The sequence below is a fragment of the Nelumbo nucifera genome, chromosome 6, assembly GCF_055504915.1.
Source record: "Nelumbo nucifera cultivar China Antique chromosome 6, China Antique-T2T, whole genome shotgun sequence".
Taxonomy (NCBI): Eukaryota; Viridiplantae; Streptophyta; class Magnoliopsida; order Proteales; family Nelumbonaceae; genus Nelumbo; species Nelumbo nucifera.
In genome coordinates this window covers 20159411-20447768 of record NC_142654.1, presented here as the reverse complement: position 1 = coordinate 20447768, position 288358 = coordinate 20159411, and the positions used below count along the sequence as shown (strand labels likewise).

The 288358-nt window shown below is 36.9% G+C and overlaps 8 protein-coding genes, 2 long non-coding RNA genes, 1 other non-coding gene and 2 pseudogenes across 24 annotated transcripts; 9 read left to right on the top strand and 4 right to left on the bottom strand.

Annotated features, from left to right (window-relative positions):
• The first annotated feature begins 4175 nt into the window (after positions 1-4175).
• On the top strand, positions 4176-6024 carry RLP29 (receptor like protein 29). The gene has a single exon (XM_010274418.3). The coding sequence runs from the start codon at positions 4370-4372 to the stop codon at positions 5759-5761; it is 1392 nt and encodes a 463-aa protein (XP_010272720.1). The 5' UTR covers positions 4176-4369; the 3' UTR covers positions 5762-6024.
• A 4905-nt stretch (positions 6025-10929) lies between these two features.
• LOC148790648 (uncharacterized) lies at positions 10930-22584 on the top strand. Its single transcript, XR_016077150.1, has 2 exons — positions 10930-11096; positions 17659-22584. It is a non-coding gene; the product is annotated as an uncharacterized LOC148790648 (long non-coding RNA).
• LOC104608422 (MACPF domain-containing protein CAD1-like) lies at positions 22357-55772 on the bottom strand. The gene is made up of 7 exons (XM_010274419.3): positions 55166-55772; positions 51573-51811; positions 49150-49333; positions 48947-49024; positions 40086-40269; positions 27150-27313; positions 22357-23181 (listed from the first exon to the last, which is right to left on the bottom strand). Exons 1-7 carry the CDS (start codon positions 55439-55441, stop codon positions 22537-22539), a joined length of 1770 nt encoding a protein of 589 aa, XP_010272721.1. The 5' UTR covers positions 55442-55772; the 3' UTR covers positions 22357-22536.
• An 18342-nt stretch (positions 55773-74114) lies between these two features.
• Positions 74115-89604, top strand: LOC104608423 (Amidase family protein). Of its 5 annotated transcripts, XM_010274421.3 has the most exons (11): positions 74147-74906; positions 75181-75492; positions 75876-76055; positions 76181-76275; positions 79991-80066; positions 80220-80297; positions 81320-81413; positions 81496-81545; positions 86132-86245; positions 87257-87413; positions 89300-89604. In XM_010274421.3, the coding sequence occupies exons 1-10, from the start codon at positions 74346-74348 to the stop codon at positions 87344-87346; spliced, it is 1650 nt and encodes a 549-aa protein (XP_010272723.1). In that variant the 5' UTR covers positions 74147-74345; the 3' UTR covers positions 87347-87413; positions 89300-89604. The 5 variants fall into 5 exon arrangements, with proteins under 5 accessions (XP_088746662.1, XP_088746663.1, XP_088746664.1 ...); XM_088890536.1 differs by lacking the exons at positions 86132-86245; positions 87257-87413; positions 89300-89604 and adding an exon at positions 85877-86060 and having other exon boundaries at positions 74115-74906; XM_088890537.1 differs by lacking the exons at positions 87257-87413; positions 89300-89604 and having other exon boundaries at positions 74115-74906; positions 81320-81545; positions 86132-86246.
• Positions 89605-95918: 6314 nt separating this feature from the next.
• On the top strand, positions 95919-106205 carry LOC104608424 (transcription elongation factor B polypeptide). The gene is made up of 8 exons (XM_010274423.3): positions 95919-96092; positions 96845-97087; positions 97211-97348; positions 97538-97616; positions 104993-105064; positions 105245-105320; positions 105652-105708; positions 105814-106205. Exons 2-8 carry the CDS (start codon positions 96920-96922, stop codon positions 105899-105901), a joined length of 678 nt encoding a protein of 225 aa, XP_010272725.1. The 5' UTR covers positions 95919-96092; positions 96845-96919; the 3' UTR covers positions 105902-106205.
• Positions 106206-110334: 4129 nt separating this feature from the next.
• LOC104608425 (V-type proton ATPase subunit D pseudogene) lies at positions 110335-114988 on the bottom strand (annotated as a pseudogene). Of its 2 annotated transcripts, none has more exons than XR_016077611.1 (3): positions 114834-114988; positions 113590-114398; positions 110335-110572 (listed from the first exon to the last, which is right to left on the bottom strand). The product of XR_016077611.1 is annotated as a V-type proton ATPase subunit D pseudogene, transcript variant X2 (transcript). The 2 variants fall into 2 exon arrangements; XR_016077610.1 differs by lacking the exon at positions 110335-110572 and adding an exon at positions 111758-112160.
• Positions 114989-122669: 7681 nt separating this feature from the next.
• LOC104608427 (actin-related protein 2/3 complex subunit 1B-like) lies at positions 122670-179353 on the bottom strand. Of its 4 annotated transcripts, XM_088890895.1 has the most exons (16): positions 179182-179315; positions 178506-178567; positions 177665-177750; positions 176853-176929; positions 176624-176718; positions 170076-170160; positions 169509-169578; positions 163328-163401; positions 163169-163211; positions 156353-156434; positions 155752-155840; positions 155533-155618; positions 152145-152205; positions 123318-123394; positions 123144-123205; positions 122670-123066 (listed from the first exon to the last, which is right to left on the bottom strand). In XM_088890895.1, coding segments are annotated over exons 2-16 (1053 nt in total). In that variant the 5' UTR covers positions 178507-178567; positions 179182-179315; the 3' UTR covers positions 122670-123001. The 4 variants fall into 4 exon arrangements, with proteins under 4 accessions (XP_088747021.1, XP_088747020.1, XP_019055146.1 ...); XM_088890894.1 differs by lacking the exon at positions 178506-178567 and having other exon boundaries at positions 179182-179353; XM_019199601.2 differs by lacking the exon at positions 178506-178567 and having other exon boundaries at positions 170076-170145; positions 179182-179353.
• A 6806-nt stretch (positions 179354-186159) lies between these two features.
• On the top strand, positions 186160-189463 carry LOC148790647 (uncharacterized). The gene is made up of 2 exons (XR_016077264.1): positions 186160-186295; positions 188956-189463. It is a non-coding gene; the product is annotated as an uncharacterized LOC148790647 (long non-coding RNA).
• A 15960-nt stretch (positions 189464-205423) lies between these two features.
• Positions 205424-206081, top strand: LOC104608428 (monothiol glutaredoxin-S2-like). The gene has a single exon (XM_010274429.2). It carries the CDS (start codon positions 205635-205637, stop codon positions 205947-205949), a length of 315 nt encoding a protein of 104 aa, XP_010272731.1. The 5' UTR covers positions 205424-205634; the 3' UTR covers positions 205950-206081.
• A 2291-nt stretch (positions 206082-208372) lies between these two features.
• On the bottom strand, positions 208373-233400 carry LOC104608430 (Leucine-rich repeat transmembrane protein kinase). Of its 5 annotated transcripts, none has more exons than XM_010274431.2 (24): positions 233119-233400; positions 232825-232999; positions 227045-227130; positions 226852-226920; positions 226677-226748; positions 226495-226566; positions 226310-226381; positions 226160-226231; positions 225996-226067; positions 225804-225875; positions 225627-225698; positions 225176-225247; positions 225024-225089; positions 221524-221589; positions 221391-221429; positions 221178-221236; positions 220142-220524; positions 219866-220061; positions 216963-217109; positions 215802-215920; positions 213784-213994; positions 213438-213678; positions 209188-209338; positions 208373-208871 (listed from the first exon to the last, which is right to left on the bottom strand). In XM_010274431.2, the coding sequence occupies exons 4-24, from the start codon at positions 226866-226868 to the stop codon at positions 208494-208496; spliced, it is 2649 nt and encodes an 882-aa protein (XP_010272733.1). In that variant the 5' UTR covers positions 226869-226920; positions 227045-227130; positions 232825-232999; positions 233119-233400; the 3' UTR covers positions 208373-208493. The 5 variants fall into 5 exon arrangements, with proteins under 5 accessions (XP_010272733.1, XP_010272732.1, XP_088745920.1 ...); XM_010274430.3 differs by having other exon boundaries at positions 227045-227116; positions 233119-233370; XM_088889794.1 differs by having other exon boundaries at positions 220142-220209; positions 227045-227116; positions 233119-233370.
• TRNAS-UGA (transfer RNA serine (anticodon UGA)) lies at positions 230631-230712 on the top strand. The gene has a single exon. It is a non-coding gene; the product is annotated as a tRNA-Ser (tRNA).
• A 25245-nt stretch (positions 233401-258645) lies between the features above and the next one.
• On the top strand, positions 258646-259936 carry LOC104608454 (flavonol sulfotransferase-like). The gene has a single exon (XM_010274452.2). It carries the CDS (start codon positions 258683-258685, stop codon positions 259706-259708), a length of 1026 nt encoding a protein of 341 aa, XP_010272754.1. The 5' UTR covers positions 258646-258682; the 3' UTR covers positions 259709-259936.
• A 14331-nt stretch (positions 259937-274267) lies between these two features.
• Positions 274268-275518, top strand: LOC104608455 (flavonol 4'-sulfotransferase pseudogene; annotated as a pseudogene).
• Positions 275519-288358: the final 12840 nt, after the last annotated feature.

The following is a 288358-nucleotide window of genomic DNA, read 5'->3' as shown; positions in this document are numbered from 1 at the left end:
TTCATGATCACCCCTATTTTGTATTTCTAAACCTGTATTTGCATCATACGTATTATCATACTCTTCCCAAATTAAGACTAAGGTTGTATTTGGTTGTGAATTTTATGCTTTTTGCAAGAATTTATCCTAGACTTTATGTTTTTCTCTTATTTTCAATCAACTAAGAAATTGGATTGAAAAATATGCTATACACCAAGGTTTTAAAAACTGACCCGGAAATGGAATTGTTCTGTGCACCGTTTTCTGATTTGGCGGTTCAACTGTCCGAGTTGAACGGTTCGACCCATGATGTCATAAATAAATAAAAAACAAAAAATATTTATATATAATAAAAAATACCATAGAAACTTAAATAAAATACAGAAAAATATAGGAAACACAACATATGAAAAAAATATCTAAATATAAAAATAATAAAATACAAAAAATACAGAAAAAAATCCAAAAAATACAGAAAATTTTCCATGACCATTACTAGATTTCAAATTTCAAGATTAAAGTTCAAACTATGGTATGCATATGATCCATAGTTAGAGATCTCCACCTGTTCTAAATTATCAAAACATTGATGTAACTCACATGTAAAGTAGGAAATTTCTCAACCCAAGAAACGAAAACTACAAAAAACACCAAACCCCTTGCATTCACCAAAATAAACAAAATATAGAGGTAAAACAAGAAAATGATCACATACCAAAGATGTTGATTCCAAGTTGGGCATAGATCGGAGAGAAAAATCCATCCACAAAATGTATAAACCACCATGTGATATAAATGCAATTGCTATTGGAAATAGAATGACATTGGTAATGGTGGTGTGACAGTGGGTTCGCCGCCGGTGGGCTTGGGCAGTCGAGCTTGGTCGTAGGCAAGTTGCCGCTGCAAGCCTGCAAGTGCTGCTCCGACTTGCAGACAGTGGGCTTGGTCACCAATGCCCAATGCCGAGTGCCGAGTGCCGCTGCAAACTTGCCAGACAGCCACTACAACCTTACCATCCTCCGCTGCAAGTGTTGGTGAGCCTTTTCGTCGTCGGACGCCACTGCAAGTGCTGGTGAGGGTGAGTCTTTTTGTTGTCAAATGCCACTGCAAGTGCTGATGAGTCTTTTCGTTGTTGCAAGCTCGCTGGTCACAGTCGATTGGTGTGTGTTGCCGTCGAACGCCGGAGGTGATGGCTGCCGCAAGTGGTAGGTCGGTAGGGTGTGATGGTTGAAAGGAGGGAACTCGGGAAGGGTTAGAAGTTAACCCTAAAGCTAAAGGGAGGGGATTCGAACTGGGTTGGGATATAAATTATAAAAGGTATTTTATTTTTTTATTTAAAACATTGAAAATAAAAATGCTAACCTGCGAACCGCTGCCCAGGTCGAATGATTTAGCGGTCCGACCGCCGGGGTCAGCGGTTTCCTAACCTTTTCAATGTTTTTTAACAATTTCCGGTTTTTAGTAAAATCGGACCAGGGGGCTGACCGGTTACTGGTTTTTCCAGTCTGGTCTGGTTTTAAAAACTATGCTATACACATCAAGTGATGTATCTGACATGCCTAAATTATCCTTATGTACAATTTTTCCCTTTTTATTTTCTCTTATTTGATGCGCCTAAAAATGTCTAATACATCATATATGCTTACAAGGGGTATTTTTAGTTCATTTTCGCAATGGAATGGTGATAGAGGTATTTATTTTTGAGACTGTGATAATTTAGGCAAGAATGGGCACAAAATGAAGTTTGGATGGCCAAGTGAAACTAACTCCATATTAGACAGTAAGGGTGAACTTGGGTTGATTTGGTTTGTTTCCAAGGCAAAACTTGGAGGTTAGCCTATTACTTCCATGATTTTGGAACCAAAACCTAATCTTTCGATATCAATTCCAAGTTCAGTTTTGGCCTTGGTAGTTTCACAAGAGTTTGGCTTTAGTCAAGGCAAAACTTATTCGAGCAGCCTTTACAGCCTTGCATTGAGAATATCACCTTACTTATGTGCTTTATTTCATAGGGAGATCTTCTCAATGCAAGGGTGCAAATCGGCTCCATGATTTTGGAATCAGAATTTAATTTGTCAATGTTACGAAAAACCCAAGAAAAGCATATCCAAATGACACTTAAAATGAAAGTAAAACAGAGATAAAATGAAGCAAATACAGAGAACACACAGATTTACGTGGTTCGCCTTATAGCCTACATCCATGGGCAAAGGAGGAGCAGAAATCCACTATATAGTCAACAATGGAGAAGAAATATAGAATTCTACTCTCACAACCTCACTCATAGAAAACCCTAAATCCCAAATACACCTCGATGTCTAACTCCTCTCTCCCAAAACAAACCACTATGAAATTTTGCCTTCAGATTTTTCTCAAATTATTTCAGAGTGGATTCATCAAACAGGTCGCCACCAAGAATTCAAGGCACAAATATAACAGTCAAGATCAATTCCAAGGTTAGTTTTGGTATTAATAGTTTCACGAATAATTCCAAGGTCTAAACAATAATTGTATACTGTTTTTTTCCTATTAAAGCATTGACCTTGATTAACAATTTATCATAAACATTCCACACTCAAATCCATATATCTATTCAATTTCAAAATAATAATAATAATCATCATCATCATCCATAAACAACCTAAACAATATCATATAATCAGTAGGGTCAGTTCCAAGAATTTAAAACTGGACCTTACCTAGGAACCCATTGAAATTGACCTTCAACATCAATTTCAATTAGTTACAAGTAGAATTGACCTATTTGCTCACCCCTATTACATGAAATTTAGCCTTTTTTATGTATTAGAAACTTAGGATCTGTTTGGTTCATAGTCGGAATCGGAATTAAAATCCTTCGAAATCAAAATCGAAATTGGAATGAATTATTCCCATAGCCTGTTTGGTTCAAAGAAGAATGGAAATGAGAATTAGAATCAGTAGAAATGAGATTTCATTCCCAAGGGAGGGGTAGAGAATGACCATTCCCTCAAATAAAAGAATGTCATTCCAGCAAAAATGGGAATGGGATTCCAATTCTACCCAATCCAAACAGTTGGAATCGGAATAACCCATTTCGATTCCGTTTCCAGACTCCTATTCCTGTAAACCAAATGGGGACTTATTCACCCCCCTATTCCTCCTACCCACATCACCTCCAAACACGCCTTTGAGCAATGAACCAACTTTTGAAAACTTGAGAGCATGGTTTTTGAACTGTTATTGACTTGATCAACGACCTATTAACCGGTGATCAAATGCATTTAACTCAAGCAACAATAGTTTTGACTGTTTTTTATTTTAATTATTTTTATTTTATTTTTTAAATTGTAATAGGCCATCTATTCAGACGGGACGATCGAACATGTGACTTGGAAACCGGTGATGTGGTTCTAGTTTGAGGCCGGTTTTTAAAGCATTGCTTGAGAGAGCGGATAAGTCACCTCCTTGATATGCATCAGCTTCTATCTCTAGTCCTTATTTGGTTTCCAAAGTTAATTAATGGGAAAATTCCTGATCAGTACCCTATACTTTGACTTGAGTGATAATTTGGTCCCTGAATTTTAAAATGCGACAATTCAGTACTTAAACTTTCAAAATGTGACAATCCAATACTTAAACTTTCAAAATGTGACAATCTAGTACCTGTCGTTAACCAGTCCATTAATCAGCCATTAAGTGACATTTGAAAAGTTAAAAATGTCCTAAGAATGCCATCTAATTCTCTTTATCAACCATCCAAACATTGACAATAAAATGATTAATTCCAAATTCTAGATTCTTCAAAACTGTCACCAACTTTTTTAAATAGATGAGGCTAGGATTTGGGACTGTTCAATTTTTCGTCTATGTTTGGATGGTTGATAAAGAGAATTAGATGGCATTCAAGGGCATTTTTAACTTTTCAAATGTCACTTAACAGCTGATTAACGGACTAGTTAACAACAAATACTGGATTGTCACGTTTTGAAAGTTCGGGTGCCTCACATTTTTAAAGTTCGGGTACTGAATTAGTACAGGATTCGAAAATTTTCCCTTGCGTTGTGTTTGGTTTGAAGGAAAAGGTAGAGAAAAGAATCCCCCTTCTCTCTCTGTTTTTTCAAATCTTCTTGACCCCTACCTGGACTTCGAAATCCCAATGTCATGACCCCACCAATCAGTTCAGTCACATCTGCAACTCTCTCTCTCTCCCCGGGCTTCGAATTCCCACTCAATGTATGTCATGACCCGGACCCCACCGATCAGTTCAATCACATCTGTAACTCTCTCTCTTTCTCTCTGAGACTCCTCCCAAGCTCAAAGCCGACTCATTCGTCAAGTCCATACTCCATACTACCCAACCAGCAAACAGCTACTGAAACAGAAGAACGGGCCTCCAAACTTCTGCACAATGTGTAGCTCATTCCCAATCTCCACCGCACTGTTTTTTCTGTTTATCGCTTTCTCATTACCTAGTGTTCTTTCTCTTACCACCCATGAACAATGGAAGAAACAGCAGTCCGCCAACGATGTCCACCCCAACGACATGGACCCAGCTGAAGCAGAAACGTTGTTCAAGATCATGGAGACCATGTCGTCTGATAGAAACTGGAAGGTCTCCAACCCAAACCCATGTGAACCAGGCTCTTCATGGCCTGGAATAGAGTGCAAATTAGGCCAGGACAACCGTCTCTATGTCTCCAGGCTTGATTTTGGCACGCCTCCTAATCCGACCTGCAAGGCTACAGCTACCTTTCCTTCTGAAATTTTTCATCTTCTCTACCTTCAATCTGTGTTCTTCTTCCGATGCTTCACTCACACCAAAACAAACATCTCCATACCCCCACGTAGAATCTCCACTTCTCTGCAGCAACTCAGTCTGAGATCGAACCCTGCACTGGTCGGGCCGATACCACCTCAAATATCTTCCTTGAACTCCCTGCAGATCCTCACATTGTCTCAAAACCACCTCACTGGGAAGATTCCAAAAGAGATCCTTTCTTTGACCTCACTGGTGCACCTTGATTTGAGCTACAATTTCCTTTCAGGAACTATTCCAGACCAGTTGGGAAGTCTCAAGAACCTTGAAGGTCTTGATTTAAGCTACAATTCATTTACGGGTCAGATTCCAGACACAATAGGGCAATTGGGTCTTCTTCAGAAGCTTGATTTGAGTTCGAATTTACTCACTGGTGGCATCCCTGACAGCATAGGAAACCTCAGTTTCTTGGCTTTTATGGCTCTGAGCAACAACAGATTGAAAGGGAAATTTCCTAAAGGTTTGGCAAAGTTGCAGAACCTACAGTACTTCATCATGGATGACAACCCAATGTTCGTTTCCCTGCCAGTTGAGCTTGGGAGTTTGGTAAAGCTGCAAGAGCTCAGGCTTTCAAATTCAGGTTATACGGGAGCCATTCCTCAGAGTTTCTCTCAGCTTCTGAACCTCAGCACTTTAGCTATGCAGAACAATAGATTAACAGGTGAAATTCCAGTTGGTTTAAGTGGTCTATCTCACATATATCATTTGAATCTGAGCAGAAACTTGTTGGCTGGCGTTGTTCCTTTCAACTCTCAATTCCTGAAGCGGTTGGGAAGAAATTTGGATCTCAGTGGGAATCCAGGGCTCTGCTTGGATAAGTCTGTAGTTTGCAATGGAGTAAAGATCGGAGTAAGTGTTTGTAGAAGCAACGGAAATGGTTCTCTTGTCCAACCATTGAGGGATGAAGCTCCATGCCAGCTCTCCAAATCAATCAGTCTGTTGGGTGTTTTATGTCTCTGGGCGTTGTATGGGATATTATTTTAGTGCGGATTTTATTCCTTTTTCTTCATCTTATCTTCTTTTCCCACTGATTCTTTTGATGGGTTTGATGGGTTTTCTGAAGGTTGAGGTCTGTCATTGAAGAGAGGACCAACTGAGTTTTCTGCTAATTTCTGTAACCAGGGCTGTTTCTTTTCTTGGCTGCATTTGGGTACTGTATTTCTACATTGGTTTCTGCTAAATCCAGTAACTGTTTCTATCTTTGTTAGGTTGAAGGATTTAGAAACACCGTCTAAATTGAGTTCAAAGTCACAGCACTACATATTTTTATCCGGTTTGTCTCAAATTCTAAATTCATAAGCTGTTGGAGAGTCTTCTTGGATTCTATATGGAAGTCAGATTTGGGTGTCACCCATCGATCAAAGTGCAAGTTATACTTTTAATGGAAAAACTAAAAAGCTTGGTTGGAGGATGAGGACCCATGATCAGTTTGGACCCCATAACTTGCCATCTGTCCTAGGTTAGGATGATCTGGCTCTTTGTTCAATGGGGTCCCACCTTTATCTGGACAGTGAATAGGAAGTTCAGTTTGAACTATTTGGATTATCGATCATCACATGCTGGTTAAAGAGAAACAGGTTTCCTACTTATTCAGTTTAGAGAAGAAAACTAGAAATGAGGTATTTTAGCTCCCAATATAGAATTTGGTGAAGAAAATTGAATACCCAATTGACAAGTGGAAAAGGGTAATGGCTTGGAAGAAAAGGGAAACAATCAATTAAATAAATAAGAGGAGTAGTTGTGACTCGGGACTGGTCACACTGCAATCCGTGAACCCAGCAAGATCTGACTACCAGGACACTTATAAATGGAGGAGCTACAATATTAATAGTGTGAGTCTGTGGTACTGGTACACTTTTTTATTCCTAACCTACCCTTCTCAAGTAGGAGTACAACTTGGTTCGGGTCGGGTTATCGTTTTACTTTTCAATGAGCCCGAACCCTAACCCGAGCCTAATTTAATTGAAATTTTTTAAATCAAGCAACTCAATTAGACCAACCTAGGGTGGCTCGTTGATATGTTAATTGATTCGCTCTAGCATTGACGTGCAACCACTGATTTAAGAAGGGGGAGAAGTTAAAAGCAACCCAATTTGCAGCTCTATTTCAATGGATTTTTAATTTGTTTTATTTATTTCAAAATTTGTGCTTTAGTTTTAGGGAAAATTGCAGGTAGTGACGCTGAACCCCATGAACTTTCATTTTGTGACAGACCTACCATGAATTTTCAAATTCAAGCACTTTTTCCCCTGCCATTAGTATTCTATAAGTTAACTTTAAAATGTATTCCCATGTGACTGTCATGTACATGTTTAAACATTTCTAAAATCACAAACTGCCATTAAATCATCTTACGAGACTCTTTTGTAGAAAATTGATGAAATACAAAAAAAAAACAAAAAATAATGAAAAGGGCAGGAAATTATAAAAAATGCAAGAATCACAAAAAAAAATAAGGAAAAAGAGGAAAATAAGACAAATACAGAAGAAGAAAAAAACAGAAAATATAACAAAGAAAAAGTGGAAAAAATGAAAATTGCAGAAAAAACAAAAATAAAATATAGCAGAATGAAATTGAGAAAATACAAAAAAATGCTGACAAAGAAGAAGAGTAAAGTATAGAAAGACAGGGGAATATAAAAGAATGTAGAACATTGAATGGCATTTTCAGAATTTTATCTGAATCTCAAACCCATTAAGAGGGTGGGGCAAAGTGCTGAAATCTGAAAATTCAAGGTGGTCTTTGTCCCAAATGAAAGCTCATAGGGGTTAAGTTTCACTATCCCCAAAATAAAGGGCAACAGTCTGCAATTTATTATTTTCTTTTTTTTTTTTATTTCAACTTTCAAGCTATTCAAAAGTCCAAACCAGAATTCAAAATTGGGCCCATTTGGCTGCCTTATCTGTGAGCCGGGATGATCAGCAAGGGCACTAAGCAATAGTCCACTTTTAAACGGTCCAAAGGTGTGGAGCGTCTGTTGGGTTTAAACCAGGGCTATTAAGTCATTTAAGTGTCGAGCAGGTATTTCTATTTTCTAACCGGAGTAGGAACAGAGCTTTTGTTAAAGAAACAGCACAGAAGAGCCAAGACCCAGAGAGAGAGAGAGAACTCCTTCATGGGTCTCACTCAGTTACCAAAGAACCAGAAACGTTTCAGATCCTCACGTGGGCGTACCAGTACTTTGTGCAAGGACAAAGGTTACTTTCTTTTGTAAGACACCCACCTCGGGGCCCATGTTCTCAGTTCTTACCAGAACTCTCCTTTCTCCCATGAATTTACTTATTTACCTAAACATAATGATCTCTCTATCAAGTTGCAGTTTCGAGTTTTCTGATTTTTACTTTGATAAGCATGGGTTGCTTAGCCTTGAGAGTACCTGTATCTGTCCTATGCGCGTGGTTTTTTTGACCACTTTGGAGATTCTCATGAACAGATCCTCTGAAAATTTTGCTAGGATTTTACTTTGAATAGCTTCTAATGCCTGATTTGGGGTGAGGTTTAGGTTGTGTTTGGTACCGTCCTGTTTTTACTTTGAATTGTTTGATACAACTTAGTGAGAGAGATTTTTCTACTTGAAGCTTTTTTGGGTTGATTAATACAAATTGTTGTTTCTTTCGTTAAATGTCAATCATCTGTCCTATGGGAGCGGATACGTTGAACGAATGATAATATTCCACAGCGGTAGTAAAATACATGGGACCCGCACCTTTTACTGTGAGACTCCATGAATTTATTACTTGTGTAGAACATTTTTCTAGTTGGAATGACTCTTGTATATGATGTTATAAAATATATTTTCACTGATTTTTATTCATCAATCCAAAAAGTTTTAGGTAGAAACAACAATTCTAAAGCTTTGTTCAATTTGATCATGGCTGATACTTATCATTTCAATAGAGTCCGATACGTGGAACATGAAGAAATCATCTATCTTGTTTCTTTTTGTATGTATCACACCGATACAGGTTTGAAATTTAATTTTTTTTCGGGTTTCCTTCATTCATTAATCTCTTTAATTACTTTTATATTTAATTATAACTTTTCTTTCATTAATTAGTCAATTATTCCTACTTTAAATTTAAATTTGAATTTTAAAGTTTAATTCGAATTCTCTTATTAATTCCACTAATTAATGATACTCTCTCATTAATTCTGCTAATTAATGATCATATCTCATTAATTTCGTTTTGTTAGTATAAAAAAGCTACAAACTTTAAACAATGGCAAAATTCAGACCTTAGTCACTAGGTTTTAACAATCATAAGTCACCACTAGGCCATGCCCATTTGTTTGTTATGGTCATATGCATTATTATTTTTAAGTAAAATTTCTATTTTTTAATGGATATTTATTAATAAATGCTAGAATTAATCATTAAAATTTATATACTATCAAATTAAATATCAATGCAATAAAATGTTTCAAGACCGACCCTAATTGCTATTGCTTTTATTGAATTTACCCCCACAGAACGAGATTCACTTGATTGATACATGTACCAATTCAACATAGATCCAAGAAATTTCATTGAATCATGTTCTTATAGACTTATAGAATAGAAAAAAAAAATATGCATTATTATTTTTAAGTAAATTTTCTATTTTTTAATGGATATTTATTAATAAATGCTAGAATTAATCATTAAAATTTATATATTAATAAATATTAATATAAATTGATGTACACACATAACATCTATATTGGTTATTTGAAAATTGATGTATACACATTCATATCAACAGTTATTAATAGTAATTATTTACAATTAAATGATTATAAATATGGATTTTTGCATTTAAATAACTTATTTACAATCATTTAAAACTTATAATTATTGTTAGTAATATATTTTCTAGAATATATTTGAATTTTCTAACATATTTATACCTATCTTAATTTTTCAAATATATCTAGACATATCTAAAACGTATTCCAATGTCTCTTAGAATTGTTTTTTCAATACACTTTACATTTTCGATACTTTGAACCTTGATCAATTTTGATGTAATGGTAAAATTTATAGCTGAGAAGTGTGGAAACATTAGCTTTTTTTCCTTTTTTTTTTGCATGTGAGATCATAAGTTTGAGTCTATTAACATGTCAAAGGTTAATTGTTTTCTATTTTGGCCAGATGAATGCCAGGTCAGATGAGATGGGATCTCCTGAAATCAAAATTGTGTATATACCCTAAAAGAACGGTATCTAACTGTACATAGAAAATATCTTTCCATGATATTCGGAATATACGATTGAATATCGTGTTCTCAGCGGTGTGTATAGAATTTTTTGTGAATAATCCGTGGTAAGGGCAGATTTGATGAGCCAGACATGTGATACAAATCTAACTCCATCATACCAACCGGATCAAGCCATTAATAGGATTGAAGGAAGTAGGAGTGAAAAGGGAAGTCGTTACTTTTGGGATTCCATCAGGTATTTTGTAGCGGGTAAATCCAGAAATTAGCAGAAGTGTGATTCATTGTAAAACACTTAAAACAAAGAGGCTATGTTTTACAATATCCATACTGATTGTACATTTTTAAGCTGGATAAAACAATGTAGAACATGATTCAATTAGTTCTTAAAAATAAAATTGAAACAAAAAATATAACTTATAAATTAAGCAAATACTTTTCACAACATTAAGTGTTTCTTCTTTATCTCCTTTTCTTCTTTTTCTTCTTAGGTTCCGTTTGTTTTTCGATAAGTTATTTAACCAGGTAAATGTAGTTACCTGGGTAAATTTTTCCTGGGAAACATTTACCTGGATAAGTGCATTTACCCATGTTCTTTTATTTCTCATGTAAATAAGGCAATGCCCATTTTAGCCATAAAAATCCAATATTAAAAGAAACATTTTTGTTCCATTCAAGGGGGTGGGAAAGTTATTTATCCATGTAGGAGATGGGTAATAAACTTTCCCTGATCCCCACATAAATCTAAAAAAAGAACATGGGATTCTTGGTCAATGAGATTTTTCCTCCTTCTCAAAATCCAAAAACAGAAAGCCCCCTTAAAAGCAGTTGAAGTTGAATAAAAAAATTTAGGGACAACTTAGATGGGTACGGGTTGGGATTTTGTTAAAATTTAAATGAATGCGGCCTATAAATTTGAGCCCAATGCAATGCAAAATCGCCAATCGGTTACCCAATTTGCACCCCTAAAAGTTAGGGTGCATGCGAGGCCCACTGACCATACCATGAAGAGCTTGCAGTTCTGTGGGTTTGATCCCACACCTTCACTTGGGAAGTAATGCTGAGTGATCATCTCAACTGTCGTGCCATCCATGAGATAATAGATATGAAGAAATGCCACCAGGTTTGGCCAGATCTCTTAAATGCAAAATCCCTGTGCATATTTCACAAGCATGAACATTCAACCATGCATTAGGAATATCTTTCCATGAATTTAAAATACATGTATGCGAGATAGTTTTTATATATGACTGAATTTTGTATTCTCAGAGTTTTGCTTTCAGAGATGATGATTCTCAAATTTAAACCTTGATTGAATCAGTTTTTTATAAAAGGGATTATAGACAACTTTTAAATTTCATTATCAATAAAAATAATATTTTTAACGTAATTTTTAGAATAAATTAACTTTTTAAAATAAAAATATTGTTCATCTCCTTCCTTCTCCAATGTCAATGGCAATGGCACCTGGCAGAGCCAAAGAACGGGAATTGCTTTCTATGACGGTGTCGCCCACAAATGACAAATCCACCCTATGCGGCCTGGCAGAGCCAGGTGCCAGGCCGTTCTTCTTCTTTGGCTCAGTTTAAAAATCCACGTATGGTCCATGACTCAGTTTAAAATTAAATCCCCATTAATTCAATTTTGGGTAATCCAAAACTCGACCAAACCAAATTCAAAAGCCAAGCTCCGAGTCCCAAACCAGCACATTCCTAGAACGGGAATTGTCATTTGGCTCTGCCAGGTGCCAGGCCGTTCTTCTTCTTTGACAAATCTACCATTCGCCCACAAATAATCTTTGGCTCTACCAGGTCCTTCTTCTTCTTCCTCTTCTTTCTTCTTATGCTTTTTCTTCTTCTCTGCATCTTAATTTGGAGCAGAGCTGCTATGAATTCATCTATAAACCATCTGGCCTCCATTCCTTGAAGAAAAGCCCATCCAATCGAAGGAATCTCGACAACCACGAGAACCAAATGCTCTTCACCACTCACCAGATATTGGAATCATGGATACAGATATCTCGGGAGCTTCTCCAATGAATTGGACAAAGAATCGATGGCTAGGAATTCGGAACAGCACCGAGCGACTGCTGGTTACTCGAGCGAATTTGGAAGCTTCTCACAGACTTATGGACCCGGACAATTTTCTCCGCCTGAAAAACCATCTTGAAATAACTAAATTGGAAAAGGTCGACCAATGAGTTGTTTCTTCTTCCGCAGTCTCCTTCATCACAACGATTCTTCCCCGTTCAAGAAGAACAATTTTCGTGATCGTATCACGAAATAGATATACGAACTGTATAGGATCATTTGCTGGAATGGGATAATCTTCCAAAGATCTAAAGGAAGAGTTCTGGCGATCTTGGGCGTGGAGGTGGATCCAAAAGGAGGGCTAAGGGTTCGGGAAGTGGCCATTAGGAGTGGATTCGAGTCGATCCGAGTCAAATAGTACCAGGTTCGAGACTATTCTACAAGGTTTGAGTTCGGTTCGAGCAAAAACCTTGAGCTCGAACTCGACTCGAGTCAAGAATTCATAAGCTAGAGCTCGGCTCATTTTATATTTTATAAAAATAAAAATTATATATAAATTTTTTATTTTATATTCTCGTAAGCTTAATTGGGCTTGAGCTCAGCTTGTTGCCACTCCTGGCAGCGATGAAGCTCTTTCATGGCCATGGAAAGGAGGAGGAGGAAAGAGAAAGATAGAGACAAGAAGTGGGGAGATTTATTCGGTGGTTTAAAGGAGAAAGGAGATGAATAATGTTTTTACTCTTTTTTTTATTTTTTTTTTAAGTTGCCCTATTCTAGAAATTATGTTAAAAAGATTATTTTTATTGATAATAAGACTCAAAAATTGTCTTTATCAACTATAATCCCTTTATAAAAAGGGCAAAAGAAAATATCACTAAAATTTTTCATATTAAAAATATGCTTTATCCATGATGCTAAAAAGATATGATACTGGATTCTGCCCATCTTTCAAAAGAAAGATGTCTTTTTCAAAGAAACAGATAAAACAGTTCGAAATCCTCTGTAAATGAAGTTGAGGCCACTATTAGGCACATGAAAGAATTTGACAATCTCTCTAATTCGTTAATTTTCTCTTTTTCAGAATTTTCCTAATTTCTATAAATAATTAATAACGATGTTACGCATGAATGTATGTATATATACGTATGTTTGTATATATTAGATAAACATTTTGTATGTTTCTCATATTAGATAAAAATTAGGGTTAAAAGACAAATCCCATTTAGAAGCCATTACTTGGCGTAATGGTAAAATCTCGGGCTATTAAATGAGAATACAGGTAATTTTGAGAGCAACTTTGTGCAAAAAAAAAAGAAAAAAGAAAAAAGGTAAATGAGATATTGAATTTGATTCGTTCTGTTCGATGACTATACCTTCAAAATGTTTCAATGGTAGTTACTATATATGTCAAGGGCCAAAGGGCCAGGTTTGGCATAGACTGGCCTCACCTCAAAGGCCGATTAAATTAAAGACTAACCCGACCTGACCCGATAAAGGTAGGTTTATCATTTAACCCGACCCACTAACATACCCAATGGATTGTGGATTGATTTCCAACTATATCAAATTCTATTTTCCTGTTCTCATATTGTCTCCGCTAGTGGAAAAGAGATTCAATAATGTTAATAATATAATACAAAGTAACAAACTAAAGTTGTATGTGGTATAATTGCTATTTTCTATTTGAAACGTTTTGTATTTGATCAATACAAGTCAGCATACAATGTTATTTAGGGCTATTTATAATTAAAACAAGAATACCTTAAAAAGGCAGATATGGGACTTGTCATTGATGCTTATAGTTGAAATGTCAGTTTGACTTTTCTTGCTTTATGAGGTGAACTGTAATCATTATAGCTGAAATGACTCTCGTATGTGATGTGAAAATACATGCCTTGCCAATTTCTATTGATCAAGCCGAAATGTTTCAAGTAGAAACAACAATGGTACCGATCACTATCTAAATCGTATGATCATACATAAATATGCGTTTGGAAACGATACAAATAAGTGTGAATGTAAATATATAGAGTGTAAAGCGGTTCGTATAAATTGTAGAGTTAGGTTAATTTAGCATTGTTAAATTTACCATATTATTACTAAATAGACTTTTAGCTGTAATGGATGCAAAAAATCCATTTGAATGCAAATTTACCTCTTTTTTATTGATGTACTTTTACATCTTATTATCAATGTAATATGCATTGAAAAATGTGTTTTATGTTATTTGTCAATGCATAAATGTAATGTTGTCAAACACAGGCAAAAGTGAACCAAGGTGCAAATTTACCCTGGGCCGGGATTTACACTCCATTTGCATTGTTTCCAAATGCAGCCTAAAGGAAATGCATTTTGTGTGTAAAAGATAATGTGCATGAAATGGTTTAGAATTGCAACCTCTCCTGTTGGAACTAGAAAGAATTTCAAACAACATGCTATATGGCCCAATGTATTTTGGTAAATTAAAAGAGGGCAACAAGGGAATGTCATTGGACTAGTTATCTCTAGGATCCATCAACCCTTTACAAAAATTGCTATAGAATAATAACATATTCAGGGACCTCACCAAACAGCATGAGATTTTAGGTTGAATTGTTGTTTGAGATGGTATTAGAGCTTGTTTCATCAAGTATTTTAGTTTCTAATCTTCATTGTCCCATTATAATTAAAAAGTTTAGCACAATGTATGGGTGGGCCTATGCTTGTCCACTCCTTAAGCCTGATGATCTTTTTGTATGAATGGGCATGTTAGAAAACAAAAACGTATTCAGGGACCTCACCTAATAGCTTAAACTTCTAAGTTGAACAGTTCTTTGAGAGATACTTTAAATCCATGATAAAGTCCTATACTATTAGTAAGATCAGTGTTAAGAAGTAAGCATAACAAGCTTTTTTTTTTTTTTGGGGGGGGGGGGGGGGGGTTAATTGGAAAATAAATAAGAAAGGAAAAGGTTGTGGAAAGTACATAGAGAATTTCATAAAATGCCTTAGGCTACATTTGGTTCTAGGGGAGATTTTGGTAGGATGGAAAAGGATGGTCAGAGAAAAGAAAAATGGGTAAAAAATTTTCACATTCTATTGTTTAGTTAGAAAGGGGAAAATGGTGGGAAAACTAATAATAATAATAATAATTAGTACAATTTTGTTATTGTTTTATATTTAATTATTAATTATGAATTATGAATTAGTATGTTTACTTTATTAGTTTAATAATAATTTATAAAATATTTATTTTTATTTTTTATTTTTTATTTTTTTATTAATAATTTTAATATTTTATTATTATTTGGAAAATTATATGTAATTGATTAATATTTTTTAGAAATTATTTATTTTAATTTATTTATTAATTAATTTAATTACATTGTTTTATTAAAATATTAAATAATTAACTATTTACTAATGGGTATGGATCTAATATTAACTCTTACAGATACTGCAAAAAAGGTGTTTTTTCTATTGAACAAATTCCCCCTCCCTTCTCACTTGTTTCCCACCAAAATGGTGGTTTGCCACATCTCAACAATTGAGATTTGAAAATCCCCACCTTCTTCCCATCCCATCTCATGAGTCATGACATCCCATAAACCAAACATGGGAAGGAAAGAAATTTTAAAAATATTCCATTTTTTTCCATTCCCATCCCATAAATCAAACGGACCTCTCCAATAATTTAGTTTTCCTTTCTCACCATTTTTTGATAAAATCGTATGCAATGCAATATAATGGTACAAGAAATAAAATTTCTCAGTTTGCAGGATTTCAGTGCATTCAAATAATTGTATGTCATTGAGGCACCATGTCCCCCATCCATGTGATGTTTGGTCAGTTTTCTCATGATTATTTGTTCAAATAAAACCAAGATTCAAACCCAACTTCCGTTCCAGATGGGTCGCTAGATATATTTCGGAAACCAACACCCAAGAGACGACACAGCTATGGACAACAAACCAAATTTGGGTCGCTAGATAACCAAACCAAAGTGAGGCCCATCCCAAACAAGGATTCCATACAGTCCACCTCTGTTTTGGATCTCCAGAGCCCAAATAATGCAGGTTTATTTTTAGGCCCACCTTCTACTTTAAGGTCCCCATAGGTCAAGCGAAGCGTAAGACCAACCTTCATCAACTTACCAGAACACCAAGAGGAGCTGGTAGAATAACTTGTTTTCAACTAAAAATGAATGAAACGAAAGTTGAGTTGTCAATGGATCGGGTCTGGTTCGGGACACGGTGTACCAGTCCCGAATGAATTATTAATAGGGATAATTGGGTCTGGCCCGATTTGTTTTTAAGCTGATTTAGCTCAATTAGACCATAAAATTTATTAACTATATAACAAAAGTTACAAGAAAACCAAGAAACCTTAACATATTATTAACTATATAATCAATTCAAAACAGTGACAACCAGTCCCAACTCAATAATTAATTTGGACAAAAACCACAGAACTAGAACCACATAAAAGGTTTGGTCGGTTCAATTCTCTTGGATAGATCCGACCCATTGACAGCTCTATACAAAAGCAACAAAATCTGTCATGGCAATAAATCAGGGTGCATAAACTTATCACTCACTAGCATTCCTCATTTTATCTTGGGCAATTACCCCTGAACTTTCATTTGCGACATATAGACCCCTCTGAACTTTCAGATTCTCACTAAGATTCCCTCTATTAACATTTTGTCAGTTAATTTTAAAAAAGATTTTCATGTGGTTACTTTTTAAATCCCCAAACAACCCTTTTCCAGCATTTTTTAGCATATTTTTGTTGATTTCCATTTATTACTGTATTAGTTGATATTAATTGCATATTGTGCTTATTGCAATATGATAGAGTGGGGCAAGTTTTGCTTCATTCTTCATTGTTTTTCATTTTTCTCTGCTTTCTCCAACTTAATAAGAGAAAATAAAAGAGGTCAAAGAAAATGTTTACCTTATTTATCTATTTGTTTTCTTTCCTATTTTGGTTTGTCTTGTTAATCAAACTAGGAAAAAGCACTTTTTTTTAATATCCTTTTTCCATTATTCCATTTTCTTTGTAACCAAATGCAATGTAAAAAGGCAGAAATATAATTATAAAGTTGAAAACTTTCCATTTATTTAAAGGTCAAAATAGAAGGAAAGTAGGAAACTGTTAAAAAGGAGTTAAAAAAAAAAACCAAAGGTTAGAAAGAGTCAATAGATCACCCCTAGAAGATGGGGGGTGGACCAAGAAACTGTTCGAGTACAAGAAAGGGCAAATCTAGCTAGACGGTGAGCAACCTTATTACAATTTCTTGGACTGTAACTAAAAACATAGTTATTTAGCTGATGGGAGAGCCTCTTGCATTCTGCAATCACAAATCGGAGTCGCCAAAGTGGGTCACTGTTCTCCACCAACAAGAGGTCGATGATAGGTTTAGCATCAGTTTCAATAACTGTGTTTGACAGGTTTAGAGAGAGAGGGCCATTCTTAAACCTTACAAGAGAGCATTGGCTTCCGCTACCTGTGCTGGGCAATGGTCTAAAGGAACTGCTCTGGCGAATGGGCCACTGCGCCATCAACGTTAATTTTGACTGACTCGACCGGACGGCGTTTTTTTGCCTTCTGCTCAAATCCCTTCCATGATTATGTGCGCCTTGGGGAGGTTGATGGGTTCTTTGGATTTTGCAGGCCATTTCCCAGTTTTGTGAGCATGATCAGCCATGGTGGATCGAGGGCCAAAGGACTTTGTGCTCAAAGATACCTTATTTCCTTGCTTTCCAACTTGTAAGAGCAAGGCTGTAGGATGGGTGGTGCCCAACTGCCCATTAACATCATCCAGCTTTCATCAGAATTCAATCCAATCCTTTAAGGAATTTGACAATATTTGGATGAGATAAAAATGTCCCTTTTAATAATAGAATTTTTATGACTAAAATAGTTATTGCCTTATTTACATGAAAAATTAAAGAATATGAATAAATGCACTTACCCGAAAAAGTGCATTTACTCAAATAAATGACTTACCGAAAAACAAACGGGGCATTAAAGTAAAATGTGGGTGGACTTCCACTCTAAGAGATAGTGCAGAACCGAACCAAACAACTTGAGTACTGGGGCGTTCAAAGAACAGGTGGTGAATGGTTTCTTTGCATCCTGACAAAGAGGGCACGTAATGTTTATGTTTGACAGGTTTGCATTGAATAGATTGGACTGCTTTCAAGAGTACTTTGTACAGTTCTACCTCCATGTGATAAGAGCTTCCTTTTCCAAGATGCAAGTTTATTCCTCACCTTCTCTAGGATGTGATTCCAGTCACCAATGAAGTTTTTCTTAGTAAATAGTGGGTTGCCTAGATACTTGTCATTCAGTTTCAGCTGGGTGACGCCAAAGATACTTGCAATTCGAAGCCTAGCCCTCCTGTGTACATTGAGGGTGAAAAAAAATAGCTGATTTTTTATTGTTTGGATGTTGACCAGACCAATTACAGAAAGATTCAAAGATTTCCTTGAGTTTAACAGCTTCATGGTGAGAGCTTCTTCCTAAGAGTAACAAGTCGTCTGCAAACAACCGAATCTGAATCCATTGAGCTGCCTTGCTTCCACGCTATGAATGAGATTGTGGGACAAGGCTTCTAGGCAGGTAATGAAGAGGTAAGGGCTTAGAGGGCAGCCCTGTTTAAGACCTCTTGTGGGAGAAAAGACTTGACCAGTATCCCAATTCTGAAATTAACCTTCATCTTTATCATGGATAAAATGTGTCTTCCTTCATCGATACCGACAAGAATTCCTATTAATCCCCATCCCCATTCCTGCTCTGTCAAAATAATTCCCATCCCCAATCTGATAAAATTGGAAAAGTTAAGTCCCTATCGAGGACGAAAAAATTTGCCATCCCTACCATTTAAGAATCCCAAAGCATCTAACATATTCATTAAGAAGTTCCATTCGATCCCATCATAGGCCTTAGAGGTCCTTCCTCATTGTGTGGATCACTTCGTGGACTATGATTGTATTATCGGTTATCTACCAGGTGTGAAGACACCTTGCATGGGGATGATTTTCTGTAGAAGTGGTCGAAGTCGGTTGGTGATGATTTTGGAGCTGTACAATCATCATGGTTTTACATATATCTCATCATGATTAACATTCGGGAGCTATAAAATCCCTAATTAAGGATTAGAGTCATCATAACTAGCTATTGTAATCATACATCCCATCTCTAATATGCAGAAAATTTATAAAAATTTAAAATGGGAAGAAGACATATTTTAAAAATGATTAAATTAACATAACATTCTCTCAATTGGTGAAAAATAATTAGGGGTGTTATATTTTTGGATTTTGAGAGGGAGAAAGTGTTCTTTTTTCAGATTTATGTGGGGACCAGGAAAAGTTTATTATTTTTTGTATCACTTACGGGTAAGTGATACCAATTTTCTAGGTAAGTAAATAACTTTTTCGTCTGGGGGAAAGTTGCCAACACTTGAATGGGATAAAAATGTCCCTTTTAACAATTGAATTTTATGGTTAAAATGGTCATTGCCTTATTTACATGAAAAATAAAAGAAAATGGATAAATACATTTACCTGTGTAAGTATTTCCTGGAAAACACTTACCTGAATAAGTGTATTTACCCGGATAAATAACTTACCAAAAAATGAATTGAGCCTTAAAGTTTTGTTTCAAAACATTTTGAAAAGAATTGAGTGTGCACTCTGACGTGAAAAAAAAAACCACCTATAAAGTGAGAACTGAGAAATACCAATAACCATCAATGATCTGTTGTGTACCAATGCTCCAAAAATCATCTATTGCGTACCAATGTTCTCTATATATAGACACTAGCTTGTTTTGTATCATTTCTATTACAATAAGGTACATTACCTTGTAATCACTCTTGTTGTCCTTTGAAAACATAATCGTCTAGCAAAGTTAGGATTCAAATATCTCGTCATTTCAAGTTTTTCTATCTTGTATGTAAGTATATAATTCTTGGTTGCTTATAGCTATCACCTAACCATTTTTGTTGTTTGCCAATAATCTATGCTTGAACCACTCTAGTATCTACCTAGGTATCTGTTTGTGTACAAACTTAGGTATCTTAGGCTGCATTTGGCATTCCTTATTTTAAGGATTTATCTCTTTTTTTTTTCTGTTAAAATGTCCCTATCAATACTGAGTTTTTAACTGTAAAAAGAAAATAAGTACTTAAAATAAATAATGCCAAATAGTCTTAATCAAGAAAATTTCCAAAAATTAACACCTTATTCATCCTTTTTATACTAATATAGATATAGATATAGATTAAGATTGCAAAAGTTATATTTAAAAATTCTCCCATTGCTCAATACAATCTGTTCCCCAGTCTGCCAATTCAACTGCTCATTGTTTAGCAAACTTTAGCATAGGATGCAGACTTGGTCGTTATGCCATTCTTTCTTACACCATTGTATCAATCAATGTTTTTAAAACTGACCCAGAGGCCAAAATGTTTTTGCCTCCGGGCCACGGATCATCGGTTCAATCATTTGGATCAAATAAGTCAAACCGTGCTATGTCAGAAAATACATACATACATATAGCTATAAACACATATTTTACCAATAAGTAATGTACAATTACATTCTACATGTAATATATGCATTACTTTATATTTTAAAATTCAGTTTTTAATTTTTTTTTTATTTGTAAAAATGTTAAAATTGCAATTTGAGCCCAAAAAAAGGTTTTTTTGACAAAAATAGTGAGGCAAAGTGCCTATGGCCCCTTGAGATGCATAGATTTCAAAAAATAACCCAAAATAAAAAATCCTCAAAAAATCTGTACATACATAGAATGTGTAACTCATGACCAAACTGGACCTGACCTGAAATCATGGTTACGGATGATGATTCAGACGGTTTGAAGGGCTGAAGAATTCAGCCCCGTTAGTGTGCATCACCGTTGGTTGAAGTTAAGCAAAACGAGCATTCACAACCATCCGCCCTCCTCTCTTCTCCTGTAGCAGATGAGACATCTCTCCTCCCTCTCTCTCCCCATTCGCTCGGTGGCGACTTCACAACCATCACCGGTGGCGGGATCAACCTCAGGTATTGTTTTCTTTGCACCTTTTCTTCTTTGTTGCATCCCTTCTTCATCCATGAAAACCAACTTTAATTCCGATTTCCTCAAGAGCAGGGCAACTGTCTAATCCAGCTAAAGTCAGAGGAGTCAGCAGCTGGCCAACGGGGATCCAAAGGGAGAGGTATTGCAGCCGAGACCAACATTTCTTCTTCTTGGGACTACATTCATGAACCCATCACCGGTGTACCTGCATTTCTTCTTCTTGGGACTATCATTCATGAACCCAGTAGCAGAGCAATTGGATGTGTTGGCTTCCTCCGCAGATTCATTTAGGTCGAAAGCATGTCGAGGGGCGGGCTTATTGCTAGGAATCTCGGACTGCTGTAGGCTGTCCCATATACAATCTATGTGCAACCGCTGGATCCTGTCCCAAATTGGCACCAGAGCTCGCAGTGAGGATGCAGCATCGAGGATTTTGCAGCAGGAGATGTTCACATCAACCAGCGTTTTCCGGAGCATGCCAGCCAAGTTCCTCATTCCCATCTCTGTGATGTTATTACAGCCTTGAACCTCGAACTTGGCCAGTTTTGGGCAGCCACGGGAGATGGCCAGAAAACCAGAGTCGATGAGATCGCCAGTGTTCTTGGTGGACGAAGACTCCAGCCCACAAAAACGATTAGGGTTAGTTTTCATAGAAGAAGAAGAGATGCAACAAAAAATAAGAGATGCAAAAAAAAACAATACCTGAGGTTGATCCCATGATGGTTGTTTGTCACCGGCGGTGAACAGTGATGGTTGTAAAGTCGCCGCCAGGCAGAAAGAGAGAAAGAGAGAGAAAGTCGCCGCCAGGAGAGATATCTCGTCTGCGACAGGAGAGGAGAGGAGCAAAACGCTCGTTTTGCTTAACTTCAACTAATGGCAATGCGGGGCTAAAGCATGCATTCACACAATTCGAAGGACGCGTAGCACGTCCTCCAAATGCGCAAACGGTGCGCTGACTAAGGGCGCCTCGCCCAGCTTATGCAAATGCTTGCTTACCCAGAATGAAGATCAAACGGTATCATATGTGGAATCATGGAACCAAGGAGTTTTTTATGCCTACAACAGCTGCTTCCGGACATGTTTTTGTTCTGGGTGCATAATCAAAATATTGTCTCTTTCTGGGGTGGCAACAGGAATTATAATTACAACAAATGAGCCCATTATCTCATCTCTATTCGTTGCTTGCAGTCAAATTTAACCACATTGAGAATTTACAAGAAATTATTCCGAAATAACAATATTTATCAGAACAAACTAACAGTTCATCCATAGAACAAAAAATTAGCACCAACTCGAAAGAACAGAGCCTCGGATAATTTATAATCAGACACTAAGAAAACTGGAAGTATTTACAGAAGAACGAAAGAACAAGTGTGTTGACTGTGCAAAAAAATTAAAAAAAAAAAATGCCTGATAGTGCTGTCAGGAACTCGGGGAATACAGTACTACAACAACGTATCTTCAGTAGTTCAGTAGGGAGTACTTTACACGTAGCACAATCTTTCCCTTCTCCACCCCAAGCTTGGCACCCGTCACTAACCAGTGACCAGGCACGTCTTGTGGCCCTTTCGACATCTCTGTTAAGTCCACTATCTTTGCCAGCTTCCCAGTCTGACCTGAACTATCAGCCTTTTTATCATCTGAACTACTCTCACTAGAGGACGATGAAGATGGACTGTCGACCTTCTGTGCAAGAGTATTTGAAGGGCTATGATCCCATACTGATCTTCTTATTGTACAGCCTGGTACTTTGGAGAAGAGAAGTTTCAGGTATAGGACACTTTTGGCACCAAAATCCCAGACACCCAGCTGAGCCCCTGTTACAATGTGAACGCCTGAGAGGTCCCCAATACAAGTCTCAGTGTGCTCTATGGGTGCTGTGCTTACATGGGAGAAATTTTTCCACTTGATTGGTTCAAACCACCGGCTATCTTGTTCCTCAGGACCTTGCCACTTTGGTGCCCCAATGGCCATATGTGAATCCCAATGCGGCTGTAGGATCTTTGGAAGAGATGCCAGGTGCTGCAAATGGATAGTGAGTCTATTTTGCTTGCTTCCTTCAAGGCAAAGTCTGAGTCCAGTGACAGGTTTACGACCAACTGTTATCTGCATAAGATGCCAGGATGATCAAAATTAGTGGTCCAATATAAATTACATAAGCCACAGTTTATGTTTCTTTTTGCGAGAAGATAACAGAAACTTCGTTAAACAGAAAAGAGGTATGTTTCTTGATTATGGGTATATCAAGTATCAAACTAGGCAAACAATAAGGCCCCGTTCATTTACAAATTTCTCACTTACCCAGGTAACTAATCTGGGTAAATGTTTCCTGGGTAACACTTACCCGGGTAAGTTCACTTACTCATGTTCTTTTAATTCCTATGTAAGTAATATAATGACCTTTTTACCCATAAAAAGCTAATGTTAAAAAGGGCAAATTTGTCTCATCATATTTTATAAACTTTTCCCCTAATTAGGAAAGTTACTTACCCACCTGAGAGATAGTTAAGTTTTACCCAGGTAAGTGAAGCTCTTTACCGTGGCGCCCAGTACTTAATGCAAAAAGAACACCGTAAAGCAAGGTTCAAAGTATCGATACATATCGGCCCGTATCGGGAGCTTCCTGATACACCCCTACAGAGGGTGTATCGATATTTTGAACCTTGCCGTATCGGGAGCTTCCTGGTTCAGGGGGTGGACTGACCTTAAACCGGCCCCTCTGAACCGGATTTGAAAAAAAAACTAAAAAAACTACCGATACGCCTCTACCGACGTATCGGGCATATCGATATTTTGAACCTTGCCGTAAAGTTGGTCAATGGGAAAGAGATACTCATTGACCAACTTCCCCCCTCTTATTTACTGGTAAACAAACAGGGCCTAAAAGTAAGGATTTGTCAGCTCAGCAGTATATTTAGATAATCTGAACTATGTAATTTATTTCAACAATAAGGATTAAATTATATTCAGAGATAAAAGGTATGCTGGAGTAATTATTTACATCCAACAATAAGAACTCATTATCATCTAAGCCTTGTCCCAACGGTGGGGTCAGCTAAATGATCCTGTTTCACCATTCCATTTTGCTCAGTGCCATATCCATTTTTAAACTCTATGGTGCTTAAATCATTTCTTACCACTTCTACCCAAGTCCTTTTCAGTGTTCCCCTAGCTCTTCTAGCCCCTTCAATTTGTAACAGATCACTTCTAGTAGGTGTTGTATATGGTCTTCTATAAACGTGACCAAACCATCTCAGTCTACTTTCTCTCATTTTATCACTTGTTGGAGCTACTCCTAGGTTTATTCATGACTTCATTTGCTCTTTTGAGTCACTCAGCACCCTTTCTCATTGTTTGACATGATTTGGTCACCATCAGATGGCACCAGATTGCATGCCTCTACTCTTTGAGACCTTCCCCTCCTACCAAAAAGGGAAGATTTATCTACTGCAGTCTGACAGTAGATTTCATGTTGGTCAATTTGGGTAGAGAGCAGTGCCAGGCTTTTCTTAGATAGAAGAAACGGAGCCAAGAATTCATCATTGACGTCATAATAATTAGGTGTCAAAGCCTCACCAGATAGTCGTATTGACTTTTTGTGGATGATGTGGTCAGAGGGTGGTCTCACATGGCGTCTTCTATTAGGACTAGATATCATTCCAGTAACTTGTCCCCACCCCACCCCAACTCCTGCTAAGAGGTACAAATCATAACTCTGATAGGTGCTCTTCAGGAAAACCAGGGAGATTGGGTGTTGGGGATGTTTATAGAGATCATTCGGATGAGATTGTGTTGTTTATTCAGGCAGAATTGGTCAGGGTAATTCCATCAGATCATAACTGTTCTCTCTATAAGGTTTCCTGTTGACTCTTTAGCTTTCCCCAAGGTGGAGTGGGATTTTCCTATGGTGATAGGATAGTTGAGAGGGGGCAATGACGGTGCCTGGTTGCTTCCTCATCACATTAAGGACATCAAGTCTATCATTTCCAGTGCACAAATCTCATTCCACAAGAGCACAAGGTCAAAACAAACCTCTAACCGACTCATTGGAGAGGAATAGAGTTGAAGGCAAGTTGCATTGAAGCTTGCCTTTCCAGAGTAGGCATCTTGGTTTGGGGCTTCTGTTGCATCTTTTCTTCTCCCCATCCCCCAATAAAAAAAGAAAAACAAAAAAAAATCCTGTTCTTATCCTTTCTTTCCAATGAAGTTTCATCTTACCAGTGAAAAAGAAAGATTAAACACGGGGTATTTCATAAAATTGTCATATGCCTATGGAAAATGTTCATATAAAGGTTTAGATATGATTTCTCTGCTAGATAGGAATTTTCTGTAGGAAGAGATAGAACTTGTATTATTTTGTAGAGGTCAATTTAGGTCAGTTATGTCAGTCATGCAACATAACAAGGAAAATTTCCAGAAACAGAGGGGATGATGAAGGAAAGTGAAGGGGATGACACAAATGTGAGTAAAAATGCTGAAAGGAAACCTGCAGTTGAACACCAGGAGTGTGTTGAGGAAGGGGTAGGAGTTTCCGAGACAGAAAAAGATGATAAGGGTGAGGAAGAATCAGAATCAGGAAACAAAGAAGAAAAGGGGGGAAGGACAAGTGAAGGGAGAAGTGTGTGAGATTCATCGTCCAAATGTGTACAAAAGGAAAAGGAATTACAGAACATTGCCATTAGAATAAGATGATAAGGCTGGAGATGAAGAAACTGAATCAGATGACAAGGAGGTTGTCATGGATAAAATTTATGTTATTGGAAGATCAATAGATTTGAAGAAAACGGTAAACACTGAGGTCTGTGAGCAAGACTTTTTTTATAGGAAACAGTAACTTTCATTAATATTGGATAAAAGTGGAATGATACAAAGGTCCAATCCCTTAAACTAGGGATTCCGACCCCCAGCAGGTTTACTATTACAACTCAGCCCAGAATAAATCTTCTCTGTTTGTCCATTTTGTTTGGAAGGTGAGCAATATTTTGGGTCCACATTGTATTAGGGGGAGGAATTTGCAAGGAAAACCTTCAAAAAATTGGAGGAAAAGTATACTCCGGAAAAAGAGCAGAAAAAAAAAAAAGTGCTTAGTGAGTGGAAGTTCCTAACCTCAGGGTTAAGGGTGTTCAAGATAGTTTGAAAGTTCTTAGTTTAGCAGGGAACAATGAGAATGAGGGAAAGGAGGAGGTTGGACTTTCAAAAGAAATATGGTTTTAGAAAGAACCAATGAGAATCCTTTGGATTCACAGGCTTTTTTGGATGGCCCTACTGCTGTGACTGAGGCGGTTCAGAACTAAGAAAAATCATCATACTGTTCAGGTCTCAAAAGTTTTTGCCAGGTTGAAAGGGAGATTATTTGGTATTGGGCCTTGTAGGAAAGTGAAAAGAGTTAGGAAGGGGAACAAGACAAGTAAAGGAGGTCTTGCACAACCCAATGAAATTTCTAGGCTTTGAGTGTTGGTAGAAGATGTCAAGTCAGAGGGTTTGTGCTTTTCGTTTCTTTTGGTATTAAGGGGGTGATGAAAATTGTAAACTTGGTATGGTGAGTTGGGGTCGGGAGGGCAACTTTTTGTTGTTTTTCTTGCTTGTTTGGGTCTGTTTTGTGGGGGGTTTCTGTATCAGTTGAGGTAGTGGTATTGATTGCTGGAGATTAGGCTGTGGCTGGTATAGGTTTTTTCTTATCTCAAGTGGCTTCTGATCACCTTTCTTGTACTTTCTTTTTATCTTACTACCAAAAAAAAAAAACATTTTCCAGAAGTGAATGTATCATGTAGTGCAGGAGTCCAACATGTGCCCAACATAAGTACTTCATCCATAAAGCAGTTTGTGTACAACATAGGCAGATCTTTGGCCTATTGCTTTCACTTGTGAGCTCTATTTTCTTTAATGTATTCTGAAACTCAAGGACTTTCCCTAAGTGTCAAACACAAATGTGTCATGAGATTCATCAAGGTCATCACAAAACAGAAATGGTGCTTTATGCACAGGCAGTTAACTTTATAACTGAGATTTTTCTCTAACTTTGCTTCTTTAAGCTTTATTTTTGTAACAGAATTTGATCAATACAATGGAGATACCTGATCTGTGCTGATATAAAGCTTGGGGCCCATCAGGCTGAACTGCAGGGATGGACACACAGGCTCCTTTCGCTGATATCCTGGAACATTACTTATTTCAGGTGCCCAGACTCGTGCAATTTGAAATTCCAAGAAATATTGTAACTCCTCTATAGGTGGTTTATCTGAGAAAAAGAATATTAAATTACAATTGTAAAATAGAAGCAAGAATCTTGCATGTAAACTTGCAATACAAATATATCTTGAATCAGAAATTCCTTGGTTCCTCATGGTCATTTTGTGCACAAAATGTAAAGAATACATATGTTTCTCAGTTAACCTAGAGTAGCTTACTCATTGCAGAGATTAAAAAGATTGTCTTATCTAACACATTTGTGGCCAACGAAGGCTCAACATTTTTAGTTGGGGTAATTTTTTTACTGTTTTGGAAAACAAAATGGAAAGTGCCCCAAAATAGAGTTTCAGAAAGAATGATGGAACTAAATAGTAAAAGATAAAAAATCATAGCAGAGCAAGTACAAAGCTGCAGTTTTTGTTCCACTGACTATACTTGTAGGTATTAAATTTTCTGTTCTGTCCACTTCACATGCAAAATCAATGATTGTTCTAGTTGATGACGGTTTCATGCCTGGTTCTGACCTATGTCTGCAATGTAGAGTGGAGCCAGAGCTTGGAGTATAGTTGAACCATTGGTCCTACATTAAAAAAGATCCAAAAGTTTCAAAGTGTTGTCACCTCGTTAGAATGTGAATGTGTATGTAGTTCGAGACTTTGAGCCTAACAGCATTCTAAGGGTTAACATTCAAAAATTACTTTTGTGGTATGTTGGGAATTTGGAGAGAAAGGAAGGCTATTTTTTTATAAGGAAAGGAACTTTAGAAGGATATGTGCAGTATATTAGCCTCGCTCGTTCTTGATTAGATTCTGGTTCTCTCATATTTCAAAGACATGGACAGTAACTTTATCCAGAGGAATCAACACTTGTCAGTTTTTCTTTTTTTTTTGATATTTTATTTTGGTAGAGTGCTCTCTCGACACTACTTTCTCTTTGTAAAGGAAGATGGAACAGATAGCAATGGTTCAAGTAATCCACTAGACCCAGATCCAGATCCAGATGCCAGTGAAGGTGCTAGGACTCTCAGTTTAGGCAACCCAAGGCGCCATGCTGATTTTCCTGAAGTAGAAGATTACTCTCCCATTCTAATCTATCAATCAAGCTCTCAATTAGGAATCTCAAAATAGCAAGTTCTAATTAGAGCAGATTGTTATAGAAAAAAAATTCAGAGCAGATAATTCTTTTATTCTTTTGTACTTTCCTATTATTGTACACAGCTATGTACCCAAACCCCTCAATGTGTGTGTTCATCTTTATGGTCTCTTTGTATGAACTCTCTTTTTTCTTTTCTCCCTGTTTATGATAGAGGGGAGGGGGTTGCATGTATAACAGTTTTAAATTGTTGGTTTATTAGTAATACTAGCGGAGTCCCGTGCAATGCACTGAAATACCTGATATCCAATATGATAACAGAAGGGATTAAAAATAAATGTAAACATTATATCATTGTCCTAGAAAAAAGTATTTTACCTAATAAAAAAAGTTAAATAGGTAATTGATTAATCTAAGATAATTAATTAATTTACTTTTAACACAAATAGAATCTATATATTTACCAACAAAATAGGGCAGTCTTTATTAATATCAAAGTTTATTTATTTATTTATTTATTTATTTTATTGGAAACGGTAACTTGATTACTGAAAATTAAGGTACAATTTTTTTTTGAATTACAGAACTGCCCAGAACAAACTTTCCCTCACTCTCCCTTGTTTGGCTAAGGTACCAGCCAGACCATTAGCTGATCTTCTTTTCCACATGAAGCCTGCATCAAGTTCCCTTGTTATATTGAGAATTTCCCATATGGGCTGTTGATACCTCCATGCTCCCAAATTGCCTGATTGCAGCCAGTCCATTAACAATTTAGAATCTCCTTCTATCTCCACTTGGTGTAATCCCAATTGCTTGGCATATTTTACACCTTGAAGCAGAGCTATCACTTCTGCTCGCAATAAGTCTCCCACCCCTATTGGACCAGAGAACATAGCAACAATTCTCCCATCTCCATCTCTGAATACTCCCCGTATATATCAAAGTTTTTTTATCTCCAATCACTACTTATCTAAATTAAACCAATATATAAATTAACTTAACTGCGTATAGGTACAATTAATCCAAGTGTTTTTTTTTTACTTCAAATATAAACTACATTAACATAGCAGGGGCCCTGTGCAATGCACAGACTTTGTTAAACAAAATCCAAGTGGAAGGACCATTGTGACATTTTTAATTGGGTAAAGCCAAACTAATTCGAACCCAAGAATTATTTTTGAGTTATGTATTGTTAGATAAATTTGTATTAATTTTTCCATTAATGTTTATAAATTTTATTATGGTTAGATAAACGGTTGTTATTTTTTATTATTATAAATTGAATTTAAATGAATGTTATTTTTTATAAATTTTTGTTTTGATTCTTACTATTTTTTATTAGATTTTATTCATTTTCATTTATTTTAAATGAAATTTAAATATAGGTGCAATATACAAAGAATAATTTTAGATTAAAAGACTAATTAAAAATATCTAATGAAATATTATGCATATATATTTACTAAAATTTAAACTTGTTTTAGTATTATTTATTAATACTTATTTTAATTTTCCTAATTTATCTTAGTATTATTTTATTGTGATTAACTTTATGTGTTGGTATTATATACTATTAATTATTAAGTCTTTACTACTATTACATGTATTATTTATTAATACTTATTTTAATTTTCCTAATTTATCTTAGTATTATTTTATTGTGATTAACTTTATGTGTTGGTATTATATACTATTAATTATTAAGTCTTTACTACTATTACATACTTAATTTTTTATTAATTTAATATATTGACATGGAGGAATTTAGGAATGTCAATGGGGCAGATTTAGGGCCAAGACCGTACTCCCCAACCCCACCACCACCTCTTACAAGAAATTAGAAGAAGACAAGAAGAGAAGGAAGAAAGGAAGTTCAAAAGAGGATATGAAAGATTCTTTTTCTCAAAACATAATTTCTTACGACCCTAACATGATGTGTATTTATAAGAAACCTAGAGCTGAAAATTACAATTAAGTCCCTACTAAATATGAAAATTACAAATAGCTCCCTTACTAAGAAGAAATTTTACAATTAAACCCAAATTGTGCATTAATCAAAGTAACTCTAAGCTAATGTCGTCTATGCCTAAAATAAGTATGAATATGTGGTACTTCAATCTCAAAGTGATCTTCATTAGTGGGGATAGCAATTTTCTCCATCCCTAGAGATGAATATAAGAAAACTCATCATTGAAGGAGACTCGGAGGTGGTGGTAGGGTGGCTGAATAAAGAAAATAGTAGGTTATGGATGTACAGTAATGAGAGGAGAAAATTTAGGTGGCTGGTTCAAGAGATGGAAATTAATATCAGCTGGGTGAAAAGATCAGCTAACTCTTTTGCTGATGGGTTAGCTAAGCAAGGAGTCGAGAGGGAGTTAATGCTTTGGGCACAAGTGTAATTTTTTCCTTTTTCTGTTCTTGGGAGCTCAAGCTCCAGTTGGAAGATAATAAAGTTTATCTTCCTCCTTGTAATTATTTTTGTGATTAATTAATGAAATGTGGTTATTGATCAAAAAAAAATTCTCCATCCCTACCCAGTACTCATTCTACCCAACCCAATGGGAATGGAGATGGTGATTGCCTTGGCAAGGGTGGGTAAGGGGACGATGAGTGAAGTTCTCAGTACTTCTCACTAGGCCCTGACCCCGATTATATACATTAAATATTATTTACATTAAATATATATTATATATTTGAAATGTTATTTATATTTTAGAAGTTCCCTTTATTTTAAGTAAATCCATTTTTCCAAAAAAAAACTTTCAATTAAAAAATTTCAGGGATTCGGATCCCCAATGGGGAACCTGTCTCCGTCAGGGATCAAGGATGGAGCTAGGCAGAAGAAGAGTCGAAACCAATCCGAGTTTGACTAACTTTGAGAACCACAAGGCAAAGAACTTGAGAAAAATGAGAGGTTCCAGTAACGGGCAACTGGTTCTCAAGGACTAGTCGGGGATGGTCCATGTTGCAGATTTAAGAGAGTTTACAAAAAGAAAGGACCTAAGGCTAATTCTAGACTTCAGAAATGTCTGATAAAGAGCAATGATGCAAACTGTTTAGAAGTAAATGCAGGTAGGAAGACTCAGGGCATCGGGTGAAGTAATCAAAATGAGAAAGCATTCACAAGGGAGAGGGAGGAAAGGAACAGGACGAAGTCTTCTAAAAGAAACATGGAGGAAGAGAGCGAGGAAGGGATGGAGGTAATGGGGGAGAAACCTATTGACAATGGGGGGAAGGATGAGAGAAAAGAAAGTGCCCAAGAAGTGATTGGAGAGGAAAGCAGAGAGGGGAAGAGGGAGATAGGTAGGAATAAATCTGATACCAAGGATGTTAGAGGTACAAAGCTCAATTGGTTGCAAAAGGCTACACACAGACTTATGGGATTGACTACCTAGAGACTTTTGCCCCTATTGCGAAGATGACCTCTATGAGGGTCCTGCTATCTTTGCCAGCTCATTCAGACTGGCCCCTCTTTCAGCTAGATGTGAAAAATGCCTTCTTGAATGGAGAATTACATGAGGAGGTTTATATGTCTCTCCCTCCAGGGATGTATGGAACAGACATGGAGGATAAGGTGTGCAAGCTGAAAAAGTCTCTCTATGGGCTCAAGCAGTCACCTAGAGCTTGGTTTGAAAGGTTTAGGGATGCTCTTGCTAAATTTGGTTACACACAGACTCAGTCTGACCATACCCTCTTTGTGAAGAGGAAAGGTTCATTGTTGGTATATCGTATAGTCTATGTGGATGACATTGTAGTGACTGGCACTAATGTAACAGGGATTGATAACCTTAATTCCTTCCTTCACGCAACGTTTGACATCAAAGACCACGGGGAATTGAAGTATTTCCTAGGTATTGAAGTGGCTCAGTCTAAAGATGGAACATTTATTTCTCAATGCAAGTATGTGCTAGACTTGCTCACTGAAACAGGTAAAATGGGTGCAAGACTAGTGGCTACACCTATTGATATGAGTCACAAGATTTCTGCCTCTAATGGAGAACTATTGGAGGATAAGGGAGTGCTTCAAAGGTTACTAGGGAAACTAGTATATCTTTGTATGACTCGTCCTGACATTGCATATGTTGTAGCTGCATTAGTCAATTCATGCATGCTCCCAGAGATACACATATGGCAGCAGCAGAGAGGATTTTATGTTACTTGAAGAGCACTCCGAGAAAGGGTATTCTTTTTGCTAAACATGGTCATATGAAACTGGAGGCCTATACAGATGCTGCTATCTTCTCTGATTTCTTCCTTCTTTTAATCAGTTTTCCTATTATTTTTGGGACTGTTTTTCTTCTGTTAGCATTGAGAAGGGAAGAGACAATATTGATAAACTAATAGATAGACAGGTGGCAGTTGGGAAATCTCTTGGTCTTTTCTTTTTGGGGGGAAAAGCAGTGGTGAGGAAGGCAATCGAACAATTTGAACAAAATAGAAGGCAAGAAAAGAACAAGAGAAGCACGATTGGAGAAGGGGGTGAGAATTGGGAGGAAGGTGAAGGAAAGGAATCAGATTTCATTGACGAAGAGTGAAGGAAGATGCGGGTTTCGATGCAGGTGAGAGGGTGAAGCTTGGAGGTCCGTAATTGCTCTATGTTGGTTCCTGGGCTCAGCTGGCTTGTTCCAAAGGTTGCTTTTATCGGTCGCTGGTTTCTGCTGTTTTCTTTTGGGCTGGTAGGGGTTTTAGTTGTTTGGGGGCTTTTTGTTTGGGATTTGGTTGACTGTTATTCTTTAGCTCTAATGGAGGTGTTTTCTCAACACCATCCTAGGTTGTAATTGTTTTTTCTTTTTAGTAAATTTTTCTTTTTACTTATCAAAAAAAAATGCTCAATTGGGGAAGAAGAGAAAGGAGAGGCCTGCTGATGTGGCCCAAATTGTTCTAGTGTCTATGCATACATGCATGCAAGCATACATACAGTTGCAGAACACACCTATAATAATTCAGGAAAATAAAATAAAATAGAAAAGAAAGGAAGAAAGAAAAGTTTCAGCAGAAGCTTTGGAAGAAGATAAGAGAATGAAGAGAAGAGAAGAGGAAGAATTTGATCGCTCTCTCCAGCCCTGTCTTTTATTCTTTTTAATTGTAATCTGAGTACAATTCTATGATACCCTTAATAGGGCAGCCAGTACTAAAGTAATAACAAAAAAATAACAGAAAAAGGCCCATAACTAAGGCCCACTACTTAAAGCATAAACATAAACATGACTTAAAATAAAAAGAAATAGACTAAGGCCCATTCAGACCAATCTCTCTCAGAGAGAGATTTTTAAGATACTAGGGCTGTTCATGAGTCCGACCAAATCAGCCCAATCCAACCCAATCGGGTCAGTTTCCCAAGGCTATCGGTCAGTTTGGTTGTGGTTTTCAAATTTGAAAACCGAAACTGACCCAACTATGGTTACTTTAGTATAGGTTTAGGGGTGTACGCATGTGCTTCGTGGTTAGTGGATGGGTCAACTCTATACTCTACACCTATCAAAAACTATATGTTTATTACTCAACTCTTACAATTTCCACAATACCTTTTTGCATTACTTTTGAATTTGGAAAGTCATACACTAAAAGGAAAAGAGGGAAACTTAGTTCTTTGATGTATAAGATAGAACCAGCCTATACTCTATAGACAGTTTGACATTAGACTTGAACTCTTACACTGTATTTGACTAAAACACGCAAATACCAAATAGGAAAAAAAGGCAAATTGCCCTTGACCTCCTCTTCTCACTCCTTAGTCCTCTGTAACTGGCAATGACAAGGCAACTCTATTCACTATCCCCTGTCTTGCAACACTGCAATATAAAAGCATAAAAATTAAGAAGTTGGGTTTAAAAAGGAGAGTGGGCATGGCCTAAAAAGTTCCAATCATCAGGCCCAAAAGGTTGAGCTTAAGGAGAGTGGGCATGACAAACAGACTAACCCGATCAAACTAAGAAGCCAACCCAAACCAACCTTTCATGGTTGGGTTGATTTTCCCTTATGGCCAATCAGTTTCAGTTTGCTTGTTCACCAACCCAAGAGGCTGGTTCGGTCGGCCAAAATGCTTGCAACCAAACTAACCCAACCCATTTACATCCCTATAAGATACTAATACTTTTGCATGCCTTCCTTATATATCAATAAAAGAGAGCTATTGACAAAGAGAGAAAGGACAAAATAAAAATCACTGGTACAGGAGCCAAGTTTTCATATTTAGGGTATTGTGGTAATTTTATCATTTATGGGGTATGGTGTAAGAGCTTGCTCTGTCTAGTGAGATATGGTAGTTTGTATGAGTTGAAGCATGAGTGGAAAAGTACATCAATAAAGTTTACAAGGTAATCAATCAAGAAAAGAGAAGGTCTAGAGACTAGAGCCCAAGGTTTTAAAATGCTGAAGACAGAGGTGAGACTTAGGCCTCAAGAAATTCTGAAAAAGTACACCTTAAAATTTAAGAATAATGAAAATAAACTATAATGAGTAAGGAATAAAAAACATTTTGATAAATTTTTAATGTAATTTTCTAGACTGTTTGGTAGACAGTTATCTGACTACGACTGGTTGAAGGTTTTGAGTCCTACCAAAATACTAAACATACAACCTGATAGACGCAAGATGGATTCTACTGATATGCTCACCTGATTATTAGACCAAAGAACAGAAAACTTAAGGAACAAACTGACAGATGGTCCAAGGGTTTGAGCAATATCAGCAGCCCACAAATCCAATGGTTCAAAAGTGAAGAGAAATCTTCAATTTACTTCGATGCAAAAGGACTCGTCCTTTCAACAAAAGAGAAAAGGGGTGGTAAACATTCGAGTAAAACAATGCAAAGACGGTTAGGAAATAACAAAAGAGAAGACACCAATATTTTGCCAAAGGAACTAGAGGTATTTCATGACTATAAAGTTGTAACAGAAAGGTGGAGAAAGATAAGACTATCACTTGAATGATGACAGGTCAGCATTCATTTTTTTTCTTTTGATAATAAAGAACCATTCATTAAAAAGAGAGAGAATACAAGAAAGGAAGGTGAACCAAGCAGAGAAACGCTAATGAGAGACATCTCTAACCCTCCCCCTCGAACATCTCCTCCTGCCCAACATCTGCCTCATTCCAGACCTCTCCCCCTTCCCCAACTGACATGTTTTTCAGACTCTCAGACTCTCTTTCCTCCTCTCAACTCTTTGATTGCTCTTCTAGCAAAAGCCTCGTCACCCAAAAAGAACAAACCAAGAGTTTTGCCAACTTCAACAATTTTCTCAAGAGTCAGACAACCTACCTTTCCACTTTTTTTCTTCCAAAGATCTTTCCCACTATTCTTCTCTTGAGATGGATTCACCATTTAATCATCCGAACTAATGGCGTCCAGTGCCTCTACCCAACCTGGGTTCTCTGACATCAACACTCTTATCCTCTTCCCTTTTCTCTTATACGCTCTCTTATAGTTTTTTGTAGGACCTGTCCCAACCAATCCAAGATTCAGACGTAAAAATATTTAGTAACGTGAACAATATGTGTGTTGTTTGATGCTTCTTAGGAACTGCCAAATCGACAACAATCTCAGATTTTTTTCCTCTATCTTCCTTCTGTGACTCAGATCAACATCTAATGTGCCAATCACAACTTCCTCAATCAAGGAATTAACAACAAGAGAAGTCTTGTCCAAAGAGCAGCACCTAGCATCTCCCTCTCCGGCTAATATCTAGACCTAGAAATTAGGTTGGATGGGTTGGGTTCGGGTTGGGTCAAGACACTTCGGGTTGAATTGAATTTTAGGTTGGGTTAGCAAATGCTAGACCCTAACCCTAAATGTTCATGTTAGGGTTGACCCAAGGGTCAATACGGGTCAACCCTAAAAATAATTGGAATTTCAAAAAATAAAGGAAAAATACATAAAATTTCAAAATTAAAGGAATTAACTTATTAACCTTAAAATTGCAAAGATAAAAAACTTTAAATTTCAAAGAGTAAAGATTAATGAGTGAAACCTTCTAACAATACATAAATAGTCCCAATTAGACCTTACAATCAAGTTAGTGGGTTGACCCATGACCCAACCCAGTTTTTTCCCAGGTTGGGTTAGATCAAGGCCATTCTCAAATTTGGATAGTTAGATATGAGACCCTAACCCTGTTTATTTGTGTTGGGTTGGGTCAGGTTCGCAGGTTGGGTCAACTTTTTGTTAGGTCTAGTTGTATCCATTTCAAAAACATTAGGTAAATGTCTTGTACTTTCTCAAGATCGTCATCCCCATCCCCAAGACCAAGCTCCACCCCAACAACCTCCTCCTCTAGGCCACATTGAGCCAAAAAAGCAATCTCAAGACAATGAAATATCATTCTAGAAAAATAGCACTCTAAACACTTTCCTGATCCTAATCCCCAAAAGAGCAATCATCTGAAGAATCTTTCTGACCACTTTTGTTATCCACATGTTCCTCTTCAATGGTTGCACTATTCCTCTTTCCATCTCTATTGTAGTTGGTAATCGCCCAAACTCACTTTTCTTCCTTTCCCTTTTGCACCTTAGAAGATTTAGCTCAAACCGACTCCCCAAGCTTGTTAATCTTGAATCGCTTGGAAATACCAAATCTCCTCTTATCCACCAGTAGCTTAGTCAGACAATTAACACATCTATTCTTATTGGTTCAGGTTTTTAAGTCTTCGAGGGTTCAATACAGCATTTAGCAATGTTTGTGTTGATTAAACCCTAATAAATAAGAAAATAATAAAAAGAAATTAGTATATAAACACACAAAATGATTATTTTAGTTTAATAATATCTATTTTATAATTATAATCTCAAAAAAGAATGAATAAAAAAGTTTTTATAGTAGGAAGTAGAAAACTGTTAGGCGATTAGGCGAGGCGAGCCTCAAAGGGCGCCTCGTTGCCTAGGCGTCGCCTTGACAACTATGCATTCTAATGGGCCTCCCTCTCTCCACACCTCTTCGATTCCCAACTTGCCATCCTCTTTAGAGAAAACTTTGTTCAAAATACTCAAACTACCCTCGTCTTCAACCTAGGAACCATCCTGTTCAAATTGACCCCTCAATTTCTCAACAGATTCAGCAGCCTCCTAAGGACTTTTCCTATTCTCTTCCTTCCACAACTCCAAATTATCAACTCACCTCATTGAATAAGATCCTTCAACAACAAGTCTTAGATCATAGTTCTCTCCAGCAAAGTGAAGTGATAAGGACGAAGGCACCGAATGTATTTCAAAAATTTCCACCAAAATGCGCATAGCAACAACGTCTTCCATGAACTCATTCTTGAATTAACATATCTAAACCTGCCACAAGCTTCTCCCAAAGCTTTAAACGTCTGAAAACACCAGGTGTACAAAAGGAATCCCAAAAATATTAGTCCAAAGCAAACTTGATGGACCCAAACCTCTAACCACACCAACCAAAGGATTCCATCACCCAAGCCTTAATTCAAGAGAATGAGAGACTCACATTGTTGTCAAATCAAAGTTTCAATTCAATGCTTCACCCTCATTGTCAAAGATAAACAAGAAGAGACCAGCATTCAACTTATTGACCTGAAACGAACTACTTGGATGCCAAACATCAACTGCCCAATCATCAACTATCCTATCCCTAGCGGCCTCCTTGTCTGAATCAGAATTAACAAACAAACAACCAAGCTCCTCCCCAGTAACCTCAAACACCCAAAGACGCCATCAATCAAATTCACAAACACCTCCCTCATCGTAGATCCTAACACCTAATGAGTAGAGATCCTAACACTCCAAAAAACTCTCATGGGCCTTCAAAACCTCTTCCCTCGAAGGTGGTACAAAAATAAAAACCACATCTGCTGTTAGATGTTTGTCAGATAGTAAACTTCAAGTTCAAACATCTTCTGGTAGGTGTTGGAAAAACTTCACTTGTTCATCTGATTTTTAAAGGTTCTTCTATTGCTTGCCCTCAAACAATTGGATGTTCAGTTAGTGTAAAGGTGAAGACTGACTTTTCTTCACGTTGCTAAGGCAATTTGGAGCTGTACCTGTAACCTAGAAATTGTGATTATTTTTTTCCTGCTTCTCTGTCCAGCACTTCACTTATGGAAGTTCAGGTAATTCATCTAATAGCATTAAAGGTAATACAAAGGGGTTCTTTGTTGAACTTTGGATGTATCAGCATCCATGCTCTTTTTTTATAGGGAAAATCTATGATGCGGGAAAGATATGGTATGGGAAGAGTTTTGACCAATCAAAACCCACCCATGAATTTTGATAAATAACACCTTATCCGCTACCATGTTTATGATTCCAGTTTATTGGTCAGTTGTTTTTCAGATATCATATCATTTCGATATCATGGTCGAACCCTTTTTTATAAGAAAAGAGATCATCTCTCATGAACTACCTTGTCCATTCCATGTTTCCCAAAGATTTAAGGTGCTGAGATGCCGAAGCAATGCATAAAAGGAATACTGTGCAGGTAGGAATGTGACAAAGCACCCCTAATTTGCACTAGTTACTGCTCCCACCCTTTACTTTACCATCCTTTCTTTGTTAGAAGTTCCCCCTTGGGGATTCAAACACTAAAAGAGCTGATCTCGCCCTACTCCCTGCCTTGCTAGTGCACCAGCCACACTATTAGCTAATCTTGGCCTCCATCTGTGTTTGACTCCCAACTGCCTTCTTTTTATTAGAAATTGACTCCCAACTGCCTTGCCATCTTTTTAATGACCTGAACTTCATATCTTTAATGCCATGACCCTGTACTGTCATTTAAGAGCCATCCTACAGGAACATGGGAGTCACCTTCAACCATCAGATTTCTAAAATTAATGAGATAAGCATTTCGGGATGGCAGATACTCTAGCTAAATAAGGAGCTATTAGGCATCAAATGTTTTGGGCAAAGATGTAAAGTTTTGTTGTTTGGGGTGGAGAATAATCCCACCCATTGTAATCTTAAATTTGGTTTTAATAAAATCTTTTCTTATTGATCGGAAAAAAATCAAAGAGATCATCCAGCATGTGGAAGAAATGAAATATAACAATGAAATGTTTTTACTTTTCTTTCTACCAGTAAAGTACCTCGTTTTCCTTATCACAAACCATGTTTCCAAACCTAGAAATTGTTAATTTCTTGATAGATGACAGAAATATGACAGTTAAAGAAGTCAAAAGCACCAGTGTTTTATCAACCCTGATCACTAATTGCTTATGTCTAATATACAGAATTGCATGTTCGGGGTCATCTCGACATTGTTAGCCATGCTCCCAACAGTGTGACTCTAGGTGCAGTATATTGTATGAAACATTGGTACTACATGAAACTCTAGGACTTGATGAATTAGCATCCAATGGAAGTCTCTTTTTCCTCTCAAACTATATGGCCTATAGAATGGACAACCAGCATATCTTTCCTTCCTTAGACATTCCCAGAATCTGCCATTCTCCCGAAGGTGCTTTCAAGGTACTTGGAAAGCACCAGTATAAGTTTAATGTCCTGATAAAATGGTCCCAAAGAGCTGCACTAAAGCATCACTGTAAGAACAAATGACTTGAAGTCGTTATGTATGTGTGTGTGTGATAGCATGTGGTTGGCTGAGTTGACACAGAGTTGACCAGACAAGAACATCAAATAATTGTTTGCTCACTAGTAGCATGTCAAAGCTCTGCAACATATTCATATTTCATAATATTTCCATTTATGGACACTTATTCTCAGGCAAACAAATTTAAGTACAGAGACAAGAATCCAAAGAATGTTAAACCAGATCTTACACTCCAAGTACAAGTCAATAGCACGGGCCAGATGTTTTATCCCAGGCATTTCTCCCAGCAGTGAAACAAGGGGAGAAAACGTCATGCTGATGACATCCGGTGCCAAATTAACAGTTTCTAACCATTTGGCATGGCTCTGTACAAGATCGTCCCCTCCTCTTCTCCTAAAAATGACAGTAACATCCTGAAACAAAAAGATATGTTCTGAGCATAAGAAATATCTTCAGATTTCATCCCAACATAATAATCGTATCCAGGAAAACAATGCACCAGAGTTAGTTATCAGAAGGGGATTACCAAAAAAAATATACGCCCAATACTACTTAGAGCTCAAAGTACATGCTCATGGCTAGCAATGAAGGCACAGTCAAAGCATGGGGAACAATGTATTTTGTCTAAGCCCAAAAACATGATCATTTTGGAATACTCAATGAGTATAGTACATCCGGAGTAATATTGACCACAACTGCAATGCTACCCATACAAGTTAGTCAAGCCTATCTTTTAATGTGTTGCCTTGAACATCATGGATCTGTGGTGAAGGACCCAGTTGTTAGTGTTTACTAAAAACAGGCAATACATTGGGCCCCATATGATGCACCAGATCCACGGTGTTCAAGCACCATTTTTATCTGTAGCAGTGAAAGTTTTATTTAATTTGATATAAAAGAATGTAGCAAGTACAATATGCCAAGGATCCCTTATGCATAGGCTGCCCATACCCCTATCCCATTCATTCTGTTTTAAAGTTACTCAAATTATATTCTTTTGCCCAAAAGCAATGCTCTGATTACAAATTTATAATTGAGGCCAATACTTTTCTGCCCTATTAACCCATTTGCCAATGTATGGACCCATTGGAAATTTGCCAACTCATTAGCTAGCTGCCCAATTTCTCTCATGACAAGTCTATACTCCTAACGTCATTTTTTTTTTTTTTGAGAAAGGGTAACAATTTCATTCAGCAAAAAGAGATGTACATGAGAGGATGCACACAGAAGTACAAGGCTTTACAACAAAAAACAAACCTTTCACACATCTGGAAATCTATCAGCATTATACCAAAAAAAAAACAAAGTCCTCTCTAGGGATCCATCTGAAACTGCAGCTTCGAAAGGAGGTGAGTTCGTTTATTTCAATAAGAAAATGGCCAAGTCACCAAAGGCTATTGTCTGAATTGGTGGCTTAGCCAATCATGTTCCTGGAATCTCCCTCAACAAATTCATTATTTTTCACCCCTCTCCACCCCTACTTCCCCTAGTAAATTTTCCAAATTGAGTGCTTTGACCACCCATAATGTTTGTAGCACTGCTTTCGATTCGGCTCTCAAAGAATCACAGTAGCATATTTGCCCTGAATATGATGCTATTATGGAAACTTATTCAGTTATTCCTTAACACCCCACCAATACCTGATGGCCTCTGGTTCTCCATGGAATAACCATTAACTCTTCTTTTGTGACTAGTCTTGGAAAATTCTTGAGTTTCTTTCCTCCCATATTGTCCATATTAGAGGCTTAGAGCTTCCCTTGTACTATACAAAATCTTCCCTCTGCTAGTTGGCAAAGAGATGAAAGAGGAGATGTATAGATCACCTCAATGGGCTCCAACCTGCAACCAAAGAGGGAGACAAACCATACCCATAAGGATGGAGTGAGTAGTTTCCTAATTTGCATTACACAAAACATTTGTAACAATTGAGGCACCAATTTGTTCTTCTTTTTTGCAGATAACCACAGGTGTTTATCTTCTCATGGTACACCTTCCAACAGAAAGCCCAAACTTTATGAGGCACCAATCCACTCCACATTTCTTTTACCGAAAAAAAGTTGTACCAACAAAGGCCGAAGAAATGGCAAGAAAGAAGGGAGCACAGTGCACAGATGAATATACCGAAAGGGTTGAATATCCATATTCTGCAATCCACTTTTGACATGTCAAAGAAAACTCCTATTAAGTTATCCAACAAATTTAAGGGCATTAACACTTCAAAATCCCTTAGTCCTCTCCAAAAAACAAAAATAGTGTCCTGGTTGGATAGAACAGCAAACTAGTTTTCAGTCAAGCCATATAGGATGACAGCGAAAAGAGGGTTGTGAAACACTCTTTCAATGGTCAAGCCATATAGGATCACCCACCCAAAGATCTTCCCAAAACTTTATTCTATTCCTTAAGCCTACATCAAGACAGATAAAGGTGATAAAAAGTGAGAGGAAACTGTGAATAGCTTTCCAGGGAAACATCAAGTTTTCTCTAATAGACACCCCATAATCCCATCTATTTAATAGATGCTGCCACCATCAAGGTTCGAAATTTTGATATGTATCAGACCGTATCGGTCGATACGTATCGTATCGGGGGCTTCCCAATACAACCCTACAGGGGGTGTTTCGGAGTTTAATCCGGTTCAGAGGGTAGACAGGCCTTAAACTGACCCCTCTGAACCAGGTTTACAAAAACTAAAAAAATAAGGGAAATGAGCTTCGATATAGTCCGATACACCCCTACCGGCGTATCGTCCGTATCGATATTTTGAACCTTGGCCACCATCTTTTTTATTGATAATTAACAGGAATTTCATTAATATGAAAAACTATATGTACAAATTTACATTCTGTTTTTACAGAGACCTAGACCTCTCCCCAATCATGTATATTACAACTTAGACCAGAACAAATGATCCCTCATAACCCCTTCTTTGGCTAAATTATCAGTCAGTCTCATAGAGTTAGCTGATCTTTAAACCCACTGCACTATAACTGCCATGCTTCTTCACAGTTCATCAACCATCCTGTTACCACCTTTGAATCCCCTTCCATTATTAATTCCTGTATATTCAGTTCTTTAGTTCTTGTGAGTAAATCCTAGTAGATTCTAGGTCAAAGTAAAGAAGAAGAAAGAAGAGAGAAAAGAGAAAGGAGAAGAAGAATGTTCGGCCAGACTAGAAGAGAGAATGTTCAAAATCACTTCCCTCCTAACCAACCCACTTGAATTTATTCAAAAACTTAGAGTTACAAGAAAGACTATTTTGTCCCTCATAGAAGATGGGACACATAACTTAAACTCAGATACAATAGACCTTTCACTTACAAGAAGATAAACCAGAATGACCAAAATACCCCTGACTTGAGCATTCTAACACTCCCCCTCAAGCTGGAGAGTATATATCATATAGTCCCAGCTTGTTACAAATGTAATCTATTCTTCCCCGAGACAATCCCTTTGTAAAGAGATCTGCCCACTAATTTCCTGAGCTCACATGAGATGTAGTTATTACCCCACTTATCACTTTCTCTCTCACAAAGTGACAATCCACCTCAATATGTTTAGTTCTTTCATGGAAGACGGGATTGGATGATATGTGAACAGCAACTTGGTTAATCTGCTAACAAACATAAGGTTAAAAGGGAACTTAGGAACATATAAAACAGATGCTAAAGACAAGGAGGAGAGATCAACATCACCAACACCACAAATAGGAGATGTAGAACCATTAGCAAGTGTAACTGTCTAAGATGTGGAGGAGAGAGAAAGGGAAGAAAATACATCAAGAGTCCCAGACATATGGTCCGAGGCTCCGGAATCAATGATCCAGGGTGAGGCTTTGGAAACTAAGCAAGTTATACCTGAATGGGCAAGTGTAGCTATGTTCTGCTGAGATGTTTGAAGGAACTGCTCATATATTGCCCGTGGTACACTCACCATTTCCTGTTCGGAAGCACAAGCGGGTGTGGAGGGGGTTGGGTCAGTTTGCTAGCTTTCAGTAATTGTGCTACTACTCTTAGATGTAGCATGGTTAGCCCAAGTGTTGGGTGGACCACGCAAATCATAGCAAAAATTAACTGTGTGCCCCTCTATGCCACAATGTGTACATTTTCTCTGAGCATTACTCCTTCCTTTTCCACGGCCTCCCCCTGACTCTCGGCCTCCAGTCCGGCCACTAGCCCAGTTAAACATGTATCCACCACGGTTGCTTGGAGGGCCATTGCTGCCACCACCACTTCTACTTCCACGGCCACTCCCTTTAGTCACTACCAAACCAGATCTATCAGAGGAGGAAGAATGTTCTACCGGCTCAATGGATGTCCTCTTAAGACGGGCAAAAACTTCTTCAAGTGAGGGGAGAGCTGATCCCCCGATATTTGTGCTCTGACAAGCTCATACTCAGCCTTCAAGCCCACAAGAAACCTAGTCACATCAAGTTGTTCACGTTGTTGTTGTTGGATCTGGACATCTGATGTTAGAGGGTGATACACATTTAGCTCATTGCGGATGTTCCTCAAACTTGCATATACTCTTCTAAGCTTTGACTTCCTTGCTTCAAATTGAAGTACTCTTGGTATAACTGATATATCCTAGTTGTGTTGTCTTGTCTAGAGTACAACTTTTTAGCATGATCCCAGATTTCTTTGGTTGTATCTAGGAACATGAAGTTCACACTAATCTTTGGTTCCATGTTGTTCCAAAGCCATGTCATTATCTGTGCATCATCTTGTTCCCAATCACTGAACCCAGGAGAATCAGAGGGAGGTTTCTCCTCTCTCACATGTTTTACTTTCCTCTTGGCCTTCAAGAACACCTCCACAAATTTTGCCCATGGTACATAGTTCTCACCATTCAACTTGATGGATGTCATTTGAATACTTAGATAATCTGGAGAAAGCATGATGCCAGTTTTGTTGTCATTCCCATCTGCAAATGAAGCCATCTCAATTATTTCACCTTTGAATATACACCACAATCTCACACTCTTCACAAGACTTATCTCACTTATGATACCACCAACTCCACCTTCTTCAACTGCACATTACACACTACACTCTAAAGCTGAAATCATTCAGTCAACACATCAAACACTTGGACTGCACACCGCAGAACCATTTACCATCAACACACCACGGCTGAAATTACTCAGTCATTTCATCAAACACTTGTTCTTCATACTGCAGAACTGATTACACACAAGGTCTAGGAGTTCACTTTTAAGCATTTAGAATCATAGATATGTCAGCCACCACACCACTGCTGTCATGGACTTCAACAGTCTACTACTCATCTTTCAGCACACATGCGAGCAAGAAAACAAAGGAACATGACTGATATGTGTATCAGTCTCACCCAGCACCACAACAACTAACTTTTGAAGCACAAAAAATTAGCATTCACAGTCCATTTCTGAGCACACGACAGCAGTGTCCATACCTGTATACGTCCAGCCCTCTTCGTACACTGAATAGAGGGTCTAGTATACCACTTCAACGACCACCACAGCACCGGCCAGAGGCATTCTCACCTCCAGGCCCTCAAAATGGCAACTCCTTTTCAGCCCTTTATCGAGTCTCCAATCAGGTCAGCTGTAGGATGATGAAACCTACTGTGAAACTGGCGGCGAACCCAGGAAGAAGACAGCAGCAAGGAAACACGAGACCTTATTGCTCTGATACCATGTGAGTAAATCCTAGTAGATTCTAGGTCAAAGTAAAGAAGAAGAAAGAAGAGAGAAAAGAGAAAGGAGAAGAAGAATGTTCGGCCAGACTAGAAGAGAGAATGTTCAAAATCACTTCCCTCATAGCCGACCCACTTGAATTTATTCAAAAACTTAGAATTACAAGAAAGACTACTTTGTCCCTCATAGAAGATGGTACACATAACTTAAACTCAGATACAATAGACCTTTCACTTACAAGAAGATAAACCAGAATGACCAAAATACCCCTGACTTGAGCATTCTAACAGTTCTCCTGACACCTTCCACTACAGCCATCACTGCTGGATGAAGGCCACCACCTTATGCCATAATTTATCAGAATCCAATGGAAGGTGTCTCAACCATTTACTTAGCATAGCACAATTTCTAAGCCTCAAACTCTGAACCCACAAATACCCTTGATCTTTTCTTCTAGCACAAGATCTAAGAACTGTAAACCATTCCCTGATAATGGAGTTAGTAGTAGCATCATTGAGAATTTTTAAACTCAGTAAATATATCTTATTAAGGTCAATTTATACACCATCTTGCAAGGTGTTTTTCTTGTCTTTTGAAAACTCTAGCATTTCTTTCTTCCAGGATACACTAAAAATTTGGCATGTACTAAGAATCTCCACATAATCCTACATCTAGTACATAGGGGCATTGTATATCACGATTCCCCATAAGTAGAATATTGAATACAAACAGCTCAACAAAAGTGGTTCCATATTGAAAATGCATAACTACAATAGATGAAGAAATTATTCACAGTCCCCCCCCCCTCCGCCATAAGATTGAAAGCAGCCTACAGAAATGAGGACATCAGACTTCACTTTCATAAACCTCTATTTCCTTTAGTATTTTCAATTATTAAAATGACTCAAATTATTGATCTTATGCCTCATAAGTTACCAGGCTACACAAAATCATGTCCAAGGTCATCATCATCATCATCCAAGCCTTATCTCAGCTATATGGGATCAGCCAGCCACATGAATCCTGTTTTGCCATTCCATTCTGTTTAATACCATACCCATTGTAAAATTATGGGCACATAAATCATCTCTTACTATTTCAACCCATGTCCTTCTTGGTATACCCCTAGCCCTTCTATCCACTTCAACTTGCAACAAGACCTATTCATGGGCCGGGCTTTGGACTCGGGCCACGAACATTTTACACTGCTTCTTTTCTTTCATTATCTTATTAAACAGCTTTGTTATTCATAATAAGCTTATCTTTCCCATACCTTTCCACACTTCTATTGGAATCTAATCGAGCCTTAACATGTTTCCCTTCTTCATCTTACTTGGCATCTCTTTCACTTCAATAGTTCTAATTTTACAAAAGTACATGTTATTTTTAACACTATTAGCATTACTAATCTCTCCTCCATTAGCATCCTCTACATGTTGTTCATTTAATAATTTCTCAAAATAGTTTTTCCACCTTTGCTTGATTTCCCCATCCTTTACGAAGACTCTTGATCTCCCCCTTTAATGCACCTAACATGCTTTAAATCTCTACCTCTCCTTTCTCTCATTTTTTTAGTTTATCAATTTCTTTTTCTCCCTATTTATTGCCTAACTTATGATAAAACTCATCATATGATTTATCAAAAAAAGTAAAACTCATCATATGTCCTAAATTCAATTTCACTTCCTTTCTTATGATTTTATATTTTTCCTGGTTTCTTGAATTTTAAGCATCTTTATTCTACACCTAAGTTTCTTTTAACATGCTCTTTATATAGTTGGCCATTTCAAGACATGTCATTAGTCTCTCCATCTAAATTCCATTTTCCTTCTACTATCAACCTATCTCTAAATTAAGCTAGTTTTTCTCCTTTTAGATTTTCTCACCTAATTCTTGGACACCTATTTCTCTTCCATTTCCAAATGCACACATCCACCACAACTAATTTATGTTGTGTGGTTAAGCTTTCCCTTGGAATAACTTTGCAATCCTTGCACATCATTTGTCCTACTCTCATAGCAAGGAAAAAATCTCAAGCTTTTCAACCTTGCCCCATTGGGAAGTTGGCTGTGGAGAATTTCATCAGAATCAAACAAACTCTGGAGGAAGGTGATTGAGGAGAAATATGGCTTAAGGAATAATGGATGGGATGCTGGTATTCCCTCTGGCACCTATGGTTGTGGGGTGTGGAAAGGAATTTGTAATGCTTACAGGCAGTTCAGCAGTGGTGTTAAATTTAAAGTGGGAGATGGAAGAAAAACTAGGTTCTGGTTAGACCAGTGGACTGGTGACAACACCCTAAGAGAGCTGTTCCCAGCCCTGTACAATGTGGCTGTAGATAAGGAAGCCTTAGTGGCCGATTCTCTGTGTCTCCAGGAAGGGAGGCTATGCTGGGTTCCTCCCTTCAGGAGAAGTTTCAATGACTGGGAAATTCAGCAGATGGCAGCTTTTCTTAACCTGTTACAAGATCAACAGCTAAGTTTTCAAGAGCAAGATTCAACAGTTTGGAAATGGTCAAAATCCGGAGAATTCACAGTCAAATCCTTCTACAATTTTCTGGTGGGAAGGTCTGAAGCCCCTTATCCCAGCAAGGCCATTTGGGGGAACTTGGCTCCTCCAAAAATCAAGTTTTTTTTGTTTGAGTGGCAGCTCTGGAGAGGTGTTTGTCCAAAGAAATGCTGCGGAATAAAGGTCTTAATCTGCCAGATTGGAGGTGATGTTTTTGCAATATGCAAATGGAAGCTTCTGGGCATCTCTTCCTTCATTGCAAGTTTAGTTCTGCAGTATGGGCACACTTCTTCAAATCCCTGAATCTAAGCTGGTGCATGCCAGCCTCAGTTAGAGCTCTGCTAGAGGAGTGGCATATTCAGGGGCTGTCGACGAAAGGAAAGTTATGCTGGGCTTCCATCCCTCCAGCAGTTATGTGGGCTGCGTGGTCAGAAAGGAACAACAGGATTTTTGAGAAAAAATCTACTACTGAAGCTGAGGTCATTAACTTGGAAATAGAGGTTTTGAGAAGTTGGATGTCTATACATAATGATTTTAGAGATAGTATATCCGATTATAACTTTTTGAGGATGGCCTTGTTTTGAGGTCCTTCATTTTGTACAGCTTCTCTTTGTACACAGGACCTTATATTAATACAATCATACTTTACCTTCTTTCAAAAAAAAAAGGAGAAAATCTATTTGACTTATGTTTGATCCACTTTTAAAATCATGTCCTAGGTATGAATACATAATTTGTTGAACCTATCAAAAAAATACATAATTTATTGAAGTTCTTATCTAATATCAATACCATGTCATGCTAATTATTTTGATGATTCTTAATAAAAGTTCAATTACTTATCAAAAAAATCAAATACCATGCCAAGACAATCCTCTCAAATACAGAAGGGAATAATGATTATTTACCTCTTTACCACTTATAGATGGAACAGTAGAAAGGTGAGGATGTATTTCTCGGCTGTTAAAATAAGATGGATCTTCCACCTGAACATTTGGAGATATTCAAAAGCTAGTATCATCAGTTGTAACTATTTATTGTTGCATATGATACAAATAGTATCTGAATGGAACAGAAGTAACAAAAAGTGAATTACAACATAAAAACTAGCCTTGTATTTTGCCAGAGCACTATGCTGGTTTTCCAAGTCAAATCTCTGATTACTGATTTCTTTGAGGTATTGGTTAAATTCCATTGCTGACAAAGGAGATGATTGGTGCTGCTTGACATAAACTACATCTCTACCACCAATTGTTGCAGAAGTAATGACATGGGTACCAAAATTTTCAATAAAGCTGAAACAGAATACCATTGGAAATGCTAATTAGAAAATGGAGTGAAGCTTTTGCAATAATTTTTTTTTTTGATAAATAACATCAATTCCATTAAAATAATGAATAGATACAAGAAGATCCCCTTAGAGGCGCGAGGAGCAGCCTCTCCAAACAGCAAATACACAAACTACAACAGAGAAAACATGAATGTTGAAATTAAAACAATAGTTACAATTATGCCCAGAACAATGTTTCCCTATTTATCCCTTGTTTTGCCAAGACATCAGCAAAAGCATTAGCTGATCTCCCAACCCATTGTACTGTTATAGACATATTTCTTGTCAGCCATTAGAATTTCTTTAACTCATTTTTGTAGCCCCAAGTGACATCCTCCGGATTATTTAACCAGTCCACCACTGTCTTAGAGTCTCCTTCAATCAGAAGCTGCTCCACGCCCACTTCTTTTGCAAGAAGTATTCCTTGTATTGCAGCTAGCAGTTCTGCCCGGATAGAGTTCCCAACTCCTAAAGGGCCAGAGTAGATTAAGACAACCTCTCCAGCCTCATTCCTCAGTACACCTCCCATCCCAGAGGGACCCAGGTTACCCTGGCTACTCCCATCAATCAGCAAAAGTAAAATGGTTAAATAATTCTAGAGTCTTTAACCAATGTAAAGACCTGGACAAAATGCAGTCCTTTAAGGTTTGACTGCTTCTTCCTTTTTGTTGGAAGATTCTGGCATTCCTTTCTTCCCATACTGTCCATAACAATGCTGCTCATGAGCATCTCCACATTTTCCTTCCTCTTTTATGGGGCCAAGAGAAGAAAGAAGGGTTAAAGATTGTGCTTACTTCTGCTGGCATATCCCAACTAGACCCAAACAAAGGTAGAAGCCAAGCCCAGAGCTCTGCAGTGACACTACAAGATAAAAATAGATGATTACAATCCTCACCATGAGATCTGCAAAGAATGCACCAGTTTGGTGAAATACAAAGGACGGGTCTTCTCTTTTGTAAGTTGTCCATCGTGTTTACTTTACCATGCCACACTTCCCAACACAAAGCCATAACCTTGAAGGGGACTGGCCTACACCAGACTTCTTTGAAAGGGAAACTCTGATGAGAGGGAGATTGGCAGAGGAACTTGAAAAAGGAACCACAAGAAAAAGGCCCTTTGGGGTGAATGGCCCAAATCCTTTTATCAGGTTTCGAGGGACCCAACCAAACCTTATCAAGGAGACATAGAAGAGTAGACAAACACTCAATTTCCTCATCCCTTAATCCTCTACGGAAACCAAAATCCCAAGACAAAGTTGGTAAGGATAAATTCGACGGAAGGAATTTTGAGATCACCTCATTTTTATACAAGGAAACAGAGTACAATTGACTGAATATCCTTCTTATTGTGACCTATCAGGCTCCAACCAAACATATCATAACTACCATGTCCTAGGGCAAAGGTGCTAAGTGCATAAATCCATTAGGGTATGGCATCAATAACCAATAAGATGCAACATAAAATATCCTGTAGTAACAAATTGACCCAAAAGGAAGATAATTGCTAGTCTTTTACTTCCTTTTGATCTTCAAGTAACTAAAGATAGCTTCATTCCAGCTATCTGTAGTCAGTTACACAAATCCTGTTTTACCATTCCACTCTATCAAGGACCATATTTTCATCAAATACCTTAAAGAATGCCCTGGCAAAGAATGAGATCTAAACACAGTTCACGATTCATATCCATAATGGTTTGACAGAAGTTTTATTTCAGCTGTCAACTTGAAATAACCCTCCTTATTTGGACTTGGGACCAGAAACGCAAGACAAGATCAACACTATGGGTATTGGGTCCATGCCACCCAATCAGGGTTAATGAGCTCTACTGTTGTATATTCACCATAGATATGTCTTTGTTGTTTCCCATGATAGCTAAATTAATCAAGAATTCAAGATAAAGAGCCATTACCCAATAATGGTTCCGGCCATCTGGGGTCTTTAGGTGGACTGGGTGCAGACCTAACCTTTGGCATTTTTTACACAGGGTGACTGCTCTCAAACCCAAATATATGTTCTCATGCTTGTCAGCCCAAAATTTTACCACTGGACCAGAAATGGCCCCTTATATCCTTCAAGATCCAAAACATAGATAATCCACCTTTTTGTATGGCATTAGGAGACTAGTAATGCTCAATTGAAAACACACTACCATGACATTAAGGTTGATCATGCAAGTATAACAATACATAGGTTGAATTATTCACCTCGCCAACGATGCAGGATCCCATGTCTGTGGAACAGAACGCTTGATATCGTCATGTAAAATTAAATCTGTCTTTGCCAATTTAACTGTAAACAGAGGAATAAAATGTCCAACCATGGCAAGAGATTTTGTATTTGTTGCATCGATTTGCCAAGAACCAGTGAAATTGAACATGGAGTTAAAGCATCCAAGAGGAATACGGCCAGATATACCCGACTTCTTATTGAAATGCTCAGCCATCTGGAATATCATACACCAAAGGTATTGCATTTTACATTGTTTCACCACAAAGAATATAATACCATTTACTACTTCTATCACTAATTAATGCAAATAAATCTAAAGCCAGTTTGTACATGCATGGATTAACACATTCTGTTCGTAGATTTGGAAATACAGTTATTCTAAAGCATATAACATGAAAAGAATTAAACCTCACTCAAAAATATAGAAATGTAGGCCTTTGGGCTTTCGGGAAAAAAATGTAGAAACATAGTAGGCTTTCTTTCTTTTGAAGAAGAATAAGAAGAAACATAACAGGTAAATCAAAATTTTAAATTTTAAATCTTTCATCTAACACATTTGAGATATAAGCAAACTACCTTACCTGTGAACCACAGATGTGACATGTGAAGGTCAGTTCTACAAACTACCAAGCAAGTTTTTGTTAATGCAAATGGGACAGATAAATAAAATTAAAGTTTTGGAATAAGTCAGTGTGTAATTTGAATGAAAGTACAAGCAAAAGGGATACTCACAACTCTCTTAATAAACAGAGCATCTGAACGAACAATAGTTTTGGAACCTAATTTGGCTTGTCGAGGCATTTTTCCCTTTATCAGTTATAGTTTATATGCTACTACTGAGATATGTAAAGAAATCTTTCTTTAAAAATGTTATGATAAATTGCATTTAGGTTTTCTTCTGTGCAGTTATACTTTGTTAGATGTAAGTTCTTCTTGGCATATTCATCTTCATTAACTTGATGGCATTATCTTAGCTGACAGTCTGCTTGAATGAAGAAATGTAGGTTCTGGCAAGAAGGGCACACCATTAGAGACTGGAGTTTAGAGATACTAATCATCAGCAAGTATCTGATAGGGATTTGTTCATAAAAGTATCAACAAATAGTAACAACATTGATTTTGATTAACCTTCTCCCTTCAGGATTTACAACATTGATGTCAGATGTCCACATGAAATGGCCAACCTTACCCATTTATTGTTATATATTGAACATCAATCAATCTTAATGGTGCTCACTGACTAACATGAAACTGGACTGACTGTTGAGTGCTTCACATACTGTTGCATACAGTTCTTTAATCAACACGCACATCTCATTTTTATATCCGTTTTCTAAGAAAGTAAAACAGAAAAGACTATTATTTAGATAGGAGTGTAGATGTAAATTGATATATAAAAAAGAGAGAAACTTTCTTTTTCTTTTTCTTTTAAAGGAACATAATAGTGATAAACTAAGAAAACCACTTCATGTCTTCAAATGAAAAGTGTTGGTGCGGTGGCAAGGCGACCGAAGGCGACAGGAAAGTCAAAGAACGTGGGGAAGAGGGGGGGATAAGAGGAGAGAAGGGAGGGTCTTCTTCTAAGAAGCCCTAGGTCAAGGGTATATGATATTGTCTGATGTGGGGGAGAGTTATTCTCCTTTTTATAGAGAGGACCCCAAATCCATAAGGAGAAAGGTCTAAAAGAAGGCCTTTCCTATTAGGAAAGGGGATCTTTTTGTCATCTATTGAGGGAGTACCATTGGGATTTCGTAACGTGCCTAGCGAAATCCTTCAAAGACAGTTTCCGTTCTCTTAAAGATTCTCACGTGGCATGTGTAGGCTACGTCCTCTTACGGGTTTCCTAGTGACCACATGTTAAAGGGCAAGATCTAGTTGGCAATGTTATTGTAAGTCTCAGGCAACACCCATTGTTCGTCGTGGGTCCCAAGAGATGTTTTATGCTCATTGCAAGTCTTGGATGGTCTTTCGTGCTTATCGCAGATCCCAAGTAGCTTTTAAGCTCATTGTAATTTCTGTAATGGATATTAAGCTCATCGCAAGTTTGCGATGGTTGTTAAGCCCATCGCAAGTCTACGATGGTTATTAAGCTCATCACAAGTTTGCGATGGTTGTTAAGCTCATCGCAAGTCTGCAATGGTTATTAAGCTTATCGTAAGTCTGCGATGGTTGTTAAGCTCATTGCAAGTCTGCGATGATTATTAAGCTTATCGTAAGTCTGCAATGGTTATAAAGCTCATTGCAAGTCTGCGATGGTTATTAAGCATTTAAGCCCATCACAGGTTCTGGGAGATTCCGCATGTTGTTAGATTTGTGCTCATAACTTTATTTTATATCTGCAATGTAATTGGGGTGATAAAAAACTACATGTACTTACAAAAGGCATTCAATTCAGCAATGTCTTTTACTATATAATCCAGTTAGATAAGGATAAGCCTAGTCTGCAGCATAAGTTCATCAAAAGATGGGGGGGAGGGGGGGAACCCCCTTAAAAAGTTCAATAGATCACCCATTATGATCTAGATCCCATTACTTGTATCAATCAATCCATGTGGCAACTAAATGTTGAATCATGTCATACAAAGAAATGGGTCTGACCCACTCAGGACACCGACACACCACACTTGACCAACAACTGCATTCAATAACTGAGAAGGTCTCAAGGATAATATAAAGTAGACAACTGAAAAAAGAAAAGAAAGGAAAAGAAAAGCATTAGTGAATTGATAAAAAAAAAATGTCATTACAATGTCTCCAAGGAACCATGCCTTTACAAGCCAAAGAATACCAACACATTTCTAACAACCTATGCATCTTTATTTTTATTATAAAAATACAAAGTTTTGTAGCTTGCAGCTAATTGTTTTATTGGCCCCACACCCAACTAATGAAAATTCCTATATTAATAAATAAATTAAATGATAAAACTAATTTGTATCCGATGTCTCAATGTGTCATTAACCTAAACAATCCCAGCCCAGACATCCCAAAAAATATCGAACTTAATCACCAACTCATATCATATCAAATTAACATTCTGATTCTTCAGGTTGGAGATTTAAAAATTAAAAAAAAAAAAGCAACAAATTGCAACCTATTATCCAATAAGTTACCAAAAAGGGCAGGTAGCACAAAAGCTAAAGAATGAGGACACTCAAACACCTCCACATTGTGAAACAAACCAACATAAATCAGGGAAATGTGTAAGATGTCATATTTCATTTGAATCGAAACAATATTAGGACCAACTAAACGGAGAAAACTCAAAGAAATGAACAAAAAGATGAGAAAATGAAAATCCAATTAACTCTTTTAGAACATCGGAACCCAATAAAAAAATCCATACGCAATTTGTAATTTAGGAAGTAAAACACACTCAAATCAGAGAGAATGGAAAGAAAATAGAACCAGAAAACCAGAAAACCAAAAATAGAATATGGGAATTCACAAAGCTCCTATAGCCACCAAAATCACAGAGAAGAAACAAACCCAATTGATAATTTAATTACCATGCAGACCCAAGTCAGAAAAAACGAGAACCCAACAACGAAATCCATCGGAAGATTACCTCGTGAAAGCTACAGGCCGCTCTAGTCTCCATCTTTCCCTTCCCACTGAAAAGCTCGATATCAAAGGAAACATTGGGAAGAACCAAATCGTCAGTGATTAGGAGATCCCTGGTGTTGTTCTCATCGAGATGAACTAGGCGAGAGCCAGGAGCTCCCTTGCAGTAGAGAAGTCGAACATCCGAGGTAACATCGAAGCCTCGACCAAGAGCCTGAATTGCGTTGCAGAGGGTCGTCGCAAGAGCAGCTGAGCTCGACGTCGTCGCTGGGTTTTCCATACGATGTTGAAGGTGAGGAATGTATTTTTCATCGCCGAGGAAGAAAACCAAGAAAAGAAAAAAACTAATAACAAGAAGAAGAGGTGTTGTTCCTGTACTTCATCTCTCTTGTTTTTTGTTCGTTAGATGTTCTTCGAAAGGAGGCTCTTTGACTGTAATAAAAACTCTGAAAACGCGTTTTTTTCTACTAAGGATTCTGAGTTGACTGGTCTTTCACAAGTGTTCGCCACTTGCTCCTCTCTTCCCGACTCCACCTCACCACGCTCGCAAACATGCTGTCTCGGTTTCTTTCTGGGTTGTTCATTGGTTCCCTCCCCCTCTCTCTCTCTCTCTTTCTCAACTTCCGACAGATGAGCGTGAGCTTCTAGAGCTTCTAGAGCTTCTAGAGTGTCAACGGGTAACCTTGACCCGACATGTCCAAATTAGACATTTCGGATATGGATGTCATAATACCTTTGACCCGAACCATGCTGGGCCCCCATAACTTGTCTCTTATCTAAAACCCACCAAAACAGGGTCAAGAGTCAAGAAGGTTCTGGCACTCTGCATTACTGCGTTACGCCAAATCTGATGGTTTTAGTTGGGTCCATTCGTGGGCCGTCCTGATTGCTTAAAAGAAATGTGCAGATGGCAAGCAATGGAGCAATAGACCAGACTCGTATCTGGATGACGCCAAGACATAATGGGCTTTGAAGTTAATTTGACAGAGTAGGGCGCAAAACGAAAAATCAGTATCAATCTGCTCTTATGCCCCATTTGGGAGGCCTCATACATTAATACATAGATGCTTTGATGAAGCTATTGGAGACTTGTACCAGCATCACAGCAGGGAACCCATAAATGGCTGTACACTGATCAAATTTGACTCTCTAATGTGTCTCTCTCTCTCATTTGGGGCCAAATCCATGTGGACGATTTGTGATATAAAATTCATTGTTGTGCAATGACCAACTAGCTCATCAAGTTGGACAATTTGTTCTGTGAGTCAATTTTCATATATTTTTATATTACTTACAAGGTACGAGTAGTCAAATATCTTACATTCGCATAAGTCAATAAAGAAATTAAATGACTAACAATATTATATAGAAAACTGAAAATGGGATTATTACAGAGGAAAACAGTAATTGAGATGGTCACTCAGCATCCCTCTGAATAAGGTACGGAGTCTAATCCATATAACTGCAGGCTCTCCATAATAAGGCCATAAGGTCAATGAAGTTCCCACCCCTTAATCTCATATAATGTGTAACATGTAATTGCAAAGAGAGGTGAAAACAATGGGTGTTATTGATTTAATCAACTCTTTATACAATTCAATCCTGATGTGGGCATACTGTATCATTAATGTTGTTATCAGAGTTTTTATTAGGATCCATTTGGTTTGCAGTTGGAATTGGAATCGAAATTCTTTATAACCAGAATTGAAATGGTCTATTCTCGTATTCTTTTTGATTCAGACAACAGAAATGGAAATAAAAATTAAAATTAGCAATAATAAGATTTGATTCCCAAGAGAGAGGCAGGGAATGGCCATTCTCTCAAGTGGGGGAATGCCATTCCAGCAGGAATGGGAATTAAATTCTAATTTTATCCAATCAAACAGTTGGAATTTCAATTCCAATTCCGGACCCTTATTCTTACAAATCAAACGGGGCCTTTTTTTTCTTCTTTTCTTTTTGTTCAAGACAAATCAAGATTCAAGAGTGTAAGTATTATCACATTTATATCTATCGAAAAAAAAAATTCGTGTGACAAGGTCAATTGCTAGAGCAGTTGTCATTTTAAAACTATGAACTCATATTTCTCTCATGTTGGGTTTGTCATACTCGATAACCATACTCTACTTTGACATCGCTTTAATTTTCTTGGGACCTTAAATTATGTACAGTCAATGGGTTGGACTTATTGAAACAGGTAGACAAGCACACAAGGATATTGCAAGAAGATTCTCATTGAAGTGGTAATATGAAAACCTGACATTTTGAAGGGAGCACAATACTCAAAATCTGCAAAACTCTAAGCTAATAATTCATATAGTATGTATAAATAAATGTTTGTGCTTTATTTAGCATTAAAATCGAGAAAAATTGTTGATAAACTATTTATTGACAACTAGACGTGACATCAGTGAAACAGTGAATAACGTTTAACCCTTGGGGAAAGCATTAAAATGAACCTTTCCCCAACAGTTGACACACACATAAATCAAGACTAGCCTTTATCAATACCGATGTGTACAAATTGGTATGATGGGATAAATGATGGCATGATGATGATATGACACTATTTATCAAAATGCCTCTCACAAAACTTCCACAAAACCAAACATACGCATAGTCTTTAGAACCTTGGTGTTTTAAGTTTCAATGTTTGTACTTGATTTTTGCATTGGATTTATAAAGATTAAAAAAGCATAATATTTTATTGCAGTTTCAAATAGATAGGGAAGTTCAGATTGGCTCCCCACATTACGCATGGTTTGGAATGTGACGTGGGGTGCATGAACCATGGTGTTTTAAGTGTCAATGTTTGTACTTGATTTTTACATTGGATTTATGGAGATTATAAAAGCATAATATTTCATTGCAGTTTCAAATAGATAGGGAAGTTCAGATTGGCTCTCCACCATTGTTTTCAAAGCCAGACCGGACCGGATGGTTGGACCAGAAAATCAGGAATAGGTTATCTGACCGGTTCCGTTTTCCTCTAAAACCACTTTTTCCTGCAAAACCATTGATTTTGGTCAGCAAACCGCTGAACTGGCCGGTTAATCGTTCGAACCATTCAAATGGTTTTAACCGTTCTTCAATTTTTTATTTTTTTATTTTTTTGTCAGAACGGGTTAATCGTTCAGATCGAATGATCAGACCGTTCAAACCGATAATCAAACCCCTTACCGATTCGGTCACCGGTTTGTTTTTACAAACCATGCTCCCCACATTACGCATGGTTTGAAATGTGACATGGGGTGCATGAACCGTGGTGTTTTAAGTTTTAATGTTTGTACTTGATTTTTGCATTGGATTTATGGAGATTATAAAAGCATAATATTTTATTGCAGTTTCAAATAGATAAGGAAGTTCAGATTGGCTCCCCACATAACGCATGGTTTGAAATGTGATGTGGGGTGCATGTAGGATACATGTGGACTACACTCTATGGGGAGCCAATGTGAGTTCATACATAGGCACTACTAGATGTCACTAAGCATTGCATAGGACATCCAAAGTGGAAATGCCACACAAGGGAAATTTGAAGTCCCCCCCAACACAAATATTTGTACTTAATTTTATCCAATCAAATAATATTTTTGACGCAAAGACAAAACACATGCATGACATCTAGCTGTAATTCAAAAGGAAATACAACAAAAAAACATAACATCATGGTCCAAACACCACCTCAGAAATTTCTTATTGTGTCATCATTATCATCTAACCCTTTTTCCTAACTATATGGGATCAGTTTCAAGAATCTTGTTATGTCATTCCGTTCTATTCAGCTCTACATCTATTGTTAAATTTACATCCTCATATAACACTTACGCTCATTAGGCTGTGTTTGTTTAAAGTGTAAATGAGAATTGGGGTAAATTTTATACCCCGTTTCGATTTTGCAAGCATTTGGTAGAGGTGTTAATATACCTCATCAATCGGTGTAAAAGTCCATTATTGTCAGTATATTCATCGAAAATCAATGGAAAGTTTACATCGATAAAATCGATGTAAAATGTTACCTTCCTCTGCCCAATGGTTACCTCACTTCTCCTTTGTCCAACGGTTGCGTGTCTTCATTTGAACCAAGAAGAGAGTGAACCAGTGTGACAGCGACATCCCCCACCTCCGGCCAGATCCTTTTTCCGCTCCATCTCCGGCCCCTCTCTCTCTCTCCCTTTCTCTTTTCTTCTCCTTCTTCTTCTATTCCTTCTTCTCCTACCTACGACCAGCCATGTTCACTATCTTCTCCGAAGAACACAGAACTCCTAGCGGTGATACTCTCCCTGTCCCAGCATTTTCACGTAACTCCGAAACAATAGCAATAGCGCAAATCCTGCAATCTTCTCCAGCTCCGGTGTATCAGTGAGTGGTGAGACTAGGATTCAACACTATCAATGAGCAGTGAGCAGTAAGCGGTGAGCAATGAGCAGTGAGTGCGCGAATGGTGTATCAGTGCAAATCCTACAATCCCCCTCACCGATAAACAGACTAGAATTCGACTTTATCAGTGAGCAGTGAGCGGTGAGCGGCAAGCGGCGTATCAACGCAAATCCCACAATCCCCCTCACTGATAAACAGACTAGGATTCGACATTATCAGTGAGCGTTGAGACCCAACTCTATAAGATTCATTGCGTAAGATTACCGCCAACGTGGAGGATTACTGCCAATATGTACACATTAAAGCAGCGGCATTGTGGGGGATTAATGCCGATGTACACATTGAAGCACTACGTAAGCATTGCTTCCATAGTGGTAAGATTCACTACGTAAGCATTGCTTACATAGCGGTAAGATTCACTGCATAAGCATTGCTTGTTCACCTTTTTCCATCCAGACCCAGTTTGTTCACCTTTAATCAAATAGCTTTTCAATTTACACCTTAGACAACCAAATATGGTCAGTGTAAATTTTCAAAATCAACTGGCCCAATTTCCATCGATCACTAAACCGGTTCACCTTTTTCCATCATGTAAAATTTGAATTCACACCTCAAACAAATGCAGCCTTAATAATAATTATCATGATTAGAGTAATGCCTAGTGTAATTCATATTAATCGAATGTTATCACTTGAAACTATTCATGATTCACCGGATCTACAAAATCCATTGCCATTGGACTTCTTAATTGGAGTTTCTTTTACCGAAAAATAAAATAAAATTACTTCATAAGTTCTCTTAAAAGACTTTACACAAATCTATGTTAAATACAATGTCAATGATGATAATCTAAAATTGAGCTTACAATAAGATTCTTCTCATATTTTGCTAAGGCTCAGTTTGGAAGGAGTACGAGTACAATTATATACAGTGCAAATACATACAAAATATAAGGTTTTGCACTCTATATATTTGTATTTGCACTCCTTCAAAACTGAGCCTAATGCTCAATTTTATAAGAGTGCAATAACAAGGTTTAGAAATACTATCTACAAGGTTTTGCATTGAATGTTATTTGCACTCTTCCTAGCCACATATATGTTAAATATTGGGATAAATTTCATTCTTCTACCCATGTTAGAATTAAAAAGCATTAGAGGGCAATTGAAAAAGATAAAAAATAAGTATAAAAGACTCATTTGTTAAACAATCACGTACAAAAAAAGAATTATCTTAATATAGTTTATTTGACATTAGACATCTCGGCTGAATATTCTTATGATGGAATCAATTTGTAAATGTATGAATGGCAATGATGATGATCCATAATTGAGCTTATTGCAGAATTATTTTCTCTTTTGATTATGTATGTCAAAGTGTGGGAAATTTGAATTCTTCCTACCTATACTACATTTAAAAATCATAGAAGGGAAATTAAAAAAAAATGTTTATTAATCATCTTAAAGGGTTTTATACTTTTATCAATGTTTGGATTTTGTTTTACAAAGCAAAAAAACAATTGCTACATCAATAAAAACAATAAAATCTTACATATAGTTGAAAAACCCCTTAAGCATGATACAATAAAATCTTACCTATAGTTCTACTTTAGGGGTTTTCACCACTAGAACTATTTATGTGCAATATGGTAATATTGCGCATCTCCATATCCTCTATTCAATGAAGGGCTCACTATTTATGAAATTCCTTTTACAAAGTTATTTTTGTTAATTTTCCATCTAAATACTTTAAACGGAATGCAGAATGAAGTAATTAGGTATATTGATTTTTCTACAGGATAGTTTGTCTTTGCCAAACCTAATCTAAAGTATTTAATTAATCCCCCCCCCCCCTTACATTAATGATTGTATTACAATATTGCCTTCTAACCACACAAAATAATATTGTCAAGTTACCATCCCTTTTCCCTTAATGCCATCATTTTACTTAGGTGTTGCCAATTTAATATAATTAGTTTCCTCCTAAATTTTGCATTAAAATATATTTAGAACCACAAATTCATTTTATTCTTATCAATATTTTTCTTTAGGCAATGATTTGATTTTAGGCATGTTACCATTTTTACAGAGGCACACCTAGTCAAGAGACAAAGGTGCGTTCTAAGAGAATAATAAGGGTGAATTACTTAAACCTCCCCTAAGTTTTGATCAATGCAAGTAATCCCTTTTAACTTAATGCACTTTAACAATTACTTGATGTTCTTAATTACCTTAATTTACATGCTTTGTTAAATTAACTTCTTTAGCTTAATTTATTTAATGTACTTAATCAATTACTTGATATACTTAATTAACTTAACAAATCTCATGTACAAGGCCATACTAGTAATCATTGCAGCAATGTTCTTCCAAAAAAAAAAAGGTTTTCTAAACACAATGGCATTTTTTTATTTTTATTTTTTATCTGGCAAGGTGGTGAAATGAAACACATGGATGTCAAACATTCACTATATCACTAGTTAAAACATCAATGCCAAACACAATATAATGGCATTTCTTTATTTTGGTTTTTTATCTTTTTGTGGATAAAATAGTCATATAATGAAATATTTAAGGCTAAAATAGGAATCTTAGTGGGTTAAAATCAGATTTTGGGTCTAGGCCATCCTAAAGAATTTGAACCAGAGTTTGAGTTGGGTTCTGTTGACGCTAACCTTCCCAAACATTTAGGCTGTGTTCGGTTTGAGGGAGGGTTTTGGTGGGATAGGAGAGGAGGGATGGGATGAAAAAGGGAAATTTGTGGAAGTTTTTATGTTCCATTATTTGGTTGCAAAAGGGAAAATAGTGGAAACATCAACCCCAATAACAATCATTAAGTAATTAATTGTTACTTAATATTTTAATTAATTATGATAGTTTTATTTTATTATTCAAAATGTGTTTATTTAAATTATATTATTAAAATAATTTAATAATTTATTAATGGGTCATGTGTCTAATATTAGTTCTTTTTTGCATTTTAACATTTTTTCATCATTAATAAAATATAATTCTTATTCATCACACATTCACACTTATGTTTGTCTAATATAGTGAAAATATAATATAAGAGATATACCAATCTGACAATCTCTTCACAAAATTTCTCTATTTTTTCATAACTTTTTTGTATTTTATGTATTTATTTATTACATTTTTATTACTTATTTATGGCATCATAGTTTAATTCATTTAACCCAAATGGTTGAACCAGTAATCTATCACTTAAACAAAAAAGTGATTGTATATTTGTATTTCGAGTTGATTTTAAAAATATCACAAGGTGCTTTTTTATGTTAAACAAATCCCTTCCCACGTTTTCACACCAAAATGCCGTGATTCCGCATTTTCCCTTATCAAAAATTGAGAACCCTAATCTCACTTTTTTTTTCATCCTATCTCATGACATTCAAGTATTCAACAAACCAACCATACAAAGAGAAAAATTAATAAATCCCACAAACCAATTAACCAAGGGCAGCCTTGACAATGGTACAACTCATGGGGAGGCACGGGTCAAGTTTGGGTGGTTTTGAATCAAGTCTGGGTTAAAACAAGCTCGCATTGAACCCGATCCGTTTAGTCCTATGAGGATGAACTGATGAAGTAATCAATCTCGCAAGTCACAAGTCATTCAACAATTAAGGAGCTGACAACCTACTTACCTACTCAATTTACTTAATTGTTTATTCAGACAAGATGAAAAAGAAATTCAGTTGAGCCAATTCAGCTGTTTGGACGTACTCACGTAAGTAGTTGAACATTAATGGCCCATGGGCCATTGAACAAGGTCCAGCTCCCTTGTCTATAGAGCGTAGACCCTTATGGGACCCATTTCATCGACCCTCTAAGAGTTTAGTACATATGCTTGTCAAAGTCTGGCATCATCATTGTGTCATCATATTTCTCCAAAGTCCAAAGTGGGACCCATAAACTGTGGCATCACCTAACGGCTTTGTTTTGTTTAAGGTGTAATTTTATTTGCACTGATACAAATACATGAAAGTGCAAATGAAATTATCCCTTGAACGGATCTGAATTTTTGCAAGGTGCCAACCAGCTGGTTGTAATAGAGACTTGGGATCGAATCCTGTTTGCACCTGGGTTGGGGGATGGGTTCCGCTTCCCACGATTGTATAGCCCTTTAAAAATTATAAAAGAAATGCAAATGAAAAAAATGTAAATTCTGGGTTAATTATATTTTACCTTATTATCCTGCTGATCTTATTTTACTCCATTCATACTGCAATCAAACAAAAAAAAAGGTAAAGGCAATCTGAACTTTTGTAGTTAAGACTCTGTTTGTTTACAAATTGCAATGCAATCTCCTTGTACTAAAACAATTGTACAAGAGTATAAATAAGAAAAGTGTAAAGGCAAAATTTGTAGTGCATAGGCTATATTGTTCAATAAAAGACTTGATTGGTTGAATGTAATGATAACTATGCCTTACATAAAAATATAGCTTGTGGAACATGAACTAATAGAAAGTAAGGAGATTTTAACATGATTTTATCGTGCGGCTAATATTAATGAATACATGGCAGTTGAAGTCAAATGCAAATTCTAAATCACTTTTTCTTTGTCTTTTGCTTTATTTTTCTTTAAGTTTTATTTTACTTCATTTGCAATTCAATCAAACAAAACAAAAGAAAATTTTATAACAAAAATAAGTTAGAATTTACATTCCCATGGTTTTGCATCAATGCAAATAAAATTGCACTACAAACAAACTAAGCCTAAGTGATTCTTACATGTGATGCAACAACACATATTTGTCACCCATTTGTATTGATGAATCCATAATGTTTCAGGTAAAAACTATAATGGTGCCAAACACAACCATCCTTATTGGCTTTTCTTTTCTTTTGGAAATTTTTAATTTTATTTTGTTTTCATTCTTGGGGCAAATTGTTGAAACCCCCCTGAAGTTTTCTAACACTGTTGCATGATTGCATCTACACCCCTTAATGGAAGGGGTAAATGACCCAAATACTCATTCCTTGATGCTTGGGGACTAAACCAAAATAACAGGATTGTGCTTCCCAATTTGGTGAACCAAAGACTCTCTCTCTTCTCCTTCTTTCCAACACTATTACAACCCAATCCAAGGATTCTCTTGAACCATAGTTTTTTTTTTTTTTTTTTGATAAAACCGAAAGGTGCTACACACACGTGGGGGTAGCATGTCCCCAAAAATTACACATACAAGGAAAACTATTTAAATGCACTGACCAACCAACCATAGCATGATGTACTAACCAATCAGCCACTTGGTTGGCTTCACGGAATGAATGATGGAAGGAAAGACCATAGTTGAATTGGGAGCTTAAACGCACACACACTCAGTAAGTAATGATGTTTCTTAATCTCCATGGTGGATCCACGGTCTTCTTAAGGTAGTCAATGACGAGCTTCGAATCTCCTTCAATGATAATGGGGGAATCCTTGAAATTAATGGTGATGTTCAGCGCTTCCCAGGCTTCCCAAGCTTCTGCAACATTGATGGAGGCAAGATCGATGCGATATGCCTTCAGGTCAGGAACGATCCCACAGTGATCTCTAGCAATGCAAGCGGTGGAGCACCAACCCTCGGAGATACAAGAGACATCAAAGTTGATTTTAATGCTCCCTTTTTTTGGAGCTTTCCACACTATAGGTTTCCACCCTTTAGGGAATTTAACCGATTCACCATTCATCTGACTGTACTTAACCTCTTCATAACATTGGAGAACTTTGTCCAGCAATATTGGGGGAGGGGCTACTTTATCGTTGAATTGAAGATTATTTCTATTCTTCCAAATAGATCAATTTTTTCCTTACCCAAAGGGTCAAGAGCTTGAAATCTCTCTCCCGAGATCCTGTTCCACCAACCAAAAACTGAAAAATCTTCACTACTTGGGATGGGAAGGTCCTGGTTAACACTCGTCCAAATTTGTTTCGCATAGCCACAATTTAAAAATAGATGATTTAAGTCTTCCAATTCCCTACAATGCTTACAAGCACCATTGATATTAAACCCCCTACGGCTGAGATTATCTTTCGTGGGCAATTTGTTCTTAAGGGTCATATAAAGAAAAACCTTAATTTTTTGGGGATGCACAACCTCCAAATTTTATTCAACAGTTTATTCCCAGTGCCAGTGCCTCCATTGGCACGACATTCCTATTTATACGCAAATTTGATCAAAAAATACCCATCAAGAGCAAATTTCCACACAATCTTATCCTCTTCCTCGTTGGAAGGAATTAAAATAGTTCTAATTCGTTGCCACACCGACTCAGGAACTAAAGATCTAATAATATTCTCATTCCAAATATTTCAATCTTTATCAATGACATTGGCAACTTTCATTTAGTTATTCTCTATACTATCACGATTATCCTCATAAACTTCATTGATGAGAGGGGAATTCATAGTCCAAGAATCATACCAGAAGTTAATCTTTTCACCATTGCCAATATTCCACCCCAATCATCTCTTCCAATTTAAGAGGTGAACAGACTTCCTCCCACTGGAACTGGACCAAATAAAAATTCTCTGACTTCTCTCAATACTTTCAATATCATTGCTTGGTATCTTGAAAGATCTCATAACAAACTGGGGGATCATGCTTGAAATCGAATTCACCAAAGTGAGCTTCTCCACTAGAGAAAGGGACTTTCTCTTCCATCTTGCAAGCCTATTAGACACTCTTCGATAAGGGTTTTAAAAAGATCTTTAGAAACCCTACCATCGATGATTAGAGCTCCCAAATAAATCTTACTGTTGCATTCTAAGAGAATCTTCAAGATTTTGGCCATAATTTTTTGAAATTCGAGGAGGTGTTTTTTGAAAATCAAATGGTTGATTTATTAAAATTTGGAGCTTGACTCGAAGCCAGAGCAAAATTATCCATTATTTCATTAATTTTAATTTTATAATAAGAATTAATTGAAGTTCGAGCAAAAATAGTGTAATCATCCGCAAACTGGAGGATGGGGATCGAAGGACTATCCTTTGAAATTCCACACCCAATAAGATTATCTCCATTGTTGGCTTCATTTTCCAACTTTCGCGCCAGGGCTTCAGCACAAAGTACAAATATGTACAGAGATAAGGAATCCCCCTGCCTAGTACCTTTGGCAGCAATAGTGACTCTAGAGGGAGATCCATTGATGAGCAATTGGAAAGATACAGATCTAATGCACTCCATAACCCAACTCACCCATAATCTGTGAAAGCCAAACTTAAGTAAAACCATTTCAATGAAATTTCATTCTAGACGATCATAGGCTTTCTCCATATCAATTTTATAATACATAATCTCCACTTTACCCTTTTTCTTTTTCATAGAATGTATCATCTTATGAGCAATCAAAATGTTATCAGTTATTTGTCTATTCGGGACAAAAGCACTCTGGTACGGGGAAATGATTTCATCCAGAAATGGCTTGATTCTATTGACTAAAATTTTGGAAATAATCTTGTATGATTACATTACACAACCCGATTGGACGAAAGCTATTCACACTTTTAGGATTCCCATGTTTGGGAATTAAGGTGATGAAAGTTCTATTAAGGGCTCTATTCATCTTTCCTGAATGGAAGAAAGCCTTAATAGCATCACAAACTGAGTCCCCTATCACATTCCAAAATTTTTTGAAAAATAGAGCATTAAGGCCATCTGGCTCGAGGGCTTTCATGTCATTAATTGAAAAAGGGTTTTATAAATTTCTTCATTAGTGACATCTCTAGTAATTTCGAGATTTATCTCCTCTGTCACACAATGTTGAATATCACTAATGAAACTCTCAACCTCTTAAGTTCCTTCAGATTTGAACCTTTCTTCGAATTTTAAATTTAGATACTCTTGCATCTCCTTCATCTCCAAGATCCATTCCCCTTCGTCGTTTCTTAATCTCAAATTTTGTTTTTATTTTTCTAAATTGTAGCCATGGTATCAAAAAAATGGTTGTTCTTATCTCCAAGTTTAAGCCAATTTAGTCTCGATTTTTGCACCTAATGGACTTCTTCTTTAGTGTGAATATTATCCAACAGTCATTGCAAAGCAGCCTTATGGTTCATAAGGATCTCAATTTTTTAGACAACTTGGATCGAATGTCCTCCAACTTCTTCAGGATCTCAAATTTTCTAATCTTAATGTTGTCAAACTGTTTGGAGTTCCATTCCTTTAGTTTTCTAACCAATCCATTAAAATGTAAATGGATTGGATTAGATCCAATCCAAACCAAATGAAATATCAAAAAATTATATAAAAAATAGAACATATAAAAATTACAAAAAAAATCCTTTTGGCATTGAAAAAGCACTTTAGTAAAAGTGCTTTCATAAAAGTACTTCCATAAAAGTGCTTTCATAAAAGTGCTTTTGTAAAAGTACTTTCATAAATGTAATTTTGTAAAAATGTTTTCATAAAAGTGCTTTTGTGTAAAAGTATTTTTATAGAAGTGCTTTCATAAAAGTACTTTTATTAAAGTGCTTTCATAAATGTAATTTTGTAAAAATGCTTTCATAAAAGTATTTTTGAAAAAGTCCTTTCGTAAAAGTATTGTTCATAAAAGTGATTTTATGTTGGCTTCAGTTTTGATCGGTTTCAAATTGGACAAGGATTTGGCCTCATGATCGGATTATTGAAAATTTAGTTTAAGTCCAATTCAAACCAATAAGAATATGAACCAATTTATTTTGGATTGGATCAATCCAATAATTGTAATGGACCACCCAAATCCAATTTGATAAGGTTTGGATCTGATTGGATCCAATCCAAGACCGGGCGATTAACACCCCTACATGCAAAGTCCATGGCTTCCTTTAGATGTTTAAGAACCTTCAAATCTTCTTAGGAACCTCATTTTCTTATCTTCTTTGCTACACCACCAAAATGAACTAGAGAACTTCTCTCCCTTTGTTTAGGGGTGTCAATCGACCGGTTTTGGATTGGATCCAATCCGATCCAAACCTTATCAAATCAGATTTGGACTATCTGTTATAATTATTGGATTGAGTCAATCCAAAATAAATTGGTTCATATTCTTATTGGTCTGAATTGGATATAAGTCAAATTTCCAATAATCCGGTCATGTGGCCAAATCCAATTTGAAACTAATCAAAACTGAAGTTGTCATAAAATCACTTTTATGAAAACACTTTTACGATAGCAATTTTATAAAAGTACTTTTATGAAAGCACTTTTACAAAAGCATTTTTATACAAGCACTTTTACGAAAGCACTTTAATAAAAAACTTTTATATAAGTACTTTTACACGAAAGCACTTTTACGGAAGTACTTTCATAAAAGCACTTTTCCAAAATAGCTTTCGTAAAAGTATTTTTATGAAAGAACTTTTACAAAAGCAATTTTATGAAAGTACTTTTATAAAAGTACTTTTATGAAAGCATTTTTACAAAAACACTTTTACGAAAGCACTTTTATAAAAACACTTTTACGAAAGTACTTTTATAAAAGTACTTTATAAAATCACTTTTACAAAAGTGCTTTTTCAATGTCAAAAGGTATACTTTTGTAATATTCAGATTTTCTTCATTCTAATATATTTTTGTAATTTTTTATGTTTTATGTTTTTTGTATATAATTTTTGATATTCCATTCAGTTTGGATTGGATCCAATCCAATCTATTTACATTTTAATGGATTGGGTTTGTATTGAATTTAGACTGGATTGAGTCCAATCCATTTGTAAGTGGACTCACATTAGACTAGACCAGGTTGGACCAAATCCAGTCCAATTGACACCTCTACCTTTGTTAAAATGCAATACCAAATAGAGGAAGCCCTTCTCTTAGGACTAAGTTGCTACTCAATTTATGGATGAATTGGGGGTTCATGTGGCTCTATTTATAAAGCTAAAAAATCGCCAAGAGAGTCTTTTTCATGGTTAAGTATCTAGAAACCAAAGGCTTCATCAACCTCTATTTTCCAATACCGATAGCAAAATCACAATAAAACAATGGTCCTTAACCATCTTAGTGCACTCCTCTCAAGGGAGTCTCAAGTTTTAAAACCCTTCTTCCAGCCAAAATGCTAACTTGAATCCTAGTAAACATTTGGGTCCCGACGATTCATCTCAAACCACTCTTGAGCTTGAAAATGATATCAACTAACAAATCTACCATTTTTTCACACCAAAAATGAAGAAGGAAGTTGGTGCTTCCTCTCTACTATCAAAAAGTTCTAATCAGGTTGCTCCTTTGGTGTTTTTTTCACTCTTATAACAGCCACAACATTTGAAGCTAGAACCTAACACTACAAATGGGAGGTTAAATATGAATTTAAATCTCCTAATTGCAACAAGAGTTGTCGATTACCTTCAAAATTATTACACTAAAAGTAAGAAAATGAAAAAGTAGGAAGCCAACATCACATTCTACCCTTCATAATCAAAATTATGATACGCTAGAAGTTTAAACTTGCAATGATGCCCCAATTTTGGAGGAAAAAAGAAAAAAAAAAAACTAGCAATCTACCACCCATGACCAACCAATACCATGAAAGCTGAAACACAATAAGCAAACAGAGAAAATTTCCTCATAGACAACTCTTTTATAAATAAATGATATTGGGTGATTACTTATGTGACAATTTTGTCAATCATGGAATAATGGCTATCTCTATTCTTTGAAGAGTTGGGTGTGAAGAAAGATGAATATTTTGTTCTTTATGATAGAGTATTATCCACTTAGCTAAGAATCCAAGCTTTCATTTGAAGTCAAAACATATTGATGTTAGGTATCATTTGATTAGAAATGTTCTTAAAGATAAATAATTATAGTTAGAAAGATCTATACTAAAAAATAATGGTTTAGACATGATGACTAAATGTCTACCCAATAACACCAAAATGACATAAATCTATCATTGAATACATTTAATTGTTATGTGACATTTATATATGTTACTGCAGGGCACACATATATCATTAATACATTCAAATGCCATGTGACATTCATATATGTTATCATATGATGCACATGTTATATGGCAGACATGTGTATTATTGACACCTATGATCCTTCCAATAGGAAACTACAGGTCAACCTTCAAAGATCGAGAGACTGATTTCTTCTTTGGTCTACTTACTTTCCGTCCTCTAGCACCTTTCTTCACCTTTTATAGTGGACTCCATCTCTCGACCTTCTCAAAGGAAGAAAAAAAGAATACGAGATCACATCAGAGTAACTGGAAATACAACAGTCCAAACTTATTCGAAGTGAATGCTTGATGACAATGTTTGGTTCAGAGGAGATGAAATAAGAGGGAGTTCGAATGAAATCCGGGTTTAAGGGTATTTTTGCTTTTGTGTCTGGTTCAACTAGGTTGCTTTTGAACGTCCGTTAATGTTACTATAGAGTCAAAATGCAGACGTGATTAATTTTTATTGGCGAATTCACACGTCTTGTGAATCCACGGGTTCACAGGATGTAAACTCCAACTATTCCACTATATGAATTCAGCATTGGTGTTTTTATTTTTCTGAAGCAAGTTTCATGGATTACAAACCAATGGAAGAAATAACAAACTCCCTCCACTCTTCAATGCTTTCTTCAGTTCAAAACCCCTGCCTCTTCTTCGTACAATGCCATGCTTCTTCAACCACCCCTCCCTCCTCTGAAATCCTCACAATCCAAAAATCTCTTATTTCTTGCCAAAGAAAAGTAGTTGAAATTGCCGAGGAGTACTTGAATTGGTTGTAGCAGACTGAGATGTAGATTCAAAGCTTTCTCCACATTTTAGAAAATGCATTGAGAGACGCACATGCAATAGACTAGAAGATTGAGAGGAATGAGGAATTAGGTCTGTTGGCCGGGTTCTGGTAGGCATAAGGATAATATTTGCACCGTCGACATGCCTTAGATCGGTGGTTTGAGGATATTAGAGGATTATTGACCGACTTTTGTTGCCATGACGATGAATTACTTATCCCTGCACGCTAAAAATCACTAATATGTGATGAACAATATTATCCCCCCAATAATGTCACTTTTTTGGATAAATCAATCATTCTATACTTTTACTTGGAGAATAAAAAAACATTAGTAAGTGATCTTATCCGGAGAGGTGTTTCTCAAGAAACACTTGCTCAAATAAGTGCATTTACCCATGTAAGTCATTTACCAAGATACAAATGAGGCCTTTATTTCACTTCAGCCAAGCAAGATAACTGTGGTGGGTTAACCCACCCATTGAATTTTTTTGACCGGAGAAGGTAGCCAAAGGCCCAAAGTTCGACCACCAAAGAAGGCAACCAAATCTTGGTTTCCACTACTCTTCCGGTGCATTGACAAGGAATATGGATTTTAGCTAGTTGGTAAGGATGCTTAACTCTCATGCGAGAGACTTGGGGTTGTGTCCAACAATGGTTCTTCTGTAGCTTTATATGTCATGTTTTATTTTCTGCTCTTTTGAAGCCATACCCACTATTGGTCTTGCTAAAAGGTTCCAGTAGCAAAAATGGAAATTATTCCATTCCTTTGATTAATCATCCATATATTCAATTAGAAAACACATTATTCTTCATTAATGAATTGGCCAATAACAATCACACTAGGAAATTGATCTCTTGCTTCCGATTCTGTTATGAAGGCATAAGTTTCATAAACTTAATGGTTATTTCCTTGAAGAGATCCACCCACAACAAATTTTTCTTCCTTGGCTAAGTTATTATTATGCTAAAGATCCATGAAAGGAGCTAAAATTTCATTTTTTGTCAGTGATGGACCATAAATAATGTAAACACTACACCTATAATTCTTTTTTTTTCTTTACTCTAGAAATTATGTCCTTCATAACCATTAGACCATACTTCATCCTTCCACAAATAGAATTGTCAACACAAGTAACATGTAATGTTCAATCCTTTTGTCCTTTGAATGTTTAATGTCTCTTGTATCCCAACAAGAGCAAACCACCATTAGACCATACTTCAACTTTCTTCTTTTGTTATAGATGATCCAATGCACTGTCAATATCTCCCTAAAGCCCAATATTTATTTGGAGAGATGAATGGGTCCTTCAAAGCAATAAGCTATTTGTTACAGAATTTCTTGTGGTTGTACAGATCTGTGCTTTTCCCTTCTTTGTTTTGCATTATGCTTGTTATTAATGTTCAACACATAAAAGACCGAAAGAACAATAGCGAAAGAGGCATGCAAATGTTGAGAATCAAGAAGTCATATCATATTGTCCTGGTAAAATAATGTTTCAATCAAGTCCATTGTCTCAAAAGATCCTAACACAGTTGATTAATACCATCCAATCTAATAGTACTATTATCAACAATTCAACAATAACTTATTTCAAGCACCTCATCATCTCAAGTTGATTTGCTTTAATCTCCTTATTTTCCTCCCCAATTAGAAAGCCAAAACAGTTTGGCTCCCTACAGAGTGCACCCACATACGCCTCACATGTGCATCTCAATGTGCATTGGGAACATCTCCCAACTTATTATGGGGAGATATTTCCAATACATGATTGGGATGTTTTGTGGGGCACGCTTTGTGGGGTGCTGATGCAAATTCTTTTAGAACACTATGGACACCTAAACCAAGAAGCTGCCCAATAAGTAGTGAAGGATGAAACTCCTTGCAATGTTTAATAATCTTCAATATGATCAGCTCCTCAATCTAAACTACTCTAACAAGCAAATTGACCTCATTTTGAAGTCATAACTTTGAGGAGCGACCAAGCAATAGGGTTTGCTATGTTGAGCATCTTCTGTGCAGAGAAAAGTTCTCAAGTTATAGAGGAATGTAATGAATCTATTGTCTGAAGGCTCCATTTTTCAAAAACTCTCTCCGCTAAGGATCGCAATGACAATAGCTAAAATTCCTAATTCACTAGAGAGACCATCTTCTTTCTTGGTGAAAGATGTAGAACAAAGCAAAGGTTGAAATTTTAAACTACGAATGGTTGTGCCTTAATGGTAACAAGGGCATTTTGCTAACCTCAATCTCCTTGTTATACAAAATCTAACCAAAGGTTAAATGTTTCCGAAAATTACAAGCAATGCTTTTTGTTAGAATGAGAACAACGTAGGATTGTCAAAAAAACACCCAAGGCACGTTAAGATGAGACACATACCCAAGAGATGGATCATCAAGTCCTGCTCCTCCAGCCCACCTAATTTGCCACCTGTCCCACTTTCAACCTAAAATTCTAAAAGCCAATCAGCAGATATCTATCTAACATAGAAGGTCAGCTGGACCCAACATCAGCTATGATAGAAAAGGTGCCAACTGTTCCAACTTCCAACCCTCCAATATTACTGTATTAAAATGAACGGCAAGAAGTAGCTTCTCGTAGTCACACTCACACATCCAATCGACGGTCCTGATTCTTGGAACATCAAACAGGTGGCAAGTTATGGGCCCCAGAGTCCAGATCCGTAACCCGTTTACCGGGTCCGCGTTCTTTTTCAGCCCGGCAGCCGCAGGGTTGTAGCAACTAGCAACATTCCGGCTTTCGAGTTTGCATCCTGTGAATCTGCCTACGTCTATGCGCAACACACTTTAGCATGTAGAGGATGAGATGTTCTCCATGTGTGACTGCGATGATATGTGGGTAGATGTGGGGAGGACATCCGGACTCGACACAAAATGACATTTCACCCACTTCTTTCAACGGATTTTATTCGAACTCCCTCTCATTTCCTTCTCTACACCGAGCCCTCATCCCACCGGTCATCCCAGTATACGTCGGCGTCCGTGAACGTGGGAACCACCGGCGACGGCAAGATTTCCGGCATAGAAAAATACTTTCTAGTCTCCCCGACGACTCTTCAATGCTTTCTTCAGTTCAAAACCCCCGCCTCTTCTTCGTAAGATGCCGATTTCAGTTCCATCTCCCGTCAAAATCCCGCCACTTTCACGGCTCCGTAGCTGTTCGCACGTCGGAGACGGTCATGGAGCCACAGACGCATGCTTCTTCAACCACTCCTCCCTCTTCTGAAATCCTCACAATCCGAAAATCTCTTCTTTCTCACCAGAAAAAGGCGGTTGACATCGCCGAGGAGTACTTGAATCGGTTGCGGCAGACTGAGCCACAGATTCAAAGCTTTCTCCATGTTTCAGAGAATGCATTGAGAGACGCACAAGCAATCGACCAGAAGATCGAGAGGAACGAGGAATTAGGTCCGTTGGCCGGGGTGCTGGTAGGCGTTAAGGATAATATTTGCACCGTCGACATGCCTTCGACGGGTGGTTCGAGGATATTAGAGGATTATCGGCCGGCTTTTGATGCCACGGCGGTGAAAAAATTGCGGGAGTGCGGAGCCATTATTGTGGGAAAGACAAATTTGGATGAATTTGGCATGGGGAGCACCACTGAAAGTTCTGGTTTTCAGGTTGGCTTCGAGCTTCTTCTAATTTATTATTATTTTCGACTTTTACTGATGCAATTGGGGTTTGTAGTATTCATTACAATTGGGAAAAGAAATCAATTGAGCTGTTAAAGAGCAATTTTTCAATTTGTTTAATTACTAAAAGCCGAATTCATTTGGTTGTTTAAGTATTACTATTTTCTTTTAATTTAAGCTCAAAACTTAGGTGTTTATTGTTGGGTTCAAATTTCAATGTATTTTCCAAATCTTGAGGTGTATATATTTGTTCACTTGTTAGGTGACTGCAAATCCTTGGGATGTATCCCGGGTACCTGGGGGTTCGTCTGGCGGCTCGGCTGCAGCTGTTTCTGCGAGACAGTGTGTAGTATCCTTGGGAAGTGATACTGGGGGAAGTGTTAGGCAGCCAGCATCTTTTTGTGGAGTTGTGGGAATGAAACCAACATATGGACGTGTTTCGAGATTTGGGCTAATGGCATATGCATCATCGTTGGACGTTATTGGATGCTTTGGCTCATCTGTGGTTGATACTGCGATTCTTCTTCATGCTATTTCCGGTCATGATATACTGGATGCTACAAGTAGTAAGCGAGTGAGGTTCTTTTGTCCCACATTATGAGTATGTCTAATAATTTCTTTAGGAAGATTACTGTCAATTCCCCCATGGTTTAATTTTCTTTTAACCAGTAGTAAGCTCAATATCTTCTCTCTCTCTCTCTCGTTTGTTTGTGCGCATGCCAAAATCTTGTTTCCTTTGTAGCACAAAAGAGAACAAAAGAAGCTGATATATGATACTAAGGAGTTGGAGTTTTGTAGATTCTTTTGTCTGAAAAAGAAGAAAACCTGTTTACAAATTTCTAGATCCTTTTGTCTGAAAGTTCAATATTTTGAATGTAATGAGTTGGATTATAATATTTATGCATTGTAATTTCAAGTTCTCTTGGTCACAACTTTCATGGATTTTCACTTTTTCAGGTGGTGCCTGATTTTTCATCTCAGTTAACATCCATGGAACTTTTTGAATCCAAGCCTTTAAGGGGACTGAGGGTAGGGGTGATCCGTGAGACTCTCGGTGATGGTGTTGATATGGGAGTTATATCATCAATCAAGGCTGCAGCTTCTCATTTGGAAGAATTAGGATCAACTGTGATAGAGGTTTTGTTTTCTCTAGCCATTCCATTCTGCTTTTGCTTGCTTAATCTGATCATTCTCCAAAGGTGAATTTTATGTCCTTCCTTTTCCTTTGATTTATACAACTTTTACTTTGTGATAATTTGCAGGTATCATTGCCTTCTTTTTCTCTTGGGTTGCCGGCATATTATATACTAGCTTCATCTGAATCATCGTCCAATTTATCGCGTTATGATGGTGTAAGGTGAGTTGCTGGTTGACTATTATTATTGTTAGTGTCTTTTTCTTGTGATCATGCATAATGCTTTCGATAGCTTTTATTTTTTTTATAGTAAAATAAAAAGGAATTTCTTAAAGAAAAAAGGAAGTACAAGAGGAAGGTGATAAGATATCACCTAAGGGAAGAACTAAAAGACCTATGGCAGACCTTACATTTCAACAAAACCCTATGACAGCCCCAAAACTAAAAGAAATTAACCTAACACAAAGAACATTCAAGACCTCCCAAAGATCAAAGCTCCAACCCCTTGATTCGTCAAACCAGAGAGCTCCCAACAGAACTACAGCAAATCAAACTTCAAAGAACCCCCCAACAAATTTGGAAGACGAGAGGTTGCCTTGGCTTGGGGAGCACAGAGGTTGAAGACGAGGTCAATTTTTGGAATTGTAGGTGAAGTCTTTTATTGTGAGAATGGTGCTTCGGGCCCCGAGGGTAAGAGAGACTAGAGGGAGATGAAGAGTCATGGAGCGAGTGAGGGTCTTTCGGTTGTTGAGTCTGGTTTAAAGAAGTGCCCATATATATTGGCAGTGAACTTTGGGGACTTGGAAAAAGAAGTAGGACACATGTTTAATCAGTTGGATAAGAGGGAGGTTTTGAGCAAAGGAGTTGGAAAACACGCGGCTCCTAAAGCTAAAGGGTCATCTCGGGGTGCAAAGGCAAATGATGTTTCAAGCGAGGAGCTATTTAAAAGGGGAATTTGTAAAAAGGCGAGTGCTTTTAACCGGTTCATTTTAGGAGTCACATTATTTCCAAGGGCCCAAAGCACAGTTTGAGGGGAGTTTTGATCAGATTGACCTCTTTTGTGGGACAAAGGGAAAATGAAGACTTTTGGATTTGGATTATAACTAAATATAATGGAGATGCAAAGTGGAAGGTTGAGGATTGTGAATGTAGTAGTCCTGATCGATTTGGATCTCTATTGGATCATCCTCTTGGGGCTCTCTATGCTAAAATGGTGAGCATGTAGAGGTAAGTGGTGTTGATGTTTCTTAGAAGACCAATGTTGTGTCCTCTCTTGTTGCCATTTCAGATTTGGTGGTGACTATGGTGAATGGTTCTAAGGAGGAAGAAGAAGGGGTGAAGCTAGGGTGGAGGGGTGAGGAGGAGATGAGTGAGTGTACTAATGGTGGTTAGCTGAGAGTTCCAGAAAGCGGAGACAGATCTGGATAAGATATAGTTGTTGTTCCTGAAATTTGGACTCTGTCACAAGAAAAGTTGGCTTTGGATTTATCTTCTTTCAAGGAAGTGGTGGCTGGTAAGTTAGGTGTATATATGGGTCGTAGGAGGAAGGTATAAGAAAGAGAGTTGGCTGCTATCGAAGAGGTGGTTCCCAAAAAGACTTGCAGCCCAAGCAACTTGCACATTGTTCACATCACTAAAGTTTTCTCTCATCTAAAATGTGGCCTGATTGGGGCAAGATGTATTCCAGAAAAGAGGGGAAGACAAAATTGTTGGTATCAAAGGTTTCAGTTGGGGTTGATTCTCTTGATCACTTTAGTGAAGATTCAAGTTTGGTCAATTTGTGTCAAGAGAAGAAAAATGGGGATAAGAATGGAAATTGGTTGGAAGAACCTCTGTTGAAAAAGGGGAGAAGGAAGGAGGTTTGGCTATCAAGAAAATTGTTGAGAGAAATGTTGAGGTGGGAAAGAGGCTTGGTCTGTTCTTTTTAGGTGGGGAGGTGTTGGCTAGAAAAGCCTTTGAGGAGTTTGAAAGGAAAAGGAGGGAAGAGAGCTTAAAGAAGAATGCAGTTGGGGAAGGAGGAGAGGTCTGGGACGAGGCTAATAAGGGGCAGGAGGAGATGCTCGAGGGGGACAAATAGTGATGCTTTTGTTTTGTTTTACTAGAGTCAGGTGGATGTCCTTGGTTCAGGGGTGGTGTCGAAAGTTGGAGGCTTTTGGGAGATCAGTGTCTGAGCTGAATGTTTGGAGTTCCTTTGTTTGTTATGTCTGCTAGTTGTACTTTTTCCTTTTCTTAATGAAAATTTTCCTTTACTATAAAAAAAACCACCCTTAATCCTCCCCATTGAATAGTTCCTCCTAGTGTTTTAAAAGCGCAAGGTGTAGGGGTCAATTTGTGCCTGAGGCGCAAGGGGAGGTGTGTGCCTTTTTAAGCAAGGCGCAAAAATAAAAAGGCTAAAAAATAAAAAAAATCCAAAAAATGCAAAAAATGAAAAAATTATTAAACATAATATTAATAAAAATGTAAGCTTTATTTTTAAAATAAATGTTTTAAAAGACCTACTATCCAATATTAAAATACATAAATATAACATGTAAAGCATATTCAAATGAGAATTTAAAAATAAAATCAAATATATAGAACATTTTCAAGCATATAAAATCCACAATCTCTTTTTTTCTCAATTGCATTACTTCAAGTAGCTAATGTGATGTAAAACATATTACATTTCTGATTCTACGAGCCGCCTTTGTACTGCGCCCCTCGAGGCAAGCCCAAACAAGTCCACGTTAGGTCTTAAATTCTTAGTTCTCATGGGGGTCTGGGGGACATAAATATAACATGTAAAGCATATTCAAATGAGAATTTAAAAATAAAATCAAATATATAGAACATTTTCAAGCATATAAAACTCACAATCTCTTTTTTTCTCAATTGCATTACTTCAAGTAGCTAATGTGATGTAAAAATATTACATTCCTGATTCTACAAGCCGCCTTTGTACTGCGCCTCTCGAGGCAAGCCCAAACAAGTCCACGTTAGGTCTTAAATTCTTAGTTCTCATGGGGGTCCAGGCTCCAGGGGCGGAGCTCCTGGCCCAACCGCTAGACACAAAAAAAGCAAAAAAGCGTCAAAGTTTCAAAAGGCGCACGCTTGGGCTGAGGCGCAATGTGCACCAGGCATGCACCTTTTGAAAGGGCTGTGCCTAGGACCTAGGCGAGGCGCCTACCCTAAAATGCGCCTTGCCTGTGCGCCTAGGCGTGCCTTTTAAGTCACTGCTTCCTCCTGCCCTACACCAGCCTCATTCCAAATCTCTCCACCTTCACCTACTATGACTTTCTTCATCCTCTCCTTTCTCTTTTCAAACTCCTCAAAAGCTCTTCTAGAAAATTTCTCCTCCTCCCCACTTCCCCCCCAAAAAAATGCCCAAGGCCCCAAGCCTCTTTCTTCAAAGAATTAGTCCCATACTCTCTTTTCTTCTTTTTTGAAGAAAAAACTACTGGTTGAGTTTCCGACTTGATTGGGGTTTTGAGCCATCCCACCAGTCACCTCAAATGACACTTTTGACTTCCCTCCCCTTCTCTTGAAAATCCTTTTGTACTTATCTGTAGGGCCTGCCCCCACCAGAATTCAATAGTAAAGATAAGATTCAATAAAAGGATGGTTGATAATGAATCATAATCACCAAAAATAAATAAAAGAATATCAAACACCATAAACGCTTAACAATAACATCAGTAAACCCCAACCGAAATCAAATCCAAGAGTACAAAGTAAAAAAATTACATACTGTAGAGACACACTTTGCAATTCTAAACCAGCGAATAAAGGACACTATTACTGCAGGAATTGGGCAACTTGGACTCATTACTTTTCCAGTAACCTTCATTTCTCTGTTCTTACAAAATCAAATCCACTCCCTCCAATCTTCATTAAACACCATCTCCTCCTTGAGTTTCTCATCTCCATTAACTTCTAAAGTTATGGCATATATGTGCAGGTATGGAAACCAAGTTGCATCTGATGAACTTAATTCTCTTTATGGAGATTCTCGAGCTAATGGTTTTGGTCCTGAGGTATCCATAATTGGTTTTGTGATTCTCCGGTTTTGATGGATGTGAATTATCAAATTTTAGATTGTCATGTGAAAGTTTTTCTGGCTTGACTGGAATGCTCAACATGATTTCTATCAGTTTAAGCAAAATAACTGCTATGCATAATTGGCACAGGTTAAAATGAGAATCTTAATGGGGACGTATGCTCTTTCTGCTGGTTATTATGATGCATATTACAAGCGTGCCCAGCAGGTACCTCAAATATTATGATAAATATCTTTATTTACATGACAATTTATCCATTTTCTTTTCTTCTGATGAGTGTAGCTCAGCTTCTCATTGGCTTTTTTCGCATGGGTTTGAACACCATGGATCTCTTAATATCGTGGTGCAATGCTGCCATAAGCAATAAAATTTTCATTCTAATAATGTTGTTTTAGAAGCAATTTCATCTTCAATTTATGCACTGCATGGCATAGTTTTCAAGGCACCAAGGTGAAGCCAGGCGATGGGGTAGTGCCTTGTTGCCTAGGCAATGAGTTTTTTCAAATAAAAAAATATAAATCCTAGGATAGGTCCCTGGGTTTCATAGTAATAAGCAGTAATATTTAACTAATTATTGCCATAATCCTCCTCAAATAAGTATAAATCCCATATAAAAAAGATAGAAAATTAACATATTTATGAGAAGAAAAATAATATAGGAATAAAACATACAAAACATAAGGGATGAGCCCTGGTTTTGATTCTAGGAAGAAAAAGAAGTCCTATTGATTATTCATGTGTGTTATGGATAAATCTTGAAGTTATTTCTTACTTATCAATTCAGGTTTTAAAGTCTATAAGGGTTAGAGACTATGTCATCGACTTGTGTGTTGATTGAACCAAACAAATAAGAAAACAATACAAAGAAACTAGTATAAGAATAATAATATTAATACCATAAACCCACACTATGAATAATTTAGTCTGATAATATCTATTGTTCTACTATTTATCAAAAACATATCTATTGTCCTACTATTAATAACATAAAATAAAAATATACCATTATTATGGGTGTCTTACATATAAATATGTAGGTGTTTGGGTGAGGTGACCCTCCAAAAGTACCTTATCGCCTAGGTGTTGCCTTGACAATTTTGCTGCATGGCATGTAATGGGGAAAATGTGGAATCATTTCAATAAAACAGTTCAAGTTATATCAAACTTAACAGTTTTTTTGGTCTTCTTTTCCTATTTAAGAAGAACTTATGATTGTAATAGTGTTTTAGGTCAGGACATTAGTTCAGAAAAGTTTCAAGACAGCATTGGATGAAAATGACATCCTAATTTCGCCTGCAGCACCATCAGTTGCATATAAGATAGGTATATCATTTCCAATGCTTGCTTTTGCAGTATATTCTTATCTTTTATGATGCTGTGGCAATTTTTTTTTCCTGACTTGTAGGTGAAAAGAAAAATGATCCCTTGGCAATGTATGCGGGTGATATCATGACTGTAAGCCTCTTTGGGCCTCTTTACCTGCATTGTGTTTAATCATCTTTTGTTTATTTGAAATCCACTTATAATTGTAGAGTAAGGGATACATATTTAAGTCAGGGCATTCAGAAGTCGTCTATTCTTCCTAACTATGACATAAGTGGTTTGCTTGCAAAATGGTTGGATTAGGAATGACAATGAGTTGGGTTTAGATATTGTTATTGGGAGGTTTGAGTAAATGATTCACTGGAATGTTGTAACCTGAACTGAAGACACTTTATGTTCTAAAGTTTTGAACTTGATTGATTCCCAATTTAGACCCATCTAGCCCAGAAACTGGTAGAGCAGATAATCCATTTAACCTTGTCTGTTCCCAACCTAGGTTTGATCTGCCGTTTTATGAACCCATAATCCATATTGGGGACTTTTGAATTAATATTCCAAATAGCATGGTCTATGCCCAGAAAGTGAAGGTGAAAGACTGGTCATTTCTACATGAGTTGAGAAATATGTTAAATTTTTAAGTTTTATCAAGCATTCAGATTTCTTGATGCTTGATCCACAATTGTATGCTATTTATCATGCTAGAGAACCTTTCCCTAAATCTATAGCTTCATGCCAGTATAAAGATCCTATGTGTTTTCTGTTTCTTTCTTGATCTATGAAAAGAAATTATATTAAGAATAAGAGGAACAAAGTTGGTACTGATCCCAAAGAAAGGTAAGGCAACAAGGATACCAGAATCTGAAAACAACAGAATAAACAAACAAGCACAGGTAGCAAAGGAAGAAATGTCCCAAAGAACAAATTCAATTCCTGGCTTTTTAACCCCTACAAAGAAAGAAAAAAATCCAATATCCCATCATCATTTTTAGGCCAGTTATCAGCTGAATCTTTGGTCAATTTTGCCATCCATTAGAATGCAATATTCAATGTGACATTGGAATGTTTGGACTTAAGCATCCTTTGATCAAATTGTTACATCTTAAAAGACCTTATCCTGCAAATAAATCCAGGCAGTCATATCATGGGATTTTCTTTTGGCGACATTTGGACAACTTTTTGAAGCCCAAAGAGTGATCTTGAGGAGTAAAATGATCTTATGATTTTCTTTGGAGAGGAAACTAGCATCTTGGAAGGCAAGATACCTCTCTTTTGGGGGTAGGGTGATCTTGATAAAAAGTACCCTTTCCAATTTGCCGACTTACTTCCATTCCCTTTTCCCCATCCCAAACTAAGTAGCAAAAAGATTGGAGCAGCTTCAGAGGAATTTTCTTTGGAGATGTTGGGAAGAGGAGAAAAGAATTCACCTAGTCAATCGGGACCAAGTTTGTCTTCCTAAGGCTGAAGGTGGTTTAGGAATAAGGAAGTTGAAGAGCTTTAATTCTGCCCTCCTGTGTAAGTGGATTTGGAGGTTCTCGGCTGAGAGGAATGCTTGGTGGAGATCCCTTATGGCTGATAAATATGGGGTGGAGTGGGGCAACTGGAGAACTAGGGAGCTTTCTCCAAACTGGGGCAACTCCCTTTGGAAAGGTATCATGAAGAATTTCTCTATTTTCTTGAAAGGGATTTCAGTAAAGAATGGTAAAGGGGATAGAACAAAGTTTTGGAAGGACTCTTGGTGCTTGGATGGCCCTCTAGCTGATTCCTTCCCTTTCCTTTTTCAGTGTGCTTCTAATCAAGATGAATCTATGGCTGAGTGCTTCTGTTTGTCTGGAGATTCTGTTACTTGGACCCCCCTCTTTAGGAGAAATCTATTTGATTGGGAGTTGGAAGAGATTATGGAGCTGATGGCTCTTCTTCAGAAGCAGAAGATAAACCTGTTCTTGGAAGACAAATGGTGCTGGAAATGGAACCCAGATGGTGAATTTTCTGTCAAATCACTTGCTTCCAAATTATGCAGCACGGGCCCCACTGATTTCCCAGCTACACAGATCTGGAATCCTACAAGCCCATCAAAATCCAATTTTCTGGTATGGACGATGGCCCTTGACAAATGCCTTTCCAGATCTAATCTTGTGAGGTGGGGCATTCGAATTTTGGACTTATCATGTGGTCTTTGTGGGTCCCTTACAGAATCTACAGATCATTTGTGTCTTCACTGTCTGTTCTCCTCTCAGGTGTGTGTGCACTTTCTCAAATTCATGGATATCAGTTGGATTATGCCTAGGACAGTTAAGGAGCTTCTCTGCAGCTGGAAAATAAAAGGCCTAAGTAAGAAAGGGAAATTGGTGTGGAGGACCATTCCTGCTGCTGTCTTGTGGTCCATTTGGGCAGAAAGGAATAGTAGAATTTTTTGTAATAGAGCTAAAATCCCTGAAGAAGTAATACAGAGAGCAGTGGGCAAGTTGATTTCTTGGGTTTCTGTTACTGAGTTCAGAAGTCTGAATTTGTCTTTTTTATTTCAGTCTCACTCCTGGTGGAGCTTGTAATTTTGGCTGTTCTCAGACTGCCTTCCTGGGTCTGATTTCAGTCTGTATGTGAGTTTGGTTTGAATAAAATTACCTTACCTTTTTCCAAAAATGAAAAAAGATCTTATGATTTTGGTTTGTTTCTTCTGGGGGGAAATCTGGAAGTATTTCTATTGAGGCAGCGGATAAAAAGGATGTAGAAATGGGTAAAAGCTTGGGCTTGTTTTTCTGGGGAGGTGAGGCATTCACCAGGAAAGCCTTTGAAGAGTTTTGAGAGGAAGAAGGAAGAAAACTTGAGAAAAGGGAAGTTGGTAGCAAGCTGTTCCTCCTACAAGGGAAGGGCAGTGACTAGCTGGGTCCCCCCTCTTGGTTCTTTGAAGCTGAATTTTGATGGGAGTAGCCAGGGTAACCCGGGTCCCTCTGGGATGGGAGGTGTACTGAGGAATGAGGCTGGAGAGGTTGTCTTAATCTATTCTGGCCCTTTAGGAGTTGGGAACTCTATCCGGGCAGAACTGCTAGCTGCAATACAAGGAATACTTCTTGCAAAAGAAGTGGGCGTGGAGCAGCTTCTGATTGAAGGAGACTCTAAGACAGTGGTGGACTGGTTAAATAATCCGGAGGATGTCACTTGGGGCTACAAAAATGAGTTAAAGAAATTCAAATGGCTGACAAGAAATATGTCTATAACAGTACAATGGGTTGGGAGATCAGCTAATGCTTTTGCTGATGTCTTGGAAAAACAAGGGATAAATAGGGAAACATTGTTCTGGGCACAAATGTAACTATTGTTTTAATTTCAACATTCATGTTTTCTCTGTTGTAGTTTGTGTATTTGCTGTTTGGAGAGGCTGCTCCTCGCGCCTCTAAGGGATCTTCTTGTATCTATTCATTATTTTAATGGAATTGATGTTATTTATCAAAAAAAAAACTTGAGAAAAGGGGTACTTGGTGGAGGGAGATGGGATGAAGATGGTGATAACCAAGAGGAGGTGTTTGTAGGGAAAGAATAGGTTCTTTCCTCTGCTAGACTCATCTTGCTTGAGTTGCAGCTGACCTTTACGATTTTGGTTTAGGATCTGGTTCCAGAGGAGTTAATTTTTCTTTTTTTTTCAGAGTTTCTTTTTGCTGCCTGTTTTTAGAGTAAGAAGTGTGTAAGTAGTCTGTTCTTCTCTCAGGTGATTTCTTATCACCTTCCTTCTGTATTCTTTTTTTATTGTTAATGGAATTTTCTTATTTACTTTTCAAAACAAAAAACAGGAGTGAAATAATCTTAGATGTATTGTAATCCTTATCCCTTACAAAGCCAAAATAAGCAGATATAATCAGTTCTGAACTATCTTTGAGAAGACTTGTCTGGAAAATTCTGTGTTTCTAGTTTCCACTGGACAACTATCATTATCCTGTCCATGGCTATTAGGAAAGTGGTTATTGGAGATTTCCCCTGGAGCAAGACAGCTTGTGGCACAATGTGGTAGTAAGTATTCATGGAATGGCAACTAATGAATGAGATGCTGGTCTCAACCCTAGGGCTTCTCTTTTTTCCCCTTGGAAAGCCATTGTTGGAGTCCTACCTACTTTTTGTCCTTTTATCAGGCATGATGCTTGCTTGGGTAATAAAATTCTTTTTGGGAGGATGTCTGGATTGGGGACAGTCCTCTTAAGGATAGGTTCCCAATTACGTATCCCCTTTCGTTAAATAAATTCAAGGCCATATCCTCCCTTTGTGTGTCTAGGGGTTCTTGGGATCTGGGCTTAAGGGATTCAAACGTAGCAATTGAAACTCCTGCTTAATTCCAATGTATTTCCTTTTCTTTCTGTTGACAGCAGACCTGGATGCTACCTTGTATGGACTCTTGATCTTTTTTTTTTGGATTTACTGTGGGTCCTCATGGAATTAAATTTGTCTGTGACGCCTCATAATTCTTAATTGATGAACAGATGAAGGGAAAATTACTACATCTATATCCCAACTAGGGTGTTTCTTGACCAGGAAGTTCAACACTTCAACTGGAGATGATTGGTTCTTATATTCCCATATGAAGGAAATGATACGCGAAAAATCAATTTCCTTTCTCAGTGAAGACAATAAAGGAAAACACAATCTAGTTCTTGTGTTCTAACTTCCTATCTGAATGCTTTACTTTTATCCATAGCCAGTTTTTCTTTGGATTCTATAATTTATGCTTGATGCAGGTGAATGTTAACTTGGCTGGGTTGCCTGCATTGGTTCTGCCATGTGGATTTGTAGAGGGAGGAGTTGCTGGCCTTCCTGTAGGCCTTCAAATGATTGGTGCAGCATTTGATGAGGTATTGAATTAAGTTTTCTTATCATTGATATTTAGTAATGGAAAGAATTGTTTCTAAGGTAGTGGTGAGTTGGCTAAAGAATGATAGTCAAGGAACATGGCATCATCAGCATACATGAAGGGAATTAAACGTTTAGCAAGGAAACTGGTTGATACCTTTCATTGGAAAGTAGTATGGCTGATTCATTAACAAAGCAAGGGGTAAGCAACCAGAACTATTTCTGGGGGTAATCAATTAATGTTTTATATAAAAAACAAGTATGGGGTTAGGTTGTGGAAAATGGGCCAATTCTCTTTGCACACAAGCATTCTTTTATTATAACCACTAAAGCTTCTGATGTTAACAATCAAAAGATTAAAGAATTGTTTCTAAGTGGAACTTCTATGTCTATTAACTAATACAGTTGATGTCCTAATCAAATCTATGAAAGTTTTGTTACAAATGAGGTTAGTTAGGAAGAGAACATCATAAAACGGAAGGGTAGAAATGAGAATAAGAGTAGAGGACTGCAGCAATTGATCTATATATGGGTTTAAGCCTTATAATTTTCATTGTTAATTTGGTTGACGTGCATAGCATTTTCAAAGTTATAACAAAAGTGCAAATCCTTGATAAGATCGTCTTCCCTTCTGGTAAAACTGATAGACTTGGAGTACTGAATCCAAGCATTAGATTTTTGACACCAAGTCCATTGGGAGTACTCCAGTAAGCTTGATGTGAATTGTTCTTTTCCTTACTTTGTCTTGAGTTCTGGTAGCTCATATTTTCTTTACTCTGTATTTGGATTTGTGAGTCATTTGTGGAGTCACCATGTTATAAATCATTTTCCCATATTGTTCATAGCAGTTGTTGGGAGGGTGGTTATGGAACATTGAAGACATGGATGGTCTACTATGAAAGGAGGCTCAAATCCATCCAGCCTTGCTACTGCATGGACAAAACTTCTAAATGAAAACTAAATTGGAGAAAACTAGATGGCTTCTACCCTGACTTGTCTTTCATTTGTCGCAGGAGAAATTGCTCAAAGTTGGCCATATTTTTGAGCAAACTCTTCAAGGTTGCAGATTTCTTCCACCATTAGTAGCAGACAGCCTTTCATGATTGATCTTCATTGGGATTTAATTTATCTGGAGAAAGCTGAAGCCAATATTCTTTGTCATTGGAAGTGGTAAGTTTATAATTTCAATGTTTGGAAATTTCTGAAATGAGACAGAGTGTAACTTAAAATATCATTTTGGTGGACTCAACCAGCTATTTCAAGCTGATCTAAACCTACTTGATCTGAAGCAATTTTGCAAGGTTGAAATATGATTTTCTTTTGCTTGACTAATTGCATAGGCAAAGTTTGTTGCATAGTGCATAATCTTCAGGGAGCTCATCTTTATCTTGTATTGAATAGCCAACTTATCATTTAATAAAATATACTTGACTTCACTCAACTTAACTCGGCCTTCATCCCAACTATTTTGGATTGGTTACACGAATCCTGTCCTGCCACTGCATACATTGTTTAATAAATATACCTATATAAAAGGATAAAAAGGATGCATACATATAGTAATTGTGTTAAGTTTTACCCAATTCTATGAGTTATGTTCTTTTTGTTCAGTATTTGTGAGAATTTAATTGGTTTTAGCTTCAAATGTTTTAAAGCCTCAAGTACAGCAACTTGAATTTTAGTTAAGTAAAACCATATAATAAAATTTCAAATTATTTTAACTAAATGACATTTGGGCTCCTTCAATTAACTTGAATTTTGATATTTAAGGTTGCAGCTGGGGTATCTTAAAATAAGTGCTCATTGTCTTCCAACACTTATGCTTTAAATCTAGTACTTACAGGTCACCAAACAACTAAAGTTTTGTGGCTCATGCATATATTTAATCTACTTCTTAGTTACACTCACTGTGTAATTGTTTTTAGCTTGTCTCAGATGGTAGGTTAAAAACACCATGTATTTAGGCATAAACCTTAAGAAAACGTTCAAAGTTTACAATATTATCCCTTGGTTTAACAAAACTTGAAGACCAGCTGCCCTAACGAAATTTTAAAATGATAAGAGCACCCCTTTAGTTAGACATTTACTTTAAAATTGAAAAACAAGTTGGAAAGCCCATATCAAATGAAAACAACATATTGGTTGGCTGAGTGAATGGTTCTGTCACCAATTGCAGGACCGAGGTGGGAAGTAGATTGTGGAATTGGGGTGGATGGAATTGAATGGGAGACAGAAGATCAGGTAGTATGTTTAAATGAGGTTAAGGGAATGAATAAAAGTTAGAGTTGAGGAATGTTATTGTCTTATTGAGATAGAGATTGGAAAGCTGACGAGTATTTTCCATCAGGTAGGAGAAATTACAGTCAGAAAAGTTTCTAAGGGTAGGTTTGGTTCCCTGGAATAGGTGCCTGGAATCGGAATGATTCCAATTCCAACTGTTTGTTTGGTTGGAACGGGATTCCGATTCCCATTCTAGAGTCCAAGTAAAGAACTCTTGGACAAAAAAAAACCCCAAACCCTAATATTAATAAAATAATAAAATATTATTAAAATGCAATGTTTATACATAAAAGACAGGCCTGGAACCCAGGCTGGAGCCAGGCTATAGCCCTTATTGGAGTGTGGATCACTTGTTTTCCTCCATCTTTTCCTCTTCCTTTGGTGATTCCGTATCCTCTATTTCTTTCAATAATTTGGCTTTGCCACAAAAAAAAACTTTGATCATTTTGAATTTAATATAATCTAGAAGCAATTGGTTAATTAAAAAGCTTGGAAGCTTCAGACTAAAATTGCTTTTAATCTTGAATTGGTTAATTAAGGGGGTGTTAGATAACATGGCTGTTTTTTGTTTTTGAAAACAAAAACAACTGCCATAACAATAAATTTTGCTGATGTATCAGTTGTTTTTGTTTTCAAAAACAAAGCCAACCATGTTATGGAACACTCATAAATAATTACTTAGGGTTTTGATGTATAGTTACGTATGCAGATGCCTCCCCAATAATTCTCCTTCCCGGTTCTCACGTAGGGTTGTATTGTGACTTTCATTTTGACAGGTAAATCAACTCTGCACCGAGGCAGGATAAACTGGGTTGATCGATGGATAGCACCATTCTACTTCCTGTCCACTCATTTTAGGAGAAAAGCCGAAAACAGCCAAAGAATCTGGCAAGGACTGAAGCACAAAATAGATGTTATGATGTTAGACAATATTCCACAATTAATTCTTTGTTAGTGTTCCGTTATTCCATTTTGACTGTCAGACTGTCGGGATTCATTATTGAAAATTTCTGCAAATGTAATCTAATTGTAGAAGTGAAAATTGGGTAGATTCAATTACAAAGGATATGGCCTCATCAAATCACAATTCATTGCATTAGGGTAGGGTTATTCAGTGATTTAAAAGGTGCGCCATAGACATACATGCGAGGTGCATTTTAGGGTAGGAGTCTCGCCTAGGTCTTAGGCAAGTACTTTCAAAAGGTGCACATTTGGTGTGCTTAGGCATACACCTTGCGCCTTAGCCAAGGTGCACATTTGACATGCACATTTGGTGTGCAATGAAAATTTTATGTTTTTTTTTTTGTTTTTTAAATCTCCGAGAGCTCTCTATATGCTAATGTTGTTTATTCATTTATCGTAATAAAATATCTTATTAAAAGATAATTAAAATTATCAAATCATTATTTTTTGTGTGAAAACTAAGAATTTAAGACTTTAACATGGACTTGCTTGGGCTTGCCTCGAGGAGTTTAGCACAAAGGTAGTTCCTAGAATTAAGAATGTAATATGTTTTATATTACATTAGTTACTTGAAGTAATGCAATTGAGGAAAAAAAGAGATTGTGGGTTTTACATGCTTGAAAATGTTTTATATGTTTGATTTTATTTTTAAATTTTCATTTGAATACGCTTTACATGTTATGTTTATATATTTTAATTTTAGATATTAGGTTTTTTAAAGCATTAGTTTTAAAATTTAAGTTTATACTTTTTATTAATATTATGTTTAATATTTTTTGAAAATTTTGGCTTTTTTTGAATTTTTTTGTATTTTTCTGCATCTTGCTTCAAAATGGTGCACGTCTTGTCTTGCGCCTTACACCTCGAGCGCAAATTGGCCCTTGTGCCTTGCACTTTTAAAACAGGGTTATTAAAATTTACATTTATAATCCTAGCTGACCCATTCAGGCATAAAGAATATTTGTATGAACCAAGGTTGATCACTTCAAATTTTAAGTTCATTCTCTCAATCGTTTGTATAATGGATATGTTTTAGTTTTTAGATGATTTTTAATGTTGGGCTTTTAGCAAGAAAAATAAAAGGGTTGCCAAATTAATAAAATCAGTTATGCTTTCAAATTTATTGCAAAAAGAGTGAGCGAGAGAATTTTTTATTTTTTCTAACCAAAATGACCTTATTTTTTTGACCAAAATGGCCTTAACTAAAAGGAGTGGTCCAATGAAATCCGATTTCTTTATCTGTTTTTCAATCTTATTCTCTCCCTTCCTTTTCTCATTCTTCATTCATCATGTGAGAGTCATTATCTTATTCTCCCCTCTCCCTTTTCAATCTTAATTTTTCATCTCTCTCTCTTACACACACACAAACAAAGGTTGAGCTATTGTTCAAGTGCCTTTTTTATTTCTATGTATTGGTTTCTAAGGCTGCATTTAGATTAAGACTGATAACCAGGTTTATGAAAAACTAATGAGATTGAGATGTTGTGATTCAAAGTTTGTATCAACAAGGCTCGTGCTTGAGATGTCATGATTCAGACTAAGAACCAACTTTCTTTATGTTAAATATCAATAAGGCTCTATCCAATATTTGGTTGTATGTGCAATATTAACAAGATATCTTAACCACTACGGTTGGTAATTTATAGGTGCAGGGAACCATCCGGTCTATATGATGCTAGATAGGTAATGATTGCAACTTAAAAACCATCTAACACTAATTAGACTGAATGAATGCTTGCAATTTTGAAACATCACTTATAATTGCAAATATCTATCCCCTAGATCTACTTGTAGTTACACCATCAAATGCATCTAGAACCCAATAAACCACATGGTTCTATATGATTCTCATATGTGTGCAAATAATCCGGTATATGGCAATTTATTACAGTTTTGAATCATGTGTATAAACCATACGGATGATTTATTACAATTTTGAATCACCAATTGCAATTGCAAATATCTATCACAAAGGTGATAAAATAGTATTTACACCTTCAAATTCATCTAAAGCCCAACAAACCATAAGGTTGTATATGATTTTCACAAGTGTATAGACCATCCGGTATGGGAAAGACCGAATAGTGTTTTATAGACTTTGAAACCATTCAACATTACATAGGCTGAATGATTGCTTATAATTTTGATTCATCAATAACACAAGTGATAAAATAATAGATACACTCAAATTCATCTAAAACCTAATATACCACAATATTGTATATGATTCTCATAAGTATACATGCTATCCGATGTAGTAGAGACTAGATGGTATTTTATAGACTTAGAAACCTTTTGGCATTAAACAGACCAAATGGTTTATTGTAATTTTTTGCAACATCTATCACCCATGTGATCTAGTAGTATTTACACCATCAAATGCATCTAGAACCCAATAGACTGCATTGTTCTATATGATCCTCATAAGTGTGCAATCCATATGGTAATGAACAAGCCGAATGGTGTTTTATAGACTTAGACACTATTTAACATTAAACAAACCGGATTGTTTCTTGTAATTTTGACTTATCAATTATAGTTGTAAACATTTATCACCAGGTGATCTAATAGTATTTAAACCATTAAAAACATTTTAAACCCAATAAACCACATAGTTCTATATGATTCTCATAAATGTACAATCCATTTGGAACCCATTAAGGTTTGATACAAACCATTGTTAGTAGTTCTATTCCATTCCCACAATAAAATGATGGGTACAAAGTCTGCAAAAAAAGAAACACCAAGAAATTGGTCATCAGAAAAGTCGTCTTCTCCAATTCTTATGCTGAATTCAGTAACATCAAACTCATCTCCTGCCAGAACTATGAAACAATTAACCCTATCAGTAATTAGACCATATAATCTTCCAACTATACCAAAACGATTGCACATTGTATCCATCGTTAGGCTTAAAAAGAAAAGAAGGCATTGAAAACCATCATGAGCAAAGTGGTTTGAAATTCAGATAAAATATTAGCCAACACTAGTAGCAACTTCATGGACTTTGGGTACAACAACTAGAAAAGTGTCATCAAGAAAACAAATGGCACCAATGGCGCTACCCTCAATGACCCCATCTGCATACACCCATGCAATGAATGAAAAAGTTGCCCCATTAGAAAAAAAAAATGCACTTCCATCTCTCGTATAGTTCAAGCCAAAATAGCATCTCTAGTCATAAGGACTACTCAGATGAGCAAAGTCCTCAAACTTAAATTGTAATAGATCTTCCAATACTTCCTTTGCACCATTCGAGAACAAAAGACTCTATTCCAAATGATCCATGAAGACTTCACCATGAAATACTAGTAAGAAGAAAATAGAAAACCTCACAAATGTGAGAGAAAAACTCGCATCTAAAGATGGAGAGGAAAACCATAAGAATGAGAAGACGAAGAGAGTGAAAAGGGGGAGAAAACGAGAGATTGGGTGGAGAGAGGAATATGGTCTTATGGGTGGGTTTTAAATGAAGGGCAATTTGGTCCTAAAAAATTAAAAGCCTCTTCACTATTTTTGCAATTATTTTAAAAACATGACTGAATTTGTCAAATGACGAAACTTGGTTATGCAAAAAGCCATTTCACGTTTTTAGGTGGTAAGACAAACTCTGTTGAGATTATTTCATTCCAGGTGGTTCCATAAGCCTTAATTGAATGCAGAAAGTGGATGGCTTTTGTCAAAATTTGAATGGATCCGATCTACAGTCCGAGTCTTCGATGTAAAATGTTAGTTCGAATTGCAAACCTACCCTTAGGCTGTGTTTAGTTTCCTTAGACTTCGTTTGAAAACAATGTAAATAAGTGTGAATGCAAATATGTAGAGTGTAAAACGGTCCATATAAATTGTAAAGTTGGGTTAGTTTTGCAAACACAAATAGACTTTCTTTTAACTGCAATGGATGCAAACATGAATTCCAATAAAACATATGCCTTTTTTTTTATCAAAAACCCACTTGAACGCAAATTTACTTATTTTTTATTGATATACTTTTACATCTTATTATCAATGTAAATATGCATTGGAAAATGTGTTTCTATCATTTGTCAATGCACAAATGTAATGTTGTCAAATACAGAAAAAAATAAACCAGAATGCAAATTTACCCTAAACCGGGATTTATACTCCATTTGCATCGTTTTTCAAACGCAGCCTTACCTCAGCTGGTTTCAAAATCTTTAACCAGTCTTTAAACTGGTCACCAGGTTTATTTTATAAACTTATTGCAAATGTGAAAAGCTAAATGGAATATTTTATTTTATTTTCCTACTTTTTAGACTTTTTTTATGCAAAAGGCCCATTTAAAGCTTTCCATAACATGACTTTTTTTATTGGCTTTTGGGTTCTCTAGTGTGAAAACTGAAAAGCACAAAAATTCTGTTGGAGAAGCACTCCCAAACGCAACCAAAATTCAAACCAACCACATAGATATATGTTAATTTTATGAAACTGTATGCATACATATAAATGCTTAAATTTTAGCAGGTTGGAATAGATTAGATAAAGGGCTGCCAATGGATCAGTCTAGTCTGAGTCAGGGTAGATCTAGTCTCGACCTGTTGAAGGGATGAAAGGGCTAGGGGTTAGAGCTATAAAGTGGGTCTTTCCGGCCTATTGCCCGTGGGCCGATATGGCCTGACCACTGTAGAAACTGGACCGTCCCAGGCTTGGATTTTGAGGCCATCCGGTACGCTGGGAATGACACAACTTAAGTTTTCATAATTTAACAATAGATATGCCATTTTCTTAGAAGATATAAATATGATAGAATAGAATGACAAAACAGAATTGATGTTGACAATCCCATATAGTTGAGATATGAAATAATAAATGAAAAACTGACCAATTATTAATCAGGACTAGTAGGTCTAATATGATGTAAATGGAGATATCTATCAAAAATAAATATGATGTAAATGGAGATCTTACATGTAATAAAACTCTATAACTGGGTCAGTTTGGATCTGTGGGCCTATCTGACCCAATCACCTCAATGGGATTATATGCAAGCTCAAATTTGACAAATGAATATTAAATGCATCATTTAGGGATGAGAATAGAGTGGGTTTGGAGAGGGTTTTATAAATTTTAGACTCTATTCACCTCCTTATACCTTCTAATTTATACAGTTATACCCCCCCAAAACCCATAATAGGTTGGATTTTCAGAATTCAAACCCTCCTTGCACATGAAAATGTAAAACCCTCTTTGCATTTGAAGGTGGGGTGGGTCGGATGTGGCAGCGTAGGTCTAAACCTGCATCTAATCTTCTATTATTTCCTATTATATATGAGTAATAAATAAGTAAAATAGCATGAACAAACATCAAAATTTTGAATGATTTGATTAAATATGTAAAAACACATAAACTATCAACTATCATTAACATAAACTTCAAAATATTATTACATTTAACATCTACTACATAATTTCATATGCCATCCAATAAAATGCTCGGCTTAGTCTAATACTATACCCTATCTATACCCATACAAGTTATAAAAATTCAAAACCTGTTCCCATTTCAAAATCCATTTTTCAAAGAAAAAAAAGGACTCCCATAGGGGCAAGTACCCATTGGGTAGGGTTTGATTTGGTTTGATCTCGTTTCCAGTTTTTTCAGTTACTCAAATCATCAGTTTTTAATCTTAGGGAAATTCTCTAAAACTCACCATGACTTTTTAGCATTTTTCTTAAATTTACCATAATTTTTCAAAATGTCCAAGAAACCCCACGTCAGTAATTTTTGTTTTCCTAAACTCACCATCCATTAGAGCATCATTAGTGTGCATTGGCAGAAGTTGTCCATGCCAAATAAATGTAATATTCATGATGAAATTATCCCTGAATGGCGAATCAACCTTATTAAACATATTTTTATGACTAAAATGCCCTTAAGCGTCCAACTGTCTTATATATAAAATTTCCATTTGTTGAGAGACGTTTTGCTCTCATTAGGTTACTTGAAAGAATTCGAAGAAAGCTGAAAAATGGGTTTTGGATCGAATTTTAATAGAGGTATTTCTAAAATATTGAAAAATGATATAATAAAGGGCAAAATGGTAATCTATTAATACATGTTAATTTGTTTAACGTCAAGTTGAAATGGTAACGCAAGTCATGGTGAGTTTTAGGCACATCTTAAAACCCGCACGTGTGATTCGTGAATGATACAGCCAAGGCAGCCTAAAAATCCCAGAATCCCTGGTGCAGCCGAAATGGGCAAAGGCAAACCATCCGAATCTACAATATATGAGATTTTAATTTCAAATCAATGGCTGATATAAATCAATCAGAAAAGTGTAGCCAATGATGAATCACTAGGATCCACACATATCCTGGGACCAGCTATGTCATTTACCGTACACGTGTCAAGATTGAGCCAACTGCCTCGTAGCGTAGTTCCAAGAGATTCCCCTGGCATCTTCTTACAGATTCGTTCCTGGGCTATAAGCGATCGAGGGAGTCGAGGGCCGGTGAACGTTAACGAATTCTGCAGAACAGAGGAAATATTTGGCGGTTTATTTATTTACTTATTTTCTCTTATTGGAGTCTAATTATCAATGGTCTCTTCTCCGGCCTTCGATCTTCGTCCCTAGGCATCTGGTAAACCCTAATTCGATTTTTTTCTATATTATTATATCTTGAGTTTGTCTACTTCAATCCATACTCTGCTTGGCTTCAAAATAACAAAAAAAAAAAAAAAAATCCATACTCTGCTCCATCGGATCTCGTTGTGTATAACCTAATTGGTGATGGAACTGATCTAAAATTTTCTTTTTTTAATCAATAAATGAAAGCTTCTGAAGTCGATTTTACTTTTTTTGTAACTCTTGTTTTTGAGTTGATATCGAGATAAACAAAGCAAGGAATTGATTGTTTTTTCTGGTGAATTAAAAGCTTAAGTAATTGAGTTTGAATGAATTTGCTTGGTTTCATGGTCTAGCTTTATTTTATTTCCTTTTTCTCAAATTTGTTTAGAATTACGGGTGTTCCTGTGGATAATGGAAGATCTTGTTAAACGAGCTTCTTTTGAAATTATTGGAAAAATTTTGATATTCTGCAAGAAATGGCATTCTGAAATTTGCTTTTTTTTCTCTCTTTCCCGATTATTTTTTGTTGTTGTCACTGGTTTTTTTCCTGATTGGTTAAACTTAGTTTATTTGTTTATTTATTTATATCCAATTATTTATGCTACTGTGAGATACTGGTATTTATATTCAATTATTTATTTATTTATTTATTTATTTATTTATTTATTCAGAACTACCAGATTTGGTAATTGTGATACAATGTGTAATATAAGAATACACTGTAATCACTAATAGAGTGTATTTTTGTTTAACATTGTTTGACAGGGTATTTTCATAGCTGATTGAGACTCCTATTACCATCTTTTACTTAGCCAGATTGCTCTTGTTCTGGAGAGAAATATGATGTTCAGAAGAAAGCCTCCTTCTTTGGTTGATCTGTGCATTAGAACTGCAATTGATAATGTTAGGTATCTTGGAGATGTTGGGGAAACGGACATAAACTTATTGAAGGAAATTTTGCCTCACTGTACAGTGGATCAGTTGATGCACATTGAGAAGTCTACGGAAGTAAGTTCGGCCTTCTAATTAATGGTTTTCTACTTACTTTTAACTAGTTAATGACTTTTAAATTAATATCTTGACTTTGCTTTTGGTAGAATCTAGAAATGAGCATTTGCCAAATTCTTGCAGGGAAGAGACCTGAGTCCAGTAACTGATAGCTTGTGGAAGAAATTCTATGAACAACAGTTTGGTGCTAAAAGTGCCAATCTTGTTATTGAGAGGATGAAACAGAGGAAGGTGTCATTTAAATGGAGGGATCTATACGACGTAATGCTTTCTCTTGTTTTCATTTATTCCTATTTTGTTTTCTCTTCTAGATAATGGTAATGTATTGCTATATTGTCTTTGTAATTGATTGTCCTGAGATCTTTTCTTATCATTAATGTAGTTGCAGTTAATTTGTCAAACATCCATGGCATCGATTTTGTAAGAAAGGATTTATTTGATTGCTTTCAGGCAAAACTGAAAGACTGGGATGAAGCTCAAAAGAAATCAGTTGATCGACTTAAGCAGCTTTATGAAAAGGAAGTTGTTAGTAAGTTCTTTATCACCCCATTGTTTACAGTTTCGATATATATATATATATATATATAGTTCTTTATTATTTCCACCAAGTAATTTGCTTTATTATGTTTACTGGTTCAAACTTCAGATTCTCATTTATGTCTGCATTTTCTATTGGCATTTGGCATCAACTGTAATGGGGTTTATTGAGAATTGTTTGTCATTGAATGAAGTTCTACATTTATAATAAACCAAATGTACTATTTCTGAAGTAACAGTCAATACATTTAGATAAAGTTATTTTTATATCACATCCTGTTTCGAATGCTGCTACAGTAACCCGAACCAGGAAGAGAAGGAAGAAGAAGAGGAAGAAGAAGAGAAGAAGAAGAAAGAAAATAAGGGTCTGTCGAAATTTGATGGACACCCATACAGTCGACCCCCTTAATCTTTATTAGATTCTAATGACCTTTACAAAGACTAAACTACCCTTACTTGTGGGGCAGAGTGTCTCTAATAAAACTGCCACATAAGCAAACTACTTAACAAACATAAGATGACTAAACTACCCCTATTCGGTTCACTTTAACACTCCCCCTCAAGCTGGAGAATATATGTCATATAATCCCAACTTGTTACATAGATAGTTCACTTTCCCTGAGCTTAGAGCTTTTGTAAACAAATCTTCCCATTGATCATTCGAGCCCACATGTTCTGTATTTATCTCTCCAGCAAGAACCTTCTCCCTCACAAAGTGGCAATCAACCTCTATGTGCTTTGTTCTCATGAAAGACAGGGTTGGAAGAGATATGGAGTGCAGCTTGATTGTCACAGTACAATCTCATAGGTTTATCCATGTGAAACCCAATTTCTTGTAGGAGATTCCTCAACCACACTAATTCATAGGTAATGTGTGCCATGGCCCTATACTCGGCTTCAGCACTGCTTCTGGCCACAACCGTCTGCTTTTTACTCTTCCATGTCACAAGATTTCCTCCAAGAAATGTGCAATAGCCTGTAGTAGATCTTCTATCATTCACTGAGCCTGCCCAGTCTGCATCTATATACCCAACTACTTCAAGTTTTCCTTCTGTTTTATACAATAGCCCACGGCTTGGAGCTCCTTTCAGATACCTTACAATTCTAAGAACTGCATCCCAGTGAGGTATACGAGGGTTCTGCATGAATTGGCTCACCACACTGACTGCAAAGGAGATGTCGGGTCTCGTGATAGTCAGATAGTTCAGCTTTCCCACTAGTCGTCTATACTTTCCAGGATCTTCAAATACTTCTCCTGTATCACTGCTCAACTTAACATTTGGTTCCATAGGGGTCTCCGCCGGTTTTGCACCTAACAGTCCTGTTTCTTCCAGTAGATCAAGAACATATTTCCTTTGGCACAGATTTACACCTTGTTTTGACCTGGCAACTTCTATTCCCAAGAAATACTTTAATGTTCCAAGGTCTTTTGTTTGAAAATGATTTTGCAGAAATACCTTTAGTTTGTCAATCCCCAATTTATCGCTGCTAGTAATGACAATATCATCCACATAGACCACTAATAAGATCTTCCCAGCTTCTGAGTCATAGCTGAACACTAAGTGATCAACCTGGCATTGCTTCATTCCAAAACTCTTCACCACTTCGCTGAACTTCCCGAACCAAGCACGTGGTGATTGCTTCAACCCATAAATTGCCTTCTTCAGTCTGCACACCTTACCATCCTCCCCCTGAGCAACAAACCCAGGTGGTTGCTCCATATATACCTCCTCCACCAGATCACCATGGAGGAAGGCATTTTTTATGTCAAGCTGAAACAGAGGCCAATCATACATAACTGCCAGGGAAATTAGTACACGAACAAAACCAATCTTAGCCACCGGAGAGAATGTCTCCATGTAGTCCACTCCATACAATTGTGAGTAACCTTTAGCAACAAGTCTAGCCTTCAGATGCTCCACACTACCATCTGGCAAGTATTTCACAGTATACACCCATTTATAGCCCACAGCATGCTTACCAGGTGGGAGAGTAGTAAGTTCCCACGTTTGAGTATGTTGAAGAGCAAAAAGTTCCTCCTCCATTGCCCGCTGCCATCCAGGTGAACTAAGAGCTTCTTGAACATTGTTAGGTATGGAAATAGAGGACAAAAGTGAAACAAACTGGCGATGTAAGGTAGAAAGACGAGATAATGAAACAAAATTGGAAATAGGATGGAGGGTAGAACTGCGTTTACCTTTCTGTAAGGCAATGGGTAGGTCAAGGTCTGAAGGTTCAGCAATGGGAGCCATGAGAGGATCCGCAGATGAGGTAGAAGCTGGAGGAGGGGCCGGTGTCGTTCGACGTATATACACTTGTCGGATCGGTTGTTGTTCGGTGGTGATCTGCACTGAATGAGGTGATGAGTCTACTCCAACAACAGCATCTGGAACTGGATCACTGACAAGAAGAGGAAGAGGAAGTAAGGGTGGAGACGAAGGTGCTTCAGGATTTGAGAAGAAGGGTACAAACTCAAAAAAGGTGATATCAGGGCAAACATAACACTTTTGGGTAATGGGATTATAACACTTGTACCCTTTTTGAGTCCGAGAGTAGCCAAGGAAGACACTTAATTGAGCGTGCATCTAGCTTGTCTATTCCAGGAGTTAGATTGTGGACAAAGCACACACAACCAAAGACACGAGGAGTTGATGGAAATGGAGATAAAGTGGGAAACAAGATAGAGAAGGGGGACCGACCATGAAGAATGAAAGAGGGCATCCGATTAATGAGGAAACATGCAGTGAGTACAGCATCACTCCAAAACCGTTTAGGAACATTCATGTGGTGAAGAATAGACCGAGCAGTTTCAAGAAGCTAACGGTTCTTCCGTTCAGCTACCCCATTTTGTTGAGGGGTGAATGCACATGAGGTCTGATGAATAATGCCATGTTGTTCTAAATACTGTTGAAATGAAGTAAGAAAGTATTCATGACCATTATCTGAACGGAGAACTTTGATTGGAACACCAAATTGTGTGCGTATTTCAGCATGGAATTTTTGAAAAATGGAAAATAATTCACTTCTTTCTTTCATTAAGTAAATCCATGTCATTCTTGAACAATCATCAATAAAGGAGACAAAATACTTGTACCCATTATAAGACTCTATTTTGATTGGACCCCAAACATCTGAATGAACCAAAGAAAAATGACTCAACATACGACTCTCAACTCTTGGACTGAAGGACACACGACGATGTTTCCCAAACTGACATGACTCACATTGCAAAACTGACAAATGACTCAATGACGGAACCAATATCTTGAGAGCCTTGAGTGATGGATGTCACAGTCGCCAATGCCATTGTAGAGGAGTAAGTGAAGTCTGAAGAGCAATTGAAGATCCACCACCATCAAGATAATACAATCCACCAGCTTCATGCCCCCAACCAATCTTCTTCCCCGTCTTAAGATCCTGAAAAACACAAGTGGAAGGAAAGAAGGTAACAGAACAGTTAAGAGCTTTGGTTATTTTACTAACAGACATAAGATTAAATGGAAACTTAGGTACATATAAAACAGATGATAAGGGCACAGAAGCCATGTCAACATTACCAATACCACAGATGGGAGATGAGGACCCATTGACAAGTGTAACAGTTTGTGATGTGGAGGTTTCAGAAAGAGAAGAGAACACACCTGGAGTCCCGGTCATATGATCTGAGGCTCCAGAGTCAATAATCCAGGGAGAGGTTCTAGATGACATGCAAGCAATACCTGAGTGGGCAAGTGTGGTAGTGGCATGCTGTGAAGTAGTTTGAAGGAACCGTTCATACTCATCACGCGGTACACTCACCATCTCCCTCCTAGAAGTAGATGTAGATGTGGGAGGAGTTCAGTCTGCCTATTTACTGTCACCGATGTCAACCTCACCTGCTACAGCATGATTAGCCCATTTAGAGGGAGGGCCATGTAGGTCATAACAGAAATTCACTGTGTGTCCTTCCCTGCCACAACGAGTACACTTCCTTGCAGAGTTATTCTTCCCTCTACCATGGCCTCCCCCTGAGTCACGACCACCCCGACCAATCATGGAACTGCCACGGCCCCCTCGGGAGGCATGTCCTCCCCCTCTTGTACTGTGTCCACCTCCTCTAGCTGTTACAAGTGCTGATCTATCAGACTATGTGGGATTCTCTGTCTGTCCCAAAGAAATTCTGCGAAGCCGTGAGAATACTTCCTCAAGTGTAGGAAGGGTGGAGCTCCCTAATATTTGGGCTCTAACTGGTTCATACTCCGATTTCAGCCCCACCAAGAATCTTGTAACATCTAGTTGTTCCCTTTGCTGTTGCTGAACTTTAATATCTGGAGTGAGGGGATGATAGACATTGAGTTCATTCCTTATATTCTTCATGCAGGCATAGTACTCTTCTAGTGTTTTGTTTCCTTGTTGCAAATCAAAGTACTCCTGATAAAGTTGATATACTCTTGTTGTATTATCTTGTCCAGAATACAACTTCTTAGCATGTTCCCATATATCCTTAGCCGTATCAAGAAACATGAAGTTGGCACTAATTTTGGGTTCCATACTGTTCTATAGCCAAGTCATGATTTGAGCATCTTCTTGTTCCCAATCATCAAACCCTGGAGAGTTAGCCGGTGGCTTCTCATCTTTTATGTGCTTCACTTTCCTCTTTGCCTTGAGGAAAACTTCCACTGATTTAGCCCATGGAACATAGTTCTCCCCATTCAGTTTAATTGAGGTCATCTATACACCTAGGTAGTCAGGGGAAACCACCACACTAGGTTTCTGATCATTAAATTCATCTCCTATTGCTGCCATTGCACTCTTTCACAGTTGCCTCTAACCTGAATTCTCAACAACAAGCTGACTGCTATAATTCAAAATTTGATGTTTCAGCACCTATAGCAACCCCTAAACACAATAGTGGGTACCCACGCCTTGTTCTTATTCACACTACTGCTGATTTCACAACACCACGAACCACATAAGCATCAATTAACACTCACTAATCACATGTAAGTCCTCTTACAACCACTCAATAAGGATTGTGCAACACAAGCACCACAACATAGTCAAACCTGTTACACCCAGTTCAGAATAGTTTAACATTTTTAAGAGGGCACTACACAACCACAAAAACTCAGCTATGTCACAGCATTACACCTTACACCACTCGGCCACTTACAGCAGCCCCTACACCATTCGGCTACTGTACACACTGCCCGTTCTAGGGCAACAATGAACCTAGTTCTCTAGGTTCTGATTAGTACTAACAGCTTCTTGAAGGGTTTCTACCCAGAAATACCAGCAACACAAGAAGAGATAACCGACCTTCCTTTGAGAGTCTCAACCAACCATTCACTGTTGAAGTCACTTTTCTTGATGAAGAAGATTATGTGCAGCAGAGAGAGACGAGCTGTGATGATTCAGACCTAGGGCGAACCAGTTCTCTCCATTGACTGATCAGAAACGAAGGAAGAAGAGTCACGAACATTGCTGAGGTGCTTTACCAACTGAAGTAGGTCAGGAACATGGCCCTGATACCATGTTTCGAATGCTGCTACAGTAACCCGAATCAGGAAGAGAAGGAAGAAGAAGAGGAAGAAGAAGAGAAGAAGAAGAAAGAAAATAAGGGTCTGTCGAAATCTGATGGACACCCATACAGTCGACCCCCTTAATCTTTATTAGATTCCAATGACCTTTACAAAGACTAAACTACCCTTACTTAAGTGTGGGGCAGAGTGTCTCTAATAAAACTGCCACATAAGCAAACTACTTAACAAACATAAGATGACTAAACTACCCCTATTCGGCTCACTTTAACACATCCAAACTACTGAGCTGCTATTATAAAACCCATGTGCAAGTTCACTTCCAGCTACCTACTTCTTTTCTTTAATTATTTAGGTGCATGGTTTTATTTAAATTCAACTTCTACCTATTTATCTAAATAAACTTCAAATTTACATCTGTTAACTTATTTTAACAGTAACATATACTCAAAGCTATCATGACCATTATGTCCAGCATTGCTCATGTAAATTGTTGTTATTGAATTCTGAATTCATGCATTATGTCATTTGTTTTTAGTAGGACAGTTGGTTGCTAAGAAGATGCACAGCTGGTGCTGATGATATAATTACCTTTGAATATGCATCATCTGGTCATTTACTAACTTTTCAAAGAGTATCTTTACCCTTTTCTCCAATTTGGTGTGGTATGTGTCATGAAAAAGCTATTTTTTTTAATATCATAAAATTAGGATTTGAATATAGAAAAAGGTTTTTCTCCAATTGTCAAATGAGTGGTCCAATTTCTGGAGTTTAAAGGTTTAGGACTGAAGGCAACTTCAAGGATCTTTCAATTCAAGATACCTGGACCATTCATTTACCCACACTTTCCACATCGTTCAAGAAGTTGTTGGCATGGGATGTGTCAGATTCACCAAATCTGTACCCATGTTTCTATTCTAGATTTTCATGCATTGGGTATGTGCCACTTAATTGTAACACCACAGGTTAGCAGTTGATATTGTTTCTTTTTTCTTTTCTGATCAGTGATATTGTTTTATTTTGATAAGCGGTAAAAAGTATTGTATTAATATAGATGTGAAGGGGGGTGAGGAGCTCCCCAAAACTGTATGAAAAGCTATGCAGATCAGATGTATCAGAAATACTGCAACTAAAATCTGAAATTTGAATATGTGAAATTATCAACATCCATATTATGCAGTATAGACTTTTATATACATTTTGAAGTTTTTCATTGTATTGAAGATCCTTTGTCGGATCAGTACAGTTGAACCTAGGTTATTAAAATACAATATGCTTGCTTTATTGTTAAGTGGATAATGTGCTTAGCTGCTTATGTATGCTCCTATACTCACAACCATCTTAGCTGAATCTATGGTACCCCAACGACAATTGTATTCCTTGATATATGTCACATCCAACAGATGAACCTGAACCCATTTGACATTAGCTTGCAAGATATTATGTTTTATGCCCATCTAAACCCTCTATTTTATTTACTGTTTTCAGCATGATAGTTACTTTATTTCTTATTACTCCTATGCCACTACTGCACACCTTATGGCTTTCTGAGAGCTTTCTATAGTACATTATAACTGAATCCAATGAGTTATTTACAACTAGAATTTCTCAATGACTCTTTTGGGAGGATGATGAACTTTGTATTAAGGATCAATAATCTTGTGCCAATGCAAATGTTAATAGTTTGCTCATTTCATTTTTTTTTTTATTTTTCTGCAAGATGGATTTACAATTATTAAGCTATACTTGCATTAATCATGATAGGAGAGAACACTGTATAGGAACTGGTTTATTTATATATTTTAAACTATAGGATATTGAGCATTCAATCAAGACTATTTTGTTATAGGAAAACAAAGTCGGCAAATTCAGATTTGTACAAAGGTTCCACCTTCAAGTAATAAACGAAATTTCAATTGGGGTAATTCTTCCATTTCTTTCAATTGCTTTACATTTGTGATTCTATAAATTTTCAATGCTGTATTCAGATACAGGCATACATCCATATGCAAAGCACCTCAAAGAGGCACCCTTATTAAAGAGGATGCATCTTTGCTTAGTATTTAGTGTTTACTTGATTTACCTTGGTGATCCTTGGCAGGTAGTGGATCTTCCAGTAGTGTTTCCAATTTGAAGGGTAACCTGATGAAAAAAGCAAAATTGGAGTTCCTTAACAGGTAATATGCTCTAATAAGATGAGGTAAAAGCCATTAGCCTTGTTCTTGCACAAGGTATCTTTGAGAACGAATACTTACTTAATATGATTTAACAATCTCCGTTAGATTTACCAAAATACTTTGGAGATTTTTTATTGCTTAAAGAATGCCTGATAGCAGATGCCATGATGGGGTGACATGAAATTATTAAATTAGGCTGGAAGGTGTCTCTCCCTTCCTATTGTCTTTTTGAACATTTGTCTAGGGCATGGTTGAATACTCTGTTTGGGTTTTGTTGTGGTAGACGCCTCAAGCTATTGGTTTATTCACTTATCTTCTAATCCTTTTACAGTCACGAGATGAAAGTTCATGCAGCTATGAGGAAAAACGCCTTGCAAAGGAATCAAGGGTAAGAACTCCAGCTGTCCCCTATTTATCTATTGTTGATGGGCATGGTTCAGATTGTTCTTTATATTCTCTCTGTCTCGTTAAGAATTGCTTACTTTTCCTGCAGGGTTTCTCGCACAATTAAACCAGGTGGTATTATTGGAAGAGAATCTGCTTCTAGTTCCAGAGTAACCAGGCCATTACCAAGACCATAGCAGCCTGCTTCATTATTGCTAGCATTGCTGCCAAGTACCAAGGGAACCAACCCCATATGGTATTTGTGTTTTGATCTCATACAATAATTCCATTTTTGGTTTTCGTTGGGAAAGAGCTGCTTTCCAGTACATTCTTGGCTTATGTTGTTTTTACATGTGATTTCCTCCGTCTCCATCCAGTGTAGAAAAAAAAAGGGTTGTGTTGTATGTGTAACCGTGCTTTCCCCCCACCCCGATAGTTTATACTTCTATTCCTATTACACGTTGCTAGCTTGGCACCCAGAAATGCATGTATTCGGTTCCATGATTTTTCTGTTACTGGCATTACCATCAGGGAGCCCGGATCTCTTGAAAGCAAATACTTTGTGCACATAGCATCCAGCCGCACATTGGGAACATCTCCCATACATGTATGCTGGATTCCCATGCTTCCAGTGTGCAGAATTTTTGCTTGCAGATAATCCTATTGCGCCACCAGGTTTCTTTTGTTTTGTTAGGTTATATGTATAAAATGTTTTATTTTCATTTTTTTTCCTAGAAATTCAGGTTGTGTTTGGATAAGCCTCAGGATTTGAGCTTTCAAAGTCTAATAGCACAAAGCCCATTTTTAGGATTTGTTTCTTGGGGCTTAAAAGTGTTTTAGCTTCATATTAAAATGTTTTTAAAAGCAACTCTTACCAAACACTCAAAAACTTTTTTTTTGTTCAATTTTGTTTTCTACATGCCAAAGCTCAAAAGCAAATGCTTATCCAAACAGTCTTTTATCTTATTGGTGTGAAAGCAACTTGAAAAATAAAGGTTCTACCTCGAAGAAACTTCAAATTAGGTCCTGTAAAAAAGGGGCCATCCGGATGGGACACGCCAAAGCATCCTACCAACCATGTCTTTTGGTCAAATGATTCTAATAGCATCCCTAGGTCTTATTTATTTTTACATTTTGAAAGCAACTTCCTGTAAAAATTTAAGTTCTTTAGTGATTTTCTTAACTCTAAGTAATTTTTCCCCTGTTGAATCTAACACTGGGGGAAACCGTGAAATCTTGAGACTGTTCTCTTTTCCGATGTTTTCCTGCCAAACCAACGTGCTGCGACTCAAGCTATTATGATTCTTCAAAGACCCCAACTCTAATAGGGGTGCAAGTTGGGCAGGCTGGGCTGGGCTTAGATCTAACCTAAGAATTGGGTCTAAAGCCCAAACATAAGGTAAAAGCCTGAACTATTCAACCTGAGCCTAGTTCGCACTAAAATTTAATTTACTGGGGTTGGGTTTGGGCCCGATCCCGGTTTGGGTTGATCAATTAATCCGTACTAAAAATTGACATATGTATTTAAAAGCCCAAACCTTTGGGCCTAGGTTCAGCTCGAAGACCAAAAGTCCAAGCCCATCCTTTATAAAATTGCAGCCTAACTCAGTTTGGGCTCAGGTCCCTTCCTTTTCGTACTTTTTCCTTCAAATCAAACATAACCTTAAAGTCTAATGTGTTGCGAGTTACAATACATTGGATGGATGTGCTGTTTCATATGAAAGTAGTGTATGTGGTGAACTTGAATTGATGATTTGGGGTTTTCATAATGAAAAATTTGTTTAAGAAAACCTATTTTTTGTATTTGAAGTAGCAATTAGAGGACTGATCAACATGAAAACTGTGAAGGTATTAGCAACACTTCCGAGGCTCGCTTTGAGCACGATTTTCAAGGATAACAGTTCCAGATTATGTCAAGATGGACGTGATTCCGGGAATTTTCTTCCCAGCTTATTCTGGCTTTGGGAGTAAAAAATTTCTTATTTCTTATTATTTTTATGATAGGAGTTTCTGTAGTTTTGAATCGAGACTTGTAAGTTGTGGTATCTGGGAATGAGTTTGGCTGAACATGATTCATTTGGAAAAGCGGGCCTCTTAAGCCCTGAGGAACTTCTGAGACATAATAGATTCTCTTGAAGCAAGAAGCATAGAGTGTTTGGAAATCCCTAGAATCATGAGTCCCTGGGAGCTGGGATATGATCCAGGTCGCAGTCGGATGGCTTCCAACATTTTACAGTACAAACTACAAACTCAGCTTGTGAATTACTGGTAACTCGTGCTCTAACATCTACATATCTTCAGGTAGGAATAAATAATATGTTGAAAAGAAAATTTATATCAAAGGGAAGATTGCATTCAAGCTCCTTAAATTACAATGGGGGATGACTGATTCTCAAGAAGAGCTGCCAAAAGTTAAATTTGAAGTTCGATGGAACAGAAATTCTGAAAAAAAAAAGAAAAAAAAAACTTGAAGAGTTGTTGAATTGTAATTCTCTTAATCCTAGGAGTTCTTATTTTTTTATGAATAAGGATTTCTTATTCAAATGTCAAAATGGAAGGTATTTGAAAAATTTCATAAAAAATCATCACATTTTACAACAATAAAAACAGGAGTTCAACTATGGTGTATTTACTAATACTAGTAAATGCGCACATGCCAAATTTAGATTACAATAACAATTATTATTATTATTATTATTATTATTATTATTATTATTATTATTTTATATCACACATTTGTTTAATATGATGGATATATAATATGAGAAAAATATGCCCATACGTTTTCTAAACAATTTTTATAATTTTTGTAATTTATATATTTTAAATTTTTTATTATTTAACTATAACATCATGACTTCACCCATTTGGCTTAGATTTTTTTTCTGTTCTTATTTCTTCTTATTTCTTGCTAACATTCAATCTAAATCTTATTAGCTTTGTATTTTCTACATTTCAAATTATTGCTTTGAGTCATATTGTATTGCATCCTTTTTGAAAAAGCAATAGTTTGGGAAGAAACTTATAAAACCCAGTTCACCCCCTCTATCTATCTATCTGTGTGTGTCCTCCTCTCCTCCCCCCATCATTGTAGCCATTTACACCAAACCGGTAATAGGAACTTTTCTCTCTCTCTCTCTCCTTACTCTTCTTTGGCCTCCTCTAATGATGAAATATAGCAACATTATTGGTCCTCCTCAACCTCCAAATGTTATAGAAGGCCACCATCACCGCCAATGACCACAATGCTTGTTGGAGAAGACACAAGCCTTGTGTTAAAGGAAGGGGCAATATGAGCCATTTTGAAAAGTTTTAGAGGCAATATTGTCCAAGCTCTAAAATGTGTCTATGTTAAACAACTGAACTATATCTTACCATTTCAAATCTATTTTATCTTATTAGAGTCTGTGTTTGAATCTAAACACAATTGGGTTGCATGTTTAAAAATCAAGTTTTTTGGCATCTGGAAAGTGTTATCAAACGCCACCTAAGCCTTGTCCCAACTGTACTATATGGTGTCAACACATGAATCATGTTGTTTGTTCTGCTCCGTTTAGTGCCATATGATCCATTTTTAAATTTTGAGCCTTAAATCATTTTTTACTACTTCAACCCATATCCTTTTTTGGTCTGCTCCTAGATCTTCTAGCTCTATTTGACTTGTAACATGAAATAAATAAAACCTCAAGCAAAGTAAAAGTCAATCAGAATTTTCACTCCCATCTATTTGCATTAGAAGGATAAGATTAGTTTCAGTAGAATTCATCGATGGCAAACAATTGATTACATAAAGAGCAACAAGCCCCTCATGATCCATAGCCCAAGACTGGACCTGATCCTTGTCATAAAGTTTTCAGCAACTTATAACATTAGCCATCAATATCAGCTAAAAATCTATTGTACAAAACTTGGCAACTCATTCAGGGAAAACATCCAGTACTCTTTGTTTGACCTGCAAAGTTTTCCTTGTTTTGTTGTTGATAAACAAAGGGCAAAATTGGGTTTTATAAAAGTTACAATAATCATGTACTATCAGTTATGGACAGAATGTGATGGCATACTAACTGTAGGGGCAGAATTAGTCAATTGTCAGAAAATCCAGGGGTACTTTAAGGGATTTTGCAAACAGTAGGGTAATACAAGTCTGTTTCCTAAAACTGAGGGGTAGCTTAAGAGATTTCCCTAAATTGGCAATTCCAACATTTTTCACTAACCAGTCCAGATTTCTATAATCCCCTACTAGGACTGATCAATTTAGTTTAAAGAATTCAAACAGAGAAATGCAGCCAAAGAGGTTCTTTTAATGGTTATTGGAGTAACAACTAAGAAGAGGTGATGAACATTTTAAGTCCTTTTTGATCTACAACTTTAAAAGTTTTCACTCACTGTGTAAATATGACAAACCACCCCTGCAACTCAAAAGAGCCAAAAGCAAGTATTTACTTTGTAAATGACCTTGGTCCATGCTACTGATATGATATCTTGAAGCAGTAGGATCATCTCTTCCCCTGATTTCTCAGAATCTATTTCCTTTCAATTTAGGGCTCAAACCCAAGGGTTCTCCTTTCCTCTTTCAACTCAAGGCAATGAGACCATAAACAAAAATCTTGTTTACTTCAAGCACTGATATTGAAATCCTTCTTTGATAATTAACAGTACAAAAAAAAAAATTGAGATGATTAAGACAATCCCTACTATCCACAATATAGGGTGGTAGGGTAGAAAGAAGCAGCATATTGCTGATATTTTCTTATAAATTTGTTTGTCTACAAATCTCGTTGTCCTGGGTTACTCACATGGAATTATTCTTTGTAACACCCGCTCTTGCTAGTGAGTTTGATAAACTGCTTGCAATTCTAGGAGGCCACCTGAACAAACAATTTAGGTTTGTAAAAAGAGCTCTCACTTCTTCAATTAGAAATCTTGTTACCCACGTGCTACTATGAAAATTTAAGCTAGGAAACTTAAGATGATTTTTTTTTCCACTCTCCTCGTCAGTAACAGTGTAAAGTAACCAATGAAAAGAATGCAATGAATAAGGCAATCCTAGTATCTCTACTCTTTTCCATTTACAGGTCATTTCTGTTGTCCAGTTTACCTATAAAACACAGTATAATCCTAGTACCCAAATCATGGAAAGCTTGAACGGGAGCGGGTGCAGAAGCAGAAAGTACGGTGTACAGAGCTTCAAATTTGCTCGAGACTTTTGGAGTGGCATTGAAACACACGTATGCATGTGTATGTGCATGCATATATTATAGCGCGTGTGTGTGTAAATGCCCAACAAACTTACATACTGATTTATTAGAAAGTACTTCAACTATCATAGGTTCAAAACAAAATAAGAGATTTTTATTGTCCTTCTTAATTATTTTTTTATCAGTAACAATGACCAAGAAATTTTATTAAGAAAAAAGTGAAGGTGGAAAGAAATCCTGCTATGAAGGGCTTAGTAGCAGGGAGTGAATATACCATATTAATTCCAAGTAGGAAAAAAAAAAAGAGTACAGCCTACGCAGAATAGGCAAGAAAAAACACATTTCATAACAAGGGGCCAATGGATTAGCAGATGTAACAAATTATTGGTTTTTATCATGTAACAAATTATTTGAAGGGTTCAAGTGGATGGTCAACTGTTGTTAATCATATCCATGGGGTTACATCTGATTAATGGTTTTTATCATGTAACACTTTAATTTCATTAAAAATAGCAAAATTATTATTCACAAAAAAAAACATCTACATATTCTCAAAAAAAAAAAAAAAGCATTTACATAACCACTTAGCTGACTTTCCATCCCTCATTGTCCTTTGTTACGTATTGTTGGCTTCTATTTACGTAGGCTCAGTTTGAAAGGAGTACAAATACAAATATGTATTGTGCAAAACCTTGTATTTTGTATGTAAATAGAATTTAAACATCAAACTATATTATTAAAAGATTCTCTATTACCACAATGTTATAGTATACACTATGCAACTCTCTAAATAAAGGTGGCATGTGGGGCCTGTATGCATTGTGGGGGGAGGGGGTGCAGTTGCAAGATGGATGACTTTGAAAAATAGCCTTCTTTTATCTGGAATTGCATTTCAAATAGTTACAAAGCATGGTTTAAGTTTGTTTTCTATCCAAAATGAAATGGCTTGAATTATGATTTTGATATGAAACATGACCACACCCAGGCAATTCTGGGCACTAAGGTACAACCACCTCCCAGAGATAGGTTCTTCTTAGAAGATAAGCAGACAAATTGACCAGAAGCAAGTCCAGAACTTCAGAAGACTAACTTATGAACGTGGGCACTTAGTTTAGTTTAGCGAACTCTTTTCAATCAGATTGCACCTCTGTAAATAAATAACATCTCTTCCTGTTGGAAAGAAGCCCAAATTTCAAAAACAAAGCAAGCTGATTTATTTTTCTCCTTCAATTAAATCCAAATTTTTCCCCATATTTACCTGCACTTGGCACATTAGACACTAAAATTAAAATTCAATGTGGAAGAATAACACCAAAAATGAAAAATTGGATCAAATTGTTTCTGTGTATCAGATTAAGCCAAAAAGAAGACAATGACATAATATTTCTAAACTTCATAATTGATCCATTTAAATTAGAATTTGAAAGCAATCCTTGCAACTCTTGTTGGATTACATATTGATTTGTTGCAATGCATCATGTGCTCATCATCAAAAAGCTAGCTCAATGACTAATTGCAGGGCATATAAATGAAATGAGCAAGGAATAGAAATGGGAGGATGATTGGAATGGCTTTGGCAAAATTTGTCAGCTTTGTCCAAGGTTTTAATGAGCCTCAACTCAAGTGGGGTGTGGTCTGTGATGGGTTTGAAGGGTGTTATCAATTTCTCTGCAAATGAAGGATCAAAGTATCATTACGATACTTTTGGTCACCAAAACACCAGTTATAAAGGATTTTAATATTTCAAGTTTATAATACTTTAGTATATGATTTGACAGGTCTCCTGTCAATTGTCAAAGGAGAAAAAAAAAACAAAGTAACAATTTTGTTGAGCCAAAACTCTCGATACGCAAATTTTGCATATTGAGAGTATTAATACTTTGGACCATGCTGTAAATGAATCTCCGGTTTCTAACTGTGCCTTAAAGCTATTTCAATAAAGGATGATGCATCATGCACTTGCCTGAAAAACCAAGGATTAAAGTGAACTATGCTCCATGGAAGATAAAACAATGACAACCTTGTATAAAATTGTGCACAACAATCGAAGAATGTAAATCTGGCCTGTGCCCCAAAAGTAATATGGGAAGCATAAGAAAAGGGATTGAGTCATAGGAATACTGGTCTATACTAAGGCAAATCCCAATTTTTGGACCTCCCTCCTCGTGCCATAGTGGCATCTCTTGCTAGACTAAACAGAATGAATTGTCTTAAAAAAGTCTTGAACAACAAATATATACCAATAAAAGAAATAAGCGGAATGGTAACATAGTTTGAAAAATGAAATGGTAATAAAATTTTCCTTGCTTTGAGAACATATTTTAAGAAATGGTCAATTTTAGTCAAGCACACAGGAGACCCTATTTGATAAATTCATATTCCACTTATCCTTCTCCAGTCATTGATTTTGATAATTATTAAGCTCCAATGTCCACTGAAATCCCTCAAGCTTCAAAAGTGGTTTCTGTTACTAAATCAAATTCTATAAATGATGTAAGACAAGAAAAATATTATTGTTACAATTAACCAGTCTCTTTTCTGAAGTTTAAGAATTACTGTACAAAAAGGTATTAGACAGACGAAGACAAACATCAAACACTTATTCAAACAATAGTATTACCTATCAAAATCATAAAAATAAACTCTTCCTGAACAAACCGAAGAGCCAAAAAAAGAAAGAAACTAACCTCCGGATCAGAAAATTATATCCTCATCCTTCTCCACCGTTTTTGACAACAAGTTGTGTGCAGAATTTATTGAAATCCCTTTCTTCAACGAAACTTTCTCTGCAACCTGTTCCTCTGCATACTGCTTAGCTGCTGCCATCTGCTTCTCAATCTCCCTTTTCTTGTACCCCTGTATCTTCTTCAGTCTAAAGAAATCCTCTCTTTCAAGTTCATCCAACTCTCCCTTGATATAAGTTATTGTATTCTCCATCCTCGGCTTCACAACATTCTCAAGAGCATTAACCCTGCGATTTGTGGTCTTGATTGCCTCATCAAGAGTCAAGAACGATGTTTGCAGTGATGCAAGCTCGACAAGGACCTCAATTGCTTTCACATAAGCAGCACGACATTGCTGGACCTGTTGGCCACCTCGAGCCAGCCCAGTTAGATCATTCTTGGTCTCGCCTTCAGTGAAGTACTCAAACTTGGGGAGCTTCACACCAGCAACATTCTCCTGACGGGATCGAACTTTCAGGGAAGCATTCTGGACATTCTCAAGAACAATGTGCTTAATGTTCTCTCCAGCAACGTATTTAGCTTCAGTTAATGCAAAGGCGGAAGATTTCATGATCTCACCCATGGATTCTTTAGTAGAGACGATCTTCTTGAGGATCGCTCGGAACTGCACAGTCAAGGCATCACTTTTCTTCTTGAGGAGGGCATGACCTCTCGTGGCGCCAACAAGGCGAGCCTTCATGATTCCGAGCATCGTAACAGTGGGAACTACATTCAGGCGCTGACTTTGGCCCGACATCTTGACGATTAAATGTCTAGCCAGAAAAGAAGATGCAAACTTGTAACTCAGAAAATTTAAACAGAAATTCCAAACAGGGAAAAATAAAGAAAATCATTATTCACCTTACTAGAAAAAATGATTAAAGATGTAAATCCTCTACGATTCGAGACAATCTAAACCTTCTACAATCTTAGGAAAGCATTTTCTGTAAATTTCTGAAGGCGCATTGCCTGTTTCTTATCCAAAATGCTTCTAATTATACAGAGATTTTACCAAAAATAACGATTTTAAAATATTTTAAACCTAGATCTGAAACTATTTCTCTGATTAACCAGTTCGTCTAAGATCTCGACCTGCTCAAATCTGTGATTCTCGAAATTGCCAATCCAAAAAGTTTACAATTCTGCAAATTTTATGCATAAGGATTTCGCAGAGAGAGAGAGAGAGATAATGAGGTTCGTGATGGTACCTGATTCTTCGAGAAGTTTTCACAGAAAATTTGATCTTGATCTGGGAACGATGGACTCCGAGCAACCCGTCCAAGGATCGAAGGTGACTCGAGAAATTCTGAGCTGTGTTCCTTTAAAGTTTAGGGTATCGACGACAGACAAGTGTACTACGAAAACGTGGCAAGAAAGCATAGGGTGCATACTATATGAAATGGGTCCTACCAAAGGCAATAGGCTTAGGATCAGAACCGTTGGATTTGTTTACCAGAAAAGAGAACAGTTTGGATTTTTGTTTTTATCTAATTGACTTTGAAAGAAAATCATAGTTTATCCATCTCGGTAGGAGTAGGACAGGGTGATCATTCTCAGCCCGGGCTGGGCCCAATACTCTAAGGCCTATAATATATATTTCGGTCCGAGCAAGTCTTGACACGTGAAATCGAAAATTTAATCAAATGGAAAAATGCGATTAATCTATTAAGTTAGTTATATTATATATATATATAATCGAAAAAATTGAAGAACCAAACCATGAATTGCAAAAATTGGTATTACCTGTTCGATAATCTCATCTTTTCACAGGCCCCGTGGGGCATTTATGATATTTCACCAATAAGACTTAATGAGAGGCTCGCCTCTAACCATGCATTATGAGCTTAGTGCCTCAGTTAGAGCATACCTCCTCGTTTAATGCTCAGCCACATGATGCCTACCTTTAATAATGCAAACTGACGTAGAAAGACGTTACAAACCTCATCGCTTCACAGTTCACATTCAATGGGAGTCAAGCCACATCCTCCTCACAGCGATTCCAACTTCTCATGGATCAGGTTGTGCTCCTCAATGCCGAGGTCTAATATTAATGTATATGAATAGAGGTGTAAATCGGGTCGGGTCATGGGCTCATGGGCCATGCCAGGCTTGGCATAGAGGTTCGTGTTGTGCTGGGCCAAGGGCCAGCACGACTTCAGCTTTTTTTTATTTTTTTTTGGGGGGATTACAGAAATACCCCCCCAACAGCTATAAATAGTCATATTAGGGGGGTATTTGTGTATTTTGGTTATAGGGGGTTAAAAAATGACATAAATGCCCCTTTAACAGTTATATAACAACTAGTTTGTGGGGCTTTTTGGATAAAGTTATAAATAACTTTACAATGACCAAAATACCCCTCTCAACAACTAAATAGCAACTAGTTTTTTGGGTATTATGGGCAATTGAATTATGTCCAATTCTTATAAATAGCCCTGTCCTCCACCATTCTCATCAATCATCACACCAATCCAACAATCAACATTCAACAATTCTCTTATTAAGTTATTCTCTTAATCTCTTTAGGCTTTCCTCTCTCAGTCTCTCACTCTCTTTGTCTCTCATACTCTTAGTCTCTCATACATTCTCTACAATCTGAGTGAACTCTGATAGTCTCATAATCTGATTGGTTGATTGTCTGATTCTTCAAGTTAGCAATTTGGGAGGCTTGGAGCCTTGGACGTTGTCGCGTTGAAAGGCTTTAACCGTTGAAATCAAGTTGGAATTCTGAACTGACAATCCGGGGTAAGTCCAATTAAATTAATTTTATTTTTCTAGAATTTGAAAAAAAATGGTCAGCTCTTCCCAAAACCCCAAGTTTAGTAGCCTAATTTGGAGAATATTTAAAATAGATAATATTGAGGGAAAGGGAAAAAGAGCAGTTTGCCAAAAATGTAGAAAATACTTTAACTATTGTAGCAAGGGTGGTACTGGCCATTTGACCAGACATTTTCTCACACATGAGAAGGAAGAAGAAATAACCCATAATTTAAATGAATTTTTGAAATGATGGAAAATAAATTTTAAAAATATTGGGAAAAGTCGGAGTCTTGGAGAACATTTCTCACAGCCAATCCCACCACGGCACGTGATTCGTGGACTGTGATCTACTAACCCCTCCGGTGTCTACAAGCTACAATTTCATCAGAGTCTTGTTTAGTTGTTTTAGTTCAGGACCTGCAGGTACCACACTACCACTGTACCAGGGTTGGTTAGATGCAGTCATGAATCATGATGCAAATATAGATTACAACTTTACAATTATAAGACAAAGGAGGGTATGATACTACTACATACACCGGATATTTCATTTTTCACCTGAAGCAGATGATGAAAGTGTGTGAATGCTTTCATCATAATGTATATGTAAATTTTGTTTAAATTGTAAATTTTAACAAATAACCCACAATTTTATTTTGTCAAATTATTGCAAATTTTGTTTTAATTTTGTTTAATTTATTTGTTATTAATGTAATTTTGTATTTTCAATTTGTAACTATATAGACTATAGTCTATAATTCTATATTGCATTTTTTATATTTTATTAATTTATTCCATTTTCATATTTCATTCATCCAAGTATGAAGTATGATTTATGAAGTATCCAACCATTGTATATTTCATAATTTCAATATTTGTATAATTGTATGCTTTGTAATTTGTATCATTATTCATTCAAATTTAAATGAAATAAAATTCTTAAATTCCTATTTGAATTGTTTTATACTTTTATTTATTTATTCTTTGGGTAATCGTAAATTCATTATTATTTGTATCCTGAATTCCTGATATCCATAGTCCATTTAGTGATTCAGTCTAGCTTGGTTCGGCCTAGGCCCAAGACCCGCCCTATGGCCTAGCTTGGCACAACCCAAGCCCACGGCATGGGCCCGCTTGGGCCTAGGCCGTGGGCCTTGCTGGGCCAACCCCCAAAATTTCCACCGGGGAGGGCGGCACGGTCCGCCATCGCCCACTTTACACCTCTATATATGAACCATGACCGGCGAGCTAGCAATAGGCCTTCTCGAAGCCATCATCTCAAAAGTCATAATAGGAACAACCTCCATCTCTAAGGTTGAAATAAACAGCCATTGCACCAACACTTCACCAACATTGGTCATCCTATCCAACGATTAAAACATTAGCTATTATATCGGAAAATTCATATATAAAGGGAAATGCTGCCATTTGGCGAAAAGGGGAGACCACCCCTTTCCCTTTAATAGATATACTAGTGGAGGGGCCCCTACGAAGTAGGGGCTGGAATGGAGCTGTAACATTGTTATTTGCTATATTAAAAAAGACAATGGTTTCTTGTTAAGAAACTTGCTATTATAAGTATTCAAGTCTTGAAACTCAATAAAGACTTAAAAGAAATCATCATGTACTTGTTTTTTAAATGTTGCTTCAGTAAAGCATCTCATATAAAAGAACACAATCATATAGTGATAGTTCTAAGTTCTACTTCATAGTTGTCCTTTGTTTCACACCAAGAACTCCCAGTTGACCCGGACAGTTTGACCTGGGAACTGTCCAGGCAATCGGTTATGTTTTACCCCAAACCTAGTCCCTGTCCAAAAATCATTGAATCAGTCAACGACCAATTGACCCGGTTAGTTGAACTGTTGACCCGTCGACCCATTCAACGGTTTTTGGCCATTTTTTATTTTTAATTATTTTTTTATTTTTTTAATTTTTGTTGTCAGAGCGGGCAATCCATTCAAACTTTACGGTTAAACTGTCGACCTGTAAACCGATGGCCAAAATGGTTCCGTTTCTGGGTTGTTTTTCCTAGGTGTCAATAATTAGACGAAATAACTTTATAGTCATAGTCATGGGAAGGGTGAACATTGCAAGGGATTCCAAAACCTTGAAAGATAAATCCAAAGTGACCTTAAACACATAAAAAAATTGGCAGTAAATCCACCAAACTGGAAAAACCAAGGAAAAAAAATAGAAAATCGAGTCTAAAGTTCCGCTTTGAGACGGAGCTCAACATATATGCAATCAAAGAAAGAGACAAAGCAGATCGTCTTGTAAGAAAATTAAAAAAATTGCACAAGAAAACTCATAAAAATAAAAGGAAATAAATAAAATGGTGGTAAAATCCTAGACCATTTTGGAGGATCTTGAAGAAGAAGACCAAACACACAAAAAAAAGCAGAAAATGAAAAAAAAAAGGAATATACCACACATTCGAATAAAGCCCATAGCAGAAGAAACCTTTGAATAGTGAAAATCCAAAAGCATAAAAGCCATGGTTTTCGAACCACTATTGACCCGGATGGATGGACATTTTGGCTTGGGAACCGTCTACGAAACTGGTTCAATTTTACCCCAATCCTAGTCCCTGTCCAAAAACCGTTGAATCGGTCAACGACCATTAACTTGAGTGGTCGAACCGTTAACCCGTTCAATGGTTTTTAGCCATATTTTTATGTTTTTAAATGGAACCATCTAGGCAACCAGTTTCATTTTATCCTAATCTCGGTCCCTGGCCAAAAACCATTGAATTGGTTAACGACCCATTGACCCGGGTGGTCGAACCATCGACCCATTGACTTGTTCAATGGTTTTTGGTCATTTTTTTATTTTTTTAATTTTTATTGTTAGAACCATCAGTTTGAACCGAACAATCAAACCATTGACCAAAAAACCAGTGGCTAGAATGGTTTCATTTTCAGGTCATATGAGTCACATGCTTGAATGACATAATATGTATGGTATTGCTTAATGGACCTCACACACTCAATTTTTTGCATGTAATTTTTGTTATCATAATGGGTTGTCCATTTTTTTATAATTTTTTAATTGGGAACCATCTAGGAAATCGGTTCCGTTTTACCCCTGTCCCGGTCCTTGGCAAAAAACCGTTGAATCGGCCAATGACCCATTGACCCAAGTGGTCAAACTGTCAAACCATTGACCCGTTCAATGGTTTTTGGCCTTTCTTTTTTATTTTTTGTTGTCAGAACAGGTTGTTCGTTCGAACCGGACGATCGAACCATCGACCCAAAAACTGGTGGCTAGAATGGTTCCATTTTCGGGCCGTATGAGTTACAAGCTCGAATGACATAACATGTATAATACTGCTTAATGGACCTCACACACTCAATGTTTTGCCTGTAATTTTTGTTGTCAGAATGGGTCGTCTGTTCGAATCGAACGGTCGACTTGAAAATTGGTAGACAGGACGGTACCATAATTTTTTGCTTGTAATTTTTTGTTGTCAAAATGGGTCGTCTGTTCTAACCAACGGTTAAAGCGTCGACCAAAAAACCGATGGCCATAACAGTTCCATTTTCGGGTTGTATGAGCCACGCGCTCGAATGACATAACGCGTATGATACTACTTAATGGACCTCAAACACTCAATTTTTTGCCTATAATTTTTTGTTGTTAGAATAGACCGTTCGTTCGAACCGGATGATCGAATTGTTGACTCAAAAACCGATGGCCATAATGGTTCCATAATTTTTTGCTTCTAATTTTTGTTGTCAGAACGGGTTGTCCATTCGAATCGGACGGTTGAACGGTCGATTATCACTCACACTCATTTTTTTGCCTATAATTTTTGTTGCCAGAACGGACCATCCGTTCGAACCGAAGAATCGAACTGTCGACCCAAAAACCGGTGGCCAAAATGGTTTTGTAATTTTTTGCTTGTAATTTTTATTGTTAGAACAGGCCGTCCATTTGAACCGAATGGTTGAACCATCAGTTGTCAGAACATTATTAACAACATTTATCAATAATAGTAAGTAATTACAATATTTTATTAAATAACCAGTAATGATAGTTTAGTAATATTATTTAGTTATTTTTAATATAATAGTATTTATTAAATTTATGAATAGGATTTATTAACAATATTCATTAAATTAATAATTACCAAAATTAAATTGAATTAAAATTATTTATCAGTAATAGTTAGTAATTATAATATTTTATTAAATAATCAATAACAATACTTTTAATAACATTTTTAATTATTTTTAATATAACAATAATTACTAAATTTATTAACAGTATTTATAACTTTAATTTAAAGTAAATATCTAATTATTAACAATATTTGTAATAACATTAATTATAATCACTAATTATATATTTATTAAATTATTGTAATAATCAGTAATTTATTAATAATATTTATTAATAAGAGTATATATAATTTTAATTTAAAGTAAAATTAAAGTAAATATCTATTTATTAACAATATTTATACAGTAATTATTAATTATAATCAGTAATTATATATTTATTAAATCACTGTAATAATCAACAATTATTAAAATAAATAGATAACAGAATTATAATCGATAATGGCAGTACTCCCATTTGGCCAAAGGGGAGACCACCCATTTCGTATTATTGTATATTCATCATATTAAATAAAAAATGAGTGTGACAAATAAGAATGTTTTTATAGACATAGTAATATAAAAAATTGTAGAAAATGTTGGAAACATATTATTTACTATCATCATTGCCAATGTGCAAAGCATGTGCACACTTACTAGTATGTGTAAAAGGGAGTTTGTTCAAATTACAACTCCCCTAAGCTTTCCTTGATTCCTCTAAATTTAGTGTTTTCTTGAAATTTTTGATAAATAAAAGATTAAACATGGGGCTATTTAAATCACCTACAACCAATTCAGTTTCCATTAGTTATTTTAGAAGGCCATTCAGTTTCCTTTACTGAAAAACTGAATCTAATCACTTCCTTATAGAATATGAGCATCCTTATTATCAACTTGTACATCACTTGGGTCTGTTCTAGCTTAATAGTATAATGTAATATTTGACTATATATTTTGAAATTATTCGTAAAGTTTCAAGAGAGAAGTTGGAGAATTCTTCCTGGAATGTTTTCTGTACTATATAGGAAAAATGAAGCACATTTTAGTCTAACCCCAGGTGTTAAAGGTGGTGTTGGGCAACATGAAGGGTTTTGTTTTTCAAAACAAAAACAACTGTCACTTTAGCAAATGAATTTCCAAGGAATATATTATGATCTAAGATGTAAATCCGTCGTCTTCCCTTCTCTTCTCCATTCTTTCGAGTCCCACACAAACAATTGGGGAGATTTATTAGGAAGATAGCACATTTGGACACAGTATGGTTGGGGGGAGGGACAACATTATGCCATTCAAGGTTCAAGGACATCTAGACACTCTTATTTTGTAGACATAAACAAGAAAAAAAAAATTCCATTGAAGTAAAACCATGAGACTATAAGCACTTTCATATTTTCTTGTCAATGTTTGAGGGAAAGACTTTGGGTTGTCGCCATGATAAAAGAATGTGTTGAGAGATATATTGTATTTGGGTATATTTGTAATATTGTTGGGACCTATATGCATTTATGGGAGAAAAAGAGGCTTATGTGTAATACTGATATATTTCAGTTTTTTGCTTATTTAAGCAAGTGGTTGTGTGAGATTAGGGTTTTGAGGAGGAGAGAGAGAGAGAGAGAGAGTTGTATCTCTTGTTCTCATAGTGGATATTTTTCCTCTCCTCCCATGGATGTAGGCTATCAAGTTGAACCACGTTGATCTTGGTGTTATCTCTATTCCTTCTTCTTATTTTCATCTTGGCTTGCTATCTATTTTATGTTAGTTGACATGGTATCAGAGCTATTTTATGTTGTTCAATATGGTATAAAAGCTATTTTATGTTGTTCAACAGAATGATTATAGTTATTTTACCCCAACATCCCAATGGGCACATCACAAACATGCAAAGAAGCTTTCTATAAGCAAAAACTTTGGCTTGCAGAGTCCAAACCCACTCTGTTCTTGGTTTGAGGAGGTTTTTGGGTGCAAAATTGATTGTGGAAACTAACTTTACAAAACTAGTTTTTTTATGAAATCATATTTTCATCTACTCGTGAATGAAGGTGAATAAAAACCTAGTATATCCACATATATTTCAAGTTATCAGGAGGAACTCCAGTATATGCACATAAGGTAGTATATACACATATATTTCAAGGAGCAAATCTAGTTGCTGATGAAATAAACAACTCAACCTCTATAATATCTCACTCATTAAAAAATCTTCATGATATCTCAAATCCCCAAGTTATCAGGATACTCCATAGAGATCCAACTCTATTTGGAAGATTCAACCCCAAAATTTCATTTACATGGTATTCCTGTTTGATAAACAAGCTTCTTTACCAAAATAAAGTGTTCACAACTTAATCATTTAAAGTTCTGATAAAATTCCAGTACACTTCTAACTAATATGAGTTCCCCAAGCTTTTCTACTAAAACAAAATAACATAAAACATGGTATGGCATCATATCATGCCAAAGGAATTTTCAATATAGTCTCAAATTGATCTCTTCGACCCGGTGAGGAGGCAGCTTCAGGAATTTAAAGAAATATCTTTTTGATTTTCCAAATCCCATACCACAACTTTGCCATCCAATCCTGTGAAATGAAAACAGCAACATGCTTCTGTGTTACCTATGACTAACCAGAAAATAGAACCAAAGATGTTAGCTAACCTGAAGTGCTAAATCGCTTCACTATAGTACTCTCTTCATCATCCTTTAGTGGCAGAATACAACTAGAATTCCAAGGAGTTATGATCAATACTTGAAAGACCAAGGGAAAACAAAAAAATGTAGAGATAGCATTATTGAGGATATGACCATTAAAACATTACAAGTAAAACGCACTTTATGCACTTATCATGAACACCTCCCCTGCCAGATTTTTTTGATTGACCATATAGTTTTCCCAATGCTTTAGGCAACTGTAAATAAACAACAGACAAAAGAAATGGTGAAACACTAATATGAAAATTTATAGGTGCTTCATAAAATAAGACCATAGTGGTAGAATATTATGGGCCTGAAAGTAGTACAAGCTTCAATCCAAAAATCCTTTCCACTTGCCCAATCTGAAGTATAAACTAGTTTTCTGCAGGCAAATTTTAAATTAAACAAAAAAGGAATAACATTGAAGACTTGGAAAACCATTATCACTTGGAAATAGATCCAATAAAAGGTGTGTATGGTTGACAATGACAGGTGGAATGAATACATGGCAAAACAACAGGGTTACTCCACAAAGCAGAAAAGGGTGGCGATACAAAGACAAGAAGCCTAACTTACATTGTTATTCTACCTTTCCCCCATACATATAAAAAAGAGGTAACATGCATATATATGTACAACCACTTAAATATTATGAGTACAACCATTGAACCACTTGTGTATGTATGCTTGCTTGGATGATATATGCATTTGTGTGTGAACCTATGCATCTACATGCACAAGTATTGCATTTTAACTGGATTTTATCAGATGCGATCATTGTATTATTTTATTTTATGTTGATGTTATTGTCAGTTCGTGAGAAGTTGAAAGAGCAAGAAGACAAACACAAGTTCAGATCTGTTAGGGTTGATCAATCTGATCGAACCAACCCAAAAGAAAGGTATTTATATTAAACTTAAGTGAATGGACAAGATTGTCCTTACAAAGAAATAAAAGAACTGTACACTAATGTACACGCCTATTATAGTACAAGAAAGAAGAATAAAAAAAATACAGTAGAATTACAAAACTACCCTTTATCTTCTCTACATTCCCCATCAAACTGATGCTGGGGTATTAAGTATCAATTTGTCCACAAGAAAATTATGTTAGGATTTGGTCATAGCTTTGGTGAAGAGATCTACAAACTATAGGCTAGATGAAACATGTGGGAGAGAGATGTGACCCATGTGGAGGTCATGAATGAAGTGACAATCCACCTCAATATGTTTAGTACGCTCATGAAATAGAGGGTTGGATGCAATCTTTATTGCACTCATGTTGTCAGTAGACCTGTTCATGGGCCTGCCCGGCCCCCAGACGGGCTTGAACACGCAAAAGAAACCGCGAGCTTAACCTTGGGCCAAAAAGCCTGGCCCGCAATAAATTTGAGCCAGGCTTGGGATTTGCCAAAATAGCCCGGCCCGACCTATAGATTAAAGTTAAAAAACCCTAGTCAAACCCCTCTTCTCTTTCACCTCTTTCCAACTGAACCTCTCTTCTCTTCAGTCTTCACATCCTCCTCAATCCTCAGTCCTCACACTCTCAGGTAGCCATACAACCGGCGAGGCGGCAAACATTCACCATTCCTCTTTTCACTTTCCCTCTCTTTCTTTCTCTCTCTTTCTCTCTTTCTCTCTCTCTCTCTCTCTTTCTCTCTTTCTCAGATGCGAACTGATCACTGTTAAAATCGCAACTTACAAATCTCAGACATTGTGAACTCAGCTTACAATCACTGGCAAGGTGGCGAATATAGGCACCGGTGGCGGCGGTGAGTTCTCTTTCTCTCTCTCTCTCTCTCTTTCTCAGACGTGAACTAATCACTGTTGAAATCGCAGCTTACAGTCATCGCGAACTCGGGCTTCGGGATCGGGCTCGGGCTTCGGGCTTTTTATCGGCCGGGCTCGGGCCCAAGTTGTAGGCCCTTTGGTCGGGCCGGGCTCGGGCTCGGGCCTAACAAATTTCCATTCATGAAGAGTAAAAGCCCGGCCCGGCCCGACCCATGAACAGGTCTAGTTGTTAGTAAATAGAGGAATGGTGGATGCGTGATCAATATCCATGTCATGAAGTAGTGCCTTAAACCAGACTATTTCACTGCATACTGAGGACATGGATCTATACTCGACTTCAATAGATGACTTGGAATCCGTTGGTTGTTTCTTGCATTTCCAAGAAATCAGGGAATCACCGAAGAATATACACAAGCCAGTAGTTGAGCAATGATTGTCAGGACGACTTGCCCAATTGGCATCTGCATAAGCTCGGAGTTGAGTGGAGGAAGATGATAAAAATAATCCATGCGATAAAGTGCCCTTGACATAATGAATAATCTGGAGAATTGTAGAGAAGTGAGGCTGATGTGGAGAAGATACAAACTGAATAACGATCTGGACTGCATAGGAAATGTTTGGTCTAGTCATGGTTAGGTAAATAAGACTACCTACAAGCTGCCGATATAGAGTAGCATCAGGGAGAAGATCACCCTCATCCTTACTGAGCTTACAGTTAAGCTCCAAAGGTGTATCAATTTGTTTGGAGTCAGTTAAGCGAGCAAGACTCACCAAATTAGAGGCACATTTCTGTTGGTTGACAAAATAACCTTGATGACATCTTTGAATTTTAAGCCCAAGAAAGTAGGTCACTAGCCCAAGATCTTTCATTTTGAAGGAGTTACTAAGTAGAAGCTTCAAGTTATTAATACCATCCACGTCATCTCTGGTGATAAGAATATCATCAACATAAACTAAAAGAAGAGTCAACTCCTGAGTTTGCTTAAGAGTAAAAAGAGAGTAATCTGAAGCACTCCGCTGAAAACCAGCCTCCAACACTTTTGTATAGAAGTGGTCAAACCAAGCTCATGGAACTTGTTTAAGACCATATAGAGATTTCTTTAGTTTACACACCAATAGAGGGTTGTTACAGTAGTCAGGAGGTGGTTTCATATAAACTATCTCCTGCAAATGTCCATGGAGGAAGGCATTCTTGACATCCATCTAGTGAATTGTCCATTGTCTAACAACAGTAATGGCCAGGAGCAAATGAATTGTTGTCATTTTAGCCATAGGAGCAAAAGTTTCATCATAGTCAATTCCATACTCATGTTTGTAGCCTTGAGCAACCAAACGGTCCTTATATCTGTCCAGAGTACCATCTGATTTGAGTTTCACGGTGTAAACCCATCGGCTACCAATGATGGAGGCATATGGGGGAGGAGAGACAAGTTCCCAAGTATTATTCTCCAATAAGGCATGAACCTCTGAATCCATATTATCTTTCCAATGCTTAACTGCTACGGCATGGCTGTAAGACTTAGGAATATTTGTGGATGACAAAACAACTGAGAAGGAGCTATGACTAGAAAAGAAGCCATAGCGATCAAGTGGACGGGAAATACGAAATGACCGGCACAAAGGAATAGAGGAAGGTAAATCCTCGGGATAAGAACATGTACTTATAGTAGTAATAGATGGAGAGGAGTGATCAATCACTGTTGCAGGAAGTGGAGGAGGCATAAATGATGGGCGAACTGGATGCTTCCTGGAATAAATCTGAAGTGGCTGAGATGAAGGAGGGGAATCATCTGTAGAGCCAAAGTTACGCAGAATAAAAATGGATGGTGCAGGCAATTTACTAATGTGTTCAAAGAATGAAAGGTTCTCAAGAAATATGACATTTTCTTGCGCAATCTATGGACTTTGGGATCATAACAGAGAAATCCCTTGTGTTTCGTACTATATCCCATGAATGCATACATAGCTGATTGAACTATTAGCTTAATGCGTTTATGGGGAGGGAGATGGACAAAACAAATACATCCAAAGACAAGAAGTATGGATAAGTTTGGTGGGTGATGGAATAAGGATTGATTGGGAGAAGAATTCCCAAGCATAGATGTAGGAAGAATGTTGATGAAGTGAATAGCAGTGTGGGTCACCTCCACCTAGAAGGTAAGGAGAGCATGAGGGTCTTGTATCAAGGATTTCACCATACTAGCAATGTGGCAATTTACTAATGTGTTATTTGAAGGGCTCCCTAGGAAAGGGAATTCTGTTTGCCAAGCTTGGTCATATGAAACTTGAAGCCTATACTGATGCTGACTGGGCTGGAAACATTGATGACAGAAGATCTACTTCTGGGTATTGCAGCTTGGTGGCTGGTAATATTGTTTCTTGGAGAAGCAAGAAACAATTGGTTGTTGCTCGATCTTCAGCAAAAGCAGAATACAGAGCCATGACTGGGTATTGCAGCTTGGTGGCTGGTAATATTGTTTCTTGGAGAAGCAAGAAACAATTGGTTGTTGCTCGATCTTCAGCAGAAGCAGAATACAGAGCCATGACACATGGAGTTTCTGAACTATTGTGGCTAAAATCGTTGATCGAGGAACTGGGGGTTGAGCATGACAAGCCAATGATGTTATACTGTGATAATCAGGCCGCCATCAACATTGCTCACAACCCAGTGCAACATGATAGAACTAAGCATATTGAAGTCGATAGACACTTTATTCGAGAAAGAGTCTCTTCGGGTGAAGTATGTCTTCCTTTCATCACCTCTGAAGGACAGTTAGCAGATTTTCTCACCAAGGGCATTCCCAAGGAAAAACTTCAGCATGATACTGGCAAACTTGGCATGATTGACATCTATGCTCAGCTTGAGGGGAAGTGTAGAGAGGATGGGCCGAATGACCCATAGGCTGTTTATTCTTTCTTACCTTTTATATTCCTTTCTGTAATGGGCGTTATTCTGGGCCCATCATTTCTATGTTATGTTCTTTTAATTTCTTGCCCAACTAAGGGCCTCCTTGTAATTATTCAAGTTTAACTTAATAAAATAGTGTTAAGGTGTAGGAGAAGAGAGTAAGGTTCGAAACTCTCATTCTCTGAACCCTTATTGCCGCCATGTGGTTAAAGTTGCTAGATGCCTCCTTTTTGCATCTCATGTTCCTATTAAATTTTGGGTGGATGCCATCCTTACTGCTATATATTTGATTAACCGTATGCCCTCCTGGGTTTTGGGTTTCAAAATCCCATTTAGCATTCTCTTTCCAGATGAGGATCTCTCTTTTCTTCCTCCCGAGTCTTTGGATGCACTTCCTATGTGCATGTTCATAATCATCAGAGACATAAATTTGAGCTTAAAGCACATAAGTGTGTCTTCTTGGGATATGCCTCCACACAGAAGGGATATTGTTATTTTGATTCGGTTCATGGCACCCGCTTTGTTTCGAGGGCACATTTGTTGAGTCTATTCCTTTCTTTGGTATTTCTCCTGAGGGGGAGCATTCTGAGGAACCATTTGCTATATCTCCATCTGTTCCTCTTCCAGTTCCTTATGAGTCTTCTATTGAGTCCTTTGCTCTTGTTGTCTCTCCTTCCACTGTGTCTACCTCACATGTTCTTACCCTCCTCCTCCTCCAACTCAACCTCCTATTTTTCCCTCACACCCTATTGTCTAAAGGCGGTACCAAAGACAAAGATTCAGGCATGGGCAAGTTGTTTCCACTCTTTCAATAGTCTCTTGTCCCTCCCATCACTACTAGGTAACAGGTCAGCCTTCCTAACCCATTTGCTACCTTCTTAAACCTTTACCTTCCTATTTCCCTTTACAAAGGCAAGCGGAAGTGTACAACCCATTGTCTCTCTAAACACCTATCTTATAGCCTTATATCCCCTACCTATTATTCTGTTATTGCCTATGTTTCTACCCATGTAATTCCCATATCTATACCAGAAGCCTTGTCCAAACCTAAATGGAGGGATGCTTTGATGATAGAGCTAGATGCTTTGCATAAGAACCATACCTAGGATATTGTGGATTTGCTTGAAGGGAAGGAACCAATGGGTTGTAAATGGGTATTCATTATCAAGTATCATTTTGATGGCACCATTGAGAGGTTTAAGGCTCAATTGGTTGTTAATGACTATACTCAGATGTATGGAATTGATTACCTTGAGACTTTTGCTCCTGTGGCTAAAATGACTTCAGTTTAAGTTTTATTGTTTCTAGCTGCTATTTTTGATTGGCCCCTTCACAAATTTGATGTTAAAAATGCCTTTTTAAATGGAGACCTACATGAGGAGGTCTATATGTCTTTTACCTCTAGGGGTGTATGGAAAGGATATGCAAGGGAAGGTGAGTAAATTGAAGAAGTCCATTTATGGTCTCAAATAGTCTCATCGGGCCTGGTTTGAGAGATTCAGAGCTGCCTTTGTTTCTTTTGGTTACACACAAACACAATTTGACCATATTTTGTTTGTGAAGAGAAGTAACTCTTTAGTGACTTTTCTGATTGTTTATGTTGATGAAATTATGGCTATGGGTAATGACACCTAAGAAGTGATTAAGGTCAAAAGATTTCTTAAAACTGAATTTGAGATCAAAGATTTGGGGGATCTCAGATATTTCTTGGGAATTGAAGTTGCTAGGTCTAAGGATGGTATCTTCAATTCTCAACGCAAGTATGTTCTTGATCTCCTTGCAGAGATTGGTAAACTTGGTGCTAAATTGACTTCCACTCTTATGGACCAAACCATAAGATTTCTGCTATAGATGGTGAATTGTTGTTTGATAGGGGAGTGTTCCAGAGACTGCTCGGGAAGTTGTTATATCTCTGCATGACTCGACCAGATATTTCATATGGAGTGAGTGTTATTAGTCAGTTTATGCATTCCCCTAGAGATACACATTTAGTAGCCGCAGAAAGAGTTTTGCACTATTTGAAAGGCTCTCCAGGGAAAGGTATTCTATTTGCCAAGCATGGACATATGAAATTGGAGGCATATACTGATGCTAACTAGGCCAGATGTATTCATGACGGGATATCCACCTCAAGATACTATGCTTTGGTGGTAGGGAGTATTGTCTCATTGAGGAGTAAGAAACAATCTGTAGTAGCTAGATCCTCAGCTGAAGTAGAGTACAAGTTGGCACATGGAGTGTCAGAGTTATTGTGGCTGAGATCACTTTTGGGAGAGTTGGGTATTGACTATGATTCTCTACTATGACAACTAGGAAACTATCAACATTGCACATAATCTTGTTCAACATAACAAAACTAAGCACATAGAGGTTGATAGACATTTTATATGGGAGAAAGTTGCTTCAGGGGAAGTTTACTTGCCATTTATTGCTTCAGAAGAGCAGTTGGATGATGTTTTGACCAAAGGTGTTCAACTTGAGGGGGAGTGTAGAGAGCTGGGCTGAATGGGCCCTGGTATTTATTTTATGTTTAAGTAGTGTTTTTTGTGTTTTATGTGTTAATGGGCATGTTAACCTCTTTTTTATTTTCTTTAAGGTCTTTCTTAGCTGGCTGCCCACTTAAAGGGTAGACTTGTAATTAGCCAAATTAATTAAGATTAACAAAAGATTAGAGAGGGGAGAGAGGAAACCATCAAACTCTCTTCTCCTTCCTCTTCTTCTTCTCCATCTTCTTCTTCTATTATGCTATAATCCTTTTTCTCTCTCATTCTTTTCTATGTTTTCTTAGATTTTATTTCAGATTTGAAGGACAGATGCATCTTCAATCATGCCCAACTTGGTTATACATTATTGTAACTTTGCCTTTTGCACTCCTTGAGGGAGTGTAGGAGGAAGCTCAACTGAAGAAGTACATCTATGCCTTTGGTACCACCTCTAAATGATTGGAGAAGTAAAGACTAGAGGGCTAGTTGGAGGAGGTACAGGAATAGTAAGGGAAGAAGAAAGATTTGGCAGGAGCATGAACTGTAAGAGACACATCACATGATTTAGCAAGGGGAGGAATGGGAAGGGGAAAACCAAACATCTCAAGTGGAGGCTCCTCCTTAGAAGAATGGCTATAAAAAATAACTTATGTTAGTTCAATTGGTTTAGTGTTTATGTTAGTCTTATTTATGTTTTAAGTTCTTAGTTATTGGGCCTAAACTTGTTTTATTCTTTTTTTATGTCTAGGTGTCCCATCACTAATCAGGGGCATTCTATTCCATTCTTGTAACATTACTTTGTAAACATCTATATAAGGTTATAGGGCCGGCTGAAGTGTGTATGCTGCCATTCTCAAATCTTATTTTCTTCTTCTTCTTCTTCTTTGTTACGAGATTATAGGTTGTAATTATAGGCTGTAATTATGGAGTATTAGCCCAATTAGGAATAGCTTGATTATAGGAATTATTCTTGGAGGAGGTAGTTTATTTTCTTCCTATTTTAGTATCTACAAGGCTGCATATATATGTACTATTTTCTCAGTTGAAAGAGACATCAATTTCGTCCAATTCTTATTCTATCACATGGTATCAGAGCTGGAGACACCAATTCCAGTCTGAAATTAATTTCTGGTTTTCTTCCCATTGCTGCCCAAGTGAGCAGCAGCTGCGATCTCTAGGTCATCCATTTTGAGTGACATCTGCATCTCACAGCCCCTACCAGTGGAAGCGGAATCCCCAGATCGGCCTACCCACCAAGTCGCATCGCCGGAAACCCAGCGAGTGAGCCACACGCGCCGCCACCAGTTTCTGCCCCTCCGTCACGCGCCGGAGCGTGAAGGCGCGTGTGATGGACCCACCTTCACCGGTCTCTTTTCCGACGATCGCCTCAGCCTCGGTGTTACTCCTGTGGTGTTTGTTTGCCCATCAGTAAAGTCTTTCTTCTCTGTTCTTTTTTATACAATTGATATTTCGGTGCTGCCAGTTGTGATTTCTTGCTGTTTGGGTGTTGCATCTGCTGCCGATTCTGTTTAAGTGTGTTTTATTGGCTTTGCTGGTTGTCAAAAGTCTATTTTCTTGTGTTTATGATGGCAGTTGAACAGAAGAACTAGGCTATGCCTAGTGTTATCCCCATTCTGTCTAAAATCACTAAACAAAAACTAAACGAAACTAATTATTTAGACTGGAGTAAGATTGTTCGTTTGTATTTACGAAATATCTTTAAGGACAACCATCTAACTAAGGACCCTCCTACTGATGAAAGTCGTACTGAATGACTAAGGGTTGACGCTCAATTGTTTTTGCAAATCCGTAATTCTATTGAGAATGAGTACGTCGGTCATGTCTCTCACCGTGAGTTTGTAAACGAACTAATGGAATATTTGGCTTTTCTGTTCTCTAGTAAAGAAAATATTTCCCGTATTTTTGATGTTTGCAAGGCATTCTATCGGGTTGAACAACAGGATCAGTCTCTTCAGACCTATTTCATGAATTTCAAACGCACTTATGAGGAATTGAATGCCTTGTTACCTTTCAGTACTGATATCAAAGTTCAGCAGACTCAATGTGAACATATGGCTATCATGAGTTTTCTGGCTGGCCTTAATCCTCAATTTGACGGTGCTAAGTCACAGATTCTGTCTAATCCTGAGATTACCTCTTTAAAGGAGGTCTTTACTAGGGTCCTTCGTACAGATACTAGTTCCCATACCTCACCTGTACGACAACCTAGTGCACTGGTTAGTCAGAATAGTGGATCAACTGGCCGGTCTCGTTCTCAGAATAGTAGCAGAGGTGGTAGTAATAGTGGTCGGAATGCTAGAACTCAGGACACAGGGGGAGTAGTTTGCTACTATTGTCATGAACCAGGTCACACTAAAAGGACTTGCCAGAAATTGCTAAAGAAAAACTAGAAGTCTTTTGGGTCTCAGTTATTTCATGTTGTAACTACGAGTGATGCTCCTCATCCATCGTCCGATCAGACCATTACAATTTCTGAAGATGAGTATGCAAAATTTACCCAGTATCAAGAGGCATTAAAGAATTCCTCTCAGTCCATCACTGCCCTTGCTGAGTCAGGTAAAACCAATACATGTCTTCTTTCTTCTTCCTCTCAGTGGGTCATTGATTCTGGTGCAACAGATCATAAGACAGGTAACCCTAGTCTCTTTTCCACTTTCCAATCACACACTTTTCCTTCTTCAGTCACCTTAGTAGATGGTTCTATTTCTTCTGTCCTTGGTTCTGGCACTATCAATCCCACACCAATACTTTCTTTGTCATCCGTATTGAGTTTACCAAAATTTTCTTTTAATTTGGTATCTGTTAGCAAACTCACTCGTACTCTTAACTGTTGTATCTCATTCTTTCCTAATCATTGTCTGTTTCAGGATCTTATGACGAAGAGGATTATTGGTAAAGGACGAGAATCAGGAGGTCTGTACATTTTGGATACCCAGGAACCCCGGACCATTGCCTGTTCCAGTACTTTATCCCCTTTTGAAGCTCATTGTCGGTTGGGGCATCCATCTTTACCTTTGTTAAAGAAGTTATGTCCTCAATTTCATGATGTATCTTCTTTAGATTGTGAGTCTTGCCAGTTTGCAAAACATCATTGTCTATCGTCTGTTTCTCGAATTAATAAAAGGGCTAATCATGCTTTTGAGTTAGTACATTCAGATGTTTGGGGGCCTTGTCCCATTATGTCTAAGACTGAATTTCGATATTTTGTTACCTTTGTGGATGATTTTTCTCGTATGACTTGGCTTTATTTAATGAAATCTCGTTCTGAGTTGCTTTAACATTTTAAAACCTTTGGTGCTGAAATAAAAACCCAGTTTGATGTGTCTGTGCAAACATTGCGAAGTGATAATGCCAAAGAATATTTCTCTGATTCCTTTCAGACCTACATGGCTCAGAATGGAATACTCTATCAATCATCTTGTGTTGATACTCTATCTCAAAATGGAGTGGATGAGAGGAAAAATAGACATCTTCTTGAAACTGCTAGGGCTCTTTTATTTCAAACACATGTTCTTAAACAGTTTTGGGCTGATGCTGTTTCTACAGCGTGTTTTTTGATTAATCGCATGCCCTCCACTATTCTAAATGATCAGATTCCTTATAAGATTTTGTTTCCTAATACATCTGTGTTTCCTGTTGAACCTCGTATCTTTGGATGTTCTTGTTTTGTTCGTGATGTTCGTCCACAGGTTTCCAAATTGGACCCCAAGTCATTAAAATGTGTCTTCCTGGGATACTCTCGTCTCCAAAAAGGGTATAGGTGTTTTTCTCCTCTCTTGAACAGGTATCTTGTGTCAGCTGATGTTATATTCCATGAACATCTTCCTTTCTTTACCTCTCCATCTACACCTGTGTGTCTACAAGAGGATGATGATCTACTAGTGTATCATGTCACCGGTCCAGACTTAGTGTTGTTTCAATACCACCACCACCACCTTCTCAACCAAAACCACCTATTACTCAAGTCTATTCTCGACGACCTAATCCTCCTGTGACAAGTCCGGCACCGGTTTCTTCTTCATCATCGGATCCAATGCCTAGTGACATTGATCTACCTATTGCTCTTCGGAAAGGTAAACGTTAGTGTATTTATCCAATTTCCTCTTATGTTACCTATGATCGTTTGTCCTCTACTTCTTGTTCGTTTGTTGCTTCTCTTGATTCTGTAGGGATTCCCAAATCTGTTCACTAGGCCTTATCCCATCCTGGGTGGCGTGATGCCATGTTTGAGGAAATGAATGCGTTGACTGAGAATGGTACTTGGTATCTGGTCGATTTACCTGCTGGTAAGAAAGCGGTTGGATGCAAGTGGGTATTTGCAGTCAAATTTAATTATGATGGATCAGTGGCTTGCCTAAAGGCTCGCCTGGTGGCCAAAGGCTATAAACAGACATATGGAGTGGACTATTCTGATACTTTCTCCCCTGTGGCGAAATTGACTTCAGTTCGATTATTTATTTCTCTAGCAGCTACATATGATTGGCCACTTTACCAGCTTGATATTAAAAATGCTTTCCTACATGGAGATTGTAGAGGAGATGGGCCGAATGGCCCATAGACTATCATTTCATGTTATGTTATGCTTCTCTTTGTTATGGGCCTTATTCTGGGCCCATACTCTGTAATGTTCTGTTTTTTGTATTTTTCTGCCCACTCAAGGGCCTCTCTGTAATTTATCAAAGATTAACACCTTAATAAAATGTTTAGAGTGTTAGAGTGAGGTAATGTTCAAACCTCTCATTCTCTAACACTCATTGCAGTAGCTCTCTCTCTTCTCTTCCTCTCTTGTTTGCTGTTTTGCTGTTTTGCATCTAATCTCAAACAGTTCCATACATCAAGTGAACTGTTTTTCAACTTGGTATCAGAGCGGGTCGTTGCTTGGCGTGTCCCTCATGTGGTTCTAGTTCAGCCAACTGCATGAGGAGGTTCTAGGGCTGAATGTTTACAGTCATTCGCCTGGTTCTTGGAGGTCATTGGAGGGTACCCAAGTTTCTATACACTTGGAGAAGGGTTCGGTGACCAGGAGGAATCAGAGAGCAAGTTTTTCAGCCTGATTTGAAATCAGAGAAAAGGGATTTCGAAGCTAGCTCAGAGAGCAAAGTGTTCGGCCTGGTTTGAAGTTCAAACCAGGGATACTGTAAGTTGTTTTCTCAGTTCTTTGCTGAGTTATTTTTGTTATTTGGGAGGACTGTTAAAGCATTCAAAGCACACCTCCATTCGGCCCACTGTTGCTGGACTGATTTCTGGGTTATTCTGGAAGTGTGGTTCGGCTGTTATTGGGCTTCCAAACTACTGAAAAACTGATCTAAATTAAGTGGTACAAGCCTCTACTTTAGTTCAACTGCTTCTTGGACCTAGACAAAGTGTTATTGAAGTGATTTCTGCTTGTTAACAGTGAAGTGTTGACTGTTGCATACATATTATTTGTAAAAAGTCCTCTTAGGTACTGTGGACTGTTTTCTTTGTTCTCCTTGGAAAATTACTGTTGGGAACCAAGAATACATATTGTTTGGAGGCTTGCTGATTGTTCCTTGAAGGCTGAATCAGGGTTTCTTCTCTTTGAAAGTGCAGCCACCGAACTTGGTTCTCACGGCTGTCAGTTCTGAACTGAGTTTGTGTGCTGCTGTGTTTGCTATTGTTTCAACTCAATCTGAGTTCTTTGAAATCAGATCACTTTTAAAGGCTTGCCAAAACCCTAATTGAAGCTGTTACATAATGGACTTCTCAGAAATTGAGAACAAGAGCACTGCTGAATATGGACATAATTCGGGAACTACAACTGATTCCTTGTTGGTTGTAACTACAGTTAAATTGGATGGAACCAATTATTTGGCCTGGTCACAATCTGTAAAAATTCATATTTGTAGTAGAGGAAAGTGGGGGTTTATCTCTAGGAGCAAGAAAGCTCCCCTAGAAGAGGATCCCTCTTATGAGAAATGGGTGCAGGAGAATTACACAGTGATTGGGTGGATTGTGAACTCAATGCAGCCACAGATTAGCCAACATTACCTGTGGATGAACTCGGCTAAAGAAATCTGGTATAGTATTGCAGAAACTTACTCCCAGAAGTTGAATGTTGCCAGAGTCTACAAACTGAGAAGTGATGTGAAGAATCTAAGGCAGGGGGAGAAGTCACTTGCAGCATACTTCTCAACCCTGAAATCTCTATGGCAAGAGATTGATTTGATAGAGGCTGTGACATGGGACACCCCCAAGGATGTTGAAACATACAGGAAATTGGTTGAAAGGAATAGGTTCTTTGAGTTCTTGACAGGGCTGAACTCCAAATATGACATTACAAAGCAAAACATCTTGTCCAAGGAAGATGTTTCATTGTCACAAGCATATACTTTGGTCAGCAGTGAAGAAAGTAGGAGGCAAGTGCAGGTTCAAGGAGTCAGTATCAATGATCATTTTGCAAATATGGGAATTAAACCCAAAGGGGTTACAGGAGCTCACAGTGGCACAGGAAGGAAGGAGGTGGTGTGTGAATATTGTAAGAAGCCGAAACACACAAAGGACAAGTGCTGGAAATTGCATCCCAATCTTGTACCTATCAGATTCCAGAAGAAGAATGATAGTAGAAAGACAGGAAGTGCACATGCAGCCACAAGCACAGATACAGAGGTTGAGTCTACCAGTGCACAGTTGGCAGCCATGAAAGCTGAATATGAGAAGTTTGGAAAGATGATCAGCCAGCTTGAAGGTGTAACTTCATCATCCAACCCTTCTGGAAGTCCAACCACCACTGCATTTGCTCACTCAGGTATAAGGGCTTCTACTAACCATGCATCCACCTCAGGTAATCACAAAACCCCTTGGATCATAGACTCAGGTGCTTCTGATCACATAACCAACCTTTCCACTTTGTTTGTTTCGTATGATTTACTTCCTGGTCGTGACAAAATCACCTTAGCTGATGGTTCTCTTGCCCCTATTTCTGGCAAGGGAACTGTCAAGGCTACAGACTCCTTACTCTTATCTTCCACTCTTCATGTACCTAAATTAAATACCAACTTATTATCTGTAAGTAGCCTGACCAAGTCATTGAATTGTTATGTAACCTTTTTCCCTTCTCACTGTGTGTTTCAGGACCTGAAGTCTCAGAAGGTGATTGGGAGTGGCCATGAAGCGAATGGAATATACTTGCTCGACACCCCTGGCCAATGCTTTGATCATCCCAAGAATGTTGCTTTTGGTTCTACTTTTCCAGAGTCTGTCAGTCAAATTATGTTGAGTCATTGTCGGTTGGGTCATTTACCTTTTTCTGCTTTAAGTCATTTGTTTCCAAAACTGTTTAAGGGAGTCAGTGTGTCCAGTCTCAATTGTGAGTCCTGTCAGTTGTCAAAGCATTGTAGAAAAAATTACCCTATGAGCAATAAAAGATCCTCTTTTCCTTTTCATATTGTGCACTCTGATGTGTGGGGGCCTTACCACTTATCCTCTATGGGGGGTTACTGATATTTTTATCCTGTTTATTGATGACTTTTCTAGATTCACTTGGATATACTTAATGAAATCCCGGGATGAAGTCCCAAGACTTGTGAGGCAATTTCATGAACTTGTTTTAACTCAATTTGATACCAGAATTAAGGTTTTCAGATCTGACAATGCAAAAGAGTATTTTGAGAAGAGTTTATCCTTGTATCTCTCTGACATGAAGGTTATTCATCAAAGCTCCTGTGTTAGAACCCCTAAACAAAATGGAGTTGCTGAGAGAAAAAATAGACATATTGTTGAAGTTACAAGGAGCCTTTTGTTTGCCTCACATGTTCCCACAAGATTTTGGGGTGATGTTGTACTTACTGCTACCTATCTCATAAACCGTATGCCATCCAGGGTTTTAGGGTTTAAATCCCCCTTCTGTCTTCTACATCCAGACAGGGATCTCTTCCCAATTCCTCTTCGTGTGTTTGGCTGTACCTGCTATGTTCACATTCCAAGTGTGCAGAGACATAAGTTTGAACCGAAAGCCCACAAATGCATCTTCCTTGGTTACTCCCCCACACAAAAGGGTTATTGTTGTTTTGATCCAAAGACTGGCACCCAACATGTCTCTATGGATGTTACCTTTGATGAACTTTCTCCTTTTTATGGTTCCTCTCAGGAAGGACATTGTCCACAGGGGGAGAGTCTGTCACAAGTTTTTGCTCTTCCTCTTCCTGTCCTAGTTGAGTCTCTTGACAAACCTGTATCATCGCCAAATGAATCAAAGGAGGATCAATCACTTCATACCTCTTGTCCTAGTGCACCTATTTCTTTACCTCCTCGTCCTACCCATAATCCCAAAGTGTATCAAAGGCAGAGATCCAGGAATGAGCAAGTAGTTTCCCTTACAACAGATGAGGCTCATACATTCCCAATCACAGATGAGATAACAGGTACTGCTTCAGCTCCTTTGGAATCATCATTCCCAGACCTTGATGTCCCCATTGCTGTTAGGAAAGGGAAGCGGAAGTGTGCTGCACATTGCATTTCCAAACACCTTTCTTATGACCTGCTTTCTCTTTCAGCTCCTTTGGAATCATCATTCCCAGACCTTGATGTCCCCATTGCTGTTAGGAAAGGGAAGCGGAAGTGTACTGCACATTGCATTTCCAAACACCTTTCTTATGACCTGCTTTCTCCTTCATACTTTGCCTATCTCTCTTCTGTTGCTTCTAACCCCATTCTTAGGTCTGTCTCAGAAGCCCTTGGGATTCCAGAATGGAGAGATGCCATGGAGACTGAAATGAATGCTCTACATGCAAATGGTACTTGGGAGGTGGTGGATTTGCCTGAAGGGAAGGATCCAGTTGGGTGCAAGTGGGATTTTACCATTAAATACAGAGCTGATGGAACTATTGAGAGGTACAAGGCTAGACTTATTGCAAAAGGCTACACACAGACATATGGGATTGACTACCTGGAGACTTTTGCCCCTTTTGCCCAGATGACATCTGTAAGGGTTCTTTTATCTTTGGCAGTTCACTTTGATTGGCCTCTCTATCAGTTAGATGTAAAGAATGCATTTCTGAATGGTGACTTACATGAGGAGGTCTTCATGTGTCTTCCTCCAAGGATGTATGGGAAAGATATGCAAGGAAAGGTATGTAAATTGAAGAAATCACTTTATGGTCTCAAACAATCTCCTAGAGCTTGGTTTGAGAGATTTAGAGCTGCACTTGTTAAATTCGGCTATGTTCAGACACAGTCAGATCATACTCTGTTTGTGAAGAAAAGTGGATCTCTAGCAGTGTATCTCATTGTGTATGTTGATGACATTATAGTGACTGGTGATGATGCCTCAGGCATTCTGGCCCTTAAGTCTTTCCTCCGTACATAATTTGAGATTAAGGATCTGGGGGAGTTGAGGTACTTCCTTGGCATAGAAGTTGTCAGATCCAAGGATGGGATTCTTATTTCCCAAAGGAAATATGTCATTGATTTGTTGTCTGAAATTGGAAAACTGGGTGCAAGACCAGCTGCAACTCCCATTGATATGAGTCACAAACTTTCAGCTTCGGATGAAACTTTGTTGGAAGACAAAGGGGTCTTTCAGAGACTTCTTGGAAAGCTTCTGTACCTGTGCATGACTAGGCCAGATATTGCGTATGCTGTCAGTTGCATTAGCTAGTTCATGCATGCTCCTAGAGATACTCATATGGCAGCAACAAAACGGATTTTGTGCTATCTGAAAGGCTCTCCAGGAAAAGGAATTCTATTTACCAAGCATGATCATTTGAAACTTGAAGCCTATACTGATGCTGATTGGGCTGGAAATATTGATGATAAAGATCTACTTCAGGGTATTGTAGTCTGGTGGCTGGTAATGTTGTCTCTTGGAGGAGTAAGAAACAATCTGTTGTGGCCCGATCCTCCGCAGAAGCAAAGTATAGAGCCATGGCACATGGAGTCTCGGAATTGTTGTGGCTAAGGTCCTTAATGGAAGAACTTGGGATTGATCATGACAAACCCATGATGTACTGTGATAATCAGGCTGCCATCAACATTGCTCACAACCCGGTACAACATGATCGAACCAAACATATTGAAGTTGATCGACACTTTATTCGAGAAAGAGTCTCCTCCGGTGAAGTGTGTCTTCCATTCATTATTTCTGAAGGACAATTGGCAGATTTTCTCACCAAGGGCATTTCCAAGGCAAGGCTTCATCATGACACTGGCAAGCTGGGCATGATTAACATCTATGCTCAGCTTGAGGGGGAGTGTAGAGGAGATGGGCCGAATGGCCCATAGACTATCATTTCATGTTATGTTATGCTTCTCTTTGTTATGGGCCTTATTCTGGGCCCATACTCTGTAATGTTCTGTTTTTTGTATTTTTCTGCCCACTCAAGGGCCTCTCTGTAATTTATCAAAGATTAACACCTTAATAAAATGTTTAGAGTGTTAGAGTGAGGTAATGTTCGAACCTCTCATTCTCTAACATTCATTGCAGCAGCTCTCTCTCTTCTCTTCCTCTCTTGTTTGCTGTTTTGCTGTTTTGCATCTAATCTCAAACAGTTCCATACATCAAGTGAACTATTTTTCAACTGAGATCTTCAGGAGGAGGTTTATATGGAGCAACCACCTAGGTTTGTTGCTTAAGGGGAGTCTAGGAAAGTTTGTCGTCTTTGAAAATCGTTGTATGGACTAAAACAGAGTCCTCGAGCTTGGTTTGGAAAATTCAATCAGGCAGTAGAGAGGTTTGGGATGAGGAAGAGCAGATATGACCATACTGTTTTCTATAAGCAGTCCACATTTGGCATCATTCTACTTGTTGTATATGTAGATGATATTGTTATCACTAGGAGTGACACACAGGGAATCTCATCCTTGAAATCCTTCTTGCAGAGCCAGTTCAATACTAAAGATTTGGGGCACCTAAAGTACTTCTTGGGGATTGAGGTGGCAAGGAGTAAAAGAGGCATTTTTCTATCTCAAAGGAAGTATGCTTTGGACCTGTTAACAAAAACTGGGAAACTGGGAGTCAAACCATGCAGTACTCCAATGCTTCCTAATCAACAATTCACAAAGGATGGAGATGCTTTTGATGATCTTGAACGATATAGAAGATTAGTTGGAAAGTTGAACTATCTCACAGTGACTCGTCCTGACATTGCTTACTCAGTTAGTATTGTAAGTCAATTTATGTCCTCTCCTACAGTACATCATTTGGCAGCCTTAGAACAAATCTTGTGTTACTTGAAAGGAGCTCCTGGACGGGGGATACTGTATCGGAATCATGGTCATAGTAATATTGAGTGTTTTTCTGATGCAGACTGGGTGAGTTCCAAGATTGATCGAAGGTCCACTACTGGCTATTGTGTTTTTGTTGGTGGTAATCTGGTTTCGTGGAAGAGTAAGAAGCAAAATGTGGTGTCGCGATCTAGTGCAGAATCTGAGTATAGAGCAATGGCACAAGCTTCGTGTGAAGTTATGTGGGTTTTTCAACTCTTAACTGATGTCGGTCTTAAAGTCTTAGTTCCAGCGAAGCTATGGTGCAATAATCAAGCTGCGATTCATATTGCTTCGAATCCAGTTTTTCATGAACGAACTAAACATATTGAGATAGACTGTCATTTCGTCCGTGAGAAAATTCAACAAAACTTGATCTCTACAGCTTATGTGAAGACTGGAGAGCAGTTAGGAGATATCTTTACAAAAGCTCTTAATGGAGCTCGGGTTTCTTATATTTGTAACAAGCTGGGCATGATTGACATCTATGCTCCATCTTGAGGGGGAGTGTTACGAGATTATAGGTTGTAATTATAGGCTGTAATTATGAAGTATTAGCCCAATTAGGAATAGCTTGATTATAGGAATTATTCTTGGAGGAGGTAGTTGATTTTCTTCCTATTTTAGTATCTACAAGGCTGTATATATATGTACTATTTTCTCAGTTGAAAGAGACATCAATTTCTTCCAATTCTTGTTCTATCACATTCTTCTTCTTCAGCTGCTGTTCTCCAACAAACATGGTATCAGAGCACTAATCGGTCTGACTGGTTACAACCGCCTCTTTTCTCCACTTCTCTATTCCTTCTTTTTTTTTCTCTCTCCTATCTCGGCCATTGTGAAGAAACCCTAGGGCTGACCGTAGAACACAGCAAGGTCTGTATCTAGAGTTTCCCTTGGTTGTAGGGCCCAAGGGGAGTTTGTTCTAGAAGCTGATGCCCTACTAGAAACCCTGCAGCAGGTAGTAGCCATTCGGCTGCTAAGAAAGATCTGTGTGGAACAGATCTAGGTGGAAGGACTGAGTTAGACAATCCTAGTACAAATCGTAAGGGTGGTCACAGCCTACGACAGCAGAAGTCAAAGCCCAGTCCAGAAGTGTTCAGCATAGTACATGGGTGGATTGTTCTTGGTTTCAGACCTGTTATGAGGGGTTTCCAGACTTGTAACAACTTTGGTAAGTCTAAAATCGTGTTCTTTGTACTGAGTTTTCAATTGTGATCACTGTAAGAGGAAGGAGATGTCTTCAATATCGGGAGAAGTGTCTTCTAGGGATAATAGAACTGGTGGGAGGTTTTCTAATCTGGAAAACCCAAATTTGCACAGCTTGCAGATCACCAGTGTATTGTTGGATGAATATAACTTCAGGGAATGGTATGTTTCAGCGATGCTCTTCATTACTTCCCGGGAACTTACGGGTTATTTAGATGGACAGAAGCAGGAACCTGAAGTGGGTAGTGTGGAGTATGCAATATGGCGTAAGGAAAATGCTACTGTTATGTCCTGGCTACTTGCTTCGATGACTCCAAGAGTGGTCAAGACTGTTCAACACTTTCCCACTGCTGCTAAGATTTGGGAGAAAGTGTCTAAAACTTATGGACAGAGAAAAAACAATGCAAGAATCTATAGGCTAAACCAAGACATTTCTGCATTGAGACAAGGAGATATGGGAAAGAATTTGATCATCATCTTATTCTTGGTTGGGAGAATGTAAGAGACAAGGAGAGGCATGATAAACAAATTGAAGAAGGTAGAGCCTTTAAGTTCTTGGTTGGCTTAGACCCAATGTATGAGAGCATAAGGTCTCAAATTTTGGGAATGGATGAAATGCCAGATTTACACCATGTCTACTATCTAGTAAGGAATGAAGAGGTTAGGAGGAAAGAGATGCAAGTTGACACTCAAATACAGCCTGTTGAACATTCATCATTGATTTCTTCAAACCAAAAAGGGAGCAAGCACTCGGACAAGAGGCATCTTAAGTGCACTCATTGTAGAGGTGAAAGGCATGTAAAAGAGACTTGTTGGGTTCTTTATCCTCATCTGAAACCAGCTGCGTTAAGGAAAGACAAGAAGCCTTAGAGGAATCAAATAGCAAGTGGGAACCTTGTTACTAGTCACAGTGGTGAGAGCCCAAAGAACACATCTAGAGTTACACCTCCTCCCATGGGACAGACTGCTAATTCCCACACATCCGGATCCTTGGATTTCACTGCTAATGAGGTAGAGGTCCTTAGCCGGGCCTTAACCCATCTAAGGACTAATTCCTTTACTTCCACCTCTCTTGTTGGATCAGGTATTGTCTCTGCTTATAGTGCAACTAGTTCTATAGAGTCTACTTCTTGGATTATTGATTCCGGTGCAACTGACCACATGACACACATGTCCTCTTTATTTTCTTCTTATCATTTGATGTTTGGCCAAGATAAGATGAGAGTTGCTGATGGTTCTCTCTAGGGGGGGGGGGGGTTGACCTAAGCAAGGACCTCTCTCTTAAATTTGTCCTACATGTTCCCAATCTTACTTCCAATCTCTTATCTATTCGAAGCTTACCAAGAATTTAAACTGTAGCATAACTTTCTTTCCTACTCATTGTATCTTTCAGGACAGACTGACAAAGAGAACGATTGGGAGCAGTCATGAGTGTGGAGGTCTCTACTATTTTGATGCAAACATCAGTTTGGCCTTACAATCATCTGTTGCCAGTAGTCAGAATAGTGAGGAGTCAATAGCTAGGTTACACTTGTGGCATGCTAGGCTAGGTCATTTACCTTTTTCGTCATTGCAAGGGTTGTTTCCTGAATTATTCAAGCGTATTTCAAGTCAAAGTTTAGTTTGTGAAGTGTGTCAGTTGTCAAAACAATGTAGAACTCTGTATCCAATTTCTAGTAATGAAATTCAAGCTCCTTTTGATTTGGTCCATTCTGATGTTTGGGGCCCTTCACCTCTTGTTTTTGTAGATGGCTTTCGTTACTTTATCGGTTTTATTGATCACTATTCATGATGCACATGGATCTACTTGTTAAAAGGACGTGATGAAGTGCCACGGATAAACATGGCATTTTGTAAAATGATTGAAACTCAATTTGACAAGAAGATTAAGCAATTCCGTTTAGACAATGCTGCTGAATATTTTGAAAGATCCTTGAACCTGTTCATGGAGGATGCAGGCATGCTACACTAGTCATCTTGTGCTAGTACCCCTCAACAGAATGGGGTTGTTGAGCGCAAAAGTAGACACTTATTGGAGACCGCTCGAGCATTACTATTTCAGCACAAGGTTCCCAAGCACTATTGGTCTCAAGCAGTTTTTACTGCATCATATTTGATAAATCGGATGCCATCCAAAGTGTTGGGTATGAAAACTCCTTTCTCTGTCCTTTGCCCTAATCTTCCAGACTTTCCTCTTCCACCTAGAGTCTTTGGTTGTGTATGCTTTATTCATGTAAAGGATCCAAAGAAGATCAAGTTGGATCCTAGGGCTACGAAAGGAATATTTCTAGGGTACTCTCCTACACAGAAGGGTTACAAGTGTTATGATCCTGTTACCAAGAAGAAATATGTCACAAAAGATGTGGTATTTTTTTGTCTCAATCCTATTTTCATTCTTCCCAGAATCCTCTTCAGGGGGAGACTAGTGGGATGGAAGAGGATTCTTCTTCTCCCTCTTTTTTTGTGCCTCTTTCAGCCTCGGGCCTTCCATCTTCTCCTCCTGATCCTCCTAGTTGTAGCATCCCAGGTGAATCTAGTGAGGCTCCCATTGGACCTGTTACCACTCTTGATGCTGCAGATGTAACTGAGGACACTAGTAGGCAACAAAAAGATATAAGAATCACCTACAACAGAAGGAAAAAAGACCCTCCAACTCATGGCAGCAACCAACCGGACTCGGATCAATCTGTCTCAACAACTCCAAGTAATCTTATCACTCATACTTCTAATTTGGATCTCCCTATTGCTCTTCGTAAGTCTACCTATTCTTGTACTATCCGACATTCCATTGCTGAATATGTTTCTTACTCACGTTTATCTCCTCGTTATTATTCCTTTGTGTCTGCTCTCTCTTCCGTACATGTCCTTACTAGGTACTCAGAGGCAGTGTCTGATCCAAGATGGAGAGAGAGGCTATGAATGAAGAAATGAAAGCCTTAATGAAAGCCAGGACTTGGGAATTAGTGGATCTACCAGAAGGGAAGAGCACTGTGGGATGCAAGTGGGTGTTCACTGTGAAGCATAGGGAGGACGGGTCCATTGAAAGATACAAGGCCAGACTAGTGGCAAAGGGGTTTCTCAAAAGGAAGGGATTGACTACAAAGAGACTTTTGCTCCAGTTGCAAAGCTCAACACAATCCGGGTTCTATTGTCATTAGCTGCAAACTTCTCATGGGAGCTACATCAGCTGGATGTGAAGAACGCTTTCCTAAATGGCGATCTACATGAAGAGGTATTCATGGATCCTCCACCAGGTTATGGTTTTGATAGGAAAGTGTGTAGACTGAGGAAAGCATTATATGGTCTTAAGCAGTCTCCTCGAGCTTGGTTTGAGAAGCTCTATGGGGCCATGAAGAGAGTGGGATACACTCAAAGTGGTGCAAATCATGCTTTGTTCATAAGGAAACAGGATAGCAGACTTACGACACTCATCGTCTATGTGGATGATATGGTGATTACAGGGAATGATCTAGAAGAGATAAAAAGATTGAAGGAGTTCTTGGCATCTGAGTTTGAGATCAAAGATTTGGGCCATCTGAGATACTTGGAATTGAAGTTGCTAGGTCACAAGAGGGCATCTATATATGTCAACGGAAGTACGCCCTTGATCTTCTAGATAAGACAGGTATGATGGGGAGTAGACCAGCAGTTACTCCAATAGAACATAATCATGGTCTACAGGAATCAGTAGGAGAGGACTACCTTGATAAAGAGAGATACCAAAAACTGGTAGGGAAATTGATATATCTGTCTCTCACTCGACCAGATATTGCTTATGCTGTACATGTTGTCAAACAGTTCATGCACTCTCCAAAGATTCCTCATATGAGAGCAGCGGAAAAGATTCTTAGGTATTTGAAGACTTGCCCAGGAAAAGGAATTCTGTTCAAAAAGCACAATAAAATTGAAATTGAAGCATATACTGATGCAGATTGGGCTGGTTCTATTGGAGATAGGAAGTCTACTTCTGGGTATTGCACGTTCGTTGGAGGGAATTTGGTTACATGGCGAAGTAAAAAGCAAAGTGTGGTTGCTAGATCAAGTGCAGAGGCTGAATATCGAGCTATGGCTCATGGTGTTGCTGAACTATTGTGGCTTAGGACCCTTCTTGGTGAGCTCGGGATAAAGGTCGAGTGTCCTCTCAGGCTGTACTGTGACAACAAGGCTGCCATCAACATTGCAAATAACCCAGTGCAACATGATAGGACGAAGCATATTGAGATTGACCGACACTTCGTTAAGGAAAGGATAGTCTCAGGGGAACTCTGCATTCCTTATACTCCTTCCAAGATGTAGATTGCAGATGTGCTAACAAAAGGACTAGTTTCAACGAAATTCTTAGACTTACTTGGCAAGCTAAACATGACTGACATCCATGCTTATCTTGAGGGGGAGTGTTGGTTCAATTGGTTTAGTGTTTATGTTAGTCTTGTTTATGTTTTAAGTTCTTAGTTATTGGGCCTAAACTTGTTTTATTCTTTTTTTATGTCTAGGTGTCCCATCACTAATCAGAGGCATTCTAGTCCATTCTTGTAACATTACTTTGTAAACATCTATATAAGGTTATAGGGCCGGCTGAAGTGTGTATGCCGCCATTCTCAAATTTTCTTCTTTTCTTCTTCTTTTTCTTCTTCTTCTTCTTCTTCTTCTTCTTCTTTGGCTGCTGTTCTCCAGCAAACAACTTATTCAGCAAATATGACATCTATAGAAACAAACTAGGTACTATTAATAGGATCATAACAACAATAACCCTTTGTGTGGAGGCATAACTAAGGAATATACATTTCTAGGCCTTAAGTTCAAACTTGTGTCTCTAAGATCTAGGGATATGGACATAACAAGTACATCCAACGATATGTAGAGGAAGAGAGAAAAAATCAGTTTTAGGAAAGAGCTGAGATATGTGCCTTAATGGAAGGGTTAAGGAAGACAAAGGAGCTGAGTATTCATAGACTAATTGTGGAAGGAGACTTAAAGCTGGTTACAGAAAGACAATGGTCTATGGAAATATGCAAATGAGAGAAGGGAGGCTAAATAGCTAACTAGAGGGTTGGAGGTTCAGTTTCAATGGGTGAAGAGGACTGCAAATGCTTTTGTAGAAACGTTGGCAAAACAAGGGGTTGGAAGGGAACAAATGTTTTGGGCTGTATTATAATTTTCTTTTCTTTTCTCTTTTTTGGGAGAGTTAAGCCTCCTTATCTCTTCCCGGATTGTTGTATTGTAATTGTCCATTAATAAATTGATCTTGTTATTGATCCAAAAAAAAAAAGAGAGAGAGAACATTAAAAGGAGATTTAAGTCCTAAGGCCTTGGATGGCATGTGGTAGATAAGATAAGTTAGCAGTGTAATTGAGTCGAGTCAAGTTGAGTATTAGGCTACTTGAGCTCGAGATTGACTCAAAAACACAAAGCTCAAAACTTGACTCAAGCTTGATTGAGTTTCATGTTTTTGGCTTAAACTCAACTTGAGTCAATACTCACGAACTACTCAAGCTTGGCTCAACTCAAGTTGATTATAAACAAATAGTATTAAAAATTATAAATAAATTAATATTAAGCATGTTGAAAATACTAAAAATAATAATATATTAAAAATGATAGTTAATTTCATATTATAAAAACTATAATAAAAATATATTATGAAAATAAATTATAAATTTATTTATATTATAAATAAGTTAATGTCAAAAAATTAATGTTTATTTATATTATAAGTACAAATATATTAAAAATTAGTATTTTATTATGATCTCAATAAGCTAGTCGACCTAGTTTGTTGAACTCAACTCAACAAACTAATCAACTCGAGTCGAGCTTGACTCAGACTCGATTACTTTAAGCCGAGTTTGAATACTTAGTGAGTTGAGCCCAAGTAGCTTGCAAAAAGGTCGGCTATCTTACACCGATAAAATAGGTGGTTGTAATAATCACATCCCCTCAAAACTTTATAGGAACATGAGAAGCAAAAAGTTGCTTCTAGAAACTTCAATAATGTGGCAGCCATTCCACTTGCCTACTCCATTCTATTGTGGAGTATACGTACATGAACTTTGATGGATAACTCCAAAATGCTCAAAATACTCCTTAGCATTGTCAGACTAGAATATTTTGATATGGGTATCAAATTGAGTAAGAGAAAACTCATGGATTTTTTTGTACAAGTTTTGGCACTTCATCATAGGAATGCATCATGTATATCCAAGTGCAACATGAGAAATATTCAATAAATAAAATAAAGTATTTATGGCCAACCATTGATGGTAAATGATAAGGTACCCACCCATTAGAGTGCATACTATTAAATAGGAAAGTAGATCTTTTATTACTCAAAGGATATGAATTTCTACAATGCTTGAAGAATTTAAATGACCCAGAATGAAGACTAGATAAACTTGTTCCTTTAAAAAATTTTGGAAACAAATGGCTCAATTAAGAAAGAGATAAATGACCCAGATGGAAATGGAATAATATGACACTAATGACTAACTCTAACAAAGTAGACCCAAAAGCAAATTTGGCTTTGCTTAGGCTCATCTAATAGGTATATCCCATTCACCTCATGGACACTCCCAATCACCTTTTGAGACTTCATTTCCTAAAAAACAAAAAGAGGGAAAAAGTATACAATAATTTAGGGATATTGTCAAATATCTAACAAAAAGAAGATTGGTTTTAAGTTTGGGTGCATGAAGGACAAAGGATAGGTATTTCCCTTGCTTGATATAGAATAGAAAGATCCATCTACAAGGGATATCTTATTTTGGCCAGAAAAGAGTTAGGTTTTAAACAAGTGGGAAATATTGGTCATATAATCCAAAGCACTAGAATCTACTAACCAAGGGATCTTATGATTACGTAAAATATTTGCATGATTCGTAGAGGCATAGATACGTGGGTGAGAAAATGCAAATGAGGATGCACTTCCTAAAGAGGTAGATGCTAAAATTGTAATCTTTAGATGACTGATGAGTTTCCCTTAGTTCTTAAATTCTGCCCTTATGGCTGAAGCTGCTCTATAGTTGAATTCTCATTACTGGGCTCTTTTTCACCTTCTACGGTGGTAGCTATAGTTGCATTTCCACCTGTCCCAATCCTAGTATTCTTATTATTATTGTTCTTGAACCTTGATGGTACGAGGTGGGGATATAGTTTCCAACAAGTGTCCTTTATATGTTTGGGCTTCTTATTTTATTCACAAATAATATCTGTCTTTCTCATTAGTAGCTTTAGGCTTCATCCTAGCATGTGTGAAATAATCAATAGGTTCTTCCTAGACCTGCACCCGCCTTCTACTTTCTTCACTACTCACCATTGCATATGTTTGAGATAAAGTCACCTCATCCTTTTCCAACAAATTTTGCCTAGTGATGTCATACTTAGAGTTGAATATAGTTAAGAACTCAAATACCCTACTTTTCTTCACCAATTTCTTGTAAATCTTAGCATGCTCTCCCACACACTAGTTTCCATCAATTCAATCTCCTTCCAAAGTGATCTCAGCATTGAGAATTAAACAACTACAGGTTTCTCACCCTATCTTAAATTATTCACATATCGTTCTTTAATTTATAAGCTCTGACTAAATTTAACTTATGAGAATATGTCTCTACTGCATTATCCCATATCTTGTTTGATATATCCATCCACAAATAGTGTTGATTAATGTAAGGTTGGATAGAGTTCACTAACCAGCCTTTAACATTATAGTTTTCCTACATCCATTTTTCATAAGTAGGATGTCACCCTTTGGCTTCTTACGATCTGTAAGGTATCCCCACTTTGCTACAAATATGGATCTTTACTGACTAATACCAAGCGAAATAGTTGGTCCCATCTTGCTTTACTATAGTTACTGTGCCCAATAAAGAGTCTATAGATCTTCCCAAACCAAGTTTGGATTCTATGCCTTGCTTAACTTCTACTCTTGTTTGTTCTATTAATCCAAAAACTTCGTTAGACAGTATTCTGAAAATGAATGAAAACCAATTCGACCTTAACCATTGATCTCCAAGTGAGAAACCACACAAGAGAAGCACTAGTTCTAGGGTTTCACACAACCTTACAACTTGGGAGAATAAGTAAAACACCACCCACTCCTTACAAGAGTTCCAGAAACTTGTCCAAGTTGAATTGTTCTCAAATGGGCTTCAAGAGGATCCTCCAAAGCTTGAGCACCACTCTACCCTTGATTTAAAAACTTCTCTAATCTGCTAGGGTTCTTGGGATGAATCTCCAAGCACCAACTTTGGGGTTCATAATTCAAAACTGATAAAAAAATCTCCAAAAACCTCCACCAATCAGTCTACATCAATCAACTACCAATCAACAACTTAGATCTCCATACACACTACCAATCAATGGGTGTATGGGATTAAAAGAGAGAAGAAAACTTGCGGTACTTTGATACCAAAAAGAAGAACAAAACATCAATACAAATTTATTTAATTATTTAATCAAGAAAAATAGTGTAGAAAAGGAAGATGGAAGAAGGAAGTCAGAAAGCCCTTAATATGGCAACAATTTAATAAACATAAAAGAATGAGACTAACAGGCCCATTACAAGATGATTAATTAGCTAAAATAAAAGAAGTAATCAAGTACCAGTAGTAGTCAGACTATTATCTTTAAATTTACATCATGTGGTTAGATTGTATTAGAATGCAAAGCAGTTTGAGGAATCAGAATCAATGTTTAGAAAAACGGGTCATGCATCGACCCCGAAAAGAGAGGTTAATGGGTTAGAGGTTCAACTGGGGTTGAACTGTGATGATGTAATATTGTATATAATATATAATATGCAAAATTAAATGATATATACATAATAATGTTAATTATATATTTATATATTAAAAATATATAATTATAATCTGCTATAAGATATATAATTTTATTTTAGTTTCGATTTCTTTATATTGAAAATTAAGATTTGAGGCCAAAAAAAGATTTGTTTTTTTTTTTGCAAAACTAGTGGGGCAAGGGACCTTTGGAACACATAGATCTTGGATATTTACCCAACATTAAAAAAAATACCCAATTGAACAAAGTAATGGCCTTTGGAAGTTTGCATTTTGTGTTTAAAAAAATTTGAAAAAACAACTGGTTTTCTAAAACTGGGATTGATTCACTAGTTTTTTGGTTGGACAATCCGAATCTGATTTTGGCTAGTTTCTTGTGACTTCAGTTTTAGGGGTTTGACCAAACTGGCCAGGGGCCTGGTCACTATTCAACCAGTTTGATCAGGTTCAAGAAACTAACCATTTTTCCAGCTCATCACGAAATAGTTAATATCTACAAAAAGTTGAAAACAATTGCACAACACAATCCATTTACATACCTTTGGACCATGTCTGTATTTTGATGCTACTTTTCGATCATCAAGAAATCTTAAAAAGCTCCTACAACAACAAAATACACAAGATCACTTTCATAATATTCTGTCAAGGAAGTAATAGAACATTACTACAAAATTATGACCAGATTGATGTAGATGGCCCAGCCAGAAGGTAAGGTTTGGTCCTTTGTCTCATTTATATGGGCTCTCCTTTTGTACTTTTCTCTACACCTTTATTTGTACTATGGATCTTTTATTATTAATTCCGAAATAAAAAGGTATTTGCTTCAAAGTTGAGGAAGTGACCTGTTTTACTTGAAGTGAAAATTTTTAACTGATGCAGAGCCTAATGGAGTTGTTAATGGACAAGAAGGCCCAGTACATAAACCAATAGGTCCCTAATGCTCAGTTTGAAAGGAGTACAAATACAAATGTTTGAGTGCAGAACTTTGCATTTTGTATTATTTTATATGTATTTGCACTGTACATATTTGTATTTGTACTTTTTTCCAAATTGAGAATAAAGTAATAAACATGTTTCCATGTACCTAAAGTAGTATGAATTGATAAAAAATGCTTTTATCACATACTTCAAAAATAGTCTTCAATTAAGAGATCAATTTTAGAAAATCTTAAATCTTGCTCATAGAATTACACAATTCAGGCATACTTTTTTCATTTGATGTATTCAATTTAAGAAAACTGAAGTACAAGTTTATCACTTTATTTGTGGTCTTATTTTGAAGTCCTAGAATTTGTTTATTAGGTTTGACTTGGGTAATAATTTTCCATTATTTGTTAAAGATCTTAGCATCTCATGCACTAAAGATATTTCTAAAAGTTATAGAGTTGTAAAGAGTAGTGTGGGAGGAAGAGAAAGTGGGTTATGGGAGAATGGGGTGTGTTACAGTTCACACCCATAAAGTTCCTTTTATATTAGAGAAGAAAAATTACATTCATGCCCCTAAATAGGAGCCCAAATACAAATAAGAAAGATATAAAGACAATAATGCTCCTATGCACAATTCATATTCTCAATGTTCCCTCTTAAGTTGAGCATAGATGTCTGTCATGCCTAGCTTGCTTGGGTTTCTATCAAGTTTCGGCTTGTGGAGACCTGGAGACCCTTGGTGAAACAATCAACAAGTTAATCTTTTAACTTGGAAAATGGCACAGATATTTCTCTATTGGCTATCTTTTCTCTAATGAAGTGTCTGTCAACCTCAATGTGCTTTGTGCGGTCATGTTGAACAGGATTATGGGAAATGTTTATAGCAGCTCGGTTATCACATTATAGTCTCATTGGGGCTTCAGATTGGATCCCAATCTTAGATAACAAGGTCTTCAGCCATAGTAATTCTGACACACCATGAGCCACAGAACAACATTACCTCCAAGATACAACATTACCTCCCACCAGTATATTCAGCCATATTCGACTTCAACACTAGGTTAGGCTATAATAGGTTGTTTTTTACTTCTCCAAGATACAACATTACCTTTCACCAGTATATAGTAACTAAAGGTGGATCTCCTATCATTTATAGAATTTGCCCAATTAGCATCAGTATAAGCCTCGACCTTGAGATGTCCAAGGTTGGAGTGCAACATTCCTTTGCCTGAACACCCCTTTAGGTAGGTAAGAATCCTATTGATAGATTGCATATGTAAAGTTCTGGGATTATGCATTTATTGACTAACCATGCTTACAACATAGGATATACTAGGTTGGGTCAAGCACAAGTAGAGATGCCGCCCAATAAGTCTCTAGTAGACATCCTTGTCTAGAAGAATGACTCCCCATCATTAGCACGCAGTTTATGGTTGGGGTCAAATGGGAGTTTCAATTAGCTTGCACCCTACCTTTGCAACCCCATGAAGGAGATCAAGGACATACTTTCTCTGTGAAATGAAAATCCCTTCCTTTGACCTTGCCACTTCAATTCCAAGAAAGTATTTGAGATTCCTGAGATCTTTGATCTCAAATTTAGAAGTAAGAAATGACTTTAGTTGGTTTATCTTAGAGTAATCATCTCCATTGACAACAATATCATCAACATACACTATCAACAGAGTCACTAGGCCATTAACCCTTCTTATGAAAAGAGTATGATTTGCTTGTGATTGTTTGAACCCGATTCTAAGAACAACTTGCCTGAATTTGTCAAGTTAGGCTCTAGGAGACTACTTAAGACCATAAAGAGATTTTTTTAGATAGCAAACCTTCCCCTCACTGTTAAGGAAGCTTATCCCTAGGGGAAGATTCATATAGACCTTCTGTTGAAGATCTCCATTAAGGAAGGTATTCTTTACATACATCTGGTATAAAATCCATGAATAACAAGCAACAAGAGACATAATGACTCAAATAGAGTTCATTTTGGCTATGGGGGAAAAGGTCTCCTGATAGCCAATCCCATATGTTTGGGTGTACCCTTTTGCTACCAACATAGCTTTATATCTTTCAATCGATACATCAGCCTGGTGTTTTATAGTATACACCTACTTGTAGACAATGCATTTTAGTGATGAGGAATCATAAGAAACATAGTTAGTGATGGGGTAGGCAATGCATTTTCTTTTTCCTTTTTGGATTATAATGGGAAGGTCAAGATCAGATTGTGAGATATCAAGCTGAATAACAATATGAATAGGAAGTTCAGGTTTGTTTTTAGAATTACCTTGAGGTGGGTAATTAGATTGTTGTGGACATTTAACCTTAAGTCTAACCTTCCCTTTGAAACTTATAAACCACTATTGTCAGGACTATTGCTGAGGAATAGGGGGAGGGGAAGGACCAAGAATACTAGTACAGTGTTACTACAATTGGAAAGGGAGGAGGATGGATTGGGAATGTCCATAGAGATAGGAACAAGGAAACTAAAAAGAGTCCAATCTTTACTAACACTCTCCCCTTGAAGAAAATGATGAGCGGGCTAGAAATACAGAGTAGACTCAAGGAATGTGACATCCTTAGATACATACTCTTAGTTAGAGTGGGGATCAAAGCACTTGTACCCTCTTTGGACTGGAGAGTAACCCAGAAAAGCACACTTAATAGATTTAGGGTCAAGTTTGAGATGAGAAAGACTCATGTCATGAACAAAACAACTACAACCAAAGACTCTAAGAGGAAGATAGAACATGGGGTCATTATGGTAAAGAAATTAGTGAGGTGATTGAAGGAGAAATGTCTGTGAAGGAAGTTTGTTAATGAGATACACTACTACTTTAACTATATCTCCCTAGAAGCAGGTTGGCACATGCATTTTAGTAGCAATGAATAACAATACATTTAATGCTTTGCTAGTTTCATCAATAAATAGAAATACATTAAACGAATTAATTTCCCAACATATATAGTAATGGACTTAATATGAAGATGGCATACCATATACCAGTTTCATCTGCTGAGAAAACCATGGGTTTACAACTAAAGCCAACACCTATTAATATTCTCTCAGAAAGAAATAGGACCTGGGACAGAAGCTCATGTAAGTGCTAAGACAAACTGCAGTGAACTAAATCAATTTGAACAGTAACAAGAACTAGATATACTTGGGTAGAACATTCAAAAATGTAATGCTAACAAGAGAGGATTCTGACCCACATCACGGAGAGGTAAATCACGGAATGCTACATTTTGGGTGAGAGGAGAAGGGCCAACATCACCAACAAAGTAGATCATAGAATTGTGACCTGAAAAGTGATACAAATGGTAGTCTGATCAAGAAATTGTTGTTTTCATATACTTATTTTGTACTAGAAGTTTATAATCAAGTTTAAGCATCTATAGAACATGTAGATCTAAGTGCAGAAACTTTGGCATGTGCAGACAATGGAGATGAAAACCCAGGAAGAATTCAAAGAATACTTAGGTATCGAAAAGGAAAAGTCCAATTCAACTTGAGCATATGTAAAATGGAATCATAGAAAATCCCAGGAAGAATTCAAAGAATACTAAAATATTCCTTGCATTATGTGGAGAGTGTTTCCTATAATTTATAATTGATTCAAATCAATGCTGGAAATGTAGGTCATGTTGGCATTGTCCTATTGGAACAATTCTGGTGTTTGGGGAACAAAAAGGAAAATATATTTTGCTCCTGGGAACACCAAATGTGTTTCAATGGAGCATTACAAAACTTCATCATGGATTCCACAATGATTTCCCCCTCATAAAAGAGCTGCATGGGAGAAAATTTTCTGACCTACATAAGCTAAGGTATTGCCACTAGGAGACCACTTTACACCAAATGTCCAGCAAAATGAGAGATCAAGTTGAATGATTTCCTGCATCAACAGAGTAAAATGAAGAAAAGGAAAAATAAGTAAATACATAAATCCATACAATATGATATTAAACTACAAAGATAATAGTTCCCAACCTTTAAATGTGGAGACGTAATTATGTTAAAAGATCAAATTAATCAGTCCCCCTTCCATCCCCAAAAAAAGTTCAAACAGCGAAGGAACTTTCCTTAAACAATGTCTGTTTAATATAAATTTTAAGGATATAAATAACTTGATACAAATTACTAATAAAACAAGCTCCTCAACCAAAAATATTTTCTTTTCCCCAATACAACACATGTTTTGTAGTTACTCTTAAGATTTTGACCATAGATTATTTTGAAGGCATTTCAATTAATTCAATTCTCAAAGAATGACAGACCATCACTAACTCAATATGATTCATTCACAGGTTTTGGGATAGGATAGTTCCCCTCATGGAAGTATCACTTGGGAAACTGGGGCCCTCAGGGCTTAGAGGTACTTTCAGAGTCATGCATTCAACAGAACCATGTATTCTGGTTCAGTTGGGTGTTAAGACTCGACTCATGCTGAGATTTGCATTTGTCCCTTCTCCAAGGCCTTCTACTGAAATACTTTCTGGGCCTTCTGAATTTTATGATTGAGAAAGATTCCGTGGTTGTTATAAGCTAGACATTTGATGGTTCATAATAAAGTTCAGAACTGTATAGGTTATAGTTTCAGAATAAAAGAAAGAGAGAAAGATAAGGAGAGAAGAGAGAGGAAGAGAGAAGGAGAGAAGAAGAAAGGCTGGTTCGACTAGAGAGAAAAATCTCGCCTTCTAGTTGGCCAGGTTATATTTATAGTCTTCTATATTAAACACAAATTGACTTTTATGCCCCTACTTAAGTATGGGACACCCCACTTAACTTAACATTACACCTCATACTAAACATAAACAAAATGACTAATCTTCCCCTATACAGTTGACGTCAACACTCCCCTCAAGCTGGTGAGTATATGTCATATATTACCAGCTTGTTACATATATAGTCCACTCTTGCCTGACTCAACCCTTTGGTGAACAAATCTGCCCATTGACTTCTTATGTTAACATATGTTGTACTTGTCACTCCACTAAGAACCTTCTCTCTCACAAAGTGGCAATCAACTTCTGTGTTTTGTTCTCTCATGAAAAGCTAAATTAGAGGAGGTGTGGACTGCAGCTTGGTTGTCACAATGAAGTTTCATTGGAGTGTCAATCAAGTACCCCATCTCCTGTAGAAGATTTCTCAACCACACTAGTTCACAGGTTGTATGTGCCATGGCTCTGTATTCAGCTTTTGCTCTGCTTCTTGCCACCACTCTCTATTTCTTACTCTTCCATGTCACCAAATTACCCCCAAGAAAGGTACAATAACCTGTAGTGGACCTTTTGTTAGATACAAAACCAGCCCAATCAGCATCGGTTTATCCCTCTATTTCAAGGTTTCCTCCACTCTTGTATAACAAGCCACGACCAGGAGCTTCCTTCAAATACCTTACAATCTTTAGAATTGCATCCCAATGTGGAACCCAAGGATTCTGCATAAACTAACTCACCACACTAACTACAAATGAAATGTCTGGACGAGTAATGGTTAGGTAGTTTAGCTTACCCACCAACCTTTTGTACTTTCATGGATCTTCAAACTCCTCACTTGTATCATTACTCAACTTGATATTCAATTTGATGGGTGTTTCAGCTGGTTTGGCACCCAACAACCCTGTCTCCTCTAGTAGGTCAAGAACATATTTCCTTTGGCACAAGTTAATACCATACTTGGACCTCGCTACCTCTATCCCTAAGAAATATCTTAGTTTACCAAGGTTCTTTGTTTGGAAGTGATCATGCAAAATGGTCTTCAACCTATCAATCTCGAGCCTGTCACTTCCAATAATAACAATATCATCTACACATACCACCAATAAAATCTTCCCAGCACCAAAACCATAGTTGAATACTAAATGGTTGACCTGGCATTGTTTCATGGCAAATTTCTTCACTACTTCACTGAATCTGCCAAACCATGCACAAGGAGACTTTTTAAGTCCATAAATAGCTTTCTTGAGCCTACACACCTTACTATCCTCCCCCTGAGCAACAAACCCGAGTGGTTGCTCCATATACACCTCCTCAAGAATATCACCATGCAAAAAAGCATTCTTAATATCAAGCTGAAACAAAGGCCAATCATACATAGCAGCTAGAGATATCAAAACATGAACTGAACCAATCTTGGCAACAGGAGAGAAAGTATCTATGTAGTCAATAGCATATAACTGTGAATAACCCTTGGCAACCAACTGAGCTTTCAACTGCTTAGCACTACCATCGGGTAAATATTTGATAGTGAATATCCACTTACATTTGACAACATACTTACCAGGAGGAAGAGTGGTGAGGTCCCACGTATGATTATGAGCAAGAGTGGAGAGTTTGTCTTCCATCGCTTGGTGCCATCCTGGAGAGATAAGGGCTTCTTGGACATCCTTAGGAACAGAAACAAAAGATAACAACAAAACAAATTGTTGATGGGAAGGAGAAAGGTGAGATACAGAAACATAATTAGATATAGGATGAAGGGTGCAACTACGTTTACTTTTCCGTAGGGCAATGGGAAGGTAAAGATAAAAAATGGGGTGTGATGGTGCTGCAAAAATAACTACTGGATCCATCGATGGTGAAGAAGCTGGAGGAGCCAGTGCATGTCGACGCGTATACACTTGCTAGATAGGTGATCGTTTAGCGGGAAGTGGCACCGGAGGCAAAGACGTGGTCGCAGCTGGAACAAGAGGAATGAGATCCTCAACAGGAACAAGAAGAAGAAGAAGACGAAGAAGAAGAAGAAGAAGAAGAAGAAGAAGAGACATCCGACCCAGAAAAGAAGGGAATCGACCCAAAGAAAGTAACATTAGGACACACAAAGCAATGTCGAGAACTGGGATTATAACACTTATACCCTTTTTAGGTCCTAGAATAGCCAAGGAAGACACAGTAGATCGTGCATCTAATTTGTCCAATCCAGGGCCAAGATTATGAACGAAACACACACCCAAAAATCTTGGGAGTAAGAGGAAAAGGGGACAATGTAGGAAACAAAACTGAGAAGGGAGACTGACCATCAAGGATGGACATAGTATTCTGTTAATAAGGAAGCAAGATGTAAGCACAACATCACTCCAAAAACATTTGGGTACATTCATATGGTGCAACAGGGGCCGAGCAGTTTCCAAGAGGTGGCGGCTCTTCCATTAAGCTACCCCATTTTTTTAGGGGTGTAAGAGTAAGAGGTTTGATGAATAATACCATGTTGTTCTAAACATTATTGAAAAGACGTATAAAAATATTCTCGGCCATTATCGAAATGTTGGATTTTAATATGTACACCAAATTGAGTGCAAATTTCAGCATGAAACTTTTGGAAGATTGAAAATAATTCACTCATTTCTTTCATAAGATAAAGCCATGTCATCCTTGAATAATCATCAACAAAAATAACAAAACTACTTGTAACCATTGTGTGACGCTATTTTATTTGGCCCCCAAATGTCCGAATGGACCAAAGAAAAAGGACTCAGCATACGACTATTGACTCTAGGACTAAAGGGAACCCGATGATGTTTCTCATACTGACACGACTCATAATCCAAAGTAGGAATACGATTCAATGCTGGAACATGTTGCTTAAGAGCATTAAGAGATGGATGACCAAGTCTGCAGTGCCATTGGAGAGGAGAAAAAGATGACTAAAGTGTTGTTGACAAACCACCACCACCATCAAGATAATACAGTCCACCACCTTCATGTCCTCCACTAATCTTCATCCCTATCTTGAGATCCTGAAAAACACAAGATGAGGGGTAAAAGGTGATAGAGCAATTAAGAGACTTGGTCAATTTACTAACAGACATAAGATTAAAGGGAGCTTGGGAACATACAAAACTAAAGACAAAGAGAGTGAACCAGTGTTAACATCACCAATACCACATATAGAAGAAGTGGAACCATTAGCAAGGGTAACAGTGTGGGTTGCAGAGGATGAAGAAAGGGAAGAGAACACACCTGGAGTCCTAGTCATATGATCGCAAGCTCCAGAATCAATGATCCAATGGGAAGGTTTGGATGCCAGAGAAGCCATATCTGAGTAGGCAAGTGTACTTGGCTGATATGTAGCCTAGATCAACCGTTGATATTCATTACGTGGAATGCTCATCATCTATTGTTTGGAGGCATCCATTGATGGAGAAGGTGTCTAATTGGCCTGTTGATTCTCTTGTTCCATACCACCACTAGCCACTACATGATTTGCCCAGGTTGAAGGTGGGTCATGTAGATCATAGCAAAAATTAATAGTATGTCCTTCCATACCACAATGTGTACACCTTCTCAGACCATTACTACATCCTCTACCATGAGCTCCCCTTGAATCTCGATCTCCAATATGCCCACCACCACGGCTGTACATGTGTCCACCACCACTGCGATTGTACATGTGTCCACCACCACCACTACGGCCTGGCTGAACATGATGAGTTACTCTACCACCACGACCTCCCCTCTTGTCACTGCAAAAGCAAACCTATCTGATATGATGGAGTTCTCCAGAGGTCAAACAGAAATCCTCTGGAGATGGGAAAACACCTCTACAAGAGAAGGGAGGGCAGACCCACCTAGTTTCTGTGCTCTCGCTGGTTCATATTCAGACTTCAGTCCCACTAAAAATCCAGTTACATCAAGCTGCTCTCTTTGTTGTTGCTGAATTTTGACATCAGATTTAAGGGGGTGGTACACATTCAACTCATTCTTGAGATTTCTCAGACTAGCATAGTACTCCTCAAGATTCTTATTACCCTATTGCAAGTTAAAATACTCTTGAAAGAGCTGGTATACTCTAGTGGTGTTGTTTTGCCCTGAGTAAAGCTTTTTTTCATGATCCCAAATCTCCTTGGCTGTGTCTAAGGACATGAAGTTCACATTAATCTTAGGTTCCATGTCGTTCCATAACCAAGTCATAATTTGTGCATCTTTTTGTTCCGAATCACTGTAGTCCTGAGAATCAACTAGAGGTTTGTCTCCTCTCACATGCTTAACATTATTCTTAGCCCTAAGAGAAATTTCAACAGATTTGGCCCAAGACACATAATTCTCTCCATTCAGTTTGATGGAGGTCATTTGCACATTCAAGTAATCAGGGGGAATCATAACAGACTTGTGTTCACTACTGTCTCCCATGGATGCCATAATTTTTTTTTCTTTCCACACTAATATGTTACCCTACCTTACCAATAATCACCACACTGCACTCCTATGGCTGAATGATCACCACTGTTCCACTCATACGGCTGACCATTGCTGAAACATTCACTGTCACAGGTTTCAGCGATGATAGTCACCACTATTCTCCACTTTCGACACCACACAAAAAAATCACACACAAAGACATCAGACCAACACTCCACACATCTGAAACTAGGTCTTCAACCCATCTATCTGAACCACACATCTGAACTTAGATCACGAAACTACTGTAGCAACCCTCTTCGGTCCATCAAGTAGAGGGTTTTCTACCAGCCACCTGAAACCACCACACCACAATCAATCGGAGGCATTAAAACCTCCAGAAGGAAAAAACAACCACTCCTTTTCAGCCTTTTTGTCAAACTCCAAGAAACCTAAGAGAATTCTGCAGAATACTAAACTAGGGTGCGCAGAAGCCTATACAAATCTAAACTGATTTAACCTGGCTCTGATACCATGGTAAAGTTCAGAACTGTATAGGTTATAGTTTCAGAATAAGAGAGAGAGAGAAGAAAGGCTGGTTCAACTAGAGAGAAAAATCTCACCTCTCTAGTTGGCCAGGTTATATTTATATTCTTCTATATTAAACACAAATTGACTCTTGTGCCCCTAATTAAGTATGAGACACATCACTTAATTTAACATTACACCTCATACTAAACATAAAAAAAATGACTAATCTGCCCCTATACAGTTGACACTAACAGTTCAGATAACAGATAATCCCTAGTCATTGCAACATCAAATCAAATAGGTTACGGCGTTGGTCTCCAGAATGGGCACCTCATTCAATGGACCATAAGGTCAGTTAATAAAATCTGATAATTTCACAAAGAGAAGATTTAAGAAGAGCAACTTGTAGTCGGTTATCTGATTCCAAGTTAGCTTTTCTCTGCTTTTCTTGGTACTGTCATTTTCTTGTCAGTTTGGTAGGCTTTTTTGTGTTTTATCATCTCTTTTTTTCTTCTAACAGCTGATCCATTGTAAGTTTCAGCTTGTGACTTAACCAATAGATTCTTTGATTCACTATTGATCAACAACTAGTGGTCACAACTCAGTAAGGTCACCATCATATGAAGGGAGCATTTCATCAATGAAGTGGTGTCAGATGGGACTTGTGGTAATACAATATTGGTTTATGGGCGTTAAGGGATTCTTGTTGAAAATTCTTTCTAAACTTCCACATCTAAGCCTTCCCATCAATGATGAATCTACATGCAACAGAATAAGAGAAGATTTGCATAGCGACATGTCAGTGCACATAAAGAAGACATTATCTAAACAATAGCAGGCTTGAATTCAATGTACAGAATATAATACAGGCATCATTTTCTCTCAACATATTTAATTTGTTATACATGTATTGATATGCTGAAGAGAAGAGATTTTTATCAGTAATAAATATATGCAGAAGAGAAGATAGCTTTTAGACCTCCCCGAATTTTGGATCAGAAGACACACTTGTTCCTGAATCCCTGGACATTAGCCAAAAAGGAAGAAAAAAGATATGTTAGTGCAAAATATCCCAACAGATTGTTAGATTCCTAATATAGGGAATCTAATATGCTTCTACAACTTAGTTATAACATACCTTGAATCAACACCTTTGATTAAAGTGGAGAAAACTCGGCATTTTCCATCAATAGATGTTGTTGCAAGAAGGATCTGTGTTTATATTAGTTAATAAATACCTAGAATATAATAAATGCTTGTATTGAGACCTAAAACTAAGAATTGTAAATGCTCAATCATCCAAAGATCATAATGCAAACATTGGTAGACAAAGTAATGGGTTCATAAATTCAAATTTAAATTCACAAACCTATGGAGCAGAATTTAGCCAAAATTCCTAATTAGAAGAACCCAAACTCCTATAAGCAAAATCAACGATGTGCCTGTTCTTCTGCTTAAACATGGGCCTACGTAGAAACCTTGGATCCCCCTTGAAATCACCTAATGAATAAAATGTTGATACTTATAATCTTGGTCCAAGGATTAAGACCCTATAATATATTCAGAATTTTAACTCTGGTGTTAATTATTACCAGAACAAAAACTAGACACTATTAACCAAATTCTTTTGTGAAAGCTAAACTACTGTAGCCGAAGTAGCAGAAAGGAGAAGGAGAAGAAGAAATGTTGGAATGTCGAACTGTACTAACCAGTCGACCATGTTATTATTTATATTTGAATGAAGTACAAGATACAAGTAATTACTGGAATGCCCCTGATTAGTGATGGGACACCCAGTAACTTAAAACATTAAACAGGCTTAGGCCCATTAACACATGCCCAGCTATAGGATAACTTGAACTTAAGTATGGGCTAATAAGAACTCTTATCAGCCGAACACTCATACAAAGAGACATCATTCAACATTCTAACACTCCCCCTCAAGCTAAGCATGAATATCAATCATGTTTAGCTTGCCAAGTATGTCCCTGAACTTTGTTGTTGCCAGCCCTTTAGTCAATACATCTGCAATTTGCATCTCTGATGGAGTATAAGGCACACAGAGTTCTCTTGAAACAATTCTCTCTCTGACAAAGTGTCGATCAATTTCAATATGTTTTGTCCTGTCATGCTGCACGGGATTGTTGGCAATGTTGATAGCAGCTTTATTATCACAATACAGCCTGAGAGGACCCTCAGCCTTAATACCAAGCTCATTAAGAAGAGTTCTGAGCCATAAGAGTTCAGCTACCCCGTGTGCCATAGCTCGATATTCTGCTTCTGCACTCGAACTAGCCACAACATTCTGCTTCTTACTGCGCCATGTGACCAGGTTCCCTCCCACAAATGTACAATATCCTGAAGTTGATTTTCTGTCTCCCACAGAACCAGCCCAATCTGCATCAGTACAAGCTTCAATTTCAATTCTATTGTTTTTCCTGAAGAGAATTCCATTTCCTAGGCAAGTCTTCAAGACCTGAGAATCCTTTCAATTGCTTTCATATGAGGGGTCTTTGGAGAGTGCATAAATTGACTGACAACATGCACAGCATAAGCAATATCTGGCCGAGTGAGGGATAAGTATATCAGCTCCCCTACCAATTTTTGGTATCTCTCTCTATCACAGTAGTCCTCCCCTACTGATTCCTGCAGGCCATGATTCTGTTCTATTGGAGTATCTACTGGCCTGCACCCCATCATGCCTGTTTCCTCTAGGAGGTCAAGAACATACTTCCGCTGACATATGTAGATTCCCTCTCTTGACCTGGCAACTTCAATCCCAAGAAAATATCTCAAATGACCCAAGTCTTTGATCTCAAATTCAGAAGCTAGAAACTCCTTCAGTCTTTTTATCTCTTCCAAGTCATTCCCAGTAATTACCATATCATCCACATAAACAATGAGTGCAGTAAGTTTGCTATCCTGTCTCCTTATGAACAAGGTATAGTCTGCACCACTCTGAGTGTACCCCACTTTCTTCATGGCCCCACAGAGCCTCTCAAACCATGCACGGGGAGATTGCTTCAACCCATATAATGCTTTCCTCAGTTTGCACACCTTTCTACCAAAGTCATAGCCTGGTGGAGGTTCCATAAATACCTCTTCATGAAGGTCACCATTTAAGAAGGCATTCTTCACATCCGGCTGATGAAGTTCCCATGAAAAATTTGCTGCTAGTGACAATAGAACCCGAATTGTGTTGAGCTTTGCTACTGGGGCAAAGGTTTCTTTGTAGTCAATCCCTTCTTTCTGAGTAAACCCCTTTGCCACAAGTCTGGCCTTGTACCTTTCAATGGACCTGTCCTCCCTGTGCTTTACAGTAAACACCCACTTGCACCCAACAATGGTCTTCCCCTCTAGCAGATCCACTAATTCCCAAGTTCTTGCTTTCATTAGGGCTTTCATCTCTTCATTCATAGCTTCTTTCCACCTTGGATCAGACACGACCTCTGAGTACCTAGAAGGAACACACACAGAAGAAAGAGCAGACACAAAGGAGTGATAGGCAGGAGATAAATGTGAGTAGGAAACAAAATCAGCAATGGGGTGCCGGGTGGTGCAAGAGCGGATAGGCTTACGGAGAGCAATAGGAAGATCCAAATCAAAAGTATGAGATTTGGAATTACCTTGGATTGTACAGACAGATTGATCTGAGTCCAACTGGTTGTTGTCATGAGGTTGAGGGCCCCTTTTTCTTCTGTTGTATGTAAGTATCTCTTTTTGTTGCCTATTGGAGCCTTCAGGAACATCTGCAGCATCAGGAGAGGTAACCGACACAGTGGGAGCCTCACTGGGTTGACCCGGAATGTCACAACAAGGAGTAGGAGGAGAGGATGGAAGACCCGAGGCAGATAGGGAAACAAAAAAGGAGGGAGAATGAGAATACTCTTCCATCCCACTAGTCTCCCCCTGAAGAGGATTCTGAGAAGACTGAAAATAGGGTTGAGACTCAAAGAAGACCACATCTCTGGTGACATACTTTCTCTTGGAGACAGGGTCATAACACTTGTAACCCTTTTGTGTAGGAGAGTACCCCAAGAATATTCCCTTTGTAGCCTTAGGATCCAACTTGGTCTTCTTTGGATCCTTCACATGTATGAAACATATACAGCCAAAGACCCGAGGAGGAAGGGGAAAGTCTGGAAGAGTGGGGCACAAAACAGAGAAAGGGGTTTTCATACCCAACACCTTAGATGGCATCCGGTTTATCAGATATGATGCAGAAAGTACAACTTGAGACCAGTATTGCTTGGGAACTTTGTGCTGGAATAGTAAGGCTCGAGCTGTCTCCAATAGATGTCTATTCTTGTGCTCAGCAACCCCATTCTGCTAAGGAGTATAAGCACAGGATGACTGATGTACTATGCCAGCATCTTCCATGAATAAGTTCAAGGATTTTTCAAAGTATTCAGCAGCATTGTCTGACCTGAATTGCTTAATCTTCTTATTAAACTGTGTTTCAATCATCTTGCAAAATGCCATGGTTATCCATGGTACTTCATCCCGTCCTTTTAACAGGTAGATCCATGTGCAACGAGAGTAGTGGTCAATAAAACTGATAAAGTATCGGAAGCCATCAAAGGAAACAATAGGTGAAGGGCCCCAGACATTAGAATGAACCAAATCAAAAGGAGCACAAATTTCATTACTGGAAATTGGACACACAGTTCTACATTGTTTTGACATTTGACATACTTCACAGGTTAGACTCTGACTTGGAATGCCCTTAAACAATTTGGGAAACAACATTTCTAATGAAGAGAAAGACACATGACCTAGCCTAGCATGCCAAAGATGCAGCTTAGCTACTGACTCCACACTCTCAGGACTACTAGCAGCAGATGCTTGTAAGGATGAACCGATGTCTGCATCAAGGTAGTAGAGGCCTCCATACTCATGACCGCACCCAATCGTTCTCCTTGTCAATCTGTCCTGGAAGACACAATGAGTAGGAAAAAAGGTTATACTACAGTTCAAATTTTTGGTAAGTTTTGAAACAAACAAAAGATTTGAGGTAAGACTGGGAACATGTAAAACTGATTTAAGAGAGAGGTCCTTGCTTAGGTCAACCATTCCCTTTCCAGAGATAGTGGAGAAAGACCCGTCAGCAACTCTCATCTTATCCTGACCAGACAACAAATGATATGAAGAGAATAGGGAAGACATATGTGTCATGTGGTCAGTAGCACCAGAATCAATAACCCAAGAAGTAGAGTTAATAGATCCAGTGGCACTGAAGGCAGAGGCTGTACCTGATCTGGCAAGAGATGTAGAAGCAAAAGAATTATTTCTTAGACGGGCTAATGCCCTGCTAAGGACCTCTACCTCACTAGCAGTGAAGCCCAAAGTACCAGTTCCAGAGGAATCATCAACCTGTACCATAGGAGAAGAAGACACTGTTGGTGTATTTTGTGAGTTGTCATCATTGTTACTGGTGGCAAAATTCTCACTTGCCACAGGCCTGTTATCTCTAGAAGAAACATCTCTGGGTATTGAAGACATCTTGACTGCAGCCACTGTGCAGGTGACACTGATTAAGACTAGTCGAAGCAGTTCTGAAGGTTCTGAACCAGTTCTGGAGCAGATTCTGATTAACCGAAATGATCACAGCAGATTCTGACAGCACTCGACACAGGTTCAGACTTGCCGAGACTGTCACAGTTCTGAAACAGTTCAGTTACAACAGCAAGCAAGGAGTTCTGGGCTGGTAACCGACCAGAAGCTAAGGATTCTCAACTATTGTGCTATGCAGACTCCACTTGAACTTCGAGTACTGCAACTGTAAAGAGAGTGCCCCTCCTTGCGGCCAATACTAGGACTGCTGACATCAGTCCTCAACTAGGGTTCACAGTGCTGAACAATCTGGAGCTGGCAGCTCCCTAGGTAATCTCACAGCAGTGGTGAGGGGTTTCGGACTGATAACCAACCTGAACTTGGAGTTGTTTACCACTTTGCTATGCTGGTAGAAGTGTTCACAGTGCTGGTAGAACACTAGATAGACTTCACTTGGGCTGAACTGAAACTGCAACAGTTCGGGTACAGTAGCAAGTGAACAGTTCGAGGCTGCAATATTAGCAAGTGAACAGTGGGCTCTGTAGAAGAAGCTAAGTCTGTGCGAGTCTTGCTGGAGCACCGAAGCTGCAACTGTAGAAGAAGCTAAGTCTTTACCACTGTTCTGTGCAAGTCTTTCTGGAGCACCGGAGCTGCAACTGTAGAAAAAGCTAAGCCCCTTTCGTCTAGTGCTAGGACTGCTGAAATCAGTCCTCAACTAGGTCTGTCCTATACAGACCTCTCTTAGTAGCCAAATAGCTACTATTTGCTGGAAATAACCTAGTAAGACATCTACTTCTGGGTCTTACTTCCCTTGAGTCCTACAACCAAGAGAAACCCTAGGTTCGAACTTGCTTTACTCTCTTACACCCCTAGGTCTTCACTGCAGCAACCCAGAAAAGGAAGAGAGAAGATGAAAAGACAGCAAGAGAAGAGAGTGTGTGCCGGCTGAAACCAGGAAGAAGCTAATGCTCTGATACCATGAAAGCTAAACTACTGTAGCCGAAGTAGCAGAAAGGAGAAGAAGGAGAAGAAGAAATGCTGGAATGTCGAATTGTGAATTGTACTAACCAGTCGACCATGTTATTATTTATATTTGAATGAAGTACAAGATACAAGTAATTACTGGAATGCCCCTGATTAGTGATGGGACACCCAGTAACTTAAAACATTAAACAGGCTTAGGCCCATTAACACAGGCCCAGTTACAGGATAACTTGAACTTAAGTATGGGCTAATAAGAACTCTTATCAGCCGAACACTCATACAAAGAGACATCATTCAACATTCTAACATTTTGGGTGAAGAAATTTTATTTTGACCAAATCTAGGACCATATACACTGAACAGTTAGACTGGCCTCTGCTATTGCAAAATGTTTTATTGGGGCCTTAAATTTAGGTACCAACTTAACACACATTAAAAGAATCTTAGAGAGGTGTACTTAGAGTTATCTAATTTCAAATAAATTGATCCATGGATAAATGCATGCTAAATATATAAAAATTTATTTAAACAAGAATTTAAAACAAAAACTTAATGGTCTAAAATAACCTAAGAAAACTATTTATAAGAAAGAAAGAGATCAAATATCAATAATAGAGTTCTGATGCTTAGTAAGAAGTAGTTTCATGAAACCATGTGACCTTCAAAACTATGTTTTGTATGAAGAACATATAAGTCAAAATCTTCATAAGAATATATTTACATGACCACTAAAAGAAAAAAATAAGAGTATACTTGTGAACTGTGAGTAGGGAGGTACATACATTATTAGGATGCCAAGCAACACTTGTCACAGAAGAATCATGTTGTTTCTTGATAACTTTACTGACCCACCTTGAGAAGAGTAAATCATCAAAAAAATAATTGTTATCATTGTAAATAAATACCAAACTTAGAAACAACTTTTAGATCATAAATATTAATGTTTACCTCATTTAATCATTTACACCATATGATACAAGCTTTGTTTTTTTTTTCTATATATATTTGATGCATCAGAAAATACAAATTCAACAATTCAACCACATTTTTTATAGGTCACATAATCTCATTAAAATATTAAGTCAAAAAAAATATTACAAGGAAATTCAGGAGTGTTGATGCTCCCATAGAAATAGGATATCAACTTTAAAAGTTTATAGAGAACACTAAATGATTTATTAATGTTCCAACAACATGAGTGTATTTAAATTATTATTTTGTGAAGTAGAAAGATAACCAAAATTTAGCACTGTGAGGGAAAGTAATGGAACTTCAGTAAAACACTAGAAACAGAAAACAAAATAAGGATATAATTAGCAAGAAAAAAAAAGAAAGAAAACACCACTTACCAATTATTATCTTGCTCATAGTAGCATATACACACAGTTTTAGCTCCACTTCCAACAGCAAACTTGTTTTCTGAAGAGCAAATAACTGATTTAATAAGAACTATGAGCATTAGATGGTAAGGCAAACTTGACCTTTATGAGCAAAATTTCTAACATAAAACCATCAAATGAATTGTGTTGGAAATATCTACTCCAACAATTAAGTCTCATAACCCTTTTCAAACAATAGCAAAAATTTTAAAGAAAATATTAGAGAGATAAAAATAAACAGCAAGGGTCATAGGTGAACAAAACCCTATAAAACTCAAGGGACAAGAAGGAAAGAAACAAGAACCAATTCAAAAAGCCTTTGTGCCAGAGTAGATGAAACTTTATACAAAGCAGCTCTTCTTAGCTAAGGAATTAGCATCCTATGGATTTGCTCAAACAAGGACTTCAGCTTGGAGTCTATTGATGCAGCAGATTTTTAGTTGATCTTAATTTTTTTGCTTCATTATTTCTGTTATATTTTTGAGAGAAGTAGGGGTTTTGGGGGAAGATTAGGTACAACTATAATAATCAGGGGTATGATTGCAACTACCCTTTTAATGGGTCCCTCTAGTCATCAGCCATCCATTTGAGAACAATATTAGAATGGGCCATGGAGCTTTTTATTTTCTTTTTTAAATTTTTTATAAATAACAGGAATGATTGTCCAAAATATGAGTGTGTCAGTAACATGTATGCAAAGATGGATCAGTGGAAAAACTAGAAAGGATAGGATCAGAAATGAAGTCATTTGTAGGAACATAGGAGTAACTCCAATAGGTGATGAATGAGAATAAATGAGATAAAGTAGTAGACTAAGATGGTTTAGTCACAAGCATAGAAGATCATCAACATCACCTATAAGAGGAATTGATCTATTGCAAGTTGAAGGAGCTAGAAGGGCTAGATGTAGACCAAAAAGGGCTAGGTAGAAGTAGTAAGAAATGATTTAAGAATCAATAATTTAACATTTATTGGGATGTAGGGCTTATGTGAAGTGATACACTTGCCTCTCCTTGGAAATCCATCCATAATATCCTTCCTTTGTTTCTCAACCTTATCAGATATTGTCTCTCCTCTAGAAATAACATAAAGTTTTGGGAAGACCTTTGGGTAGGGGAAGTTCTTTGAAATATTTATTTCTTTCTCTTTACACACTATCCTTGTTAAAAGACATCGTTTCTAAGTTTATCACGCTTTGCCTTCACCTACTAGATTTGATTGGAATCTAGGTTTTAGGAGGAATCTTAGGGTGCTAGAGATTCCTCAAGTATCTAATCTGTTAAATATCTTAAAAGGGGTGGTCTTTGATTTCTCAAAGGAGGGTGATCGTCTGTGTACCCCTTTGGTTGGATCTTTCTCTTATGCATCCTTTTTTAAATCCTTGGTGGTCTCCAACCCCCTCCACTCTCTTTTCCTCGGTGTCTTCAAATCGTTGTTGATCCGGACAGTTGAACCGTTCAACCCGGAAACCGTCCTAGCAACAGGTTCCATTTCACCCTTAACCCGTTATTGGGCCAAAAAATGTTGACTTGGTTAGAAAACCGCTGATCCAGGCAGTCAAATTGTTGACTCGTTCATGTTTTAAGAAGTTGTAGAGCAGACTAAGATCTCAGATCTGAGATCACTTTTATCCCAATGAGAGAGAGAGAGAGAGAGAGAGAGAGAGAGAGAGAGAGACCCAAGTATATCTGGAGTTGGAGGAGTAATAAGAAACGACAAAGGAAATATTTATATTAGTTTTACAATAAAAAGAGCTACAATGATAGGAATGCCCCTATCACTAGTAATAACAATAAAACACTTGCTAACAATAATATAATCAGTAAAATATCATCAAGAAATAATGAAGAAGAGGGACCATAAGTTGGTCAATCATTTTCTCTACACTCCCCCTCAAGTTGGGAAAAGATATTTGTCATTCTCAACTTGCTTAAATCTGTCTCAAGCTTGATTTTGTTGACTTCCTTGGTGAAAAGATTAGCAAGCTGCATATTAGAGGAAAAATAAGGAAGGCATAGTTCTTGAGAGGCAACTTTCTCCCATATGAAATATCTGTCAACTTCAATGTTTTTGGTTCTATCATGCTGTATTGGGTTATGAGCAATGTTAATGGTCGCTTGGTTATTACAATACAACAAACAAGCTGAAAACATTGTCCCAGATCTCCTTAGCTAAAAACATCCAAAGATAATGCTAACTTATATGGAGCTGCATAGAGTTGACCAACCATCCGATTACTGTATAGTTCTCTTGCATCCATTTTTCAAATGCAGGGTTTGTCTCTTCGGGTTTCACCTTATTGCCTATGAGATACCCTAATTTACCTCTACTACAAATATAAACTCGTATAGATTGTGCCCAAGCTAGGTAATTGGTTCCATCCAACTTAATTGTGGTTACACCAGTCAAAACGGAATCTATCGAGCCAAGCCTGGATACCAATATCTGCTTGAACTCACTTCCATATTGCTCCATTGATCAAATGGAAATAAAAAAAACTAGATTTAATCTTTACAAACTTAATTGAAGTCAAAACAGTACCCAGGTACTTGACAACTAGGGTTTTACTACACTCGGTTGTTAGGGAGAAAGAGAGAAACTGCAACCGCTCCTACCAGAGCTTCCCAACCTCTTTCAGGACTTAACTGCACACTTCTAGAAGTCAAAATACACCTCCCAAACATTGAGCGCCACACCAAAAGCTTCTCCTTTACCTGTAACTTCAAAACTCTCTAATAAGATAGGGTTTTGGGCAGAAAAAATACAACATCACTTCTTGGAAGTTTTTGGCCAGACTTCAACTCTCCAAACCCTCTACCAACTAGGCAAAAGATCCTCTAAACTATAGAGAACTTATCTCTCCATACACTCTCCTAATCGAAGGGTGTATAGGAAAAGAGAAAAACAAAAAAACAAAAAAAAAGAGAAGGGAGAAACCTGCTTTGATACCAAGAAGTAAATCAGTCCTCTAAAATTGATATAAACTTGATTAAAATTAGAGAGAAAAGTGGAAGAAAGGTAGAAGACAGTAGCACAAAGGAAGAAGATGGAGAAAAAAAGAGGGAGAAGAAGAAGAGCTCGATAATCTCCTCTCTTCCCTCTCTAATCCTTTTGTTAATCTTCATTCACTAAGTTAATAACAAGTATGCCCTTAAGTGGGCGGCCAGCTAAGCAAGAACTTAAAGTAAGCTTATAAATAGAAGTAACAGGCCCATTAACAAACAAATAAATAACACAATAAAAGAATAGATACTAGGGCCCATTCAGCCCAATCTCTCTACAATATTCTTGGTCCTCACCACTTAAAGCTGGACCCTAAGGCGAAGAAGAACCTACACAAAGACTAGATCATAACAAGAATACCCCTTATGATTTCCTACATACCCAAGGAAGACACACTTCTTCACCTTGAAGAATATTGTAGGGGGTCACTAGTGTTAGTACTGATAGTGAATGTGGATGACATTGTGGTCACAAGAAATGAAGTGAGTGAGATTGATACTTTGAAGAAGAACCTACACAAAGAGTTTGATATTAAGGATCTTGGGGAGCTGAAGTATTTTTTGGGCATTGAGGTGGCAAGGTCCAAGCATGGGATTTTCATCTCATAGAGGAAGTATGTTTTGGACTTACTATAGGAGATAGGAAAACTTGGGGCAAGGGCAATTTATACACCTATTGATCAAAACCACAGGATAAATGCTTTAGAAGGTGAGCTGGTGAAGGATGTTATAAGGTATTAGAGATTGGTGCGCCGGTTTCTATACTTATGTATGACACAATCAAATATCCCTTATGAAGTGAGTGTGATGAGTCAATACATGCATGCCCTACGAGTTCAGCATTGGGAGGTCATTGACAGGATACTTTTCCTATTTAAAGGGACACCCAGGTAAAGGTATACTGTTTGCTGACCATGGACATTTGAAGTTAGAGGCTTACACAAATGCTGATTGGGCAGGGTGCCTAGATGACAGGAGATCTACATTAGGAGTTTGTACTCTTGTTGGAGGTAATCTAGTTTCGTGGAAGAGTAAGAAACAATTAGTTGTAACAAGATCAAGTGTAGAAGTTGAATACAGAACTATGGCACATGGTGTTTCAGAGCTCCTCTGGGTCTAATCTGTGTTAGGGGAGATTAGAGTTGAGGCTAAAGAACCTATGATGTTGTGATGTTGTACTATGACAATCAAGTAGCAATTAACATTGCCCACAATCCAGTTCAGCATGATAAGACAAAGCATATAGAAGTGGATAAACACTTTATAAGGGAAATGGTGATATCTGGAGAAGTGTGCTTACCATATGTTGCATCTGACTTGCAGCATGCTGATGTTCTTATAAAAGGTGTTGCAACAAACAAGTTGGAGCATGATCTACGCAAGTGGGGAATGTGTGACATCTATTTCCAACTTGAGGGGGAGTGTTGAGTTTTGGGCTGATAACATTTGTTTTTTATTTACAAAGCATAGTTAGAGAATTATTGGGCCCAAATCCCATTAATTTATGTTTAAACTAAGAGTGTTTGCTCAGTTTTACAAGTAGCTGACTTACTAAGGGCATAATTGTCTTTGTATTTAATTTTATTTATGAGTATATAAGCTAATGAAAGGAGGCCAGACCTAATTTTTGGCTTCTCGCTATTCTCTTTAACTTCTCTCCTTTTCTCTTCTTTGTACAAACCTTCTCTTTTCTTTCTTTCTGTTAGAGTTCACAGAACAGGGGTATTTTTGTCTTTTAGGTTTATTTATTTGAGAGTGAAAGGTCTGTTTTATTCAAGTTTAAGTTATGTGTCCCATCACTTATAAGGGACAATATTGTCTTTCTTGTAACTGATTTTATTTGATATAAATACAAGTGGGTTGACTAGTGAGATAACTTTTCCTCTACTGGCCGAGCCCTTCTTCTTCTTCCTCTTCTTCTTCTCTACTTTAACCTAGAACTGAATAGGGTTGTTCACACTTTCTTTCTTTCTCTCTTTCACAGATTTTATATGAAAATAGAATTTTTGCACTTTTCTACTTCCTTTAAAGAAAAAGACCTCATTTATGAGGTCTTCAAGCAGATGAAGAAATCCACACTGAGTTGGTGGAAAGATGAAAAAATCTCCAATTAAACGAAGATTAAAGCTCCTAATCTTCATGCTCATAGAAACGAAGAAACGAGTGGTTACCAAAATTCGTCCTTTTCTTTATTGCAAGTTTTCTATTGGCCTTCGGAATCTGACTTTACGAAGTTTTTGGGTGCAGTTCTGTGTACCAGAGTCACATCTGGCTCTGTTTGAAGGCAAGAGAGTTCAAGATTGAAGCACAAGAGAGAAGGTGCTGTGGGGTCTTTTACCAGCAGCTATCATCTGGACAGTATGGAAGGAAAGAAATTTGTGCATTTTTTAGAACAAACAAGGTGACTTAGACACAGTGAAGAGTAAGCTAAAGGGTTTGCTATGCTCTTGGCTAGTAATTTTTTTGATGTTGGACTTTTGTTTTCTTAATTGTACTTTTTTTCGTCTCTTTTTGTATATATCCAATATACAGCATCTCTTCGTACAAGAGCTGGTTGTATTCTTTGGCATTTTGACGAAATATATTACCTTATCTGTTTCAGAAATAAATAAATAAATAAAACTGAAGGCCTTTAAACTTGTAAAAAAAATATTTTTATCATCAATAAGATACATTTCATTAAATTTTATTTTTATAAATAATGGAAATTTTCATTAAAAGATAAAAAGGTACAGACTTTGGTGAAGGGTTTCCACCATACATAATAAAGGAATTTCTACAAGATTTACAACACAACAATAAACCCCACAACCAATTTAGTAACTTCCATTCTAAAGACCCAAAACAAGTTTGGAACCAAAGTCCTCTTTTTCTTTAAATTCTGGATGTATCAGTGACTACTTAGTCCACAACCAATAAGAAAAAGTCTGCTATCAGTTTGCTTCTGTGTCCTTTCCCCCAAAATACCCCCAATAGACTGTAAAAAGGAATGATACTCCAAATAACTTTATCTGTCTTACCACTCACAGTATTTGGTGACATAGAAAACATCACCTCCCAACTGAGAAGGATGAGAGTTGTGTATGTTAAACATATAGAAAAACAAAGTTCATACAAATTCCATTGTAATGTAATGAATGAAGAACTTCATGTATTCCTTGTGCTCATTAACATCAAACAAATGCTTAACAGTCGAAAGCCCCTTATTTTTGGATAATTATGTCTCCATGCAACCACCCTAAAAGGAACAGGAGACACTCGAAAATGCATCAAGCAATAAGTCCCAAATTTCATTTGACAAAGTAGAACTTTTCAATATCATTCCTGTCATGTGACAGGAAATCCCTTTGAATCTTCTCTAGACACTTGACCAGAAAGGCTGACATTCTCAAATGAAAGGACATGATCTACCTCAACAAGTACAAGAATATGATGACAATGATAGCAAACTATCATGTAAGAAACAAGACAAGTATTTGTGGCAACTGAGTATGTAAATCAGATTTTCTTGGTTACCTTTTGGACTCCACTGAACACACAGAGCTGCACGGTTTAGCCTAAGAATAACAAGGGTCGGTACCCATTCAGATTCTTCTTGGTTCCAAACATATCTATAAAGAAAATGATAAGTTAGAAAAAAAAAAGAAAATCCTAGAATCTAGAATCGATACCTTTCACTGTTTAAATTGCACATGTCATTCAAGAAACTTAAAAGTATCTTAGCAAGTTACAAGTAGATACTCACGAGTTCCGATCATGTGATACTGTAACAATTCTGTTTGATTTTGCACCCCAATCTATACCAGAAACCATTTGATCATGCTGTGAGAAGATGGAATATAAGAAGATAAGATATTGTTAAAATTTACATTTTTCTCTGGAATTATGTAATAGTAACTAAGCTAGATATGAAAAAGAATGATTCATCAGCACTGTTTTAACACCAAAGTGGAAAGTTACAATGCTATTTCTATATTTTGTGAATACGAACTTTTTATCTTGAGTAGGTTAGAGAGGCTACATAGAAAAACTGATGAAAGAAGAGCAGATGCATGTCAAAAGTGTGTACTATTACAAGTATGCCCTCATTGTCCACTATCAAATACATTATCAATGACGCTTATGATTAATGACCATTACTAAAGGAATTAGAATTTCTTTTCTTTTTGTTTTTTGTTTCTTAAAGGAATTAGAATTTCTTGACACCCCTCAGATTGTATGTCCTCTTTTTTCTATCAAGGATATGCTTGGTTTGAAGGAAAAAGGTAGGGAAAGGAAGGGAAAGGTAGGGAATTTCTTGACACCCCTCAGATTGTATGTCTTCTTTTTTCTATTAAGGTTATGTTTGGTTTCCCTACCTTTCCCTATTTTTTCCTTCAAACCAAACACAGCCTTAATGAATTTTTTTTCTTGACTCTTCAAAAAAAAAATCTAAATGATGGTAAATACTAGTTTCATGATTCTAAAATCAAAAGAAAACACAACAGAATTTCAAGATTAGTTTTCCTAACGTGAAAAAAAAAACTATATCCACCAGTCTGAATATGTGCAGCATACCTTTCGAAGAATGTGTACCCTCTCCCACTTGTCCTTTGAGTAGCCATGTATGTGAACTTCATTATTGTTCGGACAAAATGCAATCACTGCAAAAGATAATCCGGTCTGTCAGAACCATAGTTAAAAATAAGATAGACATATATCTCCAAATAAACCAATTAAATTTCGTCTTTTACTTAGAAATATTTAACACAAGTATATCTTGGACTCGAGGAAAAAGGAATTGGGAACACATCCAGAAATACTAAATGCTTTGAATCCATCAATTATATCAGCAAGCAATGACCTAATATGATGTGATAAAATAATCCTAACATATTGCAATAAACACGAAAGAGATAAACAGTCAATAGTTCAATACTATAAAATAAAATATAGAAGTTACAAATATGATAATAATATAATATTGGTTAAAATTTGGTGGATACAAAAAGTAGAAAACAAGAAAAACAACATCAGATGTATGCTGCTAATGCTACACAGCCTACAACTATTTCCAAGTCATGTTGTTGAAAGGAGAGAATAAACAGTAAAACCTGTTAGCAAAGGGTTGTACAAATGGAAACTCTTTTTACACAGTGGACTATACTAAACAATCCTTCGTTACAACCAAAGTATTTCATTGGTATAGACACTGGAAATTTTTAGGAGAGCTACAACAAATTTGGTCATCAGAGTAATTTGCAGTGGTCATATCAATACTCTGCAATGTAAAGCCTTTCTTCTTGACCACACCAAAGTAAAAACATCATCAAGTTTGATGACTGTACTTTATATAACTCAGGAGCATCAAGAATTGAATTTTTGAGAACAATTATAGTTTGGAAATTACAGCACATACTGAATCAGCTGGTAGAATCATGTAAAAGCTGATGATATTCCTCAGTCTTAAACTGTCAGTCCCTACAAGTTAACGAAGGATATGCATCAATGAAGATTCTCATATTCTGATAGGGTGGGTGAAGAACAAATCCAGACTAATTAGAGATTCTGGTATCAAATTATATAGGGGAAATCTTTGATATCCATAATGATTCCGTCATTTCATTGACTTTCAAGATGAACGAACCCAACTTCTGATAATTTTGCTTGAGAATATTCATCGTGAACTTAGTACTTGGTCTACCTAGGGAGTTGTACTTAAACTCTCTAATCTCCAATCTCCATACATAAATACAATATATTTTCTATTACTGATAAAGAAAATAAACAATATTTTTTATCAGAACTTAACAAATTGTCATGTCTGAAAGCCAACTAAAGAAACAATGTGTGCGAAATAACCAAATTAATAAAATGTAGATGAAAAAGGAATTACAACTACACAATTTCAGATGCACGAGATCCACAAAGCAAAGAACAGGAGCATAGTCCATTGATACCACAGAGAAAAAAAATAAGAAAAGAAAAAAATAGCACTATTTCATCAATTTGGATGCAGGAGCCAGTCCCAATTGTGTAAGAGAAAGCGAGTTAAAAGTGATCTGATTAGAATGAAAGAAAATTTAGAAGCTTACTTGTGCGATCAGAATTCCAGGCATGGCAAGTGATGCACTCATTGAACTGATGAATCGAAACCACAGCCATTGTCTGCAAACAAGCATCACGAATTCTCTTCAGAATGTCAAAATTATAAACCTTTCCTCTTTTTTTCTTTGGTTTTTCTGAAAATTAACGAGAGAGAAGTTCCAAAACCTGAGATGAAAGAGAAAAAATAGCAGAGAGAGAGAGAGAGAGAGATTTAAATCTTGCTTTCGAGACGGTTAGGAAGGTTGAGCAGAGACCAGATATAGTAGGCACACTAGGTGAGCACACTGATTATGTATATACTCATCTTGTTGACACCTGTCCCAAAAGCGTTTAAAGTCGGATCCAAAGATATTAAGAGACAGGTGTCAATATATTAATCGTGTTGTTGTTTAGTGTGTTCAATAACTGTGTCTACCAGATTCGAACTCGACTGAGCAGGGGAAGAGAACGTATTTGTGCTTGCGTATTCGATACTCCGTAAACCAGTGCTCCAGCTTTATTATTCAGATTACGGACCTTAGGACCGGATCGGATGCTTTAGAAACCGGTCATCAGTCTTCACAGTAATTGTTCATCGGATTCGGATTGTTTGGAAAATGGAAACCGATTTGCATTGGACCCGGACAAAATTAGTAAACCAGACATCTATATATCTATCTCTCTCTCTCTATATGTATATATATATATAATAAAATTGGTCCTGCCATGTCAGCAGCCCTTGCTTCAAATTCTCCTTCCTAATTTTCTATTTTTTTGAATTTTTTATTTCTACATAATTACCTATTAAACAAATAATAAAATCATATATGCTTAACTATTTCTAACAACCATAAGAAAGAGGGGTTTACTTTTTTACTGTTTAGCCAAGTGGCACCACTTTCCCCCACTTCCTCCTAAATTGTCTCTAATTCCTCTTTATCCCCTAAATTATCTCTAACTCCTATTTATCTCTTAAATTATCTCTAATTTAATAGAGAGGTTCTCTCATAAACTATCTCCAATTCCTATTTATCCTCTCCCCCACTTTTTATCTATATCTATCTAAAGAAAATTTCAATTAAAAAAAATTCAAAACTATTTAAATGTTATAACGAAATTATATACTAAATTTAAAATATTTATTCAAAACAAAAAAATTAATAGATTTAATAATATTCATATTATTAATGAATCAATATTTTTACCAAATTCATCATGAAATTATGTAGTAACAATATAAATTACAATTTTATGAATTATTTAATTAAAATTTTATTCAAATAATAAAAATTTAACATTAAAAATAAAATATTATTTAAATATTTCAATAACTAAAAATCTTAAGAAAATATTAAAAATAGCTAAATAATATAAAAATATTTAATATTACTTAATAACATTAAAATCAATAAAATTCAAATAATGAAATTTTTAAAATTTTTTAAATATTATTTAAATATTTAAATAACAAAATATTTAACATGACAAAAATTTAAATAGTTAAAATAACGAAATTATGTAATAAATTAAAAAAAATCTTAAAAGTAGAAAAATAATTATAATAGAATTCATAATATTCATATTAATAATAATTTAATATTCTACAAAATTAATAACGAATTATGCAATAATAGTATAATTATAATTTTATGGATTATTAAATTCAATAAATAATTAATATTTTATGAATTTAAATAACAATATTATTTCAATAACTAAATAATATTGTAATAACTAGTTTCACTTATATCAATTAATAATTATAGAAAATAACTATCAACAAAATTATATTTATTAGTAATAATTTTACAATAATAGTGTATCATTATATATTTATATATACTATAATTAATACTTATTTATTTTTAGTAATTATTTATTATTTTTTATAAATATGCTTTCAATAATTATTTATAAATGTATTTTAATTTTGTTATTTAATAGAAAATTATCAATAATTATTGGAGATTAAAAAACTATTATTTAACTTTTGAAATTTAATTTATTGTATTTATTGTATTTTTGTTATAAATTTATTTTTAGTAATTATATATTTTATATTTTATAGATTAATACTTATTAGAGATTAAATTATTATTTAAGATTACACTATTTATTGACTAATTTAGTATATTTTCAGTATTTATTATATTTTAGCAATTATTGTATTTTTATTATATATCTATTATATTTTCATTATAAACTTATTTTCAATGATTGTGCACGTTTGCTATAAATTTTCAATAATTATTGGAGATTAAACTATTGTTATTTATTAGATATTAGACTATAAATTTAGTTGAAATTAGGAGTGTTCAATGATTGGTTCAGTTTAGTTGCATGCTGTTTCGCCAACCAAATCGATCCGGTCACATCCTCAGTTTGTTACTTGAAACCGATTGACCATTAGCGAAAACCCACCAACTCGAGTTGTGTCGATTTGGGTCTATCGTTTAACTTACGCTTAACAAATCGCGGGTCCCTGTCACCATGCCTCTCCATGCTCCATTATCCCCACCCTACATTCTCTTTGACTTTCTCTCCTCTCGCCTTCCCACCACTTCCATTAAGCCATGTCACCCAACTACCTAAAAATATTCATATAATCTCTCTCCTAAGGTATCTCATTTAAACCAATAGGAAAGTGTCGTTTTGCCCCATTCCCTAATCAATTCCTAAAATGCATTCCCCAATCTATATCCACTCTCCCTCATTTAAAATATTCATATTAATTAATAAATAGTTAAATACGGTTAATATTTAATCCCACGCATATTCAATGAGTATTAAATAGTGTTATTACCAAAACTTAATAAATATAGTTAGTAAATTACCAAAAATTAAATATTCTTATTAGTATGGTTAGTAAATTACCAAAAATTAATAGATATTATTATTAATTAACTCATTAACAACATTTTATAGAAATTGAAAACTCTTTAACTAATTTCTATAAAACTGAGAATTATATTTAACAATTATCGAAAGGTATAAAATTTTAGTTATTGTTATTATTATAATTGATAACCAAATACAAATGGGGGAACATAATATTATAATGTTAGAAAATAGAATTATTAATTAATTTATATTAAAAAATAAAAGATAAAATAGTGTAATTTTGTTAGTAAACTACCAAATAAAAAATATATTTAATAACAATTTAATTTTTTTTCAATAAATCCCCATAGTTACACAAATGTAATAAATTTTTCAAAAATTTTCATAAAATTACATTTTCATAAAATAACATTTTTGAAATTAATAGATATAAAGTATTTGAAAGTTTATTTAAAATGCATTAAATAATTATTGAAAATTATTAGAATATTTTGGAAATTTTAGGAAAAATTATTACATTTGATAGATTTTGGAAAACCATTGAAAAATTATGTAATTTTCCTAGAAATTTATTGAAAATTATTAAAGATAAATGACTATGGGAAATGGAAAAGTATAATTTGAACAAATAATTACACAAATTATTAAGATAAATTAGTATAATATTGGAAAAAGGAAAATTAGTATAATTCTGTAAGTAAACCATTTAAAAAGAAAATAAATTATTTAATAAAAATTAAATAAATTTGAATAAATTTTCAAAATTACACAAGTATAATAAATTTTGCAAAACTTTCATAAAATTACATTTTTGAATATTAAAGACAATTTAGTATACTTCAAGAAATTTAGCATGTGGTTGATACTCAACATATCCTTTTGATCATTTCTATCATTAAATTGAATATTGGGTTGACGGGGACAGTGTTTTCAAAACTGGATGAAACTAGATGGTTAGACCGGAAAAATTGGGAACCGGACACCGTTTCACTTCAAAACCGCTTTTTTTTCCAGAAACCATTTATTTGGTTAGCGAACCACTGACTTAGGCAGTTGAACCGTCAATCCGGATAGCAGTTTTTGGCCTTTTTTTGTTTTTCTAATTTTTTATTTTATTTTGTTAGAGCAGGTCATCCGTTTGGACTAAACAGTCAAACCGTTTGACACCATAACGGTTCCATATCCGGTCCAATTTTAAAAACCTTGGATGGGGAGTGGGTGCCTTGCCTTGAGCTTGGCTTGGTGTGCGGGCTCGAGCCGTGGACCATGCCGAACCGATCCCCCAAATTATCCTAGAGGAGGGAGGCATGGTTCGAGACACCTCGTGGGCTAGCACAACACGACCCAGCGTGCCCCAATTTACACTTCTACTTGAACCTGCCCAATACTAGGGACAGGGTGGGGAAATTCGAGGATTTTCCATCATTGATGAGGAGTGGGGTGCCTTGCGCCTAAACTCGCCCAACATTGAGGAGTGGTTACCTTGTCTTCAACCTGCGTGACACTGGGGCGGGGCGGGGATGGGGTGGAGTGTCTTGACTATGGGGCAGGGAAAGGGATGGGTGCCCTACCCTGAACCCACCCCGTTGTCATTCCTATATAATTGTTAATTATTAGTAGAATTAATAAAAATGTTAGCTTTTATAATTATTTTTATTTATTTAAAATTAATCAAAATTTCATTTAGAATAATAAAAATTATTAAAATTACAACAAATTATTAATAAAACTAAATTTATTAAAAAAATATTTGTTCATATTCAATTAACAATAATTATTTTTTATAAATCAACATTAAATGAAAAATAAAATTATTATATCTTTCAGATTTTCCCATGCATCGCACGGGTCCTTGCTAGTTACAAGTCAAAATACGTTTGAACCGCCTGAACAAGTAATGGGCCTATGACTTGCGCTCGGATCTAATACGAACACAAATGTATAAAACGGGTTAGTAATCAAACACGAGTGAACACGTCATTGTTTTATATACATGGGAGGAGTCTAGATTGAATTGCGATTTTGCTCCTCACAGAACACACTTCACACTGACCTCACGGCCCCATCCCATTGTGTATTGGAAACATCTTCTATGAATAACAATACAAAGTACAAGATATGTTCTCTACATGTGACTGAGATACATTATGAAATTGGTGTGAGGAATGCTCAATGAGGAGCAGATCCGAACTTATTCATGGGGAGATGATCCCAGTATATGGTGGGATGGGGTTGTGAGATTGGTGTGAAGTGCGCTCTTTGAGGGGCAAATCCCAATTCATATTAGGGATGATAATTTTGCAGGAACTTTTGGGTATTTGACCCGTCCCGACCTTAATAGGACCCGTTTATCGTAATCGTATAGGGTTTGGGATGGATTTGGAATTTTAAATTAAAACCCTATAGGGTTTGGGATGGGTTTGGGTTTTGACTTTAGGGTATCCGATACCCGATACCCAATATGCATAGATATGAACCTATTATATTATATATTATGCACAAATTTATAAATTTTAAGTACTAAAATAATTATTCTATTATTAATATTTTATCTGTATAAATTTCTTAGGATTAAAATCACCATTTGATGTAAATTTGGATTTGATAGATTGTTTATTTCATTTAGTTATAAAATGCTAATTTTAAATATTATTTCTTTTAATTTTAGTTGGAATTGTTAATCGTATATATGGGTTGATTGTTTTGATGAACACAAGAGGCGAGATGGCTTGGTGGCTGAAAGTAGTGCTAAGAGATTTGGTACTATCATTAATTGATCTAGGTTCAAGTCACACTATAAGTATTAATAAACTTTTTTTTAATAGAAAATGTTTGGTCAAGGGGTTTAACAGGTTGGGACGAGTTTAACAGTTTTGGGATGAGACGGGTTTGGGAAATTGAGAGAAAAAGTTAGACGGGTTTGGAATCTGTGATACATAGGTGGGTTTGGGAATGGGTAAAGGCAATTTGCACGGGTACCCTACCCGTTGGCATTCCTAATTCATATGGAGAGATCGGATCTGCTTCTCACAAAGCATGCGTCACACCAACCTCACAGTGCATCGCAGCCATGCATTGAGAACATCTCCCGTACATGATGTTATTATTCATGGGAAGATATTCAACTCACAGCTGCAATAGCACTGTGAGGCGTGCTCTGTGAGGAATTGATCCAAACTCTCACATGAGACTTACATAAAATGAATTGGGATCTGCTGCTCACCGAGCATGCCTCATATCGATCTCACAGCCACATCCACCTTGTATTGAGAACATCTCCCCATTATTAATAAATATAAATATGAGAGATGTTCCGATATTCTACCAAAACATGTTGTGAGGTCGGTGTGAGGTGCGCTCTATAAGAGCAGATTGGTTATGTGGGTCTCATGTCATGATTGGTTATGTGGCCCATTATATATACATATACGGATGTATTCACAGGCTGCAGCATAGGCATATATCAGACTGTCATGTTCGTTCTCCATAGGAATCCGGGTCCAATGCAAATTGATCACTTGAACCAATTAATAGGTAGTTTATCGTAAAAATCGATTTTTAACAATCTGATCTGGTCCATATTTTTAACCAACAAGACTAGAACAATCAACATATGGGGCCGGGCATCTAGAATGCCAACAGGTGGGGTTCGATATGGCTTTGCCTCAACCTAAACCCAAACCGATTTGGTTAAAAAGAGGAACTACTAAACCCAACCCGACCTGTCTCATTATAGTTTATCTATGTTTAAGATTAGGTTCAAAACATGGAAGTGTGTATCGTATAATATGATAAAAGAAGTTACATGATGATGAGAATTGATGGGAAAGGTGCCCAACGACTTAAAAGGAAAGTTCATCGATCATCCGACCACAGGGAAGAACGATTGTCATCAGAGAAGAATGAAGGGTGCGATCCACTCCGTCAAACATATAAGAGGCACGTACCTTAACACAATCTCTATTTCCTACCCTAACACAATCTTTATCATAAAACTTGATTGATGAAACCGGTGCATGATGCATCATTTCATGCCACGTGGAGATTTATCATCTGATGGATGAATATGTAGTAGATAATTCGATCCTTTGTTTAGTTAAACACATCTGGTTAGTTCCGTTTTCTTAGCACTTAATGATACTATATATTAAGTGAATATTTCATCTCTATCTCAATTGATCTTTAACACCAGAGGAAGTAAGAACCCTCAAAATTTTACCACCACGATTCTTCTCTCTTTCGTCATGTTCCTTCACCTTCTCTCATGTTCGTTCACCGTAGGTAAGGCCCATATCATCTTCTTTTAATTTGTAATTACTTTCTATTGTTATACTGTTACTATTTCTCCTTTTAAGATTCATTTATATGTATAAATTATGAATTCTATAATTTCTTATTTTAATGTGTTTTTATTATTATTCTAAACTAATCTGCCATTTGCAACTTTACATCTGGGCTTTTTGTTTGCAAATATGTTCTACGCTAAATTTAGATAATTCATGCCCATGATCTATGGAGCAATCTTCTGATGTTCTTTGAATTACGTTTGGTTTGGGAGGAAATAAGAGGGAAGTAGAAAGGTTGGAGGGAATTTTGAATCAATTTTATAGGGCTTTAAATCACAAAAAAAAAAGAAATAAAACTTAATGTAAAAATACCATAGACTACTTAAATAAATATCTTATAGATTTTTAATAATAAGTTTTCGATTCTCAATATAGTTATTTCTTCCTATTCCCACACAGAAGTCATATATATAGGAACACAAAAATAAATAAATCCTGATCAATACCAAACTTTCAAAACAACACAAGCATCTTGGAATCAATACTAAAACACCCCACAGATTTACTAAAGCCTAACTATAGTTTACATTTTACTAAAAAAAACCCTAGATTGCGCCCGGTTTACTTAATTGACCTTCCTTTACGTAGAAGTGGAAAATAATAGTTTTAACCCTTGCATACGTTTAAACAAATTTAATCAAAAGAAAATAAAAATATAAATATCTTTCTTGATCACGATAAAACATGTGCAACCATTTTATTCAACATTGTTTGGTAGATTTGCAAATCAAACATTGTTTCTTTCTAGAAAATTGATATGAAGTGCTAGGGTTACTTTTAGATTCCATTAAACATTTTCTACTCAGTTCAAGTGCTCAACTGGCCATTTCCAAACAGTAGCAACACAGATATTTCTTTTATAAATGAAATAAATGCATGCATGCATGTCAGCATGTTTGTATTCGTTTGGGTGTCTCAAGTAAGATGGTTGTGCATAGATATTGCAAACTTCTACATGATTGTGCATAAATGCAAACTAAGATTAATTGTTTAAATATTGCAAATAACCAATATAGGGCCCATTACTTGGTGTAATGGTAAAATTTCAACCTGGAAAGTGTGAGAACCAGCAGGATTTGATCCCAAAGTCTCTGCTACAATCAGCAGGAGACCTCACCAATCAGTCGGTTGGCACCTTGCACTCTCAAGATCATAGATAGGTGGGGCCAATATTAGATAATTGTATTTATTTAGTAAATAGTAAATATAATCTAAGAGTGTATGTGATAGTATAGATATATAATATATACATGTCATAAGTTCATTCAACGGATGGAAAAAAGTTCAGGTTGGGATATGTGTGTATTGGTAGCAATATCCTTGCATTTGCCTAGGTGAATGGATACCCGGTTCAACTCCAAATCCGTTTATGTCAGATTTGAATGTTAGAACTAGCATTGAATTAATAATTGGATCAGATGCAGATTTTTTATTTGATTAAAATTCAAGTCTGATAAAAAATTCTTGTTATTTATCAAAACAGTTAAAAAAAATAAGAAGCTCTATGGCCCATTTCCTTGCATATGCTTATGCTTAGATTGAGGAAATAATTTTTTTTTTCACATAAAAAGAAGAAACAAAAGAATGGGGTTAAATCACATAAAAAGAAGAAACAAGAGAATAGGCCTAGCCTAGGCCTAGGCTATAGCCCTTATCATAAGGGCAAAGCTTACCCTGAGCCTAGCCCATGATCACCCCTATGCTTAAATCATTTTTCTACTACTTCAACTCATGCTCTTTTTGGTCTACCCCTATCCCTTTTAGCTCCTTCAACTTACAAATATGGCTGCAAATACGGGTGAAGATTAGGCCTGCAAATACGGGATTTTGAGTCAGATTTGTATATGATTGGAATAATAAATATGGCTGCAAATACGGGTGAAGATTAGGCCTGCCAATGATACCCAAAAATCTGAGGCCTGATCCGATTATCTAAGATTGAGATGATGTAGTTATGTAATTGGATCAGATTCAGATGTTACAATCTACATCCAATTATATGTGAAATTGACATATATAATAAATTTAGTATGTTATATTTATAATAATTTATTATATATAAAAGATGAAAATAAATAAATTTTTAACTTTTTTGGAATTTTAGAAAATTTATAGCAGAGTCAGATTAAATTCCGAATCCAATCTGAGTCCGCTAGGATTCGAATCTGAATAAGAGTATCTAAATCTAATTGAGTTCAGATGTAGGTTCTCAGCAACCAGATTGGATGTAGACTTTGCTGCATTCAATCGGAGTCCAATCAAATTACAACCCTAGTGATCATTTTCAGTCCAACCCGTAAAGCCCGACCTGACCAATCTCAAACTTAGGCCTAAGATTTGTGTTTAGGCCACCAGAATCCACATCAGGCCTACAAATTTCAAGGCTAGTGCTGGGCCTAATACTTGAAACCCGAGCCACATGTGTATAATATGATGCCTACAATATATAATCAAATAATCATTTGATTCTTCTAAAATGGTACCTACAATACCTACATGGCTACATTACCCTTTATAAAAACCTACCTATATCATAGTCTCGTCTTGTCTTGGTTGGTATCATTGTCTGATCTGAAATCTTGGCAATGGAGAAAGGTTTCGCAGGAAAGGAATTTATGAAAGGTGTGAATTACGTCAGTGCGGTGGCCAGGGAAAGCAGAATAAGGATCGAAGGAGGGCAAATTATTATGAGCGAGCTGGACTTCTTTAAGAAAGATCTCAAGTTTCTTAATAAAGAGCTAAAAAATGACATCAGGGAAATAAATGATGACATCAGGGAAATAAATGATGACATCAAGGAGGACATAAAGAAGATCAAAGAGGAGATTAAAGTGCTGAAAATAGCTTCCACCATTGCTACAATTGTGTCAACTGCTACAATTGTAGTTGCTATCTACATCGTTATATAGCTTCTTTGAGTCATTTGTCGGAGTTTTGGTTGAGGTTTAGTATTCTTGGATGCTTGTCTTCTTTTCTTGTTGCTAGGCTAGTTTTCTTTCTTTGCATTGGTTTATTTTTATCCTTTCTTTATCTGTTGTTCTCCTTATTTGGATATGGTTTTTCTCAATTTAATGGATGATGATAGACGACGTTGATTTGGATATGATTTAGATGTTTGTCTTTTTTGTTTGTCATGTGCATCTTAACTTGCACCACCACTGCAATTCCTACCTGCTCTCTCTTCCCTTTCTTTGGCACACCACCTTCAGTTACTCAAGTTCACTAAATATTAAGTTCTACTCCAAATTTAAATGATCATGAAACTTACCATGAACACCTTGAAATAAGGAAATCCAAATACTTAGTCTAGATATACAGTATATCATCTCCTCATATAGTATATTTGTAAAATTATTTATAATTTTATCAAATATTTTCATTTCAATATCATCCCCTTGCAAATGTGCTAAGTAGTAAATACTCAAAAAATTGTTATTGTAACATTTAAGTAAGAAACTCAATATAAAATAAGACTTTTTTTTTATAATAAATTTACCTAGGCATCCATAAAAATCAACTTATAGATTTTGTGAACTCCATTACCTATTCTAAATGTTTGGATATTTAATTTTCTAATAAGGCAATCTTTAACATCCTAACTTTTTATAAAAAAAGTTCATCTTAGAGATAGGTTTAGGATGAAATGTCATTCTATTAACACAGTAACAAATTTTATAATTTAATAAAATAGCATTAAATTAATTTTATTAACCAATTAAATGAATTTGATAGATAAGATTTCAATTATAAATTACAATATTAAAAAAATTATTAAAGCTAATAAATATCATTAAAATTATAAATCACAATATTCCATATAAAATATCTTCAAAAGTATCTCAATATTTATAATAAAAAATTAACAAAATAATAGTGTTTGCTTAAATCTTATCATCTATTATTCGCATAATTCTTCAATCACGACCACCTCAATATTTTGAATTTGTAAACGATATTTGAGTTAAATTAAATTTAAAACAATGATATTAGGTATAAATTTAAAATGTTGATAATGAATAATAATTATGTACCAATTAATAATTTTCAAAGTTGAATACTTTTTTCTTAAAAAGATTTAAGCTATGTTCCACTTCTACCGCAACAACCATGATGAGATCATTGTCATTAAGTCTTCATATCACAAATTTAGTGAAATTCTATTGTGTGTTATCTTCGATATTCCTATATTCCGATAATGGTGATGTTAGCATATACATATATGAATAATAGAAAATATCATCTATCACTATAAAACCTTGTTGTTCTATTTGTTGAAATAAGCTCAATTTTATGTTGAAATGATCATCAAGAGATGTCTCAATTTCTTTTCGAGTTTTCTCGAATTCAATACATAATTTATTGATATCACGCTTTTTTAGCTCAACATAAAATTTCAAATATTTATCACCAGTAGAAATATTTTTTAAATACTTTAAAATAGTACAAAATTTGATTAATTTTTAACATAAAATTAAATTTTAAAAAACATTATTTCCAACTTAGAGCGTGATCCAATATTTTCCAAGACCATTTGGCACAGACATTGGCATTGAGACTATAACGTTAAGGTAGAATACATCTTTTGACTATTTTGAAATGATTAATTAAGTTTGTTGCCTTGATAGGCTGATTGATAATAAATTGCTGATTTTGAATCGAGAATAATGAAGGATGTACTGGTAGAGGGAGAATGAAGGATGTGCAACTGCTACAACCGGACAAAGGAATGGAACTAGTGCAAAATAAATAAAAAATGTAGCAAAAAAAGACATAACATTTACCTGTCACGACTGAACTGTTGAAAACTATTGTAGACAAAATATTCCCCCTATTTTCCATCGTCTAACAAAAATATTAGAAAATCCCTGCTACTCAGAAGATAACCCCTAAAGACGAAAACATAACCAAACATACTCAAACTAAACAACTTAAAAGGAGCTTTAGAACAACAAAGATACCAACTGCAGCTGTAGTAACAGTTGGAGCAATTGTAGCAACGATGATAAGTTTTTTCATTTCTTTTATGTCATTCTTGATTTCGTTGATGTCATATTTGATTTCATTGATGACATTCTTGATTTTGTTGATGCCATATTATTATTAGCAAATAATAATAAATAAATATTATTTTCAATTAAATAATAAATATTTATTTATTTCAAAAAATATAATATTTGTTTATTAATAGAATACTATTCTTATTTGATATTATTTTTATTATTTATAATATTATCAAACAGTCTATTTCTACGGGTAAAATAGCAAAACTTCACAATTTCAGATGTTGGAGAATTGCTCCAACTCAAATGATCTTACTTTTTCAGAATCTCTAAAAAGCAGAAAATCATTTCTACTTCTTTTCAGATTTCAGATCTGAATAATATCTTTTTAACTTTTCAGATTTCAGATTTAAGATTTATCAAACACCACCTAAATTTGCCTCCTTCCAATAACTAGTGTTGAATCTATTCACCGTTAATATTCCTTTTCTCCATTGGTGGGGGGGGGATATGTTGGCCTATTTCCATTTTTCATTCACATCCATTCCATTCTACACAACATTAGAGTTATCCAATTTGTTAGGATTGGTTGCTTCATTTTTTGATAGAGACATTTTATTGTTTAATTTATATATATATAAATACATTCAAATGTGAATCCCATTCTCAAAATTAACTATTTTCTACTCCCCAAGACACCAAAATGCTCAATTGAAACGTGAGAAAACACTGCCTTAATCACCATTAGAATATCTAGTGAGTATAATCTTTTGAGGATGATCAGGAGTGAGGTGTATTGATTAGTTCAATAAGTATATAGTGGTTTGCAGTTACCAAACCTTGTATTTTTCAAACCTCAGACAATGCAGCTATATATCATCCCTACCCTATGAACATTTGAAGAAGTTGAACTTTGGTGGTTGTTCTCTAGGGAACCCTGGTTCATTTTCGATGGTGCCTGCCTGAACCATGCCAGAACTGCTAGCCAAAATCCAAAATTTAGAACTAAACTTGAATTAGGTTAGCTATTCTACGTACTTTTAAGTCAAGCAACTTTTTAGGTTTTGAACCATGGTTATGGTTAACGACCATTATAAAAGGAATTAGAAAACTGTGTACCTTCTCCCACTTGTCTTGTGAGTAGCCATTTGTGTGAACATCATTTTCGTTCGAACAAAATGCACCCACTGCAAAAGAAAAGTCGCTCTGTCAGAACCTTAGGCTGTGTTTGGTTTGAAGGAAAAAGTAGGGAAAGGAAGAAAAAGGCAAGAAAATTTATACAATGTTTGTAAAGGTTTCCTTATATTTTCTTTCCTTTTTCTATCTTTTCCTTCAAATCAAACATATATAGCTTTAGTGAAAAATAAGATAGACATAAACCTTCAGATAAACCAATTACAATGCATCTTGGACTCAAGGAAAAAGGAATTGGGAACACATCAAGAATTCAGAAATACCAAATGCTGTGAATCCATCACTTAGCTAGCTTATATCAGCAAACAATGACCTAATATGATGATAATAACCTATTATTGCATAGACATGAAATAGATAAGTTAACGACCAATAGTTACGTCTCAATGCTATAAGATAAAATATAAGAAGTTACAAATATGACAATAAGACAAGATTGGTTAAAATTTGGTGGATATAAAAAAGGAGAAAATAAGAAAAACAACATCAGATGTATGTTGCTAATGCTACAAAGCCTACAACTGTTTCCAATTCATGTTGTTGAAAGGAGAGGAGAGGATAGACAGTAAAACTTGTTAGCAAAGGGCTGTAGAAATAGAAACTCTTTATACGTACACAGTGAATTCTACTAAACAATCCTTGGTTACAATCAAAGCATTTCATTGGTATATATAGACACTGGAGATGTTTAGGAGAGCTACAACAAATTTGGTCATCAGAGTAATTTGCAGTGGTCATATTAATACTTTGCAATGTACAGCCTTCTTGATCGATCACGCCAAAGTAAAAACATCATGATCAAGTTTGATTTTTGTACTTTACGTAATCCAGGTCAACCATCAATAATTGAATATTTGAGAACAAATATAGTTATTTTGGTAATTATATATAGCACATACTAACTAGATCAGCTGGTAAAATTATGTAAAAGATGATGGTGATATTCCTCGGTCTTAAACTCTACAAGTTAACGATGGATATCCATCAATGGAGACTCTCAGATTCTGACAGGGTGGATGAATAACAAATCCGATCCAGACTAGTTGGAGATTATGGTATCAAATTATATAGGTTCATCTTTGATATCCATAATGAATCAATCCCTCGTTTCGTTGGGTTTCAAGATGAACCAATACAAACTGCTGATAATATTTTAGAGAATATTCATTCTCAATTTAGTATTTGGTCTAAGAAGTTGTATTTATAAAAGCACTTTTTATGAAAGTATTTTTATAAAAGTATTTTTATAAAAATACTTTTACGAAAGCATTTTTATAAAAACATTTTTACAAAAATACTTTTATAAAAGCACTTTTAGAAAAATATTAGGATGGTATGAAGTGGGTACGGGTAACGCCTGACTCGGTTCATCTAATTAACAGTAGTTATAAATACCGGTATTTAATAACAGTATTTATGTAATTACAGTATTTTATTACTATTTGTGGTATTTATTATTAATTGCGGTATTATTATTTAAATAACAGTAACTTATAATTACTGTAATTATAAATAGAAGTATTTATAATAATAACCGTAATTACATAAATACAGTTAAGTTAATAATAACTACTGTAACTATGGTATTTATTAATAATAAATAGAGTAATTAATTAATAATAATTTACTGTATTTATTAATTAATTAAATTAATTATGGTATTTAATTAATTTTAACAATATTAATAAAATACATTAATTAACTCATAATTTAATTACTGTAATTATAAATAGAAGTATTTATAAATTACTGTAATTTAATGTAATAATAAACACCGTAATTGCATAAATACTGAAATTATAAATATCAGTAGTTAATAACAGTAATTATTACAATTAAGTATTTATTTATTAATTAAATTAATTATGATATTTAATTAATTTTCACAATATTAAATAATTAAAATACGGTATTCAATTATTTATTAAAATACAGTAATTAACTCATAATTTATAATTACTGTAATTATAAATAGCAGTATTTATAATTAATGTAATAATAAACACCGTAATTACATAAATACGATTAAATTAATAATAATTACTGTAATTAAATAAATACTATTAAAAATACTTCTATTTATTTAATTATGGTATTTATTATTAATTTTGGTATTACAATTTTATTTAATTATGGTATTTATTTTATTTAATTACAGTAAGACTTATCCAACTTGATCGGGTTGAGAAATTATTGAACCAAAGCTGACTGAAAATACTAGAAAATTGACCAACTCGGGTCAAATTGATCAGGTTGGTTGGTTTCATTAGTTTGTTGAACAATCGTAGCTGAAATTAATTATTTTTATTTTTGTATTATAAAAAATTTATTAAAAGTAGTATATAAAATATAAATAATTATTAATTATTTAAAAAATATAAAATATAAAACAATTGTATATTCCTATGTGTTTCTATTGTTTAACTTTCGCTTAACAAATCCTATGCATCACATTGGTCCCTGCTAGTTTCTATTGTTATAAGGCACTTGTCACAATTTCGTTTCACAACACCCTTCATATGGGGTTGGACTAATCATGCTCTAATGCAAAAACGTTTTATGAAAGATGATGAATGGAAATAAGACCCTCTTGGCCTAATTATTAAAAGCAAAATATTAAGAACATGTTTCTAATGTATTAGAACATAATAAATTAATAATTAAAAAACATATGGGGAAGAGTGGTTGTTCAATTCCTTAGATTAATCAGGCTGCATTTGGCATTCCTTATTTTAAGGATTTGTCTCCTTTTTCATAGTTAAAAATCATTGTACGTTCATAGGGGCATTTTAATTGCAAAAAGGAGATTAAGTCCTTAACCCCACCAAGGTGAGATGAATCCTGATCGTGGATTGATGCCAAACCCACAGACAGGATGTGCTTTATAGGGGGCCTACTAATAGACTATGGGGAGCTGTAATTTCAGAATTCTATAGTGGGCTGCAGTGTACTCTGGAAATTCTATTCACCGCACTAATGCCTATCATGTAAATATGAATTTGTGTGCCTCAACTTGCTGAAACCTCAATTATTGTGCATGTGGTCTGTGGTGTGGTTGTTTCTGAACCTCTCTTGTGTGAGCAGACCTGCTCACGGGCTGGGCCACCAGGCTTTGGGTTTTTCTTTTTTGAGATCAGGTTTAAGGCCGGGCTTTGGCTTTTACTATATCTCTCTGTTTTAGGGGACGTTCTTTTATCGGATTTTGAGAGGGGGAAAGTTGTTCAATAGCAAAATAAAATTTCCCTAGTCCCCACATAATTCTGAAAAAAGAACATAGGATTCTTGGTCAATCGGAATCAAAATCCCATTGACCAACTTTCCCCCTCTCAAAATCCAAAAAAAGAACATCCCCTAAGTTCGAATGAGACAAAAATGTCATTTTTAATTATGGATTTTTATGGCTAAAATGGTCATTGCCTTACTTACATGAGAAATAAAAGAATATAGGTAAATGCACTTACCCGAATAAATATTTCCGAAAAAAAACTTACACAAGTAACTGCATTTACCTAGATAAATAACTTACCAAAAAATAAACAAAGCCTTAATATCAGAAATCATACTATGTTGATTGTGCGACAGTCATGAGATTGCACTGTAGCAAGCACCGTCGGGTGTCAGGGTGTAGACGATGAAAGAGGATTGGGTAACCGATTACTCACATAAGCCCAAACCCATAAACTTCATCAATAAATGTGCAAGCCTAAACCCTGACTGAGTTGACAAACCCGGTTCATTGTCATAATATAACCGGTTCTTGACATTAACTATAGTAATTTTACGATACTTTTAATAATAGTTAGTTACAATGATTTACAGTAAATTACACCACTTTACACTAATTACAATATCAATTACAGTAATTTTAATTATAGTAAGTTATAGAAATTTACACTAAATGATAAATTATAGTAATTTACAAAGTACAACAAAGTTACTATAAACCACTAATTAATTAAATATAGTAATCTAATTATTTTTATTTTAATTATATTCTATATTAATTACAGTAATTGATAGTAATTAAGACATACTTATAGTAATGCTTAATTAATTACAGTACTAATATGTATTAATTAATTAAAGTATTTATTACTGTAAATATATATTAATTTAATATTAATAGTAGGGTAAATTATAGATAGATACCCTATATTTTGGGGGTAGTGATATATAGGTATCCTGAACTTTCAATTGCAACACTTGAGTACCTTAAACTCTTACAAATAGACACCTAGGTCCATCCCTTAGTTATCTATAACATGCGAAGTCACTTACAACTTTAAATATTACAAAATACTAAAACTACCCTTCTCATGTATTTTCACTTTGCTTTATTGTTCTTTGGTGGTGGCAATGTTAGATCTTCTTCCATGGTGATAACATTTCTCAGGACCTTGGTTCTATGTATCAGAATGGAAGCCAACAGTAATATGTTGTTGATAAGTCATCATTTGATGTTGGGCTGGACTGTGATTTGCTAAGTAATGACTATCATTTTAGTTAATATTTATAATAATTAATTTAATTATTTTATATAGGTTAGGTCAATTTTTTTGTTTGAATTAGGGATGGCAATTTTCTCCATTTCCCAGATCCCCATGGGGATTTGTCCCGAATGGGGCAGGGATGGGGATGATTTTTCCCCCGTGGGGATAGGGCTGGGGAAATTTTCATCCCCATTAGCGGGGATGGGGCGGGGACCTCAATCCCTGCCCCATGGGATCTCCACTAATATATATATACACCTATATATTAATATTTTAAAAATATAGTTGAATATATTTGAATCTTTTTTAATAGATTGTAAATTTTAATTATTTTATTTTTATTTTTTAAATAAAATAAAAAACAAAAATAAAATGATTAACATTATAAAAAATTATAGGGAATGGGGATCCCTATGGGGACAGGGATGGAGATTACCTTGTCCCCATTATCAGAGATGGGGACGAGGACGAGGATGGGGAGAGGCTCCCCGTCCCCGCCCTACCCCATTGCCATTCCTAGTTTAGATGCCTGTCCCCACTAGGTCCTTAACCCAAATGAACTGGGCATGGAGATTACTCTAATGGAACATGATGAGGATTATTGAATCCCTTCCAAACCCTGAATATAATATTTTAAATATTTTTAAAATATTATTTTATATTACAAATTTTGAATATATATATATACATATATTAAATATTTTAAAATATTATTTGTTTATATATTCTAAAATAGATTTATATTCATTTCAACTCAAAAGATATTAGTTAAGCTTTAAACAAATTTAGACTAATAAATTTGTAATTAAAAATGAAAAAAAAGAATATAGGGATTCAGGTCCCTCCTGGCAACCTGTCTCCATTGGGGATCAGGGATGGGGTTTATTTTTCTCCCCGATATGGGGATCAGAGTTAAAGATGGGGTTAGTTAGAACTTCGGGTCGAGGATTTGTAATTAAATCAAGTTTATATATTCTAACCCATCGTCATTTGTAATTAAATCAAGTTAATTTTTTCTATTTAACTTAAATTAACTTCACTAGCTTGAATAGGTTAATGCATTAATCATTTAAACCTCCACCTTAATTTGACCAATCTCCCCCTCTACTTATTTGACCTATGCAAATACCTCCCCTAAGCTAACATAATTAATTTAAGTTAAGTTACTAATATAGTAATAGTAATTTTAATGTGTGCTATTTTCATTGTATAAATCGCATCATTAAGTTTTTTTTAGTCAAATAAGTTCTTTTAAATTATATAAACCTCCCCTATAGTTTGGCATCTATAAAAACCCCCTCATATTTGTAACACAATTTCTTAAATGCCCCCATTAATTATTAAAATTAATGAATAAAATTTACTAAAAAGTTTAAATCATTAAATTCCTCAGCCAAACCATCAATTAGAAAGTCCACTCGCTTTTTCAATAAAGATCTTGTTCAGCATCTCAAACCACATTGTAATTTTGAATTGAACCTGCTAAGGCCCCATTTAGGAAGATCTTAAATACTAAATACAAACATGTTTATGAAAGTGCAAAAGTTGGTTTGGTTTTGCATTCACAAATTTTGTTGCAAGTTTTATCTCCAGTCGGGATCAAAGTCAAGGACGGGGATTTGTTTCAAAGTCGGGATCAAAGACAGAGAATATGGTCCCCACCCCGAACCTGCTCCAACCCCATTATCATTCCTAATGCTGGGTACTTGTATATGCATATCTATTACTAACAAAGGTAATGATGATCAAATTCCAGTTTTGGTCTGTAAAGGTAATATGCATTATCCTCATGAGTTTTTAAATATCATTCATGAAGAGAATTTGGGTTTAGCTATCCTTAGAACTAGCTAGCTTGTTCATCTTTGTTTACTCTTATGTATTTGTTTTTCTTTTTGGGTGGGCTTGAATTGGTTAGGGAGAGCTTTGTAAGACTGGGTTTGGGGCAAGGCGGGCCAAGTCCTCTCCTTCGTTATTACAAAGTTTTCTATTGATAACAGTTAATAAATTTTAAGGTGGTCGTCCTTCCACCTGAAGTAAAGTTTGGGATTTAAAAAAATATGCATCTATTGCTCGAGCTCATGCTTTTTGGGATTTGTATGGTTCATGCTTATTGGGAATTCCAGGATGCTGCACTGGATTGGTTGAGAAATCTTTTCTGTACTCATCCAATTACGAGCATCCTTGTAAGGTTTCTGTTGAGCCAAGGGAAAAAAAGAGAAAAAGATAAGTAATTGCTTTTGAAACCTTTCTCAAACCACACACCTAGAAGCACTTGTAGTTGATACCTGAAACAAAAAAAGAGGGACCCAACTGGCTGAATTGGTAAGGCCTCTAGCTGGTGGTGGGAGAGACTAGGGATCAAATCCTGCTATGAAACAGAGCCACTATCTCTGAATCTTTTTTTGGGTATTACATATTACAGATTGTAGGGGGATTAAGGGGTTGAGACAACAGGGTGCCATTAACCTTACCATACATGGATTTGAAGGGACGGAGAGAGACCATCTCATTTTAAAATGGATTGGCCAACTTGAATGGCTAATGGACAGTATTTGTACTTGCAGTCTTTGCAAGGCTCAGTTTAAAAAGAGCATTAGCCTTTAAGTACAAATACATATTAAATAATACAAAATACAAGGTTTTGCAATGTGTATATTTACATGTATACTCCTTTCAAACTGAGCATAGAGTATAAATACAAATATATACAAAGCACATGCATACAAATTAATTATAAGGTTTTGCACTCTACGTACTTGTATTTATATTCCTTCCAAACTGATCCTAAAGACAAGGGGTATCAGTAGGTTGGACTAAGTGGTAAACCCACCTGACTTAATTAGGTTTTGGGTTGGGTTCAGGTTGAGGTTGGCTCATGTCAAAGTACCATCATTTGTTACTTGTTAAGGGGTGACAATTTGGGTTAAAATCTTACCAAAGTAGCTTTTTATTGTTTTTTTACTTATCAAACTTTTCAATTTAGGGATATGAACCAACATTGTTTTAAGAACAAGGCATTCCTATTTCATTTCTTGCACTAATACGCATTAGTGAAGAGTGACTATATATATGATGCATGTGCTTTAGAACAAATAGAATATCAAGTATGAGATAACTGAGACAATGGAAATTATCAAAATAATAATAATAATAATAATAATAATAATAATAATAATAATAATAATAATAATAATAATGGGTATATGAATAAGAATAAAGCATGAAAAATAAAGCGAAATATTTTTTTACAGATTCTATATGCATTTTGTGTTATTTGTATGTTTATTTATTTGCTCATTACACCAATATATACAAAACAAGGCTTTTTTGTCTTAAATTTATGTTGTTTAACCCTATGTAAACCTTCATATTCAACATTAGCAAATTGAATAGTTGAGATCTAAGCCTTGAACATTTTGAGGCAAAAGGTCCAAAGGCATAAGCCTCAAATAACTCAAGACCTAAGCCTTACTGATAGAGTCTAAGGCTATTGAGGCCAGGCCTTTTTTTCATGGCGTCCCCTCAAGAGAGCCTCTTAAAACAATGTTCTGAGCACACAAAGGATTAGAAAGGGAAATCAAAAGACAACTCGTACAAGAGATAAGAAAACTCAAAAGCTGCCCAAAGAAAGATTTGAACTCAAATTGCCTGATGTCACTTGCACTAGATTGGAGGGTATTTATAGTAGGAGCCGAGGCCTAACAATCAATCCTAAACGTTGATTCAAAGAAATCTGAACAAGCATTGATTTGTAAGTAACTTTTGACCTTTCATTGCTCCTAATAAATCGTATGAATCTTCCCCTCAACATGACCAAATACAAATCCCATCATGATCATAATAAAAATTCTATGAAATTTTCCCTAAATGTGACCAAATACAAATCCCTTAATGATCCCAAGAAGAGGTTATTTAATGACTTTTTAATAACCCTCTTTGGTCTCTAATTAATTGTGGAGTTCCATGCCTGACAAACTTAATGTTCCCGCATCAGACCAAAAATAACTTAAGAAAAGCATATGCTATTGTTATAAAAAAAAAGGAAGAAAAGGCATGCGATTTGTAAAACCTTTGACAAGTTCTTCATTCCTTGGAGTGATTTAAAACCTGGGGAGAAGTTTTAGGCTTGTCCCTAATGTTAGGGGAGGTTTTTAGATAGTTTTTTCTTTTCTTTTTTTTTTTTTTTCAATCATATGTGCAGTATCGATCAAACTTGGTTTGGAAAACTCATGAAATAGAAACGTCTTTGTTGCAGAATCTATCATGCATGAAAGACTAGGTAGTAGGTAGGTAAAAATAAACAAGGAAACTGTGGATCATTTCTGCTGTCTCACATGCATTCCTTGAAGGAAACCCATGGAAAATCTTCAGTTTTGGGGACAGTGCAAATTTTGCATCAGTCAAGAGTGCAAATAACAGTTACAAACAAACATATATATGAAAATTAATATGAACCGGCCGGGTGCAAATTTTGAATCCCATTCAAATTTAATTCATCTTCTCTTTTATCCTTTCTTCCTTGTGTGTGACACGTCCGTTGATCCGATGCCCCTATCATGCAAAAACAGCAGCAAGCATATATGGAATAGAGAACCGCTCAATTGATGCAAAAAACGAGCAGCAAAAGATAGAATAGGGCGGTCCAGAACCACGTGATATTGATTGAAACGTTGAAGAAGATAGATGGATTGAAACGTGAAAGAAGAAAACAACGGCCGGGCTCACAAGGTGGATGGCGTGGAATCAAAGGACAGACACAAATAGCTTCTCTCCAGTGAAAAATGCATGGAAGCTAGCCTCAAGCCTAGCTAGATGGGTCTTTTTCGCAACTAATATTTTGTTCGATCCTTGTTGGGACGAAGACTATGGACTATATATATGTGGAGAATCTTCTACTTTAATTTTTTCTCTATAGCTTTATTTTGGACTTTCAGATGTGATCATGTAATCTTTCTTTTTCGTATATATCTATAAAAGCAGTGAGCCCAAGTATATAAATGATCGTCACCCTCTGTTGAGAGAGAGGTAGCTACTCTGCTGTGTCTCTCTGTGATGCAACGATTCGAGTCCGCATTCTTCTTTATTCCATGCACGTACGTAATCTGATAAAGTTGACATTCCTCATTCCACTGAGAGTCTGAGACCACCCACCTCTTTATCCCCTTTATCCTAGCCCATCTTCCCATCTATCCACGTATGTATCTAGATGTATATTCAAGTATTGCATATATGTCTGCAACTCTGCGTGTATGTATGTGAATTAATTCATCAAGTTGTATAAGTTGTATGCATGTATCCATATGGTGCATATTTGAATTGTATCTATGTATTTATTTTTCTAAACCATTAAGTAATGTTTATGTATCCATCTATCTCTCTTATAGACATATGTAGATTATATTACAGTTGTAATGGATGACATGGATATATATCACAAAACTTGCATCTCGATCGTCTATCCATTACATGTTAATTGGCGCAATGATGCATGGATATGTGCATCATCAGACGGTACCAGACCCTACAACTACACCAACTGGCCTTTCAACTTCTGTTGGGGTGCTGTTTATATTAACTAATGTTCCCATCTCATTTACTTTAGATCATATATGGGCTTTTCCTAATCTGCAACTGTGTGGCCAACCATTGGATTCATAAAATTGCATCATCTATCCTAACACACATAATTTAACCTTTATGTTATTCTCATCAGACAAAGAAGAACAGAGAGATGCATTGATACCCTAGATTCAAGTTGGTGATAAAAGCTCGAAAAAAGGCGAAGTAACCTTTCGAATTTATTAGGAGATTTCTCTAGATGAGATGAAATCTGATCTTAGATATTTAATGGAGAATCATATATTGGAATGATTTGATAAAGTCATTCATTTGATTATTTTTGAAAGACAAACATTAGAGGCAATCCCCATTATAGTACTTTAGATAGCACAAGCAATAATGTTGCAAAATCTATGAATTTATTGACATGAAGTGGTGTTCAATTAATTTGCAGGTTTCATCTTGAAGATTTCCCAGCCAAAAATCAGGCCAATTTGATGATTTGACCAACTACAAGGTTGAATCAATTTGAATGGACAAAAGATGAATAGGGTCATCCAACAAAGATACTATTTAAAAACTTATTTACAAATGACCATAAACTGATTCCATTCTTTAAAAACGAGGACATGAAAACCACATAAAAGACCATCTTTTACAAGATAAAAAGCCAGTAACTATGAACTACCATGTCATTACCTTATATAAAAGGAATAGTTTCATTCCTTTGTGTCCCCACTCCTTTCTGTGTGTGTGTGTCTCCTCTTTAGTTTGTACGTGCCCCTTAGATAGTACACTCATAGTAGTACCAGTTCTACTGAATGTTCCTCTTTAGTCTGTACTTATTCTAGATTCAGAATATTAAATAAATTGGAATTCCAGAATATGAATATGATTCATACAGACAACCCACTCAATGTAAATTGATTTTACATATGTGGTAACTTCCTTACAAGCGGTTCTATATCCATGTGGGGAAAAGCATAATGGTCTAGATCAATGAGAATTTTCAAATCCGGAATTGGTGAAGTTCTTTCTGAATGGAGCTGAAGTTGCAGGTTCCAAGATATGTATGCCTGTAGAATTTAGTTGGGTTCAGAAATAGAATTTAATGAAGAATTTTTAAAGTTGAGAACAAGATAAGGTAGTGGACCTTATGAATGGCTTTTGTGTTACTTTCTCCTTTTTCATGTACCATATTTGATTTTTACGTGTTTGCCATAGAAATCACTGGATACCTTGTTTGGGTGCCATGAAAATGAAATGACTTCATTGTGCTCTTTACAATTTGAAGCAAGAGTCAACCATCCAAAGTGGATCCATTGCTAATTAATGTTAACAAATTGTTTGATACGAGAACAGTTAAAGGCTTAAAGCTTTTTAAAGAGTAATACTAAGCTGGTTTATAGGAACATGATGAACCCCCTATATGCATAAACATGTGATATATCTGAATTTCTTGATATACAAACTCCTTTCAACATTCCAATCATCCTTTGATATCACTCTCTGATATACATCACATGAGAGATGTGAAGACATATCAGTCCTCTCTCCTTGTGTTCAGGAAAAGGATTCAGCACATGTTTGATCTATTTGTGTGATAAATTTGGGAATCTGCAAGTTTTCATCTACTATAGGTGATATCATAGAATCCCTACTTGAATTATTGGGGTTCATCACGGTTCTAGCTAGACACTGGCATAGTATGGCACTTCTGAAATGCATTCATCATTTCTGGTGACTGGTGTGACCTGAAACAAAAAGGCCTAAATGAGCAGCATCGATTAGTTGTTGTAAGAGAATAAAAACCTATTCAGGGACTGCACCTAGCAGATAGCTTAAGCTTTTAGGTTGAGCGGTTCCTTTATATGGTATCAGAACCTGTTTGGCCAAGTGGTCTAGTGTTCGATCCTAATTGCTTCCGTTATGGTTAATTAAATTTCAGGACAAGGTATGGGTGGCCTGTGTTTGTCCACACTTCAAGCTCGATTGGCCTTCACATGAGGGGGTGTGTTAGAGAATAAAAACCTATTCAGGGTCCTCACCTAACAGCTTAAACTTTTAGGTTGAATGGTTCCTTGAGAACCACAGATATTTGGTAAAAGACATTTCTTCCCGTCAAGTGGTTAAGAGTTATTATAGCCAGTTTTTATTGCTCGTTGGCTCAAAAATTGAAAAATTCAACAAAAAATTTATTGTCTTAATTATTAATAAAAATAAGGATCTTCTACAGTGAGAATATAATGGAGAGTATGCTCATCTGATCGTCACTCTAAGAAATCAGAATCCAAATATACAGTGTTGATCACACATTATTGTCTTCCACAGGGAATCCATGGAAGGGAAACTCCTGGAACCAATTCAGGGGAACTTTGATTTTGCCAAGCAGATTTTATGGCTTAGGTTCTCTTCATGGGAATCTTGTTACTAAAAGAGGTCTTCTTCATTGGATAAACCCAAGCCCATCCCCAGCTCAGCAGATGCTCCAAAGATAGCTACAGCAGAAAATCCTCAAGGAGTAAAAGAAAATTCAGGTTCAAAAAATGAACTCATGTCATTAGCTAAGGTAATTAGGTAAAGGACATCTTTGTCATTCCAAAATGTACAGCAGTACTGTTCCGTATGTAGAGATTTGTCAATTACTTGCAATTTGTTATTCCCTAAATGGTCAGATAAAGAGAGGTCCTTGTCAGATAAATTATCAGGCTTAAATATCTAAAAGAACATTCTCTCTTCAGAATTCCCCCTCTAAACAGTGCAAATCATCTCGACCCTTGTATAAATAGGTCCCTTTGGCAGCTCAATTTCATCATCGACAGAGCATTCAAGTGCATTGACAAGTTCCATTAGCTTACCCTCCTCTCAGGACCTCCTTTGCTCACATTCTCTCATATCTCTCATCCAAAAATTAGATATCCTCCATCTCTTGATCACACTTTCAATAACACTTCTACTGGGTTTTCAACTATTTCTATTTCCTTTCCAGTCAGTTTGTTTCAGATTTATTCCAGTTAATCTTCATTTGGGGATGGATAGAGTGATAGGGTTGGCAAAATATGCACCAGTGGTGATTTTCAGTAAGAGCTCCTGTTGCATGTGTCACACTGTCAAGACTCTCTTCTACGAGTATGGGGCCAACCCCACCATTTTCGAGCTCGATTTGGACCCACGAGGAAGAGAAATGGAGAGAGCTCTCCTGAGGCTAGGATGTAGCCCATCTGTCCCAACTGTGTTCATTGGAGGAAGACTCATTGGTGGAACCAATGAAGTCATGACCCGTCAACTTGGCCAATCTCCAAGCCTGAGAGAAATGCTGATAGATGCTCGAGCTATTCATCTTTGAAGGGCTAATTCTCACTATTAAGCTCTGATACCTTGTTATAGTTATGCCATGAACAGTATCGCCTTAGCTTGCTTTTTCATATTATAAACACTTTTTGGTAGTAGCTATAGTAAGATAGGCAAAACATGAATACTCTATAGAGAATGACTCTTGGTTTACTATGTTTAAGTGGTGCTTATGCTTTGCACGTACCCTTCCTGCATTATTAATCAATAAAGTTGCACTTTTCTTAGTTTTAGTTCTTTCTTTTGGAATAAAACTCTTTCTAGGAATCTTTTGATGACCATCAACCCTGGGAAAGAACATTAATTTATTGTGTCCAAATCAAATTTTATAAAGGCTATATATGGTGTTCTAGTGATGTGTCCTAAACGAATATTTGAGCCTAACACTAAGCAGAAACTAATGAGAACTGCAAGATAAATCCTGTTTAAAGAACCAGATGCAGGTCTGTTACAATCTGCATGGTTCAACAATTAGACTTGGAAGTTTTTCCTGTCTATAGAGGCTACAGTGATTTTAGATGTGTGCACAAGACCAAGAATGGAATTATTCTCCTGCAAATGGTTGTCAGAATCATTCAACATAGACATATCAATCTCACTCAAGTAAAGACATCTCCAAATAGTATATAACGGGCACTGAAACACTTGAAAGTTCTATAGACAACGTTCAATTCAATCAATTTGCTTGCTTAATTAAGGTCTATGTGATGAAGCGCGATTTGACTGCTCCCTGTTGGAGGTGATCTGGCTTCCAGTAAACGGCGGACTAGGTCGATCTGCAAAAGAATAATCAGAGAGAACCCGGGGTTGTTTGCCCGGCGAGGTCGCTCCGATGCTTAAGTCAGTATACTTGGCTGCGAGCTGAAAAACATTAGAATGTAGAGAGCTAGAGAGCAGAGAAATCACGCGTACCGTGGGCCTCCGGGGGTAGAGCCTTTATATAGTGAAGTCCTCGCGGGTTTCGCGGAGCGGTTTCGGGATCCTCGTCACGATGAGATCCGTTTTTTGCGTTAATGGGGGATAACTGATAGGGCTTATCAATTCCGCCCGAACTGGGCGGGGATGAGATAAGGCTTATCGTTACGAGGCATGATCCTGCGAGGCTCGGAATCTGACGGTGAGATCTTCGGGGTTGCCATGTAGTGGTCTGTCAGTATTACTCGAGCTAGTGCTCTTTAGATCCGACCTGGGGTGAACGCCGAAGTGCCTTGGAACCGAAGTGGTCATGATACGACCTTACACCGAGGTGAACTTGTCCCGAGGTGGTTTGACTATCCGAACTCGATCTGTTGCGGACTTGGCATGTTGGGCTAGCTGTCATCTTACTAGTTAAGTCGTGTCCATGTATCCCCCTATTACTAGGTCGGGCCAAATCACCCTTCATCAATATGCTATCTAAATGTTGGTTTCCGGCTTCCATCTTAAGCATGTAATTCTCAATTGATTACTATTTCTATCTTAAATCTTAAGCCGTATCCTTCTCAGCCTTCCCTTTGTCTTCTAGACTTCTGTGGATACTATTATTTTCCACTCTTAGGTCAACAGCATCAAGGGCCATGACCTAAACATTTTGAAGTAATTTTTATTTCATAACTTACAGGGGTCGCCCTTAGTTCCTTCATATGCTTTAATTTCTGATCTTGTCCCCCCAAATTTTGTAGTTTACCATCATACAGAGGTCACCCTTATTTTCCTTCTGATGCATTAACTAGATTCCAGCAAATGTTTTATAAAAGTTTTTAGATCGTTTCAAAATTCATTTCCTTGTTTTCAGGGAAGGAATCTATGGAAGTAGGATCTGCTTCTTCCGGATAACTTATATTGTTGATTTATAAACTAGGTAATGGATTTTTTTTCTCCCAAATAGGATTATTAGTTCTGAGAGTGGCAATTCTAGCCAGCCCTACCAATTTTGGCCCAACCCAAAAGTCCTTTACGGCTGGGCCCAGCCTAGGTATCCATACGATTTTTGGATCAGGCTCATATTATAGATTTTAGATTGGCCTGAGATAGCCTACCTTAACCCCAAGAATGCACCTTTATTGCCAGTCAAGCCCAAGCGGTTTAGAGAAACAACCCAGCAATGCTATCTTGGGGACCAAAGGTTTCAACATGCTATCCTCTTGATTCCTAATAGAAATTTCAGAGCCAAAGCCTATTGATGACTTGAAATGTGTAAAAGAAGCTCTTTTATGTGATCAACTCTTAAGTCAGAAGGTAAAAGATACCTGAAACCATGAACTGCTGAGATCTACATTTCTGAATTCTTTCCTAAGGTAGGCATGCATATTTTAATTCTACTATTTCCCAATCTTTTTCCAAGTTGGGGAATGTTCAATTCCCAAACTACCTTTCGTCCAGCCAACAGAAATTAAAAATGCTTCTCCTTTGTTTCTCCTCCCAACTTTACTCCATAAATTTAACACAAATCAAGAATAATTTGAAGCGTGTATATTCTACTTTGATGCTGTACACTGTCACACAACAAAGGGATTCTCCCGCTAGTATGTGCATTGACATATATGATATCATACAATACCTATGGTAAGGACCCAAGTGATTTACTCCTTAAAAGACGCCCATTCTCTGTGTCAATATTTGACCCAGAGGAATTAGTACATGGACCATTTGTTGACATACTGTGTGTCTGACTTGGATTCTGCCAAAAGTGATTCCTAATTGCCTTAAATTTTGAATTGACAGTTGTGAATCCTGGATCAGAAAGTAGATCTTGAACAGCAGTTTGACCTTCAAGCATGCTGACTACTTGAGACATGGTAGGCCTAAGAGTAGGAGATGCATTGGTGCACAAGAGAGCCACGTTCAGCATTACCATAGCTTCTTCTGTTGAAAATTCTGAGCCCAAGTTTGGATCAACCAATTCCAACAGGCATCCTCTCTCTTGCAGAACATAGGCCTGAAACAACAAAAAAAAAGGTTGTTATCTTAGCAAGCCAGAGACTGAATTATGGCCAATGTTCAAGGCATTGACATGCTTGAGTGTCGAGTATGTAAAAGCATCAATTCTCCATTTTTTTTAGTTTCAGAAAATGCCCATCCCACCATAATTAATGCACGCCTACTGCTACTATTCAAACAAGATAGATCACCCAAATTCTCATTATATGGGTTAAAAAATTGATACATATCATATGATACGATATTTTGAACCTTTATTATGGCCTTCAACAATAGAACCATGGAAATAAATAACCATGGGAAATGTCAATTACCCAGTCAAGAAGATACACAAATTCCTCCTTTGGTCTATAATTTGTGTTGCTCTTTCCGCTAACAATTTCCATTGCAACAACACCAAAACTATAAACATCTGCCTTTTCAGTCAAGTAACCACGCATTGCATATTCAGGAGCCATATAACCTCTGCAAAATGGAAATTCACATAAACTTGTCATACAACAATGTGTTCTGCCGCAAAAATTTCAACTAATGTTGCATGTAGCCCAGTCTAGCATGATTAATATCCCCATTTTATTTGGCATAAAGATGTGCATAAGAAATTTTACAATGTTTTTACTTTTGATAATTTAAGTTCTGTGAAGTAGTTGACTGGCAAACTTTTAGATCCCTTTGTAGGAGGAAACAGGATTAGAACCAATTCTTTTTAAGGAAAAAACAATTGCTTTATATAGATTACTTTATTAGAAAATCAGGAATGAAAAAGAAAGACAATTTCTTCATAACAAATGAATAAAAATGTTGCATATGATAACCGAGAAAGTAGAACATCTTTCTATTAGGCTGGTCATAAAAGGCCAATAGCCAATGTTGGTCCCAGCTATTTGGGGTCTTGGGAGGAGTACACTGAGTACTGTCCTAACCTTTGGCATTTTTCCACACAAAGTGGCCACCCTGAAACCCACATTCTTGTTGAAGATTAATCAGTTTTATGATGTTTTTCTGAGTAGATGTTTTATGTTAATTGTTAGATATGAGGTAGGGACCACAATAGTTATGTGAGTCCAAATTTTATTATGTTTTTGAGTCTTATTATGCTGTTTTATGTTTTGCCGCCCTATAAGGGCATAGTTGTCTTTGTACTGCTCTATTATTTTTAGTATAAATAATAAGTGAAGGGGGCGGCCAGATGATTGCTCTCTTTTCTTTTCAACTTCTCTTCTTCTCCTTCTCTCTTCAAGAAACTACTTTTCTTTCATATTTTTTAATTCAGCAGATTTCTATTATTCTCATGCTTGCCAGCCCGAGATTTTACTATTACTCCAATAATGGCCCCTAGGCACACCATAATAAGACCAATTCCATCAAAAGCTAAGACATTGTTACTTGTTTGTTTAGAAAATTGATAAAGGGTTTCTTTGTGCTACCATTGCTATAAAATCATTTACTATCAAAACATGCAATCTTGATTTGACTAATCAGACAATATTATACAAGTTTCTCAATACCATCTGTCATATTTCATAAACATATAAAATCCCTAAAAGCGGCAACCATTTTTTGCCCATTAAACTTGTTAAAACTCCCATCAATACTTTTGTTAGGTATATATGCTTATTTTCTAAAAACCCATTAATGTGAATCAAAACCAAAGTAAATAAACCCATCAAGATATTGCATAGAGATCCTCTGTGTGTGCGAGTGCTTTGGCTTTTTCTTTTTATTTTTCTTGTGTTTTCCCTTTTCCTATGATGTAACTAAGAGGGATGGGAAACATGACTTCTCCTTACAAAGGGATTTTTAATGGGTTGGCAATTTTTTAACCCAACCTGCTAACCCAACCATTAATTAAAGTGTTGGGTTGTATTCATTTAGCTCAGGCTCACTACCAGGTTGGTTAGCCCAATAAAGGGCTTTTTAATGGGTTTGGTTGGGTAGGGTCACGGTTATCCGATGGGTAACCCATTAACTTTGGATATTTCAAGTTTTCTACTCTCTCTCTCTCCCAGACATATCCCATTTTCATATTTTCATTCTGAAAATCTACCTCCTCTCTCTAGCCTATAATCAACTCAGTTTTTCCCATTCAGAACCAGCTTCTCTCTTACCAAGTACTAACCAATCCCTGCCAAACATTAAAAAAAGAATTGAAAACAACAATTGTTCTTCACTTTTGTTTCTTGTGCATGTGAAGACTAACAGATTTTCACTCTTCCACTTCTTCTATTTCTATCACTTTTCACTTGACTTCTGATGAAAGAGTCTTCATCAGTTGGTGTCAAATTAGACCTGTTCACGAGCCACGTTGAGCCGAGTTCAGGCTAGACTTTGCCTCTTTATTAACAGAAAATGTCCAGGCTTGAGCCCTAGCCCAGTATGAACATAAAAATTCTTATGGTGTAATTTAATAAACTAATACATTATATATATTAAATATTATTTATATATTTTTATTATATGTAATATTATTGGGCCAGGCTTTGGCTTGGGCTAGGCTTATTTGAGAAAGCCTAAGCCTGAGCTTGTGGGCCTGAAATTTTGTCCAAGCCTGATTAAGAATGGGTCAGGCTGGGCCCACCCATCAGGCTACCCAGCTCATGCATAGATCTAGTGTCGAATTGATCAGTGGCAGCCTCTTTGCCAAGGAGATGGAGCAACTCTCTTTTTGGTTACGGACACTCTCAAGTCCTTGTCTTCATCATTTCTCTCATGAATGGAAGATTCATCCTTTGCTCATGCTCTTGTTTAGCTTTGTCATTTACGGTTCTGCAAACTTTTGTTTTTTTTTTCAATTTTGTATATCTGTTTGTAATTTTTGTAATATTTTCTTGTTTTTTGGTTATTTTTATTTTCTATGTTTTGTTTATAATCTTCGTTATATTTTCCTATAATTTTTCTACGTATTTTTTATTTTTTGCATTTTCTGTAATTTATGTTATATTATTATGTAATTTATGTATGTAGGATTAATGTGTTGGGCAGGTTGGGTTGGGTTAAGGCAGGTATGGGTTGAACCCAACCCATTTAAGTTTTCCTAAATGGATCATTTAGTGAGTCAGATCGGTTGGGTTGAAGCTCAACCTAAACCCACCCATGCCTGCCCAATTGCCACCCCCCTTATCCATACATAGCGTACAACCAATGTTTAAATATGCATAGGCAAAAGACAAGGTGCTAGGACCAACCTTTAGATGCATGAAGCATAACCCTTGAGGTATGATGCTTAAGTCCCATGGGTTATAGAATTTTCAAGAAAAATGACAATCAAACTTTATTAGTATTGTGATAAAGATGCTGTACAAATAGGAAAATCCAACATTTCCCTCGTATTGGGCCAACACCTGCTACCCACCCATACACTGCCTTTTTGGGAAATAAAGCATCAGTACATTTGCTCCCTTCCCACTCCTTTTCTTGCAGGAGAATCAGCCACACAATTGGCTGATCTTGGTACCCATCTATAGTTAATTCTCAAATCTCTAGTCATCATTTTAATGTTTCTCATTGCATGTCTATACTGCCATGAACCTCCATTATCATTATTATCATTTCCTAATCAACCAACAACTACTTGAGAATAGATGGCGGGTGCTGTTCACAGTCGATCAGTATTCTGATGTAGTTTCAACAGGAAAACCAAAAAGAAATAAGGGAAAAAAAGAAGAAAGAAGAGAGGAAGAGAAGGGAAGAGAATAGAAGAAGAATGAGAAGAGAAAAAGGGCACAGATCTTAATTAGTTTCTGCCGCCCAGAATAAGTATGTATATGCTTCTAGTATAACAAGATCTACAAAGACAACTATGCCCCTGCCGCCCAACACACTCCTCAATAACCAATAACAGCAATAATAGTAGGCCCAGTAAGCCCCAGAAAGACTAATAACAAGGCCCAAAAGACTAATAACAGATAAATAAAAAAAGACAACTAATATGGCAGGGACTTCACTAAATTACTAGTCTATTTCTCTACAAGAATCATTTTCCACCATTATGTTACTGAGATTTAGAGACCTAGCCAATCTTAAAACCATATTGGACTACCAAAAGTTCTGCTCTAGTGGAGTTTGCCATGCCCAATGGAGGCAGAGAAAATTTCCAATAGCATGTTCCTCATGGTTTCTAAACACAGCTCACTCCTTTCAAGAAAAAAACATATATTAAAATGAGGAAGAATACAATGAAATGCATAAGATAAGTATATTTTAATACATGTGTTTTTTAGTCTCACAAGGATGCAAGCCTTTGTGATTTTTAAAACACTGCATACAATCGCTTGTGCCATGGCATTACATGTACTTTATATTTTTGTGTAAATGTTGCTTTTATTTAGATTTCTTGTCTAATTATTTCATAACCAATCATTTAAAGTTGATTCAATTGCTTGGATGCTTGCTATGGCCATAGCATTATGAAGATCATAATCATATTTCTTTAATTTTGTCAATAATAAATATAAATGGCAAGCCATAAATTGTTCCAGTAATAAAATAAAACAAAAAAAGGAAAAGAAGGATAAAGAGAAGGAAAAAGAAACAAAAAATGATAGGGAATACAAAATAAACTCACATTGTTCCAGCTACCCGAGTGCTTATGTGGGTATTATCACCTTCATTGAGCTTTGCCAAGCCAAAGTCGGATATTTTTGCATTAAGATACTTGTCAAGCAACACATTGCTAGCCTTAATGTCCCTATGCACTATCTTCAACATTGACTCTTCATGGAGATAAGCTAGGCCTCTAGCTATGTCAATACAAATCTTGCGTCTACTTGGCCAATCCAATTTCAATGCAGAAGTTGCACCCTGACCTACATATAAGCAACCATCCATTTAATATTTTAAATATGAGCAAGTATGCTTAATTAGTCAAACATGCAAAGACATCTGCAGAAAGATTGGTAGCCGAAACTTACCAAAAAGAGCACGGGAGAGGCAATTGTTTTCCATGTATTCATAAATCAACAATAGTTGGTTGCCTTCAACACAACAACCATAAAGCTTTACAAGATTTGGATGTTGTAATGCAGAAATCATACCGACTTCATTCACAAATTCACGAGTTCCTTGCTTAGATTTTGAAGAAAGCTGTTTCACTGCAATTACTGTTCCATCGGATAATAGACCCTACAATAAACAATGACAAATCTCAGAGATAATCAAATTACTGCATTCAAGCAAAGAAATAGGAAAAAGTAACTTATTACAGGTAAGCACTTAGAGTAGCACCAAAATGAAGCACTTGCTAATGAAAATTGACTTATTCAAAACATTTTCCTAAGTTCACAGACTTCAAGGATTGACTTGTTAACAACAGTCAATTTCAAAATGATAAAAGCCTTTAATTCGTGTGAAATTGGAGAATCGCCTTATATATAATTCCACATGATGAATACTGTAGATAAATACAAACTGCCCATTCCTGATAACATGTTAAAAAGGTTTACACCAATGCAATTGGATATTAAGACCTGGTCCTGGTACTACCCAAACCAATTCTACCCTTATCACCCATTTCCTATCAGAAGCTTTCACAAAGCTATTTTCCAATCTTGGGACCCATATGAATGAGCTATCCAGATTTAAGTCTAAGCCTTTTCTTCTCAAATTATAAACCTAAGAGCCCAAGGGCCTTCCAATTTTTAAGACAGGCTGATGACAACTTGGTAGTTTCCTTCCACATTCAAGCCATTCCAACCTGAAAAGAAAGCTGGTTTAAGGCCTTGGAAGAAAGTAAGAAGTTCTGCTCTAAGGTTGTATTTGGTTAAATAGAAAATAAGAGAGAAACGTGAAGTGGAAAACTGTACTATTTGGTTAAGTATGTAAGGATTTTAGAATTACTTAGAATTTTTCTTTAACTTTCTGCTTCTCTCTTATTTTCTATAAAACCCAACATGGAATTAGGGAATTTCCTTTCCCAACTAGATCCAAAAAGCTTAAGCACTTGCTTTTCAAAATTTAACAAAATATATTTGGTTATAAATTTTTGAGATATTTTTATAATTTTCTTTTTATGTTTGCCTAGCTTTTGATGCAACTCAAATATGAAGAAAATGGAAGAAATTTTGCTCAAAGAAATAGAAAAAAAAAGAAGAAATTGGATGGAACTTTGTTAATATTAAGTTAGATTACAAAGAGGAAACAAGGTTTGGGGACTCACACACCTAAGAGGATTCTCTCAATTCTCAAAATAAAGCTTTAAGATTTACAAAACAAAGGAAAGAACTTGATGCCTCTAGCTTGAGATAACAAGGCTTTATTGAGAGAACAAAAGCTAGCTATTGGGGCATTAAAATGAAAAACTAGCTGTTGGAGAATTTAATGAAAAACTAGTTTTTAAAGATTTTAATGAAAAGCTAGTTGTTAATGGACTTCTAACATCTAGTTTTTCATCAAAAGCTCTAATAACTATTTTTTCATTTAAAGCTCCAACCTAGAGACACCAAGTTCTTTCCTTTGTCTTGTGAAATTTAGAGCATTCTTTAGAGAATTGAGAGAATATTCTCTTCTGTGAATGAGTCCCCAACTCCTTTGTGTCGGTGAATCCCCAAGCCTTGTTGCCTCTTTGTAATCCAACTTATATTAATGAAGTTCCATTCAATTTTCTTTCTTTTTCTATTTCTTTGAGTAAATTCCTTTCATTTTCATTCTTCATATTTGAGTTGCATAAATTAGCATCTGAGATGCATCATTTTTTTATGAGTAAATTTTAAATTTTATTAATTATAAACAGAATATGTATAAACAAGTCAAGCATCCTATGGAGAGGTTAGTATCCTAATAGTGCACTAAGAAACAAAAATTTGAGAAAATGCAAATAAGATTATCCCATAGCAAATTAGAACGAGATGATTTCTTACAATTTTCACCTCATAATGGTACTTAGAGAACATTTAAGATATAAACAAACATATAAAGTCCAAGGAATAAGTACCTTGTAAACTGAACCAAAGCCACCTTCCCCTATCTTGTTTGCAGCATCAAAATTCTTGGTTGCAGCTTTAATCTGTCTTAGGGTGAATATTCCTGTTTGTAGATCTATACCTTTAAGCTCTGCTCATATACAAAACTAAGGTCAATATTCAGATAAAATAATTTAAGCATTGTGATATCTTTCTACTAGTTAAAAATGTTTAATTTTCCATGTTTCGATTAATTTAATAGTTTTGATCCAAGTCATGAATGAATTTATTTCCTCTCCTTACTAGCTCATATATTTATTGCTACACAGAAACCATGCAATTAAACCCACATTATGATGGTTGAAATTCACAACCATGACACAAAAATATGAATTTTTGGCATGCACCATGGCTAGGAGTGCAACTCAGGTTGCCTGAGTTGAAGAATTTCGACTACATTGGGCTCAAGTTCAGGGTCAACCCAATCCAACCTTAGTTGCACACTTGCACCCCCAAATACAGCCTCAACATTTATAATTGAGACTTTTAGAAACAATCTGAAGATCTTGGGATCTCAAGATTAAATGGGATTCATATGACAAAAGAATCTTTTTGAAGTATTGTAAACATAATTTTGCTATCATGGTAACGTGAATTGACAACTGAGAACATGAAAACCATAAATAGATATGGAAAACATACCAAAAGAAAGAATAATATTCTTTGTTAAATGGAAAAAAGAAAATGCAAATCAATCACCAAATTGACTCACAGAAATTCTTCATTGTTTTCTCTATAGCACATAGCAACACCATTTTGAGAATGCACCTCTATATACAGGTTTTCTGTGAAGAAATTAATTTGCTTAGGCTTCAATGAAAAAGAAAAGTATTATCTTTTATGACAACTAATATTGGGATGTGATGATAACAAAGATGCTGATTTTCCCATTATTAAGATCTTGAGGGTTTTCATAAATTTAAAATGGTTTCATGCTTGCCACATTAGTAGATCATTACTATAGAGACAAGTGGTTTCGGAGTACTGTAAACCTTTCATCAGTCCAAGATGTATTTATTTCACTTTTGTGTTAAATGGGCATGTGATAATTTGAAAAGAGACACTTGAAGCACAAAATAGGTTTCACCATAGTTCAGGTATTGCAGGAATTGTACCATTTGAGTATTCCATACCTCTATCCATGGAGGCTTTTCCACCCAACCATCCTTTCCTCCAAAGGATACCCAAAACTAAGAAGATGAGAAATGCTGCTGAAGCTAAGACACTGGCTACAACTATGACAGATTTCTTCTTGCTACCAACTGAAGGTGGTTTGAAGTCTGTGAAAAAGAAAAAGAACAGAGAAAGATCAATGACCAGAATGGCATGACAAAATGCTAGATGAAATGTGAAGTGGTTTTCTGAATTTAAACAAAAAAAACATTAATTGATTAATTCAAAACATCAAATATCGACTTAAAAGGAGAACCGTATCATCAAGAAAACAGGTCATCCAAAAACAATCACTCATACTGCTTCAATTTCAAACTAGAAAATTTTCTCAGGAAATTTCTACCTTAGTAAATCATTATTTTCTAACTTCCACTAGGTTTTCTTGCTTAAGTTTTTTTTTTTTTTTTTTAATTTTTCGTGTTCCTGTTCCCTGTTTGGATAAGTATCAAACTGAATATTTAAAGGTGTTTCTTGCAAAATCAGATAGGCAGCAAGTGAAGGAGCTATCACATAAGATGAGTTCCTAGCAAAAAATCACATAAGATGAGTTGCATTTATTAATCTTCTGGAAGCATTAGTGAATGTCATGCACTATAATGTTATGGGCGAGATACATAGTACCATTGTCTCTGCATCTCACCATATTTCATGGTTTATGCTTAATAAGTTAGAATCAGATTTTTCATTATTTGATTAGATTTGGTAAGCTGCAGTTTTCATATTTTCTTAGGGTTATGGTGAATGTAATAATCTATTTAAATCACTCTCTTGTAAGACATGCCAATATGCAACGATCTAATTATCTTTGTTCCTCATCTTTTAACTACTCGCCCTATTACATATTCCTTTCATCCTTTTATCTATTCCCATTTTTTCAAATGGTATCAGAGAAGTTGATCAGCTTCTGCTTGTGTTGATTTCACCTTTATTCCTCCACCTTCCAGTGGGCAATGACCATGCTGCTTATCAGGTCCATACACCCGGCCGTAAATGGTTTTCTTTTCATTTTAAGTTTATTTTATTTTGTCCTTCCTATTAGTTTGATTTGAACTCCCTAGATTTTGTTGCCTAAAGCTATTTGTGGTTGTTGTTGTCATTTTTTGTTTTCTGAATCTATTCATATTTGTTGATGCTCAATTTAATAGAGACCACTTTATGAATTGTCATCGACTCCACCAACATTATCTTTATATGCTGAATCTTTGTATGATAGATATTGTTGGAGATTTTATCTTTCAAGCCTCTTTTTATTGCCTTGATGTGATTTCGGAAGAAGAATGAGTTTAAGTTTCAGTTTACTCTTCAGCCTATAACAGATGGTTAGGATTTTGTTTTTCTCGTCCAGATTCTCTATTCAGCCTAATAAGAGGATGCTTTGGATTTGGTTTCTTGCTCCAAATTTTGTTTTCACCCTGTTGAGGATGATTTAGATATGGTTACTTGGAATGAATTCTTACTTCATCCTATTGGAGGAAACCAGTTTTTTAAAAGGCATCGGAAGCACATGTGATATGAAAATACTCTGAAGCATAATGGAGGCAGACACATGTGAGGCGAACACCTCTAGTACAGAAGCATATAGAAAGGTGCCTCGTTTGAGCTTTATACAGTACATATATGACTCACATATTTTCCCTTTTAGCTTACTTTTTAAAAATAAAAATATTATAAATATTTGGGGGCACCACTTTAAAATGCACCTCACTATATATTAGATAATACAACGGTGGAAAATATCTCCTTGACCATCAACTATTTGTCTATTTGAAATTTTGAATTTGACAATTTGACATTGATTTATGGTGGTATATATCATGCTTAAATAACGATTTTTTCTTTGAATGTAATGGCTTTTTATTAGAAATTATATAACTATAAAATTTTCTAATTTTTTATTCATTTTCTTTTTTTTTTTGGGGGGGGATTCCCTATATTTTTAATTATTTTCTATTATTTTTAATTATTTATTAATTAACAAATTTGTGCTCAGGAGGCTTACGCCTCTTGGGTTCTGGTTTATAACTCATGCTTCAAGTTAGTGAAACGCCTTGTGTCATGCATCTGCATTTTAAAACATTGGAAGTTATTAGACGTTGTAATCTGCCTCGGGTTCTTTTTATAGGTGTCTTTTTTTTGCCATGAATTGTATCATGCAGCCTTTTCTTTAGGATTCAGCTTATTATCCTCTTTGAGGCTTTAAGCCCATTTAAGCTGTTTGTATTTGTTACTTAATTGCTATCTTTCTTCCATTAGGCAACAACTGGAATTTCATCTTCATCATACTTCATGTTACAAACAGAAGTAGTTTCAAGAAGAGTTAACTTCTCTGAAAGTAGGTAACATCTTTTACTTCTAGGGAAATTTACATTAACCAAGTTCTATGGTAGTAGAAAAAGTATTTTTCTATAGGACGTTTTCATTAGCATCCCTTTGACAGCATGAAGAATTTACATGGAGGCAACTTTTGTCAGTGACTCGTGATGTATTTGTTTCCAAATGAGTTTTAAGGGGAATATTAGGAATTTACATTCATCGCAATGAAATGAGTGAGATAGGTAATGACATTGTCTATGTATCTCATCTTATTTTATGGTTTATGATTAATAATTAGGATTAGATCTGTTAAGAATTGCTTAGATTTGGTAAGCTGTTTTCATATTTCCTTAGGTTTACAGTAGATATAATCTTCTTTTTAAATCCAATTGGATTTTCTTCTAGGATATACATCTAATTAATTCTCTTTTACCAATATAACGGTAAGAGAACTCAAGTGTCCTAGGCCTAGATATCTCAAATTTTAGAAGTTGCAATATGAAAAATATAAAAGAATAGAAAGTGAGAAACAAGGAAGCAAGTAACTTACTAGGTTCCACTGATATAGCTGATATGAGAGGACCATAGACTCCTCGAATTGGGATTCCAGTTGTCCCTTTTCCAGCCCAATAGAAGTGGATCTCCAGAGTGCTATGTGTCACATTTGCAATAAAGGTCCTCTGAATTGGTTTACCAGGTCCACCAGCCTCATTTTCAATATTGAAATCTTTTAAGACCAATTTGTCCTGAGTTCATTGAATTTAAAAGATTTAATATTCATCAAACTAACAAAAAGGGAAAAGAAATTTAAGTATAGTTTAATCACCTGAATGTATACATCAAATATACGCTTCCCAAGACTTCTGAATGTACTATCATTTGTGAAAACAATCTCTGCAAAGTGGAGTTTCACAGTGTAAATTCCATCTATGAGACACAGCCCATAGTAGGTCAGAGAGAGAGGAGAAACACGTGCTGTTTTGTACAATTCCAAACTCAGAATGGAGACATTGGAGAGGGCAGATTTGTTGGTTTCAATGTAGACATCCCCATCAACATCATTATCCATGAAGTTCCCTGTGCTACTAAATGCCCAGTTTTGACCAGAGTAGAACATTGAAGCACCTCTTGCTTCCAGATCTCCTTCATATTTGGTGTGGTTTATAATTGTTTCCTTTCCTCCACAGTTAATGTGCAAGCTATAACGATCTGTTAAGGTGTCTAAACATGTCAACAAGGGTTTTTCTGAAGAAAAAATTGGCTAAAAGTGGTAAAAAGATTATTTAAGTCATGCCATGTGTAGCGTCAAGTACGTTCTTGGTATAATTTACTAAATGCTGGTTTCTTAATGTTAATTTATATAGATTTTTTTGGAAAAAGAAAAAAAAAAGGAAAATGAAAGGAAATTATTAATATAAAATTGATATAGCCTTGAGCTATTTCATCAATTTAGTTGAGATACCAGTCATGCTTTGAACTTGTTTTTTATTCTATTTTGTCTTTTTAGGGGCCTTTCTTTGGTGCAATGATAAAATCAGAGGATGACAAGCATGAAAATGCATGTTCAAGTCCAAGAGCGACCACATGTTTTGCTTTTGGCCATGTCAATAACTTTTAATTCGAAATATGGCTTTGGTTATGTTTCCTCTATAAATTTTCTGGTTTCATTAAACTGCTTATCTGTCAATTTATTCAGTCAAATTGCCTGACAATCATTAATTGTTATCTGCACATTGATCGATATTAGATTTAGAAGTGAGAAAGTTAATCATTATCATAGCAATTAGAAACAGTGTTAACTATCGAGAAACATATCTTCAAGACAGAAACTTCTGATCTTAAATCCATAATGATTTACTCACGTTGACTTGCAGGAGCAGAACAGGGGAAGTTCTTCTTTAGGCATGTATGAATTCTACTTCTACGTTACAATAGCAGGAACAGAAAATAAGGAATATCAGTAAGTTGTGCATAAGCTTCAATATTGAGGTAAATACAGCAAGATCAAGAATTACTGTTCATTATTTAGAGGAATGGTCAATTCTCAGAAAGTTAGGAGGGCACCAGAATCTTACGATTTGTCTGTTATTGATGAGTAGCTTTCTACCAAGTTTCTGGAGAAATTGGTGAAACAGTCCTAGTTAAGACTTAAGAATGAAGTAATATAAAGCCACCAATAAAAGAAAAAAAAAATTGAATTTCACTTACACGCTTCCTCGAGGACATTCAACTGGACCTGAGCTTTCCCATGTGAAGTTGTTATAAGAGATGTCACTACATGTCAACAAGAAGGCAAGACATCAACAATATAAGAACATATAAGCTATATTAATTATTATAATCATGCTAATTGTTTTTCTAATCAAAATAACAAATTAAGTGTTATTGATGGATTGGAAGTTTATCCTCATTTTCTCAAGAGAAATGGTTGGGTTGGTATAGTTATATGTCTGTGAGGTAGCATTGTATGGTTAGGTAGACAGCTTGTATGGCAACTCGTGCTACCATATGGCACTGTAGATTCCTATTCGAACAAGACTCTCTTCAATCTTATGAATCCGATTTGTGTATTGATCTAATCTCTTGGGCAATCAATTAGGGACCTACGAATCCCATACAAACCAATCAACCTCAATAATTGATTCCCTTTTAAGTGTTATTGATGGATTTTAAGTTTATCCTCATTTTCTCTAGAGAAAGAATTGGGTTCAATTTAGAAAAGCCTTGTACTCCTCTAGCTCAAATTAAAACTTCTAGAAGTTTATAAGGTCCTATTAGGTTTTTTTTGATAAGCAGGTCCTCTTAGGTTGAAGAAGTTGAATTAATTAGACATATTTAAGTTAGAGCTTAAATTTAATCCTTGGGAGGGCAGAGCACTATAGTAAACTTTAGGAAAACCCTAAATGTTCTTCTGAATATTTGGGATTGGTGATCTTTTTACACGTTGAAGCACCATTAAAAAAGATCTTTTCCGAATTATTTGAGGTTGGATTGGGTCTAAACACCATTAGAAATTTTTTACCTCATGGAGGTTCATAACAGGTATTCTTCCTAGATTACAACTTAAATGATTGAGGAAATTGGACATTCTACTACTTAGAAATGTTCTAATTCTAAGAGAACATCCTTGGGGGAGGGATATCACCCTATGAGAAGAGCATATATCTTTCCTCTTGGAGAAAAAATTGAAAAGTAGTTTTCACCATTATACTTGCACTCCAACCTTTGCAGTTGTCATATTGGCCACCCAATGTCATCCTCTGAAGATATCATCAATGGATGGTGCACATACATCCAAAATATTTACCCAATGTGCTACTTTCATTACTATTCTCAATGTTGTCACCTTGAGTTTTACCTCCCCTTAAAATTCTCTCTTTCCATTCTTCCCATATAGCCCACAATATGGCTACCTGGAAACTGCACAGTATCTTCACCCTCCTTGGGTAGTCCTCAATTTATCAGCTATAAAAACAGGAAACAGAACTCAATTTGTTCTAAGGTTTTAAAAATGGATAAGAAAAAGAGGCAATAAAGAAAAAAGTTTTAAATTACTGCAAAAGAAAAGATAAAAAAAGCTCCAAATTTGAGATGATGCATAAAGCATATGCATAATATTCAAGCATAAAGAGGTAAAAATAAACTTAAAATTTGTGTTGCAGATTAAGGTGAAGGAATACTCATTAGGAATATTACAAACTTAACTATGGTCATAAAGGACACCAAAGGTATTCAACTTGGATCTATGACAAAACCTAAATTTGCTTCTTCATGAAAAGAAAATCAGATTGCAGGTGGTTGAACAGATAAAGGAAATCTAATGCCATTGAATAGTATCCTTGAACAGAACAGATTAAAACATTGCTCTATTATCAGATTTGATTTACACAAGGGTACATTAAGTTTGTTACAAAGGAAACTAAAGTTTGGTACTTCGATTCTATTTTGTGTGTACCATGTAATTGTAGCTGCGACGTCATGCTTCTAGTGTAGAAAATCAATCAATTTAGCCACAGGCTTGAGACTGTGGTTGAATTGACAGGCTGTAAGAAAGGTATACAGAACAACAATCTTATAGTTTCAATGGGTGAAGGACACCAACATAACCATAGTTTTCAAGGCTCCAAGGCAAGGCTAAGTGACAGCGGAGCACCTTGTTGCCTAGTTGCCTAGGCGTCACCTAGGCAATGGATTTTTAAGTAAGAAACATATATCCTAGGGTAGTTCCTTAGGTTCCATAACCATATCTCCTTAATAATTATCCATAATTTTCATAAGAAAAAATGAACTTCATGTTAAAGTATAGAAAATCAACATATTCATAAGAAAAAGAAGAAAGAAAAGAAAATTCAAAAAATATGGGGACTGGACCCCTATTTTGTTATAGGAAAAGAAGAAGAAAATACAGCATTTATCAATGCTTGTGTTGATTAAACCCTAACAAATAAGAAAATAATAAATGGAAATTAGTATATAAACACACAAAATGAATATTTTAGTTTAATGATGTCTATTTTATAATTGTAATCTAAAAAAAATTAAGAATATAAAAGTATTTTATAACACAATATACAAAACTACTTGGTGATTAGGCAAGGCGAGCCTCCAAGGGCGCCTTGTCACCTAGGCATTGCCTTGATGGATATGAACATAACATAATTCTTCAGTCTACATAATCAGGAGATTGGCTTTGATCAAATTGGAACGGAATTCAATCACTAGGATACTCTAGGGGTGCAATTTGGGCTGGCTTGGGTGGGTTGAACATCTGTTGACTTTTGAAGGGCTGTGGCCTTGGCGGAAATCTTCATATCAGATGCCTGATTTGCACCCCCCAAGTTTCATCCTTGCAGCTATGAACCCAAATAAATGGTGGTTATGTTGTTTCAATGTTCATGACAAATGAGTTGCAAAGGTGAGCCCATCAAAATCTCGAGAACAACCAGATTTATCCTTGAGTAAAAAGAAATGGTCAGTCAAAAAGGTTAGTTGTTGCCTATATCTTAACTTGGCAAAACATGATATAAGAGTTTGACCATTGAATGGTGATAGATTGATAAAAAATGATGAGGTTGATAGGGAGGCATCCTCCATGATTTTGAAGGTGGATTACAGATAGATTTATATTCTACAATCACCCATTTTTCTTATGTAAATAAATCTATCATCCATATCCTGAAATCAGAAAGAATAATAATATCCTCTGATCCTCTCTTTATTGATATGGTGTCGGATATAGAGTTTACACTAAAAACTGAAGTATCCTACATGATACAGAAACTTTCTATATGTATCCAGGCACAGATGCCCTTCAGATATTTGGCCAATTTAAAACTTCATCTTGCATCAATACTAAACTTTGAATCTTGCAAACCTGTATAACAGAAATTTGAAGTGAGAGTAAAGAATGTCACACATCCGATTAATATGGCAGTGAAGAAAACTAATATCAAGTTATTGACTAGTTCAGCACATCAGAAAATCTGGACCACATTTTGGTCCCTCGTGACCAATACAAGTATAAAACAACTATATGTTTCCAGTCACCTCTTAAAAATAATGTCAAACAGGTTCTCAGGCTAACCATCAAGAAAATCAATGACTTTAAAGTATCAATAAGAAAATATTCTTTAAATCTTATCAGTGTCTCTGCTCAGTAAAAATGGATCTAGAATTGTAAAACATAGCCATCAGGAAAATGCACATACACATTCTTGTTTCTTCCAAGGATCCATTCAGGTACTGGTCCAGTCAGCTTATTTCCAGTTAAGTACCTGAAGGAAGTGAACAATATCATATCAGTATCAATGAGAACAACCATTGTTTCTAAAATTAAATTTTTTTCATAATGTCGACTCACATAAAATCTGCTTTCCCGAGTTTGGAAAAGGATTCTGGAATTTCACCGGACAAGTTGTTAAAGCTAAGGTCTCTGCATTGGGAAAGCACCATGCTTGTGAGATCTATATAATGATCCAAGTAAGATGGACTATGGGTTGCATCTATTCACATGACATTAATTAAATATTTTAGTAAAGAAAAAGTTGTTAAAACTTTCTTTATCTTGATCACAGAGAGATCAAGATAAAGAAAAAGTTGTTAATATCTTCACATGATATTAATCAAATATTCTATGTTTATCTATTTAATAACTACATCTACATAGGTACATCCTGATTATTTTGTCTCTTTTTCATCTTTTCCTTCAAATCTCTACAAAAGAATATATATTCAAAATTAAGAATAATGGCATAAAAACAACCCATAAATTTTTAAGGGAAGTATTATCTAGACAAGAGTCAATTACTTACAAAGTTTTCAGCTTTTTCAAATCACCAATATATTCAGGAATATTTCCAGAAATTGAACATTTTCTCAGTATCCTGCATTATTTACTGGAGGTTAAAGTTTCATTCTAGTAAAAGTATAAGCAACTAAAGCTATTAGAGAAAAAAAAAAAGACATAATTCTTAACTAATTAAACTCACAATATCTTCATTGACTCCATTCTACTCAATGGAGGGAAATCTGATCCTCTCCCATTTAAGTCACTGATTCTCCTAAACACAAGGAAAGCATCAAGAGTGAGCAGTCAATACCAACAAGTCATTATGCAATGATTAAATACCACCCAAAGAACCCAGAATTGAAAACATTTAAAAGAAATAAATAAATCATACAGATCAGTTAAGCTCGTCAATGCAGAGATGCTGGAAGGAATAGGCCCTTCAAGAGAGCAGCCTTGTATATGCCTGCAGAAACAGGATGAGAAAATGCAGTCAATAATATATATGCTATACAATTTCTTTAAATTTATTTACTTGTAAGTAGAGGAACTTCTTACAATTTTTCAATCTGCTTCCATCTACTTATGAAATCAGGTATCTTTCCAGAGAAATTATTGTCGTTTATCCTCCTGAAAAAGAAAATGATCTCCAGCATAAATCCTAGACAAAAACAATCAACAGGTTAAATAGGCAAGAGTGTTACTCACAGATCAGTGAGATTGGTCAACTTGGCAAGGGCAACAGGCAACTCTCCTGTGAACTTATTTGACGATATGACACTTTATAAAAGATAGTTATAACAACATTAAAAGTTAAAAGGTCATCATTCTGTAATAATTATACATCAATTTAAGAAAAAAGGAGTAATAAACATAAAGGTGAAAACCATTACAATTTCTGTAAATTGATTAAGTTTCCAATCTCTGGAGGAAGGACTCCTGAGAAACGGTTTCCTTCAATGCTCCTGCAATTTGCATTTTGTCAAATTTCCATTCAAATAAAATGACCCAGAAGGAATTCAAAAGTCAAAATCAATCTATAAAAATGAAACTCCAATGAGAAATCACATCATACAGGTTTCGGAGGGTTGTGATGTTTGTTAGTGCTTTTGGGAATGAACCTGACAGGCGGTTTCCCATAAGAGAGCTGCATTGTTACCGAGGATTAGCACTGTTCCGATTAATCAACCATTTTTCAATCAGTAAAAAACAATGAAGTAATGAAAACTGGAAGCTTCATGGGTGCTTACAGGTCGAGCAAGCTCATGGTAGCCCATTTTGAAGGTATAGAACCACTGAGAATGTTGCGACTAAGGTCACTGTACGAGAGGAACCAGCATATGATTACTATTTTCACGTAAACTGTTAAGTTTATAGAAAAGAGGTATGAGTTTCCAAAATGAAATGTAACCACGTTGAGTTGTGGAGTGGGAAGATACTCACAGATGTTGGAGGAAGGGTAGCTTATGAAATTCTGGCGGGAGGTGTCCGGACAGATTCTGGGCTTTTAATTCTCTGCAGCAGCAGCACTAGTCAAAATACATACATTAACTGAGTTCTCGTAAGAATCCAAAATAGATAATAATAAATCCAAGAAATAGCTTTAGTTTAACATTTTTTTCTCCACTAAGTCACTAACATTGTGTTTGGTATCGAACCATCAATGGTGTTTTTAGTTGCAAGACCTGTTGCTTCGGGCCTGACTTACACTGTATCGGGCTCGGGTTTTGATTTGGGCCATTCAAATTTTGGCAAAAGCCATATTCAAGCGCAGCCCATGAATAGGTCAGTGACCATAGATGCATTTAATAGAAAAACACCAAAAAAGCTGCTTAGTTTAATCATTTATAAGATTAACATGCCTCTCGATTTTTGTGAGAAATGTTTATAAAAAAAGTATCAAATCTGTTTGGTTTCGTTTATTTTTACTTAAATGTTTTATATTTATATGACTGTAAAACCAAGAAAAGTAATTAACGAGGATTTTTATGATACATAAACACTAATAAGCACCACATCAATAAAATGCCAGTAAACACTGAAATGGGAGAAGCACACAAAAACTTTGGATACACACAAATGCAATTAATGAAACATTTGCTAATGGAGCACATATGTGGCACCGTCTGTTTTTTCACTGTTTGACTTATATAACACCTAATGACACTGAGGTATAAAAAAATTGTACAAAACGTTTATAAAATAAACTCCATGGATGCCAAACATCCCTATAAACAAGTATCCACCCTTCATTAGGGTAGCTTATAGATGCCCCCAAGGCGCTGACATATTGAATTTGCTTATCGTTATGGGTGCAACTCAACCCAACCCAGACAAAAAGGCAGGGTTTGAATGGAGATTGGGCAAGTGTCAGGTTGGAAAGTTCCAATGCAACATTTTTTAAAATGTTGGCATGCATCATGGCTTTTACCATCATCCACGGTGGAAAACAACATTTTCTCTTCCATCATTTTAACTATAGTAATATCAGAGTTATGACTTTTGTACAATCTGATTTTAAGTAGGATCTTCTTGCGGTGGACCATACAAAGGTTCCATGTCCCCACACCCCAGCTTTAGCTGTTAACTGCAGTTATCCTTCTTTGTCAGGGAAGGGTAAATTACTCTCACACCTTCTATATTTTCAGAAAAAAAAAATTAAGTTCTTAACCTCTATTGGCCAGGAATGGAAGAGACAGCCTTGTTCGATGCCTCTGATTTCTTAACGCTGAAGTGGTTTCGTATCACTTTCAGCGCTAAAGAGGTGTTCGGTGGCTTTTAACACCGAAGTCTAATTATAGTTAAAGTACAAATGGCTTGGGCCATTATTTAGATTTTACCCATATTGCCCCTCTAATGCTCAATTAGCTTATAACATCTCATATGAAGATCCATCGACCCACCACCAATATTTTATTTTTCCCATAATATTATAATAATATATCATAATATTCATATATTATTATTATTATTATTATTATTATAATAATAGTTTATTAACGATATTATTCATTATCGTCTTATAGTGCTATTAATAATTACTTATATTAATTATTATAACTAATTATTTAGAATATTATTTACCAATTATAATATTATAATGAAACAAATAATTATTTATATTAAATAGTATTATAAATTATGAATAGTAATAATATAATATTAATATAATATTCATAATACTAATATTATAATATAATCATATAATATTACTAACATTATAAATTAATGATTAATATTATAATATTCATTATAATATGTTATAGTAATATTATAATAGAAATTAATTAATTACAATATTAATTATCACCATATAGTTTCATTAATTATTAATTATTAATAATATTTCATTAATTAATAATAATAATAATTCATAATTAAGTAATAATTAATTATTGATAATAGTTATTAATTAATCATAATAATAATAAATTATTATTACTTATTAATAATTAATTAATTATTATTCATAAAAATATGTATTATTTAATCATAAAAATAAATAATTATTGATTAATTAATAATTAGTGATGAATAATTATTGAATTGATTATGAATTATGAATTATTAATTACTAATTAATTGTTAATTAATAATAATATTTCATTAAATAATTAATAATAATAATCCATAATTAAGTAATAATTAATTGTTATTAATTATTATTAATTAATTAATCAATTATTATTAATAATAGTTAATTAATTGTTAGTAATAAATATTAATTATTAATAATAAGTATTAATTAATCATAAAAATAATTAATTATTAATTATTAATTATTAATTAGTGATTAATAATTAATGATTCATTAATTTATTATTAATTAATTACTATTATTAATTATTAATAATTAATATTAGATAATATTTATTATAATAATTTTTAATATTGTTTTTTATTGAATTATATAGATAAATAAAAATTCTCTTATAAGGGGTTAAATTGGACATTTGACATTTTTCAGAATTCAGAATTCAGAATTTAGAACAATATTCTCTACATTCAGAGTTCAGAGGAAAGAAAAGTTCACCAATACCAATATACTTCTTAATGTAATTATTGCACTTTTAAAGGTCAGACGTTAGAGCAAACGAACAAGCCCTTATGTTTTCAAGTTTCAACAGACAATTTTCATCATATCAAACAAAAGTAAGTTTAATAAATGAAAAATGTTGTTAATAATGAACAAAATTGGTAAAATATAAAAAAGACACTTAAGCTATGTTTGGCCTGAGAAAAAAAGTAGGGAAAAGAAGGGAAAGGTTTCCTTCAAACCAAATACAGCCTTAGTATCTAACTCATGATCCATTTCCCGAGTTAGACAGTTTGACCAATTGGGTTATTGGGTCATTAACTCAATCAACATTTTGTTTTAATATTTTTCTTTTTGTGGGTAAACGGTTCAGGGGCTATGTGGGCTGGAATCCTGTTTCATCAACCATTCCCAAATCCCAACTAGCTGCTTCGCCAAAAAAAAAATATATCCAATTAGTATTTAATAAGATGTGTGACGGGTTGATAACATCACTGTTTTCAAAATTGGACCGGACTGGACGGTCGGATCGGAAAAACTGGGAACCAGTTTCGTTTTCCTCCAAAACCGTTTTTTACCCCAAAATCGTTGATTATGGTCAGCAAACCGCTGAACCCGTTGATTAACCGTTTGAACGATTTTGACCATTTTCCAAATTTTTAAACTTTTTTGTTTTTTTGTCAAAACAAACCAACTGTTTAGATCGAATGATCAAACCGTTCAAACCGGTAACCAGACCCCTGACCGGTTCGTTTTTAAAAACCATGAATAGCATTGAAGGACACTATTTAAATTTCTCTTGTTCAAGCTTTATTCAGTTATTGATATTTGATAGCGTTACCATTAGCACTGTTCCCACTTTCAATCCCTTGTCTTGGTTTATCGAAAATGTAGGATGTGCTCAAAACAAACCTCAAAGTTATTATCTTGACTTATCGGATCAATCATCAATATGATTTTTCAAACCTAAACTCTAAAATCTAAATATCTGTTGTCGATATGTCCGAGTGGTTAAGGAGACAGACTTGAAATCTGTTGGGCTTTGCCCGCGCAGGTTCGAACCCTGCTGTCGACGATTCTCATTTTTTCACAATTTCAATTTTTACAACCCCTCAACAAAACTATAACGGGACTCTAGAACATTCAAACATTGTATAACAATTATCATTCTTTCAATTTTACAATTATAATTTTCGAATTTTATAAATTTTTGGAAATATTTATTAATTTAGTATTTTATTTAAATCACAACTATTTTTTAAATAATTAATATACTTTTATTTTTAACATGTAATGTTTTTATTTTACACATAATTTTAAAATAAAACAAATAAATCATTTAAGGTAGATAAAACAAATTATATTTAATTTTCAGTTTTTATTAATTTTTTTGGGAAAATAAAATCTTAAATTATTCATTTCAGTTTTTATAATTATAATTTTCTGTTTTCGGTTAATTTTGTTGGGAAAATTTATTTATTTAGTATTTTTATATAATAACTCTATTTTCCAAATAATAACTCTGTTATCATTTTTAATATATTATATGTAAAATAAAATACATAAATTATATAAGGTAGATGAAATATATTATTTTTATAATTTTTAGTTTTTATTATTTTTTGGAAAAAATAAATCTTAAATTATTTATTTCAGTTTTCATAATACTATTTTTTTTTTAATTTGTATTAAAGATGAAAAACAACCCAAAAGTAGTCAATGGACACATTTGTGAAACTAGACATGAATTCACCTCCATATCGGTGTGTAGAAGTGTAAAGTGGGTTGTGCCAGGTCGGCATGGCATAGCCTGTGAGTAGCTCGCACAAAGTGCGGGCAGCACCGTGCTGGCCCGTGGGCCGTCATGGACCATGCCACCCTCCCCATTGAAAATTTTGGGGGTCGGCCCGACATGGCCCATGGCCCAAGCCCGTGCGGGCCCATGCCATGTCGTGCCACAGGCCGGGCTGGCCCATGAGTCAAGCCTTGGCCCAAGTCGGGCCATGGATCGGGCCAAAGCTATTTTTTCCTATTTATTTAAAAATTTGAAATAAAACTTAAAATTTTAATTTTATATGAATTTTGATGTATACAATTGCTTATATATACAATAATTAATTAAATTAGTATACATTGAAAACAATTGTTTATTTTATTAATATATTATTATATAATTATAATTTATATAATATATTATATATTATATATTATATATAAATATATATAATATATAAAATATTTTATATATAAATAATATATATGGGCCATGTTGGGTCGTGTCGAACCGGGCCGCGCTTGGTTGTGTCATGCCAGCCCGGCCTATGGACCTAAAACCCTAGGCCCAGCACGACAGGGACCATCGTGCCAAGCCGCGGGCGACACAGCCTAATTTACACCTTTATCAGTGTGTATCGGATTGTATCCACTGATACAGTGCGATACGACTCAATACAGAGGCATACCATACTAATACACATGACTCATGGGATATGTACCCAGTCCTAGCGTATTCCCAGCAGCTCAACCCGCTTGGTTGTATCGTATCGACCCGGCGTATGGACCTAAAACCCTAGGCCCAACACGACATGGACAATCATGCCAAGCCTAACATGGCTCAAGTGCCATCGTACCAAGCCACAAGCGACACGGCCGATTTAAACCTCTATCAATGTGTATCGGACTGTATCCACCTATACAATGCGATATGGCTTAATACGGAGACATATGTACTGATTCACACGACTCATGGATACGAGAAATCTTTTCTTTTTGCCAAACTAGAAGCTATGGGCCATGGCCAAACACAGCCCAATCACGAAATATTTTGATATCTGTCGCCAAACATTAAGTAGATATTTGAATTGAATGCTACGCGTCGCATAGGTATAAGTCAGACTGTCAGCGGAACAAGCCAACCGGGTTAAGCGGTAGGGACCCACATTTTGCTTTGGTTGACGTGCACAGCCACAGCTTTTGGTTGCGAGCTATCGCCTACAGCTATGGTGTCCCTACCGGTAAGCGGTAACTGAGCTTTTGGGCGCCCCAGCACCCTCCCACCCTTATCCTCTAGCTCTGTTCTTTAATCCTTCCCCAAATTGAAGAAATCGTTATAGATTTGAACATCAACAAGCTTTAACCATCTCCGCCTCATCTAAAACACAAACATACAGAGAGAGAGAGAGCTTACATGGTGACGACGTGACAGGTGGAGTTGTTGTCGAAGGAGCAGTCGCAGATAACAGACCTAGCAAACCCCTTCATAGTTTCAGGGACATTCCAATTTCCTTCGCCACCACAAGGATCCTCGTCGAAATCCCAATCTCTTTTCCCTAATCCCTTCCCAATCTCCTTCAGTGCCTCCACTGTTTCCGATTTCCACAGAAACAAGTCAACAACCAACCAAAATCAGAAAAATTATCTTAAGTTAGACAGAAACGGGCAAGAGAGACATAGAGAACAAAAATCGGAAGGTCTGTACTACCTTCGGCACTTGTGAGCTTGGGTTTCGATTCTGAGGATGCGAATGAAGTTCCGAAGCAATTCAAAGAAAGAAGACAGAGGAAGAAGAGTCCGGAATAGATCTTTTGGGTGTCCAAATCAGCTCTCATTTTTTGTTACTGAAGAAGCTGTTTCTCCTCTTCTTTCCTTTTTAGTCAAAAACTCTAGGAGCTCTCCAGTCTCCACTTAAAACAGAGAGGGAGTCGGGGAGGGAGAGTAAGACACTGTAAGAGTGTGTGTGGAGAAAACGCCAAAACGGTAATGTTACATTTGTAGAACGTGCGAAATAAACATGTTTTTCTCTCACGTACGTATTGTAGGTTGGTGCCTCGGTGGCCCCCGGAACCGGAATTCAAAGAATCCAAGGAGGTGGGCCCCTGATGGAATTGATTCCAACTTATATACCAATTTTGGTTTTGAGTTTTGTGTCCAGTGGACCAATGATAATGAATTGGAAACCGGATCTGCTCCTCACACAGGCCCCTCACACGCACATCCTACCATGCATTGATAATATCTCTCGTACTTACAAGTTATTTTTAATGAGAGATATTCCCAGTGTACGGTGGATGGATGTGCATGTGAGGCGCTCAACTGTAAGGAGATCTTGTTCAAATGAATTGGGATGTGCTATGAATAATAGTATAGGAGATGTTTCAGATGTATAGTTGAGATATGCTGTGAGGTTGGTGTGAGGAGTACTTTATCAGAAGTAGATCGGAACTCTATGATAGTTGGATTACCCTTAAATCAATTTTAGTTGTTCCAAACATTTTAAAATCCAACCATTTACTTGATAATATATAAAGGAGCTGGTATCTCCTTCAACTCTTTCCACATCCTTACCCACAAGACACTACATGTGCACATGATGACTGTGGGAGATGTTTTAATACACAGCTGTGGTATTTTACTATTACCAAAAAAAGCTGTAGTGTGACTAGTGTCTTACCATTCACATTACATCTGCGCTCCACATGCACATCTCAACATGCATTGAGAACATCTTTTGCACTTGTCATTGGGGGATGTTCCCGATACATGGTTGGATGTGTTGTGGGGCGCCTATGGGGAATAGGGTGCAATTGTCATTGGAAGATGTTTCCAACATATAGTTGGGATGTGCTATGGGTGCCCATAGGGTGCACTCTATGGGGTGCAGTTGTCATTGGGAGATGTTTCCAATACATGATTGGGATGTGCTGTGGGTGTAGGGATGGCAATTTCCCCATCCCCGATGGGGACCCAACCCCATTGAGTTTGGGATGGGGATTGTTTTGGCGGGGTCGGGGACGGGGACGGGGATGAGGATTAATAGGAATCCCCGATTAATACAAAGGTGCTATGAATTTTCTATGTTTTTGTTATATTGTGTAAGGAAATTCCCGATTAATACCGTGCACTTTGAGTCTAGTGTCACTTTGGTCCCCAAATTTTAAAATGCAACAATTCAGTACCCAAACTTTCAAAACGTAACAATCTAGTACCTGTTGTTAATCAGTCGTTAAGTGACATTTTAAAATGATATAAATGTCTTTTGAGTGTCATCTAATTTTCTTTATCAATTATTCAAACATTGACAAAAAAAATTAATAGTCCCAAATCCTTGCCTCTTCTATTCAAGAAAGTTGGGGTTACCAGAATGCCCACTCAAATATAACCCTAACTTTCTTGAATGAAAGAAGCAAGGATTTGGGATGTTAATTTTTTTGTCAACTTTTAGATGGTTGATAAAAGAAATTAAATGATACTTGAAGAACATTTATGTTGTCACTTGATAGTAGATTAACTGTTGATTAATGGTAAGTACTATTGTCAACTTTTGAAATTTCGGATATAAAATTGTCGCATTTAAAGTTTAGGGGACCAAAGTAGCAGTACACACAAAGTAAAAGACACTAATAAGGAATTTGGTAGTGTATAAGATAATTTACATTAAAAGCTTGCTATATTAGCATATAAACAAATTTACTAATTATGAAGGTTATTTTGTCAAAAATGAAATTTTAAATTGTTATATTACAGATGATTATAGATGCCGAATCTAATCGGCCTAATTGGCAATTGGGTCAGAACGGATTATCCCAACTGCCCAAGTAATAATCAATTGAATTCTAGCTTGCTAGGTCTGGTTTTATAGAACTAATACGATCTGCATAGTTAATTTATAGGTTTGGGACCGGGCCACCATGTCCCGGGTCAGACCCGATCCATTGACAGATGTACCTATCCTAGCAGTTGCATTTATGACGGATTAGTAGTTAGTTGGCTGATGATTTTACTCTTTTTAGGACCGTTTGGTTACAGAGAAACTCAATGTTGTCAAACATCTCTTTACAAGACTTAACACCCAAACACCCCCCAAGTGTGAAAGAGGTGGACCCCAGACCTAATGCTCACCCATAAAGAAACATTAAATGCCATATTCAAAACTTTGACTCCAGCAGTCAAATTCTCCAAAAATAATAAATTAATTCAAATATAGTTGACCGAAGTTTCAACTTTCAATAGTTTTCAGAAATTCTGAATACGACCAAACCCGCTTGTAAACTTGGGCTTATCTTCAAGTCCTACGCGTTTTAGGATTTCTGCTTTAACATTTGCCGATTTTCTTTTTCTTGAATACCTTCTTGATAGTGAGATGTCTCCTTTTAGTACCACGGTTATTACTCTCTCCTGCAAAAGGTAATGTCCACATACTTGATTGACCAGAACCGTGGAGTTGCCTTGATAGTGAGATGTCTCTTTTATTTTAACGTTTTGGGTAACTGCAATTTTGGGGTTTAATATCAATAAATATGATATTTTTAAAAAAAATTAAAAAATATGTTAACTTTTTAAAAATAATATCAATAAAGGGCAAAAATGCTGTTCATCATCTTCTTCTTGCCATTTCTTCACCAGCACCGCCGCCCGCCACTGCCGTCCACTGTCGCCCGTTGCCTCCGCCCATCTCCGCCTTCGCACATTGCCGGAGGCAGAGGTGGCAGCAGCGGCACTGGTGGTCATTCCTCTGCCCAGCGCCGCCACCACCTCTATCTCCACCCACCTCCGGCAACATTGTCAGAGGCGGAGGCGAAGGTGGGCGGAGGTGGCGGCGTTGGGTAGAGAAATGACCACCTCCGGCAATGTTGTCGGAGGCGGGCGGTAGCGGACGGCAGTGGCGGGTGGTGGCAGACGGCAACGCTGGTGAACAAATTGCAAGAAGAAGATGATGAATAGTATTTTTCCCCTTTATTGATATTACTTTTAAAAGTTAACCTATTGTTGAATTTTTTTTAAAAATATTACTTTTATTGATATTAAACCCCAAAAATTGCCCTTATATGCTATTATCTCTAACGTTTTGCCCAATGGTTAATTGAATAATTGTTAGAGATCGGATCTGTTCCTTACACCTGGTGCCTCACACGCACATCACAGTGAATGTGTCTATGAGGCGCCCATTTATGAGGAGCAGATCCCGTCACTAATTGTTATTGCTTTTATGGTGCTTATTTGTTGGTAAATTATTTTATTATTACTTTTTTTGGTTTTACAAATAAATCAAATACAAATGTTTAAATATATACTTGAACATGGAATGAAACGGGTCCACCTCAACTGTAGAGTGGCAATCAAAGATCAAAATTTCATCATATAGTGGGACATACCGGGTGTATTGTATCGGCCCCATTCCCGTTCCAATATGGGAAATATTAAATATTTTAATATAATCAAGAATAGAACTCGCTAAGACCGGCCCTCGATAAAATTTTGAAAAAAAAAATGAAGAAAGGGAGAACGTGCGGCGTCGGCCTCAGCCCGATACGCAAAATATTAAATATTTTAATATTTTAATATAACCAAGGGTAGGCCTTGTTAATACTGCCCCTGTAAAATTTTGAAATAAAGGCTCAGTTTGATAAGAGTACAGATATAAATATATGTAGAATGCAAAACTTTATATTTTGTATTGGTCAAAACCTCGATATGCACATGTATAAGTGTATCTTGGACTTTGACAAATAACTTGGGCTGGAACACCATAATCCGATCTAAAAATTTAGATTGATTCGAGCTGAGCTGACGATTAATGCGGGGTTAGGGCTGAAAAATTTTAAATATTCAAAAGTACTTTTACCAATCAAACCACTCCCTCCTTGGGTTGGGATCGGGTTGGTCCAATTTCTTTTATTTCATTTTAATCAAAATGCCAAAAGTACTTTTTACCAATCAAACCACTCCTCCCTTGCATTTTGATGAATACCGGTTGATTGATTACTATTTATATGGTTTTACCAATCAAACCACCCCTCCATATATCCCCTTATACTGTTGGGGTGTTTCAATTAACTACCTAAATTTCATTTTTTTTTTGCCAAATTCCCCCGTGAGTGATCCAAAGTTAAGCAAATATGCACGGTCGTTAACATTCCATAATGTAAATAGTGAATATAGAATGGCCCTATATACATGGATAATTTTAAATGCCTAAAATACCCTTGTAGACAACTTTTTTTCTTGAATAGAGATTATGTTTTCTTTAGTGAGTAGGATTGTATTAACTAAATAGAAAGCTTACAAAGCCTCCACTGGGGAGTATCAGTCATATCTATCCAAAAAAAAAAAGAAGACAAAATTGTCTTTGAAGACCTTCATTTGGTTAAAAGAGATGAGCTATATATAGTCTTGTTTAAAATTGTAAAGTGAATAGGTAGGGTTGTCAATGATATTTTTATGATGCATCTGAATTGCAATTGGGAGTTTATTTAATGAGCACAATCAAATGAAATGTTGAAACTATATGAGTAATGGAGTTTCCATACCTAGAATGAAAATAACTGACCAGATCCATTTCCTTGATTCCTGCCCCGTGAGATCCCCAATAATATACATCCCCGTCCCCGTTAACGGGGAAGAAAATTTCTCCATCCCCATCCCCATCCCCACAGAGGGGAAATCATCCCCATCTCCACCCCATTCGGGGTGGATCCCCACGAGGATCGGTGAAATGGGGAAAATTGCCATCCCTAACAATAATAAGTATGATAAATAAGAAATGTTTTTTATTAATGATGGAAATGGAATGTAAAATTTAAAACCAATTGGAAATAAAAATATTTTCCTTTTCTCTCTCATTAAATCATATATTTAAGATATACTTTTCTCATCTTTAAATTCTTGTAATTAAATCCACAATATTAATTTTAATAGTATAAAAATAAATATTTTGAAAAGTTATTTGAAAACAAAACCATTTTTTCCCTCCCGGTGGTGGGTAAGCAATTCGACCATTTGGGGTCAAATGGATTAATAAATAATGTCATAATTAAGTGATAAAAAATCTAAATAAATAACTATGAAATGTAAAAGGTATTTTTGTTAATGATGAAAATGGAATGCCAAATTCAAAATCTACCTAGAAATGAAATGATGTAATAGTCAAATAATAAAATTTTTAATAATAGAAAATACAAAGAATCACAAAAATAAAAAAAGATAGAGGAAATTTTGGGCACATATCTAATGTTATATAAAATAAAATATTGGGTACATCTCTAATATTGTGCATTCATTATATTGAACAAAAATAAGTTTTATACATAAGAAATAATTTTATCAATGATGGAAATGTAATACAAAATTTAATGTCAACCTAGAAATCAAACAATTTTTAATTTTAGATGGTGGGTTAGTGGTTTGAGTCAAATGATACCATAAACAAACAAAAATTAAATGTGATAACTAAAAAATATTTTATATAATGTAAATGAAATATATAATTTAAAGGGAAAATTATAGTCAAAGTCAGTTATACATTTAAAATTAGGTTGTCGGTTGGTCTAGAAACCAATAAAACTTTGACAACCAACTCTACATTTCAAATTATAAAATCCCCTGCCATGTCATCAGATTATGTGGTTGTTTCCAACATGGGACTCTTAGTCCAGGTTGGACACAACAAAAAACTTAAATCGAAAATAGGTTTTCAGTTTCTCTCCCACTCCCTTTGTCACTCGATCTCCCTCCCTTCTCTCTCACTCTCATAGTCATCTCTCGATCTCCCGCTCCCTCCTCCTCTCCCACTCTCTCAACTTCAGTCTGTAGCCAAATCAAAACCTCTCTCTCTCTCTCTCTCTCTCTCTCTCTATTCTTCTCCCTCACTCTTCCTCTTGGTCAATATCTCATTCTCCCTCAATCTCTATCGTTCTCCAATTAGTGTAAATTTCATAGCCAAGAGCTTCTTGTGAATTTTTATCAAATTGGTGTAATAAGTTTTGAACCATACCAAGTTGGTCTCATGTTCTTTTATACGATCTAATTAATACCATATAAGTGTGTAAGGAAATAAAAAAACGAGAGAGGGAGTGGGAGAGAAACTGAGGGAGAATGAGAGATTGACTAAGAAAGAGAATGAGAGAGATTGACGGAGAATGATAAGTAGAGAGAGAATGAGAGAAATTGATATAGAGAACGTAAATATAGAAACCAAAAACCATTTTTCTTTATTTTCAAATCACATAGTCATTGAGCAGATAAAGATGACTGCGAGTGTGTGTGTGTGTGAGAGAGAGAGAGAGAGAGAGAAAGAGAGAGACTAAAAACCCTTTTTTATTTTCCAACCACCCAACATTAAAGGGCAATTTCAGTATAAACTTTTTGTTGTGTCTAACATGGATTAAGAGTCCCATGTTGGCAACAACCACATAAGCCTCTGATGATATGTCAAGGGTTTTTTATAATTTGAAATGTAGAGCTGGTTGTCAAAGTTTTGTTGGTTTATGGACCAACTTGTAGCATAAGTTTAACTGTACAGCTGACTCCGACTATAATTTTTCCTAATTTAAAACTAGTCTAAAAGCAAAGCTATTTTCTTATCTAGATGGTGGGTCAGTGATTCAACTTTTCAAAGAAATTTATGATATCATAATTGAATAGTAAATATTTAATTTTATTTTTAATCATATTGTTACTTTTGTTAATTTCCAATTTCTATCTTAATTATGGTATATCTAAAATTCAAGTAATTAATATGAAGAAAATTTTCTCACATGCAATGCATATGCTTAATTACTAGAAGAAAAGTTGTCCTTTTATTCAATATTTTTTCAAGTAATTAATATGAAGAAAATGTACAAATGTTCACATAATATTTCTAGAATTTTGGTTGGACAAAAGTTGTCCTTTTATTCAATATTTTTTCAAGTATAAATAAGGGTAAAATAAGTATTTCATGTGTTTAATAAAACATATTTAAAGATTGAAATTAAAGACCATAATTGCTCTATGTGCATTGAATATTAAGTTGGTAACTGAATTGCTTGGTCACTTTCATATTAGACATTATCTAAAGTATAAACAAGGAGAAAACAAGTATTTTATAACGTGCTTGACGACTGAAATTAATGACTACAATTTCTCAACATGAATGGTAATTGAAAGTGTCCAAACACCAAAGTATATTTAATATTTAGTAATTGATATTTTACATGTGTCTTCCTATTTCATGTACAACTGTCCTAAATAGCAACACTAGGGAAAGGGGAAGGGGAGGAATGGGAGTTTAGAAGTGATATGAAGGTTGTTTTAAGTTGGAAATGTAGTTTGTATTTTGGAAAGTCTCTTTTTTTTGTGTATGTGCTTGTTGAGTTAGGGTAAGGAAGTGAAATGGGTTGGGTGGGTTGTTGCGGTTCATATGGGCCTGGAATTTAACTTTGGGCTATTAGGGTATGTCTAACTTCGGTTGGAACTCTTTGCAAATCCTCTTTTTTATTTTATAAAGTTTCTTCTTATTTATCTTAAGAAAATCTCATCAAAACCCAATTGTTCTCCGTTAATTGGTTGTTGAATGAATAATGAGATTTTTATTTAAGGTAGGTTGTTGAAACCTCACCTAAAGTTTCTAACCACTGTTGAAACTTGAAACCTCCCTTGTTAGAATCATCTAATAACAGACACAAAAATGTTCAAAATACCAATGCATGCAGTTACTATTGAGGATGGTTTCTACAAAAATAATAATAATAATAATAAATAAACTACCTACATTGGTAGGTAGTTTTTGGCATTTGCCTTTGAGCGATTGATATGAAGGGAAAATTGGAATAATGAACATTTTATAAAAACTACCTACATTGGTATTTTTGGCATTTTCATGCCTCTTTTTAGAGGATTCTAATAGGGGGTATACTTGCAACTTTGTTAGAAAGTTATAGGGGAGGTGATTGCAATTACCAAGCAAAAAATTACCTTTTTTTTTTAATTAGTTGTGCTAAGAATTTGATTAATGCCAATTTAACTTTAAAAAAACTACCCATCCATTTTCTATATAAGATACATTACAATGACCCATTTCAATTATTATTTTTTTTATGGACCGACACTATTGACTCTAATTTTAGGGATGTGCTTAAATTTATAATGTGGCATTAGGATGTTGATAGGTAGGGATGATCATTTATGATCAGCCTGACCTTCTTGGCGTGCAAATTCTTGGGCCAAGGAAGTCAAATTTCTCTCAAGCTTGGTCTAGATCGGACTCGTATCAAGCCCACACATAATGTAGGTTGGGCTCAAGCCAAGTAAGCCCTATGTCTGACAAACCCAACCCATCCCAGAAGTTGTACGTATATTTATAATATATACTATAATATATGTATAATGCCTTATTTATTTGTATAGTATCTTAATTTTTTGTGGTAATTGTGTAGTATCTTTCATATATGGCATAGTATTTTACCGAATATATATATAGACACACACACACACACAATAAACTTAAATATATTTTTTTGCAATTTTTTGAATCTTATATTCAATAATTTGATGTAGAGTTAAGCTAAAACTTTATTTGTTTTAAAATGCAAATCCCGTATATTCATATGGGCCAGCCTAGATGCTTGGCCTGGGACCAAACTCGATCATGTTTTATTAGGCCTAGGTAGGCCTCAAGGCTATTAACTACTTGTAGAAACCTAACCCGACTCATGATCATCACTATTGATGGGTTGTGTAGGCATGGGTTTGGTCGAATCCAAACCTGACCTGAAACCCAATGAAGGCTAATTTGATCCAAAATTGATTAAGTCATTTTTCTTCTTTTATTAGTGTACTCAACAAATATAAAAGAAACACTACAAAGGAACACTAAAGGGCTTTTAAAAAATCTTAAGATATTTGTAAAGAACTAAAAGCTCCATCATCATCATAATAGATTTGATTCCCTTGGGGTAATTATGTATGAAGGTTTAGGGTCTATTTGGCAAGTCCTTCTAGAAGATCTTTCGAGCTTTTAAAAGATTGCTATACCACAAAATGGTCTTTTTCCATTTGACAATGAAAGATGGGAAACCAAAAAGACTCATGTCCCATAAAGCTTCAGGAAGCCCAAAATGGCTAAAAATCAAGAAGCTTCAATTGAAGCTTCCGGTTTTTATGCACTTAAAATCTTTCATCTAACAACTTGGTAGATTATGATTGACTAGGATACTTACTAGATATTGTCTTGATCTTTAAGATGCAAATCTTTAATATTATATATTAGTCATATTAAACAAAGACAAGTGTGATAAACACTAATAATTTTTATTAATGATGTAAATGAATTAGAAAATAAAAAAAAGATCTAAAAATTAAACCATTTACAATGGCCCACTATGTGATAAAGAATTTCCTCAAAAGATTTGTTCTTATTCTTAAAAATGTGCAAATTATAGTCCTCCCAAATGGTCCACATGATAGTTCAAGGAACAAAGTTCCAATATAATTTCCCTCTCCTAATCCTCCACGCCTCCATTGGAAAATCAGATTGCAGACATGATTAAGATTAACCCAATTAAAATTAAAACGAACAAAGAAAAATCAGACCTTTTTTTGCTCACACTGTAATACACTAACAAATGATTTGACAAAGTGTGAGCACTCCAAATTCTGTTATCTAATTGCTTGGGTGAAAGCATCGACATGCATGTGGGCTTGACATACCATTGGTGGACATGCATGTGGGGTCCATGTCGACATGTATGTGGGGCTCACATACATTTTACAAGGTGGGCCCAACATACCATTGGTGGCTATGCATGTGGGGTCCATGTGTGGACATGTATGTGGGGTCTACATACATTTTTCAAGGTGAGCCCCACATACCATTGGTGGACATGCATGTAGGATCCATGTGCGGACATGTATGTGGGGCCCACATATATTTTATAAGGTGGGTCCCATATACATGTGGGTCCATGTCATATACATTTTACAAGGTAGGTCCCACATACTACCTAATGTGGGCCCCACATACCATTGGTAGGTCCCACTTACACATTCAAATAGTTTTTGTGGAAAGATAATCCATTTTCTTCCAAGCGTGTGCATCGTACCACACGTTCGAAGAAGACAGGGCGCTAAAAGATTGTAAAAGCTTCATTTGAAGCTTCTTAAAAAAGCCCAAATTCGGGCTTCTGGCATCTTTTATGGGCTGAGCTTTTCTCGAATAGATCTTTCTATTGTCAAACGGGAAAAGCCCAGAATTCAGGCTTCTGGGCTTCTAAACAGCCTGAAGCCCACACGGAAAGACTTGCCAAATGCAGCCTAATTTATTCCTATGCACTCATTATCAGTGCAAATTTTGCACCTAGAAACTGTTGCAAAATCTGCATCACCTCCCTCCCGTACATCAATTCTCACTCATATGATCAAGTGGGAAGTGGGAACCACTACATCGTCTTGTTTACAACGTAACACTCTCAAACAAATAATCCTCTTACTACCTTCGTTTTCTTTGATATAAGGTAGAAACTACATCATTTTACTTCTTACAAACAAATAAAACAAAGTCATCATCATCATCATCATTTCTGAAGTAGTCTTGCCTTAAAAGAGTCAAATCTGAAGCAAAAGCTTATTTGCACTCTCAAACATTTAAACCAATATGCAAATGAAAATTAAAGTACAAATGAACTGAGCCAAAAGATGAAAACTTGTGAAATTGAGTTAACGTAGTTTGGCTGCAGTTGTGCACCACTTATGGATGGGCCAAAGCTAGAATAATTATGCATATTGTTGAAACTGCTGTTTGATCAGTTCAATTCTGACAACTGTTAGCCTGATGAAATAACTAGGGGTGCAACTTAGGTTGAAGTTTGGGTTAGGGTTGAGCACTGCCTAATCTACTCCAACCCAATTTCAGATATGTCTTCATTTTTTGTATATATAAATATATATTTACATGCGGTATCATGCATTTAGGAATGAGAGTTGATATCCGCCCCCTACAAGATAGTTTCCCACAATGTTAGACAGCACATTCTTAATTGAGTATTAGGAATATTTTCGGGTGATACATCATCATTTCTGATATTATTATTGGGAAATATTTTCAATACATGACGGAAATGTACTGTGGAACGTTATGAAAAACTATCTTGTAGCAGACTGATTTTAATTCATACATGCTATGTATCTGTGGATTTCTGGTAATCAATCAGTTGGTAGCGGTGATTATGGGCCAGGTCGGTTTATATAAGATTTATAGTCTAGGCCCAGACCCAGATTGGACCAAACCCCGGGCTTGAAAATTGAAAATATAAGTCTGTGTCTACGCCTACACGTGTATGGTATGGGCCCGAGCCCAGGCCGGAATGTCATGTTACTATCAAACTTGGTTAGGTCTAGCCGCATGCTGCAGCCCCATAAAATGCCATGACAGTATCAACCATTCTTACCTCTGTGAGAGAACAAGATCCATTGTTGCTAAACCAGAAGTAACCCATTGCAAGACATCAAAGATCGTAAAAGGTTTTGAATAGAAATGGAATACAGCCTTGACAAACTGTGGCTGTTTCTGTCTATATTTATAAAGGTTCTATTTACAGGATAAGAAGATAGATACAAACACTTTGAATATTTAAAAGAAGGTTACAACCGAATACACTTATCAAAATAAAACCAGATATGGCTTATCTTATCAAGAAGAGCTGACATGGCTATCCATGAGAATCGGGACTCTGAGGATTGAGTTGCATGAGGTCCTTATCTCTAACACCCCCCTCAAGCGAAACGGGGGTTTGCACATGGTGAGCTTGGGAAGAAAGGTAAGAAACCAGGGTGCAGCAATGGGTTTTGTAAGCACGCCAGCTATTTGCTCAGAGGTGGGAGTGAACTATACAGAGAGTGTGTTGTTAGCAACTTTCTCGCGCACAAAATGAATATCAAGTTCAATGTGCTTCGTGCGGGAGTGATGGACTGGATTAGAAGCCAAGTGTTTAGCACCCAGGTTGTCACACCAAATAACAAGGGTGGTGGACAGTGAAAAACCAAGTTCAATCAGTAACATACGAAGCAGCAGCGGAGGCGAGGCTTCGATTCCGTGCTGGATCGGGAAATGGTACTTTGTTTCCTAGAGCTCCAAGAGACTAAATTAGATCCAAGGAACACGCAATGACCTCCTTGAGAACGGCGGTCCATTGGGCAATTCGCCCAATCTGCATCCGAGTAAGCAATGATGGAGGTGGACTTCGTTGGTTGAAAGAGAAGACCATGAGTGATAGTGCCTTTGAGGTATCTTAAGACACGCTTAGCAGCTGCCCAATGTTCAGATGTGGGAGCTTTGAGAAACTGGCAGAGCTTATTAACAGAAAAAGCAATGTCAGGGCGTGTAAGTGTGACATATTGTAGAGCACCCATGACACTGCGAAAGGGAGAAGGATCTTCTAGAGGGCAACCAGAATCAGCAACGAGTTTAGTAGAAGCAGCCATAGGGGTAGGCATGGGTTTAGCTTCATGTAGATGAGTGCGCATCAAGAGATCTTGTACATATTTGTGCTAAGAAAAGGGAAGTCCGGTGGTAGTACGATGCACCTCTAACCCAAGGAAATAATGGGCTGCTCCAAGATCCTTTAAAGCAAATTGGGAAGACAATTGGGTAATGAGAGAAGAAAGCAATGAGCTCCGAGATCCAGCTAGGACCGGCCGGATTGCGCTCCATCAATTGGCGCCGTCTGTGGGAAAACGCTTCTAAAAGCCTCTCTCTAAAACTCTCATAACCTCCTTTTTCCAGAAAACCCCAACACTCATGGCTTCTTCCAGCAACGCCGAACGTGGCACAATGATGAACACCACCGGGGAACAACTTCAAGTCCCCGTAGTGTGCATCGGACAGTTCACCATCCCCCTTCAGGTGGATGGGACCCCCAACTGAACGCGCCGCGAACAGTGGCGCCCGTAAATCTTCCCGCCATGAATGTCCCCTTTCCACTCCCTATCGAAACAACCTTTACTGAACCAACTGCTGCCCCCTGGCGACCAACCAGAACCAGTTTGACGACCTGATGCAGTGCATGCGGGCAATGCAAGCCCAAATATAGTAGTTCCAGCAGCATCAGCTCCAGCAGCACCAAGTACTGCACCACATCTCCCAGTACCACTACCGGTAGCAGTTCCCCCAACTGCCCCTGAACCAATCACTACTTCCACCTCGGCACCTTGCTCCGAAGCCGGTTAAGGCTTCCCCTCAGGGTGGACGCCCTCACCGAGGAGAAGCCTCCCAACTTCAGAACCCCCCTAACAGCCAGGCCTCATCCCCGGGCCGAAGGGAAAGAAAAATCACCCCCACCTTGCAGCTCGCAGGCGGGTCGGGAACCTCGCCCGCAAAGTCAGTGCCTTGGCGCTCCAAGCCTGAGTTCCCGCTCACAGAGAACCGATTCAGCGCCCTGGCAACAGACTACCAACATTCCGGGCCCATCGAGCTCGGCAACACAGAGGCCAACAGCGCCAGTACCAGGCCCACTCAGCAACGAAGGCGCCGGCGAAGTCGCCGAACTGCCACCCGTGTCCTGCCCGAGCTCAGAGGTAAAGAAGAGACAAGCTCGGACGAGGTAAAAGCTGCCCCTATTCTCTTAGTTCCTTCCCCCCTCTCGTCAGAACTCCTTGCAGTCCCCATGCCCAGAGACTTCAAACTCCCCCCTTTAGACAAGTATGATGGGTCCTTCGACCCCAGCGACCACGTCGATGCTTTCCAATCCCAAATGCACCTGGCAAGGGCCAGTGAGTCGTGCATGTGCGTGGCCTTTACCACCACTTTCAGGGGGGTGGCCCGCACCTGGTACAGGAACTTGGCCCCTGGGTCAATAAGAAGCTGGACCCAGTTCGTGCAGGTCTTCACCGCACACTTCGTTACCAGCAAGCGGTGCCCCAGAACCGAGGAAAGCATTTTCGGAGTGGTTCAGAGGGAAGGAGAGTCCATCCGGGGCTACATCAAGCGGTTCAATGACGCGTGTTTGCAGATACTGCGACTGGACCCTGTGGTACAGATCGCGGCGGCCAAGAGAGGAGTAACACACAAGGAGTTCAAATGGCCCATGGTAGCCAGCTAGCCCGCGACCGTGGCCGAATTCCTCAAGCTCGCGGACAAGTTCATGAGAACGGAGGAACAAATCAACCAAAGCACCGAAGGTGGAGTCGAGAAAAGGAAAAGAGAAGGCGAGCCCTCCAACCCAGGTGACAGAAAAAACCCGGCCCGGGAGGCGAAGCCAAGCCAGCCGTCCCGAGCTCCCTTTGCAGCTCGGACATACTACACACCTTTAAACACAAGGCGGACTGAGATCTTGATGACGATCAAAGACGCCCCATATGTAAAATGGCCACCTCGCCTAAAGGGGAACCCAAACGAGAGAAATAAAAATTTGTACTGCAGTTTCCATAGAGATCACGGTCATAGTACCGAACAGTGTAATAATCTTCAGGACGAGATAGAAGGACTCATCCGTCGCGGATACTTGAGAAATTTTGTTCAGCATAATAATAATAATAGTAATAAGACCGGCCGACAAGGAGAGCATAGTAAGGATGCTCCCGAATCCAGCAACAGGCCAGCCGAACCATCGCAAAGACAGCCTCCGGAAGAGAGGCCAGTTCGGGGAACCATCCACGTAATAGTGGGAGGTTCGGTGGTAGCAGGTTGCACTTCGGCGGCGACTTGGACGTCAGTTCGCGAAGCAACATGAGAAGAACAGAACCCTCCAAAGAGGCCGAAGACGGAAGAACCAATCTTCTTCACGGAAGACGACGCGCGAGGTGTCCACTACCCCCACGATGACGCGCTTGTCATAAAACTAAGGATCAGCGACTTCGAAGTCAGGCGCGTACTTGTGGATTCAGGTAGCTCGGCGGACATTCTCTTCAAGTTGGCATTTGACCAGCTCCAGTTTCAGAGAGGCGAATTGAAGCCCGCGAACACTCTTCTGGTGGGCTTCAGCAGAGAGGAAGTCAGACCCCTTGGGAAAATAACAATGCCTGTGGAAGTCGGCACATGGCCTTATGCGGTAAGACTCAACCACGATTTCCTGGTGGTCGCGACCCCCTCCCCATACAATGCCATAATAGGGCGGCCAATTACGCATATCCTATGGGTAGTGGTCTCCACCTATTATTTGGCAATGAAGTTCCCTACAGACTTCGGTGTGGGGGTAGCGCGGGGCGACCAGCTTTAGTCCCACAAGTGTTATGTTGCCACCCTGAAGGGAAAAACCAAGGCGGCCGACGACCTCGAGCTGGAGCGGCCTACGGAGCAGGGCGAGGAACGGGCTTCGCCCACAGAGGAAACGGTCGCAATCCCGACTTCGGCTACGGACCCGGCTCGAACGCTACAGATCGATGTTTCCGTTAAGGAGCCTCTACGAACCGAACTTGTGAGTTTCTTCAAAATTTAGATACTTTTGCATGGTCCGCGGTCGATATGCCCGGTATTGACCCCAGCCTTATAACTCACAAACTCAATACTGACAATGTAGTCAGACCCATTAGACAGAAGAAACGCAACTTATCCCCGGAGCGTTGGAGGGCGGTCGACGAGGAGGTCGAAAAGCTCCTCGCAGCAGACTTCATCAGGGAAGTTCATTACCTGAGCTGGGTAGCCAACCCAGTGCTGGTGAAAAAGGCAAACGACAAGTGGCGCATGTGCGTCGACTACACCGACCTGAACCAAGCTTGCCCAAAAGACTGCTTCCCCCTCCCCCAGAATTGACCGCCTAGTGGACGCGACCTCGGGACATGAGCTGCTAAGCTTCTTGGATGCCTACTCAGGCTACAACCAAATCAGGATGGACCAATCCGATGAGGAAAAAACTAGATTCATTACCGAGTTCGGCCTATACTGCTACAAGGTCATGCCCTTCGGACTAAAGAACGCTGGGGCAACCTTCCAAAGGCTTGTGAATAAGCTGTTTCGGTCCTTAATAGGCACGGAAGTAGAATGTTATGTAGACAACATGGTCGTCAAGACGCGGTTTTCACAAGAATTAATACAAGACTTAGACTCTGTCTTTCAAATTCTGCGTCAATTTAACATGAAACTAAACCCAAACAAATGTGTCTTCGGTGTCACCTCGGGTAAGTTCCTAGGGTACATTGTCAACCGGCGTGGTATTGAGGCCAACCCAGACAAGATAAAGGTCATCCTAGATATGAGACCACCCCGAAAAGTAAAAGAGGTTCAGAGGCTAAACAGCCGCATAGCCGCTCTGAGCCGCTTCATGTCCAAATCGGCAGACCGCTGTCTGCCTTTCTTTAAGGCGATTAAAGGCAAAGGGTTCGAATGGACCCGAGACTGTTAGCTCGCGTTCGATGAGCTAAAAAGCTACCTCGCTAGTGTGCCAATCTTAGCCAGGCCCGAGGAGGGCGAGGTCTTAGAACTGTACCTCTCGGCAAGCGACGCAGTGGTCAGTTCGGTCTTAATAAAAGAAATAGATCAGGTCCAGCGGCCCGTCTATTATGTTAGTATAATTCTGCAGGGAGTAGAGACGAGATACCCGCAGATAGAAAAAGTAGCATACGCACTGGTAATATCAGCTCGGAAACTCCGCCCATATTTCTAGGCCCACATTGTCATCGTCTTGACTGACAAACCTCTGAGGCAAGTCTTACTTAAGCCTGAGGTTTCCGGTCGGCTAACGAAGTGGGCCATCGAGCTCAGCGAGTACGACCTCCAGTATAAGCCGTGAACTGCTATTAAGGCCCAAGCCTTAGCAAATTTTATCGCCGTGTGCACGTTCAGCCCTGAAGTCCCTAGGCCGGTTGAGCCCGAGATCCCCAATTCGGGTGAGACCGAAGCTCCCGAGCCAATAGAGTCTGAACCCCGTGAAGTAGAAGCCAGTGTGGCATCTCTCTTGGTTAGACCAAACCCGAACTGGGATGAGGAGCCCTAGATCCTTCACGTAGATGGCTCCTCGAACCAGCAGGGCAGTGGAGCTGGAATAGTGCTATGCGGCCCGGGTGGCACGAAATTGGAATACGCACTACGCTTTGAGTTCGCGGCCTCCAACAACGAGGCAAAATACGAGGCACTAATAGCCGGGCTGAACCTAGAGCAAAAGGTAAAAGCAAAACACATAGTTATCTACAGCGATTCCCAGCTCGTGATCAACCAGGTTACGGGCGAATACGAAGCACGCAAGCTCACTATGATCGCATACTTGGCAAAAGTAAAGGAGGCTCTGCTCAACTTCCAGTCACACTTCATCAGGCAAATCCTGAGGTCAGAGAACACTGAGGCCGACGCCCTGTCCCGGTTAGCCAGCACGAGTCACAACACAATGAGAACTGTGTACATAGAGGACTTACCTCTGCCTAGCATTCTCGGTGGGGCAGAGGAGGTCGCTCCCGTCCTTGAAGCAGAGCCGAGCTGGATCGACCCACTCGCGAGCTTCTTGTTAGATGGAACCCTCCCTGCGGACCGCAGTGCAGCCAGGAGGGTGCAGCACCAGGCAACCAAATACGTCATAATAGACGAACGACTGTACCGACGGTCCTACACGCTCCCCTACATGCGTTGCTTACGACCTGCTGAAGCCGAGCTCGTACTCCACGACACTCATGAAGGTCTATGCGGCAGACACCTGGGGGGCAGAGCCCTCGCCCAAAAGGCACTTCGACAAGGATACTACTGGCCAACGATGAAGGCAGAGGCCGTCGAGCTCGTCAGAAAATGCGACAAGTGTCAGAAGTATGCCAATATCCACCATCAGCTTGCCGCCGACCTCAAGTGCCTCACCAGTCCATGGCCCTTTGCGCAATGGGGCATCGACCTCCTGGGGCCATTCTCGCCAGCAACAGGTGGGAGGAAGTTCCTAGTGGTAGCGGTAGATTATTTCACAAAGTGGATAGAAGCTGAACCTTTGACAACAGTTACGGCCCGAAACGTACAGAACTTCTTTTGGAAGAACATAGTATGCCGCTTCGGGCTACCCCGGGTACTGATCTCCAACAATGGTAAATAGTTCGAAGATATCAAGTTTCAGGAATGGTGCCGAGATATGGGAATCCGGCAGAACTTCACATCGGTCGCACACCCGTAGGCAAACGATCAGACAGAAGTAATGAATAGAGCTATCCTCCGCGGATTAAAAGCACGACTGGACCGAGCTAAGGGGTTGTGGGAGGACGAGCTACCAAGTGTTCTGTGGGCTCACCGAACCACAGAAAAAACCGCCACAGGAGAAACCCCCTTTAACCTCACCTACGGCACCGAAGCGGTAATCCCGACGGAGATCGAAATACCTACACTACGACTAGAAGCATACGACGATCAAACAAACGGAGATGAGTTACGCACCAACCTCGACCTACTGGACGAGGTAAGAGACCTCGCGTACATCCGGACCGCAGCTTACCAGCAAAAGGTAGCTCGGTACTACAACGCCAGAGTAAAAAAGCGGAACTTCCGCATCGACGACTTAGTTCTCCGTAAGATCATGGCACCCGAGCCCGGCGTGGGCAAACTTGGACCGAATTGGGAAGGGCCCTACCGAGTAAAGAGAGCGCTCGGGGGGGGGGGGGGCATACGAGCTCGAAACTTTAGAGGGAAAACAAGTACCCCGAGCTTGGAACGTCGTTAACTTGAGACGATACTACCTATAGATCACCAAGCGAGGTGGATTAAGTCACTACAAGAGCCAAAGGGCTAGGACGCCGAACTAAGAAGGACCTCGGCATGGATAAACTAAATAAGGGCATTGACATATGGTTAGTTCGGTGATACGAACAGCTCGGAGGAAAGAGCGACCAACACTTAATCAAAAGAAAATCACTTCATTGCAAGATACTGTGTACATTTCAAAAAAAAAAATTAATTAAATTACATTTCATAGGCCCGGAGGTACTTCTTCTTTATCAGAAGGCACTTCAACGATACCCGAAGGTCCTGCCTCGCCCTCGGAATCTGGCTCACCATCAGCAGTGTTGGCCATCTCCTGAGTTATGAGCGAAGTGGATATGGCACTAATATCGAGCTCGGGGTACGTATTCCGGATCATCCACCGGCTTAGTTTAAAACCCCTTCTGTACGAGTCCACCATCAGGTCATCAAAGCACGGCGAGGCGATGTACTCATCGACGACCTTCTTCTTGGCATCTTTGATGCCTTGAGAAAAGATCTGCGTCCTCTCCCTAATATCCTCCTAAAGGTATTCAACCTGATGCTGCAAATCCAGCCTCAGGTCTGCCATGTGCTTCACCACTACGAGCAGCCACCTCAGCAGCGCGAGCAGCCACCTCAACAGCTCGGGAAGTCGCCTCGGCAGCACGGAAAGCCTCTTCGGCAGCTTGCGCCTGCCTCGAGCTCCTTTCCACCTGGGCCGCCAAGGCATGGATAGAAGAGTTCACCTACCAAAAGGAAAGAACAAGTGATCAAAAGAACGACAACAAGAGGGATAAAAGCAAAAGAGCTCGACAAGAAATCTGACTTACCACCATGGCATGAGTGGCAGCACGACAGGCCACCTGGTTCAAAGGAAGATCGGTCCACGCCGTGACCTCCTCGGGGTAAATGGCCTCCCTACTCTTCTGAAGAGCGTGGTTCGGCGACAACACACTCCTGAATTCCCCTTGGGCTCCCGAGTCTGAGGGCCCAGCTCGCGTATAAGTAGACCCAGAGTAAGCGGGAGCCCCCGTGTAAGTAGTCTCGGCATAAGGGGCCCCTGCCGCTTCTTGCATTGGAGGAGCCATCTCGGGCTCCCTGGGCGGATCCTCTGACGGATAGTCTGGTACCTCGGGCTCCGCATCCCGGGGCAGCTCGGCACGAGTTCGTTTGGCGACTCGCTTCCTCCTCTTCATGCCGTGAAACAGGTGCCCACCACGAGTCCTTTCTGAGTCCATCACACCTGCAAAAAGAGTTCGGCATCAGAAAAAATGAAAGAACAGAGCAAAACAAAAAACCTCTGAGTAAGGAACCTACCCGAACTCAGACCGGCCGCAATGAGCTTGGCCTCCGTTAGATACTGATGGCATTTTAGCCCAAGCCGTGCCCATTGTCGGAGGCCCTTCGCCGTCTCCTTATCAAGCGTAACACCGGCGTCAAGGGCAGCCATTCCCCACCCGGTTTGGAACGGCCACCCCAATTCACTTCGCACCCCGAAGTATCCCGTTTCTATGCTGAGACCTTGTTAGGAAGTTCATGTAGAAGCTTAAAACCTGGGCGAGGAGACAGGTAATATTCCCGCCTACGCCTGGGAAGGGGACCCTCTTGCTTCTTAAGCATTAAAATGGAGGAGAAGATCTCCAAGTCTAAAGGCAAGACCTGTTCGTAAAATAGGGAGATTGTCCCCACCAGGTTGCGAATGGAGTTCGGGTGAAGCTGGCCGACTGTAACACCGAAGTGGTTCATCACCTCGACAATGAGGGGGTGGAAAGGAAGGCGCAACCCTGCGACGAGCTGCTCCCGGAATATCACGATCTCATCAGGACCGTGTTCCCAAGGGAAATTGCCCGAAGGTATGAAGTATGTGTACTCCCTAGGAAAGTTGAACTGGGTGATAAGAGAATGAAGCCCTTCAAGAGTCATGGTCGAAGGCCTAAACTTGTCCAACGTCCGACCTCGACGAGAGGACGCCAAACTACCCGAGGCGGCTCGGCCTATGGGTTCGAACTCTTCCTCGAGTTCTATTTCAGGTTCACTAGAACTGTCAGGGGATGCGGCTCGGTTCGTAGAACCTGCATCCGACTCCCTTGAAGAACTGTCTGAGCTATCCGAGCTAGACATTGGAAGGAGAATAAGGGTTATAAAAAGGTACTCACCTGGAAAAAAGAAAACGGACTACGGGAACGTGAACGCGAGCTAGAAAGCTTGGACGCGAGTTGAAACTGGGACACGAGCTCAAGAAGCAAAACGTAGGATAGTGACAGCGACTGAGGTCCCCCATTATTTATACCCACAGTGACCGAGGATCAACGACCCAGAGCAAAGACAAATCCAACGGCCCACAGTCACGCTGACCGCACGTCTCCAGAGATTGAGACGTGACTGGCCGCACGTCTCCTGAGACCGGGACGTGATTGGCCACACGTCTTTCTGAAACTGAAAGCGCCAGCGCACGTCTTCTCACATTAAAGGCGGCAGCGGCGCGTTTTTTCAAATTTGAAAAGATGCCCGCTGTCACGTCCCCCCGTGGCGCGCTTTTTGAATTTTGAAAATAAACGCGCGTCGTCACGTCCGTCAGCGGTCATAGACAGATTGGCGCGTTTCCCGTCTTTTTGGCGCTCGAGAAACCCGGAAAAGTCCTGACAAGCGCACACTTCGCACTATCAGTCAAAACCCGTTCGAAGTACGAGACAAATCCACCCGCCACCTCGCAAACTCCCCGCGCCAGGGCAAGTCCCTTAGCGCGAGGAGTGGGGGGCAATTGATATAGGAAGATTTAGCTTGACTGCGTAATCACTCAACACGTGGCAAAGGCAACAGTTCGGGACAACAGCACGCCCGAGGCGCGAGCTCCGAAAGGAGGAACCAGCGGTCCGAACTCCCTACAAGGAGCCCGAACTCCCCGCAAGGAGCCCGAGCTCTCCCTTAGGCCCCGAGCCTTGCAAACACAAAGGGCAATAACCCGAACTGGCAGTTCGGGACACGCCTCTATCCGAACTCAAGACTTCACTTCGCTCACCACTCCAACACTTCACCTCCAGGACGCCGGACTGAACAAACGTACCATGCCTAACACCGAGGAAGTCCGTATCCAGGGACGGCGCACCTGACTGACTCGGGATCTGACACTTGACAGTCACACTTCAACGGCCACCTGCCACCGCCATCTCTAGTTGTAGAGACGGCTCCGACAAAAAGAGCAGTGGCGGTTTTGCCACAGCAGAGGTGATGACACCCGAACTGGCAGGAGCGCAGAAACAATCATACCCGACTTGACAGAAGCTTAGGAGTGAGTGCGCGAAGTGGTATAAAAGACTCCCTACCCCCCAAGAACAAGGTATGTGAACTTTGCGCCATATGGTTTTATCTTGCCTTTGAGAGAATACTAACTTGAGATTCGGAGAAATCTCATCGGGTTCCTCCCGGAGGTTCCTCATCTCTTCCGTTTCAGGCTCCCTGTAGCTCCAGTCAAAGGCAAGGTCGTTGACAGGTAGGACCGGCCGGATTGCGCTCCATCAGTCACCTTTGTCATGCTTGAAGAAAAGAGAAGTATCAGCCCGGGAGTCATGAAAGCCCAAGGGCAATAGGTAGTCTTGTAACCGTGTGAACCACACACGAGAAGCTTGCTTTAACCCATACAATGAGCGGTTCAACTTGCACACATATGATGGATGACGAGGGTGAATAAAGCCCACTGGCTGTTTCATATAAACTTCTTCATGTAAGAGGCCATTGAGAAAGGCATTATTGACGTAAGTTGATGAATGGGCCAATGGTAGGAAACAGCAAGAGAAAGAATAGTCTTGATAGTAATAGGTTTAGTTACGGGATTAAAAGTCTCATCATAATCTAGGCCCGCTTCTTGAGTGTATCCTTTTGCAATAAGACGGGCCTTGAAGCACTCAACAGACCTGTCAAATTTGCGCTTGATCTTGTAAACCCCAGCGATTGCCAACAATATCTTACCTGGGGGTGGTGGAACCAAAGTCCAAGTGTTGTGACTGAGAAGAGCTTTGAACTCATCGGCAATGGCAAGAACCCACTTGGGGTCTTTAGAAGCTTGTGTATAATATGTGGGTTCAGTTTCACAAAGTGGACTGACAGTGAGGGCATACCGAGGATTGGGCCAAAAGACCCCTTTCTTGGCGCGAGTTACCATAGGATGAGTTGATGCACAGGTGGGTGATGGTTCTGCAATCACATTAGTAGTAGAGGAAGACCCAGCGGGTGAACTAGATCGGAGAGGTGCTGATGAAGAGGGACCCAAATCAGAAGTACCTGGCCCACTATTAGATGTAATAAAAGGAGCATCAATGGGGCCCAAGCTAGAAGCAGACGGACCAGCATTTGTAGGCAGAGGTGCCGATGGGCCTGTTGGGTCGAAAGATGAAGAGTTAAACCCATTACTGCATGGATACAGCACCGGAGGTGCCCCTATAGCCAAAAAAGGTCCAGGTGGACGAGTATTATATGTAGTATCAGTAGAAGAAGCCTGCTCAGCATAAGGGAAAGAGTGTTAATCAAAAATCACATTACGGGAAATGTAAACCCTATTAGTTTTCAGATTCAAGCACTTGTAGCCTTCGTGATGTCTACTATATCCAATAAACACACATCGAATGGAGTGGGGGTCTAGCTTGTCATGAGCATAAGGCCGTAAGTGCGGGTAACAAGCACATCCAAAAACCCTAAGAAGCTATAATCAGGAAGCGTACCATAAAGTTTCTGCCAAGAAGATAGCATATGAAGAACTGGTGAGGGAATGTGGTTAATGAGAAAGACCGCAGCATCAGAGACATCAAACCACCTGTATTTGGGCATACTAGCATTCATCATCAATATCAGACCGGTTTCAACGATATGATGATATTTACGTTCAGCTGCTCCATTCTGCTGATGAATGTAAGGGCATGATTTACGGTGTGAAATACCAGTGTCCACAAATAAAGGACGCAAAGGGTTATACTCAGAACTGCCATCAGTTTGAAAGATCTTGATTTTAGTATTGAATAAATTTACAACATTGATCTTGAAAGCAACAAATAAAGAGGGAACTTCAGATTTAGACTTCATAGGAAAAATCCATACAAAATTGCTGAAACCATCAATAAAATGTAAATAGTAACAAAAGCCTTCAACTGAGGGACAAGGGGTAGGTCCCCAAATATCAGAATAAATAATTTTCAAAGGTGCTTTAGCTATTGCATGACTAGGAAAAAACGAAAGTGTGTCTCTTGCCTAAAGGACAAGCATGACAAAAAGTAAGATCTTTACTACTGAATGGTGAGTGATGATGATAGATAACATGCTTGGTAACACGTGGGCTAGGATGTTCCAACCGGTGAATCGGTTTTTAGAATTAGAAATTCGGTTAACTGAAAAAAGTGAATTAACTGAACTTTGCTATATGGCATGTAATATATAATATATTTACATATATTAGTATATAATATAATAAAATTTGATTTCATAATATATATTTATATATTATATGTTACGACATATAATATATAATATAGTATATATATTTTTGAAATTCGGTTTTAACCAAAAACTGAACAAAAAATTTTGATTTCAGTTCAATTTTCATTTTTTTAATTCAGTTTTTAAAATTTCGATTTATTCAATTTGGTTTTTAACTGAATAAATCAAATGTTCGGCCCTAATTGGGGACCCCAACGAATAGTTCATCGGGCGGATCGAGCGTAGTATGGCATGCACAGTCGTGCCATGCTGTGCCAACCCATGGACCTGAAACCCCAAACCCAGCACGACTCGCATATCATCATGCCATATCGGACCGCAGGCAGAATGGCCCGATTTATAGCTCTAAATTAATCCAACGTTTGAGTCTAACCCAATTAAACCGTTCCGGTTATACTTGACATCTATAATTACCTATGATATAACAATTGGCACTTGGCTTTTGGTAACATCTATAATTACCTATGTTAACTTCTCACAAACATAACAGACGGCCAAATCTGAAGCAAAATTAAACCAGAATGATGACAACGAATACACGGCGAGGCTGTGCTATGAGACGATGTGAAGACTGATTTGATCTCGACAGAACATGATTGGAGGGCCCATGTAATTGGTGGAAGGTGGACCGGAGGGTCCACCCGATGCGCTCTAGGAAACGTTGGGATGAGAGAAAAATGTTAAACTCAAGGCAATTAATTGAGAAGGATATGATTGGATCAGCTTTATTAAGGTCTGCTTTGGCTTTTATTGGGTAACAATAGAATGGACGATTTGATAATAAAAGCATTTGAAGAAGACAATGGAGTGGGTTTCAGCGAAGGGGAAACGTGGATGAGAGAGAAATGTAGAACTTAAAGACAATTAATTGAGAGGGTTATGGTTGAATCAGCTGCATTAATTTAAGGGATTGTGTTGATAATAAAAGCATTTGAATTGAAGAAGACAACGGAGTGGATTTCACCTGGGGGAAGTTGGAGAAATTAATTCTATTTTTGGTGATTTTCTTAACAGAAATTAATTGCTTTGTCATTTAACAGAAAAGGTTCACATGTATATGTGAAGAGTGAGCGGCCAAAAGAGCATCATGTGAGTAAATATATATAAGATATGCGCTGGTGAAGGTCCCTCATTTCATCAACACACCAACCAAAACTATAGTCGACCATCGACCATGGAGTTTTCCCCTCCTTCCAAGAAATGCTTTCCAACCAAATCAAAAGAAGATGTAGCAGATGATGAAAGAGTGTATCAAGGATACAGAGATCTCATTTCATCCCTTCCAAATGAGAAAGGCTGGATCTCTGAAAGCCTAGTTCTCTACCAAGGTTTTTGGTACGTCTCCACTATTTCACTACAAGGAGCCATGGCCGTTCAACAACACTTCAAGGCTCGACCCACTGATATTCTCTTAACCTCCACTCCGAAATCAGGCACCACATGGACTAAGGCCCTCATTTTTGCCATCATCAACCGCACCAACTATGATTTTACTACACACCCTTTGCTTATTCATAATCCTCATGACTGTGTTCCCACCTTAGAAACCAATCTCTACCGCACCACCCCAATCCCCAACCCTGATGTTCTTCCATCACCTCGCCTCTTCTCAACCCACATCCCCTATTCATCTCTACCAGAATCAATAACAGCCTCCAATTGTCGAATCATCCACATCTGCCGTAACCCAAAAGATGTACTTATTTCCTTCTGGTTCTTTGCAAATAAGTTACAAGCGAAGCTCAACAAGGACCATCCACTACTCCCACTTGAGGAGGCATTTCAGTTGTTCTGCAAAGGAGCTTCCCCATATGGACCCTATTGGGACCAAGTGTTGGGATATTGGAAAGCAAGCTTAGAGTGGCCTGAGAGGATACTCTTTCTAAAATACGAGGGTCTTAAAGGCAACCCATTTTCTTGTTTGAAGAAATTGGCTGAACACCTGGGGTATCCCTTCTCCTTGGAGGAGGAGGAACAAGGGGTGGTGGAAAAAATATTGAACCTTTGTAGTTTCGAGAATTTGAGCAGTTTGGATGTGAACAAGAATCCAGAGAAGGTGGGCAATCTGGGGGTGGAAAACAGTGCCTTCTATAGAAAAGGCCAAGTTGGAGACTGGGAGAACCATCTAACTGCCGAAATGGTAGAGCACATAGATCGCATCACTGAACAGAAGTTTCACGGCTCTGGCTTGTCATTCTAGATAAATATGTCGTGTATGTGCTACATACTGTGTTTAACTGTGAAGTGAAATGGTGGAATAACTAGCTTAATTATTGTCTTGTTCATTTCAGTCTTTCCTTTAGCTCATCATCAGTGTTTTCAATACTTCAGCACCCTTGTTCCTAATATTCTGCTTGGTTCAGGAGAGTCTAAGGTATGTACTTGTTTGTTGTTCTCTGAGTTTTTAATCAATTTCATCTTCTGGTAAGTACTTGGGCCCATAACCCCTCGATCGCACTGCATTTGAAGACAATGACTTGGGCCACTTTTGTCCTAGGCTAAACCCAACCCACAATCTAAACAGTCATTGTAGTTTAAAACTTTACATAGGGATAGCCTTAGACCGATCTAGCTCAGGCCAAATTGCAGTTTAGGCTGCGCTTAGAAACGATGCAAATGGAGTGTAAATCCCGGTTCAGGGTGAATTTGCGCTCTGGTTCACTTTTGCCTGTATTTGGCAACATTACATTTTTGCATTGACAAATGATATAAAACACATTTTCCAATGCATATTTACATTGATAATAAGATGTATAAATACATCAATAAAAAAAGAGTAAATTTGCATTCAAGTAGCTTTTGATAAAAAAGGCATGTTTTATTGAAATTCGTGTTTGCATCCATTATAGTTAAAAGTCTGTTTGGTAAGAAGGTAAATTTGTCAGTGCAAAATTAACCCAACTTTACAATTTATATGAACCGTTTTACACTCTACATATTTGCACTCACACTTATTTGTATCGTTTCCAAACACAGCCTTAATTAGAGCAGAATAATGAAACAAACAAATAAAAAAAAAGAATAGAAAGCTAGAATTAGGTGTGGCCCAAATCAACATCAAAGCCTTACCCCATGTTTTAAGAAGAATGAAAACGCACAAACATGATTTCCTACTCACTTTTCCTACCCACTCTCTACCTACTGTGAATTGCACCACAAAACACATTTCTCACCCAGAGGTGCTGTTTTGCGCTCCATCTCTCAGCATCGTTGTCATTTCCAGCATGTGGTTTTTCGCTTCAGCCCTCGTTCTTCTAACGGATTAGCTCATGTCTGTGCTGAATGGGCTCTTAGGCATCCCTTTGACATGATTAAACAAAAATCACTCTTCTTTTAGGTTATGTTTGGTGCCATTGTTTTTAACATTTTTGGTTGATCAACACAGTCTGCTGTTAAACATATGATATTACATCAGATGTAGATCAGCCAAATAAAAGAAAAGCATGAAGTTGAGGGAATGTTTTTGATATCTCACAAAAATCTTTAACTTTCCTTCAAACCAAACACAGCCTACAGGCTCTACCCTGTTCTCAAGTTAGAAACAAAATAGGGAAAAATAACAGTGTCTTGCAGTTAACATTAAGTAATGATTGAACTTCATAAGTGCTGTCCATGGGCCAGGTCTGGTTTGGACCAGTTCCAAACCAATTATTAATTGATATATTCTATAAACAGATCAGAATCAAACAATTTATTTAATCAGAATAATTGGGTCTGACCGATCCTGCTTGTCTTCTATATTTACCTATGAGACAATATATTGATGAAACAAGTATTTTTAACCAATATTATCTTATATGTTTACTTATCAAAAACAAACAAGATAAAATCCAAATCTAAGGGCATGTTTGTTTGCATTGAAATCTGACATTTGAATGGCTTTAAAATTGTAATAATTACTTTAAAAGTTATGTTGGAGTTTGTAAACTTCTCTTAGTTATGAAATTTGAATGTTGTTCAGAAATTTAAATGGTGAGTTTTGAAAAAAATGACAATTGACCATTTTAACCTTAGACATGGGAAAGTTTGTTTAATTATTTAACAAACTAAATAATAATTAATAAAATGAATGTAAAAAAATTTATAAATAATTGAACTGATAAAAACTTATAAATAATTAAATATTTTTAAAAAATTGAACAATTATTAATTAATTAAAAAAATATTTAAATAAATAATTACATAAATTAATTAATAATTAACAATTATGTATTTTAAATTAATTAATTAAAATAATAAATTATTAAATAATTCAATTAATAATAAAATAAATAATTATTGATAACAAAATAATTAAATGGATAATCGAATAATACATAAATAAATAATTAAATAATAATTATTTCTAAATATTACTTTATTATTGTTATTGTTGTTGTTGTTGCTGTTATTATTATTATTATTATTATTATTATTATTATTATTATTATATCATCATCATCATCATTAGGGTTGAAAATGGATTGGATTCAGATGGGATTCAACAAAATCTAAATTTGAATCCAATTATTGAAAATTTGCATTCGAATTTGATCTAAAAACCAAATCTGAAGACCTCGGATTTGAATTCAATTTCCAATGGACTCGGATTAGATTTGGATTTAACCCATCACAACATTAATTTAAAAAAAAATTAAAATGTTAATTACTTTTCAATTTTTATATATAATAAATTAATGTAAACATAACATACTGAATTTATTTTATATATAATATATAAAATATATTTTTATAGTATTAAATATAATTATATAAATTTTATATATTAAGGTCAATATATATTATAATATAATCAGACTCAGATTTTAATAGAATTAGTGGAGTCAAATCCAAATCTGATCTAAGTATTAATCAAATGCAAATTGCAAAATCTGAATCCAATCCTATTGATAATTAATCATATCGGATGTCGAATTAGTCCACGGAGTTTTTGTTTACAATGATTGAAAAACATTGTAAACAAATAAATGCTTTTAGGAATAACTTTTATTTACAATGATCGAAAAATATTAGGGATAAGTAGAATGTATTCCCCCTCAGAAATCTGAAATTGCAGCATCAATCCACGGTCATGATTCATTCCACCCCTAAAGTGGAGCTAAGATTTCTAGGGGTGGGCTAAACAATTAAAAATCCAAAACATTAGGACGATATATTTGAGTTTGCATCTTTGCCCCACCGCCTGTCACCCCATAAACGCCCCACACAACGTGCGACTGCCACATGTCCAGTCGCACGTGGTGGGGCGTTCCCGCGTGCGGGGCTAATGGGACGTTTGTTAGCTTGTCCTGTTAGCCCCAAAATGATCCCAAATTTCCTTTCTCCCATACAACGTTTTTAATTTATTTGTCAGAATGTCCCGTTGTTTGAACTAGACAATTGGACCGTCGACCTGGAAAAAGGTGGCCAAAACAGTTCTGTTTCTGGGTCATTTTTTACAACATTGGTTTGAGGTTGAGGGGGCGGGAATATGGGGGAAAGGAGGTTTGGCCTCGTTTTGGAGCTAACGGGACAAGCTAACAACTGTCCCATTAGCCCCACATGCGGGAATGCCCCACTGTGTGCGACTGGACATGCGGCAGTCGCACGTTGTGTTGGGCGACAGGTGGTGGTGACCCATGGTGATAGTGAAATAGCCGGAGCGATCGTTTATGCTGGAGATGTTGTTGGATCTAAGTTCGGGCGAAGGAGAGTAGAACAGGGTCAAACACAATTTGAGGTTAAGGGGGCGGGAATATGCGAGCAAGGTTTTTGAACCGTCGTTGACCCAAACGGTTGGACCGTTCAGCTCGGGAAATGTCCAGGCAACGGGTTCCGTTTTACCCCAAACCTGGTATTTGACAAAAACTATTGAAAAATTCAACAACCCAATGACTCGGGCGGTCAACCCGTCAACCTGTTCAACGATTTTTTACCTTTTCCATTTTTAATTATTTTTAGTTGTTTAATTTATTTGTCAGAACGGGCCATCCATTCAAACTAGATGGTTGGATTGTTGACCTGAAAACCAGTGACCAAAACAGTTCTATTTCTAGATCATTTTTTAAATCGTTGTATGAAAGAAAAGAAATTTGGGATCGTTTTGGGACTAACAGGATGAACAAACGGACGTTCCATTAACTCCACATGAAGGAACGCCTCACCGCATGCGACTGGACATGTGGCAGTTACACGTTGTGTGGGGTGTTTGTGGGGCGACAGGCGGTGAGTGGAGATGCGGACTCGAGATATTTAAGGCTGAAGTGAAAAAAAAAACCGCGAAGCTCTAATTGCCTTGAAAACAAATAAATTTTTCTTAGAATTCAGCATTAGGGGTTGTTCGTCTCACAATTTCTGTACGGGCTTCATCTGCAGTACTCTGCAGGACCTCTCGCCGGGGGAGCCCGGCCAGTCCTACTTAACGTCCAGCTTCAGCTTTTAGATCCAGCTCTCATGTTTCAAACGCACGTTTTGCCAGAATTTACAATGTTGGTAGTTTTAATTTGCTGGAGCTAGAACTGGAATTTTGGATTTTCAGGGTAACTTCGCTGCTGCATCCGGTCCTTTCGGGGATTCCCCTCGATATCATGAATTCGGCTTCAGACAGGGCAACGCTAAAGCAGTTTTTACTATCTTACATAAAGAATATCTTGTTATTTACGTGTTTTATTTCATGGGGAGATATTTCCAATACAATGTTACAAAAGACTATTAAAACGATATAGGCACAGGTTTATCTTGATGGAAGCCGATCTCCTGGTCACACCTCAGAATTAACTCAACTAATTATTATTACTGGCTCACGCCTTGCAAACCGCATTGTATTAACTCTAGACATCAATTTTTCTCTAATCAAGTCTGATTCGTCCTCTTACTCTTACACATAGATTATTTGCACTCCCATGCATTCACACCCGTACAAAAGAAGCCAAAGGGCAAATTTAATTTTAATTAACGTGGTGGAGTCGTCTCCAATGACAACATCATCCTCATTGAAAAAGTGCAAGGCAAGGATGCATTATTCATGCACACACTGAGCAAATTAAAGGTACAGGACACATATCCCCATACTGCCCTAAAATCAACAATTATTAATTCCGGATCTGCTCCTCGCTACCATCCCGGTATTTGTATTTATTATTTATTGGGAAATGTTGCCAATACATGATGGGTGTAACTGTAAAGTCCGTATGGGAAATGTTGCCAATTCATCCGGTCCTTTCGGGGATTCCCCTCGATATCATGAATTCGGCTTCAGACAGGGCAACGCTAAAGCAGTTTTTACTATCTTACATAAAGAATATCTTGTTATTTACGTGTTTTATTTCATGGGGAGATATTTCCAATACAATGTTACAAAAGACTATTAAAACGATATAGGCACAGGTTTATCTTGATGGAAGCCGATCTCCTGGTCACACCTCAGAATTAACTCAACTAATTATTATTACTGGCTCACGCCTTGCAAACCGCATTGTATTAACTCTACACATCAATTTTTCTCTAATCAAGTCTGATTCGTCCTCTTACTCTTACACATAGATTATTTGCACTCCCATGCATTCACACCCGTACAAAAGAAGCCAAAGGGCAAATTTAATTTTAATTAACGTGGTGGAGTCGTCTCCAATGACAACATCATCCTCATTGAAAAAGTGCAAGGCAAGGATGCATTATTCATGCACACACTGAGCAAATTAAAGGTACAGGACACATATCCCCATACTGCCCTAAAATCAACAATTATTAATTCCGGATCTGCTCCTCGCTACCATCCCGGTATTTGTATTTATTATTTATTGGGAAATGTTGCCAATACATGATGGGTGTAACTGTAAAGTCCGTATGGGAAATGTTGCCAATTCATCCGGTCCTTTCGGGGATTCCCCTCGATATCATGAATTCGGCTTCAGACAGGGCAACGCTAAAGCAGTTTTTACTATCTTACATAAAGAATATCTTGTTATTTACGTGTTTTATTTCATGGGGAGATATTTCCAATACAATGTTACAAAAGACTATTAAAACGATATAGGCACAGGTTTATCTTGATGGAAGCCGATCTCCTGGTCACACCTCAGAATTAACTCAACTAATTATTATTACTGGCTCACGCCTTGCAAACCGCATTGTATTAACTCTACACATCAATTTTTCTCTAATCAAGTCTGATTCGTCCTCTTACTCTTACACATAGATTATTTGCACTCCCATGCATTCACACCCGTACAAAAGAAGCCAAAGGGCAAATTTAATTTTAATTAACGTGGTGGAGTCGTCTCCAATGACAACATCATCCTCATTGAAAAAGTGCAAGGCAAGGATGCATTATTCATGCACACACTGAGCAAATTAAAGGTACAGGACACATATCCCCATACTGCCCTAAAATCAACAATTATTAATTCCGGATCTGCTCCTCGCTACCATCCCGGTATTTGTATTTATTATTTATTGGGAAATGTTGCCAATACATGATGGGTGTAACTGTAAAGTCCGTATGGGAAATGTTGCCAATTCATCCGGTCCTTTCGGGGATTCCCCTCGATATCATGAATTCGGCTTCAGACAGGGCAACGCTAAAGCAGTTTTTACTATCTTACATAAAGAATATCTTGTTATTTACGTGTTTTATTTCATGGGGAGATATTTCCAATACAATGTTACAAAAGACTATTAAAACGATATAGGCACAGGTTTATCTTGATGGAAGCCGATCTCCTGGTCACACCTCAGAATTAACTCAACTAATTATTATTACTGGCTCACGCCTTGCAAACCGCATTGTATTAACTCTAGACATCAATTTTTCTCTAATCAAGTCTGATTCGTCCTCTTACTCTTACACATAGATTATTTGCACTCCCATGCATTCACACCCGTACAAAAGAAGCCAAAGGGCAAATTTAATTTTAATTAACGTGGTGGAGTCGTCTCCAATGACAACATCATCCTCATTGAAAAAGTGCAAGGCAAGGATGCATTATTCATGCACACACTGAGCAAATTAAAGGTACAGGACACATATCCCCATACTGCCCTAAAATCAACAATTATTAATTCCGGATCTGCTCCTCGCTACCATCCCGGTATTTGTATTTATTATTTATTGGGAAATGTTGCCAATACATGATGGGTGTAACTGTAAAGTCCGTATGGGAAATGTTGCCAATTCATCCGGTCCTTTCGGGGATTCCCCTCGATATCATGAATTCGGCTTCAGACAGGGCAACGCTAAAGCAGTTTTTACTATCTTACATAAAGAATATCTTGTTATTTACGTGTTTTATTTCATGGGGAGATATTTCCAATACAATGTTACAAAAGACTATTAAAACGATATAGGCACAGGTTTATCTTGATGGAAGCCGATCTCCTGGTCACACCTCAGAATTAACTCAACTAATTATTATTACTGGCTCACGCCTTGCAAACCGCATTGTATTAACTCTACACATCAATTTTTCTCTAATCAAGTCTGATTCGTCCTCTTACTCTTACACATAGATTATTTGCACTCCCATGCATTCACACCCGTACAAAAGAAGCCAAAGGGCAAATTTAATTTTAATTAACGTGGTGGAGTCGTCTCCAATGACAACATCATCCTCATTGAAAAAGTGCAAGGCAAGGATGCATTATTCATGCACACACTGAGCAAATTAAAGGTACAGGACACATATCCCCATACTGCCCTAAAATCAACAATTATTAATTCCGGATCTGCTCCTCGCTACCATCCCGGTATTTGTATTTATTATTTATTGGGAAATGTTGCCAATACATGATGGGTGTAACTGTAAAGTCCGTATGGGAAATGTTGCCAATTCATCCGGTCCTTTCGGGGATTCCCCTCGATATCATGAATTCGGCTTCAGACAGGGCAACGCTAAAGCAGTTTTTACTATCTTACATAAAGAATATCTTGTTATTTACGTGTTTTATTTCATGGGGAGATATTTCCAATACAATGTTACAAAAGACTATTAAAACGATATAGGCACAGGTTTATCTTGATGGAAGCCGATCTCCTGGTCACACCTCAGAATTAACTCAACTAATTATTATTACTGGCTCACGCCTTGCAAACCGCATTGTATTAACTCTACACATCAATTTTTCTCTAATCAAGTCTGATTCGTCCTCTTACTCTTACACATAGATTATTTGCACTCCCATGCATTCACACCCGTACAAAAGAAGCCAAAGGGCAAATTTAATTTTAATTAACGTGGTGGAGTCGTCTCCAATGACAACATCATCCTCATTGAAAAAGTGCAAGGCAAGGATGCATTATTCATGCACACACTGAGCAAATTAAAGGTACAGGACACATATCCCCATACTGCCCTAAAATCAACAATTATTAATTCCGGATCTGCTCCTCGCTACCATCCCGGTATTTGTATTTATTATTTATTGGGAAATGTTGCCAATACATGATGGGTGTAACTGTAAAGTCCGTATGGGAAATGTTGCCAATTCATCCGGTCCTTTCGGGGATTCCCCTCGATATCATGAATTCGGCTTCAGACAGGGCAACGCTAAAGCAGTTTTTACTATCTTACATAAAGAATATCTTGTTATTTACGTGTTTTATTTCATGGGGAGATATTTCCAATACAATGTTACAAAAGACTATTAAAACGATATAGGCACAGGTTTATCTTGATGGAAGCCGATCTCCTGGTCACACCTCAGAATTAACTCAACTAATTATTATTACTGGCTCACGCCTTGCAAACCGCATTGTATTAACTCTAGACATCAATTTTTCTCTAATCAAGTCTGATTCGTCCTCTTACTCTTACACATAGATTATTTGCACTCCCATGCATTCACACCCGTACAAAAGAAGCCAAAGGGCAAATTTAATTTTAATTAACGTGGTGGAGTCGTCTCCAATGACAACATCATCCTCATTGAAAAAGTGCAAGGCAAGGATGCATTATTCATGCACACACTGAGCAAATTAAAGGTACAGGACACATATCCCCATACTGCCCTAAAATCAACAATTATTAATTCCGGATCTGCTCCTCGCTACCATCCCGGTATTTGTATTTATTATTTATTGGGAAATGTTGCCAATACATGATGGGTGTAACTGTAAAGTCCGTATGGGAAATGTTGCCAATTCATCCGGTCCTTTCGGGGATTCCCCTCGATATCATGAATTCGGCTTCAGACAGGGCAACGCTAAAGCAGTTTTTACTATCTTACATAAAGAATATCTTGTTATTTACGTGTTTTATTTCATGGGGAGATATTTCCAATACAATGTTACAAAAGACTATTAAAACGATATAGGCACAGGTTTATCTTGATGGAAGCCGATCTCCTGGTCACACCTCAGAATTAACTCAACTAATTATTATTACTGGCTCACGCCTTGCAAACCGCATTGTATTAACTCTACACATCAATTTTTCTCTAATCAAGTCTGATTCGTCCTCTTACTCTTACACATAGATTATTTGCACTCCCATGCATTCACACCCGTACAAAAGAAGCCAAAGGGCAAATTTAATTTTAATTAACGTGGTGGAGTCGTCTCCAATGACAACATCATCCTCATTGAAAAAGTGCAAGGCAAGGATGCATTATTCATGCACACACTGAGCAAATTAAAGGTACAGGACACATATCCCCATACTGCCCTAAAATCAACAATTATTAATTCCGGATCTGCTCCTCGCTACCATCCCGGTATTTGTATTTATTATTTATTGGGAAATGTTGCCAATACATGATGGGTGTAACTGTAAAGTCCGTATGGGAAATGTTGCCAATTCATCCGGTCCTTTCGGGGATTCCCCTCGATATCATGAATTCGGCTTCAGACAGGGCAACGCTAAAGCAGTTTTTACTATCTTACATAAAGAATATCTTGTTATTTACGTGTTTTATTTCATGGGGAGATATTTCCAATACAATGTTACAAAAGACTATTAAAACGATATAGGCACAGGTTTATCTTGATGGAAGCCGATCTCCTGGTCACACCTCAGAATTAACTCAACTAATTATTATTACTGGCTCACGCCTTGCAAACCGCATTGTATTAACTCTACACATCAATTTTTCTCTAATCAAGTCTGATTCGTCCTCTTACTCTTACACATAGATTATTTGCACTCCCATGCATTCACACCCGTACAAAAGAAGCCAAAGGGCAAATTTAATTTTAATTAACGTGGTGGAGTCGTCTCCAATGACAACATCATCCTCATTGAAAAAGTGCAAGGCAAGGATGCATTATTCATGCACACACTGAGCAAATTAAAGGTACAGGACACATATCCCCATACTGCCCTAAAATCAACAATTATTAATTCCGGATCTGCTCCTCGCTACCATCCCGGTATTTGTATTTATTATTTATTGGGAAATGTTGCCAATACATGATGGGTGTAACTGTAAAGTCCGTATGGGAAATGTTGCCAATTCATCCGGTCCTTTCGGGGATTCCCCTCGATATCATGAATTCGGCTTCAGACAGGGCAACGCTAAAGCAGTTTTTACTATCTTACATAAAGAATATCTTGTTATTTACGTGTTTTATTTCATGGGGAGATATTTCCAATACAATGTTACAAAAGACTATTAAAACGATATAGGCACAGGTTTATCTTGATGGAAGCCGATCTCCTGGTCACACCTCAGAATTAACTCAACTAATTATTATTACTGGCTCACGCCTTGCAAACCGCATTGTATTAACTCTAGACATCAATTTTTCTCTAATCAAGTCTGATTCGTCCTCTTACTCTTACACATAGATTATTTGCACTCCCATGCATTCACACCCGTACAAAAGAAGCCAAAGGGCAAATTTAATTTTAATTAACGTGGTGGAGTCGTCTCCAATGACAACATCATCCTCATTGAAAAAGTGCAAGGCAAGGATGCATTATTCATGCACACACTGAGCAAATTAAAGGTACAGGACACATATCCCCATACTGCCCTAAAATCAACAATTATTAATTCCGGATCTGCTCCTCGCTACCATCCCGGTATTTGTATTTATTATTTATTGGGAAATGTTGCCAATACATGATGGGTGTAACTGTAAAGTCCGTATGGGAAATGTTGCCAATTCATCCGGTCCTTTCGGGGATTCCCCTCGATATCATGAATTCGGCTTCAGACAGGGCAACGCTAAAGCAGTTTTTACTATCTTACATAAAGAATATCTTGTTATTTACGTGTTTTATTTCATGGGGAGATATTTCCAATACAATGTTACAAAAGACTATTAAAACGATATAGGCACAGGTTTATCTTGATGGAAGCCGATCTCCTGGTCACACCTCAGAATTAACTCAACTAATTATTATTACTGGCTCACGCCTTGCAAACCGCATTGTATTAACTCTACACATCAATTTTTCTCTAATCAAGTCTGATTCGTCCTCTTACTCTTACACATAGATTATTTGCACTCCCATGCATTCACACCCGTACAAAAGAAGCCAAAGGGCAAATTTAATTTTAATTAACGTGGTGGAGTCGTCTCCAATGACAACATCATCCTCATTGAAAAAGTGCAAGGCAAGGATGCATTATTCATGCACACACTGAGCAAATTAAAGGTACAGGACACATATCCCCATACTGCCCTAAAATCAACAATTATTAATTCCGGATCTGCTCCTCGCTACCATCCCGGTATTTGTATTTATTATTTATTGGGAAATGTTGCCAATACATGATGGGTGTAACTGTAAAGTCCGTATGGGAAATGTTGCCAATTCATCCGGTCCTTTCGGGGATTCCCCTCGATATCATGAATTCGGCTTCAGACAGGGCAACGCTAAAGCAGTTTTTACTATCTTACATAAAGAATATCTTGTTATTTACGTGTTTTATTTCATGGGGAGATATTTCCAATACAATGTTACAAAAGACTATTAAAACGATATAGGCACAGGTTTATCTTGATGGAAGCCGATCTCCTGGTCACACCTCAGAATTAACTCAACTAATTATTATTACTGGCTCACGCCTTGCAAACCGCATTGTATTAACTCTAGACATCAATTTTTCTCTAATCAAGTCTGATTCGTCCTCTTACTCTTACACATAGATTATTTGCACTCCCATGCATTCACACCCGTACAAAAGAAGCCAAAGGGCAAATTTAATTTTAATTAACGTGGTGGAGTCGTCTCCAATGACAACATCATCCTCATTGAAAAAGTGCAAGGCAAGGATGCATTATTCATGCACACACTGAGCAAATTAAAGGTACAGGACACATATCCCCATACTGCCCTAAAATCAACAATTATTAATTCCGGATCTGCTCCTCGCTACCATCCCGGTATTTGTATTTATTATTTATTGGGAAATGTTGCCAATACATGATGGGTGTAACTGTAAAGTCCGTATGGGAAATGTTGCCAATTCATCCGGTCCTTTCGGGGATTCCCCTCGATATCATGAATTCGGCTTCAGACAGGGCAACGCTAAAGCAGTTTTTACTATCTTACATAAAGAATATCTTGTTATTTACGTGTTTTATTTCATGGGGAGATATTTCCAATACAATGTTACAAAAGACTATTAAAACGATATAGGCACAGGTTTATCTTGATGGAAGCCGATCTCCTGGTCACACCTCAGAATTAACTCAACTAATTATTATTACTGGCTCACGCCTTGCAAACCGCATTGTATTAACTCTACACATCAATTTTTCTCTAATCAAGTCTGATTCGTCCTCTTACTCTTACACATAGATTATTTGCACTCCCATGCATTCACACCCGTACAAAAGAAGCCAAAGGGCAAATTTAATTTTAATTAACGTGGTGGAGTCGTCTCCAATGACAACATCATCCTCATTGAAAAAGTGCAAGGCAAGGATGCATTATTCATGCACACACTGAGCAAATTAAAGGTACAGGACACATATCCCCATACTGCCCTAAAATCAACAATTATTAATTCCGGATCTGCTCCTCGCTACCATCCCGGTATTTGTATTTATTATTTATTGGGAAATGTTGCCAATACATGATGGGTGTAACTGTAAAGTCCGTATGGGAAATGTTGCCAATTCATCCGGTCCTTTCGGGGATTCCCCTCGATATCATGAATTCGGCTTCAGACAGGGCAACGCTAAAGCAGTTTTTACTATCTTACATAAAGAATATCTTGTTATTTACGTGTTTTATTTCATGGGGAGATATTTCCAATACAATGTTACAAAAGACTATTAAAACGATATAGGCACAGGTTTATCTTGATGGAAGCCGATCTCCTGGTCACACCTCAGAATTAACTCAACTAATTATTATTACTGGCTCACGCCTTGCAAACCGCATTGTATTAACTCTACACATCAATTTTTCTCTAATCAAGTCTGATTCGTCCTCTTACTCTTACACATAGATTATTTGCACTCCCATGCATTCACACCCGTACAAAAGAAGCCAAAGGGCAAATTTAATTTTAATTAACGTGGTGGAGTCGTCTCCAATGACAACATCATCCTCATTGAAAAAGTGCAAGGCAAGGATGCATTATTCATGCACACACTGAGCAAATTAAAGGTACAGGACACATATCCCCATACTGCCCTAAAATCAACAATTATTAATTCCGGATCTGCTCCTCGCTACCATCCCGGTATTTGTATTTATTATTTATTGGGAAATGTTGCCAATACATGATGGGTGTAACTGTAAAGTCCGTATGGGAAATGTTGCCAATTCATCCGGTCCTTTCGGGGATTCCCCTCGATATCATGAATTCGGCTTCAGACAGGGCAACGCTAAAGCAGTTTTTACTATCTTACATAAAGAATATCTTGTTATTTACGTGTTTTATTTCATGGGGAGATATTTCCAATACAATGTTACAAAAGACTATTAAAACGATATAGGCACAGGTTTATCTTGATGGAAGCCGATCTCCTGGTCACACCTCAGAATTAACTCAACTAATTATTATTACTGGCTCACGCCTTGCAAACCGCATTGTATTAACTCTACACATCAATTTTTCTCTAATCAAGTCTGATTCGTCCTCTTACTCTTACACATAGATTATTTGCACTCCCATGCATTCACACCCGTACAAAAGAAGCCAAAGGGCAAATTTAATTTTAATTAACGTGGTGGAGTCGTCTCCAATGACAACATCATCCTCATTGAAAAAGTGCAAGGCAAGGATGCATTATTCATGCACACACTGAGCAAATTAAAGGTACAAGACACATATCCCCATACTGCCCTAAAATCAACAATTATTAATTCCGGATCTGCTCCTCGCTACCATCCCGGTATTTGTATTTATTATTTATTAGGAAATGTTGCCAATACATGATGGGTGTAACTGTAAAGTCCGTATGAGAAACAGATCACAATTTAATTGCAATTATTGCACTGACAAATGTGTTCCACTGGAGTTGAGATCGAACATATTCCAACAACCTACCAATTTGATCTGTTGCGGCACATCTCACTTTCAAATCAGCCCCCTCACAACATCCTATTGGGAACATCTCCCCATCATTTCTAGTATTATCATCCCGAGATATTTCCAAGCAGGGATATACTGTGGGACATTGTGGGAGGCTGATTTGATCCCCCTTGAGATAAGGTGCCACCATAAAAATGGAACCCACCATGCATGAGACGTGTAGTGTCCAACGATGTTGGAGGTTGTTGGAATGTTTTTGTTGGCAGGTGATCCAGACTCCTTCGTGTCTTGTTTATCTTAATTTGAGAGAGGAAAATACCATTTGATACAGCCTGATGAAGAAGGTGAAGCCTCATCTTTGTCAAGAAACCATTGGAAAGATCTACTCTCTTTCAGCCACTCTATTGATCAGCACCAAAGTACTAACCAAAATTGTAGTTGGCGGCCATGGAGTTCATCCCACCTTCCTAGAGGTGCTTCCCAACCAAATCAAAAGAAGAAGAAGCAGATGATGAAAGAGTTTATCAAACATACAGAAATCGCATTTCAACCCTTCCAACTGAAAATGGCTGGCCTTCCAGCAACCTAGTTCTGTATCAAGGCTCTTGGTACGTCCCCACTTCTTCCATAGGAGCCATGGCCGTTCAACAACACTTCAAAGCTCGACCTAGTGATATTCTCTTGACCTCCATTCCAAAATCAGGCACCACATGATATTACTACACACACTCATATTTTCCATTGTCAACCGCACCCATTATGATATTACTACACACCTTCTATTTACTCATAATCCTCAGGACTGTGTTCCCACCTTAGAAACCAATCTTTACAGGAAAACCCCAATCACCAACCTGATCTTCTTCCATCACCTCGCATCTTCTCAACCCATATTTCGTACTCCTCCTTGGCAAAATCAATAATAGACTCCAATTGTCAAATTGTCTACATCTGCCGCAACCCAAAAGATGTGCTGGTTTCCTCTTGGCACTTCGGAAATAAAATACAAGCCAAACTCAACAAAGACCAGTCACTGCTCTCATTGGAGGAGGCATTTCAGTTGTTCTGCAAAGGGGGCTCCCCATTTGGACCCTTTTGGGAACACGTGTTGGGATTTTGGAAAGCAAGCTTAGAGCGGCCTGAGAGGATACTCTTCTTAAAATATGAGGATCTTAGAAGCAATCCATTGATTTATTTGAGGAAATTGGCCCAACACCTGAGGTACCCATTCTCCTTGGAGGAGGAGAAACAAGGGGTGGTTGAAAAAATACTCAACTTGTGCAGTTTCCAGAATTTGAGCAATTTGGAGGTGAACAAGAATCCTGACAAGGTGAGTCATGTGGGGGTGGAATACAGTGCTTTCTTTAGAAAAGGCCAAGTTGAAGACTGGAAGAACCATCTTACTGCTGATATGATAGAGCACATAGATCGCATCTCTGAACAGAAGTTCCACGGCTATGACTTGTCATTCTAGATAAACATGTGTCTTGTTCATTTCATCTTTCCACTGAGTAGTTTTTGAGTTAAGCACTTTTGTTTCTAGTTTTTTGGTTGCATGCGCTTTTGTTTCAGGTGTTCCTTCATAATTAATTTCAAGGTTTCAGATGCCAAAGCTTTTTTAAATGATTTGGGATCAAAACTGATTGGCTGGTTAACCGTCAATATGTTTAAATATATATATATATTAGGTCTCCAATTTGGGTTCAGCTGGCTGAACCTAAACCTCAAAAGAGACGAATTTAACTACTAAAATGTCAAAGTAGCACTGAAATTATGGCATGCAAAACTAGATATATATTGTATTAGATGCAAAACTAAATGATGATGGGCGTAGAAGATGATCCTATTGCTTAAATTCTAGGTATGACGATCAAATGCTAAGCTAGCTAAATGTGCTGCTGAATCCTAATGCTAATTACTATGTGTATGCAATTGAAAAACAGATTTGAAACAATGAATTTCAGCAATGCTATGAGTTGGAATTAGATGTATTTATTATGATATTAAACCCCAAAAAGAGAGGAAGCTAAATCTAGATGATGCAACTGTTTTGGGTGAACAGAGAAAAGAAAACTAAGAAAGAAATTAATGTTGGAGTTCAAAACTAAAAGAGGTATGATTGTGCAAATAATTTTTCTAGGAAAAGATATTATTTTCTCCTATTAACTAACCTCTATGAAATGCTCTTAGGAAAGAAGAAAATAAAATTGAAACAAGTGTATAAAGAGGAAAAAGATGGAGAAAAGCCTAATGAAAGACCTAGGGTGCGCTCTAACTAGATAGATGGCCTATTGTTAACTATTCAAGCCATTCTTTTTGAACCACAGTTGACCTGGACAGACAGACCGCTTGGCTCGTGAACCATCCAGACAACTGGTTCCGTTTTACCCTAAACCCGGTCCCTAGCCAAAAACCATTGAATCAATCCATTGACCCAGGCGGTCAAATCATCGACCAGTTCAATGGTTTTTGGCCATTTCTATTTTAATTATTATTTTTTATTTTTTTTATCAGAATTGGCCATTTGTTCAAATTGGATGGCCGAATCGTCAACTTGGAAACAGTGGCTAAAATGGTTTCGTTTCTTGGTCATTTTTTAAAACATTGATTCTAGAGGTAATAAAAATTATTATTTTTTATTATTTATTTATAACATTTAATGTTAACACCTTACCAAAAGTTGAACTATTTGTTATGAACTTTTATATTTCATTTTTGGCCATTTCTAAACTATGTATTTCATTTTCATTGTCAACAAAAATAAATCTTGTTTATTACACTTATTTTTTAATTTAATTAATAAAATACCATAATGTGTCTAATTGTTTCTACATTTTTATAATTTTCTATATTTATTTTTATTTTAAAAATTTTATTACTTAACTATGACTTCATAGGTTGATCAATTTGATTCGAATAGTTGAATTTCTTAGTCACCACTTGGATAAAGAATGGTTTTGTTTTGAGTCAGTTTTAAAATATATTGTTTTATATTGTTAAAATATTGACATAGATCTAATTAGTGGCATTTATTAGTAAAAAATAAATTAAATATAAGATTTAATAAGAGAAAATGGAATTTAATCTCATAAGTATAAGACTTGATGAGAGGGGATTAAATGAGGTAGAAAGTAATAATTGAAATTACATTTTCAACCCTTACAATTATAAATAGACTAAATATACAAATATGGACATTTTATTAGCCATCAAAGCTAACACTAAAGCTATAATAAAATAACTTTTATACCCTTTTTCAAATAAAGAAATAGAGGATAATTTTAGTCCAAAAAATTTTCACACTACATTCACACTTTTATATATAATATAGATTTGGGATCAACACAAAATCTTACAATTTACGAATTTAGACTTTGGAAAGTCCCCCATAAAGAGGATACTTTACTCTTCCATGTAATTCTCCCTAAGAAATCTTAGACCATCAAACCTGGAGGGTAGTATATGGTAGGGTTATATGGGCCAAGGGTTCATAGTTCCCCAACGTTGGTTCCAGAAGGCCCAAGGCTTCAGAGGGTTACATGGGCCCAGGCTCAACCGTAAAGCATTGTGGATTGAGACACCTTGCTTGGCACTATTGGAAAAATCTATGGTACCAAAAAAACTTTAACCAATCAAGCACGAGAATACCAAGTAATTGGTCACCTCTTTTATGATAACAGTTGATTCGTGGTTAATTTTTGCAATATCATGCTCTCTTTATCATAGTCTAATCCTTGATTGTTTATTTATGTTTTTGGAGGGGGATTTAGAAAGCATGGGTAGACGGGAATAAGTTCAACTGGATGATTTTTTCAAAATATTAGCGAAAAGGGTCCTGTAATTCCACATTGCCGAAATCTGGTATGAAGTATATATAATAGCATACTAGCACCAGCCCATCACGTATGCATAATGTCCGAAAGATATGATACCAGAAAAAACTTACAACCAATCAACTAGCATCATAACAGTAGGAATCAATAAAGTGGGTTTTCACATAAATTCACAGGGGTTGTAATTGGAAAAAACCTTTCCGGTATGATATCTTTCTAGAATAATAGATTTTCCCATAATTATAATACAAAAAATTCTCCTTTTAAAGCATTTGGGGCTGGACACTTTGGTTGGAATTAGCTGAAATGTAGCAAATACCATATTGCAATGTTTCATTATTCACTATGGAATCCAGTGGGGAGAAAGGCCTGCCTGAGCCCATAATCCCCACTCCCCCCATTGGACTCCTTTTGAAGACAATAGCTTGGACCCACTTTTGGGCTTAGGCTAAACCCAACCCAACATTCATGGTGGTTTAAATTGGACTAGTCTTAGACAGGTCAGTCTAGCTCGGGTCAAATGTTTAGATACGTAATGACATTTCAATGTCAAAGCGCTAAAACTGATTGGCATTGTTACGTGAAACATTTAAATGAAAATATGAAATGCTTAGGCTCAGTTTGAAAAGACTATAATATAAATACATACAAAATGATACAAAATACATGATTTTGCACTCTACCGAGCCTAAGGCTCAGTTTGAAAGGAATGCAAACAAACAAATTATTTAATCAGAATAATTGGGTCCGACCGATCATGCTTGTCTTCTATATTTACCTATGATACAATATATTGATGAAACAAGTATTTTTAACCAATATTATCTTATATGTTTACTTATCAAAAACAAACAAGATAAAATCCAAATCTAAGGCATATTTGTTTTTATTGAAATCTGACATCTGAATGGCTCTAAAACTGTAATAATTACTTTAAAAGGTGTGTTGGAGTTTGTAAACTTCTCTTGGTTATGAAATTTGAATGTTGTTTAGAAATTTAAATGGTGAGTTCTGAAAAATGACAATTGACCATTTTAACCTTGGATAAGAGAAAGTTTGTTTAATTATTTAACAAACTAATTAACAATTAATAAAATGAATATAAAACAATTTATAAACAATTGAGCTGATAAAAACCTATAAATAATTATTTTTTTTAAAGAATAGAACAATTATTAATTAATTAATTAATTTTTTTAAAATAAATAATTACATAAATTAATTAATAATTAAAAATTATGTATTTTAAAATTAATTAGTTAAAATAATAAATTATTAAATGATTAAATTAATAGTAAAATAAATAATTATTGATGATAAAATAAGTAAATGAATAATTAAAATAATAATTAAATTGATAATAAAATAAGAATTATCTCTAAATATTACTTTGTTATTGTTATTGTTCTTCTTCTTCTTCTTCTTCTTCTTCTTCTTCTTCTTCTTATTATTATTATTATTATTATTATTATTATTATTATTATTATTATTATTATTATTATTATTATTATTATTATCATCATCATCATCACCATCATCATCAGAGTTTAAAATGGACTGGATTCAGCAAAATCTGAATCTGAATCCAATTATTGAAAATTTGCATTTGAATTTGATCTGAAAACCAAATCTGAAAACCTAACATTTGAATTCAATTTCTAACGGACTCGGATTAGATTTGGATTTAACCCATCACAACATTAATTTTTTAAAATAAAAAAATTAAAATGTTAATTACTTTTCAATTTTTATATATAATAAATTAATTTAAATATAACATACTGAATTTATTTTATATATAATATAATATATAAAATATATTTATATAAAGTTTATATATTAAGGTCAATATATATTATAATATAATCAAATTCAGATTTTAATAGGATCAATGGAGTCAAATCCAAATCTGATCTAATTATTAATCAAATGCAAATTGCAAAATCTGAATCAAATCCTATTGATAATTAATCATATCGAATATCGAATCAGGCCACAGATTTTTTGTTTACAATGATTGAAAAACATTGTAAATAAATAAATTCTTTTAGGAGTAATTTTTGTTTACAATGATCGAAAAACATTAGGGATAAGTAGACTGTACTCCCTCAGAAATCTGAAATTGCAACATCAATCCATGGTGAAGATTCATTCCACTCCCTAGAGTGGAGCTAAGATTTCTAAGAGTGAACTAATCAGTTAAAACCTCAAAACACTAGGACGAGATTTTTAAGGCTGAATTGAAAAAGAAAAAAGAAAAAATAGAACCGCGAATTTGTGCAGTGAGGATCTTCATCTGCAGGACCTCTCGCCGGGGGATCCCGGCCAGTCCTGCTGAGCATCCAGCTTCAGCTTTTAGATCCAGCTCTCAAGTTTCAAACGCGCATTTTGCCAGAATTTACAATGTTGGTAGTTTTAATTTGCTGGAACTGGAACTGTTATTTTGGATTTCAGGGTAACTTTCGCTGCTGCGTGCTCTTGCTGGGATGAGGCCGCATCAGCCCTCCACAATTTCCCACAGCACACCCCTTCTGTGTATTGGAAATATTTCTGATGATATCATCATTCCGGGTATATCATTGAAATATGCTTCCAATACACAGTAGGAATGTGTTGTGGGATATTGTGGGGGGCTGATTTGAACTCTGTTGGGATTTCCCTCGAACGATCACTTGTCAGAATTAGCTCAGCACAGTTAGCAATTCTTAATGGCTCACGCCTTGCAAACAGCATTGTATTAAGTACTCTAGACATCATCTTTTCTCTAATCAAGTCTGATGATTCATCCTCTTACTCTTACACATGGACTATTTGCACTCCCATGCATGCATTTGCACCCACACAAAATAAAATTTAGGGAGAAGTACAAATCAGCCCAGCTCAGAATTTACTAGGCCCAAAGTACAGGGGAAATGCATCCTGACCGTGAATTGATGCCAAATTCACGGGCAGGATGTGGTTTATAGGGGGGACAGGGCTAGTTGTAGGGGGGGGGGGGCTGGAATTCAGAATTCTGCATCATGTGTTTCCATACTTTTCCCTAAAATTTACACTGCAAACAAAATAAGCCAGAGGGCAAACAACATAATCCTCATTGAAAGGGTGCAAGGCAAGGATACATTCATACACAGACTGAGCAAATTAAAAGTATAGGGCACATATCCCCAGCCATATGATACTGCCCTCAAATCAACAATTATTGAGTCTGGATCTCCTCCTCACCACATACATTGGGAACATCCCTGGGGGATGTTGCCAATACATGGTGGGATGTAACTGTAAAGTCGGTGTGAGGTGCAGATCACAATTTACAATTATTGCACTGACCAATGTGTTCCACTAGAGTTGAGATCCCCTTTCAACAGAACATATTCCAACAACCTACCAACTGGATATCCGTCGCCACACATCTCACCCTTGAGACTAGGTGTTATCATAAAAGTGGGACCCGCTATGCATGAGATGTGTAGTGTCAGATGATGTTGGTGGGTGTTGGAATGTCTTTTGTGGGCAGGTGATTGAGACCCGTGTTCAATGTGTCCTGTTTGTCTTAATTTGAGAGAGAAAAATACCATTTGATACAGGTTGTCTAATTGTCTCTCATCATCATTATTCAAGTCTTATACCAATCACATGGCTTGGCTATATGAGTTCTATAGCAGACAACTTTTTGTCATGAATATCAATAAAAGATAATATTTTTATAAAATAACAAAAGTAAGATAAATTTTTTGAAAAATATCAAGAAGGGCAATGATACTGTTCATCGTCTTCCTTTGATTACCCTTTGTTTACCGTCTGAGAAAATCTGGACCGAGGTTGTTCTTCGGTTGTGAGAAAGTTGAGATCGAGATCGCCCTATACTGTCATTCGGTTGTGAGAAACTATAGACGGAGATCGTTCTCCGGTTGTCAGAAAGTAGAGAGAGAGAGCGCCCTCTAGTTGCCATCCGATTGTGAGAAACTACCTCCGGTTGTGAGAAAGTAGAGAGAGAGAGAGCATCCTTTAGTTGCCATCCGGTTGTGAAAAACTACAGAGGTAGTTCTCCAGTTGTGAGAAAGTAGAGAAAGAGAGAGAGAGCGAGCGAGGGAGATAGAGAGAGAACGAGACAAAGAGACAGAGCGAGACTGAGAGGGCGAGACACAGAGATAGCGGGAGAAAACTATTTATGTGGGGGTTTATTTTTGGTGCCACCCTTTTAGTGGGAGAAAAATATTTAGTATTATTAGCGGCAGCCTGTCTAGAAAGAAATGTTGGAATTCAAAACTAAAAGAGGTGTGGTGGTGCAAATAATTTTTATGGCAAAAGATATTATTTTCTCCTATTAACTAACCTCTATGAAATGCTCTTAGAAAAGAAGAAAATAAAGTTGAAACAAGTGTATAAAGAGGAAAAAGAGGGAGAAAAGCCTAATGAAAGACCTAGGGTGCGCTCTAACTAGATAAACGACCTACTGTGAACTATTCCAGCCATTGTTTTTGAATGCAGTTGACCTGGACAGACATACCGTTTGGCCAGGGAACCATCCAGACAATTGGTTCTGTTTTACTCCAAACTTGGTCCCTAGTCAAAAACCGTTGAACCGATTAATGACCCATTGACCTAGGCGGTCAAACCAAGGTTCAAAGTATTGACATGTATCAGTCAATACGTATCGTTCCGGGACCGCTCCGATATGCCCCTACCGGAAGTCTGACCGGTTTAGGGGGTGGAGGAGCTCTAAACCAGACCTTGAACTGGTTTTGAAAAAAAAATAAAAAAAGGTATCGTTTCACCCGATACGCCCCTACCTGCGTATCGGGCGTATCGATATTTTGAACCTTGGGTCATACCATCGACCACTTCAATGGTTTTTGGCGATTTCTATTTTAATTATTATTTTTAATTTTTTTGTCAGAATTGGCTATTTGTTCAAATTGGATGGCCGAACCGTCAACCTGGAAACGGTGGCTAGAATGATTCCATTTCCGGGTCATTTTTTAAAACATTGACTATGTGCATGACTTTGAAACTAAATAGGATTCAATTTAAGAGAAATTAGAGGAGAGGGTTTAAGAAAAATCAAAGAAAAAATCAATGAAAGTTTGTAGAAGAGTAGAAAACTACAATGAGGTAAATGATTTTATGTACTAATGCAACTACTAAGGCCCCATTTGGTTCACAGGAGTAGGGGTCTGGAATTGGAATCGGATGGACTATTCCGAATCCAATTGTTTGCTTGAGAGGAATTGAAATCCCATTCTCATTCCTGCTAGAATGACATTCCCCCCATTTGAGGGAATGGCCATTCCCTACCCCTCCCTTGGGAATGAAATTCCACTCCTACTAATTCCAAATTTCATTCTCCTATCTGAATCAAACAAACTATGAGAATAGACTATTCCGGTTCCATTCTAAACAATTTCAATTTCGATTCTGACTATGAACCAAACGGACCCTAAATTTATAATGCAAATAGGAATACCTAGACTATATGCATGACCTAAAATAGATGTTGGATGCAAGAGTAAGTGATTTAAAAGAGAATAAATGAAACTGAATATAATGACACTAAATAGATCGATGAGGACTGGGACGGCAATGAAACCATATGCAAATTATGAGTATGAAAACAATGATCCTAATTAACAAATGCATGAATGAGAATCCAATGGTCATGCTGAAAACATGTGAACTCTAAATGAGTATGAAAACAATGAACCATATGCATATCTTTCCTAAGAAACGATGGAGGTCAAAGAAAGAATGCAGTGACTAAAAAACAAAAAAGTTTTTAACAGTGGAGCTTAGACTGACAGTACCTAATAATGAAACGTGTAGATGATCAAGAAAATAAATAGTTCTCTTTAAACCAATGTTTTAAAAATCAATCTGGAGGTTGAAACGTTTTTCCTCTGAATCGTGGGTCACCAGTTTGACCATTTAGGTTGAATGGATTAGATTTTGCCAATTCATGATTCTATACAAGTGTATGAATGCATGTATATATGTATGTATAACGTATGTATATATGTACGTATGTATGTATGTATATAAATACATATTTAATAAATAATACATACTTATATTCTACATGTATACATTGTGGGCCTCCCATGCTGCCCAAGCTTCAGCTACATTAATGGTCGTATAGCCTAATGAGTATCCTTTGAAGTCGACGGTCTTGACAAAGCGATCTACTGAACAGGTCCCATTTCTTGAATGAGAAGTATCAAAGTTAATCTTAATAGTTCCTGACTTGGGAGAGTTCCAAGCAACGTATTTCCACTTTCTTTCTCTAATAGTTCTAACATTGGAAACATTAAGCTGTTCAATTTCTAGTAGATCATTAGAAGCTGTATCCACAATTAACTATGGATGGATTTCCTCATTATCAAAGGTCTTCTTATTCCTACTCTTCCAAATATACCATAGAAGATAAACCCACTTTTCTTCTAATTTGTTTTTTCCCTCAATATCCTTTTCATGGATAGTTTTCCACCACTCCACAAGGCCAGCATTTGGGTCAGGTAAAATTATTGAGTTCAAATCAGTAACATTCCAAACTTGAACAGTGAAATTACAGCTCCAAAAAATGTGGTTGATATTCTCCTCTTCACCATACCTACAAAAGGACCCATCGATATTCATTAATTTGGTATATCATAGGGTTATGTGGGCTAAGGATTCATACTTGCCCAAAGTTGGTTGCAGGAGGCCCAAGGAATCATAGAGCTATGTAGGCCCAGGCTCGATAGTAAAGCATTCTGGACCTAAACACGTTGCTTGGAATTATTTATTTATTTTTGAAATCGAATTCAATCCTCACAAAACGGAAAAGATACCATACCATATTCACAGCCACTTGCAGCTATGTATTGGGAATACAAAATATCTCCCTATGAATAACACATATAAATATGGAGATATTTCTGATGCAAAAGGCTATAAACATGGTGTGAGGACTGAATCCATGCTCCCATTGGAGGTTAATATCATTTCAAAGTATGGACAGACAGGAATAAGTTAACGATTTTCTTTTCAAAATATTAGCAAAAGGGTTATTCTGTAACTCCACATTGCTTGCAATGACACCCACAAAAGCTTGCAACCAATCAATCATATCATAAACATAGGAATCAATCAATTGGATTTTCGTCAAAATTCACAGGGGATTGTCATTGGTCAAACTTGGGTATAATATCTTTCCACACCATAGATTTTCCCATAATTATAATACAAATATCTCCTCTTAAAAATTATCTCTCTCTCTCTATATATATATTGTTTCTTGTTCTTGGAGTTCCTTAGAGAAGAATCACTCGAACTTGAAGAAGCCTTTCTCTCCCTGTCGAACTTTTTGTCTCCCACTCAATATTAATACCTCTCTCTCAACTTTTTTTGGCTTATGCTATTTTCTTCTTTTTTTTTCTTCGCCTCTCTCTATCTCTCTGTTGGGTTTGAACGAAGGAAACCGACTGCCATCATTTTATCATTGTCCCAATCTCAATCCCGAGGTTGAAGACAACTAAGGCTAGAAAGCTAGTGTATTTAAATCATCTATCATCTAACCCTTATCTTAACTATCATCCATGTTCAAAATATTATTATGTATTAGGTCGTATTGACTGATATATATTGTACTGGTGACCTCTCGATATGTCCCTACAGTGGGTGTTTTAGGGTCTGACATAGTTTAGGGGATAGGCAGGCTTTAAACCATCCTTTTGAATTAATTTGAAATAAAAAAACTAAAAAAAAAATAAAAACAAAAACGTGATGCTAATATGTCCCAACTAGCATATCGGCTTGTATCGATATTTTGAACCTTGGCTATCATCTAATCCTTATGGCCTGGTACCAATTTCTCTATATCAGACTAATCTCTCTTTGTTTGCCATATAGACAATTAGGGGTGTCAATTGTATTGGATTTGGTCCAATCCCATCCAGTCCAAAGTGAGTCCATTACAAATGGACCGGGTCCAATCTAATCCGCTGAATATTTTGGATGGTTCCAATTCAATGTCTAGACTATCCAATCTGTTCTAATTCGTCTGAAATTAGAATGATTCCAACCCAAACTTGGTCCATTGATACCAAAATTCTTATCTTCTATCAATGGACCGAATATTGGCTCAATCCAACCCAATTCAATATGTTTTGTTGGTCCATCCAATATGTCCAAATTGATTTTGGCTTGGACGGGGTCCAACCCAAAGCCAGTCCATTGACACCCCTATAGACAATGATACCACACTTTTGCTTATACATGTGGATGATATTATAGTCACAAGCTCAAATCCTTCATTGATTTCTGATTTGATCTCATACATGGTCACACACTTCTCCATTAATAATCTTGGGCCTTCACATCATTTTCTTGGTATTGAAATCTAAAGCAATGTTTTAAAAACTGACCTAGAACCAGAATCACTTTGGCCACTGGTTTTTGGGTAATCGGTTCAACCGTCCAGTTAAAATAGATGATCTGTTCCAATTTAAATAAAAAAATTAAAATAAAAATGGCTAAAAACATTGTCCAGGTCGAACAGATCGATGATTCGACTACCCGAATCAATGGATCATTAACCAAGTCAATAGTTTTTGACCAGAAAATGGATTTAGGATGAAATAAAACCGGTTGACAAGGTGGTTTTGAGGGCGAATAGTCCAACCGTCTGGATCAACAAAAAGTTCGAAAACAATGGTCTCAAGTACTACCACCCATTTCATCTATCCCAAAAAAAGTATATTGTTCCTTGAAATCTAATCATTCACAAAAAGTACTACCACCCATCACGGTTGAATTGAGTTTGGGCCCATAACCCCTCCATCGGATTGAAGTGAATCTGAGACCTCAATTTGCTAGTGATAGAAGAAGCGCTACAATCTCAAGTTTCTCTGAAACGATGGCTTCCTTCATAGAGTTCCAAGGACTCTCAGTAGAAGAGTAGCCAAAGCCATTGATTGTGTGTCTAATTCCTTGGAAGAGGTACCTGAATTGACTGAACAATCTGTGGTACCGGATATGCCGAAGATAGAGAGGAGAACAACTTCTGACGACCGGCAACCAACTCACAAACCAAACCAGGTTAGCTAGGCATGACAGATTACTTACCAAATAGAGAGGGAGTGTGCAAGATTTGGTTATTTTGGAATCTTCCAATACAAGTGAATAATTTCCGTTTACACCCCCAATGTGTAACTTTAGAAATTTCTTGCTTAAATATGGACGTTACTTGTTTTATTTTTGTTGTTTATGCAGCTGTGATTATAGAATGAGAAGGAGCTTGTGGAATTTACTAGAAGACTTTGCTAGCACATGTAATTCCCCCTAGTTAATCGGGGGTGATTTTAATGTTGTTCTAAATCTGGCTGAAAGACTAAATAGACATGGCCTCTCAAATAATCGAACTATCTCAATGCAAGACTTTAACGAAACAGTCAATAGATTTTAATTGTTAGATGCGGGTTTTAATGGGCCGAATTTCACCTGGACCAATGGGTCCTCGTGGATACGCTTGGACAGGGTCTTTGTGAACAGCTCTTGGACTATCTAGTTCCAACATACAAGTTTAGATCACCTTAATAGGACGGGATCTGACCATTGCCCCTTACTAGTGACAGTTAAAGATGGTTTATCCTATGGTCCTAAACCATTCCAGTATCAACATATGTAGGCCATTCACCCAAATTTTATTGAAGTAGTAAAAGAGGGTTGGGAGCTTAATTTTGAAGGAAATGCTATGCAAGTTCTAGCTTCTAAACTAAAGAACTTGAAGGAAAACTAAAATGTGGAACTAGGAAACTTTCGGTGATGTTTTTCTAAACATTAAACGGGCTGAATGTGCTGTTATAGATGCAAAATCAGCATTAGAAAATGATGACTAAGAGGCTACAAGACAGAATTTAGTTGATGCTAAAGAGCAATTCAATCAATCTTTGCTCCAAGAAATTTTCTTAAGACAAAAATCAAGAGAAAAATGGCTACAGGAGGGAGACAAGAATACTCGCTTTTTTCACACTTCACTTAAAGCCAACCAAAACTTCTCTTTTATAGGGAAAATGAGAGTAGATGGGGTTGTTACAGAGGATATGTCTATAATTAAAAATCATGCTATCCAATTCTTTCAAGATCTCCTCACTGAAGAAAGTTGTACTAATCATGATCAGCTATATAGTTGTATCCCTGAGTTCTCTCCTGAATAAGGAGCGTTTGTTAAAGGCCAGTATATTGGGGGAAACATTTCCATTGTTCAGGAAATGGCAAGCAAGTTGAGTAGGAAATCACTTGGGGGTAGTGTCATCCTTAAATTAGACATGTTAAAAGTTTATGATAGGTTAAACTAGATTTTTTTATGGAATGTTCTCAGGAAATTTGGTTTTTTAAATATATGGATTGATCTTGTTAAATTATTCTTATGAAACTATTAGTTTTCTATCATGATTAGCGGATATCCAGTGGGCTATTTTAAATCATCTAGAGGCCTAAGACAAGGAGGCTCTTTATACTAGCTGAAGAAGTTCTCAGTAGGGGTTTGAATAATTTATTCACAAGCGGTCAAGTGCAATATTTCAAAATGCCAAGGAACACCATTGCAATCTCTCACAGTCTCTTTGCAG

What these genes read in the sequence shown, in the direction of transcription:
- RLP29 (XM_010274418.3), top strand. Translation starts at nt 4,370, where the DNA reads ATGTGTAGCTCATTCCCAATCTCCACCGCACTGTTTTTTCTGTTTATC.
- LOC104608422 (XM_010274419.3), bottom strand. Translation starts at nt 55,441, where the DNA reads ATGGAAAACCCAGCGACGACGTCGAGCTCAGCTGCTCTTGCGACGACC. An exon ending in GTGCTCTGGCAAAATACAAG is followed by an intron (nt 49,025 to 49,149) that starts GCTAGTTTTTAT and finishes CCAAATGTTCAG; the next exon opens with GTGGAAGATCCATCTTATTT. An exon ending in TATTGACTTGTACTTGGAGT is followed by an intron (nt 27,314 to 40,085) that starts GTAAGATCTGGT and finishes TCTTTTTCTCAG; the next exon opens with ATAAACCACCTATAGAGGAG.
- LOC104608423 (XM_088890536.1), top strand. Translation starts at nt 74,130, where the DNA reads ATGTGGGGAGGACATCCGGACTCGACACAAAATGACATTTCACCCACT. An exon ending in ATGCTACAAGTAGTAAGCGA is followed by an intron (nt 75,493 to 75,875) that starts GTGAGGTTCTTT and finishes TCACTTTTTCAG; the next exon opens with GTGGTGCCTGATTTTTCATC. An exon ending in ATGCGGGTGATATCATGACT is followed by an intron (nt 81,546 to 85,876) that starts GTAAGCCTCTTT and finishes ATTGATGAACAG; the next exon opens with ATGAAGGGAAAATTACTACA.
- LOC104608424 (XM_010274423.3), top strand. Translation starts at nt 96,920, where the DNA reads ATGATGTTCAGAAGAAAGCCTCCTTCTTTGGTTGATCTGTGCATTAGA. An exon ending in ACATTGAGAAGTCTACGGAA is followed by an intron (nt 97,088 to 97,210) that starts GTAAGTTCGGCC and finishes AAATTCTTGCAG; the next exon opens with GGAAGAGACCTGAGTCCAGT. An exon ending in GCCTTGCAAAGGAATCAAGG is followed by an intron (nt 105,709 to 105,813) that starts GTAAGAACTCCA and finishes CTTTTCCTGCAG; the next exon opens with GGTTTCTCGCACAATTAAAC.
- LOC104608427 (XM_088890894.1), bottom strand. Translation starts at nt 179,251, where the DNA reads ATGGCTGTGGTTTCGATTCATCAGTTCAATGAGTGCATCACTTGCCAT. An exon ending in CTGATCCAAAATTCGGGGAG is followed by an intron (nt 156,435 to 163,168) that starts GTCTAAAAGCTA and finishes CTGTTGATGCAG; the next exon opens with GAAATCATTCAACTTGATCT. An exon ending in GAAGCGATTTAGCACTTCAG is followed by an intron (nt 123,067 to 123,143) that starts GTTAGCTAACAT and finishes TTCATTTCACAG; the next exon opens with GATTGGATGGCAAAGTTGTG.
- LOC104608428 (XM_010274429.2), top strand. Translation starts at nt 205,635, where the DNA reads ATGGATAGAGTGATAGGGTTGGCAAAATATGCACCAGTGGTGATTTTC.
- LOC104608430 (XM_010274430.3), bottom strand. Translation starts at nt 233,245, where the DNA reads ATGAGAGCTGATTTGGACACCCAAAAGATCTATTCCGGACTCTTCTTC. An exon ending in ATGGAGTCAATGAAGATATT is followed by an intron (nt 225,699 to 225,803) that starts GTGAGTTTAATT and finishes TAAATAATGCAG; the next exon opens with GATACTGAGAAAATGTTCAA. An exon ending in AGCTATATCAGTGGAACCTA is followed by an intron (nt 217,110 to 219,865) that starts GTAAGTTACTTG and finishes TCTTTTTCACAG; the next exon opens with ACTTCAAACCACCTTCAGTT.
- LOC104608454 (XM_010274452.2), top strand. Translation starts at nt 258,683, where the DNA reads ATGGAGTTTTCCCCTCCTTCCAAGAAATGCTTTCCAACCAAATCAAAA.